The sequence below is a fragment of the Cylas formicarius genome, unplaced genomic scaffold (assembly GCF_029955315.1).
Source record: "Cylas formicarius isolate icCylForm1 unplaced genomic scaffold, icCylForm1.1 PGA_scaffold_2__14_contigs__length_35257938, whole genome shotgun sequence".
Classification (NCBI taxonomy): domain Eukaryota; kingdom Metazoa; phylum Arthropoda; class Insecta; order Coleoptera; family Brentidae; genus Cylas; species Cylas formicarius.
In genome coordinates, this window is record NW_026844319.1 from 24,523,483 (window position 1) to 24,764,825 (window position 241,343).

At 35.0% G+C, this 241,343-nt stretch overlaps 23 protein-coding genes across 39 annotated transcripts; 11 read left to right on the plus strand and 12 right to left on the minus strand.

Annotated features, from left to right (window-relative positions):
* Positions 1 to 4,697: 4,697 nt before the first annotated feature.
* LOC132698408 (uncharacterized) lies at positions 4,698 to 7,592 on the minus strand. Its single transcript, XM_060664448.1, has 2 exons — positions 7,445 to 7,592; positions 4,698 to 5,647 (listed from the first exon to the last, which is right to left on the minus strand). The coding sequence occupies exons 1-2, from the start codon at positions 7,445 to 7,447 to the stop codon at positions 5,228 to 5,230; spliced, it is 423 nt and encodes a 140-aa protein (XP_060520431.1). The 5' UTR covers positions 7,448 to 7,592; the 3' UTR covers positions 4,698 to 5,227.
* A 3,162-nt stretch (positions 7,593 to 10,754) lies between these two features.
* On the plus strand, positions 10,755 to 11,234 carry LOC132698757 (nucleoredoxin-like protein 2). The gene has a single exon (XM_060664988.1). It carries the CDS (start codon positions 10,768 to 10,770, stop codon positions 11,203 to 11,205), a length of 438 nt encoding a protein of 145 aa, XP_060520971.1. The 5' UTR covers positions 10,755 to 10,767; the 3' UTR covers positions 11,206 to 11,234.
* A 19,292-nt stretch (positions 11,235 to 30,526) lies between these two features.
* On the minus strand, positions 30,527 to 55,213 carry LOC132698156 (transcriptional repressor scratch 1-like). Its single transcript, XM_060664077.1, has 2 exons — positions 54,695 to 55,213; positions 30,527 to 38,251 (listed from the first exon to the last, which is right to left on the minus strand). Exons 1-2 carry the CDS (start codon positions 54,906 to 54,908, stop codon positions 37,170 to 37,172), a joined length of 1,296 nt encoding a protein of 431 aa, XP_060520060.1. The 5' UTR covers positions 54,909 to 55,213; the 3' UTR covers positions 30,527 to 37,169.
* A 30,791-nt stretch (positions 55,214 to 86,004) lies between these two features.
* Positions 86,005 to 104,382, plus strand: LOC132698500 (zinc finger protein 16-like). Of its 3 annotated transcripts, none has more exons than XM_060664613.1 (8): positions 86,005 to 86,231; positions 89,115 to 89,287; positions 98,586 to 98,764; positions 98,815 to 99,114; positions 99,171 to 99,500; positions 100,163 to 100,314; positions 100,378 to 100,599; positions 103,267 to 104,382. In XM_060664613.1, exons 2-8 carry the CDS (start codon positions 89,134 to 89,136, stop codon positions 103,463 to 103,465), a joined length of 1,536 nt encoding a protein of 511 aa, XP_060520596.1. In that variant the 5' UTR covers positions 86,005 to 86,231; positions 89,115 to 89,133; the 3' UTR covers positions 103,466 to 104,382. The 3 variants fall into 3 exon arrangements, with proteins under 3 accessions (XP_060520596.1, XP_060520598.1, XP_060520597.1); XM_060664615.1 differs by having other exon boundaries at positions 100,381 to 100,599; XM_060664614.1 differs by lacking the exon at positions 86,005 to 86,231 and adding an exon at positions 86,327 to 86,454.
* A 3,230-nt stretch (positions 104,383 to 107,612) lies between these two features.
* LOC132698835 (AFG3-like protein 2) lies at positions 107,613 to 111,944 on the minus strand. Its single transcript, XM_060665165.1, has 10 exons — positions 111,750 to 111,944; positions 111,454 to 111,698; positions 111,183 to 111,326; positions 111,038 to 111,131; positions 110,684 to 110,985; positions 110,475 to 110,593; positions 110,237 to 110,418; positions 109,634 to 110,182; positions 108,783 to 109,103; positions 107,613 to 108,733 (listed from the first exon to the last, which is right to left on the minus strand). Exons 1-10 carry the CDS (start codon positions 111,837 to 111,839, stop codon positions 108,449 to 108,451), a joined length of 2,331 nt encoding a protein of 776 aa, XP_060521148.1. The 5' UTR covers positions 111,840 to 111,944; the 3' UTR covers positions 107,613 to 108,448.
* Positions 111,945 to 112,153: 209 nt separating this feature from the next.
* LOC132698836 (alpha-1,3-mannosyl-glycoprotein 4-beta-N-acetylglucosaminyltransferase B) lies at positions 112,154 to 126,109 on the minus strand. 3 transcript variants are annotated; one of them, XM_060665167.1, is made up of 12 exons: positions 125,796 to 126,109; positions 121,225 to 121,546; positions 120,603 to 120,771; positions 120,446 to 120,492; positions 118,652 to 118,824; positions 118,454 to 118,591; positions 118,270 to 118,400; positions 116,981 to 117,088; positions 116,724 to 116,917; positions 116,532 to 116,674; positions 112,391 to 112,506; positions 112,154 to 112,290 (listed from the first exon to the last, which is right to left on the minus strand). In XM_060665167.1, exons 1-12 carry the CDS (start codon positions 125,905 to 125,907, stop codon positions 112,258 to 112,260), a joined length of 1,686 nt encoding a protein of 561 aa, XP_060521150.1. In that variant the 5' UTR covers positions 125,908 to 126,109; the 3' UTR covers positions 112,154 to 112,257. The 3 variants fall into 3 exon arrangements, with proteins under 3 accessions (XP_060521150.1, XP_060521149.1, XP_060521151.1); XM_060665166.1 differs by having other exon boundaries at positions 125,742 to 126,109; XM_060665168.1 differs by lacking the exons at positions 112,154 to 112,290; positions 112,391 to 112,506 and having other exon boundaries at positions 116,535 to 116,674; positions 116,724 to 116,805; positions 116,861 to 116,917; positions 125,742 to 126,109.
* A 2,019-nt stretch (positions 126,110 to 128,128) lies between these two features.
* LOC132697817 (probable cytochrome P450 303a1) lies at positions 128,129 to 138,140 on the minus strand. The gene is made up of 9 exons (XM_060663477.1): positions 138,107 to 138,140; positions 134,826 to 135,043; positions 134,453 to 134,579; positions 134,184 to 134,342; positions 133,560 to 133,731; positions 133,125 to 133,502; positions 132,008 to 132,125; positions 130,218 to 130,369; positions 128,129 to 128,751 (listed from the first exon to the last, which is right to left on the minus strand). Exons 2-9 carry the CDS (start codon positions 135,036 to 135,038, stop codon positions 128,577 to 128,579), a joined length of 1,494 nt encoding a protein of 497 aa, XP_060519460.1. The 5' UTR covers positions 135,039 to 135,043; positions 138,107 to 138,140; the 3' UTR covers positions 128,129 to 128,576.
* Positions 138,141 to 144,485: 6,345 nt separating this feature from the next.
* On the plus strand, positions 144,486 to 150,843 carry LOC132698506 (G-protein coupled receptor 52). Its single transcript, XM_060664624.1, has 3 exons — positions 144,486 to 144,664; positions 147,944 to 148,180; positions 148,322 to 150,843. The coding sequence occupies exons 2-3, from the start codon at positions 148,006 to 148,008 to the stop codon at positions 149,155 to 149,157; spliced, it is 1,011 nt and encodes a 336-aa protein (XP_060520607.1). The 5' UTR covers positions 144,486 to 144,664; positions 147,944 to 148,005; the 3' UTR covers positions 149,158 to 150,843.
* Positions 150,844 to 155,071: 4,228 nt separating this feature from the next.
* Positions 155,072 to 166,863, plus strand: LOC132698848 (insulin-like growth factor-binding protein complex acid labile subunit). 2 transcript variants are annotated; one of them, XM_060665195.1, is made up of 2 exons: positions 155,072 to 155,140; positions 165,054 to 166,863. In XM_060665195.1, the coding sequence occupies exons 1-2, from the start codon at positions 155,126 to 155,128 to the stop codon at positions 166,536 to 166,538; spliced, it is 1,500 nt and encodes a 499-aa protein (XP_060521178.1). In that variant the 5' UTR covers positions 155,072 to 155,125; the 3' UTR covers positions 166,539 to 166,863. The 2 variants fall into 2 exon arrangements, with proteins under 2 accessions (XP_060521178.1, XP_060521176.1); XM_060665193.1 differs by lacking the exon at positions 155,072 to 155,140 and adding an exon at positions 155,158 to 155,303.
* A 3,933-nt stretch (positions 166,864 to 170,796) lies between these two features.
* On the minus strand, positions 170,797 to 180,576 carry LOC132698843 (probable ATP-dependent RNA helicase DDX17). Of its 3 annotated transcripts, XM_060665184.1 has the most exons (8): positions 180,327 to 180,559; positions 179,940 to 180,221; positions 179,625 to 179,880; positions 179,033 to 179,571; positions 178,910 to 178,971; positions 178,416 to 178,475; positions 173,636 to 174,020; positions 170,798 to 172,377 (listed from the first exon to the last, which is right to left on the minus strand). In XM_060665184.1, exons 1-8 carry the CDS (start codon positions 180,347 to 180,349, stop codon positions 171,735 to 171,737), a joined length of 2,250 nt encoding a protein of 749 aa, XP_060521167.1. In that variant the 5' UTR covers positions 180,350 to 180,559; the 3' UTR covers positions 170,798 to 171,734. The 3 variants fall into 3 exon arrangements, with proteins under 3 accessions (XP_060521169.1, XP_060521167.1, XP_060521168.1); XM_060665185.1 differs by lacking the exons at positions 170,798 to 172,377; positions 173,636 to 174,020 and having other exon boundaries at positions 178,408 to 178,475; positions 180,327 to 180,576; XM_060665186.1 differs by lacking the exons at positions 178,416 to 178,475; positions 178,910 to 178,971; positions 179,033 to 179,571; ... (1 more) ...; positions 179,940 to 180,221; positions 180,327 to 180,559 and adding an exon at positions 176,560 to 176,900 and having other exon boundaries at positions 170,797 to 172,377.
* A 172-nt stretch (positions 180,577 to 180,748) lies between these two features.
* LOC132698842 (N-acetylneuraminate 9-O-acetyltransferase) lies at positions 180,749 to 187,035 on the plus strand. Of its 3 annotated transcripts, XM_060665181.1 has the most exons (5): positions 180,749 to 181,085; positions 181,135 to 181,377; positions 181,432 to 181,696; positions 181,744 to 181,979; positions 182,870 to 187,035. In XM_060665181.1, exons 1-5 carry the CDS (start codon positions 180,883 to 180,885, stop codon positions 184,275 to 184,277), a joined length of 2,355 nt encoding a protein of 784 aa, XP_060521164.1. In that variant the 5' UTR covers positions 180,749 to 180,882; the 3' UTR covers positions 184,278 to 187,035. The 3 variants fall into 3 exon arrangements, with proteins under 3 accessions (XP_060521164.1, XP_060521165.1, XP_060521166.1); XM_060665183.1 differs by lacking the exons at positions 180,749 to 181,085; positions 181,135 to 181,377; positions 181,432 to 181,696 and having other exon boundaries at positions 181,708 to 181,855; positions 181,923 to 181,979; XM_060665182.1 differs by lacking the exons at positions 180,749 to 181,085; positions 181,135 to 181,377; positions 181,432 to 181,696 and having other exon boundaries at positions 181,706 to 181,979.
* A 155-nt stretch (positions 187,036 to 187,190) lies between these two features.
* LOC132698849 (cytochrome c1, heme protein, mitochondrial) lies at positions 187,191 to 188,662 on the minus strand. The gene is made up of 5 exons (XM_060665196.1): positions 188,405 to 188,662; positions 188,305 to 188,349; positions 187,812 to 188,253; positions 187,538 to 187,722; positions 187,191 to 187,487 (listed from the first exon to the last, which is right to left on the minus strand). Exons 1-5 carry the CDS (start codon positions 188,474 to 188,476, stop codon positions 187,314 to 187,316), a joined length of 918 nt encoding a protein of 305 aa, XP_060521179.1. The 5' UTR covers positions 188,477 to 188,662; the 3' UTR covers positions 187,191 to 187,313.
* A 291-nt stretch (positions 188,663 to 188,953) lies between these two features.
* On the plus strand, positions 188,954 to 190,203 carry LOC132698850 (proteasome assembly chaperone 2). The gene has a single exon (XM_060665197.1). It carries the CDS (start codon positions 189,098 to 189,100, stop codon positions 189,785 to 189,787), a length of 690 nt encoding a protein of 229 aa, XP_060521180.1. The 5' UTR covers positions 188,954 to 189,097; the 3' UTR covers positions 189,788 to 190,203.
* Positions 190,204 to 190,965: 762 nt separating this feature from the next.
* LOC132698851 (protein LSM14 homolog B-A) lies at positions 190,966 to 198,175 on the minus strand. Its single transcript, XM_060665198.1, is given in 8 exon segments — positions 190,966 to 191,914; positions 191,971 to 192,071; positions 193,763 to 194,043; positions 195,726 to 195,803; positions 195,805 to 195,948; positions 196,279 to 196,496; positions 197,128 to 197,568; positions 197,878 to 198,175. Coding segments are annotated over 8 exon segments (1,401 nt in total). The 5' UTR covers positions 197,999 to 198,175; the 3' UTR covers positions 190,966 to 191,897.
* Positions 198,176 to 199,097: 922 nt separating this feature from the next.
* On the minus strand, positions 199,098 to 214,596 carry LOC132697798 (calcineurin-binding protein cabin-1-like). 2 transcript variants are annotated; one of them, XM_060663452.1, is made up of 16 exons: positions 214,466 to 214,596; positions 214,220 to 214,411; positions 213,938 to 214,171; positions 213,784 to 213,885; positions 213,525 to 213,733; positions 213,251 to 213,473; positions 211,188 to 211,457; positions 209,732 to 211,140; positions 209,547 to 209,683; positions 208,736 to 208,905; positions 207,940 to 208,571; positions 207,663 to 207,855; positions 206,400 to 207,382; positions 201,447 to 203,748; positions 200,080 to 200,156; positions 199,391 to 199,525 (listed from the first exon to the last, which is right to left on the minus strand). In XM_060663452.1, the coding sequence occupies exons 2-15, from the start codon at positions 214,292 to 214,294 to the stop codon at positions 200,100 to 200,102; spliced, it is 6,996 nt and encodes a 2,331-aa protein (XP_060519435.1). In that variant the 5' UTR covers positions 214,295 to 214,411; positions 214,466 to 214,596; the 3' UTR covers positions 199,391 to 199,525; positions 200,080 to 200,099. The 2 variants fall into 2 exon arrangements, with proteins under 2 accessions (XP_060519434.1, XP_060519435.1); XM_060663451.1 differs by lacking the exon at positions 200,080 to 200,156 and having other exon boundaries at positions 199,098 to 199,525.
* Positions 214,597 to 214,672: 76 nt separating this feature from the next.
* LOC132697799 (peroxisomal biogenesis factor 3) lies at positions 214,673 to 216,165 on the plus strand. Its single transcript, XM_060663453.1, has 4 exons — positions 214,673 to 215,136; positions 215,277 to 215,483; positions 215,539 to 215,718; positions 215,769 to 216,165. The coding sequence occupies exons 1-4, from the start codon at positions 214,807 to 214,809 to the stop codon at positions 216,096 to 216,098; spliced, it is 1,047 nt and encodes a 348-aa protein (XP_060519436.1). The 5' UTR covers positions 214,673 to 214,806; the 3' UTR covers positions 216,099 to 216,165.
* A 537-nt stretch (positions 216,166 to 216,702) lies between these two features.
* On the minus strand, positions 216,703 to 219,687 carry LOC132698569 (suppressor of cytokine signaling 5). Of its 2 annotated transcripts, XM_060664745.1 has the most exons (5): positions 219,449 to 219,687; positions 218,837 to 219,344; positions 218,568 to 218,751; positions 217,720 to 217,884; positions 216,703 to 217,668 (listed from the first exon to the last, which is right to left on the minus strand). In XM_060664745.1, exons 2-5 carry the CDS (start codon positions 219,261 to 219,263, stop codon positions 217,011 to 217,013), a joined length of 1,434 nt encoding a protein of 477 aa, XP_060520728.1. In that variant the 5' UTR covers positions 219,264 to 219,344; positions 219,449 to 219,687; the 3' UTR covers positions 216,703 to 217,010. The 2 variants fall into 2 exon arrangements, with proteins under 2 accessions (XP_060520728.1, XP_060520729.1); XM_060664746.1 differs by having other exon boundaries at positions 218,837 to 219,687.
* Positions 219,688 to 220,072: 385 nt separating this feature from the next.
* On the plus strand, positions 220,073 to 221,247 carry LOC132697999 (m7GpppX diphosphatase). Its single transcript, XM_060663813.1, has 4 exons — positions 220,073 to 220,426; positions 220,487 to 220,632; positions 220,687 to 220,908; positions 220,963 to 221,247. Exons 1-4 carry the CDS (start codon positions 220,111 to 220,113, stop codon positions 221,245 to 221,247), a joined length of 969 nt encoding a protein of 322 aa, XP_060519796.1. The 5' UTR covers positions 220,073 to 220,110.
* LOC132697998 (E3 ubiquitin-protein ligase E3D-like) lies at positions 221,237 to 222,351 on the plus strand. Its single transcript, XM_060663812.1, has one exon. It carries the CDS (start codon positions 221,237 to 221,239, stop codon positions 222,311 to 222,313), a length of 1,077 nt encoding a protein of 358 aa, XP_060519795.1. The 3' UTR covers positions 222,314 to 222,351.
* Positions 222,352 to 222,894: 543 nt separating this feature from the next.
* On the plus strand, positions 222,895 to 225,361 carry LOC132698844 (mitochondrial intermediate peptidase). The gene is made up of 3 exons (XM_060665187.1): positions 222,895 to 224,132; positions 224,186 to 224,500; positions 224,607 to 225,361. Exons 1-3 carry the CDS (start codon positions 222,956 to 222,958, stop codon positions 225,206 to 225,208), a joined length of 2,094 nt encoding a protein of 697 aa, XP_060521170.1. The 5' UTR covers positions 222,895 to 222,955; the 3' UTR covers positions 225,209 to 225,361.
* Positions 225,362 to 225,592: 231 nt separating this feature from the next.
* Positions 225,593 to 228,494, minus strand: LOC132698847 (SRSF protein kinase 2-like). Its single transcript, XM_060665192.1, has one exon. It carries the CDS (start codon positions 228,354 to 228,356, stop codon positions 226,677 to 226,679), a length of 1,680 nt encoding a protein of 559 aa, XP_060521175.1. The 5' UTR covers positions 228,357 to 228,494; the 3' UTR covers positions 225,593 to 226,676.
* Positions 228,495 to 228,556: 62 nt separating this feature from the next.
* LOC132698845 (DNA replication factor Cdt1) lies at positions 228,557 to 232,044 on the plus strand. 4 transcript variants are annotated; one of them, XM_060665191.1, is made up of 5 exons: positions 228,557 to 228,683; positions 228,881 to 228,956; positions 229,092 to 229,588; positions 229,652 to 230,264; positions 231,301 to 232,044. In XM_060665191.1, exons 1-5 carry the CDS (start codon positions 228,646 to 228,648, stop codon positions 231,898 to 231,900), a joined length of 1,824 nt encoding a protein of 607 aa, XP_060521174.1. In that variant the 5' UTR covers positions 228,557 to 228,645; the 3' UTR covers positions 231,901 to 232,044. The 4 variants fall into 4 exon arrangements, with proteins under 4 accessions (XP_060521174.1, XP_060521171.1, XP_060521173.1 ...); XM_060665188.1 differs by having other exon boundaries at positions 228,881 to 229,588; XM_060665190.1 differs by having other exon boundaries at positions 228,627 to 228,679; positions 228,881 to 229,588.
* A 1,954-nt stretch (positions 232,045 to 233,998) lies between these two features.
* LOC132698168 (divergent protein kinase domain 1C) lies at positions 233,999 to 237,839 on the minus strand. 3 transcript variants are annotated; one of them, XM_060664099.1, is made up of 4 exons: positions 237,701 to 237,839; positions 237,420 to 237,598; positions 234,242 to 235,078; positions 233,999 to 234,186 (listed from the first exon to the last, which is right to left on the minus strand). In XM_060664099.1, exons 2-4 carry the CDS (start codon positions 237,570 to 237,572, stop codon positions 234,178 to 234,180), a joined length of 999 nt encoding a protein of 332 aa, XP_060520082.1. In that variant the 5' UTR covers positions 237,573 to 237,598; positions 237,701 to 237,839; the 3' UTR covers positions 233,999 to 234,177. The 3 variants fall into 3 exon arrangements, with proteins under 3 accessions (XP_060520082.1, XP_060520081.1, XP_060520080.1); XM_060664098.1 differs by having other exon boundaries at positions 233,999 to 234,192; XM_060664097.1 differs by having other exon boundaries at positions 233,999 to 235,078.
* Positions 237,840 to 241,343: the final 3,504 nt, after the last annotated feature.

A 241,343-nucleotide genomic window follows, 5' to 3' on the forward strand; every position in this document is an offset into this window, starting at 1 on the left:
ATTTTGATGTTCGCCAATTGTAACAGCTTCCGCAATCAAACTCCTAATTAAAATGGCGTTTACCAAATATCTAGAATAATACTAACTCTAACTCTAAAAGTATCAAAAAGGCTGGACGTTTTTGGAGTTAGAACAATCGGTATAAATTGCTTCATGTAAAAAGTTAATGTTGCTGCATAAAACTTGGAATGGAATATTGGTAAAGGAGACGCGGACTTTCTATAATTTTGCTCCACTTTCTATTCGGTCTAAATGAACATTTATAATAATTACTAGGCTGGAGGCCAAATCAAGTTGAGACACCTACAAGTTAATCCCAAAAAAAAAATTAAAAACCGGTTCTCCGTACTATTTGGTGTACCTACAAATGCTAGACAGGTAGAAATACTAAAAGATACATTCTACAATTTCATACTAAGGGCGTTGTCATTCACGACTTAAATAAGAAACTTAGTTAGAAACTAGTTAGGTAAGGTGCTATCGTGTTCGAATCCGTAATAAAATCTATTCCAATATTGCCACTACTCTCGCATAGCTCAACATTGTTAGCATTTGTGTAAATGTTTTTAAATTATAGACCGACCCTTTATTATCATTGTATATTTTGTATTTTACGAAGATTTCTTTCCAACATATACGATTAGTTATAAACACCAAGGGGATTAAAGGGGAACGTGCATAATTTGTTACTATTTCTAGATTGTATTGGTGAGCAACTGATAAATAAAACATTTAGTTACTGGGTTCGACTTATCAAATTGTACTAAGCTCAATTAATAGTTTATAAAACGGTGTAGGCCTTTTTTTGCCGGTCTATTGTTAGCGTTCCTGTGTTGGCAGAATAATTAGGCGTGCATTATTTAGTGGCAATTTTCAGCCGAACACACAGATCTAAAATATGAACGTCTATACATATACGTGACTGGGCAATGGATAAAAGGCGGAAATCGTTCGGAACCTGTGTATAATACGTATACTTTAAATGTAAGCGCCGACAATCAAATTGGAACAAATTGACGGATAGAATAGTATCGGTGTGTGGATCTTCTGTTCACCATAATTTTATTGATCCTATATATTTATTGGCCCGGCATTACCACTCTGTAAAACTTCACTGTCAAAGAATATTTACTCCGTATAAAAGCAAAAGAGAAGCGAAAAACATCCACTTTGCTTTCAAATCCGACTTCTTTAAAATTTCGTAAAACAACTCTCAACTACAGGATAAGGAACATTCCAAGAGAGAATATCCGTGCCTTAATATCTATCCTTGTACTTTTCGAACGGTGAGACGTGCTCCTAAGAACCTCAACAGAGGGTACTCGGGTCAACACATATAAGCAGCGATAGTTGAACGAATATCCAACCACTTGGCTACTCAAAAAGGCGCTCGGGAGAGAAACTTTAGCAAAACGAGGCGTGTTGGTTCAGAGCGATCTAAATTACTAACAGTTTTGTAGGCACTCTGGAAATGTGCTGGTGCCAAGAGTCCCAATTCTGAAGCTCTTAAGGCCAAATATCTTAGTCTAGTCAGTCGCATACTACTACGACTGCTGCTGGGGACCCGGATAGGAGAATGATACCTAAGAAGGCATCTTCATATCGGGAGGGTTGTCGACGGCAACATAGATACTTAACTTCTATTTCCTAGTCTGCCCAAAGATGAAAGATTCTTTTATATATGGAAGTAACTGACTCGATTAAGTAAACTTTTCAATCGAAGATATCGCAGAAAAATTTCAAATTATTTATTGATTGATTTAAAGAGTATATATTCTTCTCTATATAAAATTACTGGCCTCAAAGAGTTGCTTAATTGGGAAGTAATAGAGCAAACATTAAAGTTATACGTCGCCCGAGAATCTTCTGATTAGACGTCCTAATCCCAAGATTTATCATACAAGTTCAAGTCAAGTACATTGGTACAACATTAACCAGAAATTATACTAACAACTTGATGAAAAAAAAAAGTGAGTGGAGGCAACTTATAAAGATCATCTAATTAGACTAATTAGTAAACCCAAGGTGTGAAAAGATTATTTTCTTAAAGTTATAGTCCATGAAATCATGGATCTCGTTTCTAAACTGATTTAATTTTAATGTCATATACTGAAAAGGTATATTATTGTACATGAAACCACTCTCATCCATGGTTCAGGAAGATTGTTAAGTATGTATAACCTACAGGTTAATTTATTTGCAAATTTGTTGTTGTTATAACAAAGTTTAAGAACATTAAGGACTAAAATTGACTTCTGGTCAGGTTTCCTCGACGTTTTACACGTATGCAGTCTCGCAATTTATGTAATAAATGCGTAATATTTACCATTGACAGTGGTATTAGTTCCTTTAAAATTTAAAAGATCGTGGCCATCACCTTTTTTGTTGACTGACAGACTCTGAATTTTCTTCACCCTTAGTACGCCACTCCATTGATTCTTTTTTCGATACAATAGTTTCTATCACAGGCTTCGGTTCCGACCCATAGAGTTCCAAGAATGACCGTGCACACTCGACACGGCGTTGTTTTTGAATATCCGAAAGGTTTTTAGGAACCCATCTTGCACTAACCTTATGCATACCTAAATGATAATGCAGGATTCGACGAACACTTGTATCAGAAAGCTCAGTAATTTCTGAAATTTCATTGACCTTTAAACGTCGATCACTCAATACTACCTCTTCCACAATCGCAACAATATCTTCCGTTGATATACTAAAACAACGTTTCGGACAGTTGTATCACGGCCATTATCAAGAGTACACAAAAGTGTAAAATAAAGTTTACACTTGATAACGGGCAGTGAAACATTGTGTAAGTTAAAAATAAAGACAATGGAAGTTCGACATCCTTTTAGTATTTCTACTGAATCAGTGTCTACCACCTTCAAGCAAAAATATCTTCCGTTATGACCTCCACTGGTCTACCAGTTCTTGAATCATCTTCAAGGGACTCCTGCCCCATTCTAAAATGTTTTGCCCACCCTTTCACTACAGAACACGAAGGAGAACTTTGGCCGTACACACCATCCAGCCTTTCTTTAATAATTTTAGGTGCTAACCCTTCTTTTGTCAAAAACTTTATGACTGCTCTATACTCAATTTGTGTTATTTGCGACATTTTTTTGGACACAAGACTTCAATTTTTTTTTCGCAGCCTACTAAGATATATTTATTTAAAAGAAGTCAAATTTTTAGCGTGATACTGGAGCTGCATCTATGTCAGGCCGGGAAATTTAGGCGCTAACCTCGTATGTTTCGTTTCCGAAAGAGCGAACAATTTGGATTATTTGTAACTTATCAGTAACATTTTTGTTAAAAAGAAACAGGAATTCGGTAATAATTTCCGCCCCGCCTGGCGAACGCAAGTCTATCGTGACCTGTCGGAGTAACAATAATTTGTGGCCGATAGCTCAACTATGACTTTTTGTGGACGATAAAGATATAAGGCGAAGCGAATGAAAAAAACGTGCAACTCGGCTTATTTAAAAATTACGTCCAATAGGGATAGATTTGTGACTACGGCAAGCACTGTTCGCGTATAAGGATCCATGGCAGATTGAAAATATCGCAAAAGGTCGCTGCACCACCCTGGGAGTGGAAGTAATCACCAGATACATCACGTCATTTGCCTAATGGTTTCCTGGATTTTAATCTTGCATCATCGGGTTTAGTAAAGTTAGCGGAGATACTCCCATAGGCGCACCTGCACAAAACGCACGCACCGTTAATAATATATCGCGCCAAAGTGATTTTTCAGATTCCAAACGTTTTAAAAAATTACAATGTCATAAGTTATGATGAAGAGAATTTTAAAACTTTCTCTTAGTAATTAACACGAAAAGTTGTTTCTGTATTGATTAGGTGCTTTGTGGTTGTTCTTTAATTTTTTTTTTTTATTATCTTAAAGTTCTTGAATTTATCACAGACAATAGGATTGATTCTGTTGACCAACCGGATCTCTGGAAGTTGATTCAATAATTGTCACACTTTGTGTGTAAGTATAACGAATAGTGATAAATATAATGCAGAACTTAATAACAAATCAGGTTTATATTCTGTTTAATGTTCTGCCACCAAATCAAAAAAAGATTATATTTTACTATGTTAAAACCTGAGATGATTACTGTTAACGAGCTAAGAAATGTTTTCCCTCTAGATAGTTGGTACGATTTCATTTGGTTATTGGCTTCTGCTTTAAAGTTCCTCTTTCTTTAATGTAAAACAGGGTTGCATTGGTTGATACCACCTAACTATGTCAGATCTGGTTTATCTTTGAATTAAATGTCGATGAAACTTTGTTGGCAGCAAAGTCTTTTCGCTGTAGTTTTGGTTAGCAAGCAAGCAAGCAACTAAGTTCAGAATCACGATCCAAAGCTAACCAAACAATTTGAGACATGTATCTTTAGGTCGTTAAGCTCGATTTTTAGTTTTCCAGCTTTTAGAGTTGCTGCACTCACTCGAAGTAAATTATGATGTTATTTTATTAAACACGGAACAATCTATACGGAGCAAAAACGTTGATCTACGCCTCTGGAAGCAACTAATAATACTGTTCCTTTTATCGAAGAATATCGGGAGCACCTGAATTTCGCATGATAAAATGATAAACCACTAGTAGGCTCCCTCCTGCTAATGATTTTATAATGCATTGGGAGTTTCGGCTATAATGTTAATTACATCAACTTCTAGCTGAACACAAACAATTTATTTCAATCATCAAACAATTTTGGAACATTGTTGATTTCAATAATAAACATGTAACAATTTTTTAACGCACATCACTGCGAAATTGTCATTAAAAGCTAATCTCAACAAAGAATATTTCATAGCCACGGGCACTACAATAAACAATTTTCCCAATATTTTTGTCACATAATTGATGGAAAGCTGCGAAAAACTTTAGATAGGAAAAAAAAACCTTTTGGTTATGTTATGGAGTTTTTTTTTAAATCTGTTTCTTTTAAGGTTGCTTATTTTAAGCATGACAAACAGTATATTCATTACTTTTTTCTTAATTGCCCTACATTTCACACTCACAGTGTAGGTTTAACCAGAAATGTTAAAATTATTTAAATGGAATGGCTCCCATTAATAAGGTGAAAGTTAAGATAAAGGGGTTATAATAAAATTTAAGTCGCACTTTATTATCTATTTTCGCAAATGCGACTACTATTCGGTAGATATTCTCTGTAAAAAAACAAAAATCCAAAAATTTATATATTGATTATATAAAATAACATTCCCGACAATCATCTCTAATCAAATAGATACTGAATCTCTCTTTTAACGGATCTGGACAGTGCGAACATGTAAATTCGTAGAACCTGCAATCGCCAAACCTACAGTCATATTTGGAGTATGTTTCTTTGAGTCTGTAGCCGGGCGTCCTGCTATATTCGGCCGGCGGGTATTTTCCGGAACTGCACAAGTATCCGCAGCTCAGAGTTTGGTAGCACTTGTCGGAGCTTTTGCATGTCGGCACTATGCAGCAGGATGATGAGGGAAATGTAGCGTCGTTGTTGTTCAACACGTTCGCGTTGACGGGGTTGTTCGCGTTTCGTCCGAAAATCGTTAAAGATGAGTCTACTTGTCCCAGACCCCAAGTTATTCCCAACACCACTACGATCAACTTATTGCGAAAGTCCTAGAACGTATACAGTTTTGAAGTAGTTTAGTTCACGATAATTAGTATATTATGTAACAAATTCGAGAAAAGCCACTTTAGAATCCAATTTTGCACCAGCGCGGTGCATATAAAACTTTTTCTAAGACCATTCACGCAAATATGTCACAAAGCAAGCGTAGTCAACAAAAAAAATAATGGTTGAAAGTTGAAAAGGAAATAAACAAAATCCAATGCTAACTAAAAATTATTAAGCTGGTTATCATGTGGCAGGTCAGGATTTTCTTTTTCCTGCCAACTTAATGTAATTGATTTTCAGTGGGAAGCCTATAATGATGTCATGTTGCTTAATGGTTTGTCAATGCCGAATTTCTGACCCTATTTTTAGAAAAAGCCTGAGAGTGAGTGGTATATATGGTTTTGGAGAAATGTATTTATAATATCTAGGAAACGAGATATCTTGTGAAGTTTGGTAAATGCATTCTGTAGATTTTTAAGTGCACTGTTCTCCACCACCGTTCGTGATTTGTATTATTATTATTCTTATTTAAAGTTCTTGTCGGATGGAGAGTTATTGATTAAAAAAATAAATTAAAAGTGTTACGTTTCACGACACTGAATAATAATTTTTGTTTAGAAACGTCATTGTCAAATCACTCCTTGTTGGTTTTCGTTAAGTTCACATTTTAGTTCGAATTCAACTTTTTTCTCAGTGTTACGAATTATATGAATACAGAAAAGGAAACCAACAGTTAAGAAGTTTATTATTATCTTGATTATTAATATCTTTATATCAACAAGTATTTATTTATTAATTTTATAAAGAAATACTGTTATTAATATCTAATCTAATATCTACAAAAATTAGAAAAGAAAGGAATAAATGCGTTTTGAGATATAGAAATACATATTACTATATATTTAAAATCTACAGTTCTATAATTTCAAAGATGACGTATTTGGAAACTGTTTTCGATATCCCAACAAGTGACCATCGCGTTCAGTGCTCACTAGCCTATTATTCTTAAAGTGTTCATTCATTTCCAAATAAATATGTTAACAAACAACCAAACAAATAAAAAAACTACTAAAATATCTGTTCTCAGCCACCAACATCAACAAGTAAGGTCAACTTTCACATTTCAGGAAAAAAAGGTTAGAAATGAATCCTGTTAAAAAATTTACTATTTTATATTAGTAACTAAAGAAGCACAAAATCAGTGAAAGAGTGGGGCTCTGCTTCTGTTCTCTAATTCTTGAGATTAATTAGTCCTCCGTTATAATATTAGTTTAATGGAATAAAACAAATATTAAAAATAAATTGAATTTAAAATTTAAAGAAAAATGATGCTCGTGTTTAAAAAAATTAGTTTTTGTTTTGTCCCTTGGCAACTCACTTTTTTTTTAAATTCAGAGCAAACCTTTTTCTGGATTTTAGTTACTTATCAGGGTCCGATTAAGGAAATTTAAATTATTAAATTTAATTTTTACTAACAATTCACTAGCAAACTGTAAATAAAAAAGCCCGCGATGCCTCCAAAAAACCAATTGAATAAATTAAGCGTCGGAACTTATACTGACATTTATCATTTATTTAAAAATATCGCTTGAATTTTATAAATTTCAAAACGGCTCTGGACTGAACACCAATAGTTCGTATCCCTTATAGTCAATAAGATGCTAATAGTGATGAATGGGCATAATGAAGTCTGGAAGTGCCATTATTGACGAAATTTGAAAATAGAGGATAATAATTTGCTAACTAACGTGGCTAAATTTTACTAAATAAGAGTAATTATTTTATAGAATCTCACTCACCATTCTGATTGCTTTTGTCAATCCTATTATTCACTTATTCCTCCTTAATTTCGCACAACAGAGCCGAATAATATTTTCCGTCCATACGGTTTTTTGACCAATACGCGTGGCCTTTTAAAAATGCATTTGCAGATAAATATTCGAAGGATTTCGACGAAAACATAACAGTGGAAAATTAAATGCATTCGGTTACTGATATTCCGGTACAGAAATTTCGGGCTACAGAGTGTCCTTTTCTTCATTTTGTTATTAAGTTTCGATGGTGGTAATTTGTCGTATTTTTACGACAAACTAAAACCAAACTTTCATACGATGTAAACACATTCTTAGTAAATCATAAAAAGATGCCGAAATATTTTAAAATTTTATGGGTTAACAAGGAACGTAGCGTTTATGCACCCTGTTTGAATAAGACACAATGTTTGGGTTCGTGATAGGAGATAATAACAATAACAATAATGTTATTGCGAATGTAAAACGTAATAAGAAATTGATTTCGCATAACAAATACGTTTACGATATCACCATGTCAATTGAGTTTACTTTAAAATTGTGAGTAAAACATGTCTTGTAATTATTTGACAACCTATTTGATTTCTACATATCTGCGTTGTTCAAATTTTTCGATGAGCAATTAATTGATACGATTTTTGATCGTTGTATTGATATTATTTACAAATCTTCCTGTGACGGTTGTTGATGAATCCAACGGTTCGCCAATCATTCTGTCTTCTATGGATCTTGAATCCTAAGTACGCAAAGGAAATTTGTTGAATATCGTCATGGTTGCTTAGTTCTTCTCTCACTTGTGTTAAATATAGCATTATCTATATGAGGAGCCTTCATGCAAATACAGATATCTTCACTTTTTACATAAAATGTGATTCGTGCAGATTTATATGTAGTTGGACGTAACGTAGGTTGTATTTTATATGACTCTATGCTTTTAAAGTTTGGCCATGTGCCGTCATATTATTGCTATCATTATTATATTAATGCGACATTGCAAGATCGATTATTCAGAAGAACAACTTTTTCTATTCTACTTATTTTAAATTAACCATCATCGGAAGAAACCAAAAAAGATGAAATTAAAGCCTAGTTTACCCTAATCTATCCGAACCTAACCTTGTGGCAACCTTATTGGGCAGACAAGGAAAGGCTTGTTAAAAAGTTATATATAAAGTTTCTAGGTTAAATGTCAAATTAATTTCTGTAGCATTTGCCAAGGGGCGTTATTAGGCAAGTTCATTATTTCTTTGATTGGACTGTGAAATTTTAATTGGGGTCAAAATTAAGCGAAATTTGCAGGAAAAATTGTCAAAACAACATTTTACATTTTACATTTTAAAAATAATTTAAATATAATCCATAATTTTATCCAGTGTCCCTAAGTAGTTTAAATAATCCCGAAAAAATACGCCTTGAACGATGACGTCTTGCAAGATATGTAGATTAATTTGAAATTTTTTGAATAGGAGCATTTTTCTTTATTAACCTCCAGCACTTACATTTGCTCTTCCATATCCTTTGACATATGCACTGAATTAAGGGGAATACTATAATACCCTCTCATTAGTGCCCCTCTCATCATGCATGACCAATCTATTAATAAGTTTTCGTAACATTGGACAGTTTTTTGTCGATAAGCAACTTCAAATAATAATTTTTTTCTCTGCCCAACTCTAAAGTGTTACTTTATGATTCGGTGGTCCACTGGTTTGGGAGCAATCGGATGTTTTCGATAGATTTTAGCATTTTGATGTATTCGAGAATTGAACTCAAAACACACGGTCGTAAAAGAAGTATATTATGCAGGGCGTTAATAAACTTCATCTGTCATTCGTTGACATTGCACTTTAATAATAATATGAAGAGTATTTGGCCCATAAAAGTCGTTTTCAAAGAAATCCTGCTATAGTCAGAATAAGGTTAATCGCCTGTACCCGAGCCACACAGACTAACTCTGATCAGTTAGAATCTCCGATAAAGCTTAAATAATATTTTAGAGAGTTTAAAAGTAATATTTGGAGTATTGCAGGGTAGGCCTTAGCTCGGCTTAAGGGAACTAATTCTAGTTCATAACTTGTTACTAGTAGGCATTGGTTAGCACCGAACAGGATAGAAGTCACTACTTCGTGCAGTCAAAGAAGTAACTATTGCTGCTCACCTGCCCATCTTGGTCGCATAGCCTAACCCGGAATTGTGGTTGTGGTGAATCTGGTGACCCGACCTAAGACATAGATAGTGACGACAATTTTCCTTCTTTCCTTATCCGCGAGGGGTGACAGGACCCTCATCGCGGAGACATCCTTTGACATCCATATGTTAGTCACTACTCACCGTCCAAATTGCCTATCATGCAGGACAATACTTAGCAAAAAAATATAAAATCTGCACAAGGGAACGAAAAAATGAACGGAAGTTTGTTAATTTTTCGATAACTGTTCACAAACTAGAAACGTCCGTGTGTTTTAAAAGTTTAAATAAAAATTGCACGCGGGTCGGACGAGGTTTCCGCAAAATAATGATGCCGACATTCGCAGATTGCATTTCACCTCGTTTTTAATTTCAATATTTCCCAAGTTCCGATAAATTAAAATCCTATCGGAATATGGTGCTAAAATGGAGTGTCACCGCCAACAATTAAACCTACTGGAATTTTACGTTTCCACCTGCATTAAAGTAATACTCGTTTTGCGCAATGCCCAAGTCTTTGGTTCAGAAATTATTTTATATCCTTAAGCCCACCATTATTTAAATTCGCGCCTCGATTTAAATTGCCATCCGGTTTAATTTTTGCTTTACATGGCGGCGTATACTTCAGCAAACCCTCTTCAGCACAATGTGAAAATTTTCTCACTCAGAAATTTGGTGACAATTTGGGCATCTTTTTTCATCCGACCATCAACATAAAAAAGAAGCACTACTGCAAAAATTATATATAACCTAATTGGATTCGTTTGATATCTTACTTGAATATAACGTATTACAAGAAAAATAAAGTCTCGAAAGTTTAACGTGAAGTAAAGTAAAGTTGACCCCAACGTTTAAATAATGAATATTAAATAATACACTTTAGCTATTTGTTAAAGTTATAATTTTTTTCTTCTTTCGGGCGATCATTTGTTCTTATTGATAAATTCAGAAAAAGTGATACAACTTTTTTTATTTAAATTTTTTACTTAGCCTTTTTAATTGATTCTGTATGTGTGCTAAAAACTGATATGAAAACTAATAAAAAAAATTTCATCAATTGACACCTCATTGGTCAATCTCATGACAATGACAGTATATTTATTCTATTCAGGGTAATCGCAAAAATGGATATGCTAGAAGGCAAGATGTTACTGGACAAGGACGGCGTTTGTCGCCCAGTCAAACAGATTCTCAAAAACAAGAAAATAATCATTTATTTTTTTACCGCTTCTTACGTGGAGAATTCGGAAATCATCGAAAAGTTGCAAGAAGTATACAAAGAAAACGAGAAACGAGATACGGGTATGGTAATCATCTACGTATCTTCAGATGGTGAGGAAGAAAACTTCAAGTACGATTTCGGTAGACAGGGACCTTGGGTAGCGATACCATTCAAAGATGCCACGGCTGACGAGCTTAGGTACAAATACGACATAAGTTGTCTGCCTGCTCTGGTCGTGGTCAACCAAGATGGAGATATAATCACTAGGAGAGGAAAAGAAGAGCTGGAGCAACTAGCCGTGAATGTTATAGTAACTTGGAGCGAATATGTTCAACAATAAATGTCGTGAGCTACTGAAATTCATGCAAGTGAAACTATAAATGACTGGCCATCAAATTGAGTCTGCATTAATGAAATTTACAGATTTTTAAATCAAGACGATTAAAGCCAGAGAAAGAATATAAAACAGAAAAGTATTTTTTATTCATATTCTTTTTAAGCATTAATAAAAATGAAAGGCATTTGAACACTCAATTTTTCTCTCGTTTTTTCGACTCCTTAAGTTAAGGGGTTAACTTAATGAAAATAATAAATTTAATACGTTCAGTAGGAAACCAATGTTGTACCACCACTGATGTTAGGTTTAAAGGAAAAATACTTAACAACTTAGATCTTTAAAACATAGAACCCCATATTTGACGACAGCAAATAGTGGAATTTTCAACAAATACTATCCGCGTGTCGTCAGATTTGCAAAATAACACTTATTAAACAGGACGAAGAAGAAACGTCCAAATTCATGGTCGATGTAACATCAAATTCTTCATTCTTAATTATTAAATAACTTGTTAGGCACTAGTTAATTTTTATATCTTCTAAACTTCATATCTATAATTTGCAATGAAAAATTGAATGCGGTTACGTGGCACCATAAATTTATATTGGTTGCCTGCAAATTGACTGCATCAAAGAACAACATTTCAGTTTTAGTGTTCTGTTCTGCAGAGCAATAGAGTATCACTCAATACGGTGGTTTATATAATGTATTTAAAAAGAGCGACTAAGATCTCCAAGCACTTGAAAACTAATCCTAAAACTAAAACCTACTTTCATAAAAATTAGAAACCTTGGAGAAACCCTGAAGCAACCTTAACAAATCATTTCTGGCAACCCTATAATACAGCATAATATATTAAACATTTATTTATATAATTAAAAAAAAGATCAAAATAATCTGCTAACTCCACTTCATGTTCCAATGTAATAAATTAAACACAATATTCAAGAAACAACTTCCCAAAAGACGCAGAATCAACAATTCTCAACAATAAATTTATTGGTAATTAATTCTTCAAGACTGATAGGTGATAGTTGTTAAAGCTTGTTAAATCCATGAAATTAATTATATGAAATTTGTAGTGTATCGGATATAATATTACCGAAGCTGTTTTAATCAAGCAGAAACATCAAAGTTTCTTGCAATGTAAAGTATCTATTCCACTTTATTTTTAACAAGCTTCGGTAGCTTTATTTTCATAGAGTAACCACCCCATTTAGGTGGTTAAAATGCCGCGGCTGAATGCAATTCCGTTCCCTTGTCAAGTTTAATCGTGAATTATTCCTGCGTTTCTCTTCGCATGGACCCGTCTCAACTTTTAAACGAGTCTGTTTACCAACTTTACAAAAATATTTTAGCCGGAATCCAAAGGGCCTTTGAGGCATCCCAAATTCTAAGGTTCTACGCGTTATTCTCTCAAATGAACTGGTGTTAATGTGGTGTAGAGTTATGCATATTACAAGAGACAAATATAGAGAAACTAATAACGACTTCCTAAGTAAAGGTGATATAGACATGTGATAGACTTTGGCCAGCAACAATACTAATTCATCTACGTTTTTTATATTCTAGCGTAGGAGGGAAAATATATTTAGATTTATTTTTAAAAATGCTAGCCTTTTATCACGTCTTACGCTTTGCACGTAAACAAGGCATAACATGTCAATGTACAGTCCTCGTGCATTTCGAATTGACTCAAAAGTGAAAAAAATAATGTTAATGCCCGTTTCGATAATTACCAATATCTGATTAAGGAAATAGATAATTTAAATTTAAATAAAACCAAATTTTTATTTACCAATAGACTTAAAAGAACAAGATGAGCATCGAGTTTGGACAAAAATTAATATGATGTATTCTTTAAAAAGTTGGAAAGCCCGTATTTGAAACAATGAAATTGATATATGCGAACTGTGAGTATGCTAATCAACAAGATAATATACACAAACTATCATTTTAACAACCAAAATCACAATTGGACTACGATGCACTATTTGCAAAACTTTTGGATTGCTCATGGGTTGGTTGTTCCTTTCATGGGCTTATTGAGTTTTGAATATGGTGGCTAAGGCATGATTGTGGTTTTATCTTTGGCCTAAAAGTTAGACACAAGCAAAAATGAGTGAGCAGCTGAATTATCATGATGCACAATCCATGAATTGTTTTCCCATAATTCCGGGCGTTTTCTTGGTATTGCTTCTGCCAAACGGAACATAACTTCAAGCTAATACTGTTTATTGACCGTACGACCTTGAGGTAAGAACTCTTGATGTACTACGCCCCGATAACCGAACGAAACAGAAGCAAAACCTTGACATTTGATCGAACTTGCTTTTTTCGGTCTTGGCGATTCTGGGTTCTTCCACTAGGGACGACTGGACTTTGGTTGCGACGTCATAACCGTATATCCGTGATTCGTCACCAGCTATGACCTTTTTGAGCATATCACGATCCTTTTGTTCAAAATTAAGCAGTTCCTGAACAAATTTTGCTGCCATCATTGCTGTTTTATCAGTTATTGACGTGCAAGTGGTTTGCAGCACTGTGTTCCATTATTTATACAAAACTTTATACAAATTGTTTGTTCCATTTTCTCTGACAACAGAAAATCGCCAAGCACATAAAACACGTCTAACGCTTCTGTCTATATAACAAAGAAAATATCGAAGGTATTTGCAATATGGAATTTACAAAACACGGAGTTTCAGTTCTTCAACTCTTTCATCAGTTATTGACTGGGGCATCCAAAGCGAGGTTGGCCAACGGCGTCCTCTCGACCACATTGAAACAGCTGTACCAGTCAAAATGGTTTAGCTATATGCCATTGTCAACATTTCAATTGTTTTCAGACACTGTATTCCACGTCTAACGCTTCTGTCTGACAAAAAAAGTAAACTTGCAAACTGGTTAAACCTGTGAACATATGTTAGGGACATGTGTACCAACATAACAAAAACCAATATCGAAGATCGAATGTACGTAGCCCGCCCAATCACAAAATTCTAGTAATTCTTTTAGCAATTCTTCGGTATCTTCTATAACCAAACACTGCTATTCTTTTACGTATATATATGTAAGGCATATTTAATTTTTGTTTTATGTATTGATGTAATGGGTTTGGGTTATTAATTAATTGATAAATATCACGCTTCATTACTAATAAGTTATTAACCGAAATATCGTTCACAACGTGCTGTCAATGTTAAAATTCCCTCAAATCAATAAATACAAAAAATAAAGCATAAATAAATTTAGCACGTATCGTTGTTTAGAATGCGACACAATCGAAGGATAATTCGAGACGGTCGATTGATCGGCAAAATACAAGAAGGGCACACTGGCACTGCAGCAACGGCAACGCTCATTGAATAGTCTGGCTTCAAGCACCGAGTTTTGCTAACTAATCCAATGAGAACGGTCGGTCGGACACCATCAATCGATAAATTAATGAATTAGTGCAAAACGCAGAGCGATGCTTTCAACCGTGTCGGAATGATTTGTTAGTTGCGCATTTTAACTAGCAAAATTTACTAATTAGTAGGGGAATTGTAAGTTTTTATAGGCAACGGTGCTTGAAAACAGTAATTGGAGGGACGCGTGAGTGTGATTCGGTATTGCGTTTCGTTTTCGACGTTCCTTTAATTATAATTTATTGGACTGTCATTGGAAAAATCTAGAATACATGATACTCAACTCCATGTCCTAGACAATAAGAAATATATCTATACCACATTTAAAAAATTATTCAAAACACTATGTTCATGTTTAGCACTTTATAACTTCGATATTGGCAAGGTGGGAGCCTACAACATATACTAACGACAACGCAGTCAACGCTATGTGGCTAACCAAGTCCATTACCACCATTATTTATTTAAAGTCTGTTCATAGATATAAGAAAGTGACTAACTAATACGAATTAAGGAAAGACCCGGGCAAGCTGTAAGAATGAAATATGGCCGAACAGGTCCGTACTTTGCTTAGAATTTAATTATTTGGGGTTTTGTTAGGAAAGATACTAAACAATATTTATTTGTTTATTTATATGTTTATGTTTAAATCTAAAACAAAATTACAAATTATTTTTATTATCTACTTAAATTACTTTAAATTATTCACATAATATATCAGTATCACTATCGCTATCATCGCCTGTTCTAATCATTATTTATTCTATATTATTTGCAATATGGATATAGGATTGTTCTGCTTTTTCTATATGAATTTGCCCAACTTTGTGGAGGGATGTTAAAAACTTCGGTTTCTATAAGTTGGTGCAAAACAAAACAATGGGATTAAATATGCAGTGGTAAGGTAAGGAAGCCTTAAAACTGTATGACCTAGATTTTTTGCATAATTATCATAATTATTTTGTAGGTTCAAGCTTTGTAGAACCTCACTTAATTGCTTTTTGGTATAATCTTCGTGAAAATAAATGTCGTTATTATACACGTAGTTTTGGATTGTTGCTTTTGTGTCACATGAGGAAGGGGTTTTAAGCAACTGTCTACTGTGATGACTTGCATTGTCCATTACAATGACGCTATTAAGAGAAATGTTTGGAACTAGTTTGTTTTTAAACCAATTTTCAAATAAAACAGCGTGGTATATTCATGGAAATCCGGAGAAGAATCTTTAATATTTTTCGCAGACAGAGAAAGTCCATTTGGAATCCAACCATCTTAACCTTTTTTTGATGGCGCGTTTGTTTTACATTTATCAGTCGAGTCAACCCAACCCTTTCCCGGGGTATCACAAGTGCCCAACCAGATTTCATCCAAATAAATAATTGGCCTTTGTTGTTCTCTGTAAATCCCAATTTTTTCTAGATTTTTTTAAATCTAAAACCCATGTGTTGAATACACTTCCATAAGGTAGTTCTGCCACATTTAACACCGGTTTCATCTTTTTCAAGCCTCCTAATTAAGATATCTAATGTAGGCACTCTTTGTTCCTCGTATAACTGATAAGTTTTACGCCGTATTATATCTTGATCACTGTCTACACTCGAGAAAATGTCAGCGTCGCTTCTTTTTTTCCTCACTGAAATGGAATTATTCACAATTTTCCATACAGTTCATGTTAGAATTTTCGTCAATGTGGCTGTTTCTAAACATTGTTTATAACTTCCTTAGTCTCAATATTTTGCATAATTCGCACACGATTCAACACACGCTGTATTAATAAGAATGATTACTAATAAACTTAAACTAAGTAGTATACCAAACCAAAAAAAATTAAACACAGGTAGATATAAAATTATTTTCTATTACGGACCACAATTTTACCTGAATTTAAATTCCGAAATTTTAGGTAATAATATTGCTGCATAATCCCATTCAAAAGCAATTGGTCACTTTCTTATATCTATGAACAGACCATACCTTCCTTGGTAGGCATAGTCTCGGTACCACACCCCCGAAGAGCTACTCACTAAATTTATTTATTTATTTACGAATTATAGTTATGTTTACACCTACAGCGAAATGGATATGGGGACTCTACAAAAGCTCATAGAAGTACTTACATTAACACTGTAATTACGGACCTAGTCGGTCATATCGGCTAAACCCTGGAAATCAATAGCAGAGAATCAGTCACAGATTCTTGGTAAGAACGATTAATATTACCGGCCCTGGACCTTCTCCGGTAGTCAGAAATTCCCCAGAAACTTAGCAACAGTTGCATGTACGATATATGACAACAGCATTTCAGCATTTAGAACTTTATAGTGCGCACTACCACTCCCCAATCGGAAGCATGCCCCTTGCCTGTGGTCTCCCTTTTATAGCGCACAGAGGGTTGAGCACACAAGTTTCTTCAACTAACACCATATAAACTGACCATTCTTTAAAGATATGGGGATGCAGAACTACTGACTGAACTGAATATGGTTCCCATTACAGCCCGCCATAACAGGGGGGATCTTATAGCCCATAATATTCTGCATGGACTAGTTTTAACAGAAAATCTTCACAAAATCTGCATTCAACCATGGAGTTAATTCTTTTATTTCCAGTTCAAAAAGATTTACAAATAATCCATAGGAAATTGACCTTTTTGCCCCCTTTAGCATCTTCCTGCGTCAGATTCTCCATACTTTCAAGTAGAATTTAGTTAATAATGCGGGTCATTATTTCTTGTCTGTTTTAGTTATCTATTTAAAGAATATTTTTATTGTTATTGTAAGTTTAGTCTCAAATAAAAAATTGAAGTTTAGGACATCGATTTCAGAAATTCCTCCCATAGTAATTCATAGAACTAACCCAAATTTTTGAAGTTGCGCATGAATGCATAAAAAAAAGTAATAATTGTGACAAAGGATTGACTGAAAGAAATACATTTTCTGTATGGAGTTCCAGACTGCAAAATTAAGAAAAAAACGTATTGATTGTTATGACAAAGTTATTAATGTTTGACGCTTTTTGAGACACCAATTATAAACTTTAGTCTTCAGAATCTTTAGTCAGAGTCAGTCAGTTCTTCAGTTATTTGATTTCTAAGAAAAGTGGAGTATATCTGAGACTTACCTATACCCATATATTCCACAACTTGTAGACTGCTACGATAACTTTTCAACCAGGGGCTTTGAACATCAGTCTTTTTTTCTAGGAAACTTGTTCATTGAAGTAAATGGATCACCCTATTTGATAAAGCAGCTGAAAAATATTTCAACTCATTCAGCTCATTTGAAATAAACAAAAACCGTCACTCCTTGTTTCTAGGAAACTTCTTCATGGAAGTAAAAAGTTAAATGGATCACCCTATCCCACAAAACAGCTGAAAAATATTTCAACTCATTCTGCTTATTCAAAATAAACAAAAACCGTCAGTCTTTTTTCTAGGAAACTTCTTCATTGAAGTAGTTTGAATGGATCGCAATATCTCACCAAACAGCTGAAAAACATATCAACTTTTCAAATTTCGATTGGCATAAGACGCTAGATTGAGATTGCGTCACGCCGCTGCTCAGTTCGGGAGCAATCTTTTATGGTTTCTGACCTGCACCTGTCAGGTCTCCACAGACACTAATCGCGTAGATGAACGAACACGTAGGCGAAAGAAAACAGGAAAGAGGGTCAGCAAATATTCATGTTCGGTAATGGGGCGTCCCGTCTGCTGCGTGTATATACGTTATTTTTCGCACCCCCGCACGTTAAGTGGCTGTCAATCAGGGGGCGCGAGTTAAGGCCCCAACTCCCCGATCCGCCCGCTTATATCGATGACAGTTTAAAAGCGCGCCCCTCGCAAATTGCATCCATCCATCAAGGGATTAAAGCGTTTTTACCGGCGAGATGAAAAAATCCTCGAACTGTTAATGCCCGGTAAAAGGTAAAGAAAAGTATTGATGGCAGTCACGCTTTTAAGTTTTTGTTTCCCAGGTTTTGGAAATTTCTACTTAGTTTCATGTTCAGTTCAGTGGTTGCACACAAAATGTGGCACCATTGTGAGCCATTTTGTTTTGGCATGAGCCGAGCTTAATAAACGAATGACTTAAAAGATTTGTCAAACGTGTTGCATACACTACCGTTTCTACGACCATTATCTTTGGCAAAACACGAATATATTGTAACTGTTTTTTTCATAATCGTTGTGTAGTCACTTTTGCCGAACAGATCTAATGCAGAATTACTACTGTTTATATATGCCCTGGCAAATAAAATGGTTTGATTTTTTGGTTTGATATTCAGTGAGTAAGTACATGGAATTCGTCGATGATTAAGTGTTTTAGCGAAAAAAAAAATGGTCTCCTTAAATCCCTCAAGCTGCTAGCTGTTGCCATTATTTAAACCAAAGGCTAAATTGTATATAAAGCAACTATAATCTTGGTTTAATATGTTTTGGCCATTTAATGCTGGTTGTTACTCTTTTGTACTTTTTTCCGTTATTTTCTTTCTTTCCCGTTCTTGGGAGATTGATTTAGACCAACGTAGTTGGATACCGCCCCATTTTTCATGTGGAAATGTATTAAACATTGTCACTGGTTGAAAAATTAAAAAATTCAGGCACTCCACATATTAGCAGAACTTCATAGTTCTAAATCCTTCTTCATTTTCGGTTTTTTAAGGTACTTACTGCAGGTAAATACTATAATATTGTGCTGGCTCAGTACATATGGTATTTGATTAAAAAAAATATTTAAATTTAAAACGTTTATTTGAGATTATTTATTGTAATTGTGTTCCACATCTTAAGGGGCTTCTTGTTAAGTAATACGAAATTCTACTGAGGGGTTGACGGTGGCAGTGAATCAAACTGAATTTCTTTTGTTTTATTTTAAGTTTGTAATACTTATCTTAAACCTATACAAACTTGCAAATATAAAACAAAATCGATTTATTTCAATTTACTTTCGAAGGAAATGCTGTCACTGGACTCTAAAAAATTTAAGAGTTCTGGGCAAAATTGTTTCCTTTCTAAGGTTGCAAAATTTTTGAATCTGAAAACACCCTTAGAAAATTGAAAATATCTGTCTCACTTTAGAATAGACCTATTATTGCCGCACTGACGCTTAAACAAGGTTGTTGTGAAAGAGAAAGATATTATTTTAAACTTTGCTTTTGTGATTTGCAAAAAAACGTCAGTATTAAGTAGATAATGATTATTTATACAGAAAAAATGTTATACTGACCGATTAGTTTTAATTCCTGAAAAGACAACCACTAAATTTGTCACATTCATAAAGGTATATTCCCGAAAGTTTATCAAGCAATATATTTAGATTTACAATACAATCAGAAAATTGAGAATGTTTTTATTTAGATTGAGAATAAATAAAAAATTTATAACTCCGTAATATTAATTAAATAAAAATTAATTGTTATTGCAGGTTATTATTAAGATGGAAAAAAAATCTATTGGGGACATTGTCGGTGGATCAATTTTATTTTTCATTTCCACACATTTTTTAGCAAACGGATACCAATTTCCTTTGGCACTAAGTTTACGAGACACATACTTCTTCAGAGCTTAACTAAAACTGAAAACTCTTTTAACAACCCTAGAAAACAAGTGAAAATTAAGATGTGAAAAATTGAATCAATATACGATTTCTTATAAAAACCATATTTAAAATGCTCTTCACATTAATGACACTGAGGTCCAAATATCTCAGATGCAATCCTCCTGCCATAGTACCGATGTAGCACTATTCTAAAAAAAATCTATATAATATTGATTACCAAAAAAAAGTTGCTGAAAATAATTCGAGAAACCGATTTTATAGCACTTTATTCATTGTGCGATATAATAAACGTCTCTATCAAAGAAAAAAAATAAATGAGGAAAATTCATTAAGTCCCGCACAATTAATCAAATCGAAATTGAAGCGGATCGATTTAATTTCGACCGCTTTCGAAGTGCCGTATTATACGGAAAAAATATTCGGAGGCTTTTATTTATGGACAAAATTTATTTATTGGACGGTTCCATGCAAAAACATACTTCCGAGTCGAAATAAAAACATTTGTCAATGTCGGAACGTAATGGCGAACGATATATTCCGACCGAAAGTTGTGGATATATTTAAATGGGTTGACGGGGGCATCGCGCTTAAATATCCTCTGCTTATTTTGGGTCTACTTTCCGCACTTCTTCTTTACACTACAGATAATCTTCTCCGTATTTATAATGCAAATACTTTCCTATTCTTTCCTTTAACGGCAATTCGGCCGTTAAATGAAAGTGGGTGGCAAATTGAATCTGCATATTTTTCATGCACAATTTTTTTATAATTTTGCTGAGAAAAACTTTACAACATATTTTTTATTTTCTTGTACGTAATAAATGATCTTTGCACCAACTGAAAAAAATCGTTTCCGACAATTACTTCATTTAATTTTTATTCTAGTTTTGGATAAAGTCATTACCATTATTATTTACAATACTTTTGGATTCCTCCTGCGTGGGTTGTTGCTGAGTCGAACTTGCTAACGTTTCGCCAATCATCCTGTTGCCTTCTTCAGAGCTGGAACTGGCTCGCACTTACGGGAACAGCTATAGGTTCGCCATTATCACCAATCATCGCGAATATATTTATGGAAGCCTTTGCGAAGAAAGCTCTCAACACCTTCCATCTAAAACCAAAATTATGGAAACGCTCCATGGATGATACTTTTATGGTTTTGGCCTCATTGTCAAGAATCCATAGTAGATTTTCATAGACATTTAAACTCTATACACCCTGTCATACATTTACTATTGAATTAGAAACTAATAATAACATTGGGTTATTGTGTTATCAACTCTCTTGTTTACAGAGCCGCAAAACTCTCTCAGTCCGAATGACTAAACCCAGAAATAAAATATCTTACCTCTGCTTTTCTCTCTAATAATTTCCACATTAAAGATATTAAGCGTTTCATCAGAAAATACACATCACCACAACCTTCCAATTGCAATGAGGCCGAAAGCAATCCTACACTTGCCCCTGTGGTCCTTCCTTACATTCAAAACATCACTGGCCACATATCAAAAGTTCTAAAGAAGTATAACGTCAAAATCACTTGTCCAAAAATCTCTCAACATCTTCGATCCGTCAAAGACGACATTCCATTTGAGATGCCAGGAGTTTACCGCATTCCAAGGATATGCGGCAAAGAATACATTAGAGAGACCGGACGAAAAATATCAACTTGGCTCAAAGAACATGTTAAGACTACGACAAGTAAACTTATCGGCAGTTGCCGAACACAATCATGGAACCGGAAATAAAATTTAATTAGATAAAACTAAAATTCTTGCATGTACCTAATCAATTCTTCTACGAACGAAAAACCTTAACCGCGACGACGACTCATGTCTTTACCTGTCAATATGGGAATCAGTTATCTGAGACGATATTTATGCCTTTAAAATTAAATGTTAGGATTTTGCATGTATTTATTAATAAAACTTATAATTTTAGTGACTAAAATGTGCGTGGAATTTTGTGCTTGTATTCATCACGTAGTGCTTCACCTCAGAAAAATAAGAAACAATTCAAGCAGAATATTATTTTACTAGAGAAACCGCCAATACCAGCCAACAGTTTTATGGATTCGACCGACAGTCATTTCAATATCCTATTGAAGTATGTATATTTCCTTCTTCACAATATCTGGGTTTTACCAAAAATAATATCTAAACTTGTATTTTCAATAGCAATCCGAAGAAATCTCTAGGGGTTGTCACTTATACATACAAAAATATATATTTCTGAAAGTTTACTGATATTAACTTACATATAAACCAACTATTACTACTACAGTAAAAATTGATGCTCCGCGGACGGCATTGATATTTTGCTGAATGCACTGACCCACCCACTAACCTGCACTTTGCACCATTTTCTTTCTAAACAGCGATTTCCAAGTTGTTTTCAATTTTTTTTTCATAGTTGCTTCATAAATTTCTGTATTATCAGCATAGTCAGGGCCTCTATATCTCTAAATGCTATAAACCCTCTAACCTCCTACAGTGTTTATTTTGTTCCCATGCTATTAGATACCATTAACAGTTCTGTTAACGGGAGGAAAGTCATAATATGGAATACCTTAATTTCTCTAAGAATATAAGTATGAGACGCAGCACATCACCCACCATCTTCTGTTTCATTGGTCTATTTACTACCTCACACCATCGTGTCACTTGCGCGAACACTACAAGTGTGACACGCGTGTTTTGTATTGTTGTCACGCAGAAAATTTTAAAGGTATATCGATATTATGTTTATTTCAACATTTTGTGATCTTCTGTCGTTAAAATATTGAAATATCGAAAAAATATATAGTTTATTTAGTTTCACCTAGAATAAAAATCCAAATTGGACAGTCGTCGGAGTCTAATTAAGGAATATTCCATAATTAGGTTTTTTTTTATGTATTTTCTACTATTCCTTTAAAAAAATACATGTTATGTCTGTCTTAGAATGTCTACTTCACAATGAACCAAGAAACGAAAAACCTAGAACGAGGAAAACATGGCAGAAAATATAAAATTCGTCTGGGGAAAGAAAAGGGGATATTTGAAAGCGGTAGAGCATTTTGAAGTGCCTAGGGCAACTCTATTTCTGTCACAAATGTACTGTCTTCAGAAGTGGCAGCAGCTACCTCATTACGACGAAAAACTATATCGGCTTCCGGACTTGAACGTCAGCTAGTAGAATACATATTAATAATGGAGAGCAAGTTTCACGGCTTAACAAGAACTGATCTTCGTCGTATGGCGTACATGTTAGCAAAGTGAAAAAAATTGCAAAATTCCTTGAATGAGGTATGGCTAAAAAAAGTGGTTAAACTTATTTTTAAATCGTCATAAAGATAAACTTGCGATAAGAAGACCAACTGGTACATCTTTTGCCAGAGCACTCGGATTTGATTAAAAACAAGTGGATGCTTTTTTCAACCTCCTTGAAAAGCATTACACTAAAAATAACTATACACAATAGTACAAAGTGAGATACCACAAATCATCGGTCACAAAGTTAAACGCCAGTTAGCTGCACTGACATCAGCAAAAAGAGGATCTCTTATGATAACAATTGTTTGCATGAATGCCACTAGTCATTATTTTCCCCAGAAAAAATATGAGTGGTCAGCTAAGTTGACGCTGTCCTCCAGGATCAGTCGGAGTTGCACATCATTATTCAAATAAACGTCTTTACAGAATGGTACAAGCAGTTTATTCAACATATCAACCCTACTTCTGAATCAAGGGTTTTGCGATACTAGATGGACACTATAGTCATACTCACCCTATCAACGTAATAGATATTTCTCGGGAAAATAACGTGGAAATAGTTTCGTTACCTCCACATACGACTCGCAAATTGCAGCCTTTAGACAAGACTTTCATGGGGCCATTAAAAACATACTATAGAGAAGAAATACGTATGTGGATTAGAAACAACAAGAGACCTCTAAGTGGAGCTGTTTGGCAAATCCTATTTGAAAGTACAAACAGATGAAATTCCTGCCAATGGATTCAAAGTCCTTTACTAGACTCCACTGGAATCAGGATCTGAAATTGGTCAAGTTGTGATACAAATTCCTGTAGCAAAAAGAACTGCCAATGTTTAACCTGAACCGGCGCAAACGACCTCCGGGCTTAATCGCAGCAGTTTGGGTCTAGTGTCTCCGTATGCCATAAATCCATCGCCAGAGAAACGAAAAAAAGTATCTAACAGAGGAAGAAAAACTGCTGTAGCAATAGTCATAACATCTTCACCGTATAAAATTTGATTTTGTAAATAAAAATGTGAAGAGACAAAAAAAAGAAAGTAAAACAAAGAATAAGAAGAAAACTGCAGAAGAAGACTCCGAGAAACAGGATGTTATCCAGTTTGATAAAGACAGTGAACATGGTGAGTTGATTGACTGAGTATCTCCTGACTCTGCTGATGCAGAATGTATGTTCTGTTCAAGCCTTTTTTTCCATGAATAAAAGTGGAGAATGCTGGATTAAATTCTTAATGTGTCGGCTTTGGTCACATTATAATTGTGTTGTCCGTAGTTCAGTACTTGGATGTGTGACTTTTGCAAGTGAACTTCTTCTCGTAGATATTTATGTCTATTTTTTTATTGATATGATGATTTATGCTTATATTCCATATATGGGTACCTATTCCATATTTGGTTACTCATTTGTGATTTTGGTTTTTGTGTTTGATTTTAATTTGACAACAAATATATTTTGATTAAAGGCTGTTAAATACTAAATATAAATGTATGACTGATTAGTAATAACATTAAATTGTTTTAATTTCTATGGAGTTTTTTTTATACCTGAAACAAAATTGCATTCTATATTTAGTGACTTTTCTCTACTTGCCTAGAGATTTACCACCAAACAACTTATTTATTTATTAACAGGCAGATGAAGCTGTCCAATTACAGGATATACCATATTACACATATAAAATTGCATTACTCAACAAATTCAGACGTAAATAAATTAAACCACTGTTAGACGCTGTTTAGAAAAGCATAATTATACATACGGGCAAATCTAATAACAGGAGACTTTGAAAAGTTGTTTGATTTCAAAGTTTTTATAGAAAATATTAGAAACATATCCACTTGATCAAGATTAGCGCTGAAAAATAAGTAACTGATACTGGAAGGAGTCTCAATAAGTATAAATAAAAATTACATTTGAAACACATCGCAGCAATTTCGCACACGTCGCTATATATCACCGCCCATAATTAGATTTCCCTCATTATAAACGAGCATATAGTGTACAAGATTTTGCCTCGAACCGCAAAATATATTACTGCGCCCGTATTCGGGAAATATATGAAGAAAATAAGTGACGAACACAAAAGGGTACGGCATGCATAAATTCGGCCTGGAGCGAAATTAGCTCGTTTTCCGAGGAGGTAACAACTTTTTGATATGGGCGGAATCACCTCAAAAACGCGCCTCGCCTTTAATAAACAATTTTTACTGCAAATGTAGTTACGCCTGCAACAAAAATGTAATTTATAGGTACTTTATAGGAATTACTATAATACGAACAAATCTCATTGTAAGTAAAGAAAGTATTTCCAATATAGATGAGGCGCAGATCACCCACTAAGCAACTGGCTTTATTACTATCATTTTAGTTGAAGTAACATTAAAAGAGCCACTGTTTCCTAGGACTTTCGCTATCACACAAGTAGAGTTAACACTGGAACTTTTTCAAACTAACATGGTATCTTAACAAAAATTCATCTATATATATACAGAATTTGTCATTTTTAAGTTTGGGTAATTTATAAAATATATCATCATCAATCTTTACAAGGAAGTTTATATACTGCTGATCATTTGATATTATTTGTTGAACTTTTATTATTTTGTTTTAATTGTTCTAATCCTTTAGTAAAGGTTATTCGCCGGACAAAATCCTAAAGAAAAAAACATCATAATTGTTTAAAAATTATTTCTCCAATAATCGAGGAATTACCCTTAAAAACAGGACAATGAAATACGGAAAGTTCAACAAATAACAGTTTGTTTTCTAAAAACCATTACGGATATTAACTTTCACCAAGTATCGACTGAAAACATTCAATTAATAAAAACAGAATAAGTAGAAATGGTTTTATGTTTATCCAGTGTCTCATAGAAAACTTTCAAATGGGGGGAACGTTCTTTCAATTTTGTCATAAATAGTTACAGGAGTTTTATTTCCCTCGAAATAGTTATATGTATAATGTATAATAATTGGTGCAACATGAGAAAGTGTCACTAAAATAATACTCGTACAATGCAGCAAAAAATGACAAATCAAAACAAAATCACCCACAAAAGTATGTGCGAAGTGAAAAGAAAAAGATAATTTCGACAAATCATTAAGGGAAAATGCGAAAAGAAAATTAAGCTATCTACTCTAATGATTTACTTAAGTAGTTTGTCAAACAAGAAGTTTCAATATTCAATTTCGATGGCATATAGCTAGTGGCATAATTCCAAACGTGTTCGATTGGATGCATATCTGTCATAAAGACGGCTTTAATTGAACAAATATTCCTCCCTCCATAATCTAAATCCGTTTGAACTATTCTCTGATGACATGCGTTTATAATCCCTAAAATCCAAATTGTTGTTAATTTCAAGGGACAATGGATAAATTAGTGATCTTATAACATTATTCAAATAAAAATCTAGTGGTTGTCTGGAGTAAAAGTCGAATCGGTGAATCATCGAATCTTAAATACCATGTTAGGCGGCACGTTACCCTGCCACCCCAATCAAAAACAAAAAGAGGTCTGTGACCCAAAACATCGGATACTTGTTGCACAGTCATCGTTGGTTGCCACTTTTCAGCTGTTGAATGAGGGGGTACGTCGAAGACACCTGGTCGACTTGGACCACAGCTGACAAAGATAGTCCAACATCTGTCCGTTCACGGCTGGCCCGAGTAATCAAAATAATGCTTTGCGTTTTGATATAGCTATTATGCGTGAGTGTATTTTCCAACACGAAGTTTTTATATCGGGTATTGCCGACGCGTATCCCGTCGTTCTTGGGGGTCGTAATTAGGGTGACGGAGGAAATTGTTTGTTGCGGGAGAATGGTTTCGGTACATATGGTTAATTAATAAGCTCCTAGTTAATTAATGAGTCGCCAGGAATAATTACGAGAGGCCTCCAGTTTTTTATCGATCTTGTATTTCGTTTATTCCGGGAGCCCTTTTTGGAAGTTTTGTCCAATATCGTGTTACTGCTTCGTCTAAAAATTCATGAGTAGACCATTTTATTATTATTATTTTTTATTTTCTCGAAGACAATTGCAAAATTGTATGGGAAATATCAAGTAACGGGCAGCTATTCCTAAAAAAATCAAGAAAATCAAACTGTCAAGTGTCCCAGCAGGCCAAGAGTATAGGTATAGTCCGACACACGATAAATGGTGATGATTGTAATAATATTATCTGCTTGAAGGCATTTTTGTGCGAAGAATCAAACCAGTCCAGCGTAGTATTAAGCAAGTTGAAACACAAAATACAATCAAAAAAAATTAGTCCTCAAAATGGTTTTACCTTGTGCCAAGTTTTTTAAAATTATTTTCAACTTTGAACACACGATTAACACATTCTCTCCAACTGCTTTCTGATATGGATTCACACTGACTTTTAATTACATCAATTAGACGAGCGGACATTTTTAGGTTTATATTATTGCGTCAATTTTGTTTTTTAACTTGGCCCATATCAGTTCTATAGAATTCAAATCACAGTGACAAGCAGCTAATTTAAATGGTGTATTACCGGACATTATTATGAGCAGGTCTTCGAAATAAGTTTTATTATAGTTCTTAAAACTTCAACAAATTGTTTTTTATATAAATATCTTCAAAAAAAAAAGGCCTAGCTGACTAAGGTACTCTTGCAATATCTCTTTCTTGCCGCTGATCGTTGGGACATTTTCTACTAAAGCGCTGTGATAACTAGTATTATCATAATTTATTACGATGCCAGGTGGGATATTTTGAAGAAGAGAATTTTTGACCCGGTTTTCAAAAAGTTGGCTTGTCATGTCCTGATGGTGGTCTAATGAGTATTCTTTAATGTTTTTTTTTATTGAAAGCAGCAAAACGTTTGGCACCCAATCTTCAATCGAGCAGTGTAAAATGGATATTTTGTGTCCTCTAGATGCAGGTGCAATATGTATATTTCGTTTTCCTACGTGAAATTGACGAATTTCAGTTAAATATTTTCGTCTCCATTCCAACAATCGTTGGCTCTCTTGCATGTGACAATGAATGTCAACATTTTTAGAGCTAAATCCGCAGTGTTTCGCGACTGCCAGTAAATCGAATATTTTCTTTTGATTTCGGTTGTAATGACTCAAATGACGGTATCTGATTCCCCTCTGCATCAAAATTCCTAATAACTTTCACTGTGCCTATGTCACAGCCTTTCTAGTGAATCGTTATCAAGGAATCGACCCAAAGTTGACCTTTTTAGCAGACAAATTTTGCACTAAAAACTTGAGTTATTATCGAATTTCAAATTTCAGAAATGTTACAGTAAACGTTGACTGATGCATTTTGAAACAGTTTCTTGAAATTTGAGTATCTTCATATTCTTCTGAAACGATTCCCTGGCAGCACATATTCAAATGACACTTTTTTTATGGTTCGTTACTCTCATCCATTTCGTCGTCGAAATTTTCTTCAACCCACGATCTAAGCATAACACGTAGCGACTGTAACACCAGTAATTAAACAAAAATGGTGTTGATTTTTTTTAAGCTCTTAATCTTTTTTAGTATTTTGATTATTCTAAATTATTTTCATGTTTAAATAACTTATACCGCCTAACCTGCGCTGTTAATGCCGCATCCAAATTAAGTCAATATATCAAATCAAAACATTCTAATTATACTGATGATGATGATGACACGTCAAAACACACACGTCAAAAAGGGTTAAATTAACATTTTCAAATTCAAAGTTTCGAATCCACATTACATCAAAACAATAATAATAAAACTAAGGATGTTTAGAAAAATACTAAGTTCTAAAATCAAAAAATAAAAATACTTCGATACTGTAGAAAACATGCCTGATTGGATTCGTGATTCCTATTGTAAAAACGTACTACATAACACCCTGGTTGATTTCTGTACCTCTTAAGACGTCAGAAAATAAGAACCAAACCATTCTTATTCGTCGTGTTATAATTATGGTTGTTTTTATCTTTCTTGTAAATTATCGAAAATGTTATTTGTGTGTTAAAAATGGACAGTTCAGTTTTCCTAAAGTTCTGAAAGCCCTCTACTTCTTTTTTTGTAATACAATCCTGCAACAACTCTTATAGCCCTTTGTTGTAGTCGAAAAATAATATTAACCTCAAGCAATAATACCATATGAGAAAAATATTCGATATTATGAAATTAACTCATTAACCCCTTAAAAAAAATTGTTGAACTTGGTCTTAGATTGTCTGTTTTAGAAGGCTCTTTTTTCCACTTCATAACTTTTTGACTTACAAGATTTGGTAGTAACATAAGCAAACAAGTGTGATGACAGTCTAAGTTCGTGTTATTTGTGTATAATAGACAGAGCAAGGGCCCAAGAACAGACCAGTCCACCACTGCTGATATCACACCACGCAGCTGAATAGTCTGGCATCTACCTGCTAGCATATCAACACTACTTACCTGAAAATTATACTTTTTAAGTTTGTAAGCTTTACTTACTTAAGTCAGAAATGGTATATGATAGATAGCTAATCTTTTTAAAACCTTCTGATATAACAGATATGTTGTATATATGTTATTCTGTATTTCTTGCCATTGTTGTAGTTTTTTGCATTTGTACTACATAAAACATCACTAACTATATAGTCACCAAATTTTATGTTTTTTTTTTTTAACTACTCTTTTAGATTTGACAATTCTCTATCAAACACTGCTACGAAGCGAATTAAAATATGGTGATGATTCACGATAACTGGCACTTTAAAACCAAAAGCTTCAAGCAATAATGCGCGAGTAAATAGAAACAAGAAATTCTGTCCGGAATTTTAATTCGCTGACCGGCATCTCTCGTTTCGTAAGCACCCTCCTATTTGGGTTGGGTCGTTGGGTTGCGGTTTTTATCTTTTTCCTCGCATGCTCTTTTGTGTCATTTAAATTGTGGTGGTCCTGTTTCTGCGTTTATTCTACGTAAACACACTATAAAGCGCTTATTTATTACTGTCGTTTCTATCCATCTTTGCCCGAGTAGATGTGGAATTGGCTTTGGAATATGTTGATGGATAAAAAGCCAAATATATATCATTTTTCGGTGAGGGAGAGTAATTTGGGGGAAAGGGGCGTAAATGAAAAAAGAGATAAAGTTCTTTTCTATTCTATTTATTATGAAAATATAATACAAAACTTCCTATGTAGTGTCATAGAGTTAATAGTTAATATACTCAATATTTTGTGGTCAATTACTGGACTGCATGTGTATACAGGTTCTGCAAGCACTGCACTAGCCAAAAATACTTAGTCAAAAATCTATTTTACAGCAATTTATTCAATATATGTATTTCTTTGTTTATTATTATTTAAATCGTTGTAAATATTTTCAAAAATCTTTGGCATGCCGCTAACATATTGGACGTGGTCTACGTTCTTTACAGTTTACGTCGTCTTAGTTCTTATTTCGTTTGATTCGATAACCGATAATACATTGTAATGTGCGTTATAATCAAGTCTTAGGCTACAACAAAAATTACAACAATAAGTATCTTACATAGTTTATACAAACTGTGCAAAAAAACACAAAGTTTACCGACAAAAATTACAAATCAACTCATTAAGAACGATAATAGTGCAGAATAAGAACTAGGAGAACCTTTTTCTCTTTTTGTTTCAAGTTTAAATTGTCCTATTAAAAGTTAAAAGTATATATTATTATAACACGGCCGTTGTAATAATATAACTGCTATTTCTCATTAAAAATTCGCCTAAATCCTAAAGATAAATACAATAACTCGTATTGCTTTGATTATATTTTTCGTTTATCATAATGAAATACGTTTAAAAACTATTGCTGTATCTATATTGCTGTTATATCAGGCAGATCTAAACTATAGCCCTATAAGACGACAGTGGGGGATAAGTCACCCATAATAATTGTCCTTTAAACCAGCAATTCTTTCGCTAAATAAACCTCGATAAAGTCCCTCCCTTATACGAATCCAAAGTTTCTTTATGTCCTTTGCCGCCAACAAAAAACTTTTCGCTTTTAGGGGAATTGATTTTTATTAACGCACTTTGTTTCTAAATTGGATCAACATAACAGTAGTACAGTTAAGAGTTTCGTAAAGTATGCGCAGGGCAAACTATCGATTTTGTTTCATTGTATCACATCGAGATTTAGAATCTGGCAACACCGCTAGTTCGCCGTTATTAAACCGCGTGCGGCAGCCAGTTCACAAATTTATAACCTAAAAGGTCAGCGTTGTTTATGAGAGCCCCCGCCGAAACGGAAATTTACATAATATCAAACCAATTTATTCGTATTAAGTGTTTTCATTTCTTTTCGACTGTAATCATGCGCCAAAGTAAGATTTGCAAAATTCCTCGACACAAAATGAACTAACTCTGTGATGCAGAAATAACCGAATGCAACAAGTAGATCTAGCGGTGACGTGTTTCCTGAGAACTCAGGCAGAATTCAGAAACAATTTACTACTGGGTGTGGATTTTTTTTTTGATTCTGGGTGCGGATGTTTCAAGTCGATTTGATTTGAGCGACGGAATTCGCAATAATTGACTTCGCAAAATTAACATTCATATCCCCCACCATAAAAAGAAGCAGCTTCATACGATCGTTATAGCTCCTTATCTTCTATCTACTTTAATTTCGGTTATTACTTAAGTTTACTTCGTTATCTATGTATATATTGCTATGGTTCCAGAGGCGTGGCCTTCTCTGACCATCCTACTGCTTTTTATTGCTTTTGAATACCCGGCTTTCGAAGGTCATGCTTTCGACCTAAACGGGAACACGCTTACTTCCTAAAAATCCGCCCCTGAGTATTGATACCTAATATTTTCCCTAAGCTTGCCTTTAAAATGAAATTCGCCAGGTCCGTTTCAGAGCCCCCGCTTCCGTTATTCTTTGGGCTTTGCGGGTCATTTTTTTATGGAACTTCGATGAACTACATTCTTGGCAAGCGCTACTAACAGAAAAGCACACAGATAGTTCCGCTGATTGACAGATTAACATCGAATTTGACAAGTAATTGCTTTTAGTTATTGCATTAGTTCCTAAAACCGTTCGTATTGCTTTTGAAATTGTTCGGGAACTGTTCACGTCGATGATTCTTAATAATTCGCGATTGATTTGGGTTCGTTGTGGTTGAACACCCGTTTAGTTTTCGAACGGACAGCCCGTACGTAGTATATCGCGACAGGATTTTTCGGCAGTCCGCGGTTGACGTTCGACCGATCGTTTCCCCCCGAAGTTACGCCAGTGAACATTTAAAATACAAACTATACAAACAAATCAAACGAATAACCGCTAGAGATCTACAGGTTTTGACTTACATCACCCCCTACTATTATACACATCGGTGATACTAATTTTAGTTTGCTACGCATGGATTTAGTACAAAACGATAAAAGCTGATTGGGCCATACGGCTGAACAACCTTCGCCATTTTTATGTCTTCACAACGTACTTCAATTAATCTTATTAGTGCTTTGCTTGTTTCTGGAGCAATGATGGAGAAAATGCTACTACTACTAACCCCAAGTTTAACGTTCAAACCCAGTGGCCCAAACAACCAATGTCGTAATTATACGGATCCGGCACTATTTACTGGCTAAAATGACTAGATTTCACACTCGCCAGATCTGGGCACAGCGCACGCTCACTGTTAAATAAAAAGTATAGTGCAATCTCCGATCTATCGAACTAATTAAAAATGCAACCCTCGACCACCGCCAACGTGCGAAATTCGACTACGCATCTGCAGGTACGGATCTTATTTAGTAATTATCTAAGTAATTTTATTAAAACAATGACGCACGGATGATTTTTGGCTTAAAAAAGTTTAGTCATTCGTTTGTTTTATTTGGGACAAGAAGTTATAGTTATTTTAGTTTATATATAGGAAGGACAGCTCTTCAAATGATAATAAAGGAAAATTATTTGACGTCTACACCACTCTACTTGAAGGTCGTTTTTCAGAATTTGTTGCAATGAAGCAAGTGGTTGCTTCGACATGAAAGAGGACATCTCCTTATGGACAAAATTATAAACAAAGTAACAGGTCTCAACCTCGGATACAGCTGGGCAAAAAAAGTTGGAATGGTGTGCTACGCCGATGATGCAGCAATCATCGCCGAATCAGAAAACGACCTACAAAGACAACTATTCCATTTCTTCCTAGAAAACCGCCAACTCAATATGAACATTTTTATCAGCAAGACCAAATGTATCTCAATCGCGAAGGATCCGCTCAGATGTAAGCTGGGGGTGGAGGCCAAACCCATAGAACAAGTGATGCAATTCAGATATCTGGGCATAGATGTATCAAGCACCCACGACCCAGTTAAAAACATAAAGAGCCAGATTAACAAAGCATCCGCACTATCAGGATGCCTACGAGATATAGCCTGGTCCAATCCGTACATGCGCAAGGATAGCAAAATTAGAATCTACAAGACTTATATCAGACCCATCATGACGGCACTGAAGTCCGCGAAGACACCAACAAGACGAAACAAATACTAAGGGTAGCAGAGATGAAAACACTGAGGATAATAGTGGGGAAAACAAGAAGAGACAGAGTAAGAAACACAAATGTCAGAGAGCAGTGCGGGATACAAGATATTGTGGGATGGGGAAGACAACGTAAGAGGAAGTGGTACAACCATGTAAGACGGATGGACGAGAACAGACTTCCGAGAATAGTCCTGGAAAACAACCCGCCCAGCACAAGACCTCCCGGGAGACCACCTAAAAGGTGGTGCAGCAATCCACATCACAGGAAAAGATGCAGAGGCAGCTTCAGAATTAACAGATCGACAGATCTCCAAGAAGTAGAAGAAGAAGATCTTTTTTTTCAGTTTTTATGTGTGACTTGTTGTGGCGAGTCTATTTAACGAGTTCGATAGATGTCTGGTCCTACTATACCCGTTTCGATTGTATTCTCATATCACGCCGAAACTACTTACAGAATGTCTACAGGTGACGTAACATGTTGGGTGCCAAATTGGCCTAGAGGGCCCTTAAGTTCTATACTTACGCCGATAAATCTTGAAATCGAAAACATTATGCTTGATTGCACCGGCCCACGATCAAGACGCAAGTCTTATTACCTACCGATACACTCACTCGATTATCATAAATAACATTTTTTATATTACTTTCTAATAATAAATATTTAATATATTAATATTTGTATCTTTTTTCCGTATATATAATATATATTTTGCAAAAATACTGCCAAAAACTAAGTTCATTTTTCTTTGTCGAGATCTCTCGTCTTTTTTTTTGTTTCTGATTTTAAATACTATACAATATTTTCTGTTTTTTTAGTCTGATGCGACTCTCATCTCTACACATACTCGCACGCATACATTCTACGAGTAAACACGGGGTCGATGTAAAACCGAACGAATCGGGCTCGAATTTTAACCCAACCCCAAAACGGGTACTAACAATAAAATTATAATAAGAAATAATTGACTATTAAAACGAGACTAGGACGTTATTACACGTTAGGGTAACGCTAATCGGGACTACCTGCGACTAGAATGCTTCGCACTTCAAAATTAGCTTAGCTCTAAGTCAATGTAAATCTCACTTAAGTTGCGAAACTTACCTAGGCAATTTTAGGTTTACACTCCTACATTACTGCAATCGTTGTAAAACAATCAACACGCATAACGGATGGGTATGTCGATAAAATATATCTGCAAAATGAAACGATAAAAGACTACGCCGAATGTTTCGCAATGAGTTGAATCAGAATCCTGATATTAGAAAAAGTGATTTTTGGATCGTTGTTAAAATTTATCGTTTTTTTGCAGTTATATCTTTTAATCGTTACCTTCGGGATGACAAATTATGCGTGCACTACTGGGTAATAGAGCAAAGTTCTAGTTTTATTTTAATCTTCCAAACAGATAGTCGATATTGTAATGTTCATTTAAAGTTATCTGAGATTGACTTTTATTTTAAAGCCTTGTGTTCACTTGCAAGAAAATTGCCTAGGCCTTGGCCTGGCCACATGATGTGTGTTGATTGAAATGTTGATGAAATTTCTGCTTGTAGATGTAGTTAACACTATATTGTGTATGAACAGATTTAACTTTATATCTTTATTAAAAATATTATTTATAATAATAATAAAGTGCTTGTTAACTATGGGTGAAAGATCTATTTTTGGGATAATAAACAAATTTTTTTATTTTACTGTGTGGCTCTAAGTAATTATATGTTGCTAAAAAGCGAAGCGCTACACTCGTCTAATGGAATGGAATGTGTTTTTAGATGTTTTTTCTCCATATCTTGTCTTTCACAAAATTAAGCAAAACATCAAAGCCTACCGGAACAAACTACTAACTAACCAACTACTGGAAGTTCCTTGCAAGTGAACACGTGGTTTAATGTAGATCACAGTAAACATAAGGATAAAGAATTGCAAAATCTTATTACGATCTAATAATGAGAAATCGTTTGTTAGTTTTGGTCAACGATTTTAAACATAGAAACAAAACTAATAGCTTATCTTCATTTTTAAATTCAAAACCAATACGAAATGAAATGAAAATAATTCATTTTAAAAAAATAACATACAGTTTTGAAATATCTAGTTACAAAAGAAATGTTTATATAGTTCTCAAGCTTCCTAATTGCAAACACCATAACTTCTTCAGCGCACTTTTACCTAGTTTCGATGTATTTTTTGCGCCGTGGAAATCTGAAACACATTATATTGCTTAAGCTCGAACTCCTAACGTAATTAAACATTTTTCCCTCTCATGGTTTTGAAAATATTTGGAAAAGCGCCCTCGATACTAAGGCGGATGTGCAAAAAGTAAAATAAAACTAGAGCTTTTAAATATCGTGCCAGGATATAATCCAATGTTTGCAAAAATTACCTTAATTAGATTTTTATATCGTTAAAAATATGCTCATATTAATAAATTTTTCGTTGTTTGCGAAACGTTGCAATTCGTTCATAGTTTCGTTGATATGAACGTACAAAATGGCTTTTACGCAAACTATAAATCAGACTAAAACGGGCGCGAAGCCAATGTGGTGTATTTGACGCAGCCAGCCTATTTACAGTTATAATGCTCACGTAGGATCCAACAAGGGCGTTTCAGTTGAGCTGAAAAAAAAACTCTGCGCGATATTTGTAATAATCGTTTCTTGCTTTGAACTACTTTCGAATTTAAATTGGAAATTCTCGAGTTTGGAAAGACCTTGTTGCATCCCGCAAATACCGTGTATATTTAGGTAGAGAACGCTTATAATCTAACCCTAACTTAGTGGACGTGTTTGCGATGTGTATGTTATCTCACAGGGAGAGACAGAAACGAGGAAATGGAGAAGGAAAGAAGGAGAGGAAACCTATTTACAGGGGCTTCAGTTTATGAAGAATAAATCACGACTTTAATCTAGACTTCGTGACACTGCTACCCTGCACGTGACGAGGGTCGCTAAAACTATATATAGGTTCAACGATACACCTACAGGGTGGAAACCGATGACTAGTGTTTTTTTGTTGACATTGTGGCGCCCAGGTTCCACCCCCTAAACTAAGACTAGGATACTTGAGACTAGAAAGACATTATTAAGAAGTGACATCAATTTAGCTGATCGAACGCGTCACGCTTCGGAACGTGGGAAACCTTTATCTGTTACAGAAAACTAAACCTAATATTATAATCTTATTTAAAGCTTTACTACCGGTAATTCCGAAGCTGTTTAGTATCGATCACCTATACTGACCTGAAGTACCCTCTAACGGCGGTTTCCTTACGCGGCGTACACCCTCAGCGGCACCGCCGCGTTGAGATCGACCTTTTGCACTCCGTGGACAACTTCGAGCGGCTGCGTCGACTCCTCCTTCAAGCAGGCCGACTCCAGGTGCTTATTGAGATAAGACTTTAGCGCGAAGGTCTTGTGGCATCTTTGACATTCGAAGTTCTTGTCCGCCGAATGCGTCTGCATGTGCGCCCTCAGGTTCGACCTGTCTGCGAAGGCTTTGCCGCAGTGAGCGCAGCCGTACGGCTTCTCGCCGGTGTGCGACCTCAAGTGACCTTGAAGTAGCCAAGGTCTCGAAAATTGTTTGCCGCAAACGCCGCACCGGTGCGCCAACTTGTGAGTGAGCACGTGCATGGCCAGCGCAGGCATACTGACGTAAGCCTTGCCGCAAGTTATGCATTTCTTGGCCGCCTGCGAATCCAGACTTCTGTGGGTCTGTTTATGCCTCGAAAGGTTGCTGGACGTGGCGTACTGCTTCCCGCATTCGCTGCAAGTGTACTTCGGCTTCTCGTTGCTCACTTTGGGCACTAGTGCCTCGGCCGGATCGTCGGAGTTTAGTCGCTTTTTCGACCTACCGTCGCTGACGAAGAATGCCTCGTAAGTGTAGGCTACCGTTTTTCCGGCTTTGTACGACAACGACTGAGGTCGTATATTTTCCCGCTCTTGAATGTCGTTTTGGGACACCGCTTCCACGTGCTGGGTTACCGGAGGCAGGAAAACGGTAGTGGACGCGCTCAAGTCCAATATGGCGTGAGCCGCGTGCAAGTCTTCCTCCGCGGGCACTCTGATCGCGTGCTGGAAAGGCAAAGTGATCGGCGACGGTTTATCTTCCAACGAATAAGGCCTGTATATGTCCTTTTTCTTTGGAGGCAGGCTTAAAGTGGCGCCCGTACTGGTGTAGATCATAGATAGAGATTTTCGTTTGGGCGGAGGCGTGGGAGTTGAAAACTCTTGAGCCTCAACTTCGCCGGCAGTCCGAAGGGTTGCGTAAGACGGCGAAATGTTAGGGACAGGGGTGTCTGTTTTCGGGACGTACGTCGCGTAGTTTGACGGAGAGACTTCGTTTAAATAACCTGTAACAAAAGATAACCCTTTATAGTGATACATCTTCGAGTATCATATATTTAACCGCGTAGGGAAAAAATGGAAAAATATTCATTCATTCTGGATAAGAATTCATACAAAAAGGTTTGCGTATATTGCCATGTTTTCGATTTTATTGCTAACGACAGTTTGTTAGAATTTCTTCCAAATTCATTTACGGGATTTCAATACTACCACAATATTTTCCTTTTTCTACAGCATGCATTTTTGTTGTTTGAATATTGGGATGGTTTTAAGAACATGAATGGCGAGGTATTAATCATTTTAGTGCAAGAACAAAGATCTCTGAAGGATGGAAATCTGTTTCGTGAATCCAAATTCTTACAAATCTTTATGCCGGAATATGAAGCACATGCAACTCATCAACAACCATCGACATTACGTCAGTTTATTTCGAAACCAAAGCCTTCGTCGGCATACGGTTCCACCTCAACCGAATATTCACAGTTAAAAACTCATCCACACAACAAACAAACCGATATTTACACACTTTTAAAGCGTAATAAAATTTGTATATATATATATATATATATATATATATATATATATATATATATATATATATATATATATATATATATATATATATATATATATATATATATATATATATATATATATATATATATATATATATATATATATATATATATATATATATATATATATATATATATATATATATATATATATATATATGATGACACTATACTCCGGGATATATCATCCGTTCGCTCGTTGAACTCCGACTGGAATCCTGCATCCGACTGGAATCCTGCAAATCCTGCATCCGACTGGAATCCTGCAGACGTTTCGCCAAAATCTCACTTGGCATCTTCAATGCTCGCGCTCCGAAAACACTTCGAACACTGTTTTCGGAGCGCGAGCATTGAAGATGCCAAGTGAGATTTTGGCGAAACGTCTGCAGGATTCCAGTCGGATGCAGGATTTGCAGGATTCCAGTCGGAGTTCAACGAGCGAACGGATGATATCCCGGAGTATAGTGTCATCACATTTTTCCATCCGTGAATCAATACGTGAGAATATAAATATATATATATATATATATATATATATATATATATATATATATATATATATATATATATATATATATATATATATATATATATATATATATATATATATATATATATATATATATATATATATATATATATATATATATATATATATATATATATATATATATATATATATATATATATATATATATATATATATATATATATATATATATATATATATATATATATATGATGACACTATATTCCGGGATATCATCCGTTCGCTCGTTGAACTCTGACTGGAATCCTGCATCCGACTGGAATCCTGCAGACGTTTCGCCAAAATCTCACTTGTTCGAAGTGTTTTCGGAGCGCGAGCATTGAAGATGCCAAGTGAGATTTTGGCGAAACGTCTGCAGGATTTCAGTCGGATGCAGGATTTGCAGGATTCCAGTCGGATGCAGTATTCCAGTCGGAGTTCAACGAGCGAACGGATGATATCCCGGAATATAGTGTCATCACATTTTTCCATCCGTGAATCAATACGTGAGAATATATATATATATATATATATATATATATATATATATATATATATATATATATATATATATATATATATATATATATATATATATATATATATATATATATATATATCAAAATAATTACTCAATTGAATCTTTTTATTATCTCAGGATTATTGTAATCATACGAAAAAATTGTAACAAAAATGTTCAGGAAATTAAACGAAATGTATTTCTATAGAAAAAAAGTAATGAATGAGAAGCTTGTGATCTATTTTGGTTCAAAACTTAATGCAATTGCAAAACTCATACACTCATCGCGTACCTACCCAAATGCAACAACTCATGATTTAAGGCCTAAAACTTTGGCATCTGTCAAACACTTAAAACAATAATTGACCAGTTATTGCTAAACAATTTGGGTAATTAATAAAATATGTCAAGAAAATTCGGTTTTAAGGATAATCGGAATTATTACGAAAACCTTACTACTGAGGGATAACTACTATTTTTAATTTTTTTAATAAATTTTTATGTATTACCCAGTTAACCTGGTATGTTGCTTCATTGTAAGGAAAAGTACCAATAACTATAGTGTCTCTGTTCCCCAGATGAACTGAGAGATATACAGAAAGAGAGAGAGAGAAAGATAGAAAGAAAGAGAGAGAGAGAGAGAGAGAGAGAGAGAGAGAGAGAGAGAGAGAGAGAGAGAGAGAGAGAGAGAGAGAGAGAGAGAGTGCAATTTCTACCTGGTATACTTACTGAACCAATGACATTAAATTACATGAAATGACAATTGGATATTTTTCACAGTCATAAAACTTCTATAAGTAAATGCCATGGATAACTAAATGATCCATAAAAATCGTAAAATTATCAGAAATATTACAAATCAAATACAAAATGAACACTACATTTTGTTTAACAAAACAGATTCGGCCAGTGGGTAGAAATTTATATTTTTTTATTTCTACAAGAATCGGAGGTTTGGAATTTACCGAGACCTCTATATTCACTCACAAACGATAATTTATTGAATCGGATAAGTTAATTAAAACACAAATGGAACACAAACTCGTGTCTAATAAAAACTTCACAGACAACAAAACGTCCAACGAAAGATTCGCTCAAATAGGACGAGGTGGTTCGACATATTTATTATATCAATATCGCCAGGTGATCGCCGATGCGCTTGTAGTAGCGTAGTAACTAGCCGCGCGCCAGCTGTCAAATGAGCTTAATTGATTTAAAGAATACGCAAGAGGAACGTTGCCCTCCATATATGTGTAACGCGGAGCAACAGCTGTACTTTTTCACAGTCTGCATATTAGTGGGGTTGAACACCCGCTCCGGTTATATACGCACATATATATATATATATCGATTCGAAAGGTTTTTCTCCGGACAATACAGGGGTTGGCACACTTTTTTTTTTGCTGACAAACCGATTAAAATTTTGATTTTATATCAACACACGTACGCCCGTATAAATTGGGTTACGAAGCAATTCGCAAAACCATATGTGCCATATAAAAACTTTATGGAGTTTTAGGGAACATTCATTTTTGGGAGGAATTTAATCCGTTGATCCAATTAAATTGAGGCCCGCAACGTAGCATTAATATATCGAGTATATTTAATGTCAAAAATATTTTCAATTATTAGCAGGAGTAATGTAATGATACTACGAAATCAATGACATCGAATTGGCAAATATTTTTAACATCAAGGAGAGAAAAACTTTGTAGCAGAAAGTACAATATAATAATTTTTTTGTTGAATTAGATGCTAGAAATTAAGGTCCACTGCTGGTACACAAGCTTTGTGCTTCTTATGAAATTTCCAGCGAGCAAGAGTTTCTAGGTGATGGATTTTTTCAAATTTGGAGAAAAATATTTATATGAGAATATGAACGGTCAGGAAAGCAATTCTACTTTGCGAAAATTTGTCCGCCTTAATGTTACTTTTTTTTGTTTTGTTTTTAATAATAGCTCACTTCTGGAAACAATAAAAAAATAATGACATATAATGACCAAATGGCCAAAAGCAAATAGCTACACACACGTAATGTTAAATTAAAAAATATGTTTACTAATAAGTAGCACATAGAACGTACTCGTTTGGGGTTGAGATAATAATTTGTTGGCGGGCTGAATTTAACGGCCTCACTCGAAACGGAAGTTTGCTGTACTTATATTTAGAAAGATATTATCTATGTAATATTGCCGAGGAAATATAATGAAAGGGCCAAAAAGTAATATATGAAAATTCAGCACCCAAAAGTGGGTTCAGAACCTCAAAATCAGAAGTTTTGTTTCGACATTCAAAATGTTGCGTTGTATCTTTGACATTAACCTTGCTTTAATTTGCTGATTATTATTAGAAAATTATGTTCTTTAGAATTGAAAGATGGCGTTTAAGTCCTTATACAACGAAATTGTATAAGATGGCAAGATGAAAATGCATATGTGTAGCATTTTTAATGTATCCAAAAGTGCGCTCTTGTGGCATAGCCAAAAGTGAAACATATCACAGGTAAATCCTTTTTTCTACTTCCGATCTAACGTGCGGGAAGCGCCACTTTACCACTTCAGTTTCGTTTCCCACGGATCCGAGTCACATCGGATATTTGCTGGATTTTACCGCATGGGTTTAGGAAAAATCGGATGTTTTCGGAGATTTTACCGCAAGGTTTGAATTTTGACGTCTGTCAGTCCTGACGGTCATGTCAGTCAATGTATTCGTGTTTTTCTTGCAAAAATGTACCCTAAAACTCATACACACAAAAATTTTATGCAATATATCAGATAATTTAAATAAAAACTAATATTAAAATCTAGTGGACTAGTCGGTAAGTAAAGTGACATTTATAACTTCAATTCTACCATTTTCAAATATCCATGTCTCATCAGTACAAACAAAACACAATTGAAGGTTAGCACCTGCTTTTTTGGCTTATACGATATTAAAAATTTAATCCTCTTAAAAGCTCTATCCTTGGATGATTTTTCTTCCAATTGCAGCCTTTTTCTTTAAATAAATTACTTAATGATCAATTGTATAAGTTAAATAAACAATATACCGTTTTAAAATTGTGTTTATTCTGTTATTTATATGACATATCCAATAAAAGGAGACAAGGAACGAAACGAATAGGTTTAATGACAACTAGTAAATATTTTGTTTGAATGGTACGAAATTTAGTAATCCGATGATCTGTTATTATTTTTAGTTTGTTAAATTATGATTTTTTTCGTGACGGTCGTAGAAAAAGTATAGTATGCAACGCGTTTGGTAAACTCTATCTCACTCGTTTATTAAGCACTCATGAGTCAAATGCCGTTTACCGCACTTGAACGTTGAATCATCCTCCATCATCTTCTTTTAATGTACACGCAAAAAATTACTCCAATTAAGCTTAGATTTAAAATGTATGGGTGACAAATTTAAGGTGGCAGTTACGCTGCCTGATCTTGGTAAGTAAGTAATTAATAAGTATACTCGAAGGATTTAATTTAGTTAGCTAATGCGACCGACAGAACGTTTCAGAAAAATGGCCAAATTTACGCAAAATATAAGTCTCTGCAAAGCCTGTTCAACTTTTTGCATTTGGTGGTTATTTGCTAGAATACGTTATTCTGAGAGATGGTACTCTAACTATTATATTTATTTTAATGCTTTAATCTTTCGATATTTGGAATATTCGTCTTTTCTGCTGAAAGTAGTAATTTATCTGGTGCCATCGCCAGTTTTTTTTTTTTTCATAAATCACGGAATAGTTTACATTGATTTAATTATATTTTGCCGCTCGTAAACCTTCGCTAAGTTATAAAATACTCAGGAATATTCTATAAATACTTAGAATCGACAGTTTACTTTGTTTTATGTGCATTTTACTTAGAATGGTAATTAATCTGTGCCAGTGTTCTAGAGAAAGTATTTTCTGCACCGACTTTAGTGTCTCTTGCAGTAATATCGTTAACAATCCTGCAACTGGTATTAATAAAAGTTAATTTCGGACGGAAGTTTGCAACGGTTAAAACTGCAACCGTGGCGCGCAGCAAAACGGGTCTAAAGGGTTTACAGTTTCCATTTTATGGAGATTTGTTTTGCCATTTTCCCCGGAGAATTGGCTCTATTATTCACCGGAAGGGCGGCGCCGTGGTCCCGGTTCGGTTTCAGAACAATGTGCGGCGGGAAGACGGCGATGCAGCACAATACAAAGTTGCTCTTTTAAAAGGATGCGGATTGATTTTGCTCCATTAATCTGTTTATTAATTCCGGCGGCGCAGGAAATGTCAGTTAGTCAATGGTTTATAGAAGCCATTACCAATATCATACTAATATAATCAGATATCAGGTAATTGGTCAAGTTCCATTTGATACACTGAAACTATCACACATACCTGGGGAATAATTAGCAACTGAAATACTTTTTACAAAACTTATGGAGCTCCATAAGGGGCATAAACACCGCCTCGGATGACTGATTCCCATATTGGTGATAATGAGTCGCGGTAAAGACTGTTAGATAGATAAGATAGATTTCTATAGACTCTCAGTTTTTTGCAAGAATTTTAGTTTTATCAATTGAAATTTTATGTCCGGTTTCGTGAATGTGTACGGCACCTGCTGATGAGTTTGTCTTTATTTATTTATTTATTTATTTATTTATTACAAGTTTATGTCGCTTACAGTAGTACCCAAAAATAGCAACCACAATGTTAGTTCAAATCGGTGGATTTATACAAAACAAACATAAGTCGGATGTAGAACATTATACAAAAAGAGGAAGATATTTAACACTCATACACCATAAGTCCCAATAATGGAGAATTTGATATATCGTTTAAACTGCATCTGAGATATTGAAGAGATGTCGAGGTTAAAATTCGAGTTAAGTGTATTATACGAACTTTGCATTCTTAGCAAAGGGGAATGCTGCCCTGTGTTGGTTCTACTGTGAGGGATTTCAAAGAGATTAGCCTATCTTAAATCTCAAGCGGGAATTCTAAAGTTAAGTTTCGACAAAAGATATCGAGAAACAATTTGTGTGTTTGTTATTTTGTAGAGCATACACAAGTCTGCCGCAGTTCGTTTATCTTCCAAACTAAGTATTTTGAACCAATTTTTAATCGGGCGACAATCTCATTCTTCTATACGAGTGTGGGTCTTAAGAGCGAGAAATTTTAAAAATTTATTTTGAGTGATTCTGTTGATATGAACTGCGTAGTGTGGTTTTCCAGGTGGATAACAGATGCGAAGGAAATCCTACTTTGAATAAAAGCATAATATAAGGAAATAAGGGATCATTGAAGTCCCGGGAATTTCTATTAATAAAACCATCCATTCTATTAGAATCATTTGATCAGAATCATTAAATGACCACTTTGTGTCCAGTGACACTCCCAGATCCCTTACTTCGTCCACTCTTACCAGATCATTGTTATTTATTTTATAAGTAAAATCTATTTTGTTGACTTTTTTGGTGAACTAAATACTGTGAAATTCTGCAGGTTTTAGAAAAAGCTGATTGTCACTGCAGTATCTTTCAAGCCTGATGAGATCCTGCTGCATTTTAAGGCAGTCCCTGTGGGTCGCTGCGATACGAAATAATTTCAGATCGTCTGCATAAAGCAGTATATTGCAGTATTTAAAACAGTTTCTTATATTGTTGATATATATAATAAAAAATAGTGGGCCCAGGTAACTACCTTGAGGGACTCCAGACGTTGCATGAAACGGGTCTGACACATGTCCAGAATCGACACAGCACTCTTTCTCTCAGAAATATATGATTGTGACCACTTCACATGTGGGCTGCACACTCCCACCTCAGCAAGTCTCGTCGACAACAGTTGGTGGTTAATTTTGTCAAAAGCCTTGCTGAAGTCGGTGTACACAGCATCGATTTGAAATTGGCCGTATATATGGTTGGATATGTAATCGGAAAAATACAGCAAGTTTGTCTCCAAAGAACGTCTCGGGAAAAAACCGTGCTGCTCCTCAATGATAATATTTTTAACGGTAGATAGTATACGACTGTAAACTATGTTTTCCCACATTTTACCAAACACACATAATTTACTTATTGGTCTGTAATTTTCAACATTATTTTTTGATCCACTCTTAAGGATTGGAGTTACTTCCGCTATTTTCCACTTTTTAGGAAAAATGCCTGTAGGTTATAAATAATATTTAGGGATTTCACAAGGTTAGAGACACACTTTTTTATACATATAGTTTACTTTTAAGGCCCTTTCATATTCTTTGAGCCTAGTTGATATTTTTCGTCTCGTCTCTCCAATGTATTCTTTGCCGCATATGCACGGAATGCTGTAAACTCCTAGCATCTCAAATTGAATTTTGTCTTTGAAGCATCGGAGATGTTGAGAGATTTTTGGACAAGTGGTAAGTCTGGTTTTGATGTTTCTTTAAAACTTTTGATATGTGGTCAATGATGTTTTGATTGTAAGGAAGGACAACAGTCGCAAGTGTAGGATAGCTTACGGGCTCATTGCTATTTGAAGATTGTGTGAAGTGTATTTTGTGATGTAATGTGAGAGAGTTGTAAGTTTTACAGCTCTGTAAATAAGAGAGTTGATAACCGATGATTTTTGGGCCTGATGGTGATATGAAAATGCATTAAGGTATCGTAATGTCAGATCCGATTTTCTATTGACAAGAATATCTAAGAATGGAAGGTTATTATTAGTTTCTAATTCAATGGTAAAACGTATGTCAGAGTGTAGCAAGTACAGAGTAAAATACGAGCCAGTTTCAGTCAAGTTCTGAAGACCCCAACAGGATGATTGGCGAAACGTTAGCAAGTTCAGCTCAGCAAAAACCTACGCAGGAGGAATCCAAAAGTTTTGTAAAAAGTATAAAACTTATAGTTTACGAGAAAGCAATATTTCTCGAGCGTTATCGCTTTTTATACTAAATAAGTAGTACTTGCCCACTTGTAGGTGAGATCTTTCTTTATTCTACCAAAAATCAAGTGATACACATACAGTGCGTCCCATTTAAGCACTGTACACCCTTGTGAAATCTTGGATCGATTTTGGTAATTTTTTTTCTTGGATAGATCTCTGAAAAATGCACTAAAACCATGTTTTACTTCTTGCCTCAATTTAAAGTCATGACCAACTGGGATTATTTAACAAAAAAAAGAGAAGAGAAAAAGAAAAGAAGAAAAAATTTGATGTCAAATAGCGAGAAAGGCTATGAGGGATTTCTTTCAGAAAAAAGAGTCAAACAATTTTTATTCAGGGCTACATAAAACCTAACTATACTATTTTCTATGAAGTTCGCTAAAGCTCTACTCCTTTTGAATGTTTGTTTATTTCTCAATTTTGATAATTATTTTTTTACTAAAGAGAAATGAAACGGTTTTTGCATATAGCAGCTACTAAAGTCGTGGCTAACTGACATATTTTATTGAAGCGGAAAATGGAGAAGTAATATTAGATATTTTTTTCAAATTGAAAATGACAACAGATTCGTATTCAGGATTACCTAAAAGCAACTAGACCAATGACCAAAGTTTTTAATATTTGAAAATAATAAACCTTGTAAACAGCGATTATTTTGTATGTCATTTAAGATGTTACAAATTTTAATTATTAGTTATTAATTATACAAATTTCAAAAACAATTATAAAAAAACTTTTTAAGGGACACTAGGTAAGAATTAAAAAATCCTTTTTATTAAACAATACAGAGTTGTAAAATCGTTAGCGTCTTTCAGTGAAATCCATCCAGCAGAAAAAGAATGATCAAAAATTGAGCCATTTCAGAGGAATAATTCGAGCACTCTGTATTCGAACTTCACGGAAATTAGTATAGTTAGGTTTCATGTAGTCCTGAATAAGAACTCGTTGACACTTAAAGAAATTCCTAATAGCTATTTGACATCAAAAATTAGTCCCAGTTAGCCATGACAAAAAAAATCGAAATCAAGCTGTAATCAAAGAATTTACAACGATGTACAGCCTTAAGCGGGCCGCAAACGATATTTCAAACTCCCTGTATTGAAACATCATAAAAATTGGTATAGATGGGTTCTAAGTACTTCTGAATAAGAATTCGTTGCCAATTTATTATTTTAAATCCCTGATAGTACTCTTCTGTCTCTTTTGTTAAACAGTCTCAGTTGACCATGACTTTAATTTGAAGCAATAAGCTAAACAAGGGTTTAGTGCATTTTTCAGAGGCCTATTCAACAACAAAAAAATCAAAATGGAACCGTTAACAAATATTTCACAAGGGTGTAGAGTTTTTAAGTGGGACACACTGTATGCCTGCGCTGTAACTAGGGTTTATTTTATGTAAATTAAGTAATTGTATGAAGATTTATATTTCTTTCGTAATAATAGTTTCTAAATTTTTTAAGGCTGCAACGGCACATGGTCACATAGGAAGCTGCAATCACTGCCATTCAACCCCTTGTTTTATTTATTTATTGCAACATTTTGTTTCTTTAATTGTTGTAATTATGATTATTGATAGTATTGAGCTGCTCACAAACTTCGCCTTTAAAATTTAAAAATAGAACTGCACATCTGGCAATTATATTTTACAAAAATTTTTCTAAAAGATACATTTTTCTGGCAGCAGAAACATCGGTAGACAACACTTACGTCACCACCCAACGCTTGGTAGTGTATGTATTAGATTGAGTACAATCAACCGCCATGGCAGCTATAGCTCGACTTATAAATGAATGAAACACCAAAAAGGAACAGGTCGTGACAACGCTCAATCCTAAAATAATGCGAAAAGTAACTAAAATTACCACGAAAAGCTGTTTATGACTTCTTATACTATATTACAACCTCATACATTTCGGTGGCAAGATTTACAAGCTCGTAATATCTGATCTCTCGCATAGAACGTTGCCAGGTGTGCAAAAGTCACTATATAATACCCATTAAATAAACAGGATTATTAGCCGTTCCAAGATATAGCAATAATGTACTTCCACCAGTTGCCGGAGGTGATAATTCAATTTGTCGGCAAGTCTATTTACTTTTCCCGGCCATTACAACAAATTAAAGCCGGAGCCATTACCGTCCCTGATTAATTGATGATTTTAGAACGAATGGCGATGCTAAAGCGTTTTAGGATATTGCAAAGCTGCGCCCGAAACGCGCTAACGGACTCTATTAACACAGTGATTAAATCAGCGATCGGATTGTTTAGCGATATTCACTGATAAGTCTTCGATTATTTTGCGTTATTAGTTGATTTAGATTACTAAAATTATGGACTTATTCCACACTTCCTTTTAGTTGTGGTAGTCACTGCCCCTGGGCACTAGTTACAGTATTTTCAAAAATTATGAACATACCGAGTTACATTTATCGCTATAATTATTAATTGTAAAACAGTTTCCGATATACAATTTCCAGTTTGTCTAGTATCCAGTGCTTTTCAGTTGATGTCGTGAGCGAGTCGACAATGGTAAGACAAACCTGCTTTGCCGCGTTATGCTCTGCTAATTCTGATTGACAAATTTTAAATATTCCGAACTATCTTTATTTTATATTTCTCGTGTATTTTTTCAATAAAATAATATTTAGCTAAGGAATAAAATCTGCTAATGGTCAGTTTATCTTCCACTTGTACTCAACAGCCGTTTTTTTAATAACGCATCGTGTACGGTCCAACAAAGCCATTTTTATTATTTGCTTTTAAATCTTAAATAATCAAAATTATTAATAGTGAATTGAATCGAACGTGCTTTTAGTTAACACATTAGTATATATTTTTTCGAACATAGACATAGGCAATAAGTCATCGGTATTCGAACGTTTCAGCTTAATAATATTTTAATATTAATATTTAGTTTTTTTGGACCTATTTTATTTGCACATGATTAAAAGGGTAATGAAAAAGACTGTTCAAAATTGCATTGTGATAAGAAAAATTAAAAGTTGATGATGGTTAATGAAAACGAAACCCGTCTTAGGATTTTTGACTTGGAAATTTAATAAAGCTATTTTTAATTTTAATATTATTGGGATAATGGACTTGCATTTTTTCCTCATTTAAGCTATCCTAGACCCATGTTCTTTATTCGAAACCGTTGTCTAGATCACATCAATTTTGAGGGTCGAATTTGAAATGCCCGGTCTAGACTTCAGGTTCCCGATTTTTATATTATTATTTGTAAAGTCAAAAATCAATGAGAATTCGTTGTTTCAAAAATGACCTGGCAATAAGTTTTTTTAAAACTTTGGGATAGAAGACTCAAAAGAAATTGGTTTTTAAACACACTGTAATATAAAATGATATGAATGAAAAATTGGAAATATTTACTTCATTTCAAATTTTTTAAATTTAAAACTTCGTCTAAAATAACGAGATAATTGATTTACTTAAGTTAATAGAAATAGTACATTATGCAACAAGTGCGGTAATAGTATACTATGCAACAAGTACGGTAAAGCATTTGACTCACGAGTTGATTTGACACCAGCGGAGAGTAGCGGAGCGAGTTTTCAGTAAAAAAAAAGAAAATTTTATAAATTTAGTTTCTGTCAAATATTACTGATATTACACGAACTAGCAAAAATAGTATATTATGCAACAAGTGCGGTAAAAAAAAGCGGAGCGAGTGTTTAATTTACGAGTGAGTTAAAAAGTTTACCGAACGTGTTGCATACTATACTTTTTCTACGACCGTTAGTTTTGCGTACATTTTCGCAAAACAACGCGGATACATTCACTGACAGAATTGACAAACGTCAAAATTCAAAGCGTAGGAAATATCTCCGAAAACATCCGATTGCTCCCAAATCCGTGCGGTAAAATCCCGGAAATATCCGAAGTGGTTCGGCTCGTGGGAAACGAAACTGACCTGGTAGAGTGACGCTTCCCGCAAGCTAGATGGGTGGGTAATTAGTTATTTTACAGACGGAAGCAGAAAAACGGGATTTGACTCACGAGCGGAGCGAATCTTTAATAAACGAGTCACTTAAAAGTTTAACGAACGTGTTGCATACCAGACTTTTTCTACGACCGTCAGTTTTTGGATACATTTTCGCAAAACAACACGACTTAATTAACTGATATGATCGTCAGAATTGACAAACCTCAAAATTCAAAGCGTGGGAAATATCTCCCCACACATCCGATTGCTCCCAGACACGTGTAGCAAAATCGAATGTGAAACGAAAGTGGCGTGGTAAAGTGACGCTTCCCGCACGCTAGATCGGTATGTAATTAGGTATTTTACAGACGGGAGTAAAAAAATATGTTTTAGCAATAGAATCTGTGTTAACTCTTAAACAAATTGGATGGTTGTTAACTCTTCACGTGTCATTTATATCAAGCAACGTCCATTTCGACCATAATTTCAACAGTCATGTTATACGCATTCCTGCACGTTATTTAACTTTAAATAAAACTGTTTTTTTAAAAATTAAATGTCACCAAAATATTTACCAAATAATGACCTAATATAACTCCTTTTCTCTTAAAAAAACCTCTGAAACCACCCTCATAGATAGTGACCGTCTGTATTATTTATCTATATAGCTGAACCATAAAAATCGTGTCATTCAGCTATATCTAACCGAACATAACGGCAATAAATATTTAAAGCTTCAATCTTTTAATATCATAAAACAATTAGTTAAAAATCGCGAGTCAAACAAAGGGTCAAAATGGTTAAAAATGTCGATCACAGTTATTGTGTGCACAATTCCTTTTTATCTATGCATGTTGCTCCATGATATAACAAGGATCAACAGATCACATTTTTAAAATCATACACACGCTCGTCAGCATAGACACAAGACTAGTCGATTAATAGATTTCTACACGACACTTGTTTCCACCGCAAATATTTTTCCCCTTTTCCCGATCGCGTGGCATATCGAAAATCGTGCATAAAAAATTGACGCGCACTCCCCGACGCATAATTGCCAAGTTATCTTTAATTGACGGACGAGGGATCATATATTCGCACAACTTGTCATTAAAATTCTCGCCTCAATTTAAAATTTATCTATAAAGTGTCACTCTAGGGCAATCAAGTCAGGCCATGAATTTTTGAAATGCATTCGGTTTTTAATTTTCGGTTTTCCGCTTAATAACCCCCGTTATATTTTATATATTTCTATGTATTATTTAATCGTCGAGGGTGGGATTAAAATTAAATGAAGAAAGTGAGTTCCTATATAATCACAAACCCTACAAGTGAATTAATAATGCAACGCTATGTAACAAGTAACATTCGATTTGAAAACTGCATCCTTTATTTAATACAATCGTCTTACAGGGAGATCAAATACAGGATGAAGCGATAGTACGGCAACTTTTACTAATAGTTTCGATTATATTCGGCGTTTCATAAAAACATAACATTAAAAAGATATTTTATAATGATATTTAGGCTCAATACTCAAAAATACCCAATATTAAGACGTTTACTAGTGCGGTTTCAGAAGCTTCCGAGTTTTGAAGTGATCGAATGTCTTCGATAGATTTTAGCTGCGGATAGTATTTCGACATTTATTAATTCTGTCTTACAAAAATGTACTCAAAAACTAATGGTTGTAGAAATATTATAGTATAGAACACTAGTTTTGAGACTGTTCAATTGACCACTTCTTAATTGACCGACAACAGACAACTTCTTAATTGACTAGTCAAATTCAATCAAAATGTTTTCAATAACAATTGTTGAGTGTTATCTACCATTATTTTTTTGACACAAAAAAAATTGACCGGCCAATTCCACAACCCTATGCAACGCGTTGATAAATTTCCTCAGTCACTGGAAATACTGTCTACCAAACTTGTTGCATAATATACTATTGTATCGAACCTTTCAGTTGCTATCTTTATTACGCAGCCTAAATGGCAATGCTAAATAATTATCTATTAATTATAACTAAATAAGTGCAATTATAAGTACCGTTTATGAAACTTCTTGCATATCAAACTATTGTATATCATGATTCCTCAAGGAAATGACACCATATTTTTGATTTTTAATACCACATTACCAACTACAAAAATTAAAGCAGATTTCTCTAAAGCCTTGCCAATTTGCAGAACTTTAATTTATTTTATTCAGTTATTTCCCTCGTATCCATATATATCGATTCAAGTGCTTTCGCAAAATTTATTTTAATTTATCACATTATATTATGCAACAGGAATGACACTTTAGTTACGAGTTTGATTTAGCTTTAGCGGAGAAAGAGTGTCTGAAATTGTTGCACATTATGCTATTGTATATTATAATTCCTCAAGGAAATGATACCATGTTTTTGATTTTTACATTACCAACAACAAAAATTAAAACAGGTTTCCCTAAAGCCTTGCTAATTTACAGAAACTTAATTTATTTTATTCAGTTATGGCCCTGTATCCATATTACTAAGACTTCCCTATGCCTGTCGATTCAAGCGTATTGGTAATATTTATTTTAATTTATCATATTATATTATGCAACAGGAATGACACTTTAGTTACGAGTTTGTTTTAGCTCTAACGGAGGAACAGTGTCTGAAGAAGTTTGTGTTGCATACTATACTGTTCCTACGACCACTGAGTAACCGTGATGTGTGACTAACAGATCTGCTACGTCAAAATACCATATTTTTTTAAATCTAACGAAAACATGCGATCGCTCCCAAACCCGTGACTAAAGTAACGGAAACACTCGAATGAGTCGAGGAGAGTGTTTAACGAAGCTGGGATAGTTGCGCACAGTTGATCTCAGTGCATAATTGGTTATTTTAGAATACGGGGTAGAAAAAATCCATTAGAATTTACATTCTAATTTTACATAATAGAATAAATACTCTGTGTGCTTGAAAATACGTCTTTGTTACTACAAAATATTGTTTTGGTTAACAAAGCAACAAAATAAACTGAGCATGGCCTTCGAAAGGCAACTACAATAATATCGATACGTTGTCAATAAATACACTGTTATCCTGAAGCTTCTTTTTAGTTCAAATTGATCATGGTCTTAAAAATAGTTCTAAAGCTTGTAAAATTAAATATCAATATAATTTTTTAGGTGATACTAAACTATCAGTTTTTAATTCAGCGGGAAACTCTTCTAATCTACGAATTTGGTGACACTTTAAAGAACGAGATGTAAAATATTGATTGAGTAACATTGACAATTTGTTATACCGATTAATAAAAATTTGGAAAAGTTAATTTTATGACATTAATTCTAATTAAATAAATTTTATGAATGGATAAATTTACTGAATAAATTGAATGATTCTGCGTGTTTCTAAAGTTTCTTATTTATTTAGATTTAAAAAATGTTTGAGGCGACTGCAACACAATTCTATTCTATTGCATTCTATTTAAATTGTGCCATAGAAATCATTCAATTCGAAGTAGCAAGCCTGGTAAAGGGGATGTAAATAGGGCAAGGTGCGTTCTAAATAAAGAGATACATAAGAGACGCAACAACTTACAGCAGATTGAAATTTAATATTTTCAAAAAATTGTAAGAAAAGAGCGAACAAATGTGATTTAAAAAAATGTATTCAAAAATAACACAGTGAAAACAACTAAAAATCATCAATCATTTTAATACTGACATATCCTATGGCAGCAATCGTCCATTATAAATAACAAACATCAAAAAAGTAAATCAATATAGGCTAGTGACTAGAACAAAACGAGTTCTAAAACACATTACGTTTATTGTTAAATATTTTACACATAATGATACACATAATGACGTAAAATTGAAATCAATCAATCACTGAAGAAAATTTAAATAAAAAAATTATATGCGAAAGCAAGCGCAGTACGAAAACTACAAATGCGAGCGAGACGGAAATATTTTATTTAAATCGTAATTACGCACCATTGTAGAGTATGGTAGTCCCATGCGGAGAAGTCGGTGGTGGGCTAGGCGCCGTGGCCCCCTCTGTGGGACTGGACGGACCCCAGCACGCCGCTCCCGGCTCGTCGCCCACCACGTCTATCTCTTCTTCGTCGTCGTCGTCGTGTCGGTGCTCTTGGGGTCGCTCCGGCCACGGATACGCTTTCCACTTTTTTGCCATCAAACACCGCGGCATTCTTATACATAACCCCACAACGGTTGCCCCCTGCGCACTGTTTTCCGTCTACCGTTTGTCTCAAAGTCCCCGAAGAGCCATTTGATGTTTTCGACGAAACAAAAAAAAATCATTAGACGTGTGAACGATGGAAAAAGTTTTCAAAGTTTCAGCACAGTGTGTTTGTTGAGATAGCGAGAGCGAAAAGAGAGGAAACAATGAAAGAACTAAACTAAACGAACACCCTCGTGATTTTGGATGTGCGCCCTGTCGCGGCGCGGGTTTTATATATAGAATAAGGGTGGAAGTGTGGTGGTGGGGAGGGCGCACAGTGTGCTGCGATGGCAGGCGTCACGGCGCTATGCGGGCGGCGGGACGGGAACCCGAAAGGGGTGGCACTGGTTGCTTCTTATACGCGCGACTGTTGAAGGTGCGTTTTTTTTTCTTCTCGTTTACACGAGGACTTCGCCCGGCGGCGGCAACAGTTTACGTGTCGGGGAATACCGAAAACGGACAAGTTTCCTCTTAACTCGATTTAGACAAAAACGTTTATTTTATTCCGGTTCCGATTGGGGGGGACTTTTTCGCAAAACGATTGATCCAATTCGATTACGGTTACGGTGGTTACGTTTTCACTAATTTCGAAAAAAAAATAGTAGTTTAATAAATCGCGAAAGTGCCATTTTACTGGAACCATAGATATAGTGAGAGAAAATACGATTTGCTCTCGGTTGGGCACGACTGCTGTGGTCATTCGCACATTTTCCGACATACGCCGAGGATTTTTCCTTTGGTCACAGACCAACACCCAAAAAAAGAATATAAGCAATATTTGTTCTCAGCTAGCAAAAGAGGATTTTGACCGATACCAAAAAAAAAACGGCTTCCCCCGCTTCCACAACGGATCATCCGGGCCCATCACTTTAACACTTTAATACATTCACTAAACACTTCCGGAACAACAATCACACGAAAAAAGAAACGATGTCAGAGTTTTTGGGACAATGGACTCTGCAGGGAGCGAGGGGAGAATAACCATAGATATATATGTAATCAAGGGAAATAGCATTGTTTCATTTCAACGTTGCCAGTGCTGGATATCACTGTTGTTTTTGTACCCATACGCTATACATAAAATAATGTTTTTCTACTCCCGTCTGTAAAATACTTAATTACCCACCGATCTAGCGTGCGGGAAGCGTCACTTTACCACGTCAGTTTCGTTTCCCATGAATCCGAGCCACTTCGGACATTTCCGGGATTTTACCCCACGGATTTGGAAGCAATCGGATGTTTGCGAAGATATTTCCCACGCTGTGAATTTTGACGTTTGTCAATTCTGACAGACATATCAGTGAATGTATTCGTGTTGTTTTGCGAAAATGTACCCAAAAACTAACGGTCGTAGAAAAAGTATAATATGCAACACGTTCGGTAAACTTTTTAACTCACTCGTTTATTAATAAACTCGTGAGTCAAATGCCGTTTACCGCACTTGTTGCATAATATCCTTTTTTTACATGAGTTAACAAAATGGCTTGGTAATATTTCATTAAACAATACTAATAAAATTACGGGATTACTTTCGAAAAATCGTCGCTGAGCGGGGCGAATTCTTGGCGCGTATTTCAAAAAGAAACTGCTTCGCGGTTCCTTGATCTAGAGAGACGCATTGTTTTTCTATCGTGCTCCTGCGGACCACTATAGAACTTTCGCAAAATCGATGTAATTTTATTGTGCATACACCCTGTATAAACCGTCTGCCACGTCTCGCTGAACTTCAAAGTTATGGCAAACTTTGATAAATATTAAAATTTGTACAAATTATTTTTTCATATATCTCGCTAACCCTGTATGATAAATGAATCCTGAAACTCTTTCTCGACATAGTTTAAGATATTGTTCAAATCAAACTATCGCATTTTTAACAGTTTTTCATTTATCGCCAATAATTTACCCACAAAAACGGAAATTTTTAGGATCTTTTAGTTTTTTTTGTCCATAAAAGACAAACCTTGTATATAATTCAAACAATTTTCGGAATAGAGCTTGTAGCTCTGGATCTCCTACGTTTCCTGATATATGAATTTTTCCAGTAGAGTAAATGCAGTACGCTGTAATAATGAATGACGTCATCGCGTCTAGATTGAGTTTGAGGAATAGCGATTTTTATATGCATTTTTTTTTAAATATCTCGAGCAGCGTCTGTGATAGACAAAAACCGTAAATACAAAAATTATAGCTCTCGATATGGCCTATATAAGCTGTTTAAACCAATTAGCCATATTTTTTATAAATTTTGATTTAGGGCAAATAATTTACTTTGGAAAAGAACAATTTTCAGGATCTTTTAGATTTTTGTCTATAATTTAAAAACCCTGTATATAACCTAAAAAATTTTCGAAATAAAAGTTATAGTACCGGGTCGCTTGCGTCGTTTGGTTTAAGAATTTTGCCGATCGGGTAAACAGTTTTCAGAAAAATAATTTTTTCTGGGAGTCAAAATAACCCAAATTTTTAAACAAATTCTTCGCGATATTTGATGGCGGCCAGTTTCAACAATTTAAATGCCGGTGTAGACTTCTACTTCTCTGCCAAAGTTGAAGTCAATAGCTCCAAATTTGAGACACCTATTATATTTTTGAATGTAGTACAGAATATCCCGAATTCCATCTACAATACGCAAAAACCATAACTACCTGTCCGTACTAGCTATATCGTCGTGTGAAAGAAACTGACAGCTAAAACACAGCGTTTTATTTGTGTCAATTATCATTACACGTGGAACACAATTTTCAGTTTCCACTTTTAAAAAATTATCAAAAATAAAGGATTTTGGTATTGGCTTTTATTTCTTGCATATTTTACCAAAATATGTGATACACAAAACCAAACTTAATAGCCTGTATGATTGCTTCTTCTTTCCAATTGTCCAATGCGTCTCGGCATGCCGCGTGTCCCTCGTAGGTTCCACTCTTCTTGAACAGCAACAGTTAATTCCTGATGGGTCCCATAAGGCTTTTCTTGATTGGATATTGGTCTGCCAAGATAATCCCATATATGTTCATGAAGTATATTTTCGTTCCTATCCACCTAGACCCTTCCAGACCCTCTCCCGTCGACTATCACTGTGTAGACAAATCGTGATTCATTGCGCTGTTTTGACAAAAGCCAATCCTTGTGTTCTTGAGCAAATTGAAGACGATCAGTTCTATGTCTAGGTAAAAGTATAGATACTCTCAAAGGTCTTCTTTACCGTCAGATTTGCCGAATATCTCCCTTTTATAGCACTTATTGAAATTATCCGTCGGTATGTTCGCAAAAAATGACCTCAAGGCGCCGGTAAAGATATTCCTTTGAGTGAAATTAGCCATACAAATGTGCTCCCTCTTCGTTATCACTTTATACACAAAAAAAGGCAAATGTAAGTTAAACAACCCTCAAGCTAACAGGGTGCCAGACTTTGGTGGGATTTGTGATGTGGTTGTGCTCCCTCTTCGTTATCACTTTATACACAAAAAATGGCGAATGTAAGTTAAACAACCCTCAAGCTAACAGGGTGCCAGACTTTTGGTCGGATTTGTGATGTGGTTTGCAAATTTTTCAAATTTGTTTAAATTTTACAAACAATGATTACGCCTCTCGGGAATTATATTCTCCTATCTTACGTGGTTATCATACTAACCAACCATTCATATGTAGACAATACTCCTCACCCACTCGTCCTTTATCTAAACAACAATATTTGCATCAAAGCAACAGCAATTTTTTAAGTGACTTATGCGCACTTTTTTAGTTGGACATCTGTGACTGGTATAAGAGGAAGTCTAGAAATTCAGTAATATTACCTACAATATGCAGTAAGAACATCCTACGACGACGATATAGACTACAAAAGGGGAAATTATTTACTTACCGCCACCAATGAATATGGTTACTGGTCGTATTAGCTTAATAGCTGACATTTATTGGCTATGCTTTTACAAAACAAAAATACAAAATTCACATTGATTGCAAATAATCAAACAAAAAATTAGAAAATTTACCAACGGCAAATTACAGCACGAGTACGTTCACTGAGTTATGTGTGACGTGGCCGTCAGAACTGACAAACGTCAAAAAAGTGTTAAAACTTGTCGAAAATATCCAAACCCGCGATTAAAGTACATGAAACGCAAGCAGTGGCTCGTGAGAGTGTTTAATGAACCCGGCATCTTAAAGTGACACTTTACGCACGCTTGATCGGTGCGTAATTGGTTATTTTAAAGCAGATGGTAAAAAAAGGTTTTTAGGTTACATCATTTTAATGTCAACTAGGATTTTCCGGCCAAAAAGAAAAACAATTATAAAATGTTTACATGCAATGCCGACAAATACCACAATTTTATTGTCAAATAGGGATCCTCGTATTTTTTATTGATTGTCAAAAAATTATTAACAATTAATTAACAATTTAAAATAAACCGTTCTAGCTTTTAATCGAAATAGCATGCAACAAGTTCAAAATGTTTTGAACGAGTAGAGACAGATAGTAGATATTTTATAACGTACTTATGATTCTGCTCTCCATGATGTAACTCAATAGTCGAACACCACAACAACACCAAGCAGTACAAAAGCAATGAAAAACCTGTTTAAATGTCAGAATCGTGCCTTGTTTCTTGGTTGCTATAGAAATATTCTTTCGCCTGTACCTGACTAGGAATTCATTTCTTTTCTCAATGGCGGTCAGGTTCTTCAGTCTTATCTTCATCGGTAAATGTACCTAAAAATATTTACCACACAGGCCTGACCCCATGGCTAGATCTGTGTAGTTTTTTTTTTGGGAGAGAGCTCCTTTTTGAAAGTGAAAGAAAAAATCTAAGCACACGGATACGGATACTTTTTGCCGACGTGACGCAACATTAATAAAGACGAATTTAAAGCAATAACTGGAGTTATAAACGCTTTGATACTGTAAACTGCTGAGTAAAAGTTCCCATACATATTATATTACTTGCTTCTCAAAGTGTCAGCAATTTGTCTATATAAAACCACGGTGCGAACCACATCGCTAGCTTTTTTGTCATCTCGCTTGAATAAAGTTTTTTAAAAAATCAAATTCGTTTTCCACGACGAAAACTGGCGCAGTCGGTAGGATTGAAAAACTCACCCTCGACGTTCCAACGTGTTATGAATAATGTGCTAAGAGGCTTCCAAAACGAAATCTGTTTAGTATATTTAGATGATATTATAATTTTTTCCACATCCCTACAGGAACACATTGATCGATTAAGAAAAATTTTTCAGAGACTAAGGGAGGCAAACTTTAAAATTCAATTAGATAAATCAGAATTTCTACATAAAGAAGTAGCGTATTTAGGTCATAAAATCATTAAAGAAGGCGTTAGTCCAAATCCTGACAAGATAAAAGTAGTAAAAAATTTTCCTCTCCCCCAAACACAAAAAACTGTTCAAGTGGGTGCAAAGTGCTCAATTGGCCAGGGGAAGGAACAAGCATCGTCCACAACCCTATTGGTGCGAAATAAGGAACAAAAATCGTCCGAATTTCATACGTAGCCCAGGGAAGAGACAAGCATCGCTCATCCTATTGGAAAACTAGATTAAGAAACGAAACAACCAGGAATGAAAATCGTCGTTCTCTCACTATTAATGTAAGTTTTTCTTTTGTAAATATTTTTCTGATTCAAACTGGAAAGATTAATTTCTCGTTTTGAAACATTAGAGTTAAAACCTAGAGTAGCTTCTGTCGATAATTTTAATACATCATCTGATTCCGATTGATCTAATCATCAAAATGTAAATAACCCAAATGCTTCAATAAATGTTTGTTTAATCGATACAATAATTAGTAAATTAATTGGTAGAGCAGCTGATTTAATAGCTTCTCGCTCTGAACTCGATAGTTGGTTAAAAATTAAAACAGCCCTTCTGGCAACGTTCTCCGATCAAAGATCAGTTGATTGTCTTTTACAGGATATAATTTCAATGAAACCCAATAGTAGCGAAAGTGCGCATAATTTTGGTTTACGCTTGCAAGATGCCCGTAGTATTTTATTTTCAAAAATTAACTCTACATGCGAAGATATCAATATAAAAACTCTAAAAATTATCCAATTTGAAGATCTAATTTTAAAAACATTTATAAACGGTCTTAATTACCATATGCAGTTAGTTGTACGTTTAAGAAATCCAAAATCTCTCGAAGAAGCCATGTCGTTCTCGTTAGAAGAAGAAAATTTTATCGCTTATAAAAATCGTGTTGATATTTCAACCAAAACTACACTTGTTGCAATGCAAAATAAACCAAAACCTCTATTAGGTCAATACCCAATTAATTACCCATTAGCTCCACAAAATTTTACTAGCCCATTTCAACCGCCAACAATTCGACCAAGTTTTAATAATTTTAACCCCCCGAGATTTCAAAATAATTTCCAAACAAGACCTTATTTTCAGAATATTCCAAGACCAAATTTCCAAAATAATCAAAGACAAAACTTCCCGAATCTTCAAAGAATTAACCCGATGATCCAAAGACATCAATTTAATCCAAGACCTTACCCATTTATGCAAAGACCTATGCATTCAATTACAAGACCGATGTTTAATCAATATAACCAAAATCCTACCGACTGCGCCAGTTTTTTGTGTTGTTCGGATTTCGCGAATAAACTCTTGAGAGAGACCAAACAGTGTCGATTTTGGAATGCTTGTTTCACGGAAATCCTACCGACTGCGCCAGTTTTCCACGACGAAAACTCTGGAACCACTATTCAAATGATAATCGTTGGCGTCACAGAAGTTTTTACCAATGTAAAAAACTGTCACGTTTTTCTCAAATTATTGAGCTTAAAGTGAGTTGTTCACCTTTGTCTTTGTAAAATACTCGAATTGCGGATGTGTTTTTTTTTGTTTATCACTGATACATGGAAGCCTTTCATAGAGAGCTCCTAAGATTTTGGAACAATGAAGGGAACAGATCCAAGGAAGATTTCGTCACGATTAGCCCTTTCTAAAACTATTTGTTTTTTGTGTCGACTTGTCATCACAATGAACTATTGAAATGTATACAGAGTAATTTCGGCCAGTCACAAAATTCTCCAAAAAGTGCTTTAAAGACCCTTAATGTGTCAAATAAAATATAGTAAAATTTTCGATTTCGAGTGCTATTGAAGACTTCCGCCACAGAAATATACTGTTAGAATCTACACGAAATGTCTGAAGGACGTATAGTTTTACACGAATTCCGGGATATCGATATGCATTAAGTAAACGACCTCATGAGTTGACTAGTCGTACCAACAATACAGCAACCACCTCGCTTAATCTCTGGCTCTGGTTAAACCGACTGCAAGTCAGTTAATAAAGTGCATCACAAATCCAATAAAACAATCAATTTAGCAGAAATAATTAACATTGCCCTTATATTATATGATAAAATTTGTGATATAGGTTAACTTAAAAAAAACTTTGCCCATTCATTATGGGCTCAGCTTATGGAAAATGTAAGCATCTTCTGCTGGCTGATCTTCAAATAGGGCACCAGTAAAGAAATTTTTCTACTCCCGTCTGTAAAATGCCTAATTACACACCGATCTGGCATGCGGGAAGCGTCACTTGACCACGTCAGTTTCGATTCTCACAGATCCGAACCATTTCGGACATTTCCGGAATTTTACCGCACGGGTTTGAGATTAATCGGATGTTTTCGGAGATATTTCCCACGCCTTGAATTTCGACGTTTGTCAATTCTGACGGCCATGTCAGCGAATGTATTCCTGTTGTTTTCCGAAAATGTACCCGCAAACTAACGGTCGTAGAAAAAGTATAGTATGCAACACGATCGGTAAACTTTTTAAGTCACTCAAATGTTGTTTTTCTACTCCCGTCTGTAAAATACGTAATTACCCACCGATCTAGCGTGTGGGAAGCGTCACTTTACCGCGTCAGTTTCGTTTCCCACGAATCCGAGCCATTTCGGACATTTCCGGGATTTACCGCACGAATTTAGGAGCGATCGGATGTTTTCGGAGATATTTCCCACGCTTTGTATTTTGACGTTCCTCGATTCTGACGGCCATGTCAGTATGTGTATGTATTTGTGTTGTTTTGGTAAAATGTATCCAAAAACTAACGGTCGTAGAAAAAGTATCTCGTTTATTTAAAACTCGCTCCGCTCGTGTCAAATACACTCGTGAGTCAAATGCCGTTTACCGCACTTGTTGCATAATAAATATACTATTAACTGCATATGTCTGTATTTTTCGCGAAATCTTAGTCCGACTAGAAGCAGCATGTCATTTTTACAAATACATATATTGACAGGCCTTTTAACAGCAGATACAAATATTACGTCGGAACATAAGGAGGGGTAGTTTGGATGCGGCATCTTTAAATAGCGGAATCTGCTGACTCTGCTTTTCTTCAAAGTATGATCTAAGTGAGGGGGGTACTTTAGTTAGGAAAAGAGTCATAGACATTGACAGAAGCAACCCAAAAAAGGTGAATCATTTGAAATGTGAGTATGAAGGAGAATTCTAAGGATGTCGGAGGTGGACAGGATGTATACTGAATTAGTACTGAAAAAAATTTGCAAAGGAAGGGAGGTGATGAACACTGTATAAAAGATAATATAATCATAGGAGAAAAAAAACAGTCACTGAGTTATTCAGGGCTGTCGTAAACAAGGATATTATAGCCATGATGATCGTAAATTTTGGGAATGAACTTTGTTTTGAAATTACTCAAGCCAATTCCATAATCGTTTGATTTTCTAAAAGGCACGGCAACAACGCGACACAAATCACATGAAAAGCTCCATTTCCAGCATTTAAATCTGAGCGCATTGAGCATGTATAGAAAGCATAGGAGCTACGACTACGACTACTACAAAACTAACCAAAACTAATCTAACAAAGATGTCATTTTTGTTATGAGACATTGAGAGCTTTCCAAGTAGATCATCGAGAAGAAGTTAGGGAGAACAAGAACTAGCAGAGCGAACTGCCACAGAAGATTGTTATTAAATATTTTCTTTTTAGGTGTTTTGTAACAATAAAAGTTATCCACAATTCCACTCGATATATACGTCACTATCGTCTCTGGAAATCGGGTGGTCCTTCAGCGTCAAACCAAACCCAATAATAACATTGCTTTAATGTGGTACCAGTAAGCCCTAGATTTATAGCAGAAGTATACCCCAGTGTATTCACCCCACATATTTATGACGGTATCATTGAACATTGTAAGACGGAAGCTGTAACACGAACCGTGGATGTCGGCTCGTTTTATTCCGGCTTCGCCATTGTTTTTGTAGGGGTAGCAGCTGCAAAGCTATCAGGTGGTCGCGGTACACCAGGTAGGGCACGTGTCCTCTTCCGACACGCGCGTTAACCGCACCCCACGTGGTCACGATCGAGCGCCGAAGAGTCACACCTCGGCCAACTTTTTTTCGGATTTGGAGAAAGTGTCGATCGAGACAATTTCTAAACACAAACGTCCGGCAAACCTACGGGGCGACCAGCGTCGCGTATTCAATTAACTTTAGATTATTTTGCTGTCGTAACAAAGGCAATAAAAATTCAAATTTCGCGTGTTTTCATATTTAATGTCATATTTACAATACATGCACCTTCTCTCGTGCCCAGGACGGAGGGGGCTTTTAATATTAGACTTCCAAATAACGCCGGCGACATGTTATGATTGTCATGCTCGTGCTTTCAGGGGACAGAAATACCCGCGCTTAATTTTCCACAACTACGAATATTTTTAGCTTTCTGCGACACGCATGCGTTTGTATTTTATTCAAGAGATAACAAAATAGGCTGTGCAAAACTGATAACAAAATAATGACGCCCACTGATAACAAAATAAATAAAATAACGCACCTGTAGTCCATATAAGTATATTTAAAACTATGCCTGAAATTCTATATTCAGCATGTAATTACGAATTTTTCATATGAAATTTTATTATTAAAATTTGTATCTATATTAATAACAACATAACAAAAATTGTGAACATGAGACTTCTAACTTGTGTACTTGTGTACTTGTGCAAACTTGTCGGGACGTCAACCAGAGTATATTTGCCGGTTTTATCGATTACAGTAAGGTAAATCAAAATATAACAAATGACTCGAAATATTACAGAAGCTTTATATTGATATCAACGATATCAGGATTGTTTTCTACCTTTACTGGAATCAGTAAAAATGAGAATAGAGGATTCAGTATCGGACAAAGTTAGAATATTAAAAGAAGTTAGCCAGGGCTGTGTCCTCGCACCAATGTTCAAAATTTATTTAGAACACATTTTTCAGTAGAAATTATGGCCAATGGAAACCCTATAAACAATATTAGGTATGCAGTTCCGATAGAAAGTACACTACAAGATCTACAGAGAATGGTTAATCAAGGAACTATAGTTAAGCCTTAAGATTAACACAAAACAAAACTGATGGTTGTCTCCAAAAATAAAATAATTGAAGACTATACTAATAAGTTGACAGTGAATGCTTATATTTATAAATGCCCTTCTTGATGGAAAGGCGAAATATCGACATGCGTAAGCACCCATTACATTTCTTCTTCTTCTCTGAACTCTGGAGAGGGAACCTTATGCAAAGTAGACAGAATTGAAAGACTTCATAAATGCGATTATATAACAAATTGCTTAATTGGCAACTTCTGGTACGACCGATATTTTCCTCAAACTGGAGGTCTGCTAACCTGTTAAGATATCCCTATCAAAAAGCGCATAAAATATTTTAATTCTAATTAAATGCAGATATTTATATTGAAACAGTGTAAGCTAATCTCCAACTACAAAAGCGAAATGTAAGAGGAAGATGTTATTACTCCAAAATATCCTTGATTTAAATTGAGTAAAAAATTATTAAATTTGGGAAAAATAAATGGATACTTAGATATTTTCAGGCCAGTGCGACCACACTGCTCCGTGTCATAAGGGATTTTTGATTGCGCCACAAAAAGTTCCAGGCAACCTTTTTATAGTTTTTTTTTAAAGTAATCTGATATAAAAATTAAAACTGAAAGATGGAGGGCGGTATAAATAATATTCCAATTTCTTAACAGAATTATAAGAATTGGATTCAATGTTGCAAATGTTTAGGACATTGACTAATCTTTGTGGGCAGTCAAAATAGCTCGTACGCTCTGTGGGTGTTTCTGATGAATTTCTGGTAGACTTCCTAGGTTCTGTCAAACGTTACATCTCTATTCAAGGTATCCAAGACCCACCAATTGCTGCTTTTTACTATAATTCTGATGAGCAGGCGCCGTCTATCGATTGCCACGTTAATCTACATAATCGCTACTTATCAGTTAAAGCAGGTCCAAAAGTTTGGAATTCCGCACAGTCGCACCGTAATTTATTAGGAAATATACCATATATCCGATTCGCTGGCTCCAAATTTACATAGGAGTCTACCCTAAATCTACATTTGAAACTCTATTCGGTTAGTTCGCCTGGGAAAGCGTGTTAAAACTGTTATCCCCCCTATAAAACCCTCCTTTTAACTTGTATTAAACTAATTTGCAAAATGGTAACAGCCGATTTGGTTTGCTAATTGTAGCATAACCATGTGCCGTTTTGTCCGTTGATCTGAGAGCATGAGAGGAACAAATTATATAATTGCGGGGAAGCAATTGTTGGGGATAAAATGCTACACATTTCCAGGAAGGAGTGTAGAAAAGCACCTTGATTTGAATTTGTCGCAGGTTTTTCATATTTCGTGTCGTTTATTTTGAATTAATTTAATTTAATATCAAAACTTGATCCTCAAGTTTCCCAATCCCAGAATGGTTTCAATATATCCTTGATTGATAAGTTCACTTTTATCAATAGATATGTAATATATAAGTTATACACCATTATATTTAGGTATATAAATAATAAATAAATATTTACTTATCTGTCAAGCCCCTACTCCTACTAATATATATAATAAAAATACATCTTGATTATGCGAATAAAAAATAAAAATTGAAATGGTCTCACCGTCTAAAACTATTTCTTTTATTCCATATAAGGTAAGCGATCTCAATATTTTGTCAGCTATTTATTATTAGATCTTCATAGTCATGGCATCAACTTCAGATGCGATTCTTCAATTATGCAATACCAAATAGTTTTCTTTTTGCACTCCTATTGAATATAAGAAACACTATACAACAGAAACTCGTCAGATTACGGCTCACATTGGGTATTATCAGGTAGTAACATCTGCCAGAGCTGTTAATAAATAAACACCACTGCTTAGGACTATTTTGAAGATATTTTGATGAATATGTACGTTCTTGTCGAGAAGTTGCCATTGTCGCTATCCAAGAATGTCTGCTTTTCTTTTGTAAGGCCTCTTAGCTAATCTTTTAAGTCTTGTTGACTTATAGAAAAGGTTGTGTTATATGTTCTTCAAACGCTTCCAATTTTTCTTCCAAAAATCTTGAAGTGCTTGATGGAAAAATAGGAGAAAGTGTATAACTAAGTGCAATGTGATCGGAAAACATTTTCCGGTCAGATGTTTTCTTATATGTTTTCAGGCCAAAACAAAATAACAATCCATGATATGATTTATGGGATGGGATAACAGGTCTTAATAACATCTACATGCGTTACAAAGCTTTGTACTCTAAACTATTTTAAAAATTATTGTTTTTTTTATGTAATGGCCGCTATTCATCCGTTCGTTGTTTGTTCCTAGAGTAGGATCAGTTGCCTGACGTTTCATCAGAATTTCATCAGGCATCTTCAGAGGCTGCGCGTCTATGTCACTTGTACGTGTGCGTGAAATTTTAGAGAAACTTCAGGCAACCGATACCACCCTAGTACACATAATTATAACGCTTGAGATAGCGATTTGAAATTTGGAAGGTTGATATAGGCTGAATGTCCAATTTTTTGATAATACCTATGTAAACAATGGTCGCTCTTCCGGTTTGAGTGGAAACTACAGTAACTTTCGAATTTTAAAAGGCAGAATTTATATTTTTTTTGCATTTTTAGATTCAGGAGATCGTTTTACGTAGGATAGAACGGTTTTTCTCATGTCTTTTTGTTTTTTTTTTTAATTTTTATTTAATTTTTTAAAATTGTGTCTAGGAGGCTGTGACCATCATAAATACTATTTACTGGGTCACCTGATCTTTGGAAAAATTGTAAATGAAACTTTTTTTTGCTTGTCTAATGGCAATAACATTTAATATAATGAACTATTATTTTTTTAGGACAACCTAGTTTGTTCAAGTAACATCCTAGTGGTAACAAAATCTTTTTAAATCAGGTACTTTTTTTGCAACATTTTGACACCAAAATTTTCAAAATCCGTTAAAAAATAAGCTCACAGGAAGGAAAAAACCAGAAAAGTAAAGACATTTTTATAAAACAAAATATTACTTTGGTGACTTGGCTTCCATTCATTATCAGTAAGTACACTTTTCTCTGATTATCGATTTTATCGAATTGCAGCAGAGAATATCGGCTGCATTTGATAGCATAACTCGAGTGTCGTATATAAGAAGGAGGACATTTAAATTGGTTATTAAGTAAATATCTATCGCACTATTTAATTCAAATAAATACAATGTCAATGTCAATGCAAAACTTGTCTTACAGTGACACACATTGATATGCCACTTTCAAAACGATTCTTCCGACATTATTGAGGATTTATTTTCTAACAGATTTTTAAAATATTGTTTCATCCCAAAAATTTAAAAAGGAAAAAATATATTTCTATTCTCTTGTTCTTCTGAGTTTCCGGTAAAAAGTGCTTGTATCTTATAACGTACGTATAAATACAATACTTAAGTTAATTTTTGATTGTATCCCCATATTCCAAAAGCATATCAACTTTTTACCATAATGAAACACTTTCAACAAAAAATTCTAATCGTTGAATATCAGAAGAAACTCTCCTTTGAATTTTTTTTTTAAACACTAATCTGTTTTTTTCTTTCCGCTGCATAAGCTCGTCGAGATTTTCTTCTGCATTTTTAATCTTACCAACTTAACAATTAATAATGAATAGAAGCAAATCCACCTAGGCAATATTTTATTTTTATAAACATGTATTTACTTATCTGATATTTTTCATTTCTGTGAGCTTATGATTTAACGGATTTTGAAAATATGGGTGTCAAAATGTTGCAAAAAAAATACCGGTTTTAAAAAGTTTTTGTTCCCACTGGGGTGCTTTTTGAAAAAACTATGTTATTCCAAAAAATTAATAATTCATTAGGGTAGTTCGAGGATAGATGGCGCAGAAGGTGAGATGGCGCAATGATTTTACAGCGCAACCGCTAGGGCTACAAACAAGTCGAGACGCCATGATGTACTTTAGTTCATATTAAACAAGCCGCCGAACTGTGTGTGTCTACCGGTTAAACCCGTATTTTGCTATTATTTTTTTGTGATTCGGTTGGGACGAAAATATTATTCCGAATTCCTTCTTAGTGCTCATTGACCTTGATTTTAACAATAATTTTAGGCAAGTTATCGTCTTAGGTAAGTAAAAACATCTACGTTTTGATATATAACCTTAAAATTGCGAATATTTTAAAATGCGTTCAGCTTGTTAGGTGCGCCATCTCCTCCCCTCCCACGGCGGGGATAGATAGTTCACTTATTTTGAGGTGAGATGGCTCAATAATATTTCTTTTCTTTTCCAGTATGCCGACCAATTACAAGCGCACCGGAAGTTGCTTCAGGGCTAATTGGACTGAACAACAGTTAACTGAAGCCATTCAAACCGTTAATGAAAAAAGAGTGGGAGTTAATGAGGCTATAAGAAATTTTGGAGTACCGGCCACTACTCTTCGAAGAAGAAAAGCGAAAAATTATGTGAAGAAAGGCCCTCTTGAACCATCGTTAAAATAAGGCGACACTGCTGAAGAAAAGTTGGTTAAACACATCCTAAAACTTCAAAAAAACGGATTTTCTCCTACACGATTCGACGTGCGAAGCATGGCTTTTAAATTGGCCGAAAAGCTGGAAATTAAACATCGTTTTAATAAGGAATCGAGACTAGCTGGTTTTCCGTGGCTCAAGTTATTTCTTCAGAGATATCCAGAACTGTCAGTGAGAAAAGCAGAAGGGGTCCTCCATTAATGGATCCTTGGGTATGAACAAAAAATACGTGTAGGTTTATTTCCAGCTGTTAGAAAATACTCTCACCGAAAACAATCTTATGGGAAAACCTGGACATATTTTTAATATGGATGAGACTGGTCCGCAGCTAAATAATAGGCCGGGGCAAGTCATAGTTAAGAAAGGATCTAAAAACATCGCAAGTATCAGCTCCGGTGAAAAAGGAGAAACTATCACAGTTACAGCTTGCTGTAACGCGGAAGGTGTTTTTATTCCCCCTACCTGCGTTATGAAAGGAAAAAATAAAAAGCAAGAGTTCGAAGATGGGATGCCACCTGGATCCTTGGTTTGCATGTCGGAGAAGTCGGCCTAAGTTAATAGTGACATATTTTTTAAATGGCTTAAAGATCAATTTGTTCCCAGAAAGTCACCAGGGATAGTTTTGTTGTTGCTTGATGGTCATGCGTCACATTGCAGTAACGTGGAGATGCTAGAATACTGTGTTGAACAGAACATCATATTATTTTGCTTACCAAGTCATACGAGACAGTTTTTGCAGCGCCTAGATAGATGCTTTTTCAGATCGTTAAAACTAAACTACTATTCAGCTTGTAATTTATACATTAAAAATAACACAGGACGAAAGCTTACCAGATTACAGTTTGGAAAGTTACTTGCTGATCCTGGATCCAGAAGTGCAACCATTGACTACATGTTGTGAAAGACATGGACATTCAGCCTATATTAACCCTTCCAAATTTCAATCTTATGCCGTTTAAAAGTTATAGAGTGCTCCCACTTTCTTGTGTCACCCGGTATATAATATACAATTATAAAATAGCCCCATCAGAGTCATGGTTCTGCATTTTAAAACCCAAATAAACAAATTTAATTTACATGGCGTTATCTGTTGGTAACGTCAGTTATTTCGAGTGTCATAGTCCAAATGACTCAATTAATAAAATGTTGATAGAGATTTTTTCTGGACATGACCGCAACGGGTATTATAAAGCCGCACCTTATTGAATTAGCATAACATTTCCTATTGGATCTGCGGCCATCCAGCTAATATGATTACCTACATCAGTGCTACAATACATCAAACCTCTGGCGTTTCTATGAAACAAGGGCTATAAATTACCGAGTGCGCCAACGTCGATTAGTTTAGGTCGACGTATACGTGTCGACCGACCTCCGGAACAGCACCCGGTTAACTGCCCAAGTAGTTTGATGTTTAAAGATATTAAACGGAGTTATGGAACGGTTGCTGGGCTTGGAAATTGCCAAATTAACACCCCATTGGTATTTGCCAATATAAATTCAACTTTTGACCAATAACGTCGACCGCCGCGATGAGATAATACAGAAGTCGTAAATACTGCCAAATTGATACACTTCAGACGGCTATGAGCTTTTTTGTAAAAAAGGGAGAGGTTTTTCGCACATGCCACTATATTTCACACACTTAGCCGATCTTTACACCAAGGGAACAATTGGCAACATTTGAAAAACTCCTCAATCGCACAAATCAGTTTAGTGTGACTTTGTTGTACGCGAGCATCTATTTAGACCAAGCCATAGTGGATATTGTAATTGTAGCTGCTGCTTATTTCTTTTTGGCTGAACAATAAAAAAGCGTAGTAACGAAGGTTGTGGAATTCACAATTGTTTGTATAACGACACTTAGCCCAACAAAGTTTTTAATCTCAATTTTGGCAAGGATGAGTTTAATCAAAACAAAACACGAACTATTGCAACAGTATCCCTGCATCAGCGATATTATTAACAACTTTAACTTTTTGGTAAGTGTTAATGTGGAACGCTAGTATTAATATTCACAAATGTGCACACAAAACGTTCGAAGTCGCAGGTGCCTATATTCCACTTGTTGGTGACTCGACAGCAACAGCTTGGCAACATGTCCCATGATGCTACATGTTGCCAATTGTTGCTCTAGTGTAACGCCCGATTAACCTTCGTTTTGCACACACCGGACCCACTTTTTACTTAATTGCGATCTGCGAATATTTTGAGAAAAGATTTCCAAACAAGTGTCACATTCAAACTGAAAGTTGTGGAATTCGCTAATCGTCAGTGGCCATGTTGAACGCTTAAAGCTCTTATATCGTAGGACCCAAGTGTTTCAATTAGCTCTAAGGCTTACTGCAAATGTAAGAATGAAATAAAAATGTTTGCAAACTAGTAATTATAGATTAAGATATCTTGTATTTGCTAAATGTAAGAATTAAATTATATGGATTAGTTTTGTTGTGTATTTTTCAGTATCCCTAACAAATTTTATATTTCGACGTATGGATTTGCATGTACTAAAATTTGTTGTCATGTTACTGCTATAAAATAAATAGTATTCAAGTCTCCTTCTCGGACTGCTCTCGTCTTTCAGAGACAGATAAGAATTATTTCTTTTTCTTCTCTTTAAGAATTGCCACTTTAAGAGATATTGAACATTTCAAATTTGACATACCTTGAAGAAGCTTTATTCGCCATTATTATGCCAATTTTTGGAATTTACCTCTTTAAATTCTGTTTTTAATTTCTGTAAGATATTTATCTATCCACAGGAAGAAAATGAACAGATCTTTCAAATTCATCCTGTAAAGAAAACCTTGAAAAGCTCTACAATAATTTTCACAGATTAAACTGACTGGCATCTTAGCAAAAAGAGGTTGTTTGCAAAATATTAGGCTACTCATAATCGAAAACCAAAAAGGCACACGGTCTATGGACTATAATACCGAAAAGAAAAATAACATCCCCTTTTTAGCAGGTTCCTTATCCTGACGCGACGGCATGATAATTTTTAAAAGTCATCGATTTTCTGTCCAATATACTTTCTAATAACCTAATTAATGGGACAATTTGTCTGCTCTTCCTTACTCCTTTCGTCGGCCATAAAAGCCATAAAAATGAGGCAAAACAGTACCGCCCTCTTCGGGGCCATATATTTTCCCTAATAGCTTTCGCGGTGCCTTTCGGCTAATCGACAGTTTTCGATGTCTCTTTTTAACATTTAACGTAGGAACTCTTAAAGCAGTGTTAACTCGTCAAACACATCTTACATGGAAACGATGGTCGAGAAATGTGGCGCCATCCCTCGGCTTGGGAGGAAAAAAGTGGAATCTATACATCAGTTCGAGTTAATATGGAACGAACAAAATTTTAATTTGAAACATATTCATTATAAAAGTAAGTAAGAACACAAATAAAAATTCGTAGTTCTATGTAACAAATACGTATTAGCAATTAAAAATTGCAAAATTTGATTCCTCTTTGAAACGCGCTGTCATTGGCTGTGACCGGTTGTGACGTCAATTCGCTACTTAGACTAAGCATTAGCATAGAAAAACCATTAGCCATTTAATTTTAGTCTTGATTCTGTTGCCCTTGTTATCTTGTATTTAGTATCAAAAATAAAGTTTTGACAAGTACGGAAGCCGATTTTTTAAAAGGTCGATCTGATAATTTACCTTCAGTTGATATGTTTATGGTAACTTCTTGCAGACAAAACACCGAAAAATTTATTTTGCTGAGGTACGCGGTTTTAAAGCTAATAGATATGTCATAGAAAATTTAGAAATTTGTTTTAAACCAATGTAATACTGTAATCAGCCTACAGTGTTTTCGTCTTTAAAATTCAAATGGTATATCATATAAAATATATATTATTCAACAAAGAAAAACGAAAAGGATTTTTTTTAACTAGTGGAAACCAAAATACTGATTTTAAAGTCTATTGCTATTGATAACTTAATGTGTTCATTATTTTATATACATCTGGAAGCCATTCCTATGGAGACTGCAATAGGATAGGTGCAAGTTCAAATAGGGACAAAAGTGACACCTGAACGTAATGTTAACAAAAAACGACGGCTTTTATTTTCTGGTTTTTGTGTTGCTTCCATTATTATCATATAAAGCACACAAAGCCCAACTACAAACTGGCGTAGATTGAATATTTTACAAGAGCCAAAAATAAACGTAAATAATATAATTCTCGGCCTATAAACGGAGAATAAGAGTATAATATGTTGCCGTATCGATCTAAAAGCAGCGGTATGACGTCACGATCGTTCCCGCGCGTAGTGTCGTTTAAAAAGAATAGCCGCGTGCATTATTTATTGCAACTTAAAGATTGGGTTTTGAGTTTTGATCTTTGGTATGCGTTATTTCCATACATAAACAAATGTATTAAAGAAATAAAAAAAATGTTATACTCAAATGTAATACCTCTTGTCAAAGTACCTCTAAGTTTTAGGGGCTTGTAACCCAACGGTTTTATTCAATAAATGATGGAATGAAGTTAACCAAATCAATTAATTTAGACTATAATACAAAGGTCGTAACTTTGGGAGTCATCAGATTTTTTGTGGCGTTTCACCATGAAGAGGTGCAAATAACATAGAAAGATAAGCCCCACAGAACGTCTATCAGGCTAAATTAACTCAGATAATTTACTGTTAGATATACATTAAGTACACTTCATAAAAAATGTTACAATTAAACTGTACTTTACCGGTACAGCATTCCCTGTACAATTGTAGAATAATGATAAAATATGTAATTCTGCAAATTAATTATTGACTTGTTTTTTTTATGGTTGTATATATTCAATGATAATCAGGATGTGGTTATAATTCAGAATTAATCAAACCTTAGCAGACTTGTTTGAGTACCCTATTTGTGGCACAATTCGAAACGCGAACTCAGAAAATCCAACGGAAACAGCTACACACCGAAAACAGAATATTGCAATCATTTTTAAGATCTATGGAAAAATATGCAAGTTAGTGCAATATCCAAAGCGATTACTATTTTACAGCACTAGTCGTTATTCGAAGATAAAAATTTCGTGCATGCATACTTTTCAAGATTCAGAACCGATTTCTTTGAAATTTGGCAGTGGAATTTTAGTTATTCAGTATTTTGAAGTCTATCAACTAATTATATAAGGTTTTTGTAGATAAACTGCTTCTAGGGCTCATTGAAATGAAAATTTTGGATGTGGTTCTGGGTTTCCTTCTGATATTCGGAACCCGATTAGTGTTGAAATATAAGGACGATTGAGACTAGATAATTAATTAAAATTGGATTTATTTAATAGTCTCGTCAACCTATTACAGATTTTCTGTGAAAGACAACCCGACACTGAACACTTAGGGAAGCAAACGAAGGAAATCCTTCCTTCAACATACTAAAAGGCCCTAAATTCTACGGATGTCTGCACTTAAAAGGATGACTCGCGCACTAGAAAGAATTAATAGCCAAAAAAAGGCTATAATGTCCTTCGAATGTATTTGGTTCGTAATTCCTTGCATGTAGAAATAGAATCGCTTCCGGCCAAGTCTCAAAATCTAAAATTTACTTCACGGAAAGCGTTTTCGCATTTCGATTTACTTATTAAACTGAACGCTGCATAATTTTACTTTTATGCGAAAACTGCGCCTTTCCACGAACAAATTAATACACGCACGGGCTAGCGAAAACAATCGGAAAAACGGCAAACGATTCGCAACAAAAGCGGCGCGAAATGCATCAGAGAATTCATTTTATCAAAACGGTTATTTTACCAGATGAAAGTTGGAATGCTAATTCAAACCCGCGTGAGAAATAATATCGTTTTAAAGCGTGTTTAATTTAGGTAACTTTCATTTGAAAATTTCTAACGAACGTAAGCAATTTCTATTCTGCGGAAGAGTGTAAACCAAACCGTTTCAAAAATTATTAATTCGATTTAGAATCGTTATAATAGAGTGGACCGCTGGGAAAATATGATCTAATGCCTTATTTCTACCTGATTCTTTTGATCACTGAAATCTAATTAACTTGTTGGAAATAGGAAAAATACGCGACACTGATCAAATATCCAATCAATGCAAATTTGTTTAGAAAACTTTTTCGGTGAAAGTAGGTGCGATCGATATAAGCTCGAATCAATCACAATTTTCAGCAACATTGTTTTTGTAAGGAAACAATAAACTTTTATAATCAAAAAGTGTGGGATTAAGGTCAACGGGAAAATAATTAACAACATCAGATATGCCGACGACAACGTTTTGCTAGCCGAGAACGCGCAGGACCTGCAGAGGCTAATGGATCACATTGTGCGATATAGCGAAAACGCTGGCCTCCTCATAAACACTACAAAAACTAAGGTCATTGCATTTACCAAGACACCTGTTCAGGTTCGTCTGAATGTTGATGGTGCTGCGGTGGAACAAGTGTCTTCATAAAAATATTTGGGGACCATCATAAATGATCAATGTGATCCAAGGAAAGAAGTCAGATGCCGTATAGGACAGGCCAGAAAAATATTCTTGAATATGAAACGACTTTTCGGGAGATCAGATTTGAGCGTGGAGCTCAGGGTACGTTTTTCTGTACGGATGCGAGAGTTGGACCCTAAACCCATCACTAGAAGAGAAAATAGATGCATTTGAAATGTACATTTACCGTCGTATACTAAGAATATCATGGGTCCAAAGAGTAACAAACGTAGAAGCTCTTAAGCGCATGAGAAAACAAAAAGAACTTATGCTTACCATCAAAGAAAGAAAATCTCGTTATGTTGGACACATAATGCGAGGTGAAAAGTATGAACTTCTGCGCCTAATCATAGAAGGCAAAGTCCAAGGCAAAAGGTCGGTCGGCAGGCGCCAAAACTCTTGGTTGAAGCACATTCGACGATGGTTTGGTTGCTCATCGCTCGACATCTTCCCTATGGCCGTATCTAGAACCACCTTAGCTATTTGGATTGCCAACCTTCGAAAGGAGACGGCGCCATAAGAAGAATTAAAAAGTTTTTTTTAGGCGCCTAACAAAACCAAGAGTAAACAACATATTCCATATTCCACTAGAGTTAGCCAGATTGACTAGAAAAATGGCAGTAACTGACATTCATCCTAAATATGCAGCTTACAATGCAATAAATGAAAAAAATGCTTAATGAAAATCGGAGTAAAACAAAAAATATAGATTTCAACGAAATGATAAACGAAAAATGACAAACTAATCACTTGAAGATTTTGGTAATTACTTCCTAAATATCGGAACTGAGAGTTAAATAAAAAGTATTAATTCATTACGCAATATGGATCCTAAGGTTTGGCAAGGGATCGAAGTATTAAATTCCAATCATTTGAAAAAAAACAGACATTCTTAATAGATAGGATAGGATCAATTTTCTTTTCCTACCTAATATTTATTGTGCTATTTTCATTAGTAAGATACGAGTTTAACCCTTTTTAATTTAGACCACACATTCACGTATAAAGATGAAAAAGTTAAAACACTTTTAAAAGTTGCTTTAGTATTGTCCCTATCCCTGCTGTGAAGAGAAACCCGGCGCATGCACCAATAAGTATAAAAGAACTGAACAAAGGGTACCTGAGTACCAGAGATCGCATTTTGCGAGATAACTGAACATTCGATAATCATCGCGAGAATTCGCCGCGATGTATAAACGCAGAATACGATTCTAAAGAGGACATAGTAGATGGTATCCCGACACATAAATAGTCAGCAAGAATAGTATTTAACAGAATAATATAGTTTATGCTCTTAATGACTTCACTTGTTATTTTGGATAGAATAAAATTTCGGCTAAGTTAAGTTTTGCGCAGAGTGACTTACTCTAGCGATCTAATATTTGCCAAAAATTGTTTGAATTTATTGTAAAGTGCGCACCAAAAAATCTTTCAATCCGCGTCTACCTGGAACTCCTTTGACGGAGTAATTTATTTGAATTTGAAAAATAGGACGAAGTTCGCTTTTTTTCTTGAGTTGCGGACTTAAATATGAAACTCAGGTAAAAAAAACGCTTCATTACCATATTTTAATTAAAGGGGTAGTATTTAGGACTTGGATTATTCGACTCTCTTTTTCTAAAATATTTTCTACGGTATTGAGGGAAATTTTACCGAAAATTATCATCACGAGTGGTAATAAACTAAACAGCGTCATTCGACAAAAATATTTTTGGTATTGTGTATAAGTCAGGATAAAATCAAATTTATTAAGGATAATATAATAGGAACCCTCTGAAAATAACATTCCTGAAAGATATTTAGCTTCTTTAGTTTACCAGGGGTGGAATAAATTGTATATTTTATCACCCTTTATGATAAAGGCCAAAAAATATTGGGTGGCGTGAACCTTTAATTGAAAAATTTTGTTTACTAGCGATAGCGAACTATTTTATTAAAAAAAAGGTAAAGATGAAATTAACGAATGAATGTTTAATTTTTAAAAAAATATATTGAAAACAAAATAAGACAACTGTTTTAACAATAACGTAAAGTTTAAAAAAAGTTTAGAAAAGAAAAAAAATAAATTTCAAATTTTACTTTAGAATTTGTAAGCTTATAATTTAAAAATTTGAAATTACCAAGTACTAAAATACTAATTGGAATTTAATTCTTTTCAAAGTTAACTAATTTATGTTTTCATTTTCTCCGCTTTATTATTAACACACCGTGTGTTCATCTTATGAATATTAAACAAGTATTTTTTCAATTAGAAGTTCAAGCTAACCAAAAAAAATTTCTTTCTTTGTCATGCAGGGTATTAAAAAATTATACCTTGGTGTGTACAAAATATTTTGGTAAGTTAATAAAATGTTATGGATGTTATGGATACCATTTTAATGCAACCGTATTAGTGGTCGTTATTTTATATGTTTATTCAGGTACATCCAAAGTTGTTCAAGAAAAACCAATTCCCAGCTACTTTAGCAGGTCATATCTCCCGTAGGAACATGGCATGTTATTTTTGTTATATTGTTCATCGTTCAATGTTTTCATTTCGAGTGTAAAATGTACTACATTATACACTCGAAAGTAACGTAAATACAATTAGTAAAAATTAGTAGTAAAGTATAGTATTTTTGGAGTACTATATCTTTAAATGAACTAGGATCATGTCTCTGCTATTTAAAAAATACCTAATATTTCCAATGTGGGCAGCTTTAAATTGAACACGATTTTATGCGGGTGTTATCTTAAACCGCGAACATGTCAAAAAGTAAAATTTAAATATAAGATATATTACAAACTTACCTTGTTTTTTGTACTAGAATTGATATCTGAATAAAAATATAGGGCATTCTATTTGAAAATCTTGAGATTTTGTTAATTGAATTCGCCAAAACGGCACGACCTATTTGGAATTTGGTTAAATTTTTGTTGCAATGCCTGGATCAGTAGCGTCACAACACAATTTCATATGGGGCAATCAAGATATGAAAAAAAAACACATGACCTCAATTTCTTCCTAAGCTATGGGACACCCTGTATCAACAAAATTATTATATCTTCAGAAGAGTCCAAGAAACTTGTTTGCGTATCTCTTATGGGTTTCCAGATCCTATAGTGGTTCGTTTTAATTGGCACACGATGTACACCCTTCCAGTAATACATTTGCCATATGGAATTCAGTAAACCATAAAACAAGGAGTCCAAATAAAAGAACATTTGCGTACATTATAACCACTGGAAACGTATTCCTTTTTAGAAAAACCTGACGACGGAAAAGTAGCATTCCGCTTAATTTCGTTTACTTAATTTTATAAAATACGAGACCAACTGCGGCGATGCAACTACAAATTGAATCAGGACCGAAGCAATCTCAGTGAAGGGCGCCAATTCCTACTTCCAGTGGTCCCAAAAGGGTTGTTGTAAAACTTTCGAGTATAGTTTCAAGTTCCTGCAAGTTATGGCGTCGAGAACTTTAAGGGTGTTATTGTGTGTAACTTTGTTGAAGATGCGATTTTGGTGATGCCGAGAAACATTAGGCGAATTTCCTTTATGAAGAGTAATTCGGTCGTCCAATGAGCGTAACGACTGAAATTATTAATGGTCGCACTTTAGGCAGCGCCCGACGTGTCACATAGTGATTTAAGTGTTTTGCATAGAGTGAACGTTGAGGCCGTTTGTGTGGGCAACATTTATCACGTTATTTTGTAGCGGGACGAATGCGAAAAGATTTTTTCCTTCCCAAGGCGGAGATATTTAATAATTCCAACTTGTCACGTTGACCATCGTGTCAGGCTGGCTTCGACAAGGGTGCAGCCTGTTTCCAAAGGGAAACTTTTTTTGAATCCGGCAAAACGAAAGCGTTCCCTGTCACCCGATTAATGAAAAATGACGCGACGTCTGTTCCGAACTCTTTTTCTCTTATCATCGATTACTGGATTCGTAGTGACGTTCTGAATAAGCCCAAATAATTTACTTGACGTGGATTTTATTACCATCGTCGCCGACATTTGAATCGACACCGTTTTTCCAATACGTTCAAACAAATTGTGGTTCAATAGCACTTCGACAATTTCTGCGCTACAAAATATCTCGAGTGCGTAAATTAAGAATAACAACTCTCTCTATATCTTATCTACGCTGTGATCTATTCTCGTTGTGTGGAGGCTAAAAGAACTTAGAACTTCTATTGTTATTATGGTAGGTAATTACACTTTTGCGACAGGTCACGGTCCGTCATCAAATGTGAACCAAACTAAACGACTATTGCGTTTATCACTATTCCTTAGACTACTGAACAATCCACAAAAATGCAGGTCAAAATTTCAGAAAGTCGCGGCCATTTTCTAACTGGATAATGCGTCATATATATATATATATATATATATATATATATATATATATATATATATATATATATATATATATATATATAGAGCGTGATACTTATAATAAGTATTCTCATGTTTTTTTTTCTTTTGGTACTGCAATGAAATGTTAGTTCGACCTAAGTACTCCTTTTGATATCTTTGAGCAAAGTCGACAGTTTGACCTGCTCTCAATGGCTTCTGAATTTGAGACTTTGTCTAAATGGATCAAATAGAAAAAATGAACTTATCGTCTTTGTCCAACTATGACAGATATTTTGTTATTTTGCGTGTGTGCAAAATTTTTTAATTCCCGGTATGGACGATACCTTTTATATGTATTTAGTCGTTTCTGCATTATCTTGATATTCACTTTCACGCTTATAGTATATAAATAATTAACAAGTATGGTATATTAAAAATTAGGAAAATGCACATTTTTGAATATGAAATTCATTCCTAGTTGTAGATTTATGCATTTTTTAGGGCCTACCAGCATAGAAATAGACATAGTTTTTATTTGCAGCTTCTGCTCCTGTTCGTCCTTTATAGTAACTCACACAATTGAAAAGTTATGATTATAGTATAAATAGTTATGAAGGGTTAAGAGCGCCAAGTGAACAATTTATAAATTAGTGTCTGAAAGTTTTGTGAAATTTCTGCAATGTCCGAAATATCACATTTGTTTTGCAATAGTATGAAATGCATAGATGTAATAATATTGCTTTGTCCGATTTTATAAAATTATTCATTGGACTGACAATTTTTTATTGTAAAAAAATAGGCAAATAGAGAACTAAGGGAAAATAAAGCATAGAAAAATTTAAGAGTTTCATGTGTAATTTTTATTTTTATTTAGTACTATATCTAATTTACTTTCGTTTATTCGTGTTTTACTTTATTTTTTTGAAAACTTGTCCTTGTCCTTGGCAGTTGTTAAGAATAACTAAGGTAAAGTGAAATATGATTTACTATTTTCAGCCCCGGATGGTGTAGAAATTATTTATTTCACAAAAACAATGGCGTATGCAAATACTTTTTCAACGTAGGCTAAACATTTTATTAACTTTCTCTCAGTGTAATAACCGACAATAGTGTCAGTTAAGATCAAAGATGGCGATGCATTGTTTCGCTGCAGTGACTATTCCAAGATTGCTAAAAAGCTATTTGTTAAAAGTTACACTTTAACCAGTGGAGCTTCCTGTGGCCATTTTATGTTGTGTTGATTCAACCATAAGTGCTCTGCTATCCCATATCTCAATATTTCACCCGTTCGTGTCTATTTTCGTTGCTCTTTAAGTAGCACAATTACCACGGCATTCGCAAAGTACTCGTCACTTCACAAAATTATAGTTTATTTTGAAGAAACCCATGCTAAGGTACAATTTCTTTTTTTAAATTCAGTGGAGTATTTTCAATAAATTTATTTCCAAATGAACACCCTCTGAGTGCATTGATTTATTGCCGAGAGTTGTCATCGATTGGCTAGTTCATCTTTTACCAACTACATTTCTTTAATTTTTTACACAAACTGCTGGCCTAGAAATGGGTTCTTGCTAAACCACCTTCTTTATGCGAAATTTTTATAAACATATTTCATAGTTTTCAAAAAATAAATGGAAGATATCTCTATTGTCTGAAATGGCAGCCAAGAAACGTTTACCGAGTTTCTTATTCTGATAATAATTAGGAAGGGAACAAGGGTTGAATTCGAGATTTTTACTGAAAAAATGATAGTGGTCAAGGTCCACTTAATTAAGGTTGGTGCAATAAAATTAATCTTGATCCCTATTGTAAACCAGATATGAATAAATAGGCTTTGTTCTCCTTTTTTCTGGCGAGAAAAATGCTTGAGAATTTTAAAGGGGTACAGAATAGAGCAAAAAAAAACTTTTATTTGGACGAGACGTGGATTAAGCAGTAACTAAGTAAGGTAAGTTTGATAACTAGATAGAGAAAGAAATAATTTGGTAAAGTAGGAACGGTTGAATATAATAAATTTACTCAAAATATCAAGAAATCTGCGTCATAAAATGAGTATTTATGGAACGCCAATTTACTGTATTTACTCTTTATAAATAACAATATTTTAGCAAAGATTTAGCAGTGTCAAATTAAGAGTTCTGCAACTTGCAAGCAATATTTAACATTTTTAACAAACAGCTAAATTCATGAAACATGACTGACTTAAATATGTATTAGCTCAATTTTATCAGAATTCGCTTTTTGCAAGTGAACATTCATGAACACTCAGTAAGTAGAGGCCGGAACGGCTTGCTTCATCCGTGCAAAATTTTTGGAAAAACTTGAACCCTTATATATACAAGACCGTGGCTTTAAGATTAGAATGTCGAAAATGATTATTATCAAATTTAAAATTCCCTTTCCAGCGTATGCAGTGTACTATCCATTCTATTTATTATATAGAAAATTTTCAAAAAGATAACAACCCTCGCTAAATGAGGGCAAATCGCCCCACCTAAGGAAACATTATTCCAAGCGCAACACTTCAGCTAGATGAAAAATTGAACTTTACTGTTACGGCGAGTAAGTTTTAATGCTTCCACGGAAGTTAGACAGCGCTCCACTTAATGAGAGTATTTGTTTATAATGATGATAAATCGTTCGAAAATTAATAAACGTTTCTTATAGTCTCGTTAAAACTTCTCGTCTGTACAACGGCCCTAAAATACTTAAATGCCCAATTTGTTCTTCATTTTGTTGCCAGTTTCCTCTCCGTCTTTTGTTTTGTTGCTTTCTTCACTGCGTATAATCGCCTGAAATTTATATTTTCAAAGTTTCTACAGGATAGGCTTAACGAATGGCGCCCCCAAAGCCATTTATATATTGTGAACAAATTTCTGCCTCAAAATACAACTCAAAAATCTGATCAAACTAAAATCAGTAAAGAAATTTTGGAGATTTTTCAGGCCATTGGTGTATGTTTTAATGCCCCACCAGGAGTTTTTTCATATTGGTAACTATTTTGTAACGAATGAAAAAAATTGAAGAACTTTATGCTTATAGATAATTTAATTTTTTTTATTATTCCTACATTTTTTATCTGCGTCTTCTATATGATAATTCCCTCATTATCTGAGCTATCAAATAGTTCATCTGATGATATATTTTTGCGGCTATCGATTAAGGACATAATACCACAAAATGCAAAAAAAAATCAATTACAGAGTTTCAAAAATCAGCATAAAAAGCAAATGTAAACTTTGCAGCCTCAACACATAAAAGTCGTTCCACTTCTATGAATAATTACAGCGTATTATACACCAGAGTGAATTAGATCAATACTATCAATTTTTGTTATTTTAGCTTAGCTGACTTACATAATCCTTGTATATTGTACTTTTTTTTCATTTCTTGTTCCCCAATTTACTCGTTCAATTTATTTGTGTTTTGTGACATCTGACATTTTTTTCACAGGTTCTGCATCGATGGTCAGTGAAAAGCTTAAAGATCGCTGCATCGTGGAGAGGAAAATAAGGTGGCAATTATATCCCATGTTCTTGATATTGTGAAACTTCTTAACAATAATTTATGTAGTTAGATAACAACGAAGAAACCTCATTTTATTATATTCAAAGTTTAAAAGATTATTTATTTTGTAGTCATCCCCGTCATCCCCTTGGAATAAAAACTTTTTATTGTTAACATTTAAAAAATCACAACTTTTTCAAATAGGCGACTTTATAATCTAGCACTTTGTCCTATCTCGTTCTAATAACATAAACAACATGGCAAGTTTCTATGTCTCGTCCATTTGGGACTCGGTCATCCGTAAAGAAGTTAAACCCACGTCCCCACTACCAGAAAGTATTTGACGTGTATAGAGGGCAATCGGCAGTCTGAAGTGCCCTGAAGAAGTCAGCGCATATTTGGCGAAACGTCAGCAAGACAGACTCGATACTCGACACAGGAGAAATCCAGAAGAAGTGTACCTTCAAATTTTTAATAGTTAATTACTAGTTAAGATAATAATAATTATAAACTAACAAATCGTAAGGATGTTCATAACACAAATACCCGTTGACATGTTATTTGTTAACTTTACCTAAGCTCAAAAAAGAGTTTTTTTTAAGTATTTTTAGTACCGCACAGCTTTGGAAATCATAAATATAAAATAAATAAATGACTTAACTCTATCCATTAATACATTTAAAAAACAAATGAAACGTAAATTCTTCTTTCTTTTCCCTTCTATTCTTAGGACTTCTAGTTTCTCTTTTCTTATACCTTATTTATCCTCTCTCAAGTTAATCCTTTAATAACCCGTTAAATTGTGACTTAGAAAACCTTCTAAATATTTGTGAGGAGTATTTTCTTCTAACCAATCTATCTAAGCATGTTGTCATGTTATTCTGTAATGATAATTTTCGAGACGAGCTAATCGAATGTATAAAACTTAGAATTGGGAATATTATACCTCTTAAAAACTCATAAAAATTTTGGTCTTATCATTAAGAAGACATTTTTGGATTTTATTGGTATTAAAACTTTACAGAAACTTCAAAGTTGTTGTGTACGGCTAATATATGAGGTTAAACAGAGACAGAAAGTTTTCCATAGATCTTTTATAAGATAATTAAATTACAATGTGCTTTATGAAAAACTAACAAGTCAGGTGTTGACTTGTTAACTTTACATAAGCTCAAAAAAGACTTTTTAAAAAGTATTTTTCCTACCACACAGCTTTGGAAATCATAAATATAAAATAAATGACTTTACTCTTTCCATTAATACATTTAAAAAACGAATGAAACATAATTTAAGACACTAATGTTCCTTAGGACTTCTCGTTTCTTTCCTTTCGCCCTAATTCCATTTTGGTGTCTCTTCTGAACGTCAATTTTTTATTCTTAGTTGTTGTTTTCCTCACATTCACTTTGAAGGAAGCTGCGTAGGGGAATATTGTTATATTTACTCTGATATGTATAATTGGTAGTTTGGAATAATGAACTATATTATTACTATTATTATTACTAATCTAGAATATATCTAGAAAGTTCAAAGCAATTCAAAAATATACAAGGTGCTCCAATTAAAGGTAGGCTTGTTATTTGTAAACTTGATGACAAACATTCTGTATATCCAACAATATAACCCTTTAAATGTATAACATTTTTTACAGGTTCCGAGTTAAAGTGCGATCCCATAACAGACGGACCACCCGGTACATATTTGCATTCACGCCATCCCGTCCAATATTATAAGTTTTTACCGATAGCTGATTGATTGTTTGATAATATCTACCCTCCGTTAAAAAATCAGATCGCCCGGTATAATTCAGCTGCATACGGCACACGGTAACAAGTGCGTTTCCCTATCGATTTTGCGTTCCCCCTCCGACGCAAGCGCTCCGCATTCACCCTTCTGCTCCCTCTATTTCGCGTTGAAAATATTCAGTTTTGGGAGTGGTTTGACATTATCCCAACGACAACAATTTCTTTAGGCTAATGTTGTTGCGCGTCCACGCTAATAAATTTCGGGCAATGTTACCGTGAGGTGAGGTGCCGGATATCGAGGTCGGATCGCCGTCAGGTTGGACACCCAAATGCGATCGGATCAGGTCGATAGACGCGCGGGTAAGTGCCGAACGTATCTCGCAATGGAAAAATTTACCGCATATTCGTCGTTTTCGAATGCATATGGACGAGTTAGCAGGTTGTTTACCTGTTGGTCACTGCCAACTGGTATTCGCGACAGTACAACTTGTTGCTATCCAACCACCTGCTTAATTTTCCAGCTTCCCAAAGAGGATCGATAAGGCAAAACGGAACCAGGTCCGCAACGCCAGAAAACGAAAACGTGAGCTTCGGGAAATTCGTATTATTTGTGGGATTAACCGATTTAATCAAGTCGGATTTTAACCGTAGGTGAAGGGTTGAATTAAACCGTTTACTGTTGTTAAATTATTCATAATTATTCATAATCATTCATGAGTTTGAAAAAAAAAACGTCCTTTGCCACTTTTAAGAATCTTAGGACTACTAGTAGCTGGGTTTGCAAATAGATAACGGATGATTTCGTATCGTCCCAATATGAACTGCTATACCCAAGCGGGCATTCTGTAAGAACGTAAACTAATAGGTTTGAGAATCAAGAATTGTGAGAGTTAGCAATTGGTCATCGGTCGTTTCCATAGCTATAGACTTTTATATAAGTTAGTCTCTCTAATTAGAGTCCACTCCACAAGATGGGCACTCTGAAATGGCCTTCACATTGGCAGAACACATGTGCGGTTGTTTCCTAATCTTCTTGACAAAATCTGCATTTAGCGTTTTTCTCCAGTGAGATTCAGATGCCTCTTAAGCCGGCAGTAGACCATTTTTTCTCTTTCCATCCATACTTTAATAGTTGTTTTTCCTAACTTAACCAACTTAAAGTTGTTGTTATGCTAAGTCTCCGAACAGACGGACAGTGAAGCATATTTAATACAGCAAACTTCACTTTATTCTTAGATTGCAGATTATGTTTAAAAAGCTGAACTTGCTCGACGCATAATTGTAACATAAACCAATAATAATTAATATTAATTAATGTTGCATTTTGTAATTTCAGTATCAAAGCAATTAAGATAAAATTTCATGCATTCACGTTTAATATACTAAATCCAAAACAGCGTCTTTAATGTACTTCTGGTTGGGTAATATCTGTTTATTAAAAGTGGTCTCATTTCATTGTTTCGATCACAAAATCAAAACAAATTGTGACAACTCGTATGTTTAGCATTAAAAATTCCTAGGGAACTAATATTATCAAGAAAGACGTCATCTGCTTATTGCAAAATTTTAACCTTAAAGCCTAATTATTAGAACCAGCGACTGCAAGTGCTGTCGTGAGAAATGTCACGTTATGTCGCCAGTTCTTATGGATTGAATGTGTCCGTCCCAGACCAGGGCTCAATCGAGATTCCGAATAATTAAGTTAAATTAGCTGACAAACACTTTTTCGCTTTCTTTTCCTCTGAATCGTGCATTTTGATTAGAATTAAATATGTGTACCAACATTTCATTTAACAAATTTCTGGAGGGCTCTATTGATGAAAAGCGTAATTCATTGTATTGTTCTTATGCGAGCAGTCATTCGAGCAAAAGGATATATAACGAAATGTATAGTGTCCTCTAGCATATAAGAATACCCACACAATTTGTGTATACCATGTGGATCTAGATCCCACATAAAATTGAAGACCTTATGCTAAAAGCATTTAAGTTAACACTTGTTTTAATTTCGATAGATAACAAAAAAATTGTTACTAACTTAACGTAGAAGAACATTCATAACTTTTTATAATTGTTCCAGCATATCGCTATAGGAATTGTGTAATTTCGTTATTTATTATTAATTTTTTTTCTTAGTGCACTTAATGTCATACATATCAAAAAATAAAGAGGAATAACAATAGTGATAAAGAAATTCCGATCGAGAACGACAGCTACTCGGCAACAAAAACTATGCAATCTCGCCAAAATCACATTCACAAGTTAGTTTCCGATTGCCACAAGGCATTAAATAATATATTAATTGAGAATAAGGTGACTCTGTTGCGGATACCAGGCCATGAAGGTCAAAAAAGTAATGAAAGCGCCGTCGAAATAGTCCGCGACGGCTCTTCAAGGCACGTAAACGTGTAAGCCTATGAGTGGAACTGGATGAAAACACGACATGACAATTATTTAAAAATGAGACGGAAACAGCACACACTTGTTATGTCAGTAAAAAATGCTCTTCAACCTGCTGGGTGTAACCAAACGAAACATACTGAGGTGTCACTGTTGAACGTGCGGAGTATGATCAGAGAGTCGAACCTAGATAAAGGATGGAGCCATTATATATTATATATGAATACAATAGAGAAATGTTAAGAATATTTAGTTGAGACCACCACAACACAGTGGCATCTCAATGCATTATAATGAAATTGAATAATGGTATTTAACAAAAGCAAATCTACTAAATTTGGCAGGTTTGTCTATTTCTAACAAAGTTAGATAGAGGTGAACCTTATAAAAATATTACAGGATCATTCCTTACATATGCAGGATATCCATTTTTTTGAGGAAGAGTTCCTCTACAATTCCTTAAATAGGAACTGGCTATCTTAAGTGCATAAAGTTATAAAGGGGCAAATTAAAATTGCAAATTTAAGATTATTACTTACTATTAAGAATATACCCTAGACCAAAAAGAGGAACCCACACATGCTCTCTCACTAAGTTGTAGTTACTGGGTTATTGAATGGAAATGCGGAAACATAAATAATATTCTAAATAATTTCTGTATAAACATATATCTTCTCAACTTCTTTCCATTTGGAAACAAAGATCTAGTTCAGTGGGATACCGTTGATAGCTGTAATAAATTCTTAGAATCGCAAATTATCGAATTCAAATATGCAGAGCTTGTCAGTCTGGCAGCGACACATCAGTTTTTTTTTAAAACTAACAAAAACGCTGCTTTTTCAGGTGAAACGAACGTTTCAATATGCCACGCTGCTACATGGTGAAGAAAACAGGCAGCAAATGCCAAGCCGTCGTAAGAGAAGAAATCTGGCAGCAAAACTGCTCTGCAGCTCCTGATAGTCCCACTGAGGGGTGCGTGGCACCACTGTGTTATACGTCACTGACCACAAGGCCGAGTAAGTACAGTGCGATCCATAGTGGTCGAGAGAGAGAGAGAGAGAGTGCGCACACTTTTACAATAAAAGATCACTAAACTTGAACGTTACACTTTGACCATTGCATATGTCTATGGTTGCTTTCTTTAAAAATTTTAAAAATTAACAAAAGAAAATCTTTATTTGGTTTTCTATAGAGCAGACTCTGTATATAATTTTATATTTGAATTATTCGCAAATTACGAAATTGATTTAAAAAAAATGCAAATTTCTTTAAAACGAAAATGCATCCAGTCAAATTCAAACAATTCTCAGTATCAAATTTCAAAATCTTCTTTAAATAAAGGAAGTTTACTGCATACCTATATAATAAACAACTAAAAAGGCAGTCTGGATGATGCCGTCTAAAATAAATGAAAATTTTTTTAAGATTCATAAACATTATTTCAAAATTAGCAACTTAAATTAATAAAATTAGAAAATTAAATAATGTACTGACTTAAACCTACTAATGGTGTTGCTAGAACTTCTCTACAGAAATGAAACACTGTGTATATACTTGATTTATAATGTGCTGGCAGAGTAAAATGTCTGAAAATTTCCAGAAACAGCCTGGAAACATCCGGTGGAAGAGAAGATAAATGTAAGAATTATGTTGAAAAGTATCTACAATATCAATATCATTTTGCTGCTTAAATAAATATCACCAAAAAAAAATTATTAACACTTTATTGGTTGGGCTTAAACCAAAACTTCTTTGGATTTGTTAGACCTCAGAAACAAAGTACAAATAAACATCTCTCAAAAACAAACAAGGACTTACAGCAGAATATTTAAAACCACCAGTGAACCAGGCTACCTAATTTAGGTTTCTTTTTTTAATTAACATCACTTTAAATAATACATAAAAAATGTAAAACGCAACAAAGTGCACAACAAAACTGCAACAAATAATATATTATCAAATCAAAAAGTGAAACTTCTGTTAGTGGTTGACTCCACCATAACTGAAAATAATAAAATAACGAAATAAATTATAATGGCGCCTGTGATTTTAACAAAGTTTTCCATCTCCTCTTTTCCGATGTAAACTAAAGAAATTGCAAAAGTAAATACCGAGTTAATGAGCATATAATATCTAGATACAGACATAATGAAGCTAAAAAATGATCTGAATTATTGGAAACTAAATCCTAATTATTGGAAAAGAAATTTTGTTTGACTATACTCTGAGTTCACTTTCAATTTCTTTTTGTTTTAGATTTTTAGTTCATTTCTCCTCAATATGACACAAACTAAACAGGTATACCCATAAAAACACGCAGTATACAACGAAATAGTAATCAATAAAATCGGAATTTTAAGTAACATTGTTCTGCGTCCATTACGAATTTATTCTGAGCAATAAATACCCAGCGTTCTATCTTCTTTCACCTTTCGCAGCTGTACAACGCATACATAAGTCGTAACTAGATTTGTTCAAATTTGGTTAGTTGCGCTAAAGGCACAGTATAAATGCTGCGGATTGTTCTAGTTTGTCGTCAATGGGTCCCACCCTAGGTGCTAACTTCGCGTGTTCCGTTCATTAAGTAGATTTCTACAAAAAAAAATTCGGAAACTCGTTAAAAACGAAATGAAATGAAGCGAAACACACAAAGCAGAAACAATTTCGAACGGCTGGCACGAATCCTTCGGATAACGGGAGAAGTAAAATCGCGGAAATAATGAAAGTATAATCCCTTAATCGCGTCGGGGTTTTCTATGCCAATGAGTTTTCGGATTTGGGCGGTGGGGCATGGCCGAAGTGAAGTTATTAATTCGGATATGAAATCAATAATTCGAACAATAACTCCGATATATCCGTGTTAAACCTAGGCCGAATCCATGTAAAACAATAATTGATTGGAGTACCCGATCTGGCGGAGCTGAGACGCGGGGTTTGTTTCCTGTTTGCGAAATGAAATTTCCGATTGTTTGGTTTAAATTTCTGTTTATATTGGGCCGGGGCATCGAGCAGACGGCGATGAAAGGGGTTGACTTAATTGGAGATCGTGAGCATGACGGATGGAAAGACAAATGGTAAATGCGAATAATAACCGAAAGGTATATACGGTGTACCGCTTTCGCATATACGGTAAAGTTTCCAGACACATGTATATAGAGCTTTCCAAAACAGTAAACTCGATGTAAACTAGGATTACAAACTTTTTTTCAAATGAAATATAATATGTTTAGAATAAAGAAAAATAACAATATAGTAAACTTTGTCTAGAGCAAAAATCATATCGCCAGATCTCACTGGCTCCCCAATTAATGTTGCTTGTGCAGTGAGAATAGGAAAGCGTAATAAAAGCGGTCACCAGTCATTGTGCCTGACTCTAGACTCACCTGAAATAGTTCACAGAGTGCTGAGGAGTAAAAAAATATGGACACAAGCCGCAAAACATTCCTAGAGGCCGACCTTACACCTGATCAGGGCTCGGAAGTGAACGCACTAAAGAACGAGTTGCAGGAAAGACAGCGAAATGGAGAACCTAATCTATTTCTAAAACTAAACAGGCCTTCTCATCTCAGATTGGCAAATCCCTCGTCCTTGCTTATATACTTCCAAAATGTTAGGGAACTGCGCAATAAGCTTCAGCTTCTCTTTGAGAATGTGTCTTAATCCAAATATGACAATTTTGTCTTCAATGAAATGTGGCTAACTAAAGTGCAGAACTACACATGTTTAACTACAATATACACCGTAAGGATAGATCTGCAGAAACTAGTTTCTTTGAGGAGGGACGTGGACTTCTAATAGCGGTCTGTAAGACTATTTCAAGTAAAGTTTTATCAGCTTCGAAAAGCATTGAACATGAGATCATAATAAATAGCAAAAACTTGCCACCAAAGTGTTCCTTTGAGAAATATGCAGAATTTGGAGAGAACCTGGAAAGACTGAAGAATACCCCAGTCATAAGTTGTTGGTCCTAGACGATTTCAACCTCCCCAACAGTTAGTGGAAAAAGTTGCAATCCCTCTGGCGCGAAGCACGCAGAGCGAGATCGAATCCACTGATCTACTATCTTACCTATGCTCCAACAACAACCTTTTCCAGATAAACACACTGAGGAACGTTAACGACAACCTTCTGGACCTAGTGTTCGCACAGGGTGGCGGAATTTTAATAGTTGAGGCGGATAGTGCCCTACAGCCAACAGATTTTCATCATCCACCACTCCCCTTTTCCTTGAAATGTAATTCAGTACATTTCAACAGTTCTGGTCTGAAGGGTGATGGCCTTTAGAAAGATTCTAAATCAATGGGCTTGGGTGCAGTGACTGAGTTTTTGTCGCAGTTCGAATGGGACAAGTAATTTACTAACAAAACGCTTGAGGATATGGTCAACGTCTTCTACGATATAGTTTATTTAGCTATCGATATTTACGTCCCATTAAAGAGGTTAAGAAGTTTCCAGTTTGGTTTTCTCCAGAGCTTAAAGATACAAGAAGAAATCACATAAACTATATCTTCGGACCGGGACATATGCAGAATATAAGAGATTTTCAGACCTAAAAGCTAATTGGAAAAAAGTGCAGTGTTACCAGGAATATAATGACTGATCCGTCCTTAAGAGAAAACGTTAAAAATGTTTGGAAGTTTGTGAATAGTAAAAATGAAAGGAACTTTATCCAATCGGTTGTGCACTTTGGAGACGTGACCTGTTCTGTGGGTGAGGATATTATCAATTTATTTGCAGACTATTTTTCTAACATGTATAGTCACAAGGATTGTGTCTCTGAAGATGCACTGCCTTCTGGAAACGTCAGCCTTTCAAACTTGAACATTTCGATTTCATCTGTTTATGGGACTCTAGAAAAAAACAAAGGACGCGGTCCCGATGGCCTCCTACCATATCTTATTAAGCACTACAGTTTCATACTTTCTAGACAACTTTATATTCTCTTTAACCAATCTTTAAAAACGGGAACTTTTCCAACTTACTGGAAATCAAGCTTCATTACGCCTATCCAACAATTATAGGTCGACCAATAATTTGTATTTTTCATTTTCCATCGCTCCACTGAGCTAAACTTCTTTACATTTACAGATTTTCTGATGGAATCATTGGAAGAGACTTCTCAAAGGCGTTTGATAGAGTAAATCATCAAATCTCAATAAAAAAATTGCGAAACATTGGAATTCATGGAAAATTTTTGGAATGGTTAACATCGTACTTTACTGAAACAGTGCAGATTGTGCGCGTCCAGAGCTTAAAATCCACAGAAACTAAAGTGCCTTCTGGTGTTCCGCAAGTATCACACCTGGGACCCCGACTCTTCAATGTCTATGTGAATGATATTGCCTCATGTTTTCATCATGCATTTTTGTTATTATTTGCTGACGACCTAAATTCTATATGACAGTCGAAAATGAATGAATGAACTGAATATTAATAAATGCCAACTAATAAACTTCAACCGGCGAAGAAACCAAAATGGTCACGATTATTGCGGTCTCCGTAATGAGGGATCTTGGAGTCTTACTTGATATTAAAGTGACTTACACACACCATGATTCATCTATTGTGTCTAAATCACTTCAGATTTTGAGCTTTATTAAGCGTTGTACAGTGAACTTCCGGAATATTCCGTCTCCCAGATTACTGCTCTGCTCCCTCGTGCGTCCATACCTGGATTATTGTTCCTGTATGCGGTCATCTTCGTATAACGTCCACAGGCCATAGAAAGAGTGCCGCATAGGTTCCTGCGGTATATAGCGTTTAAAGAGCACCAAGGACTTGAGAACGTCGATTACTCGGAATTGGAAATCTTACATCTCGCCAGATTCGTCGCATGCATAAGGATCTCACCATTTTTTATAATCTACTGCACTCAAATTCTCATGGCCCTGAGCTGTTATGTAAGATTGTGCTTCGCGTCCCCCCCCCTCCACCAGACCAGTATAAACCACTCTTTCCAGGTGGAGTTCCATCGTACTAGCTATGGGTAGAGTTCTTTTCTTACAATATCAGCCGCACTAGCAAATCGACTTTCGGACCAACTTGACAGCTTCCAAAGTGCAAAAATATTTAAAAAAGAACTAAAAGACTGTCAGTATTCTGTTGTTTGACTTCTGAATAGTATCGTATAACAATGTTTTGATGCCTCGCTACTTCTATATGTGTTCTTACTGCTACGTCCACTCCTATATTAATATGAATATTTTGGAAAACCAATGGTTGTCATACCAGGGTTGGGTCTTTATCTATTTCATTCTGTTTTATTTTTATTTTATTTTGTTTTTTACTATTTTGTTTATGTGAATCTCATTTTATATTGGGCGGTTGGCCCGTTGATACACAATGGTCTATTCATATTTATATGTTATATTTTTTTTCATTACATATGTACTTTTTTTCTGTAGAAAAGTTTTAAACAAAGCCGTTTTATTTTGCCATTTTCTCATTAAAAAGCGCTTTTATATAATATTTTGATGGTACGGTGCCCAACCCTAATTTAAACTGAAATAGTACCGGAATTATAAAAGGTAAGCCAAATTTTATATTAAACAAAATGATCTCAAAACGGGTAGTAGTCAGGATTCTTATCTTTATCTTGCTCATTTATATAAACGTTTAACTAAATCATTTACATCATACATACAGCATACAAATTGATTTACTGAGAAAATAAGAGAAATTATATTTAACATTTTTTCTAGCATTTTCTCAACATTTTTTGGTCGAAAAACAGCACACTGCGTATATTATCAGAAGTGTTAGCTTTCAAAAAGGGTTAAAATATCCGCGAATTTGAAAAAGAGAAAAATTTGAAATTTTCCCTTTTAAATTTTGTGATCACCAAAACAATAGGTTAAGAATACCAAAATACTGATTTATTTGTTATTCCTAAGTAATACTTACAAATATACGTCAAACCAAGTTAACAATTTTTAAAAACTAAATCGGATCAAGAAATATTTTGTTAGAATAGAGTTAAAAATTTATTTACCAATACCAATAGCAATGTACCTAAATATTTTTAAAAATTATGAACACAAAAATATTATAAAAAACAAACAAATAAAAAAATTGCACGTGAAAAGACCAACAAAGAAAGAGCCAAAGTGTGTTACAGAATATAAACTCCTTTATTTTAACCTATTATATCCTTAATTCAGAATTAACTGCAAAATAGTGAGGGCAGGGATGAATGTCAGATTTTATTTAAAAGTTTTCTTTATATTTATGTATACAAATTAGTATCTTAAGTTAATAAATATCTGACAGACATTTATTTTAGTTCTAGTAGTATTTTTAGTTTAATACTACGCAATAGTTGTAAATAGTTAGATACATGCATAGCCCACGGTGACTACGTCTTGAGGATCCCTCGTATAAAAGTCCGCAGCGGCGCGATGTTTACCACCCTTCGTAAAGACAGGCGAAATAAAGTCATTGGGATAGGGCAACAATCCAAAAATAGTGAATAGCTTTCTTTTTTTTATGATCAGCACAAATATCTGTTGATGATATACTGGTTGACTATAAGAACTATGTAAACAGTGCTGTATAACAAATTATCAAATTTGTTGGCCCACAAAACGCAAGTATAAAATTTTTAATACAAGAGGGAGAACCATATTTTCAGCAATAAAACTGTTTATTGTGTAAGAATTTCGTTGCAAATTTTATTGTCGCACATTACAATAAAACTTTATTGAGACAAAATTTTTAAATTGCGAGAAGAATATAGGGGAATCGTCTATAAAAAGTTATTAAGTTGAACAGTTGTGTACATGACAGTACTGTTTGAAAACCGCGGTTTTTTTCTTCATAAGTTTATAAAATATTTTCGCTCGCCCATTAACTAACGAACATGATCACTGATGCTTAAATCCGCAAATAACATTATTTAATGTATAAACAATTTACAAACAAATACGAATTAATTCTCAGTCGTAAAAGCAATGAGAAAATTAATCCTAAGACTGCATAAGTTCCCGGTCTCGGAAATTTAATTTTTAAAACGTACAACTTGCTTTATTGTTGATTCATTTTTGCTTATGAATATTGTGAAGGTAAAATTTTACTGTTTTCGCATCAATTTGATATGCGACTTTGAAATTTTCGTTTCTCTCTCATCAAGAAACGTTATATGCAGTGCTGGAAAGTTGGCAAGTGCTGATTAACCCGCTAATGGGATTAATTAAAAGTCGAATTTCATATAAAAATTATCTCTGCAACTGCAATTTTCAAAAGGCATTTGGTGTATGACATAGTGGAATCAAATCGATTTTTGGAATTTGGAATTTTGTGGAATGAATATGCAAATAAGTCGAATTAATGAAGAAATAATAAAAAGTTTAATAAATAAAGCCTATGGATTACCAAAAGACTCTATGAAGTAATTTTTCAATAATTTTGTACAAAGTTTTATCTATAGTAATTTGTATGTATGTTTTTATTAGCAATTAAAAGTTCAATTTTATTTAGGAAAGTTTGCTCTTTAGTTTAGTTTTATAGCATCACAACATAGGCTCAAATCTCCCAAATAATCAATATCTAACAATTTTTGAGCATAGTTATTTTTAAATATATTAAAGTTCTTGGAAAATAAATAAGAACTAAAAGTTCAGATTTTCACGAAATTATATTATATATATATATATATATATATATATATATATATATATATATATATATATATATATATATATATATATATATATATATATATATATATATATATATATTACATAACAATTGTTTCGACAACATGGCTTCCAATTAATTAAAAATTTTTCCTTTTTGTGGCTGTATATAAAATATGAAAATTGTCGTCAAAAATGTATTTTTCTGTGCTTAAGTGTGTAGCATAATTAGAATCTAGACTATTGTATTTAAAGGCTCTTTTATGTTCGTTAATGCGTTTCTTGAAGGATCTGCCTGTTTGTCCAATATAAATTTTAGGACAAGAACTGCAAGTCAACCTGTAGACACCTTATTGTTTTTTAAAAATTTTCCTATTGTGTTGTTAGTCCTGAAAGCTATTTCTAAACCACATTTTGACAAACGTTTTGAAACTTTTTCACTAGGTTCTCCTATGTATGTAATTGTTTTAAATTGTTCGTGTTCTGTATTAGGTTTCAGATAAATAGAGTTTACTGTTTCTGGATTTGTTTTTTATTTATAAATTTATCTATAACGGACGGATTGTAGCCGTTGTTCAGTGCAATTGGTTTATTGATATTAAGTTCTTTGTTGTAATTTTCTGTTGAGAGTGGCGTATTAAGAAGTCTGTGTATAAAAGAGTTAAATGCAGCCATTTGTATAAGAGTGATTTGAGCTGTTATGTATGACTGTGCCCGTGTGTGAAGATTTATGGTAAATGGAAAAATCTAATTTGTTTTGCGTTTTCGTAATAGTTAAGTCCAAAGAATCAATAGAGTTATCTTGTTCAATCTCGATAGTGAATTTTATACGAATATATAATGAGTTAATGTAATTTAAAAAAGAATTCAATTGTCTGTCCGTTCCAACAAAGCAAGCATCATCCACGTATCTATACCACCATAGAAAACTTTTACTTAAAGGATGTTCTAGTATGATATTTTCCAAATTATCCATAAAAATCTCAGCTAAGAAAAGACTAAGTGAGTTTCCCATAATCAAACCTTCTTTAGAGATGTACCATATAAAAATATATATTTAGTGAAAATCTGAACTTTTAGTTCTTATTTATTTTGATAAATGGGTTTTCATCAAGTGAAAGCCACCTCAGTTCAAAGTTCTTGGATGTTAAAACCTCAATAACAAATAATTATGATCGAGTAGATCAAAAATCAAATTAATAGTAAAAATGTTTTTTAAATTATTTGGATTTTTTTGAAAATTTCTAGAATTTTATCCCGAACGGCAAAGCAAAACATTAGTAATAGTCAATTATAGCATCAAAACATAGCCTATTTTATAACAAAAAAGCGCTCTGAAACTGTACTATATTATTTGGAATTCTATCATATCAAAAATATTAATGTTGGAGACATTTGAAGTGTCCACGAATCCCCAACTCAAGGAAAACTAATATCATTCTCTATCAAAAACAGTAGATTATCCGTGAACTTCAATGAGATTTTTTGAAATGAAATGTATATGATATGGAATTTTTTGGATAAAAATTAACTTTCACGACAGAACTAAAAATGCTTAATTTCAACAAAAAACTCATATCACAGCGTATCACATTGCTCCAAGATCCGAGTATCGCTGACATTGACAGAACTCGCATTCATCTACTCCAAGTACCTAAACAAAATCTGCATATTATTCTAGTTGACGTCGATGAGCGCTCTACCACAAACAATACTACATTGGAGCTTAAAAACGATGATTCTAACCAAAAAAATCACACGAGAAGCGTCGAAGAAACGGAAGCCGCGCACGACCTGCTATCCCTCTCTCAGAGCTTACCTCCGTTGCCAGCTCCAAGCGTAGTTATGATTCACCACACGGTAACGCCAGGAGCTCGTAAAATATTTGCCGTGAAACTTTTAAACTTCAGATACCAACAGAGGAGGATCCATCGTCTCCCAGCCACTGTTATGGTCCACTGTCGCCAGACTCTAGTCGCAAAGAAACCCAAGCAACGGCCTCAAAAAATCCGCAAGACGCAACCAAGGCGAAAACCACGGTCGCTAGTCCGACAAAACCCACGATTAGCGCTGTGAGTGAAACCACCTCCGCTGCCCAGCTAGTAGTGACGCCATCCTACGCCCCGCCCATTGTCTATGTGGTCCAGGTACCGGCAACTCTCCCCACTCCCCCGACATCCGAGTGTTCTTCGGATGCCGAAAACCTGCAGGTAAATTAAAAAGCTAGGAAGCTGATTTTCGCAGGCTTTCGGATTGTGCTTTTTAGTTTTGCACCACAATAACTCAACAATCAAGCGTCCAAATCATTTCCGAAGTCCCTCACGAGCAAGATATCATTATACTTCCGCTTTCGCCGGAACCGGACACTTTTATCGGGCAAAACCGAAGTGTGGCGGGTGCCTCTCAGTCGTCAAACTCCGTGTCGACCAAGATGGCACCGATCGTTATTCCCGACAGGCGAAAAAGAAAAAACAAAAAACTGGTAAAAGGAGGAAGACCAACGGGTAGTGAAAACAGTGGTCGGTATGCCGACTTAAGCTTAAGCAATAGCGGATCTAGTACCACAAGTACCACTTCCGGTAGTTCTGTGAAAACGGTAGGCACTTTGGCTAAAGTCGTATTCATTCGGATTGTCTAGTATAATGCTCATTTACTTTCGTTTTACTTTGTCCAATTAACTCTACCATTAATACCAGAGAAAGAGAGAGTATAATAAAACGATGATTGGATAATGTGTGCGCAAAATTGAATTCGTAGATGAGATAAAAACCCAAATGTTGACGACATCAACTCAATATTTTTGTGACAATTTAAAATAACTGTTTTTCTTCCTAGAATCATGGACAACAAAACTCTATTAGATGTATTTTTTTACCCATTATCTTAAAAAAAAGTTATTTATTTTTGATTGATGTGCACTAAGATACTTAGCGTTGAAGGTGGTGGACAATGATTTTAGTGAAAATTGTAAGATATATTATACATTGTCTTCATCAAGCATTATAAAAAATGTCTCTCATATTTCAGTTGTCCACTTTTTGCATATTTTTTTTAATTATATTAAACTAAATCAATGAATCATTAACCCATTTTTTAAGGAAAAACACAAATGCCCGTTACCAAATGGCTTTCTGGCATCAGTGAGGACCGCATTTTGTTGTCGGAGTCTTCATAACTTTTATTACGCTCTCGTGCAAATGAATAGATAGGGTGCCAATCAAAAATCCCAATGGCTGCTTATCTAAAGTATTATTTTAGAAATTTTATAAAGTGGTGGAGGAAGAAATCGAAGACGATGGGGACAGTTCATCATCGGAAGGTGAGCCGAAAAACAATCGTTACATCTGCTCCGATTGCGGCAAAGCCTACGCGACATCTAGCAATCTATCCAGACACAAGCAGACGCATAGGTATTATCGCTGTAGCATTCGATGGAATTTGGTTTCTACTTACAAGGCAACCGTTTGTTCCAGAAGTTTGGACTCCCAGTCGGCCAAACGCTGCATGACCTGCGGGAAAGCCTACGTCAGCATGCCCGCTTTAGCGATGCACCTGTTGACGCACAAACTGGCCCACCAGTGCGGTATTTGCGGCAAACAGTTTTCGAGGCCTTGGCTTCTTCAGGGCCATTTGCGATCGCACACCGGCGAGAAACCATTCGGATGCGCACATTGCGGGAAAGCTTTTGCTGATAGGTATACTTTGACCAGAAATATAGTACTTTTACAACCGACCCCGTGATTAACTTTGCCTACTGTTTATTACTCCAAAACCGCCGAGCAGACCCTTACCCGTTCCAGGACCGTCCTCGCAATTTATCTACTTACACTTAAAAACGGGATATGTTTTCAATTTTTTTTCATAGTACAAAGTACAATAGTACAATAGTACAAAGTAACAATTTATTACGTTCTATTTCATTACATTTCTGCATAGCATCATTATTAAAATATAAAATAACTGATATAATAATAAAAAAGTATTAATCATTCAAAAAATCGTCACTGTCGCTACTGTCGTCACCCAGTTCAATGATCAACTCCGCCACTAATTGTTCTCGATAAATATTTTCTTCTTTTATTACTCGTTTTTCACAGTTAGACCTGCTTTGTACTGATATTTTAGCTATTTAGCCGAATTACGTTTTTGGCACTATCACAAAATTTTGATGCAGTGCAGTTATTCCTTCTTAGCGCTTGACGTTTATTAATTGTTTGGAACTGAAAATCCATTTTTTTCAAAAAAGTATGCACAACGAATGTTTGTTTACGTCTGTCAGTACTTTTATGCAATTCTTCTTTAGAAACGTCGTAGATTATATGCGTGCGTGTTGCTCTTTAAAAACTCGCGAAGTACTAGAATCTGCTCTCACTTTCCTCTTGACTATCTTGACATTTGCAACAATTCTTCTTACAGTTGACTTCGGAACTTTGGTCGCGTCACTTGTTTTTATTACCATTCCTACTTCCCCTTCCAAATTTCTTATAAAATTGTAAACAATTTAAAACAATTTGTTTAGCATCCGAAGACAAATGGATCCGTTTTTTTATTTTCTGAGGTAGTTCGTCTTCTAAATTGTCATTAAGTTCGACTACCACCTCCAAATCGTCTTCAAATTCTGCATTATTTTCCAATTCGTCTTCTAACTGAGGAACATCTGCTTCATTCTACGGTCTCCACATTTTAAAGTGTTAAAAAATAGGAACCTTCAAAAAATGTTTAATCCTAATAAATATTTGTCTGTATGACGTACCTTTATCTTCCGCGAATACAATCTATAGTCTTAAAAAAGACTGTTGTTGGTTACAAATCGAAGAATTATATAAGGAAGAAGAATCGACAGACACACAAGACAAAAATTATTATTTTTAAACTTACCTATAAGATGAATAGAGTAAAGGTGCTTACTCTTACCCTTTGAACTATCCAGTGAAAACGGCCTCGCAGGGTCAAAGCTCGAGAATCAGGTACATAAATACGCACTTACTGTAGGATCACAGTTAAATAGCTCCGTAATATACACGAAAATATTGCAATTTAGATTAAACCCTTAAGAACCATACTTATCACCTGATGTTAAAATAAACGCTCCTACTTATTCAAAAATAGCCTGTAGCATCAATGCTTAATCAAATTCAAAAAGGTCCATTTACTTTTCAAATAAAAATTTCTACAAATATTCGTTACGGTCCATCCCAGGCAAGACCTACTTAATGCAGAATAAAAATCTGTTGGTATGGGTTGTACCACAGTCCCGCGAAGGTCTGCAGTACTGTAAAATACTTAATCTTTGTTAATATTATACACGATTTTGTGGTGTATAGTCGATGTCAAAATGTCCCTTAATATATAAGGTGCTATGGTCGTACCTTCAATGCTTCAATTTCTTGTAGTATTCATAAATAGCATGCTCAAAGGCATTGAGGTTTTATTTTTGCTCCACGGTAATGACCTAAATAATATTTATAAACTACATATTACACTTCGCGTCGTAGCAACTGTTGAACTCTCAATTGCTCCAAATACTTTGTAGTTTCATTCTCTCTAAAAAGATTTTCATTTTGATTACGTCTACTATCGTGTGAACATGAATTTACTGATTTAGAAGTGACATTTCATGGAAAATTGTCATTTGTGGACCCAAGCAATATGTTAGGTTTAATCATCAAAAATTCACATGATTTTAATAACATGGACAGCATAAAACTAGTTTATTTTTTTCAAACTGGAGTACAAAGTACCTTGCCTACAATCATTACTGTGTTTTTATTTATATCGTTATTTTGTTCAAAGATTCAATGAAGCGACAAGCATTTTTTGAAGCTGACTGCAACCGTTACATAACGAATATTTTTGCAATTTGCAAATCGAGCCATGGATTAAATTATTAAATTGGGTGATGTTATTTCAATAACACCTTGTATCATTGTTTTGCTATATTTTAATTTTTCCACCCGTTTTTGCAGTGCACACAATGGGTTCCGTCATTTTTTACCTACAGTAGTTAAAATTTGGCTATACATTTATTTATATATCTTCATAATAACAATTAATATTTGTAATCTATGGTGTTACAATACTATACAATGATATAATTTGCAATTAGGTTAGTTAAATTGGTCTTGTTACCATATAGCTCTAAATTATATCATTGAAACATGGAGCTTATTCTTTAATATAGAAAATTAGGGATCTGACGCGTATCTACATATAATTGCTTATCATCAAGCTTTGGTTTGCCCTTAATGGTAACTCGGAAGGTAAATCCACCAACCAGTGGGCGAATTACAACGATGTTCATGTTGATTAAGAAATTCGGACTGGAATTCGATTTTAGGTAACGACTTTCCTCTTATTTGCAGGTCGAACTTAAGGGCACATATGCAAACTCATTCAACCGAAAAGCAATTCAGGTGTCAAAACTGTGACAAGACATTCGCATTAAAATCTTATTTGAACAAGCACCTAGAATCTACCTGCACGATGTGGGACAATAAGAACCTTCGGACATACAGGAAGAACACCATTAATGCGGAAACGCAAACAATTACTGTCGATTAAAAAGCGATATTAGATATTATTGAAACCGTATGTCTGAACTGGTACATTCATTTCATGTCGTGGTCATAACATTGAAATTTTTCTTTATAATTAAGGCCGGAAAGATATTTTTTTACTTAATAATATATCAAAATGTAAAGATTAAGTATTTATAAATTATAAATTGAGTTCCTTTTTTGTTTCCTTTGTACATTTGCTCAAATCAAATTTGTATAACGTGTATTTGTGGTATATTACCAAAAACTTTAATTTGAGAAGTCGGAACAAACAAAATTTGTTGAAAGTTGACCGACTTTACTAAATGTTATACACAAAAGCAATACAAGAAGTACTGAAGTGAAAGAAAGTTTTAACCTTTTATAGCCTTAGAAAGACATAAATTTGCAACGAAGCGGTAATAAAACAGGGTTCAGAATTAATTACGTGGAACCAACATTCGTATTAATACAAAACTATTCTGAATATCCCGCGTAATACGTACTTGGGAAATATTACTCGGCGTTGTAGATTTTTCTAAATTTTGACAAATTTAATATTCTAGTCATTTAAAATAGAATATGTATTTTAGTATTCTCGCCATACACACAATATAAGTTGCAATTCTAGTCATAGATAAATACGTGTAGATATTGAACATCAGCATGATTATATATTTTTCCCTAAGAAATTTGTCATCATAATCTCACTGCTGTGCAATCGCAGTTAATATCTGTTAACTCAACTAGACGGTTGCCCTACAAATAGAATCCCAAATTAAAAAATAAGGATAACATCAACAACGAATAGCTGAATAGGATCCTTTTGTACTTACCGTTTTTTTGTAATAGTTAACTTACCAAAGTGATACATATATTTGCGTAGCGGTTTTAGAAGTAATATTTTTTGATATTGTAATGGTAGATACTTTGAACATAAAGTGTTTGCTTGTTACCGTTTTTTACTTTTTCCCATACCCCACATAGCAACCTTATAAAATTTATGATAATCGAGCTGCGCAATAAATAAGGGTAAATTTTTAAATTGCGTCGTAAACAGACCAGGGGGGGAGTTTTTTCTATGAATATTAAATTCTCGTTTTCACCTGAGGCCAACGGGGAATTACAGTTCTAAGGGTCCCGTGGAAATTTTAACACAAGTAGAGGTGGGTGACGAAAAAGTGATAAAAAAACGGCAAATATTTTCGGAAAAATTCTATTTTTTATTAAACTTAAAGTTGAAAATTAACCCAAAGATTATTTAGTTAAGGTATGCTGTTATTTTTGAAAAGGCACTTGTTGAATTATTTTTGGAGATACCCATATCACCTCATTTTATGAGTCAACGAAAATGCCATTCACAAAGTGCGACTCATATTTTTAGTGGAACGTCCTGCGTGAAATTTCCAGAAACCATAATAATTAGTGCAAAAAATAAGTCCGCTGAATACGAACTACTATCTTTGATATTTAACCTCATTTAACAAACAGATGTCAAATAATACCGAAGATTCGTAGGTACCACACATAAACAAAATAATTGGCGACTGATATCAAACATATGTTCTAGGCGTAGGTAAATCTGGCTTCAATTCTGGAGACGTTAAATTTGTACTTTGCTTAAAAGCCACTCAGAGTTCACTGTACCATGCAAAAGCCCATTTTAAAGAATTAATGTCCCTCCTAACCGCCAGAGATAATTCGCCGAACCTGCCTAATAGTAACTATCTCTCCAAGTTACCAATATGAGATTGATATATTGGACGGCACAACAATGACCTTTATTCTAATTTAGATGTACAGAGTTCTAATAGTTGAAGTATTGTTCTTATTACAAAACCCAACGCTTTAGACACCGATAATACTAATTGCTCAATAAGTCTGAAATTGAAGGCAATCTCCAAGTCTTTAACTTCAGTTAATCGATTCAATACAGTTCCATTTATTACGTAATTAAATACATTTATGTTCAGCTTTCCACAGTAAGTAAGTACGTTACCCTTAGAAACAATTAAACCTAATCGATTAACCAGACACCATTCTGATATGACATTAATGTTATCCTGAAACAACAAGCAATCCTAGTTAATCATGCAATAGCTTTTAAATCGTCAGCAGATACAATTGAACTTACCAATGAGATCATCAATAGAATAGAATAAGAATTTATTAACCACATATTGTACAATAATAATACAATTGCAGTCTCTCAAGATATGGTAAAATTCAAAAACGAAATGTAAAAAGTATAAAGCTGTAAAAAAAGAACGTATTTTATAAATAACACATTGGTGAACAATAACAAATGTGAAGGTCAACAGCACTGACACGGAGTATGAAAATCGTACAGAAAGGGCAATATAGTGTGTTATGATTTAGTTTTTTTATTTTTATGGAATATTCGTCCATACTATAGAAACAATTTTTAATAAGCACTTTAATATTTGTTTTAAACACCTCAGAAGCCATATATCTGTACCTATTTGCAGCATATTGTTCACGTTAATGTTTAAAGAATTTTTGTATGATGTAACAAATCTGTGCTTTGGAACTCAAATACATTAGTATGTTTGTGAATTTCTAAAAGATTATGGAAAATATATAGGGCAGTGTCGTTATCTTATATTTTTTAAAATATGGAGTACAGTGTTCATTGTGCTTAGCCCCAGCAAGAATTCTTATAGTCCTTTTCTGTATCCTGAATATTTGAACAGCATTGTCAGAGTTTCCGCATAATTTTGTGCCATATGATATTTGGGAATGAAATAAAGCATAATGCACTGTCACTAGCGCATTTTAATCTAGGCTCTCCCTTATTTCTCTAAGGACGAATAAGCTGGAAGATAGTTTTCGCTTAAGAGATAAAATATGACCTTTCCAGTCAAGTCTACTATCAAGTGTAATGCCAAATAATTTAGCAGACTGCCGTTAGCCGTTGTTGTATTTATCTAGCGAAAAGAATATTTTTTGAGTTTTGTCCGTATTCAATTTCAAATATTTTTTTTTAAACCAATTGTTTGCATTGCTCTCTAGTTCCCCAATTATATTGTGCAGGTCATTCCAATTCGGACCATATAAGGTAAAACTGGCATCGTCCGCAAATAAAGCACATTTGACAGACCCCAAAAAACGGCGTAGATCCACAACACACACTATAAAAAATACAGGGCCGTACGGGCCCTTGGTGTACCCCACCGGATGCCAAAGAGGACTCTGGCCCCGCTGATTTCAAATGAACTTGTAATGAAATTTAATTGGTTGGGCATGAAGAAAAAGGAGAAATTTTCAAAATTAAAATTGGCCAAATTAATACTTGGTAAGTAGGTATTATGTTTTTTAATAATAAATAGGACGTAAATGTAATATAAATTAAGTATAAGAAATATAAATTAATAAAATATATGTTATGGCGATTGCTTAGTTGATACTTTTTTTAAGGAGTGATTGCTGGACCGAATTAAGATAAAACTGACTTTTTTGTAACCTATATAGATTACATATATTTTTACAATCCACTTTTTCTTCATGTTTTTTGAGCAGTTAAATTTAGGCATACAAAACTAAACTAATTTTAGATTCAAGTAAGCAATGATAGAGAACAAAATTATATTTTTAATTATATAGTTACTATATTTTTATAGTATATTTTTTTCTTAAAATGCATGCAAGAATCAGCCTCCAGAAACAAAGTATTAATTTTATTAATCACCTGCATAAAGTACAATTTTCACATTAAAATGGTTGTTTGGTTAATTCATGAAAACGTTTTTCCTATTTTTTAAAGCTTGTTTTCGTGGTGATAGTAGTTACCATCACGAGAAAAAAAAACTAGGAAAATTTTTAGGTTGACAAAAAATATTGCGTGAAAATAGGCCTTTACTGTCAAACTGAAAAGTCATATTTGTTCTAGTTTTTTTTTGCGCGCGATAGTACCTACTCTTCATAAAAAAGATCTTACCGATGAGAGTTTCATGAGTTTTGTATTTATTTTTTTTAATAAAATATAGATATATGAAACCTATGTTTCTCAAAACTAAAATATTTTCAGATGCGGATAAGAAGGTAAACACATCGCAAACATAACATTACATAACATTAACATTAATAAACAAGTGATTTAAAAAGTTTACCAAACGTGTTGCATACTATACTTTTTCTACGACCGTTATTTTTGAGTACATTTTCGCAAAACAACACGAATACTTTCACTGACATGGCCATCAGAATTGACAAACGCCAAAATTCAAAACGTGGGAAATATCTCCGAAAACATCCGATTGCTCCCAAACTCGTGCAGTAAAATCGCGGAAATGTCCGAAGTGGCTCGGATCCGTGCGAAACGAAACTGACGTGATAAAGTGACGCTTCCCGCATGATAGTTCGGGGTGTAATTAGGTATTTTACAGACAGGAGTAAAAAAATTATTTCTATGCTTTGTGGGCATCTACCTGTCAATATGAATGATGAACCGTTCATGGTTCACTGGTCTGTGACCATGTATATGTTTGACAAAATATGTACTCTGTGACTTCTCGACGTATTTCATTTAATCTAAGTGATTTACGTTCTGGGCGGTGGCGTTTTCAGTCTCCAAATATCAGTTATTTCATTCGAACCTCTGCGTTTGCCTGGTCATGGGCTACACAAGCCCCAAATGACACTAAGCATGAAAATGACGAAAACTCATTTTTTTATATTTTCCACACCCTGTATATCAAATCAAATATAAAGCATTTGTGGATCTACATTGATATACACTTTTTCTTTAAGGACCATCTTATTATGAAACATACTTTTTTGTAATTTTGGGGGTAGGGCCAAGCCCAAATTTCTAAATTAATAATCTAGTCGAGTCTATTAAACAAACTATTACTATTAAACTTACCTCATATTCTTATATAACCTTTGACCTTGTAAAATAACACTTTCACTGAACAAAACATATGTTTATTTTGATTTTACAGTTATTAACAAAAATACTTAGAAGTCGCAGTCTAGGAATTGTTAACTAAACGGGTGCCTTTGCGTCGGGCACGTCTTTATTTTTCTCTTTGTTCCACTCCTTCAGCCCTTCCGGCAAAGTGGTATCTTCCTCAAACGATCCCGTTCCTTCAACAAACTCTTCGTATGTCGATTTCTCTGGGAACGGTCTCTTGCCTAAAAGCTCAATCATATCATCCCGACTTATAATTTCCTGCTTTAAAAGTCTTTCTGCAACTTTCGCCACTTGATCCTTGCGTTCTGTCAGAAGTGTCCTCGTTCTTTCATGTGCGGATTCGATTAATTTCCTAACCTACAAATACTAAAAAATTCAAAAATTCAAATCTGAGTTCTTAGGTTACCTCTATGTCGATCAACTGGGCTGTCTCTTCAGAATAAGGTTTTTCAATCATCATTTCACCTTCACGGGGCATGTCAAAACTAACATTACCCACTTTGTCATTCATACCATAGTGGACGACCTGAGCATACGCACTTTGGGTAACTTTCTTAAGATCGTCTTGTGCCCCCGTCGTTATTCTACCGAAGAACAATTCCTCAGAAACTCTACCTCCAAGGGTCATACACATGCGATCAAACAACTGCTCTTTCGAGTATAAATATTGATCTTTTGGCAGATACTGAGCATATCCCAAACCTTTACCTCTGGGTATTATCGATACCTGGAAAAAAATATGTTTTTTTTATTAGAGAAGTTGGCTATTTTTATTTGCCAAAAATCAATTGATAGCAACTAACTTCCAAATAAATGAAGATAATCAATTTTGAACTTGTTGGGTAACTTCTTTTTGTCTGCGACCCTTATTGAGAAAAAAATTAAAATAATTTTTTGGTCTTCACTAGCTTCAATTACAATTTATACCGAAAAAAAGGGGAAAAAAGTTGGGATTTGATTACTATTTTCATTTTGACTATTTCACTTCCTTTCAAGTAGTCAAAAGTTCATATTATTTTAAACTGGGTTTACCATGTATTTCATTAATTTTGTTTTAATTTGTTGAGTTACTTTAGTTTTTTTATGTTGTTCTTACCTGCGACTTTGTGTAAACAATTTAAAAAATTTGGTGATGGTGATACTGACCAACAAGGACCTTTTTGAAACAGTTTTGTATTTTATAAATAAATATTTAATTTTCCTTCCCCCATATTTGCAGTATTTTTACAATTTTACACTTAAAACTTTCTGACCTACCTTTAAGAGAGGATCAGCAAACTCCAGAAACCAACCGGCCACAGCATGCCCAGCTTCATGGTATGCCACTGTCCTTTTCTCTTCAGGAGACAAAACATTAGTCTTCTTCTCCATGCCGGCCACAACCCTTTCAATAGCTTGCTCGAAATGTTTCATGATGATCATCTCGTTAAGATCCCTCGCTGCTATTAACGCAGCCTCGTTACAAACATTGGCAATATCGGCGCCGGTAAAGCCTGGGGTAAGTGCCGCCATTTTTCTGGCCAGATCAATCTTATCAAGACTAGTTTTGAGCGGGGCCAAATGCACCTTGAATATGCTCGCTCTGCCTTTAATGTCAGGGGCAGGGACAAAAATTTGCCTGTCGAATCGACCAGGTCGTAAAAGAGCTTTGTCCAGTATGTCAATTCTGTTGGTTGCGGCAAGGACAACGACATTTGTGGTGGTATTAAAACCGTCCATTTCCACCAATAATTGATTTAGTGTGTTCTCTTGTTCAGAATGGCCGCCAAAACTTCGACCACCTCGTTTTCTACCCACAGCGTCAATCTATAAATGGAAGTTATATAGGAAAGTAAAATCACGAAAATAAACCAGATGTACCTCATCTATGAATAAAATACAGGGCGCATGCTTTCGCGCCATTGCAAATAAATCACGAACGCGAGACGGCCCTACTCCAACAAACATTTCTAGAAATTCAGAACCAGAGACAGTTATAAAGGGCACATTTGCTTCTCCCGCAGTTGCCTTGGCCAGTAGAGTTTTACCTGTACCTGGTGGACCTAAAACCCAAAAAAGTATTACAAAAAAGATGTGTCAGTGAGAGGGTAAATCGTACCAGTTAGCATGGCCCCTTTAGGAATTTTGGCCCCTAACTCAATATACTGTTGAGGATTCTTCAAAAAGTTTACAAATTCCATTATTTCAATTTTTGCCTCCTCACATCCAGCTACATCCCTTCAAAAAAAAATTTAATATCTGTTTCCAGGAATCACATCTACTCCCACAGACTAACAGTACACCCACTTCAAAAACTATCAAACTTACTTAAATTTAACCCCAATTTCATTTGAATTAATCAATTTAGCAGTACTTTCCATTACTCCACCAAACAGACCACCCCTTTTGCCCTTGCGGCCGCCCATCATTTCTGCAGATCTCCTCATCATGTAAAAAAGAAAGCCAATGACCAGCAACGTGGGCAGTACTCCTGACAAACTGGCTGCTTCGAGTTCAGTCTTATAAATAACAGGCACAAAATTTGGAGGCTCCACATTCATTTCCATTTGCGCATTTTCTAGGTTACGTTCGAATGAGTCGACACTGCCTATGTTAAACCAAATAACATTCTGAAAATATTACTGCTTCAGTTATGCCGAGCGATATTTGGAGAAAACTTACTGCTCCATCAGCGGTAGTACCAGGTGTCAAACGAACTCTTACCCATTTCTTATTTACAACTTCCAATTTTTCAACAGCTCCACGGGCCAAATAACTGAAATAGTTCAACTTAGAGAAATATTAATTTGTTTCATAAACAACAAACTTATAAACAAATTCTTTCCAGCCAATTTCCTTATAACCCATCTCCCACATAGTCACAGTTGCTAGAAAAGCTACTGTTGCTGCAGCTCCTAGTAAATACCACTTATTTTGGTCATTGTCACTAAATGGTTTTCCACCACCACTTCTAAAATTTAAAACAGACACATTAAAACTGCTTCTGTTTATATAGATTTGGATGAACAAGAATTAGGGAGAGTTGCCTCATTAAATCTGTTAAACAAAGCAGGATGGTTATCTCAAACTAGATATACCTGCTGCCTGAACCACCAAAAACACCAAAAGACCACTGATCTTGAGGTTTAGAAGTGGGTGGTGGCCTGCTAGGTGGTAATTCTTTTTCTGCTTTGCTTTCTTTGCTTTCAGCTTCTTTACCTTCACCTTTAGCATTTTTGGGAACTGACTTGCCTTCTTTAAAATACTTTTCAAACCCTTTCGGCGGCTTCTGACAAAACAACCGCCACTCCTTTAGTATAAGTTGTTTGAATAAAGTGTTACTCTACAACCATAAGTGCAATTTTATAGAAAAAATAGTGTGGTGCAATACTACCTTTGGCAATATATGTCTATTATAGCGGGTTATAGTGTTCCATACTAAATTTTCCAATTTCCTGCCACTATTAAAGAGTCGATATGCCATTTCAAAAAATAAATGATTAAATGATTAATTATTTATTTTATAAAATCACATAACGTTAGACTTATTTGTCGTTTGCCGAAGTTGGTTAAGTTCATACTGCTCATGGGTCACAGATCATACACTTGTCACACACACATACACTATGTCATGGATCCTTGATTATTGGGTTAAATTCTAACCATGGAACAAGTAAATGAAACTGCAGAATACATTTTTCAAAACCAGAACAGAAGAGCAATGACGTCAAACTTTTTTTAAATTTCGTCCAATAACTTTCTCGGGATACTCAAATATAGTCAAACTCATTCTTGGAATTACATTCGTTTATTAACGTGTTTTAAGCACATATGTACATAACAAACAAACTGCTTTTTACAATATTAAACAAAATCTGATCCCTGTAATTCTCCTTCATCCATCAACTAGGCGCGGAGTCTTCTTGAATATCAATCTAAAAAGGAAAAAGTTATAGGTATTAAGAAATATCAAATTACCGTAACTTCCTTCATAAACTACAAATTCAAATTGTTTTTTTTTATAAATATACTAACCTCACTTAAAATAGCCCAATTATCACTATCAGAATGTACATACAACCTTATGGATTGTATTTTCCCTAAGCTGTTGTCAACAGACCCTCTAGCGATACCAGAACCATCAAAGTCCCCTACAAACAAAAACTAAATAAATATTTCCTCCAAAGCTTTCAAATAATCGTTAAACTCGACCCTGTCCGACCCAAATACCCACGTAAAAAAGGCATGATGCCAAAGATTTAGAAGCTGAAAAGTGGGTACATGACAATTTCTAAAAATACTAATAGGACTGTGATAATTATCGTAGTTAGTTAATAAAGCTGCATACATTGAACACGTTGAAGACAATTTTAAAACGCTGTCATTGTTTTACTCCTAATGAACGTTTCGAATGTTGTCAACAATCACCAGTAATCAATCAGAAGCAAGAGAGGGTAACGATTTTAACCCACAGTAAGTCACTCGATAAATAGAAAAGTGTTTGAACGCTATTAAACATCCCAATTTTGTATCTAGTATCCAGAAAATAACATTTTCAAAAAAGGTGGCTAGTTCTGAAAATATTGTTTTTATCTTTTCCGTCCAGATTTCAACTTTTTCACTTGATGCAATTGCTGTTAAAATTTTGGCTCCTGATTAGATTAATATTAGTTTATTTTTTTATTTTTTTTTATTAATTAACATTATATTATTAAATGCAAAAAATAAGATGAAAAAAAAATGCAGAATATATTTTGATACACGTTTTGCAAAATGGAAATTATTGATCGTGAGTCAAAGACAAAAAGTCAGATAACAAATATATTGACACCATTCGACAGAGTTGATAAGATATACCTAAAGATAAAGGATGGCGGAGTTGTGGCTGTAAACTCAGTATTTTTGCATTGGTCCTCTACCATATGTAGAAGTTTTCGGATGAATATTAAGCAGAAAGATACACGGTGATTCATGGCAGGACTGTAGGTTAGACGTTTATGGAAAACCAAAATGTAGGGTCGTTCTAAAAGTTTGGTGGTTTAGAGAAGCGATTATAATCCATCGATTTTCAGCGAAGCGACGTTGCGTCTTCTTCGAAAAAATAGCAACTTCTTAGAAAAAATAAAGAAAATAATTAAAGCTATTAAAGATATAATAAAAAAAATGAGAACGATACTACTTCTCGTTTTCATAAATGTCTAATCTACATTGCACCTTGAACCACCGTATATAAATTTCAAAAATTAAAAGAAAATTCTAATCTCAAAAACTAGCAAAAAAAATCTTAATTTCTTTAAGGAGTGCTTTACACAGACTGGATTTAATTTTAGCATCAAGGACAGGAATAGTATCGGATAAGATTCAGGTAGGAATAAAGATGTAATGTTTATTGCAAGTATAATTTAACCAGTTTTTAAAACAATACGCTACGTAAACATTTCTAGGCATTTTTCTAAATTTGGCTTGGTTTTCTCCTCTTCGACGTCCAAAATGATAAAATTTTGAACACGAATTTTAAAAATCTAGGAACGCATACAAGGTTTATTTTAGAGACGTCTGGACGTTTTTGTTTTTTATTTTGTTATGTAAAAGGCAGCTCGCCATGGAAATATTTTCCATTTTTTTTCTCTCTTTACCATGTAATTCTGTTTCACCAAGTATTGGCATTACGATTATTGAGGTTAAAAATTCAATGAATGCTCTAAATATTAACCACCTAAGTTATAATTAATTAATATGCGGCGGTTGATTGATTTTTTAATTACTTTTTTTGTTATTACATTTTGATTAAGTTATTTTTCACCTTGCGGCTAATTAAAAATAAAACCTGAGATTATTCATGGTCGTTTCTGCACTGTTTCGCAAGCAACTGAATTATTTTTCAAAATATAAGTTCAAAATCAAATAAGTTCTCGAGATATTGACCTAGCATTTAATTCAATCCTTTGCATTCTCAAATGTCTTAAAGTAAAAAAATTTACCATCGCTGCTTTTATGACGGCGCATCCAAACATGGGGAAGTGGAAATTGCCTCTCCTGCTTCTTTCCCCATACTTATTCCAAGATATTGAAAATTGTATTTATGATTTGATCAGAAATTAGTTCGAAGGTAAAAATTACAGGTGACTGATGAGAGGCTAATTTATTATGATTTCTATTAATATCCCTAAGTACTAAAATTAAATCTAATCTGCATATTCTGATGCAAAAAAAAACAACCCCTGTAGCCCTTTTCGTTATGGATACACCGCACATCCATCAGCGAATCCAGAAACAACCGCAAATGAACGAACGAGGTAAGTTTTCTACTGAATTTGACTAATTGGAAGACTTTTTTCAGATGAATGTAGACGCGGAATTAATGTTTGAATGTCTATTATACATCAACGCATTCTACTACCCAGTATTTGCGTCTGCAGATTTCATTATGGTGATCGCAAAGTTTAATAGTGAATTTAAGGTGACCCCTAATATCGAAAAGGACGGAGTAATATGCTTCGCCAGGCTTTTTTCGGAGTTTTTCAAGCTGATTATATTTTACAAATGGAGAGAAAAGCGAAGAGGTGAGCACCTGGAACCACTTCAATCAAATAGTTGTTTATTATTGTTTTTTCAGCTTTGGTGACAGTCGTGGCTCTCTTGTTGACTAGCGTATCAATAGCGACCATTTTATATACATTTATCCTTCAGAATCCCGTGCTGAAGCTAGAAAACGTACTGTGTTCGATATCGATAATGCTTACTACCTCCGAAATGCTTTTCGGCATTTTATATTTTTTACCGTGTTTCAAAAAAGTCGAATTTTACTAAATATAAGGGTGTCTAAATCCCACACAACACTTTTTGCAAAATCAGCAAAATCCCCAAAAGCAGCGACAGTAGCACCAATCCATTCTGAAAGATTTAAGAGTTATTGGAACTAAACGGTGCCAAACAACCGATAAGTACCACGACATCAAATCAAACCTACTGCAATAAATTAGGGAGCAACAATAAAAAATACTTCCTCACTTTAACTTTACAATAACCAACCTTGGACTGACCGTTCGTCAATTGGGAAAATTTCAGTTAGAAATTACAATTTTTACGGCAATATTTTCTCAAAATTTATTGAGCACTTGTTCAGCTGCGCTCCGCGGGTTTAACAAGCTTTTGTTGCATAATATGCAAATACGACTTTTAAGACACGATATATGTCATAAAAATATAAATAAGTAACCAGTTAGGTTAGGTATAATCCTAGAAAAGTATTGCGTTCACATCCAACTGGAGACTTCCTTCTTACTTCTCATCCATATTGAGTATACATTTTGATAAAAATGCGTCGTTCATTTTTAATTTGTTAAAACCTTGTAAGCTAACTAAACCTTTCAACTAAAAGTATTTCATAGTAAAATTCATTTTTCTTGATATCAGTACATACAAAGTTTTTAAATCTTAGTAATTTACAATTATTATTTAAGAATGCGAATACTTATTAGAATAAAAAAATCGTGTTACTTCAAAATTTGAATTAAATTGATAGCATACCAGTAAAACGTGAAAATGTCCAAACCCCGCAAATTTAAATTTATGATTGTTTGAAAGCCTCTGGAGTGAGGATCGTTAACATAACTCGTTAAAATAATTTGAATTATTGTTATTGAATGACTTAAAAAAACAACCTGTTTTTAAAATATCGATATCTCATTTGACCCATAAAATGAGGTGATATTGGACACCGAAAATTCGCACAGAAAATGTAAGTTGTACAGAAAACAGGAAGCACTTATTTGTTTAGTTAATAAAATAAACTTACGAGCAGAGTAATAAAATGGTGGTAAATTTGATTAATCTGGCGAAAACGAAATCAATGTAACATTTTATTTAACGGATTTCAGGTAGACATTTCAGATTACATAAGCTAATAACAAGACTAATGAAATTATTAAAATACATATAGGGTGTTAAATTGAAAAAGCAAAAGTTTAGTTTATGCAGCAAAATTTCGTTTCTGAAAAAAACTGACTACGCCACTGGATCCTACGTAAAAAAATCCTATCTCGACCAGTTTTCACCTTTTCGATAAGTTCACACATAACCGAATTAGAATCTAAGATACTTATATATAAAACGTTCAAAAATGGGACACACTTTATAACTTTTCAAACTCTGAAATAACATTTTTTGAACTCACCTACAATTACGTAACCATCCCCCGTCAGATTAGATGAAATGGTGGCCATTAAAGCTGTAGGGATCTCAACGGGAAGCACTTCGACAGTCGTGTTGTAGAATTTGTCTGATGGGTGCTCCACGTTGCCGCTTTTAAAAAGAAACCTACAAATACGCTTTAATACCTGGTGCTTTTTTGATTCTGCCACCTCACTTTTTAACGGCTATAGGGGTGGAGAATTTAAAAATTAATTGGTCTCCGATTTGGGGCAGCAATCCCCAGAAGAACGTCTCCCCTAGATAAGCCCTTTTTAAAGAATACTGTTTATAATGCTTAATTCCCGATATTACCTCCGCTTCGGGGTTGTTGTGCGGGAAAAACAGCGCTACTTTTCCGAACTGTTTATCCTACGAAATACGTATATTTATTTAGACAGGATTGAAACCAAGAGTAAACGCCTTTGCTCTCACCTTAAGTTTCTGCACTTTTCCTTTCAAGGACGAATGCGTGCCAATGTGTTGAAACAACGACGGCTTGTAATGAATCCACACCTTCGCCTTTTCGCGCTTGCAACTGTCCTAAAATAGTAAGAAATAACAATAATAACAATAATAATAATAATAATAATAATAATAATAATAATAATAATAATAATAATAATAATAATATTAATGATAATAATAATAATAATAATAATAATAGTATATCCAATAACCAATATTACTGGTTCAAATGCAATTCAGAAAAGATTCCTGTCATTCAGTCTCCAAACTAGATTGTTTTATATACCACGTGTCCAAAAACTATGAAAACGGTTGTGTTGGTGCAAATTGAAAAATTTGTAACGCTGAATCGATATAAAATAAACTGGTAGCGGACAGTATTTTGGCGACAAATTTGCGTTAACGTTCGGGTTATAGCTCAGTTTCTCAGCCTAAGTAGAAGAACGCGGCACATATTAGAACAAGAGTTCACTCTACCTTCTGCTAATGGCTCCTCTGGTGATCTCGCGGTCCCTAGGTGTTTCGCTTTTTGATATTTTCCGGGCAATTAACGGGTCACGGACAGCGGTACCGGACTCGTGCGAATTATTCGAGAATATATGGCCGACAGATGCTCCTGTGTGATGGCGCTGCTGTAGCCGCGCGAGAAGGGGCTCATGAAAGTGATATGGCCGTTTGTTTTTCGCGGAGAAATATTTTATTTTAAATGTATCAAATGAAACTAATCAGTATAGAAATCTTTGCACGAACAGGTGGAATATCAAAAAACGACTTTAAATATTTAATAAAAAACTGTTCAATAATAACAAACACGGGGGCCACTCCAACTCACTGGCAACGGGAAGGGGTCTTTGAACTTTGAAATTTTACATGGAGACCCGATAATTTTTGGACACATGGTATAATGTTGAGCATTCCAAATACTACAAGAAGTACAGCGCACATAAACGGAGGAAGCGAAGGAATCACTCGGACGACATTAACTTAAAGAATAATAATAATTATAATAATTATTAAATAATAATTTATAATAAAATAAATTAATAAATGTTATAAATACAATAGTAACTTAAAAAAAACTGTTTGTATTGATATTTGAATGCGCTCCCTAATAATTTTTTTGAAGTTTTCAGTATATTGTTAAACAAAAAAAAAATATGTAGGAACGAAATCAAAAATGAAGGAGAATGATTGGTAATAGTAATTATATGAAACAACAGAGCTGAGTATAAAGCGCCTAGCACTTTCCTACTTACATAATTTTTTTCCCAGTTGCAAAGCTTGGTATAAATCAAATTATCCAAGAGCCAATCGACTGGCTTGTCGTTGTAGAACATTTGAAAGAATTGGATCAACCAAGGAAGCTCCGCGCTTTTGAACATTTTACCTGAAAAAATAACTGATATAATTAAGTTCAACTCGATCCGACGTATCCCGTACCGATAAATCCCAACTGACAAAAATCCAAAACGAACCAATTTTCTTTTCGACTTGTTCTGTCGAATGCGAATTTTTTCATCTCCGACACGTAGGATTCTTTCGCCAATATGTCGTCTTCTAATTGAACATAAAATGTACCTACGAAGGATACGATGCTAAGCAATTCGCAAAATCAATCTAGAAAAGTCGGTACAGTACCTTTTGGTTGAGAATAGGCCATTAGGAAAGCGTAATCTAAATTTTGTTTGGACCTCCACCGTACCCTTTCGGGAGGGTCGCCTAAAGTAATCCTTAATTTATCTAAATCCGGATAGTACGAAGCTGATGGTGCTATTACTTCTAATAAACCTGATTCTACGGATGCAGGAAACCTAGTGATAAGCAAATCAACTGGATGTCTCTGAAAGGCGTATCGATTCACCAAAGCAGGCTCAGCCCAAAATAAACCGATTTAACGAAACTTATCTTAGCCTAAAAGTTGGTATTAACTAAGGTTCAGGTTGTAACATTCGCACACCTCGAACCAATGAACTGGATCTATGCAAAAGAAAATGGCAAATTTTATTTAGAATAAGGCGGGTAGTAATAGAGATTGATTTATTTATCATACTACACGTTAATACTAATGACAGAAAACTGTACCAAGAATATTAGGAAGTGTAATAAACATCTTCTAAAATGGAAAATTCTTGTGTTGCATCTACTTAATTAACTCATCCAGTTATTACGGTAATTAAAATATGTAAATATATGATTATAGAAATAAAATGTAATGAAAATTATTGAACTGAACTAAATGATCTCTATTTTGGTAAAATCTGATCAATAAATTTTTGACAAATTTATATAAGCTTATTTTGTTATTATTTAAAGAAAACGTTGTATGATCATCAAATGACTATATAAAGCAATCCCCATTGCCGTCTTTTTCAATTACAAAATTGTTGAGATAATGTGTAAAAGCGCAATTTCTTGTAATGTTGTTCCGTTCTTATTCTCAATTTTTAGACTAAGGGAAGAAAGTCTTTAGTTTAGTGTTAGTTAGTCTTGCTAGTATTTGTTAGTCAGTTAGTAAAATCTACTGATTTTAAGCTGCCCCTGATGAAACGCTTTTAGAGTCCGGCAGATAAGAGTATTTGTGGCCTTATTTTTAAAATAAAAATTAAGCCAATCGACATTTTGCCTATGATAAATTATGTATACGATTAGATCTATACTGTCCTATTTTCTAATGCGTCGAACTCTACTGACCTTTTAGAGACACCCTATACAAGGTGATCCGCAATGAATGCGCCAAAAACTATACCTAGATTGAAGTCGTAGAAATGATTAGGTAGAGTTCTCCAAACTATATACCGTTTTTATGACATTATTCGGTTTTTAACTTTGGAAATTTTTATGAAGATCTAACAGCAAGCTTACCTCGATTGGGTTTCTCTTTGCAACTCTCAATAAATTGACTCGCAATTCCACAATTACTTTCTTCGATACTTTGTGCATACAAATGCACAAATCGGACGGATTTGTGTAGTTTCATAGGTGAGATTCCTCGATGATTACTAGTCTTAGTTTTAAATCCTATTCTTAAAATACTACAACAGTGACACGGAACAGTTGTTGTCGGCTAACATCTTAAATACGGAACCTGGCTTGTGGTAGACGTGCTGACAAGAATGGTCCCTTCCGTTTTACAACATACCACAAAAGGTTGTAAAAACGGTACATATATCGGAGAACTCTAATTCCCGCTATTTTAGAACGTTTAAATTACATGATTGAACTCTGTAAAAAACTAGTTGTAGCATAAAACAGCGAAGTCATATCACACAAAGTATAGTAGTTAATGTTACTCCCCATCCCCAAAATCTCTCAAATCCCAAATAACAATTCGAGAATTAAAATTTAGCACCACCATAATTTTTTATCTAGGTTTGTTTTCTTTCGCATTTAATCCGGACCACCATGCATAAACCAAAATTATCAAAAACTTACCTTAATTCCAATTCTTTGGCTACTTGAATAATGTACTCCAAATCAGTCTAAAAATTGCAATTCAGCTTTTAATAAATAACGTTCCATTAATTAACTGGTCGTTTCATTAAGGGTCAAGGGTTTTTGAAAACATAAAATTCGTAACAAATATTTCTACCTCAGCAATGAAAACAACGATAAGTGAATCGCTGGCCTCTTCAGGGGTTATCCCGTTGATGAGACTGTTTAAGGTATCTATCAAATACGTCTGCTTATCTCTTTTGACTGTCGGAATGCCCAACACCATGGACACCCCTGTTCGCCCTTTAGACATCACATATGCCAACCTAAAAGCAGACATCTATACTTTATGGGTAATTCAGACTCTGGTAGAGTATTTTATTGGATTTGGGGCTTTTTTGACAAGCATGTAGAGTATATTGTTCAAAAGACTATAAAGAACCTTCGCTTTATTTTACAGACAATTAATTACATAAAACATTTAATCTTAAATATATTGACTTGTAATGTACATGATGACCATATTGTAAAAGGAAAAACTTGTTACTAAAGTATTGACAAAATCAATATGAACAAACTTTGTAAAATTACATTATACTTTAAAAATATTTCGTGAATGATTTAGAATATTTCTTTATAATACAGCGTATCGTTAATGTACTTAACTTTATAGGGGTTAAGAATTTCTTGAAAAAACAAGCGCACGTCGAACAAATGAAACATCACTTTGTTATTCTTGCTATGGTCCTTTTAACGAAAGAAAAGCAATTAGCAATAACCTGAGACTGGAAGAATGGTCCAACAGATGCGGCATGAAATCATACGAACTAGGTAACTTTATGGAGCTGGTCTGATTCAGTCCCTGCGCAGCGTTCATACCGGACATGTTCTTCAAAAGCTGCCGTATTTCGGGCTTCAAGTCCGACGTGACGCTAGTGATAGTGTGGTTAGAACCGCCGTAGTTCATAGCCAAATCCAAATCGCATTGATGAATGAACTGCTGCAAGTCCGCCTGTCGGGCCCGATATATAGAATCGAGGTACTGAAATTTCACTTGAAGCTCGGCTAAGTTTTGTATAACCATCTGTTCCGAGCCGACATCTAGAAAACAATTACATATTTGTCGTTGGGCTCAGATGGGGTTTTCGTAAAACGGCATATAATATTTCATCAAAAAGTTGCCAGATTTAGATTCGCCTAAACTTTTCGTAAAAGCATTAGATGTTTTTATTTTTCGGCAAGACAAAAAGGGGAGCCCTCCAAAATATATGGTGACGGCAAACATATACAGGCTGCAGCGCACCGACCAGATACTAAAGCCGCTACATACGATCAGGCAGTTCGAAATGAAGAGTCCTTCCAACAGGCCTGCCGAATCGTGTATATGTTCCGGTTGAACTGAACAGTCTTAACTGACAGTTCGACCGGAACTGGAACACGTCCAGACGACTGGTCTTCAGGCGGACTGTTCAGTTAGAACTGACAGGCCTGCCGACTCGTGTACATGTTCCGGTCGAACTGAAAAGTCTTAACTGACAATTCGACCGGAACTGGAACACGTTCAGGCGACTGGTCTTCAGGTGGACTGTGCAGTTCGAACTGACAGGCCTGCCGGATCGTGTGTAGCCGGTTTAAGTCAGATCTACGGCTTCGTGTAATTAATTGTGATTTTGTTTGGTAAATTGTCAAAGCAGAACTGGATAATTATTGACAAATCATGGCTAAATTGGTTCCACAAGTGATTGTATTACATGCACCTTCTATAATTAATCCATAATTTGTAACAAAATTACAAGCATTTTGGTTTAAAAAAATTGCCAAAAAGATTTTTTTACATACCAATTTAAACATTTTGCTCGAGAATATTTTGTACTCTTATTAGGTGCCTCGGTTAACGCTGGTTTGTTATAACGCGCATTTTTTTAAATTGAATGTCTTTCCCATAACAAATTCTCTTGTTATTATATTACGTAGAAAAAGGCATCAGTGGTCAAAAAACTTAATGAAATTGGTTTGAAGACCAAAATAGAATAAGTGAGTAAAGTAAGTAAAGATAATATATTTTTGGCAGCGTATCATATCTTATCTTATCTTTTTCATGACAATTTTGAAAAGTTGTTTTAATAAGTTTTCCATAAAATCAAGAGACAAACATTTTAAAACTATTCACAATTGTACAAGATGTTTCATAAAAGCGTATATATGGCTGTACATGTTACGATCCCCCATGAAATGCTTGTATGACACCGTGAAACTTTAATCGATATATACAATAAATTGACAGAAGAAAGAAGGAAACCATCACCGACATGCTATGAGACATGATTAGGACAAACCTGGAAACTCTGATAGGGGTGCAAATAGAACACTACAACTTTAAACACACATGCATCAGTCCAGTGAGGAATAATTACACTTAAAAGTCGTAGTTCTAAATGAGGATACAAAAAACAAACTGGGCAGAGGGTGTCCCTCCTTGTCTTGTTAATTTTATAGTGGTTTTAATTTGTGTATGACGTTAGTGTTAAGTGGTTAGTTACATTTAAACAAACTCTCTTTACTTTTTTTATGTTTTATTTATCATTGTTTAAGACTGTTATGGTACTGCATATTTTTATTAATAAATGCGCGAATAACTGAAAATGATTATTTTAGGATTGCTACTACGGGAAACGTTATCTCATTCCCTAGTTCCAACTAAATATCTACGAGTTGGCATCGCTGTCCAAGTTTGCTTTCTAGGTGAAGTAATAACGGAAATGATCGTCAATAAATTATTATTGCATGAAACGCAGGAACATAATCTCCCCATATACAGAGTTGGCATTTTTCTCCAAATTTATTTGAGTCGTTAATGGGAGGTAAATTTAATTCTATCGGTGTCACATTTTTTTACCCTTACGGTTTTTTTCTAACACAAAAAATGTAAATATAAACATCGATATAATAATGTATTCTTCCCATATCTAAAAGGAATTTTAGACATTGTTCTTATGCGATCATCCTTGATTTTTCGTTATTTAACTTTATCCGATCAAGACGTATACTTTACCAGATTGGAACAGCCTCGTACGTGTAAATTATTTCGGGTCTAATTATTTTTACAAATCACTTGATGTATAAATAACTAAACTACATATTATATTCAAGGACATTTTTCAACAATTCTAGTTAAATTCAATGTTCGTCGATATTGTGTTTATTGCATTAGTGCTAAGGAGGTAGATACAGATCATTAGACCCGGAGCAAGTTTGTCAAGACTTTAGTAACAAAGTACATTAATTCCCATTCCCAAATTTATTGTTAATCAGATTTATACAAAATTTCTCACCATATACAATCGTTCGTTATATATAAATTTCGAAAATAAATATATTTTTTCTAAGAATTTTGTTAAAAATACCATTTTCATTTGTGTGGAATTCTGTTCGATATTTTCGAACATCAGGTTCAATTGGAATATCATTTTTTGTGGGCACGTGCAATACGAATTGACATGAGTAAGATTTATCAACAGATTATAAGGCTAATAAAATGGTTATCTTCAAAGTGCTAATCTCAGATGGCGTAATTTCAACCGCTAATCGCCGGGCCCGAAACAAAAAGTCTGACTAATAACATGAGGCCGGGGATAACGCTAATTGTGAAGATATTTAATTGTTTTTTTTTAGAAACTTGAATGCAATAGATCGGTTTTTGGCAGTTTAAACTTTGAACCGATATTTTACAGTTTCTAAAAATCAGAAAGGATGATCCTGGTAAATCGTACTCTGGTAAGCACAGGAAAATGCAGTTAATAGATTCTAGATTTTTGTAGTTGCAGTGATCATTCATTTTTGAAAAAACGTGACGTGCTCCACTAGCACTACTACTACTATTACTACTACTACTACTACTACTACTACTACTACTACTACTACTACTACTACTACTAATACTACACTACTACTACTACACTACTACTACTACTTCTCTGGAGTAAACGTATTTAAAGAAACTATTCAAGTATACTTTTAAAGAAATCCACACTGTTATCAAATACAAAACGACACGATCCGAGTTGCAAAGCAACGAAAAGTTGGTTTTCCTTGATTGTTTATAAGTTTCATATTACGAATCGCAAAATACGTAAAAAATTAAATAATGGTGCAGGTAAGTTGGATACACATACGCTCGAATCCTAAAAATCCTGATTAAAGGAAATGAAATCTTAAAAGAATAAAAACCTTTTAGGCATTGTATTTAACTATACATTCCCACCTCCAAGTTACACTGGTGATTCTCGTAAACACCATCTATTTTTTTTGTTACTAGGGTCCATTCTAAATTGCACAACCGGCTTCATTACTCTCCGATTAAATACTAGCAACGTGAAATCAAATTAGAATCCGAGTCAAGTAAAATATTTTAATTTAGCCACAAATTGGTTTCTATGTTATATTTAATAGTATTTAAGTTCTTTTGGTTATCTATTAATATGTTATTATTTAGAAACCATGTTTCAATCTGCTTAACTTTTGCAGTATTTATGCAGCACATCAACTGTTATCAATAAAAATTTTCCATCAATCGCGTGTTTTTACGTACATGTTTAAGAGAACCTTCAGTTTCGAACAGAAAAATAATGTTTTAACAACGGACCACATTAGCACGTCATGGAAAGACAAAGTAGTGTAAAAAAAATAATTAAAATGACTTAGGTTCTCCAAAAATGATTGTAAAATATGCTAATCTGAAGTAAGTTCAAGTTTAATAAATTTAAAGTCAGCTTCGTTAACAATTATGGGGAGCCACTTCCGATGTTTCCGATTATTTGGAAACGTTTTTGGTGGATTTTTGCCACTATGCTATTGACATTTTTTGACGTCACACCTCCCTCATTGAATGATTAATGATGTTTTGCAAAAATGTACCCAACAATTAATAGTCGTTTCTTCAACAACAAGCCCAGTTTTTGTTAAGTTATTTGGAATTTTTGTTGTTGTGTTGTTGCAGTTGTTGTACTTGCAGATGCAGTAGCCACGGTAAGGAATATGCATAATCGCTATAAGACTTGTGGAGTAGCGAAAGATGTTTTAGTCCTGATGAAGAGGTTTCAGTCAGATTTTCTTCTGCAAATGATCCCGTTGAGAGCGTTAGAAATTTTGTAAACATTAGAATTTAACGTTTTTGACCAAATTTAAAATAAATTAATAAAAGTCCAATCAAAATGTAACGTTTCACATATTAGAACCGCGATATCAAAGATTAAAAATCTGACAATCGGGCAACACTGCGATACATGTGGATACTTACTCCCGGTCGGTCTAGACCCAAAACAATCTTTTCCCAACCCGTCAAATAACCAACCTGGCATGGAAAACAAGACGAATGCGCAAAACGGAATAAAGAACGAAAACGCCAGCAATAAAATGCAATTCCTTTTCCTTAGCGGGAGCGAGGTAAAATTCACGACGGACATGTCTCGCGCGGCGTCACATGCGAGTTTAAAACTGGCCAACGAATGTTATCGTTGTGCCGCAATTCCCTCGATGAAGTGATAATATACGGTTTCGTATCGCGATATATTCATAGATGAAGATAAATTCGATTAAAAGGGTCGCACACAACGACGCGCGATGCATTGAACGAAGTGGCAGCAACGATGCCACTCCCAAACGCAACCGTCGTCCGACTAAAGTCGAATGAATACAGAGAAGAACCATTTGCCAGTGTCCGAGAATAAAACGCGCACGCGACGTTGTCGCTATTCTTTTACTGTAGAAGTCAATATTGTTAAAATTTACTTAGTAGTCCCTGTATGGGTATAGTACATTTCACAATCTAAGAAAGTAACCTGTCCTCTGTATAAGGTGCAATAAAAAACATTTAATGACTTCAGAAATAACAGGGTCGAACTATTAAAATTTTCATTAGTGTCTTTTAAAAAGACAAAAAGTGTCTTCCTAAAGCTAATGGAAGGAGGCAATAAAAGATAAAGATTGAAGGAGATGTCAGTCTTAACGCGTAGCCCTGAGAATACAGTTTAAAAATTTTGAACAGCACTAAAAAAAAAAGAACACTTAATTGTTCCACTACAACGTTTGGGATTTTCCAAGGAGTAAAAAAGTAATTTCCCCATAATTCGCAGGAATTCCTTGAAATTTTTACTAAAATCCTTTATATTCTTCATGGAATTCTTTTATTCTGTAGAACATAATTCTTTTGAGGTTTACCCCACGCCATTTTAATTCGGCAGGGCCTACACAGATTCAGAACAGAATGGCTTGAAAATATAATTACAGCTAGATCGGTAATCCGAAGGATAATCTATCTAGATGGAACGATAATCTACAGAGTAGGTAAGAGTGTATCATCAAGAAAGCTCCATCTAATAACAGTGGATACCAGAATGTCTGTTTTTAGCAGCCAAATATATTTCGGATTCCAGTCTTGACTATCATTGCGATAAAGCAGCGAATATTTTTGAAGATTGGTTTCACAATAAACTAGTGCCGAATATATGACCAAATAGCTGCATTGTGATAGATCATGGTCGCCAAGTGAGTAAGGTTCCACTAATAGAAAAACTGAAATAATTTTTTTTTATGTGAACGTTTAGACGAAAGTTGTATTAAGCAATTGTAAAAAGTTATAATTTCTCAGATGGATAAGTCGTTTTTTTTTATTTTTAATGCGATCGAGTTGACATAACATAAAGTAAAGTCTAATGTGCGTGTTCATAACCTGATAAAAACGGAAGTGAAAAATGTGTCCTTTAAACACTGGAAAAATTGTTCCAATACTAAAAAAATCATATTATGTTATATTTTCATACCAAACGATAATACGTTCGGGTATTCTTCCCAATACACTGCCATTAGTTAGACCTAAGTTTACGACCTTTAGGACTTACCGAATTTTATATGGGTCTAGGTAGTAAAGGCACTTTCTTAGATTGTGAAAAATACCATAACACAGCGGGTTCGATGGAACAAGGCTTCGCATGAATTGTAAATTTGATGCGAAACATCATAAATTCTTTTTTATTGACCTGCCGAACACTACTTGATAATCATTTTTCTTGAAAAATATGAAAAAATTAAATATCGAAGGATAATCTAAACTCTTTTATCGATGACTTCTATGGTACGGATGTTATATACGTTAAACCTTGATCGCATGACAATAGCGCATGGTGACGTCACAGTCGATTTAGTCGATTTTCGACTCCGGGTCAATTCAAACTTAAAAAAATATATTCTGAGCTACTGTATTTCAAAAATATTTGACAGATGTGTTTGAAATATACTAATAAACATTTCTAGCAAATAAAAAAAAGTGCAATTTGCCTTTTGTATGAGGATCTAACTTTAAAATCACCAAAAGTATTTTGATGCATAATGCCCTGAAGCTACCAAAATTAACGTATCAGAAAGGGACTAAGAAATTAAATAAATAAAACAAATTCTTTCATTTGAGTATTTCCTTCCTAACACTTTTATTTCCAATTTTACAATAAAAATATATATAAAATTACTACTGCTAGTGCCAGCATTGAAATTTTAAATATAAATATTCCGTATTTTTGTACATTTTTAGAGTCTTTATAAAAAGATAAAGATAATCTTATAATTAGTACTTCATATCTGTTGTACACGAAAGCATCTCAAACAGGAAGTAGTGTTTTATTACGAATTACAATGATCAAGAAAAAGTGAAGATAGAAAACTGTCATTTGGGAATTGGGAAAATTCCGATTTTCAATATTTTTTTCGAAAAGAAGCTTAACTACAGCGGACGTCTATGCAACCACCGCGATTATTTTATTTACCGGTGAGAACATTGTTTTATTATATTTGGGCATAAACTTTTATAGAATCTATCAGTTTCTTTGTATTCTTGCAAGTAAATTGTCCGTAGTTTTCTGAACACTCTAAATGGTTATCAAAATAAAAGTATAAAATTTTAAACTATTTGAATTATAGTATTTTATGTTTAAAATTAACAATTGTTTACCACAAAAATTCGAGACATATTTTTTAGCAAGATTAGCCTACATTTTTATCGCTAAGTTCAATAATAATTATTTGGCGATGTTAATCAGTCAATGCGTGAATAATCCCTGATAGCTGACGACAAAAGCACGCTTCAATCATTTTGTCGAAAAACTATCGTCGCCTGATAATGCAGAGGCGCTGGCGTCACTCCATCCACAATTTTCATATCGGGAGGGAATCTTGGAACCACATGAAACTCGAATTTCTGGAGAAGACTGGTAGCAAAGAGAAATATGTTTGCCCTCGCTAGATATTCGCCCATGCAACTGGAAAAATGGAATGCGAAAGACTTTTTATTTCATCATGAACGATAAGCAGAGGATCAAATCACGATACGGACAGGTATGGTCTGTTCATAGATATAAAAAAGTGACCAATTGTTTTTAAACGGATTATGCAAGGGTGGTCATTAACATACAATGCAACAAGATTATTATTATTAATTAATAATTAATAATCAATAATTAATAATTACCTTAATTAATAATAATCTTGTTGCATTGTATGTTAATGACCACCCTTGGATAATCCGTTGAAAAGCAATTGGTCACTTTGTTATATCTAGAGCGTTGGAACCAATTTTGGATTATAAATCGTGTTACTTTTTTGATTACACAGAGACAAAGTGAAAATTGTTCATTTCATCTGTATTGATTCGTAAAGCACTATTGATAGTCAGCAATTGTACCTATCACCTAATAAAACAACTCTTCGGCCTAGGTATAGAAAGCTATCGAGTTCAGATAAACAGTACGAATGCAAATTATAAAGTGAAGTCATGCTATGACAAACTGACTCAGACTTGTTTAATGCTTACTCGGAATTTAGGTAAAGGAAAGGAAACAGCGAAGTTAATTCATCTGACTGAAAAATTGTATCCTAAGTTGAAGCGCAAAAGCTCACCAGTTATATTATATTTTTTAAGAATGCTTATAAACATCCTTATGCACTAAAGCACCAAAACTTAAGATACAATTTGTTAACAGATGTAGCTACGTTTCCCTTCATACATACATTTTTTAATAAAGGTTACTGTATATGAAAGTTCATTCTATCCGCTATCGCCATCTCTATGCAAAGATTTTTTATATTGTATAATTTTATTATGCAAGAAGGCAAACCAAACACAACCAAACCAAACCATTTGTTACGTCAAAAAATAAATTTTGAAAAGTTTTAATATGTTTTGATATATTAGTTCTTCTCAAAACTGTGTATGTACTTACAGAGTGTTAAAGGTTAAGGACGTATTACTGGATCAATTTTAAGTAAAAAATTTCATATGAACATATGTCACTAATTCAGTAATTTTAATTCATTTTCCTCTTAAACTTCAACACATCGATATTTAGTGTGACGTATTTATTGTAAACTTGACATACGTTTTCTGTAAAAATTAGATTTCATTTGTTAATTGAAAAACTCAAATCAACACTCCTGCAAAAAGTCACTTTACTTTCTGTATAAAGAAAAACATGAAATTAAAAAAAAAAACTTTAAAAAAATCTGTGGTATTGGATAAAATGAGATTTCCATTTTTGAAAATAGTCCAGCAGTATATAAGGCCTCACAAATCTTATCTAAAGATCATAAAATTTGTGGACTGAGTTAATTATCGATGCCAACGGCGAAGATAAAGAATGATTGCTGGACTACACAATAAGTGTTTTGTTTTTTTCAACCTCGTTGGACCCGCACAAAGCGAAAAATTAGAATTGTAGGTTACCCTTACCGCCTCTTTCCAAGTCCAAATGGATAGAAATTCTCCGGCACAGAGACGGCACCATCTTTTAGAAATCTTTCTGGTATAAACTGGTCCGGGTTTTTAAAACCAGCCTCGGCGGACATCATACACCCGTGCAAGTTGGCAGTTACCAGAACATCCTACAAACAACATCAAGCTCAAAAACCAGTTGCCAGACACAAAAAAATTCAATTAATAACTAGGTAGGTCATTTTTTATGCCAGCTTTATACTAATCGATTGCAGCAGGAACGTTACGTTATCGACTGCATGTGTAAATATTTTTTATTACAAAAATTGCTTCCGACAGAAACTACTATAGGAGGCTAGTACATTCCAAGCTTCCTGATGATGGTATTACAAAAAGAGTACACTGGAGAGAAAAATATTCGGTGTATTTAAACAACGACACAACAATGAATATTAAGATTAAGATTCAAGATATGCCTGTTAATTTGTAGGGAAATATCATAGGAATAAACTTTTAAAATCATTTCTGAAAACAAACTGCTGTGCTCAAAGCACTAGAGAAACTAAACGAATATTGCTTATTGTTGCAATCCCAATATTGAAAGAAATCAGTTTTCTACTAGGATTTAATTAATTATATATATATATATATATATATATATATATATATATATATATATATATATATATATATATATATATATATATATATATATATATAACACTTCGAACACTCGGAGCGCGAGCATTGAAGATGCCAAGTGAGATTTTGGCGAAACGTCTGCAGGATTCCAGTCGGATGCAAGATTTGCAGGATTCCAGTCGGATGCAGGATTCCAGTCGGAGTTCAACGAGCGAACGGATGATATCCCGGAATATAGTGTCATCACATTTTTCCATCCGTGAATCAATACGTGAGAATATATATATATATATATATATATATATATATATATATATATATATATATATATATATATATATATATATATATATATATATATATATATATATATATATATATATATATATATATATATATATATATATATATATATATATATATATATATATATATATATATATATATATATATATATATATATATATATATATATTTTTTTTTTTTTTTTTTTCACGTATTGATTCACGGATGGAAAGATGTGATGACACTATATTCCAGTGTTCGAAGTGTTTTCGGAGCGCGAACATTGAAGATGCCAAGTGAGATTTTGGCGAAACGTCTGCAGGATTCCAGTCGGAGTTCAACAAGCGAACGGATGATATCCCGGAATATAGTGTCATCAAATGACAAACATTGAAAGAGTGGACACACAGCTGATCATCTCAAATGACGACTGAAATTCTTATTAATTACCATCCCCTCTATTGACATAATGTATCGATTCATATACCCATTTAATAATCTGCATTGTCAATTAAACTGGTTGAATTAAAGGTAAAATGTTGCGCGGTTTTGAAATAATAAAACCAACAACTAAAATGGCGGCTGACGGTTCATCAGTTGAATAGCTTTTAGCTTTTCAGCATCTTCACTGCGTATTTTCTGAAAATATGCCCAGGTCTCGTTAAATATTCGGGAAAAACGAGGTAAGTGTACATTGCTGGTTAGAAAGAAAATCGCACGAAGAGAAGAATAGTGTTTAAAATTTAGAGGCATGTGCGAAAGATCATTCTCTTCTCTACGAAAATATAATTCCCATTCTCAGAGTCACTATATTATCTAATAGCTATATGGACTTGCATATTGCCATTTTGCAGTAAATAATTGTGTTGTGGTTCACTTACTTTGGGAATGAAATAACCCCCGAGGTAAGTATCTTTAACGGCCCTATGTGGCACCGAAAATGCTCTCGCAGCAAACATACGTAGCGACTCCAAAACGATGCACTCCATATACGGCATTCTGGAAAAAATTTAATTTAGTTTAATATTCAAGCGACTTAAACCACGTTGGTGTTCCCTTCTAATAACTTGTTCGACGAACATAATGAGTTTAAATCCATATTTGCGTTTTTAATATGATTAAAGAGATTTATTTTAATATTTTGCTCTTGTGGACTAATATTACTTCCTTTCGTACCCACTAAACAAGTTTTTCTCGTTTTGGTCTTAGAAAAGTTAAATAGGAATAAATAAATCGTGAAACTACAGTATAGCAAACAGTAATAATATCACAAGATTGACCTCAACATCACATTGCAAGATAATTCCAAATTTAAGTTGGTTCTTTTAAAGTTTAAAGCGTCATGGTGTTGAAAATATTTATTTGATTTTGTGTTTTGTATTTGACTTTACAGAGAAAAAATTGTCAATTACAAACCAAAAAGAAAACTTATCCACGTATTTATCGAAAATGTTTTTTTTTTCTCTTGGTTCCATCTATTTTGTTTTGTTTTTCTTTTTTTTCACATTTTTAAATTTAAATAAAATAAAAATTAATAATAATTAATAAAATTAATAATTAAAATTATTATTATTATTTTAATATATTTATATGACTTTACGCTTAAACGGCCTTCATTGTTATAAGTCTGTTGATTTTTAGAACAATAAAAAAGTTGAAGTTGAAATGTAAGGATCAGTTTAAAAATCAACAGAAATTTAATTATTATAAATCAAAAAATGTGATGTTATGAATCCCATTTTGGCAGATGATAACACCTTGGAAACAATTGTTTAGCGAAACTTCTGATATTGGCCGTAGTTGTAAACCCAGTATTTATTCTTATTTGGGATAAGAATAAATACTTTTTAATTACATGTATTAATTATTTCCCTAATCCTGTGCTTAACTGTAAGGGAATTCTACAAATAAAATCCGGTATCAACATTTTCTACCCAACAAACGAAACAGATAGATCATATCATACGAAATCAACAAATAAGGGCAAGTTAAATTTACTTTGATCTGTCTTCCAAACTAGGCATTCGATCGCCCAGAACGCTGTCGATCTCTTCCCTGGCTTTGCTTTGTATATCCGGATTAAGTATCAGATATAAGAAGCAAAAACTAAGTGTATTATTGGTAGTTTCCGAGCCTGCCATGAACATGTCCATACAAATGGCCAGCAACTGCTCTTCGGAAAATGAGTCAGGACATGCGGGCTGATTCAACATATCCAAATAGATGTCCATCAGATCTCTTGGGTCGCCGGGACTGTGAGTTTTCTTATGCTGTTGAATTTCGTCGTGTAGGAATTCCCAGATGCGCTCGTGCGTGTCTACGTAGCATTTATAGCCGGACAATTCGGGAGCAATATGCTTGAGAATCGGGAAGTGGCTGCAACGAAATCAATGTCTGGGAATTTTCCCAAAGCCGCGTAAGCCACAGACGAACCTGAACGCAGCTCCTACCATGTGGATCGTTTGAAAGAGCGTTGATAAAATTTCCTGCAGCCTCTTCAAGTTTTCATCTTCGTGAGAATACCGGATACCGGCCATCATTTTCCACAAGGTGTTCAGAATACTTATGCTGAAGAATGATTCCATGTTGACAGTGATTTCTGAACCTAGTTAATGAAAAAGCTCTTAATAATTTGCTCAAATAATTGAAAAGATTATTTTGGATATGTATTTATGTTGGCGTAACAAGTTATTTTGATACTTTAAGGACTCTTTGTCTGTACATGAAAACGCATAGTTCATTTTGAAATTGTCCAATCAGTTCTAAAAGTTTATCAGTATCTTATTTTGTTGCTTTTTTATTCTAATTATTTGGTTGGTATATTTTAATATGGCCAAAACAATAAAGTTTATTATTATTATTGTATTATTATTATTATTATTAGATTATAGCACATTTGGTACAATAATTTTGCAAGTCAACAGTGTCATTTCCCTTCCTACACTATAAAACTTTTTGGTGTTTCAAAATAAATTCAAAATAATATAGTCTGGATCTATTGTGCCTGGTGGTTATTTTCCACAACTTCTTACCCTAGGAAGTAAAATTGTGTCTCACCACTTTTGGTAATGCATTTTCCAACGTAGTCCACAAAATGTTCCACCTCGTCCTCAATAAGGGACGACATTGTTTTGGTGCCGAAACCAAACTCCCTAAGTTGCCGCAACAGGAACCTTTTCTGCTCCTGCCAGAAAGCCTCGTCCGTCAAAAGTATTCCTGCGAAAATCACCCTAAAGAAAATAACGTGCCGCGCGTATATGATCTGAAAATGTGCGGCGAGCACAATAAATGATAACCGCTGAAAGTCGCTAAAAATAAAATCTCACCTCGTCTTTTGCCCCAAGTCCGCAGTTTGAAGTATGATCCGTACGGTCTTCCAATCAGATCCTCGGACATCCCGAATTCTTTTATCTGTTGGGGCCCGTAAACCACAACGAGGGGGTCTTTTCCCACCTTGAATTGCAAATTATTTTAATTTATTATATACTTATAATTATTAATGAATTGAAAATTGTTATCAATTTTGTATTACAATAAAAATTAATGTGAAGTGTCTACACTTTAAGGACGCGATTACAATCAGCAAAACTTTGATGAATTTAAGTGGTTATCGGATATTTCAGCTAAGTAATCTATATTTTAAAATATCTTAATTAGGTTCATAGTGAATTAACACACGTAACACAATATTATACTTACTTTAAGTCCAATTACTGCACCATATTCTTTGCTCATTTCGGCTGTAGCCTCGTACAGAGATCCCGTCCTTATTCGAGCCTTTTTCACCTGAGGAGCGCTGCCGACCAAAGGATACCAACGAGGTCCGGGAGGAAATCCTTTGGGTTTTCTGGTATCGAGGTATGCCAGAACCGCCAGTATTGCAACGAAAAGTACTGCCAGTGCTACCCACATTTTGCCTATAGCATAAAAGGAGTTCACAGCGCAATAACACTTAAAGTACGTATACTGAGAAATATATTTAAAAAAATTCTTGGCTAAGACTGACAATTATTCTATTTACACTGCAACTGTTCTTATATACATCAAAAAAGTGGCTTTTAACGGTTTTTATCAAAAGTACTAAAGCATCTAGCAAGAGCTGAAAAGGGAAAAAAATAAATAAATAAAGAACGAATTAAGAAGATTTACAGATTTGTTTCCCTGCAGTCGTTAATAGTCTTTGAAGTTATACCATAGTTTTGTTATTTATATCATGTTTAATTCATTAAAATAAGTCGATAATGTTAATTTATTAATTATAGCTTATTATTCGCATTAGTCCAGAAAACTCAAGACTACCCTAACATGAAATTTAAAGTACTAGGGACTGTATAAGCAAAATGTATACTGTTAATGGCTAAATGAATCATTTATGTAAGTTCCCATATACAATTTACTATTTTGAGTGCTCCATTTTATCTGATATTTAGGTCAAAGTTTACGATATGAATAATTAAATAGTTTTATAGGTATTAAAGAGGATTTTTGGAAAATTTCATTAATACAACAAGAAAAAGAATGAGAGTATTACCAATACCATTTTACTCGATCAGTGAAAATTTCACGAAAAAGATAAAAAGAAATTGTAGAATAGCCAAAAGCGATGTAGTTGCAGGTAGAAATCTTTGCTATTCCAAATAAAATAACTTTGCTACAACAGTAAAGTATCTTTGCTACTGCAGCAAAGTAACTTAGCAAAGTGAATTTTGCCACCGCAGAAGAGCTCTTGGTTGGGGCCTATATAAATAAGACATTTTGCTGCTGCAAATTATATTTTGGAATGTTCTTATAAAAACCTTCTCTTAGTACACCATTCAAGTATCATATCATAAGCAAGATTATAAAATTTCGAACAAAACGCGATATTTAAATATCAAAAAGTAATACCAACTTGAACGCGGGTAGTAAAACATTTGACGAAATTAAATTTTGATACACAAATGCAGATTTTTCTTGCATAAAATCAAATTACTCAAAGGAGTCATTTAGTCACCCTTTAAACCACCCAAATCATATAAGTTGGTAACATGCAGCTTACTAAGTAGTAATTCGGTGCAAACCAGAACTACATTTATTAGAATCATCATATTTGAATTTTCCAAATTAACACTGAATGCACAAAACAACCTGCGCGCCCGCTGACACCACGGTGACTGGCATTTCCAAAATAAAATCATTTTCTGCCCTACAAAATAAAAACCCCTACCATGCAGAAGGTAAATTTCTTTTCCATATTCTTAAGGGGCAAGGGACTCCGTCACAGTTCCGGTTGATTAGCAGGCAGGTTTTTTTTTAATTTTCAACTCTAGTTTGATTATTAGGCCTTGGGTAGCATTCAATGCGTTCGACATTCAATCAAGATTCAATCCACGAAAAAGAATGAATAAAATGTTAACCCTATATTAATAATATTGATATTATTTATCGTAAACACAAAACAAACCAAGAAATATACATGTGGGAAATTTCTGATAAAAAATAATATTGAAATTTCTTTTTTTTCCCTCTAGGCCATCGCCACAGAGATATGAGCCCCGGAAATTCTTGAACAGATTTTAAAGTATTTGACATAATTGCATAAAAAATGCAATATTATGGCCACCTTTTAAAATGGTATCTTGGAAACTTATTTAGCTTGGTTAGTTTACCAGGGGTGGACTAATTTGTACATCTGAACGCGTAATTTTTTAAAACTGTGTAAAAAACAATTTTGGTTAGTTTTAATTAGCTCCAGCCTTTAACTTTAATTAATTAATTTAATTAATTTCATTTTTAATTTTTAACAAAATATTTTAGAAAAAATTTAAATTTAATAACACAGTAGGGCAAATTGAGCAAAATATATTTTATTGTGGCCAGCTAAAGTGGGTTAATAGTTCATTCTTATCAATACTACAAAAAATAAGCGGCGCCCGTAGAAGGGAAAAAAGTATAAGAACCTCTCACCTCCCATATTTTCGCGGATCCTGGGTATATAAATTGTAGAATTAGAACCAAATTAATACTATAAATATTATACTAAATGCTAAACTGAAATTAAAATAATCATATTTATATTTCCAAACTTATATGAAGGTCACGAAAAATTCCTTGGAGTTTCTATTTTAATATCTGTCATAAGGTCTTATAAATAAATTAAAATTACTAAATCTCACTCGTTTTCAACAAATATAAAGGTTTGGAAAGAAAATCTGCGAAGTGTGGTTCTGGTGGTTCGAGCTCGGAAGTTTAAATATACTGAACGCTTAAAAATCTAAGCTTTATATAACCTAATTCCAAATCAGGTCACAGATTAAAAAATTAAATTAATTAAAATTATTTAAATTAAAAATTTGAAAATCAAAATATATATATTTTTTTGGAGCATTGTTTTTATTCTGTATAGGAATACAAAGAAAAAATATATATTATCCGATTCTTGACAGTGGTCACTTGATTATGTTCCATATCTTCCAATTGATTGTTCATTTTGTATTCCAATCTCAGTCGCTATTCACAAACAATTGAAAAATTATATGACGACGTTACGCTGGAAAATAAAAAAGTTTTTTATCTGCTGAATTATTTAAAATAAACGTTGTACCAAACTAATAGCCGACGATCGATATATCGACGAAAAAGTTTTGCGCTGACCATGGAAAATCAATCTAAAAATATTATTCATGTATCTATTTCCTCAAGTACTTCGATTCAAGCTGTCGTTTAGTCAGAAACTCGGACTTTAATTTTGGCTTGATTAAGTGAATCCTTTTAAATGTGCTTTTATAGAGCTACTTTTAATATCATATACTTCTAAGCTAAAACGGCACAATGCTTATGCGATAAAATGATTTCGCGTTTGTTTGAAAACGAATGCCGATAAACCTATATTGCAAAACTAGGTTTGCTGAATTCCGAATATTAACTTATCTAAGACCAAGAAAAGAAAGAGTATTACTATTCTTCATTATACCAAAAAAAAGGTAAAAAAGGGAACTCACCACGCCTATTGATATAACAACTAAAAAACGAGTTTTCAACACAAATGTAACTTTAGTCAAAATTGGAAAAAGCAGTTAACAAAACTAGCCCTATTCCACAGACACTGACTGACGCGAGACTAAATGCACTGAATTGACGAAAATGAAGATCAAGCATATTACATCAGGTGAAAGTGTTCTCCTGATCACTAACAGCATTGTCGCCGGTGTTATTTTTGTGAGAGAAAGTGCAAACAGGAACTTGGCCTATGAAGTAACGGCTATAAAACCAAAGGAAGTAACACGAGGGAGAACATTTATGTAATAAGTTGTATAATAATAAAGGACCGCGCATATAAATGGGGTTAAATTGTTAATATTTTATTGCCTATATCGGAATGTTACGTTATGTAATTTTATTTTATCGTCTTTGCTGTTGATTATTGCTATCAAACAAATTTAACAGACGCAAGTTTGAAAGTAATTAAATTTTATAAAAAACCGGCTTCAAGTCGACCATGGCTACGGTTACTTACGAAAAATATAGAAAAAAGTTTTTCAAGTGGAACACATTTTTTTATACAAAACAATATTGTAGTCTCAGGTTTATAGTTTGTCTTTATGTTTTTCTACTCCCGTCTGCGAAATACCTAATTACACACCGATCTAGCTAGCCTGCGGGAAGCGTCACTTTAGCACGTCAGTTTCGTTTCCCACGGATCCGAATCACTTCGGGCATTTCTGGGATTTTACTGCCCGTGTTTGGGAGCAATCGGATGTTTTCGGAGATATTACCCACGCCTTGGATTTTGACGTTTGTCAATTCTGACGGTCAACTCAGTGAATGTATTCGTGTTGTTTTGCGAAAATATACCCAAAAATTAACTGTCGTAGAAAAACTATAGTATGCCACACGTTCGGTAAACTCTTTAAGTCACTCGTTAATTAAACAGTCGCTCCGCTCGTGTCAAATAAACTCGTGACTTAAAAAGTATACCGAACGTGTTGCCTACTATACTTTTTCTACGACCGTCAGTTTTTGTGTACATTTCCGCAAAACAACAGGAATACATTCACTAAGATGACCGTCAGAATTGACAAACGTCAAAATTCAAGGCGTGGAAAATATCTCCGAAAACATCCGATTGCTCTCAAACCCGTGCGGTAATATCCCGGAAATGTCCGAAGAGGCTCGGATCCGTGGGAAACGAAACTGACGTGTTAAAGTGACGCTTCCCGCACGCTACATCGGTGTGTAATTAAGTATTTTATAAACGGGAGTAGAAAAAAAAATGTGGTTGTTTGCTTATACCTAACTAAAATAACGTACACCATTATCGATACATTATCAATGTTATTTGGTAATTTTTAGAAAAACTTGGGCTATAAGATTTTGATTGATAAAATAAAAAAAAAAATCTGTATCAGTAAAACCTTAATCACAGCTTTGCAAAACATTTCGTTACAAAAATAATAGATAAATAGTACTTTTAAGAAACAATTGGGGTGCAAACTTTTAGTTTGGTTAGTTTCAGTTTGATCGCAGTTATCTCGTAAGTAGTTTTGAAGATTAATTTGACAGGTTAACTTACCTTTAGGTTTTCTTATGAATAGACCTAATTTTGGATATGCAATTAGAAAAAGTAGCCATACGATCCACTTGTTTATAATTGATATACCGTGTTTTGTTTTTTAAGTGTTCCCACAAAAAACTCTCTAGTATCTATTTTTACCGATAGACAACAGCATACAACAAACAAGTATTCTACCAGAAATAACGCAATGGTGCAATGTGGAACACCATTTGTAGGCTGTGTGAGATCCAGCTTTCCCCAGCCAGCGGCTTAGATAAGAGAGTTTCATGGAGCATGTTATAAATCATCTTAGGGTAGACTGAAATTGATGTTGTTATAAGCTGCGCCAGTCCGATAAAATTTCGAGCACAAAAGGCCTTAGATTCTTATTTCTACCAGCAAGGTTGCTGTCACAAAAACGAAAGAACCCTCAGGAAGGAACCATATGACGTGCGAGCTAAGCCCGGCAGTGTATGATAAACTCGTTGATGATAAAATTATTTGTATTTTAACTATTAATAAATCAAAAATAGTAACCAAAAATAATTTAAGGAAAAGAGTGATCTGATGTTTATATAACTTAGCACAAATCCATCATCGCCAATATTATTTAATGCCGGCAGCTTTTAATTTTTGAGAGGTTATTTCCTATAATTTTTGAATTGTTAAGAACGATAAGATTACAAACAGACAAATGAATATGACTCATTTATTTTGACAAGATGTTTGTGACCATAAAGTTATGATTAATGTTCTCGTAAAATATTCGGAAATTTGGCTCATCAAATCGCACAAAAGGTGATGCTCTAACTGACCGCCGAAATAATCAGGAGCATCATGCTGCAAATGTAAAGCAACGTTTCCACTTAATCCAGCTAAAATATTTTCGAGAAAGCACTGTTGTCGAGGACCAGACGATGAATTGTTACTTAGAAAACAGCATATTTATTTTGTGTTTTCTATGCTTTGTTTTTTGTTTGTCCAAACATGGGAAATTATGAAATTGAAAACACCTTTTGCGTAAACTTGCGTAAACAAACAAAAAACAAATTCTTTTTCCTACTCCCCTCTGTACAATCCCTAATTACCCACCGATCTAGCATGCGGGAAGCGTCACTTTACCACGTCAGTTTCGTTTCCCATGAATCCGAGCCACCGGATATTTCCCACGCTTTGAATTTTGACGTTTGTCAATTCTGACGGTCATGTCAGTGTTGTCGCTCCGCTCGTGTCAAATAAACTCGTGAGTCAAATGCCGTTTACCGCACTTGTTGCATAATATACTATTTTTGCTAGTTCGTGTAATATCAGTAATATTTGACAGAAACTAAATGTATAAAATTTTCTTTTACTAACATATATGTATATCTTGTAATGTCAAGGTATGGGTTGAGAAGATGATACCTGGTGGATCAAATTTGTATTTTCAGAATCGATCTGGACCACACGCGTTGCGTTCTATTTTATTAAAGCTTGTATTATAGGAATTAATGTTTACGACAAAGAATATAGGATCAAGGGAGGACGTCAGCAAATCACTTGTCATATGGGAATATAACCTATAACTCAAGTTGGAACCCATTGTGCCTATTGTACTTTTTAAATGAAAATTTGAATACTTCTAGTTGATTGTGTTTAACATTTAAAAATATCAAAAAAAATATGAAGTTTAACCAGCAAAAGGTAATTTGACGGCACGTATGTTTCGTAGCAGTCGAGATACTAGAAGCGTTTTCCTTACTTCACGTACTTGATAAAAGCCAAGTCATCGTTCTATAATCTGAAAATAAAATCGATTGCCTAGTATGCTCTGTCATATTGCGATGCAAAAAATTTGTATAGCCCTTCAGACTATTCACTTTTATACACAGGTTAATATTTGTCATTGACGAAAACTAACCAAAACTTTTTTTTATTGGACACTTTGCAATATAGGCAGCGATTTGACAACAATTAAGTATAAACGGTTCTGTATTACTGCAATACGAATATAAGAACATAAAAATACTTTAAAGCAGCAAAACGAAAGCCAAGGTAAATCCTATAATTAGAGAAGGCGAATAAAAAATAACAATGGCGTTAAAAAAGAAAAATTAAAATCGAAACTAGAAAGATGATAAATTAGATGACTGCCGACCATAAATTCCTTCTTTCGTCTAGGGGATTATTGATAAGAGAATAATGAATGAATGAATGCTAACATCAATGCTTCCATAGCAGCCCACAAAAAAAGAATATCTGTTACCACTCTCCGATGCATTAAGATCTTATAATGCACTCTTACGTCATTTAAATCTTGGGTTATAAAGCTCAAACTTTCTTTGTAAGCGAGGCAAAACTCTGTAAACTCTGAAACATTAAACGTTATATCTAGGTCACCAAATGACAGAAACAAAATTTACTTTACCGTGTACCTATGCATAATACATGCCGAGATAAGCGCGGACATTGTCGAAAAACTTTATTTGTCTGTTAACCAAGCCTAACCATAGAAAAGTTCTGTGACTTCTTTCATACTGTTATTGATAGTGTAGTTGAAGCGAATAGGTAAAGTCTGTTCATAGATATAAGAAACTGATACGAATTAAGGGAAGACCCGGGCATGCTGTAAGAATGAAATATGGCCGAACAGGTCCGTACTTTGCTTAGAATTGAATTATTTGGGGTTTTGTTAGGAAAGATACTAAACAATATTTATTTATTTGTGTATGTATTTATGTTTAAATCTAAAATAAAATTTCAAATTTTTTTTATTACCTACTTAAATTACTTAAAATTATTCTATATTATTTGCAATATGGATATACGATTGTTCTGCTTTTTCTATGTTTAACAGAATTTGCCAACTTTGTGGAGCGATGTTAAAAACTTCGGTTTCTATCAGTTTGAGGACATTGGAGTTAACACTGGGAAAAACATTGTTTCGACGAATGGCAGATTTCAGTTGGTGCCAAACATGTTCAAGGGGATTAAATATACTGTGGTAAGGTAAACTGTATGCCCAAGATTTTTTGCATAATTATTTGTAGGTTCAAGCTTTGTAGAACCTCAATTAATTGTTTTTTGGTATAATCTTCGTGAAAATAAATATCGTTATTATACATGTAGTTTTGGATTGTCGCTTTTGTTTCACATGAGGAAGGGGTTTTAGTCAACTGTCTGCTGCGATAACTTGCATTGTCCATTACAATTACGCTATTAGGAGGAATGTTTGGAACTAGTTTGTTTTTAAACCAACTTTCAAATCAATCAGCGGTGGTGTCTTCATGGTAATCCAGAGAACAATCTTTAATATTTTTCGCAGAAAGAGAAAGTCCATTTGGAATCCAACCATCTTTAGAGCCAGCACGCAACATAGTTATTCTTTTACCTCTTTTTGATGGCGCGTTTGTTTTACACTTATCAGTTGAGTCAAACCAGCATTTTTCCGGGGTATTATAAGTGTCGAACCAGGTTTCATCCAGGTAAATAATTGGCCTTTGTTGTTCTTTGTAAATCCTAATTTTTTCTAGATATTCCAGTCGCCATTTCCGAATTCTAAAAGATTCCATTAAAACTTGCCTTTTTTAAATCTAAAACCTATGTGTTGAATACACTTGCATAAAGTAGTTCTGCCACATTTAACACTAGTTTCATCTTTTTCAAGCCTCCAAATTAAGATATCTAATGTAGGCACGCTTTGTTCCTCGTATAACTGGAAAATTTTACGCCGTATTATATCTTGATCACTTTCATCTACACTCGAGAAAATATCAGCATCGCTTCTTTTTTTCCTCGCTGAAATAGGATTATTCACAATTTTCCATACAGTTGATGTTGGAATTTTCGTCAATGTAGCCGTTTCTTCTAAAGATGCTTGCTTGCTGGCAACACGTTCAACGAGAGTCAAATAAACATTGTTTATAACTTCCTTAGTCTCCATAGAATAATGTTTTCTACATTTGGGCGGGAGCATCTCCGGAGATACACTAGACTCGCACATATTTTGCATAATTCGCACACGATTCAACACACGCTGTATTACACACGAAATAAGAATGATTACTAATAAACTTAAACTAAGTAGTATACCAAACCAAAGAATATTAAACACAGGTAGGTATAAAATTATTTTCTATTACGGACCACAATTTTACCTGAATTTAAATTCCGAAACTTTAGGTAATAATCTTGTTGCATTGTATGTTAATGACCACCAAAAGCAATTGGTCACTTTCTTATATCTATATCTATGAACAGACCATACCCGATTTCTAGTGAAAGATTTGCTCTAAAAGCAGCAAAATCGAGCAATGAGATTTATATTAAAAGTTACTAGATATGCTAGGATTAGGGACATGTTAAGTAGTTTAAATTTTATGAGTATTAATAAAAAGGATATTTTATTTATATACAAAATGTTACATAATATGATACCTAGATATGTAGCTTATGTAAATGAAATTCATACATATAATACGAGAACATCTTATCACAAATATGTTCCGATTGTTACCAAAACTAAAACGACAAAAATCATTATTCTATAAAGATATATAAAAAATCAAAAACCAAATTTAATATCACTGCTATGCTTTCAAATAAATATCTGTTTACTCAATTTAATTTTAATAACTACCCGCAGAGCCCATTTTAATAGTATTTATACTTCTACCATATTATGCAATGATCTACATTTTTCTTTCGAGCATAACTTCCCTAAAAGTTCTTAGTTTGGGTAACCGCATCGCTGATAATAACATCATAACTGTGCATTTTTCTTTAGCCTGGCGTGAATGGTTATCGAGAGCGCATGCGCCTTCCCGACGGAATTCAACGTCGGACCGATCGACACCAGTCCAGCTCGACCGGGATATCGAACAATTGAGACCGCTCCCCACGGGACGAATCTCATCAATGGTTATCATTGAAAATGTGCCACGATACCTTAAATAAAGCCACCTTTTTGTTTTGCACCCACGACAACCTTCAGTATGGGACGCTATAACTCGCGGGATTTGATCAGGTAAACTGACGCATAAGCATAGTAGTTTTCAGTCATCCCGAGCACATCTTTAAACATCATCATCGTAGAAATAATGAAGGTTGTTTGCTAACTTCTAGCGTCGACGAAAATTGTTAAAAGTTGACGGATTTAATATACCTGCTAACATTATCGATTCAAAAGAAATTCCCGCGTAGATAAACAAACTCTCGTAATTAATAAAACAAAGATCTTTCTTTTAAACGACCGCCCTGTACGTGTCAAACACCAATTAAACGTTTCGGGGGGCCTGGTGCGAGTTATGCCGAAATTTGGTAACGCCATGAAATAATGAATTAGTAATACGACGGAGAATTTTGTTGAGGAAATAAATAAATAATAGCTGACATGGAGATAAAAATTATGAGTTCTATTTAGTCCTTTTAGTTAAGAAGAAAATTTTCTTTGATCAGTGATCATAACGGAAGTAAATTTTCTAGTTCTAGTTACAAGTTTTTATTATACAGCTAACAATTTTCGACTCTGACTATTGAATGTCGTCTGCGTATGTTGAGAGTATGGTTGCTGTTGACAAACAATCCGTGGGGTGGTTTAATTAAAAATAAATAAAGCTCTGATTCACTTATCTTTATTGGGGGAAATTACTATTTTCTAGTACCACTGTTTTAAAGCTGATGCAATAAAGAGAGTGTTGATAATTAAGAAATATGTTGATTTCTTCTGGAAAACTCGTTAGCCTGTTTTTATTAAAACTTTATAGTATTTTAATCAACAAGTTTAATAAACACCAGTTAATTTTTCGCACTTTGATAAACTTCTTTAGTCAGTCGTTTATTAAATACTCGAGCCACTGCGCTCCGCTCGTCGAATCAAACTCGTGACTAAAATGGCGTTTATCAAACTTAATAATGCTAATATTTTGGCTATATCGAGTTTGAATTGTCGAAAAGGCGGTTTCCTGCGATTGTAATAAGAAATAGTCAAATTTTACATACAGACTTTAACCATTTTATAATGAAAACGTTTTTTATTTTTTATGGCGACGACAGCGCCCGTCGGTTCGAAAAAAAAAACAGATATGAAATTTACTCCAAATTTCGAGAAAAAGAATGTTTAAAAGAACCAGTGGCAAACTGCCTCTTTTTTTAAAAAATTCTGTCAAAACCTAGTACGGATTTTCGAAGTAAAGAAGCTGGTGTCTTAAAGTACGGAGTAAAGAATATATCGTTAAGAAATTTGATAAAAATTATGATACAAAACTATTTTCTTTTCTTCAAACTTTGATGTATATGATAGGTTGTAAGTTTTCCTACGAACTGTTTGTGAGTTAGTTTCGAAAAACCGGGTCCGCAATGTGTTTGATAATTGTTTTACTTATGTACGTGGCATTTTACTTTGTTTTGAATATTGGAGTTGTTTTCTAGACTTCTCTGATATTCGAAGCGGATATCAAAAAAACATTGTGAAAACACCGAATGTTAGAAGTAGTTTGAGCCCGTCGCTAAAGTTATTGGCACAGTGACAAAACACTTCACAGAGAATCCTGGCACGGATAAGGGTTGGAGTTCGATTTATTTTATATAATGGAAGTCGGTCGACCAATTAAGATGTTCAGTATCGATTGTGGACTAAAATGGAAAATAAATTCTGTTCAGGTGCAATGGTTCCCATACATATAATATTCTCAATAAAAATAAAATAGTGTGCAAATCAAAAATTAGCTTCCATCGCCGAAGAAGCTCGTATTTTCCTGAAAAAAGAAACAATAAAGAGAAAAGAGGAAGACAAATATGTAACATACAAATAATGGAAAAATGTTTTTTTCTCCCTTTTATTTGTCAGTCATTTGAAAGTAATAGACTAACTAACTAACCTCATAAATATATAATTTCGTGAAAATCTGAACTTTTAGTTCTTATTTATTTTGATAAATGGATTTTCATCAAGTAAAAGCCTCCTCAGTTCAATTTTTAAAACATATTTGGATATATCTGATTTTGACAATGGACAAATTAAATGGATTTTGCTAATCTGTTAGATTCACGATTTGAATGAACCCTCTTAATCTTCAAATGTGGTGCCATCTCCTGGCTTCGGATAGACTAAATACTAGACGAAATTAATGAATGAAATCAACACTAACGCTTGTGCTAATAATTAAAACTAATTTTGTTTAAATGATTAAATGATGTCGAGGCCTAAGGGGCTTGTGTTTTAGTACTGTCACATCAGTTCCATTCAATAAATCGCCAGATGTGAGAGGTCAATCGAGTCGATTAATTGATGGTACACCAAAATTAAAAAGCGATGGCTTTAAATACAATCAAAGCTTTTTGTAGTATTTGACGATGATGTACAAGTAAAAGAGAGTGAAAAACAAAATCTATAATGCATTATTATACAGTCGATGTTAAGTTAACACATGGCATTACTTCTTTTCTCAACATGATGCAACAACATGATCCGAAGATACTCTGTAATTGTTGCAAACTTCTCGACGAGGCAGGTAAAGTTACAAGAAACTATCCAAAACGGTAGCACTGACGGTATGTAATGATTCAAAACTCGAATAAATCGCAAAGGGACACTAATTCAAATAAAAATGTAAGATTGCTTTCGTAAAATAAAGCACCAACTCTTGGGTTCGGGCAATTAAATATTGCCACTAGGCACGGTACCAATGGGAGGGTACTAAATGACACGAAAATTACGTATATAACGGGAATTTCCAAAAATATGCCTTAACGAAATCGCCGATTTTCTTTGAAACTATTAGCTACCCCTAACATACCCCTAAACTGCCTAAACGATTGTTTTAAATAATACACTCGGATATTGCCTGGCAGCAGAGTTCTCAGAACTTGCTTGTTAGTTTTGGTTACTTTTGGACAGTTGTTGTCCCAATGTCGCAATCGGAGCAGTTCTAGAAAAAAACGCCATTTATCACTGAAAGAAAAAAAAAAACAAGAAATTCCGCAATTCTTATTTATTGACTGAATTTTCAGTTAGCAGTCTACTGCACGCTGCATAACTACGCAGTAGCCTGTAGAATAATTTTGTTAAATTGATTCCATTTTAAACCTTTTCATTTTTTAATTAAAAACGCATACGAACGAATAATAAATTGCTTTATAAAAACAATATAAATAAACGTGCCACATTCATAAAAATCATCAGCCTAGTTGGAACGTAATTAAATAAAATTATCATTTTCTTAACTACCATCTTTTTCCAACTAATTTGTTTTCTTTTAATCAACAGCATACCATAAATGTTTCTTGATTTCTTCCATATTTGCAGATCCTTCAATCCAGCCACCAACTGCATTGAAGGATAATCGATCGTTTTCTCGCAAAAAACCGATGATGAAGCCAGCCAGAGGACCATCCACCATGACAACGTTTAACGATTCAGCAAATGGGGTTGAAGTAGGGATCTCCCTGGAGTCTTTGATCCAGGCGGGGAGCATTTTTATTATGGCTCTGTCGATTATAACTACTAATGTGCTGACCGTTGCGACGTATCTTAATTTTAAAGGTACGGAACCATTCACAGCTAAATATAAGCTTTTAAAAAACTAATATTGATATTTGTGCAGTAAATTGGAGAAAGATTTTTTAAAAAGCTTCCAGCTTCCTCCTAACCAGTGACTTTACTACAACTTGATTTTCGCTTTAGGTTCTTCCGAAGTGATCAACTGCTACCTTCTATCTCTAGCGGTGGCTGATTTGTTATGCGGTCTTGTTGTCGCTCCGTTCTCAGTATATTCAGCAATAGTAAAAAAGTGGGTGTACGGAGATATAACTTGCCGGTTAGTCGGATACTTGGAAGTTACGTTATGGGCCGTGACGGTGTATACATTCATGTGGATTAGCGTCGATCGTTATTTAGCTGCTCGAAAACCTCTCCGCTACGAAACTCTACAGACTAAAACCAGATGCCAATGCTGGATGGCTTTCACGTGGATATCGTCAGCGATGCTTTGCTGTCCGCCGCTGTTAGGATTCAACAAACCGACATTCGACAAGGACGCCTTCATCTGCATGCTAGATTGGGAGAGTATGGCGGCGTACTCGATCACGTTATCCATCTTGATTCTAGGTCCGAGTTTGATCACCATCATTTACACCTACACGTATATCTTCAGCATGCTGAGAAAATTGAGAAGCGGCGTTCCTTTTCACGACAAGGAATATGCAACGGCACTGTCCGAGAACCTGTCAAATCCCAGCCACATTATGTCGTTCACACTGGTGGTGACATTTTGGTGCTCCTGGACGCCTTACATCGGCGTCAAACTGTGCGAATACATGATGGGGGTGAAAATTCAAATACAGTTCCTCCACTTCGGCATAGTGTGGTTGGGATTCCTCAACTCGCTCTGGAAGTCTATCATATTAGTGAGCCTGAGCCCACAGTTTCGCCTAGCGTTGAAATTTTTCTATTTGACGATCTGCTGCAAATACAAAGAGAGAATGCAAGCCGAGTTTATCGGCATGGACTCGGACGATTGACTAGAAAAGGATTTAGTTCCGAGCGTGGGTTTGCCCGTTACGGGTCTTGTAGTCCGCGACATTGAATATTTCCTTGGTAAATTAAAAACGATTTGGTGCCAAGTCTCTAGCGGTAACGAATACCAAAATCAATAAATACCTTAGCCCGTTCGCAGATCTTACCTGCACTTCGATTATCTCTGGCTTTAAGGGGTGGCCCCGTATTGTTATTTTAATGTAAGAAAGTGACCAATTGCTTTATCCAAGGGTGGTAATTAACATACAATGCAACAAGATTATTACCTTAATTAATAATTACTTTAATTAAGAATAATAATCTTGTTGCATTGTATGTTAATGACCACCCTTGGATAATCCGTTCAAAAGCAATTGGCCACTTTCTTATATCTATGAACAGACCATATTCCGAATTCCTAGAAGCTTTTGACATATGGAATTTGTTTTTATTACTTTATTAAATAAGTGTGAGTGTTTTTAATCGTTTTACTACCTCTAAACCAGACGAATTAGAGTCTAATCGAGATGATTTTCATTTCAAATTGGAAAAGTTTGTGTGAATCGGTTAATAAACAAAAAAAATTAGGGCAAAAATCCATTTAAAATAGATGTTTTTTATTTGTTAATGAACAATAGAAGTCCAGAAAATTTCAAGTAAAAGTATAGAAAATTTTTATCTTTTTTTTAATTGTTCATTGGTAACATAAAAAATAAAAATTATGAAACATCAAGTTTAAATCATTTTTTAAAGTTAGGCTTCGTTTTTTTGTTATATATGAGAAAGTAACTGGCAGTGAAAGCTGATATTTTTATAAGAATTTTTGCCATAATTTCCTTTCGGCCACCCGAACAATTCAGCGTTTTATATATAGATAAAAAGCGTCAATTATTGTAATTGTTCGTTACGTTTTTAGTGGTAATACTAGTTTTACTCAAATTTTTCACACACCGACGCAGCGTATACCTATCCTAATGCAATAATTTGTTGTCGACGACAATCACATCGTTACCACGCGTCAGGTGAAATTTTTAAAAGTATTACGTATCCGACTAATTATTTACTGGTCTACGATTGGCGGAAACAAATTCAGATGTTCAGATTCCACAACTAAAGTCGGTGTGTTTTAATAAAGCTTCGCTAGAGGCCTCTACGGGACTAACAGCCGGCACATTTTCAATGTTATCTTCATGTGCTTTTAATCTTTCGCAAATAATGCGTCTAGATCCCTATTTTAATAAAATGTAAGAGGTTGTGATATCGAATTGATCCTTAAATATCAAAAACCGCACCTGGTTGTTACGTAATCGTTAATTCTGTACCTATCGTAGAAAAGTTTTTAACTATACTCTCAATTACATTTCATTTGCTCAGGAGGTATCTTAATTATTCACAATTTAGGTACACCACTGGTATAGAATTTAGTGGTTAATTTTAAAAAATCGTCCCAATGAAACGAATTTTTTTTTGTATAATCTACTGTTTCTTTTCTGTTCAATTTTGACCGGAAGATAGTTTTAACTGAAGGTTGTTAATAGTTTTTTAATCTAGCAATAAGTAGATGATGTACATATATATAAGGATAACGTTGCGATTTAAATTTTAACATAAATAGAAAATGACAAAATGGTCGGCTTAGTGAGCTGCGTTTGAAAAAACTTTAGATGCCAATAAATTGGGTTAACATTTTTGTCCGACTTTTACTATCCATACACATTGTTCCAGGCAACGCGTAGCTTTTAATTAACTTTAAATAAGTTACCAAATAGTTTATTTGCAAGTCCGGAAAATGATAATATTTCACATTTCGAAAAAACTAACGTGTAGCCAGCCGAACCCTGAAGTGAAATCTAGCAATACTGATAAAAAAAAAGTAGAATATAAATTACGTATTTTATATGTTTATAAATCGAATTTAAGAAAAAAATATTGAAAAATGGCTATTCACTACCAAGGACTTTGGCCACCCCTGCCAAATAGCAAGACTGTGAAACAAACTAATAATTTTTTGACAAATTTAAGTCGTACTTTTTACAAAACTTCTGGATTCCTCCTGCGACTCAGAAAATACAAATCCAGAGGTTTTGTAAAAAGTGTTACAGTAGCCTGTGTAAGTTTCTTTGAAAATTTAAATTTAAGTCATTTTTTTGATTTGTAATGCTTTAATATTCTTAAGATTTAAGTGTCATAACGGACTCGTCCAATGAAGAACTACAAGTGTTTAGACAATTTCATATATATGTGCAAAATTTACGAATGTAATGTAATTAGTATTTAAATATTTTTGACGAATGTGAATGTTTGTCTATTTTCCGCATTTACTTCAAATGGACTGCCGAACACTCGTAAGCGCAAGTAACAGGCACAGAATTAATTTTGCGTAGTTTAACACTCTGCCTTTTTTTACTTACACTGCTTAACTTACTTTTTGATATTTTAATTCGACACAAATGTCACTAATTTGAATTATTTTTAAACGTAAATCTCACCCGGATGAAAAGGAAGGGCACATAATAATTTTAAAATTGAAATGCTGGGTCTATATCTATTATTAAAAATTACAAATCCGTCTCTAAAAAATGAAGAGGCAAATTATTATGGAACGTACAGGACGCGTATTGGTATAATAACAATTAAGTAATTTTTCTTTACGTGACTCGTTTATCCCTGTACGCTGATGCTATTGCATCCTGTTGATCATCTCCGCGCTCATCTGGAATGTTCCTTATCAATTAACTGTTGAACTGTTGCTTTTTGAACTATGACTTTAAACAATTTGGAACTTGCACATTGCACATGGCGGTTTAACCTCTGCTCACTCCCTGCAGAATTCGTTGTATTCGAAAAGTGTTTGGTGAATGTTTTAAAGTGTTTAAGTGTGCCGGTCTCGCTGTTTTTGCTATTCACGCCGGTTAAAGGCCGGACGCGCCCGGTGGAAGCGGGGAGAAGTCGTTTTTTTTTCGGTATAGGTCAAAATCATGTTGTATTCTCTTACTCTTTCTATCGTTGTGTTGTCTATAGTAAGAATTGCAGCGGGGTTTGCAGATCTTCAAGCTTGTCTGTAACTATAATGGTGTCGTCCGCATAACACCCTCCTGTCGTTCATCCATAGCTTCATTGAAAATTGCCTCACTATATATGCTAAAGTGTAGCGGAGAAAGAATACAGTACTGACGCATGCCTCGCAGAATGTCCATTTCATCTGTAAGCTGATCTTCAATTCAAGAGATTTACGAGGATCACAATTGTGTCTTCATCTATAATTTTAAGAAACTCGATCGGTATCTCGTCAGGACCATTTGTTCTTCCTCCTTTCGTCTGTTGAATGGCATGTAGAACCTCCCCTCGCAGCATCTCCGGATCAGTCTCCTCAGCATGGTCAAGAATCAGCTGTAGCTTGACATCCGACATAATACTGCAGTCGGAACTTCCAAATACAGTAGACTGCCTTTTCTTTTCTGTTTTCTTCATTCCGGTCATCTCTTTCAACTTCCTATAGAGATTGAAGCGGTCATATCTTGGCTTGTATTCCTCCACTTCATCACACTCCCTCCTTATCCAGTCTTCTTTGGCAGATTTAATTTTTCTTTCAACGATGTTGTCGATGTCTTTATATTTGATGCTGTTTTTTTTATTCTTACGCCTTCCATTAAGCATATTTCCTCTGTTATCCGATCACTGATGATTATAATATACTGTGAAACTTACACCTTGAGAGTATTTTCTCGTACTACCAACTCTATGTTGCTGCATAAAATGTTTAGCGAGTTAGTTTATTAACCAAGCTAAAATATATTTGCAGCAATTCTAAAATTTTGGAATCGTTTTTCGGAGACCATCTTTCTAAACGTCTCCCAAATTGCACCAAATTTCATTTTAAATGAAGTAGATGGAGTGGTCACTTATTTCTCCAATAAATATGCCCAGTAATTTACACACACAAGTGCCGAAAGTTATCCTTTTTTTATACTGATATTTAGGACGAGTTCATTCCGGTGTTGAACGTCTTGAAAATGTTCAAGTAGGTTTACAAATTTTTCTAGTACTATTTTTCCTTTGTGTTGTTTGCCTTCTAGTATTTTTTCTTTTCTCCTATGTGTCTTTTTTTGATTTCTTAATTATTTATTTATTTACATAACTTGTATCTTAATGGTCGATTCTTTTCCCAAAGTTACACCAAAACTTCGAAAAAATTTGCTTCCAGTTTTTATAAGGAAGGACTACTGAAGTCTGCCACGTTTCCTTGAAATATGTATATGAATACTTTGTAATGTAATGGAATGAATACTTTCTTTCTCGATAGCTTAATAAGTAACTATATCAATTTTGTAGTGATGGATAATGAGCACTATTTAAAAAGCGATGCCAGTACTTTTGAACGGTAACAGCGCTCATGAATGGTCTTATAACTTAAGTCATTTCGAAACTAAATTAAGTAGGGACACTGAAATTGTGGTTACGTCTTTATACCTGCATGTATGGTATCACCGCCAATATATTCAACTCATTGAAGATGAAGGTCCCTTAGCCTCAACCACCTAATGTTAATGTTAATGGTGAAATTTGGCTACCGCATCTATAGGTAGGCATCAGATATGGACAATAACAGAAGTATTACAGTAATACAGGTAAAATAACCGACCTTTTGAATAATTTGGATAAGAAATTGTAGTTATTATAATTATAGTCGAAAATCTCTTTTGAAAAACGGGATAAATAAGTGCAAGATAGGAAAGAAATTGTTTATCTAGATGAGATGAGCTTATCGGCAAAAAGGGTTCATTTGTTGACGACATTATTATTAACAAATATACCAGTAAAAAGCGTGATAGTAATGAACAATTTGCAAAATAGCTGGTGTGTCCCTGTCTTCATTCTGCCACCCGCCGGCTTCTAACGGAATGAATAATGAAGTTTGATAGATGTCTGGTCCCACCATACCTACTGGTATAGTATGACCAAAGATCTATCGAACTCATTAAAAATGTATCCACTACCGTCCAAATTAGAAAGGCAAGAAGGTTGTAAACTTAGCTTGCGTGACCTAAAGGAACAATAACCCTGTCCCTGCATCTATTTAGCTTTACGGATATAATTTTAAAAACAGTTCAAAATATTTGTTTACTGTTCTCAAAAATATATACCGTTTTTACAACCTTTTATGGTTTTGACTTCGGAATGAGTTTAAGACCCGCCTGTTGTAAAGCGAAAGGGACCATTCTTGTATTACAAGCCAGGGCCGTCTTTAAGATGTTAGCCGACAAGAACTGTGCCCTGCGGACTGTTGTATTTTAGGAGTAGCATTTAAAAGTAAGAATGGAGTTTTCACTGCATGGACTAATAATCGAGAAATCTCACCGTCGGAACTCTACAAAAATCCGTCAGCTTTCAGCATTTGTATGCACGAAATTCCGAAGAACGGTTCTGGAATGTCATTGTGAAATTGCGAATCTATTTATTGAGGGTTACAAAGAGAAACTCAAGGGAGGTAGGCCTTAGACCTTAGGTTACACCTTCAAAATAAATTACAGAAATTAAATACCGGATTATGTCGTAAAAACGGTATATAGTTTGGAGAACTCTACCTAACAGTTAGTTCTAAGGTTTCGGACTTCTGAATTCTCGTTTCGAAATAAAAAATCGAGAGCGTTTTCCAGATACGGGTCAATCGTAAATAAATATACTTCGTCGGTGATGATAACGGCAGTAGGAGTAGAAAATTTAACATCAACCCAGCGCTTAGCTATTATCAACCGTTTTCGACCTAATTAGGACCCGATATTCCCAATTTCGTTTCCGACGTATCTTGCCACATAATTATGTGTGTTTTCGCAAGCCGGACAGTAGCAGCAGGATGGAGATAAAAGCGAACGACACTAATTTGACCAGATAAGATTATTAAACGAAAACATCATTTCTTTCTTTTATTTAGTATTGATTCGTTTACCACAGTGGCATCGACATATTTCGAACATGGCTAATCGCTGGGTACGTGTAAGAATCATTGATTGGTACAAATTTTTAACGGTGGCAATAATAATTTAGAGCTAGAGACCACGACATAAATGTGTAAAAATCATTTGGTTTTGTGTGTGTGGTGTTTGTTTCTTTGAATTTTTATATGGTGGAGGGTTTGATTTACATCGGAATGGTAAGCGGTTTGTTTGTGAGCGGGGACACAATGTGAAGCGGCGCCTATTTTCAAAACACACTTAAATACATTCTATCCCTAAATCTCATCATTTTTGGAATCTTTTTATGAATTTTTCCTATTCAACTTGTATAGTATTGTAGTAGTCAATACAAGAATTTCCAACAGTCAATCTTTGCAAATGGCAAGTTTGAATCTGGCAAAAATACATTTTTCTCTAGCTTGTAAAAGTTATCTAGCCTAGTTGTAAAAATATTTTCCACAACTATTCTAATGGCGTTGCCTATTTACTGGAATATGTTGATTTTTAAACACACTCGAACTTATTACTGTCAATAGCAGAATTTGCGTAATTCCAGGTATGTGAAAACTGTTATAGAACAGACCATACATACTAAACACATCATAGAAGCTGCGATAGGTTATTAAAAGTTACGTTAAATTAGCATAGGTCGGTTAAAAAAGTTGATGTTCTATTTAATTCAATAATTCTATAACAATAGATAAGTTAAAAAATGCTAAAATAATGCAGGAGTTTTCTATTAAAAAATCGTATCCCAAAAGTTTTTTTTTGGAAAGCAGTATCTTGTAGTTATCTTCCAAGATAATCCTTAACAATAATTGATTTTTTAGTGCTTATAAAACATTTTATCGTGTGTCGTTCGGTCTGCAATTGCCTTCCAACTACGGCTTAAGACTAAAATCTATCTTGCCGACATTAACAAACCAGTCGGAATATTAATTACTCACTATCAATTAGTATGAAAATTGTTATTATGGACTAATTTATTAGTGGCGCCTCATTCTGCCATTGAGATATGCGAGATAAATGTTTACTTGGAAATTTCGCGGTGCATCTCCGTTTAGACGTAGTGGCACAGACAACAAACATGATAACGTCGTTGTGCAGTACCAGTCACGGAGAACCCCAGTTTATCATTAAGGAGATACCATTTCGAAAGAATAAATAGATTTTGTTTATAAATATGTACAACCGTATCGGTGGGCAGGATAATTTATGGGGAAACGCCGGAGCAGTACTTACAAACGAATTTTTTACAACATAAAAAGGCTAAACGTTATTTCGGAAAAGTGTAGAGAAATAAAATGGGAAATTCCGTCCAGTTCCGTCCAATTTCGGCCACGGGCGTAGCTAAACTTTCTTCACTGACCACTTGCCCTGTTATAGTACGACCAAAAATATAGTGCAGTTTTTGCTTTCACGTTTTAAGTATTTTACAGTAGACCTTCGCAGGACCGTGGTAAAACCCATCCCAACACATGCTTATTCTGCATTAGGTAGGTGTTGCAAGAAATGGACCGTAACGAATATTTGTAGAAACTTGAAGAAGACATGGAAAACAATACAGAAGTTGAAGACAAAGTGGAGACGGTAGTCGAACCTAATGACAATTTAGAAGACGAACTACCCCAGCAAATAAAAAAACGTATCCATTTGTCTTTGGAGGCTAAACAAATTGTTTTGAATGTTTACAATTTTATAAGAAATTCAGAAGGGGGAGTAGGAGCAGCAATAAAAATAAGTGACATGACCAAAGCTCCGAAGTCAACCGTAAGAAATATTGTTGCAAATGTTGCAAAAGAAAAGTGAGAGAAGATGCTGGTACTTCGCGAGCTTTAAAGAGCAACACGCAGATTTAATTAGGCGTATAATCTACGACGCTTATAAAGTTAATAGTGAGTTAATAGTGTTAGAAGTGTTTTATCCCTAGAAGAACTGCATACATAAGTTGCGTACTTTTTTGAAGAAAATGGATTTTCAGTTCCAAACAATTAATAAATGTCAAGTGCTAATGGAATCTTAAAGAATTCCGAGAGCAAAATAGACCAATAGCGTATAAAGATGAAACGTGGTTCGGCACTCACGATACAGTACAAAAAGGATGGTGTGATAACAGTAACAAGTGTGTACTTCACACATGGAAAACGCATAAAAATTCTTCATGCTGGGTCCAAAAATGGTTGAATGGAAGATGCCTTATTTTTGTATGTCAAAAATGTCAAAGATTTAATTACCAAGAAAACTTAACTGCGGAAATATTTGCGGAATGGTTTGACAATAAACTGTTACCAACACCATCAGCCCAAAATTAGAAAAATTCCAAATACTTCTTCAAATAATGAAGAAATTAAAGAATTTCTGTACAAAAGTGATTGATATTTTGAAGAGAACTACACGAAAAAACAACTTCTGGAATTATCAAAAATAAACATTTTAAAAAAGTCTACACAATCCTTAGCATTATATATTTAACCCGATTGAGACGATTTGGTCTGAGTTGAAAGCGCACATAAGAATAAATAACACTGCACCAAAATTTAGTGACAGTACCATAAATGTAATTAGGCAAGAGGTAGCTTAAATATCAGTACAAACCTGGTCTAACCGTGAAAAACGAGTAATAAAAGAATAAAATACATATTTATCGAGAACAATTAGTGGACGAGTTGATCATTGACGTTGTAACGATAGTGACGATTTTTTAAGTGACTGATACTTTATTATTATTATATTTAATATTTTGTATATTAATAATGATACTATATAGAAATGTAATGAAATAGAACGTAATAAATTGTTACCTTGAAGTAATTTCTTTATCTACATGTTTCAGGAATTGCTCAGCGAAGAAAATTGAAAACATACTTACATTCTATAAGGGGCTCCGGTTTTGGAGTAATAAACAGTAGTCAAAGTTAATCACGGGGTCGATTGAAAAATCACTATATTTCTGGTCGAAGTATACCTAAGTATTCCGTTATCACGAAGTAAAAGAAAATAAATGACCTTTTAATAACAGCATAATTAAAACATACTATTGTTGCGCTTTTATAGGTGTATTTATATAGTTTTACGCATCAGTATTTGCTGTTAAACTGTAAGATTAGTAATAAAATGGCGACATTCGCATTAACGGAAAAATATTATTGTGAACTAAATTGAACTTATATGGGCGCAAGTGGAAGGATTCGTATCAATCTACTATTTGATTAATTAATTTCATTATTGTTTTTTTATAATGTTTAAAAAATATATTCTGTTTAAAATAAAAAAAACTTCCTTTTTTTAGAGTATTTTCAATTGTGGCGAAGGGATAACAATAGACATAACCAATAGTGGTACTACCCGCACTTAATGAAAAGAATGAATGAAACCAATACCAAACAATGAAAGGTTTGAGCATTCGGTATTCAGTGGGTCATTCGGAATTCCTACCTACCTCTCTGAAATAGACTTCAGTTTAGATGTTCAACTCTGAAGGCTCTGAATTGAAAGAGTGACAAAAAATTAATAATAAAAATTATGATGATAATTCCTTGAATAAAAATAAAATTTATAACGCCAAAATAGCTAAGGAATATAGTACATAACCATGTTATTAAATTAAAATTATTAAAATAAATTTAAATATGAAACATTCGACTGTGAGTAGGATTTCAATAATATCTAAAAGAACGGGTTTCATTCAGTTCAGTTCAATAAATCCACATAAACCCCTGAAAAACATAAATGAATTGCAATTTAATGATTTCATTAGACGTAATTGGTATTGGTATTAAAGGGGGGCGCCCTCGCGGGCGTCCAAGCACTTAGGCCACCAGATGGGCCCGTTGTGCCCCCAGGCCGCTCTAGAAGGCGTCCAGAATGCCGCCCCTCCTGTAGAAGGTCAGCAACTCCTTTAGTCCAATACCGTGCACTGAGTCCGGATCGATCAGGGCCGTTCCGAAGACTCCCAATCTTGCCCATGTCAAGGCAGGGCACTCGGTGAGCAGATGATACGGGGTCTCCTCCCCTTCCATGCACCACCTACACTCCGGGTCGTCTCAAATGCCTAGCAAGCAAAGATGCCTCTTAAGCCTGCAATGTCCTGTGTAGGCCCCTGTTCGTGCTCTACACTCCCTTCTGGTCAGTCCAAGCAGCTCCCTGGTCCGAGGAGAGCTCCCCGCCTCACACACGGGGCGATCCCCAAGCGGGGCTCTGGCCCTATATGCCTATGCGAGGCGCCCTCCCTGGCTAAGGCGTCCGCTGCCTCATTGCCCCGGATACCGGTGAGACCCGGGACCCAGACCAACGTGACCTTTCTCTCCTCAGCCACCCTTCTCAGTACCCCTTTGCACTCCTTTATCAACAAGGAGCGCGTACGCACTGACTTCAGCGCCATGAGTGCAGCCCTACTATCCGAGCAGAAGAAAACTCTCCTGCTTCCGTAGTTGAGCCGAAGCACCTCTCTGGCCGCCATCAATAAAGCGAAAATTTCCGCCTGAAACACAGTGCAGTACTGACCCAGAGGGACCGACAAGCTTGATCCCGTTGTCTCGCAGTACGCTCCAGCTCCGGCCAGATCTCCCATTCTGGACCCGTCCGTGTACCAGACAAGTCCATCCCAGGAGCCGACTCTGCCCTCTCTCCAATCTTCCCTTGATGGAAAGAGAAAGGTCAATTTATCAAAGAAGGTCATCTCGGGGATCATGACGTCACTCGGCATGCCCATGTCGTACGGACCCCGATTGAAGGTTCCCTCCCTCCAGAGCCCGCAGCTTGCCAGCCTCACAGCTGTCCTGGCCACCTCCATCTGCACCAGATCCGCCAGAGAGGGCAGCCCCACCAGAGCCTCCAGGGCCCTCGTGGGCGCCGTTCTCATGGCGCCCGTTATGCAGAGGCAAGCCAATCTCTGCAGTCTGTCAAGAACTAGCCTTGCTCCCGCTCTTTTCGTCCCCGGCCACCATGCCACTGCCCCATGCGTGAGCATAGGCACCACCATGGTACCGTAGATCCACTGCATGATCTTCGGCCCCAAGTGCCCCCTACCGCTCTCCGGCACGCCCACAGAGCTCCAAAGGTCGACCTGGTCCTTGATCTTATATGTTCCTGGAAGGTCAACTTAGAGTCCAACCATACGCCCAAGTACTTGACACTTCCGCTTGCAGAAAGAGGCACCCCATCCATCGAAATGTTGAAGTTGCACTCCATCTTGCCAACTTGCTGTCCAGGCACCATTGTGAGAATCTTGCCAATGCCCCGGTCAGGAGCCCCTGCATCCTCCTCACGTCCGTCCCTTGCGTCATTATCACAAGGTCGTCTGCATATGCCTGAGCATAGACCCCGTGTTCTTCCCTCAGAATATGCAATATCTCGTTCACCACTAGGCACCACAGGAACGGGGACAAGACCCCGCCCTGTGGACAACCCCGTGATGAACCGATGGAGACCTGCTCCCCACCCAGTCTTGCCTCGACCCTCCTGTCGGTTAGCATGGAGCGGATCCACCTTACAATGGCCGTCCCCACTCCAGTACTCTCCACCGCCCTGCAGATCGAGTACAGGGCGGTGTTATTGAAAGCCCCTTCGATGTCAGCGAACACGCACACCGACAGCCGTCCCGAGCCCATACCCTCCTCCAACCTGGAAGTCAGATGGTGAAGAGCTGAGCCCACAAACCCGCCACTTCGTTACGCATGCTGAGCTGGCTCTAAAGGGGCCTCCAGCTCCACCCAGTCCCTCAGATACCGGTCTACCAGTCTCTCCAGAGTCTTCATAATGAAGCTGGTGAGGCAAACAGGCCGGTACGACTTCGGTTCCGTGTAGTCACTCTTCCCTACCTTGGGAATGAACACTACCCTGCTGTGTCTCCACAGCTCGGGCACGTACCCCCTCGCAATGGAGGCCCTGAACAGGTCCATCAGCGGGCTGGTCAGGACCCCCCTGTGTCCGGATCAGCGGACCCTGGGAAGTGCGTGTTCAGCAACTGTTATAGTGTGTCCGCTGGTCCCGCTGTGTAGCCACCGCCGGTCCTGCGGACCACCCCCAGTCTTCCCGCAGGGTCACTTCTGAGTACCCTAAGGAGCCTAGCCGCGTCCGGGGTATTCATTACTCCGTCGCAGTAGCCCCTCCAGGCCCTCCTCTGTGATGCCCGTAGTTCTTTTTTGTAATGTCTGCGGACCTCCCTATAGAGATCCCAGTCCGCACCTTGGCTGCTGCTCCTCGCTGTATTGAACAGCCTCCGCACTTTCCTCCTGAGACGCTCCAGGGAAGAGCTCCACCAAGGAGTCCTTCCCGCCCTATGCTCCTCTGTCTCGGGGCAACTATTATCGAACGCCCGCATCATAGCGGAGCTGACTCGGTCGGCGGCCTCATCAATCTCCTCCATTGTGCGGTGTTTCCTTGGTAAGCCCCCTAAGCGCCAAGCGAGCTCCTCTCTATAGAGTTCCCAGTTTGTTGCCCGGGGGTTCCTAAATCTAACGGGTTCCCGAACACCCATCTCCAACCCAAAGGTCTATGGTCCGACATAGAGTCCTCCCACAGACACACCACCCAGTTATTTCCGGGAGCAGAGCCCTGGTACAAAGTGTTAAATCTATGACCGAGCTCCGACCCGTCGTGAAAAACGAGGGTTCTACCCCTCTGTTGGCCACCTGCAGCCCTGCAGAGGCCATGAACTCCACGAGGTCTCCCCCCCTTCTATTCGTTGCCGCGCTGCCCCACAAAACGTGGTGAGCATTGCTGTCACAGCCAATCGCCTCCTCGCAGTAGGAGACCAAGTCACAGATCTCCTGCGGAGGACAGCTGCGGTCGCCTGGAAAGTACGCAGAGGCGACCACTACCTCCCTCACGCCGTCCCGAGTGGGGGATCTGACCAGAATTGGAACCAGGTCCCTGGACGCCTTGTCCCTTAGGAAAAAGGCCTCCAGCCCCATGGTTAAAATACAGGCCCTGGGACCGCCCTCTAAGGAGTCGACACTATGCAGCATCGATCCTCCCAGAGATAAGCCCCTAACCCTTGATTTTACAATCCAGGGCTCTTGGACCAGTACAATAGATGTACCGCCCTCCGAAATTTTCCTGCATAAGTGGGCCGTTGCAGCCCTGCTGTGTTGCAAGTTACTCTGTAATATCCCCGTGAAGATGTTATTGCGGGAATACCACCTGCGGGTCACGATGCTAGCCTCAGCCCGAATCCGAGCCCGAGGTAGCACCTCCCTCCGCTTCCGCTTCATGACTGGTGGACCCTGATGGAATTCCCCGGTCAACTTCCATCCGAGATACCTCGTCAGTTCTCGCTTCCTCGGAGGGCCCTCCGGAGGTCTCCTCCACAGAAGCCCTGGGCGCCGCCTCTCCGACAGGCCCGCCAACCTCCATGGTCGAGCCCTCCTCGTGTGAGCCCCCCGCGGCCACCTCATCCCCCTGCGGCCTCGGCGCCGCCAGGTTCACTTTTACCTGTGTCGCCAGGCAGAAGAGAAGTGAGCCCTTAGCCGTGATGGCGCTTGCCGATTTCTCGTCCACGCCCACCACCAACCTTGTGCCCCTTGCATCCTCCGTCCTCTGCCAGACTCTCCAGGCACGGCAATCTAGGCCATTCTGAGCTGCCAGGCAGCGGACTAGTGCCTCATTCGAGACACCCGCCCCCAGGCCCGGAAACCATATCGCCGCCCTTCTCAGTCTCAATCCTTCCGGATAGACCTCCACCAGGTTTGACAGCCCCCAGGGCCTGACGTTAATCAGCTCCCTGCGAACCCACTCCCTGGTTTCTTCATCCATCATCTCGATCAGGATGTGGCTCCTCCACAGCCTAACCGAGCGTATCCGGGGAGGGGTGTATTGCCCCCCCTGCATGATATACATGCTTATGCGGAGGTTAAGAGACCCTATGAACCGCAGCAGCTCCTCGGAAGACAGGTCAGTTTCCTGTCCTCTGAGGCCCACCACCAGTTCAGGCCCCCCGCCACCGCTTGTGCATAGGACCGAGCCCCCCTCACAGAGCCCCCCCGGGACGGCCCGCCTTTCCCGGGCCTAGCTTTCGCCGGGCCGCGTGTCGGCCGCCGACCCCCGGCAGGTGCCCCAACCTGGGTGGTGTCTCCCATTTTTCTTTTCCGCTTCCCGCCTGCCGTTTCAGGTGTGCCCCCTATGGAACCCTCCGTTGACGGCGTGGCAGGATTCCTGGGCGCCGGAAGAGAGCCCGTCTGCGGTTCCGAAACCGTCACCGCGAGTCTCTTCTTCTTCGCCCTCCTTTTTTCCGCCCCACTCCTATGTCTGGGGTGGTGTGTCATCGAGGTGGTGTTCCCGGTTTGTACCGAGCCCTCCACCCCGCTGGCGACCTGGGGATCCGGTTCGGATCGCCCTTGGAGGGGGCCTTCCTAAGGACGCCCCTGCTTGCTGGAGCCCCTCGTCCTTCTGCATTTCTTCGCATTTCATTTTTGGTTCCATAAAGGTCCCACGAGTAGCTAGGGAAACATAACGGTCCACCTCTGCAGAGCCCCGCATGCAGAGGTAAGGCTTCCTTCCCCGAGGTGCGCCCGGTGCCTCGGGGTTGGGATCGGTAGAGACTGATCTTCTATTCAGCCATGCATCCCCTAGGCCCGACCCCCCACCGTATGATTTAGGATTTTTATTGAGGTTTACTCCTCTTGGTCCAAGTGGTGAAGCTCAGACCCCCCGCGTCGCGTGCCCACTCGTTGAGCCGGCCCCGACGCCTGGTTTATCAACCGACTACAAGCCAGTTGGCACCGTTATACCCTGTGCAGGCCCTTAGCCACGACACGACAGCTGGGCAGGGTGAGCTGGTCCACGACTGGTTATTTGTCAGCCCTATTGGATTTTTACCTCCTCATGCCTCCTTATTCCCAGCCACCCAGGCCCGTGAGGGCCTGGGCTCCCCCATCCGCCACCCGGGGGACGCGCCTCATGGATTGCTCAACCACAGAGGTTCATTAGACGTAACAAATTAAGGAAACCACGTGACCCGGTTTAAATAAGTAATTTGCACCCTTTTGAGGCAAAACGTATGTTACGAACTTCTACAGGAAACTAAAATAATCATAATAAACTTGCCAGTAAAAATGTATCTATTCGCCAAAAGCAAGTTAATCATCATGGGCATGCATTGTGTGTTAAGATTCAACATATTTTATTATAATTTACCCCAAATTCCTCATAATTTTTTTATACACAACATTTTTGAGAATGTTAATTCCTATTCCATTTTAGAAACTATAAAAACTATCAAAATTATGTATGAATAACCTAAACTAAATTGAAATTTGACACCCTGTAAGCATTATAAGTCGGATTTTCCTTGAGTTTATTAGACACCCTGTATGTTTTTTTTTTCTTCCAATCTAAATCGTCTGAATGTAAAGATAAATCAGGAACGGGTGAAAATTATATTTTCAGCTTTTTACAAAAGTATTGTTTACTACAGCAATCAATCTATTTTATGAAATTCTTGATTGAGATACTTTTTTTGCAAAATTCCTATTAATTTAGCACAACCTCAACTTTTGTGTGCCAAGATGCGAGATGTGAAATATTTAAAAAAAAAGCTTTTTTACAATATATGTTAATATGTTTTACTTGATTTTATTGGAGTTTCACAACGTCATTTATATGATAAAGTTTACTTTGACTAAATTAAAATTTGTAAGTTGGCGTCCACATAATAGAATAGTATTAGGAAGGAGCTGTACGTCACTGAGTTTTATTTACTTTAAATAAGCCACTAAAAGTACAAGTACTTTTAGAATTAACACCAAAGAAAATGATGAAAATGGGGAGTGGAGAACTACGAATATATGAAATTCTTTTCTTATGCCTTTTGAAACACCCCGATATGTTTAAGTAAGGGTTTTGATAATTTGACGTTCATTTTTACTTGACTTGTCAGGTAAATATTTACTACGGGGGGAATAAAATCTACGTTTACTTGAAAGCTAATGATTTTTTATTAATTCCAGCTTAGAACAACATGGCTAATCATATTCATCGCGAGCATAGATCGGGTCATTCCCGAATTCTCGCCCGTAACTTCCTATGACCTAATGAAGTGCACCTACGGCGAACGAGGATCCCTGACCGCCACCTGTGTAAACGCCACGCCCAGTTTCTTCAAAAACACTCTGTACAAATTCGATCACTTGGACGAAACGTTACGCTGCGTCAACTGCACTCTGAAATCAATCGAACCGGGCACCTTCGACTTGAACGGCAACCAAATCAAACACCTCGATCTAAGAAACAGTCAGATCGAGTCGATGAAGCAAAAAGCGTTCATGGGGCTGATCTTCGTCGAGACTCTGGATCTGTCACAGAACAAAATCAGATCAGTGTTCCCGGCGACATTTATCGGGGTGAAGAAAATTGCGTCGATTAATTTATCCCACAACGACATTACGATTCTCTCCGAAAACGGGTTCCTGGAATTGGTCAACTTGAAAACGCTGGACGTCAGTTGGAACCAGATAGAAGTTTTGGACGAGAAGGCCTTTAACGGATTAAAAAGCCTCGAGCGTCTAGACCTCAGCAATAATAAAATTACAGAGCTGAGAAATGCGTTCGAGAACTTGACGAGCTTGGAGAGTATAAACTTGCGCAGCAACAACATTAAAACTATCCGGGGCGAGGAATTTTACAACCTGACGAGTTTGCTCGAAATCGACCTATCCCAAAACGACATATCGACGCCGCTGTTGCACATGTCTCCCAACGCCCAACTACGCAGCCTCAATTTAGCCCACAACCGCATCGTCCTCCTTTCCCCGACGTTCCTGGAAATCCGTTCCCTGGAAGAACTGGATCTGAGTTTCAACAAAATCACCTCCATCGCACGGAAGTCTTTCACAAACCTTTTCAACTTACACAGCATCGACGTTTCTTACAACGAGCTGTGCGAAATAAAAACCGGATCGTTCACAGGACTGCCTCAGCTTAGAGTTTTAAATTGCTCCCACAACGCCATAACCGACGTGGTAATCAGTGGGGTGTTTCTGTTGCACAGCCTGCACGCTTTGGACCTCTCGTTTAATCGAATCTCAGATTTGGATTACACCGCCCTAATATCTCGATTACCGAGACTTTCCTATCTGCAGCTAGAGCATAACGCGCTCGCCTGCGACCTGGAGGCGGAAATGGAGCGGTACTTTCTAGAAGACAATTTCAAGTTTGTCCTCTATTCCAACATACCGGGTGAGCCCAAGTGCGTCGACAAACCGACGACGAAGCACTCCCATACGGCTTTGGAATCCGTTCAAGCTCCCGCCTCGGTTACAAATAGTCAAATAGCGATATTTATTATCCTTTCTTTTCTCATCGTTGCTGTGGCGGGGTTGTTCTACCTTCAGTACAGAATTTACAGAGAGACGAAGTTGGGCAGGGCCGTGTCTACCGTGCAGCTTTTAGCGACGGACTCTAACAACGAAGAGCATGTGCGTATTAAGATATAAAATTGTGATAATAAATTTTTCATTATTAGTAGCGAAATTTTCTTTTCCCGTAGTAGTAAGTAGTAACCAATGTAATGTGACTTAAGATCGCTGGGTATTTTACAATTCAATGAGACCTCTAGCAAAAAAACGTGAAATAGCAACATTGTTTGAATATGAGTTTCATGTTTGGATTGTATGGGAGGTTTGTGTTACCTTTGTTTGAAAAATAGTGATAAAACGATACTGATATTGATATCGGTATATACGCATATCCCCTGTTATCGCCGGTAAAAAAATATTTGTCTGTCCAGTGCATAAATGAAACTATTAAAAAAATAAATTTTGAAGTGTATCAGCGTAGCTTTCTTTCCCACAGATGTTACACACGGCTTTTTCATTTTCAAATACATTAATCGCCATTTCTGAAATTCTTTAAATGAGGCTCCTATTTGTCATTACTTTTTTCGCATTTTCACACTCAAGTAGTTTGCAATCGGTCCTTTTTCACTGTTCCCATTCTATTTGAACTCACGAAATAGTATAAAATAAAAAACTTGTTTAAAAGCACTACCTAATGGACCGGACTTCCCCGGTTTTGGCTTATGTAAAAATAGATGGCGCTGTTTATGTCACTGATGCGACCCAGCTGTCCAAGATGCAGAGACCGTATTGGCGATTTTACAATTCAATGAGATCTCTGGCAAAAAAAATATAAATTTAATCTGGAAGTAAAATTGATAGATGTTTAAATCAAAACACAAAACATATTATTCCGTTAATGGATGTCATACAACAAATATTAAACCACAATTAGCTTTTCATTTTGCTACATTGAAGGCATATTGTAGAAATGTACTTTAAGTTGTCGGTTCCTGCAGTGGACCCAATTAAAATTACATGTTTTGCATTGAATAGTGCCTCGTCTTCTACAAAGCTCCAGCTTTCACATTACACTTTAAATGAGCTAAAAATAGATTTCATCGTGAAATACTGTTCTTGCAACATTTTCTACAAACGACACGCCACAAAAACTGACAATGGAGCCACAAATAGTACTTAATTATCCGTTATGCAAGTAAAATGAACTGGTCAAAGTTTCAAATGTAATATCGCTCACTGCGTGCGATACTGGCACATCCACAAAATAATAGTTCCGAGAAAATCAGTGATTTTGATTGATTGATTGAGATAACTCATATCAACTCTCGTACTTATTGCAAAATGTATAGTGATATGTCTTTATAATTATATATTAATTTGTATTATTCTCTTTTTAAAACAAAAAAATTGAGGTTCTTTTTTAATTTTTATTTTATTTATTAGTTTTATTTTAGGAACACATCACAAATAAAGTGCAATATTTTGATAAAAATACGTATAAACATATAATACGGCAGGTACATTTGCAAGATAGATACATAGTAGTAACTTAAAAAAAAACAAACTGGAACTAAAAAACCATAGACCTATAGTTTTTGATACATTTCGAAATAGATATTATTTCTAAAATAAAAGAAATAACTATCAGATAAGTAGTCTGAACAATAACAAACAACGGACCTACAGTTTTTGTTAAAATTATGAGAAACAAGAACTATCATCGACCGTAAACAAAAGCTAAGCTATTGTACAATAAAAGCAACAACCAACTGACCTGGTTTTTGGAAAATAAACAAAAAGTACTATTTTCAAAGTAACTAAAAAATCGTGATACTTCAGTCTTTGGCATCTCTCAGGCTATTATTCACATTTCCAAAATATGTAAAAGTCACTCTTGGTTACATTTTTCTTTGCGTAATGCTTATGCTTCTGCAGTCAGTTTCACTAAAAGATGGTTTATAGAAAAATATGTCAGTTCCACCTTTTTCCACTTTGAAAACACACATTTCATTTATTTTGACATCGCCTGAACTGTCCCAATGAAAGTTAAAAGAAGTTTGAGTTACTAGTTTTTTTAAACCAAAAAATCATCGTAACTCGTTTCTTTATAACGAGTTCCCATCTGTTTTCGAGTTTTATGGTACAATCAACTAAATTACCAATATTTTGATATGTGCCCTTATTGCACACAGTGAGTGAAATGTAAACATAATGGAATCTTTCCAAACGGCCACGTTTATTTACTGTCAGCAGCGCCGTCATCGGAGAACGTCAACGCGCAACCATACAACAGGTTGTACACCACACTTTTCCTACAATCATTAGTTTTTGGGTACATTTTTGCAAATCACCACCAAGATATTCATTGAGATACGTGTGCCGTGATCGACAGAACTGGAAAATGGTAAAACATATCGGTAGGTAGAATCTACTGAAAACATCCCGTCGTTCTCAAACAAGTGACTAAAGTACCGAAAACACCGGAAGTAGCTAACGAAAGAATGAAGCTGATGTAATAACGTGACACTTTGCGCACTCCTGTTGCTGATCAGTATAGGTATGTACCGGCACAATTGATTATTTCAGAGTATGGAGTATGAAATTAGTAATCAAGGTCATTATGGATGGACAATATAGTATGTTCCAATCTTCATTGGGCTGGCTCTTGTCCGCAACTATGAAAGTTACCTGCCGACGGCAATAAAACTCGGGTACGCCAGGTATTAAAAGACAGAACATTAGGGACGGACTCTCAAAGGTTTTGGTAATAATATAATTTTTTTTATTTATTATATATACAATAAAGTCCTTAATTTTTATAATGTGCTGCACTGAATTTTTCCAGCTCTAAATTGGTATGTTATTACATTACATTTTTTATAAAATTTATAACACTGGGACTTAAAGTAGGGGTAATATTTTCTGCTCTAACCTTTGATTTTACTTGGTTCCACAAAGCTCTATGGGGTTAAATATGCAATGATATGGAGGAAGACGTAAAACAGTATTCCCAGCCTATTCAGCCAAATTATCGCATATGTACTGTTTTTAATTGCATATGAATTTACGACTTCCAAAAGTTGAACTTTTCTGTAACTGAATTCAAAATAAATATCATGTTCTCTAACAAATGTTGTTACATTTCAGTTTTTGAACTCGACGAGGCTGGTGCTTTGCGAAACAGGCGGCTGTGGTACCTTACGTGATCCGTGACAATAACACTGTCATTGAGAATTTTTAAACGGTTCGACACTTGGATCCTCATGATAATCTAAGCTAGAGTCCTTAATATTCTTTGCAGACAACAGCAAGTAGGTTGGGACAAAACCGTCTTCTGACCCAGCGTGTATTATTGTGATGCGTTTTCCTTTATTTGAAGGTGCTTTCGTCTGATACTTTTGAGTGGAATCGACCCATAATTTGGATAGTGTCATGTGTATCGAACTATGTTTCATCAAGGTAAATTATGGATCTATTGTCTAATCTATATCTTTTAAATTCTTGAAGGTAATTAAATCTCCTAGTGCGCAATCTGTGTGATTCCATTACTATTTACCTTTTGTCTATATTGCTGTACTTCAATCCCATTTTACAAACAACTCGATGGAGGGTGGCACGGCTTATATTTATATTGGTTTCATCTTCTAACTTTTTTTTAAGTTTATCCACGGTAGGAAAACTTCGCTTTGATAAGGTCAAGATATTTTTATTAGGTCTCGATCGCAATTGTGTATACGGTGAGTTTGAAAATCACTAAGTTTATTCCTTGTCTTCAATTCTCCATTATTAATACCCCTAATCGATTTTATTGGCGTTTTCGTAAGTAGACAGGTTTCTTTAAAGCTCCTTGTTGAATAGGTCCTCTACGAATTAGAGTTTCATACACATTTTTCACAATCTGTTTTGCATCAAGCGACGAATGATTTCGACGCAACATTGTTATATTCTCGTAAAATAACTTTTTCAAAACGCACAGTAAAAACTATTATTCAATACTGCTACAAATAGTCAGCATTGAAGAAATATAACAGAACGGAAGAAAAATACCTGACCCACTCCTGCCTTGTCACGCAAGTAAGAATAAATTTTTTGTTAATGGCTTTACTCAATAACAAAAGGTAAAGTTCTCCAAAGGATATACCGTTTTTACAACCTTTTATGGATTTGATTTCGGAATGAGTTTAAAACCCGCCTGTTGTAAAGCGGAAGGCACCATTCTTTTCAACACGTGTACCATAAGCCAGGGCCGTATTTAAGATCTTAGCCGACAAGAACTGTGCCGTGTTGACTATTGCATTTTAAGAGTATGATTTAAAAGTAAGAAGGGATTTTTCACTGTATGGACTAATAACAATCGAGAAATATTACCGATGAAATCTGTTCGATCTTATATTGGTAGAGGAATATTTTTCGGGTAAATTGTGAGTATCAATTAGTTTTTTTTTATTATTATAGATTTGGCGAACTTCTAGCCTGGTTCAGCCAGGCTATTTTTTTTGCGATGCTGTGCGCGTTTCTTGTTTTTCAAAAGACAATCGACCAAAAGGAACGAGAACGGCACCTAGTCGGTTGGGATTAAACATGCAAGGTAGGATTTACTTTCCGCGTCGATACAAAAACCTTCACAAATCAGTCAGCTTTCAGCATTTGTATGCACGAAGTATCTAAATTCGGTTCTGGAACGCCATTGTGGAATTGCGAATCTATCTATTGAGGGTTACAAAGAGAAATCCAAGGGAGGTAGGCCTGCGTTTAGACCTTCATAAAAATTTACCAAAGTTATATATCCGATTATATGTAGCCTTCGAAGCCAACACGATAAAGATTGAGACAGACTATACCTGGCATTAAGTAAATATTGTAAAAGTTTCTCTGCCTCCCAACTTAACGCGCTTCCTCGTCTTAACAGTTGACCTGTCATGAAGCAAAGGGACATCTCTTTCACTGACTTCATTTGCTTGTCGCTGTCGAATCGCAATTTGCACTCGCAAAAAAGAAGTTTTACAATTTCATAGCAAACAAAACTCATTCCAATTCCGATCTGATTGGTTTAATTAAAAATACCACTATTTTTACAATACAAAATGGTCCTTAGGATCAAAGAAATGAAATTAAGGAAATATCAAAGGAATAAAATACAATTGATATTAAATATAATACAATAATGCACAAAATCGTCAATAATTATAATTATTCTTAATTGGAACCTCGGACGAGATATGTCTCTCTATAATATGTCCCTTACTAAATAAAAATTTCTAATCTCGATCACCAAGCCTTACCTGGCTTTCTCATCGCCTTTATCATTTTCAAATTGTCATACTAAACGTGTCACTAATGAGACGTTGGAGGCGGCGGCGGGACATATGAATGGAAATACATCTGCTGATTCTGTCCGCCTCCCTGAGGCGGAGGAGGAGGTGCGTTATACATCAACGTTCCTGGATTCAACTGAAAAGATCCGTACTGTGCATTGCCCGAAGGAGGGGGCATATGATTTTGGAATGACATCATATTAGGAGGTGGTGCAGAATGATTGGGTGGAGGAGGTGGCGGAGGCTGAGCAGTTTTGCTCTGCATTGGCGGCAAAGGTGGCTGTTGCGGTTGATTCTGTCCATACTGACTGAGCATGTGATTCTGTTGCACACTGTAATGGTTCGACATTTGACTCATTTGAAGTTGTCTTTGCTGCGAACTGTTTCGATTCGACAACGCGTCAGGATGGTTTGCTTGGGCCTCCATCTGCTTTTGTTGTTGCAGCTGATTCTGCAGAGCGGCGAATTTTTGGAGGGCGGGATTCGCAGACTGATACTTTGGCCTCTGCTGAGCGTCACCAAATTGTTTTGGAGGCGATGGCAGGCGATTCTGATTCTGAACTGAACGTGTCTCCTCTAATTTGTTGGCTTGCTGGGATGACGATCCGGATTTAATCGATGCGGACGCTTTTGCCGGCGATCGACTTCGAGACCTTGAAGAACTGTGGGAAAATAAAGTTGATAGTTGACATTACAATTAGAATAAAATGGAGAGAAAAATATTCATTGTTTTCAAATAAGAACGAAACTACAAACCTCGCTAGAAATAAATTAAAGTTAGAACTGAAATAGTTTGAAGCAATGAATATTATTAATTGAATAGTTTTCAGCTTTTCGGCATTCTTATTGCGCAACTTCTCAAAATATACCCTGGTCCCGTTAAAGATTCATGAAAAAAGGAGTTGAGTCTGTGGAGATCCCTGGTTAAAAAGAAAACGGTGTGAAGTACAGAACAGTGTTTAAAATTTAGAGGCATTAGAGGAAGATCATTCCCTTCTTTAGGAAAATATCACAGTCGCCCGAGGCACAAGAATTTTTACCATCCTTATTTAATAGCTATACGGATTTGCATTTTGCAGCGAATAACAGTATTACGGTTTATCTACTTCAAATGCCAAAAAAATAAGTAAATAAATACACAAATTTTATATTACAGTCCTAAGAACAAATACCGTCCCTTAATGAAGTCACAAACTAAGATATCCGCGTTGAAAGTTTTTGGCGATAGCCTTTTGTTAACCAATTTTAAATATTTTTTTTTTTTGTATTTTCTAATTTTCTAATAATGTTATCAGTACATGTCGTGAAAAAAAAAACCAATATGTAAATTTTTGTCGATTCTTTTCAGGCGATGCTTAGCTAGTTTAGGTTTTTTAGGCTTTAGAGTAATTTAGGTTTTATATAATATATCTAGTTATTAAAAAAAAATGGTTTAAAATAAATTATTATATAAATTATAAATAAACAAAATGCCAAAAATTTTGCTTTGCAAATATAACATTCTTTTTTGTAACTGTACATTTGGACACTATTGATATGATTGTGTAGCATCTTTTTAGACCAGTGGTTTTCAACCTTTTTCTACCTGCGGTCCCGTTTAAAACAATAATTATTATACCACCTTAATTTTTCTAACAATCTAATTTCATAAATACTCACTCCACTGATATTATAATTTATTTAATCGGCTACAAGATAATATAAAACATTATTAAAAAATATACAGAAACAATAATTTTAAATGTAATAAAAACAAAAAACAAAATGATATTTTGGAAACAGCTGCTTGTCGCACTGTTTTAGACAATAAAGAACAATAAAAGTATTAACCGAAAATGTTGGGTTAGAAAGAATAGAGTGGTAGCCACCAGCTCACAAACTGGGTCATTGATACTTGTATAGACGTTATTATATTGTTACCTGGAGGAACTGCTGCTGTAAGAATAAGACCGCCTCCTTCGCCTGTCTCGTGAACGGCTACGGCTTCTGCGTCCTTTTTTCGGTGGCGGTGATCTCGAGGGGGTACGCTGTCCTCGATTCCTGCCCCCGCCGCGACGCCATCTACCGCGACCGCCGCTGTTCGAGTTGCAATTGTTCGCCATGTCTTGCAGTTTCGGGTTAATCACTTGCTTCGCCTCTTTTAAAACGGCGACCAAATCGGCTGCCTTGTTCGAATTCTGCGGGGTGAAAAACGTGTACGCGGTACCAGTCTTCTGCGATCTACCGGTACGGCCTATGCGATGTACGTAATCCTCCGAGTTGCAGGGGTAGTCGAAATTTATAACAAATTTCACGTCTTCCACGTCTGTAACGATTACTAGTATTAACTGTGCGCCTAATGTTGGCCATTCGCTGGTCTATTTAACAATGTTTTACTTCAAATAAACATTAACTTATTGGAAATTTTATCCACGACTATTATTTACACGGATTGGAAGTTAGAGTTTTCATAATCTCAATCAAACATGTAACACAAATATAACAAACATAATATATCGACAATGTTATTGACGATCTTAATAGACATACCATTCTCTGACTGTAAAACACAAGAGAACAAAACCTCCCTGGGAACTATTAACAACAATCGTAATATAAGGAAGGACAATATAGAACACCTGATAAGTACATTAAAATCAACATTAGCAGCTTAGGAGCCGCACATATTCTTACCCAAGCAAAGGAAATTCAAATTATGATTTGTAGTCAATTATAAATTTCACACATTCTCCCAATTGAAATGCTGAGCTTTAAACAATAATTTCAAATTTAAAAGAATATATAAAGAATTTCTAGGACTAAAAAAAAAAATATGTCTTTAAAACTTGGGGCACGTTGAGCGCGCACCCATAAGTGTGGTTCTCAAACCGCGTCTCCTCAAACAAGTGTATACCCAGTTTTAGATGTGTTCAGTTTGACCTAACAAGCACTTTTCAAATCGCTGTAACAGCGAGAACAGAAAATGAAAATGAATAGTATACATGTATACATGTATGTATACAAATTCAAATTTTTGAAGATTACAACGAATGGGAGAAATTAAAATATCAAGCATAGACTGGCCAGTTGATGACCCAACTGAGTTGTCATTAAATAAACGTTTAACCAAAAATATGGCAGCTAAGCAGCTAATGTTGCAGTCGCTTATACAAAATAAAATTTATCTACGCATTTATTTGAATAATTTATAACAAAGATCAACAATTTAATATAAATCGAGTCTACAGCTTGTTTAATATTAAATATTCGAATTACACCAATAAATAGTAATAAAAGATAACCTTCCGTTTTTCTTTATTTTCCTACTAAGTTCACAAAAATATACGAATTAAATTACATTACTTAACATTGAAACTAAAAAAATATATAACACATAAAAAAACGTGTTATACTTATTTGCAAACACTCGTATGAGATACAATTAGCACAATTTTTGCGTATAGGAGTCAAGAATTCGCTTAGTTCTTTAAGCCGTATTTTCGCGAACTGGACCTTTTAAAGACTGTTCACGGAGTCTTGGCGTCTTTACTTTATATTTTTTTCAAGGAACTTGAAATTGTACACCCATTATCAGTACACACTTAGATTTAATATGCATTGTTTTTTGAATATTTTGAATTATCATTTTTCTACTGAAACCAAGAAGACGAACAGTTTTTATCTTCACTTCATAAAACGTCGGGATTATGAAAACATTTTAATAATTTATTAGTTAAGAAATCTTGGTTTTGTGTTACGTAAAACCAAAACCACAAATCAGTTATTTTAAGTTATAATAGCGGCATCAAATCCATCTTGGAATTTCCACCGTATGGACTCAGATCTATCGCAAGTATGTCGATCGGATAGAGAGTGTACAAAAAAAGCTTTTAAGAACCCTTAATTTTAGATATAATTGACAGAATTAAGGTGGCTTGAAATACGCTGAAATTCTTCAGACGTCATTTTCCTTTATAAAATGGTCAACAATCTTATTGAGTCATAAATTACTTATCTTTTCATGCTAGTACTTATCGAGTACTAGACATATATTCCACCTGTTTAAAAGAAACGTATACAAAATTAATTATTTTAAGTTTATTTTGTATTGCCGACCATGTGTTGCAATCTTATGTTTAATATGCAGTATACTGTAATTGGAAAACCTCGTCTGCCTGTTGGTTAGCCCTTGGGTTTATAAAAATAAAAAATAAAATGGCTGTAACGCAATACCTGGAACACAATTTGATCTTATTATATAGAATGATCAAGAAAACTTTGAATAAACTTACTGCGACAATTTATAGAGAACAATTAGTGTAGATCTCGAAAATACGGCTTTAATGTTAAGACTGAGTCAGTTACAAACAGTGGTTGTTAGAGTGCGATATGTTCATTTTATATATATAATCAATTTGACTAACGGGCACGCTATAAAATTAATTTACTTTTGCTAAACGACGAGGTTGCCCTGCTTTGGAAGCAAATATAAGCAAATATCGCCACCAGTCGCAACAAAATTTGAGTGCCACTACCAAAAACTACCTTCGCGGCCGCTTACTTTACGATAATGTTGAACACAATTGCCTATTATTCATAGTATTGACGGAGTTACAATAATTAAGAGTTTCGTGTCTTTGGCCGCTTTACAGCGGCAACTGGCACATGAGACGGGTTAGTTGCAAAAAATTTAACAAAAACTCTGGTCGAATGCCAAAAATAACTCCAAAACGTTGGAACCAAACAAAAAACCATTAATATAAACGCAAATATTTTCCCAGCAGTGTCCCGTTTCCTGCGAAAAACGTTATCTACTCCCACGACGAAAAAATAAATAAATAAACAATACAGAACACATATCCTACCTATTTTAACGTAAAGGGGGGCGCGGCCCGCGCGTGCGAACATTGCCAACATATTCGAAATTGGCGGGGGCGGCACTAAACCACCGCTAGCTCGCTCCCCTTCGTCCCCTCTCCGCCGCTCGCTGCCCCACGGTTTGTCTCACCCTGGCGCAGGCGCCGCCGGGTGCTGCATAACCGGTGAAGCGGGCGCGGTCCGGAGAGCAGACGACGCGCACGTCATGTCCCCACATAATGGTAAGGACGGGTGACCATTCGGATCCCCTGATTATGGGGGAGCGTGTATCGAACCTACCATCTATAAATGGTCGGATTCGTTCATTCGCTAGAGGCACACATGTGGTCCGTGCGGTCGATCAGAACACACATGTAAATTGTGCCTCTGAAAAAAGACGATATGGACCAAATTTGAAATAAAGTTTCACTGCTTCCCTTTCAACTAATAAAGGGGCGGGTCGGTAAAAAAGCAGCTAGTTTACTTTTTGATCGATCGTTCCTGGACTATCGCGCGACCCGCTAAAATCACGATTATCAATCTAATAGTTGAATTAAGCTGCCAATAGAAGTGTGCATCTTAAAGTTAAGGGCCCTGAGACGATTTTTTTAACGGTTTACTGCATGCCCTAAAACAGCTTTAGCTACCAAGGCCTTAACAGTGATATTCTTAACAGTACATCACAGTATAGCATACAACATCGTATCTCTACATCTTTTTTTGTCAGTCACTTAAATACTTTTTGAGGAACATTTTTTCAAGAGCAGCTTCAAAAACATAAGGTGGTAGCATATTACACTCTTGAAAACTTCTATATACTGGGTAGTTCTAAACTTCTTTATCGAATTTTAATCTATACCTGTTTTTTATAAATTATTTTGAAACTTGTATATAAGTTTTATTTGTTCAAATCTTTGTAATTCATTAGAAACCTTTATAAATCTCTGTTACTTGGTGTGTGTTTTGTAAAATGATTCCCTTATTGTCTTAATTACTTAATTGATCTCTTCTCCTAAACATCATTACCAAATTAATTGTCTGCGTCCCGCTTCTAGTTAGATATTTTTTCCCATTTTACAAATTTTGCAAAACCCAATTTGGTGTGTTTATTTTGTGTCGTATATTTCAAAGATAAATGTTTAAGCGCAACTTATTAGTTAACCCAATATTAGGATGTTATGGTCACGACTTTCAGGCAACAAATTCACCTTAACCACTGTGGTCACACAAACTTACGGCTCCACCGTGATAATAGAGTGCTAAATATTGTGGACTTAACATCTTGAATAATTTCCAAATTATAAAGCAGTGAAATTTATGAGGCGGGTTAGTTTCTTTTCGGTATAAAACAACTAAATAAAAAAATTACAGGACCTTCTGTTTATAATTTTAAAGCTGTCACTTTTTGTCAAACTCAAAAATTAAATTAAAATTAAATCGAATAATTAAAATTTGAGCATAATGAATAATAAAATTTGATTTTTTCCAGTTCAAAGTGTGACCTTTAAAGTGACAACAATAAAAAAACACTTGCCCCGTCTATTTCACCACTGTATCATCACCAACATCTTATATTTTAAGTTTGAATTGACAAAAGATTGTAGTATTCCAATTACAATTTTCTTTTATTTTAATCCACACTTCTATCACAGACTAAAAGAAAAAGATCAAAAAGTAATAAACACAAAAATAATGTTGAACATACACAAATCAGAGAAAATGTACCTGTTCAAATGTGAAAAAATATGGTTTCAATTCACGAAACAAATTTATGCACATTCAACATCAGTAATAGCCAAGTTCAGCCACAAAAATATTAACAAAAAAAAAAACGATATATTTATTATATATGACTATTACTCACCCAATCCTCTAGCTGCCACATCTGTTGCCACAAGTATTGGTGCCTTGCCTGTTCTAAAATCTGTGTACAAATTTTATTTAGTTACAAGTATTAAAATTAAAAATTAAGTTTTTGACAAATATGTTTCGATAGTAGTCTAAAAATAATAAAAACGATTTTTTGTTGTTTAACTAGCTGGTCACCTCCACCCTCCTCTGCATAACCTAAAAAGCCATATCTTACTAACATCAATCCATTAAACCTAGATTTCATCAAGCTAACACTATTGTGAATAAAAGAATAAAAGGAAACAAGAAAGTAAAAGAGAAGGAAGAACAAAAGAATCAAATATTAATTTTCAGTTATTTGCCTTGACTTAACATTAAGCTTTAGAGTTAAGTTACTATTTTAAGTTTACTCAATGATGAACCAAGTTTTTAAGGTTGATATAACATTGCTCGGCAAAATAATAAGAGAAATAAATGTTAAAAGTTCTACTTGATCAGCTATTTTACCTTGTAACACCCAATCCCTTTCTTGTTGAGTTTTATCACCATGGATGCACACAGCAGGCCATCTAAGAAATTCCAAAGAGATTTCTAATTTTTGTTAAAGTTTCAGGCCTAAAGAAAACTTACCCATCCCGTTTCATTTTCCTAGTCACTTCGTCAACCCTTCTTTTAGTCTCCATAAATATTATAGTCTTGTTATCCTTCTCGGCCATTATTTCTCGCAGCAATGTGCTCAATTTCGATTCCTTTTCATAATCCTGACATACATCAATAATCTGTAGAATATTATGATTGGCCGAAAGTTGCAATGATCCCACATTAATTTGAATATACTCTTTCAAAAATTCAGAGGCTAGATTTTGCACCTCTTTTGGCCAAGTGGCAGACCACATCAATGTCTGTCTGTCAGGCCGAATTTGTTCAATTACTTTGCGAATTTGAGGTTCAAAACCCATATCCAACATTCTATCTGCTTCATCAAGCACCAAATAGGTGCACCTTTTAAGATTAGTTCTACCACTTTCTAGGAAATCAATCAGTCGGCCAGGAGTGGCAATAACAATCTCAACACCATCCATAAGATCAAGAGCCTGAGGACCTTTTGGGGCTCCTCCAAACACACATGTGTTACGAATTTTTGAAGTTTTGCCAAATTCATTAGCAACCTGAGGGTGAACAATTAAATAGTCCTAGATGCGTACAAAAATCATGAACAAACCTGCTGTATTTGTTGAGCCAGTTCTCTAGTTGGAGACAAAATTAAGGCTATGGGGCCATCTCCTCTAGATAATCTGGTCTGATTATTTATGTGAACTATAGCTGGCAAAATATAACTTAAAGTTTTGCCAGACCCAGTGGATGCTATTCCAACCATATCCTTACCAGATAAAGCTATAGGCCAACCCTGTGCCTGAATAGGTGTAGGTGCCTTAAAGCCAGCTTTATGCAATTCATTAATGACATATTCTGGAAATCTATGTAAAAACCAATTTCAATCTTGTTACATAACAAATGCTCAATAAAAAGAGCTTACCCAGCTTCTTCAAAAGTAAAGACTGGATTTGGTATATTTTTCCCACGAAGAGTTATTTCCTTACTGTTTCTCCAGTCTTCAATTTCATAATACGATCTGGCTGAAACTGCGGGATTCGGTATATAAAAATCCTTTTTGAAAGGTTCGAGGCGGCTTAAATCCCAACGAGGTTTTCTCAAATTAGATCCAGCTTGATTCCTACGTCCTCCCCCGCCTCCACCATATCCTCTATCGCGTCCATAATCCCTGCTTCTGGATCTCCTTCTCTCTCTGCTACGAGACCTAAAACATTTACAAATTGTTATTCCTACCTTTTAGGTATATATCTTTTAATTTACAGAATACGCTTGGAGGGCAATAGACATAAATCTCGTAATAAGAACTTACCGCCTTCCGGATCTGCCTCGCATATTCTAATTTAGCCGATTTGGTAACCGACAATTTTTAATTTTCAGCCTTTTACACAAAACCAACGCCAAAAATGTAAATTATTGATTAAGACGATAATGCGAAACACAAGATTCTCCAAAACCTCAGCGTAGCATGGACGAAAGATAAAGCACAGCTTGTTAGGCGTAGTGGTTGTCGTAGCTAGTCACTAATTATAAAAACTTGAATACCACAGAACAGCGAAGAGTAGGTCAAAGTCAAGCAAATAATTTGTCTGTTAAATTCGAAATGGGCATAGAGAAGTAGTTTATATTTTTTATAAATTATTAAGCTACAGACTTTTGAAGGTGATAGAACTTTTTTTCATTTTTTAGTTAACGTTTGAAATCAATTGCGAAGAGTTTATTGGACATAACCTTTAACCGAGACCCTTAACCTCAAATTTAGTGACTCATTTTGTAAACAAAAAATTTAAACATTTAATATTTGTAATTTAGGATAGTGAACAATAACTACGCACGTTTCCAAAATCTATGATCCGAATAACATTTGCATGGAAAAATTTGTTGATGAAATAAATTCAAGAAATGCGAAAAAACTCGCATTTGTTCTTGTTTTTAGTTTCACTTGCTATCACGGATTACTTCATTTGAAGTACGGCGACAATTCTTGTAGGTGGCTTTTATCTGATGGCAGGTATAAAGGGGATAAGGAATGGCAACCCTTTGGTTGCATGCTACATTTATATTCACAAATGTATGTGTTTTTTGTTCAAGGGTTTCCTTTACCTATTGAAATATTGTAGGGACACCAGAAGATGTTTACGATATATTGCTTACTATGATGTTCAAACATATTTTGTGTTTGTGGGGGATAGCAGAATTAGAGACCTTTACAATGGATTTATTGGGCATTTGCAAAAAGATGAAGACAATTTTCAAAACATGAATGTGAATCATAATCTATCATATTTTGATACTAAACTAAATATAAAAGTAGAATATATATTTGCACCCTATATTTCAGAAGAAATCGGGCACAATTTTAGGTAAGTAATTTACAAAACAATACAAATTAAAATATTATTATTGCTTTATTTTAGAAATTGGGACAAAACAGAACCAAGACCCTCCGTGATTGTAATTGGATCTGCCCTGAGTCCAATTATCGCCTCTAATGGCTCTGCAATCAAACTTGAAGAATATAGATTCAACATTTCTCGCCTTGTTCAACCAATTGACAACTTGAGTAAAAAGAATGTTAGGATCCTATGGGCTCTGCAAAGCCCTGTCAATCAAGAAAAACTTGGAATTAAATCGGGTATTACAAACAGTCAGATTGATTTGTATAACAAAGCGGCCATAGAGGTGTGTTACTGATATATGTTTAGATTGTGATATATGAAGTGTTACAGGTTTTATCTTTTTCAAATGCTGAATTGTGGTGGAGTATCCGACTTATAGGCCAAGGAATGATTCAAGAGAGTCCAGATGGGATTCACCTTGCCAAAAGACCTTTGAGATATGGTACTCAAATATTGTTGAATATGTACTGTAATGACTACATGAATTTTTATGATGGCACATGTTGCAGTTCTATGGAGCCTTACACCACTCTCCAAGTTGTTACTTTCATTTCCCTGGTAGCATGGTAAGTAGCATGTTTAAATAATATTTACATTGAATTCGAAGGCAGCTTCAAAATTTTAATGTTCAGATTGCTGTTTCTATTTTGTTGTAAGTTTAAAGGGAGATATTTTCATAACAAATATTGCAACAATTTTGGGGAAAGAACTTCAGGTTATTTTTTAGTTTGTAGAATAATAGTTTTTAAGTGTATGCAAGATTTTTCAAAAAATAAATAAATAATACAATCTAAGTGTTGATTTTTCACCCATTATATCCAAAGTAGATGGACAAGTCATTGCATTGCATTGCATTTTTTTGCTACTCTTGGTTTAAACTGAAATCATGTGGGCAAGAGTTACCACATTGTCATAAGTCAACATTGGCAAAATTTCATTAATTCCTTCAGTGTCATTTTCCTTTGCCGTTTTTACTACAGATTCTGCAGAGAAATGTCTTGCTTAATATGTAAATTATGTCATAGGAATTGTACAACTATATATATGATGTTTGCATGCTTCTTCAGTTTTATTGGCAGAATATTAAAATTGTAAAAAATTTCTGGAAAAATCTGTAAAGTAAATGAAACTACCAAATTAGAAGAGATTTGGTTTTATAATGATACAAATTGTGGGTTGGTAATCGAAACTTATGTTGATGCCATTTTAAACTTACCCTAAAGATCCAATAACAATTTACACATACACATAAAACGAGTTTTTGATGTTAAATACATTAACCACAAAGCATTTTTCTGAGGTCAAAATCAAAAAAATTATTAGGAATCATTTCAAAGCAATATTGTCGGTTTGGCATTAAACCAGTGATCAAGAATTTTAAAAATGTCTTGTCGGACCTCCTTTGGATATACTGTTATATTAGAACAGTGAGTCATTGTTATGCATTCTTTTGCAGTGTGGGCATAGCAACTTTGATCTTTATTAAGAAAATGATTACTCGAATCCGATCATGCGGAGAGGTCCAATATCAGCTACTGAACAACATGCAGCTGCAAACCCCAAATTCTGAAAATTATCACATCTTATTCACCTCATTGACAAAACTCTCTTTCATAATGGCTTATTTTTTCATGTGTGACAGGGCGAATTTTTTCATGAAAGAGAACAAATATTATTCAGAGTTTAGTTTTTGGTTGCCCATAGGATATGTAACAGTTCTAGGATTGTTCTTTGCAGAAGACGGAAAAAGGACTAAAGTGCTACATCGTGACCAAATTAATGAATGGAAAGGCTGGATGCAACTCGTGCTTTTGGTGTACAATGTCACTGGAGCTGGCAGAATATTAATCATCAACATGCACGTTAAAGTACTAATATCTGCATATTTGTTTCTGTTGGGATATGAACACTTTTGTTATGTCTGGTACAGGAATGACAATGGAGTTGTACATTGTTTCAGGACACTTTTTCAGTTGAACTTTATGATAGTTATGCTATGCTTGTGCATGAATCGGCCATATCAGTTTTATTATTTTGGCCATTTGCTCTCTTTCTGGTTCCTCATGGTTTACTGCCTATTGGTTCTGCCGCCTCACATCACTGCCCAGAATTCCGAAAACATAATGCAATACTTTTATATATTAGTCAAGTTCATTTGTTTTTTTAGTATAATAACTGTACTATTCCTTTCAGAAGTGTTTTTTGAAAAAATATTTGTCACTAGACCTTGGAAAGCTCTCTTTGTGACAACCGATGATGATATCCACGAATGGTGGTTCCGATGGAAGCTCGATCGATATTCCTCTATGTATGGTATGGGTTTTGCTTTGATACTAATCCTTGGTCAAAAGTATAACATATATGACGATAACAATTACTTTAACTTATTCTCGAAACGTATAGCGATAAGTTCCACCTTAATAGCCTTGTTCGGTTTGACGATATATACGACCATTACCTTGATTTGTCAAAATGAACTCGAATGCAATGAAATACACTCTTACGTAATGGTATTTCCAATCGTTAGCTATATTTTTTTGCGTAACGTGTCTGGATTCCTTCGTACCCGTTATTCAAGCTTTTTCGCATGGTTCGGCGAAATCCACCTTGAACTCTTCTTGAGCCAGTACCACATCTGGCTAGCGGCCGACACTCACGGGGTCCTTGTTCTCGTGCCCGGATATCCGGTGCTTAATCTCATCGTAACGACGTTTATTTTTGTCTGCGTTTCTCACGAAATCCACCAAATCACCAAAACATTGTTACCTTATGCTGTGCCCAATGACTGGCGGCTAGTACTAAGAAATTTCATTTTATTTCTAGCCGTTTTGGTTCCAATCGGAATCAATGACGGTATGTTTTAAAATGACGTCGATTTATATATTTTTTAGAAAATTTTACTCTTGTTTTATCAGTAATATATCGGAGGCAGTTTTCCATTCGCTTGAGGTTTAGATTATTGCTGCACATTCCCAATTTTTTGTTCCTCACAAGTGTTCCGCATACGGGGTTCCGAAACTCAATGGCCTTTAGAAGTCTATGGAGAGCTAATAAAGATAGGCTCTAAAAATTGGGTTCCGGCCATAGAAGAGTATGATCTTTATTTTAAAAATATTTGGGACATTGCAGTGTTGGCACATCTTAATTTTTTTTATAGAAAGCCCTGTATGTATTATATTTTTATCTCCTATGAAAAAAACTAAAACTATGTAATATACATTAAAGCTCGGTTGAGCAATTGAACAATTTTTTATTCCTTACCCATCACAGTATTCCGCATACAGGGTTCCCAAACTCGATGGCCTTTACAAATATATAAAGATAGGCTCTAAAAATTGGGTTCCAGCCATAGAAGAGTATAGTCTCCATTTTTAAAACATTTGGAACATTGCAGCGGTGCCACATCTTGATTTTTTTTTAGAATGCCCTGTATGTATTACATTATATTCTATGAAAAAATCTAAAACTATGCAATATACCATAATAGTTCTCTTGAGCTATTTTGGAGATACAAGTTATTTTTTAGAACGTTTGGCCTAGATATGAAAATAATTATCAAATATTGCAACCGTTTTAGATAAAAATATGAAATTTTGTTTTCGACTTGTCAATAGGCTGCTGTATTATGCTAGGACATTAAGATATCGCATCCAAAGTGTTTAGAAAATTATGCACATTTAGTAAAATATAAAATACATTACGGCAATAAACAGAATGATTCATTCTTGACCTAAAAGTGTTATAACAAACTATATGTATTTTCAACCGTTTTGGAATTAAAAGCGAAAAACAGTTTGTCCGTTACGCGTTTCTTCGTAGATCGTTAACTTGCTACCGGTGGCATCAATGGACTTTTAAGAAGACGCTATAAGACCGTACTCCTACTATTTTTGGTTTAAATATTTTAAATTTAAATGCTAACACATGCTAAATGCACCTGCATACCCAGAGCATAATTGTCACATTGATAAGCGGGAAAGCTCTGAATCTAAGAATAATTTCCAGGATCTTCCTTTGACCACTAGATTTTTTTTTTAATGCAAACCCATATAACGAAGGGTCAAACATACAGCACTTTGCATTCTTATCTGACCACCCCGCACAGAAAGCGCGCTCTAGCGGCACAATTAAGGAGTGTAAACACATCACATGCATCTTTTCAACGAGGCCACGTTTTTTAAAATTGAGATAAATAGGAGATAGAGAATCTTCAGGACAGTCTGTACCGGTTGGTTAATCGAGTGAACTCCATCTGGCTTTGCAAAAAAATGAAATGAACTAAAATTAAATTACTGGCGGTTTGTTGTTAGGACCCGTGTATAGTGTTTCATTCAATAGAAATAGTTGTATAAAAGATTTGATAAATAAATAAATTGGTTTTTAATTTATTTCAATTCATTATTAAAATTTAAAACTATATTTCTACCTTAAACTATAAATAACACCTGTATTTTGAATTTTGGCAAGCTCAGCTGAAGCTGTTTGCTTAACCCAGTATGCAAAAATTTACAAATACTATCAGAAGTAAAACCAATAACTACAATCATAATATTACATACTAAACTTGAGAAATGAAATGAAAAATCAGATAAAACGATATCGCGCATTAGCTAGATGCCCTCCTGCAACATTTTTGCGCTTGAACGCATTTTCAAGTCGCTAATAATAGAATGGTTATATATCAATTACAAAATTATAAGACAAAAATTCCGAACCCATTGTTTGAATAAGTTTTAATAATTAATAATTACAGTAAGTAGCATAGTTAAAATGTCACCTGTTTTTTTTTAATGTATTTTGCATTTGAATTTGTAACCAAGAAACATTTGGTAATAAAGTAACCAGTACATACATACATACTATGTTCTCGTAAGGCAATTTTTCAGCATGATAACTTGTGTATGCACCACACATTAACCTACTGTTTAGTTAAAGAGGTTGTGGTGTATTAATATGTGTTTTAGTATATATTTCCTATGCAAGCATAGCCAACTTTATATTGGGAAATCATAAATACTGCAACCTCCTAAAATTTTTCCACCACTTCAAACTCATAATAATTAGCTCAGCAATATCCTACAGATTAAGATTTACTAAATGCAAATCTGTATGGCTGCATTATACCTTTATATTATGTAGAACGCCCTTTTTAAAAAAATGTTGAATCATTTCATTATGACTAACCTACATGTTTTTTGCAAAATTGGATTCATTATTATTGTGTTAATTAAAATTTTTATTTCTGTAATGGGGTTTAATTAAAATCACTTTTTCGTTAAGTACAACTAGTCGATGGTAATGTCACGTCTAGTTAAAAACATCTGCTCCAACATCACCAAGTATATTACATTCTACTTACATTACATAAAAAAGAAACCTCATATGAAAAACTGAAACTCCAAATTGACAATTAAACTTCTGATTATTTACTGTATAGATAGATGTCTAAGTCTTTGGATTGATTATAATAAGGTGAAATAACTCACGAAGAAATAATTTTAAAGTGAAAATTGGTTGATCAGCAAACACTGAAGAATTAATATAGATTTTATGACTTTTAAAGTTATATTTTGTATTTATTACTGTGACAATAAATTATTCTTTTAGAATTGTTTTTCAAGTATAACTTCCTGCTTAACTAACCCTTTAAATCCCTACAGAAAAGCAACTTGGAAACCCAGAGAGCAAAAAAGAGATACAAATTATGAAATTTGTAATTGATCATATTAACATTCTCCATGTAATGAATTTAATAAATTAATTTTTGTAAAACACTCTTGGTTAAAGTAAATGTTTATTTTTTAACAAGAAAAAATAGAATGGGTGAAGAAGATGACACATCTCTCTTTTAATAAAATTACACTTACACAAATTAAGCTATTGTAAAATACAAGTCCCCTTTACTTTTTAGGTCTGAATTCAATTTTTCTCGTTTTTAGTGTTGAAAACTTAAATCTCTTGATGTAATAGGTCACACCAATCAGGATGCCTAATATTCCCATACATTTGATAAACATACGTTTCCTATCATCATGTTCGGGTTGAGAAGCCCATGTTAAGAAAGTGGCAACATCCTAAAATAATTGTATTAAAATTAAGGATTACCACAATGAATTTGACTTGCCTTGGCTAGTTGACTAGCAGTGGCGGGTGTACCATCTTCATACTCAATAACTTCATTAAACAGAGCCTGTGCCATTGAAATGGCCCCTCCAGGGAAATAAGGATTGTAGTTTTGACCCTCCCTCAATACTACTCCAGCGGGAGCATCACAATAACCAGTAAGAAGTGCAAAGATGTAATCCTCACCTGTGTGCAAACAAAATTTGAAGTGCTACATAAGTATGGATATTTTATTTTTTGAGTGTTACTACTAATGATAGTAGCTAATGAAATACCTCCATGACGTGCCAACTGGATATAACTCAAATCAGGGGGGAAAGCACCATTATTTGCTGCTCTAGCTGCTTCCTCATTTGGATAGGGATTAGGAAAAGTATCTGACAATTTTCCAGGTCTTTGAAACATTGCCCCAGTCTCATCTGGACCATCAGTAACCATTTGCTCTCCGGCCTCAGCTTTAGCCTGTTCCTCAGTATGAGTAACCCCCACCAAATGACGATAACAGATAAAACGCATTGAATGACATGCCGCGCAAACTTGTTTGTACACCTCATATCCCCTTCGAAGACTGGCATGATCAAATGAACTGATGAGGCCGTTATGGCTCCATGGGTTTTTGGGTGGATGTAGATCCACGTTAGCAGCTTTTACAGACCTATCTAATGCCAAAATCAGGGCACCGGCTCCACCAGTTAGAATTCCAAGGGTTCTCAGCAGCTAAAATTAAACAGATTCCAAAAGAGTTGACAAAAAAGCTTTCAAAGTTACCGTTTTCCGACTTGTCCATTCTCTCGTCGTGGAATATGAAGTTATCTAAAACAAAACACTTTGGCTCGGGGTTGAAATAAATAGGCTAGAAAAAAATTACCTGCCCCACAGAGCAAATACTCGTGGATTTAAAAAGGGCAGTCCCATATATCCTCCCAACATTAGCAGCCATGCTAAAAAGAGTTTTTAAAGGCGTAGGTTATATAATGTTTGATTTTCTTAGTAATCTCTTTTTAGCGTGGGCAATGCGGCTGCCGAAAATATCGGTAAAATCTCAAAATCTTGACATTCACCTATATTTACGTAACATCAGAACGTCCCCAAGTTCCAAAGACCTGTGACAACCATAGAATAGGTTAATTCGATCACACAACTATGGAAATCAAAAAAGGTAACTCTAGAAACACACGGTATGTCCCGTCAGACAATGCAATTTCACCATGAATTTACGACTGTGCCAAGAAGTCTTGCAAAATGCAAAGAATGTTCCATCCATTTACTGTGTTTATGCGCTCAGTTTTTATTGAGCTAAAAGACGTGCATAGGAATTATGGAAGAATAAGTAGGTAAAGGTATAGATCTAAAAATTAGGTTTCACTGTATCCACATAAGCGGCAGGAAGCTAAATTAGGAGAGAATAGTTTTGGTTAGAAAAAACATCATTTCATTTAGTATGGTCGAATGGCGACCATCACCACTTAAAAATAAGATTTTTTGTGATATTAACCACACTTTTTAAAACTACTAAATTTGAAAGTGTATAATCATCAATCTAATAAGGTCTCTGTGCATAATGACTTTAATTAAGTTTAAAAGTCCAGTGGATTTGTCTGATTACGCCTTAATAATACCGACAGTTTCAATAGGCAACGTGCCGCAGTTAATGGTGGATTTGCTCATAACAACATACAACTTTTACAAAATCGGACATCTTTGGCATTCCGCTTTGGTGCCATTGGTAGGGGCTGATCCGTATTATGCGGATAACAATGAAATATGCACAGCCTGTGAGCTTTACTACTCCCCTGAGCTGAAATGGGCTACTATTCAGTTAAGGTCAACATTGGAATCTAAAATGACTTTAAAATTTCTAAATGACTTATGTGATGAAATTGTAAAAATAAATTTTAGCAAGGTAGCAATTTTATCCAGCGGTTTTGATTACGAACTGAAGATAAACCAAGAAAAATTCTTCATAAAAAGCAACAGTGACATATTCAAAATACACAATATTCAGAAGGAAGGACATGTTCCCGCAAATGGATGTGGATTTTCCTTTAAGATGTTTAACTTGCTCTCGGAAAAAACAAAATGTTTATTATTAATTAAATTCGTTTCTGAAGGCGACAATAGACCAGACGCTGTGGCAATGCTGGAAAAAGTGTTAAAAGTGTTTGATTTCAGTGAAAACAAACGAGGATTAGTAGAACCTAGTTCTTGGAAATTTGGATTTGGTGGTTATGCTCCTCTTGGTATATTCTAATAAATATTTAAGAAGTAACAGATTAAATTAATTTTATGGTCCAAACAAATAGATTTAACAATGTTAACATTTTTAATGAAATATAATTAACTCATATTTGTGCTATTCATTTACATATCTATCAAAAACAAATTTCACCAGCAAAGGGTACAATCATCCTTATTCAGGATGGAAGCAATTTGAAACTCAGGAAGATGTAACTGGACAATAAAAGTGCAGCCACGAGAACTGTGAACCTTAAAAAGAAGTTATTCATGTACAATATTTAAATAAACTTTATACATACATTGATACTATAATAAACACGACTTTTAAATCTGCATTGTAGTCGTGAACGGACATGCTATGCGACATTCTTGACAGATTTTTTGTGTTTTGATTGTTAGTTTGATTTTATTAATTAACGAAGCCAGCACTGCAATAACGGACTTACCCCAAAATACTCATTTTGAGATAATTGGCAATTAAGAAAAACGTTTTTTATTAATTAGGTCCTAAAAATAAAATAACTAACCTGTTTACCTCTCCTGCTCAAAATGCCTAGTGCAAAAATGGACTAATCCGCTTTAGTCCATTCTTGCTTTAAAGAATTGAGGACAATTTCGAACTGCAATAATTTGGGGCTTGGTCCGGTGATAATGCACAGGAAAGTTTGTTTGGTATAAGTTCACATGCGCAATAAACTTTTAGCGCTAGAGTTTCTAACATTCTGTCTTATTTCTCTGTAAGCAAATAGGCTTATGTACTCTTGTATAGCAGTCTTCTAGTATTAATTTTATGCTCATAATGCTGTAATTTTTGTAGAGACAATGAAAAAACAAATTGATTGTCCGTTAATTATGCACATGCGCGACATTTAAAATCTCGTTTACAACTAATGGCAAGCTACCAACTAAGCAACATGGCTGCTGACAGTTCGCCAATTTGGCGGATTACACTTTAAGATGTAGCATTTAAATGGTAGTATTTTCTCAAAACATGCCCGTGTCTAATTAAATATTCTGAACAGATTACACTCCAAGATGAACGGTAGAATTTTTTCAAAATGTAAGATATGGCGCAAAGTGCAGTTTACTTGTTGAAATTTAGAGGCATGACTGTTCAAAATTCCATTAAGGTTTATGAATTAAGTTACCTATGAATAAATGTTTGTCTTTGGGATGTGAGGATTGGATTTAAAAAGCGCACATTTGGCTGTTCAAGATTTTATTTCCGCCTGGCATCCAAAAACTTTAACAGTAATCCATTAATGGTAGAAATCCAACCAAACCTACTCATTAAAAAAATGCAAAACTTAAATATTACAAATTTATCAAAATAAATAATGAAAAAATCGCTGTATAAAAAAAAACGTAAATTCTGTTAGTTGCAACTAATATAGAAAAGTATACAACCACAAAAAGATAACTAAAAAAAAATCTAATTCCTATTTTCATAAAGGGACCGAAATACAAAAGCTTGCATTAAGTGGAAGTGAGCGTTTTTTCCAAGAGCTAGCGATGATTTCTATTACCTGATAAAAGGGTGTTAAACACCGCCACCATTTAATTGGGAAATTGTTATAAGTATTTGTCAATTTTATTGTCAATATAAATTAGTCGAATCTTTACTTGACATTTGAAAATTTTTCCAGTAAATCCATCACCTGCTCTTAGTGCGACACTGCCTTGAACAAAGAAGTGGCGATATTACATTCCACTCACACTTTCTTCTACCCCAATTCTTCCCAATTTTCTACGAAATATATACAATTCCCTTGCAAAAATAATAATTAAAAAAATTAATTCTCGCAATATCGGTTCAACACCGAAATTCTAAATACACTGTCCTAAGTATGCCTAAGATACAATACATTTAGTTGAATTAATGACACTAGGAAATCGAATTGAAAACAAAATATTTAAAATACACATCTGCCAATGGAAATAATAATCCATATTTCCCAGTACAAGTTGGAATTGCAACTGTTTTATTAATTTTATTTTTATTTTTTTTTATTCTAAGAATAAATCACAGTAGATTGATTCACAAAAGTTTGGAAATAAATATTCATTTGCAGTCTATCCAGTGTATCTTAATTATTCCTGTGTCAAAGGTCATTCCTTCCAGTTCACTGTCTTTCTGAAACTGACGTCACTTATTAAACGTCAGCCCCTCAGAGGCCGACTCAATGACGCGCTCACCTTCGTTCTGCTGCTGATTGTTATCCCTGCGCTGCTGAGGGTGCCTATAACCCCCTCGGTACCCGCGATATCCGCCCCGGAAATTACCGCGACCCCTGTAACTTTACACAAAAAAGTTTCTTAGGAATATTCCACAAACGCAATAATGAGGAAATATCCGCTTAAACTTTGGGATACAGTAAAAACTCCCATAACCAGACTCTTGCGGTTCCTCTAGTTTTGTCCGCTCATTAGAGGTGCATGAAAAAAAAAAAGTAAATATGTATTACCTTTATTTCTTTGCAAAACATAGAAAAAATGTAGGTGAATGATAATTATTTATTTACAAACTCTAAGATACTAGTCTATAGTTTATACTAGCATATTTATTGTTTTTTTGCTTTAACAAATTTGACTGAAAATTATCTAAATTTTTAAGATGTTGAAAATTAAATAGCAAAAACTTTTATATCGGTAATTATTTTTAAGGCTTCATTATAGCTGTTAATTGTGCTAGGTTCCACACTATAATATTCTTGATCGCTTTCTTCTTCCGGTTCAGGTACTTTCATGTTTTCAATTGCATCTTCAATGTTCAAACTAGTCTCCGCAGTCGCTGTAATATTGTTTGTAATAATAATGTTTCTTGAGTTATGTTCATTTCTCTAACACATCGTTCCATTTCAAGTATCATAGGCAGTGGGATATTATATTCTGGATCACAGTCCATTGATGTAGAAAAATCATTATTTTTTTGAAAACCAGCTTGTTGAAACAATTTTGTATTTTTTATGACGAAACATTGCTAAATCTGACGCGGCCATTACTTGATCCATCCTTGATAAAATGTGCTTCAGTATGAGTCCACGATAATAAAATTTAACATTCTGTCGTATTTGGAGTCAAGAAGATAATTTTTGTTTTGTAATTTTACCTACGGGCGGGAGGGGGGCGGGGGGTTGATGCTGTGAAGAATAATAAAATTGTTAGCTTTGTAGGGTGGTCATTTCTCTATTAGATTGTAACAAACATTCATTCATGTCTAGTGTCATTTATGCTTTCTTGTTAAATTTCCATATGGCCGCATATTAGTAAAGCTTTCCACCACTACATTTTTCAGATTTCAAAGCAAGTGTTTTGTTAGGTTACACTCAAAAGAAAATGTCCAGTCTCATCGGCATTGTAAACATCTTGTGACTTATATCTTTAAACTGATTTACGTCTTCTTGACTCACATGTTTCCATTGGAAGCTTTAAAATTTCGAACACTAAGTTTTTCGGCGATCTCTTGAGCCTTGGCCTCTACTAAGTGCCAAAATATTGGAATGCTTTGACCTCGCAACCGAGAAAACCAATCAAAACACACCAAATTGGAAGTCCCTCAATTTTTACAAAATTTCTGTTTTGATCAATATTGCTGGCCGACTCCCACTGTACACGAATGCTGTCCTTATTTTTCACAATTTCTGCCGCTTTTTAAATTTTTCTGCTAGCTTCCGCACTGACAAATTCAATGTAATGTGTAATGAATAATAAATATGATATGAAAAATGAAAAAGGTAATTCCCCTATAGGATTAGGAAAAAGGCAGTTCCCCGATGATATTTTAGCATTGCGTTGTCCTGTATTGATTGGAGGTTCATGTCCGTTTAAGGGAGGTAATTATTTTTTTAAGTCAGTCAAGTTTAATGGAGTGTCCCGTTAAAGGAGTTTGTTTTACAGGTAAAAGGGTAGGCAAATATTTCGTTCAAAAAAACATGTCCGTTTAAACAGGAGTGTCCGCCGAGTAATAGAGACGTTTCACTGTACTTACTTTCCCCTTCTTGTGGATGCCACCCCAAATGTTTCAGAATTCAGCTTGCGTTCCGTGCGCCAGTTCATGCGCTGACATTTCCCCTTTGCGCGTTCCACCGCTTCGCACGAGATCTTGTCAAAAAAGGATTTGCTCGCGTCGTAATACACTTCGTGGTCGTCTTCGGGCTCGTTCTCGCCGGCACCAGTCTCATTGCCGGAATCGTCCTTTTTATCCGTCTCCGCCACGATGCCGTTGAGCTCCGACGATTTGTTCGATACACTAGCGTCCTCCAACTTTGCCTAGAAAACGTTTTCTTAACATCAATGAAAAAAAAAATTGTTTTATCCAAAAGTTGTATATAGCTTGTAAGCTGCTGAAAATTGGTATTTGTAAGAATAATAATTATGGAAAATTTGGATATCCATATCAGATTAAAAAATGTGTTTTCTGAACAAATTATAATAACGAATTTTTGTCACATAAGACACCTACGCTAAGCTACACTCAATAAGCTTTCATCATGGAATTTCTATAGCTGTACTGAGAGATTCCTAAACTTTTACATTTTACTTACTACAATTATTCAGTTACATAATATTAATTATTAATAAGTCGAATTAGTTGTAACTGTAGGCATGTTTTCAACCTTGTGGTAGTTTTTTTTTTTCAAAATTATTTCAAAAAATATATAGAAAAACATGTTTCGTATTGTAAATATTATCAAACACGCCACAGTAATAGTGACCTGAATAATAAAATACTATAAATCCAGAATATTAAAAACAAAATCAACTTAAAAAGACATTCAAAAGTACTCGGACTTTTTTGAGTTATCAAGAGGGAACTGCAGTGAAGGCAAATTAAAAAATACTTTGCTAATTGGACTGAGACGGCTTTTACTTTTAATTAGAACAAAAAAATGTTCAGATTTTCAGTTATTTCAAGATTTATGACAGCTGTTTCGGCAACACCTTGCCTTTATCCAATACAAAATTACCAGTGTAGGATTATAAATTTAAATTTAACAACTGAGAGGTATTTAAATCCAATTTGCCAAGTAATAGATTCGAATATCTCATTTTGTTAATCTCCATAGCATCCAACAAATTTAGTTTTTTGGAAAATTATGGTCAAACCTCTGCATTTTGAATTTAGATGAAAGGCATAGTTAGATTCCGAACTTTTATTTTTATACACGCTTTTATGTTCATTTATGATCCACATTTCAACCAGTAGAGTTTGAATTTTTGCGTTTTTCGAAATTTAATTTTGTTTTTAAAAAAATGTCCTATGGTGTTTTCAGTTTAAAAAGCAATCTTAAAATCCAATTTAGATGTTTCGAAATTTTCGCGCTAGATCCTCCTTTATATTTTATTGTTTTATAACTTTTGGGTTTGGGGTCTAATATGGGATAAATAGAGTTCAGAGTTATTTGAAACTGCTTTTTAGTTATAATCTTATCTATCAAAGAGGGGCAGTAACCATTGTTAAAAGCTATTTGTTTTATAATATTTAATTCTTTTTTTAAATTTTCTGTGGTATATTAAGTAGTAGCAGACATTTTGTGTGTGTAAGGGTGATTTGAGTTATTATGTATTATTGTGTTCGTGTGTGAGGATTTATGGTAAATGGAAAAATCTAATTTGTTCTGTAGTTTAGTTATAGTTAAGTCCAGAAAGTTAAAACCTTGCCAACTCAAGACATGTTTTCACATGACTCTGGAGTTCTGGGAAATCATATACATATTAAAAAAAAAAAAAAGAATAACTAAAATTTTGCAAAAAATAGTTTGCTCACTATTAATATAGTAATTATGTTTCATAATATCTAGTAAATATGCTGCTGAAACTGAAACAGATGATTCTTATTATCAAGTTTTTCTGCTTGTAATTCTTTAAAAAAAATGTTTGAACATAACATAACAACATAAACAGAGGTGAAACACATTTTTCCTAATCAATTCTTTTCTAAAAAGACATACCTTTGCAAATTTGCTCCTTAGTTCTTCAAACTCAGTATTGGCCTGTTCAAAATCAAAATCATTCTCAAACTTAAGAGTCCCTGGACCGTCCGCGTGATCTCTGAGGACCCCGGTGCACACTCCAACCCCTTTGATATGCTTGATTGTTTTGCTGGTGCATCTGATGGTAGTTGCTTCGGTTAAGGGAACCGCCGCGGTTAGACGAGGAGTGCGCAGCCTGATTCTGATAATTCATTACTTGTTAAATTTTTACCAAACTTAGGTCTACATATTCATCCTTTCAATCCCTACGCTATAATTTACAAGAGATATATATATATATATATATATATATATATATATATATATATATATATATATATATATATATATATATATATATATATATATATATATATATATATATATATATATATATATATATATATATATATATATATATATATATATATATATATATATATATATATATATATATATATATGGGGTGCAAATGATGCAATAAAATAGAACTTTCAAAAATTTGCTGCAAATCTTATGGAGATAAATTTACCTGATTATCCGAATCTCGCCGGTCACGAGGCCTGCCATGACCCTGACCACCTTTCGGAGGCTGTATAGGTTTTACATGCCTCTTGCCACTTTCCTTCTGTTGGCTGCCGCCCGCCTGGATACCCTGGTCAACCGAGAGAGACTTGCGGGATCCAACGGAAGCGGGGGTAGTACTCCGACTACCCGCGGCTGCCCCTGTGATAAGATCTAAAACGGAACCTACAAATCTGAGATGTCTAGCGGTAATCCAAAGGTGAAAAAAAACTAAACAACTAGCACACAGTTACAGAATTAAAGCAGTAGCTACATTGAAATAATATGGATGGGATATGGCACTAAATCAAATCATAATCTATGGATAGACTAACAAAATCCAGAAAATGAACAGTTTTAACCATTTAAATTTTATTTGAAATAAACAAAAACTTATTTAGAACAAAAATAAGATTACACTTTCAAACAAAAAGTTACTGATTAAAAATCAGTTATCAGATAACCTTAAACTGAGTAAAACATTAGGAGACCTTGTTTTTCTTCCTTTAAGTTTTTGGCAAATTTTAGTTGATTGTTATAGTAACTTTACCCAACTTATTGCGACTTTAAATGGTTTAAACATTTTAAAATGAATGGTGATTACCATGAAGTTTCATTTTCTGAAGCCTTACTAGCTGAAACTAAATTGTCACTGCAAGCATTATTTTCTCAGTTTCAACAAAAATTAAGGTACCACTACAAAAAAATGGCTGATAGACAGCCTACACAAAAGCAAACACCAATATCTAATCCTATGCAAAAGCAGAAAATATATATGCAAACAAGCTTTTGAAAAGCAAATATAAAATCTCTTTACCCTGGTGTTCGTTAGACCTGAAAGGCTCCATAATCGGTTGAGACAAAACCAGTGGAGGAGCCACTACTTCAGGCGGCCCCCCCTGAGGCATGATTATCAACTCACTTGGTTTTGAACCTGAAGTGGAAGCTGAACCAGAGGTCCTGAGGCCTGCGGCACCTAACCCGCCCATAGAACCCATTGTGTAAGAGTTTCCAAACTGGCCGATAGGAGCTCCAACGTGGCCAAGCACTGGGTGTTGCTGGAATTGTTGTGTGCCCAGAGAAGGTGGAATGGAGAGCTGCATGATTGCTGGGTCATTAAGTGGTTGAGGATGGGACACATTGTTCACAACACGGATGTCCTTGATGTCAGAACCCCGGAATAGAATATAATCATATACTTGGCTTTGAGCTGGTACTGGATACTGAGTTTCCCTATCTTCGGTACCAAATGATCGCACTACAGATACCAAAAGTGAAAATCAAGCAAAGAATTACAAAACTGGTTCTCAGCAATTTTATTTTATATAATATACAGTTTTAAATGTTAAGAATACCACTTGATAAGAAACATTATGTGTGTATGTGTGAACTAAAACCATTCCAAATTAGCAGTTGGGTTGCATATTGTTTGATGGTTCATGGGTTTGATTCTATAAAATCACTTCCAGAACTTTCATGTGTTTAGCATGCTCATCCCATTAATTGATGGCAGATTTTTTGTGAGCATTAATGAATTACGGATATTTCCCGTTAAAACATAACTTACCGGACGCCAACGCTATTGTACATTCTTGAGGATCCACTGTAAATAACCGTCCTTCATATCGAATATCGGCCTTTGATATTAGGCTTATTTTGGAGCCTAGCTCCGGCATTCCCGTCGTCATCTTCGAAAGCGGTAGTTCGGTCGATGAAAACGCGGATGTTAAATGATTAATATTTTATGCAAACTCAAAGTAACTATCTCCCAAGATGCAAATAAGCACATAAAAAATTATAATTATGGCGCATCTACTACTAATCGCGAAAAGTGACGTTTAGTATTCTTCACGGAAGGAAGCTAACCACAGCTATGGTTACCAACACAGAATACCTAGGTTGCCAACATTAATATCATTGATAATAAATGCACTAACACTTTTTCCCTAAATTGGATTTTCAAACTTTGAAATTCTTCTACAATGGTAGAATCTTGACTTTACATGGGGCATTTTAAAAACATATACATTAATTTTACACAAACCCAAATTTTACCATTATTTGGTGTGATTGAAATTTGATGTAAGTTAGTAGTGAATTTCGTCTAGTATGCGAATAGTTCACTTGCTGAATTAGCCCATTACCAACCAACCAAAGAGAAGAAGTACATCGTTAATTTATTTTCGCCAGTTTAACGCAAGCAATGACGTCACGTATCTTTTGAAACGATACTTTAGATGACTAGATACTATAAAGTGGCCCTACCACGGCAAAAATATTGATATTTTGATGGAGAAGATATTTTCGTAGAGGTTATAATTTCCCGTGCATGTCTCTACAATTTACTCACTAACCTGAGCTTTGCGCCATTTTCTTTTTAAACAGCTTAACTCATTTTAAAGGAACTTTTAACGAGATCTTAAATATTTTGAGAAAATTAGCCATAAAAATGTCTCATCCAAAATTATTGACAATCTGTCAGTAGCCATGTTCGTTGTCACCATGTATATGGTGAAAGGCAAATTTCGATTACAGAAAAATGTAACTAATATCAAATATTTGAATTGAGGAACGTCATAATAATATATCCTATATTGCGGGCAGTCGGATCTTACGATCGCAGCGATTACGGATATAACCATTCTCTATTTTTGATGCCAAAATATATTTCCCTATATATTAAGATTTATATAAGCTCAGGTATTAAGCTCATTTAAGGGTAGTCGCAAAGATTATATTTCTTTTCCATAGGGAAGGGTGTGTTCACATAAGACAAACAAATTTATAAATACATTATATTACTGTTCAACTTATTTCTAATCATTAATGCAAATAATATCTTCATCTGACGACTGCTTTTTTTGGTTTTCTGTGATTTTTGTTATTTCTATTCCGGGCCCCTTTTTAGAGGAGACACTGGAAATATTTACGCCCGGCAGTCTTTTGATAACAGAAAGGGCCTCAAATGCATTTTTTGATTCATTAATATTCTGCTTCGCACCTTTTCGGAACATATCTTTGGAAACCACTGATTTATCAAAAACTGTTGTGGGCTGGGCTCCAACAGATACCAAACTACCCTTTTTTCTTTGGTGCAACTTGTTTTTTACTATTAACGGCGACGTGGCGACGGATGATTTGGTCGATGGTGCATGGTTACTTTTTAGTTTTGATTTAACCGACTTCTGCTGAAATTTTGTTGCTGCTTGGGAAACCTGTAATCACATAAAAGTCAAGTGTCAAAAAATTAAGGCAAATCATTATGAACAATTTTATTTTAAGCTTAAGGATCCTCTGTTAGTTTTTTATTTGTAGTTTTTTTGAAACGTTTAAAAATGCATACAAGGCTAAAGGTATTTTTTTACTTTTCTAAACTATCTAGTCAACACATGCTTTTTAATAGTACTTAACATGCAGATATCTAATATAAGTTTCAGAACTGACAACAGGTAGTAACAGAAATACAAAGTACAAATTTTAAGAACATTTGAACAATTACGATATTTTATAAAAACAATTTTAGAAATTTTTGTTATATATATCATTGTTGATTGTTTTTAATCAACAATGATTTGATACACTCATTCTTGAACAAAAATAAACAAATCATGAGCCTCACTACATCAGCACGAAATTATACTTCTACACAGTTTTAATTTTCTACAAAGCAAAATAAATTTGAAGCTATGGCAAAGAGACCTCGATAAATGTCACTAATTCCTACGAAAATTATTCAAGCTATCATTGAATTACATTCCTATTCACTTACTGTGTTGAATAAAATAGACCTTAGAATGAAGGGTTCCAAATGAAAGGTTTTCTTGGCGATTGCGGCATTCCTTGGGACTGGAATTTTTTTTCAAATATTACCATACAATTTTTAGTGAATAATTTCATTTTAAATTATCTACATTTCTCTATATACAGAGAGCTTCACCCATTGTGACTAAAGCAGCGTTTTTAATTCTGGAATACATTCTGGACCCTTTTCAGTCATTGTCGCGTTTTTTAATTATGTATTGGTAATAATAAATAATCGTACAATAACAATATGATGCGCAAAAGAATTTTAGTTAGAGTGGAACGAACACAAACAAACGCTGCCCATTGGAAAGTCAATGAACGGTATAACGGCTAGAACCACAGGAAAACAGTACCGGGTGTACCGGGTGGTCACTCATCCCTATCTCGAAAAGCAATTTTCGTAAAGATAGAGGTCAAGGAAAAATGATAGGGGGTGTCCGAACATTTTCGGAAATAAATGTCAATAACTTCATAATGACTGAACATATTTTGTCAAATTTGGAGTCGTAAAAAAGTGTTCTCCGGATTGACTTCGATTGCTTGTATCGCTACTAGAGGACGTGTTGCTACATCACTACAAATAACATTTATTTCCTCAAAAAATTGAATGCAACAATATAACTTTAATTGCACTAAAAGAGAAGCAAATAAAATTCTAACACGCTTTTAATATCATTAAAAGAAATAAAAACAAAATAATGGCACGTTTTTTGGAATGTTTTTAGTATACCTGCCATTATTAAACCCTAATTTTGATTCTTTTAGCAAGATGTATATAGATTTACTGTTAAGTGTAAATAATTTCAGAAAGAATATATAGTAAAGTAATAAAGTAACATTAATCTAAATGAGCAAGGGAAAAACTATTGCTAGCCGGCTTTTTCTATTGTAAAATTTGCATCACTTGTTGGTCAAGCCATTGCTAATCCAGTTCAGATCAGTTTTAATGAGGCGATTGAGTTGGTGCAACTTGGTTTCTGCTTTTATCATGGTTTATCAGTTTAGAGACAAATTTATAACCAGAGTTCATTTTAAAGCTTATTTCCCAACTTGGGCGCACCTTATCTGCATCATATCACCGCCAAAAAAATTCAAACTGCCTGTTATTCATATTATTACTAATCTAAAGTATAGTGTAGAAACAGTTTTCAAGAACTTGAACGGCAAAATATCTCACGAGAGCGAGAATAGACGGGGCCAATTGGTTTTGGTGATTTATGGATCACATTTAAATGAATTGTGATTTTAACAAACCAAAACAAAACTATTAACACACGCGTGTGTTTATGTTCCCTGTATCTATCCACCTTAAACAAAATTACTTAGTCTTACCTGACTTATGGACATGCCCGATTCTGGAGTGAACCTTGGAGTGGGTAAAACAGTCTTCGAAACAGTTAATGCGGGCGGTATCCTGTTCAAACTGTGACCGGGCAACGAACTGGATAATACCGTTGGCAAATGTTTGGAAGATGGGGCCAACAGGTCCTCGGAAGTAGGCGCAGTCTTCGAAACTGTCAACGACGACGGTATGTTGGCTATGTTCAGACTTTTCAGTAAAGCGGCAGACGAGGTGCCCTCCACAGATGACAGTTCCGTTTCCAAGTTCTGCATCATTTGTTTGCTCTGCTGCTCCTTTTTCTTGTCGGCCAATTTCTCCTGCAAAGTTTTGCCTGGGCTCACGTTCCGACCGCCTCTGGCTAGAGAAGTAGGGCTCGTATTAGCGCTGGGCCTGCTGAACGGCGTGGGACTGGTATTCGCCACGGGCCATCCAAATGAAGTTGGACTCGTCACGTGAGTTCTCATGAAGGACGGCGGACTAATTAACGGGTTTGGTCTCGGAAAGTCCGAAGAGCTCGTCGTTGCGGCAATGGTAGGTTTCGTGAACGGTACCGAACAGTTTGGGTTTATTTTCGCAAACGATGTCGGATTATAGGACGAAGTGGTTTGACTGACATTAGAAATAGGCATCGCAAACGGTTTTGCAAACGAAACGGAACTTGCGGGCGGCACAGTGCTCGACTTGGAAAAGCTTGATGCTGATTTCGTAAACGACGTCGTGTTAAGATCCGGTAGGGTTAGTGGCTTTGCGGGCAGTGCATTTGAAGATGTAAATTTAGAATAAGGTACGCTGGATGGTAATTTAACCGGGCTTTTAGTGACGTCGGAAGCTCGAGTAAACTGAGAACCTGCGACGGCGGGCTGTACGGGCGTGATGGATACGTTCGGTCTGTCTTTCATTAACATGTTTGCCGTTTTGTCGTCTGTCAAATTCGAGAGTAGCTGCTGCGTCGGTTTTACGGATTCTTTGAATACGACACTGCTTGAAGTTTTCGTCAGAGGTGCTGATTTTTGCTTCGGAACAGCGGCCGATTGTTCTCCCGCCCTTTTATACGCCGCTGGTTTGTTCATTGCCGGAAGCAAATTTTCTAGATATTTCATTTGATCTGAACTCATGCCCGATAATAGAGAGGGCGGTACATCAAATCCGCACTTTCCTTTCAAAGCAGAACTCATCAAGCTCTGATTATCTAGCATTGGTGGAACGCTTGGTATAATTGGACTTATGCCAGAAATGGGTATCTTCGGAGGATTTAAAAGACCCGCTTGTGCCAGAATCTGATTGGTTATAGCTGACGCCATTGCCGGGTTATTGAGCTGTCCCTTAGTGAACAATTGACTGAGTTGGGTTAACTGCGAATAACTCAAATTTTGACTGTACTGCTTGACCAACTCATTCTGGTAGTGCTGCAGATACTCGTAAGTGAAGTTCTTGTCGAATGTCTGCTTCTGGTATGAACCATACAAATCTGTTGTCATACCCGAAGTGCTCAGACTTCTCGCACGGGGCGGTTTGACTTGCCCCGGGATTTTGGGTAGAGGGGGTCTGCCCCTAGGTCTGCCCGACGGCCGTTTTATTGGCTGCTGGATGCCTGAAAGGGAAGGACTGGGATGAATGGGAGAAATGTTTAGCCCGTGTCCTCTGGGAAAAGGAACGGTTTGGGTCAACGAAGGTGTCCGGTGCTTTTCGATGGGTTTGTGCTGCTGGCAGAACTTAATGGCCAAATCCAAAATATTCACCGCGTCCGGGATTTTTTCCTTTATAAAGTTCCTATACACTTCGACAAGCATGTTGGAAAATATGCCGCTTTTGATTGGTATATGCTTTTGCACTTTCTGATAAATTCTAAATATGTCGTGCAGCAATTTAACAATTTGCGGGTTGGTCATGGTGGGGACATTCTTTAGTTGACTTTTAAAACTTTGGATGCACATATTCATGGCTTGATCAGAAAAAGACATCCTATCCGTGTCCTTTATATAAATTTTATCCCGATCGGGACACTTCTTCAACTGCATACACAGTTCCATAAGAGTCTTGTTATCATTGGTGTTCCTCAGAACATGCAACAGAAGAGAAATGCATCTGTTCATGTGGGCGGCCAACGACCCTGGCCTATCGATTTCAGTGGAAGGTATTCTCCAAATGCCATTAAAGAAGTTGTTTGTTTTCCTCTCAAAGAATAAACCAGGGATAACTGTTCCACCTTTGCTTTTGTACTCTCCTAACAGTAACTGTTTACACTTAGTATAATCCTTTTTGCCTTTATAATTAAAGAACAAATGAGCCAACCTATGGATGAAGAGAGAAAAGAAAAATGAAAAAAATCTCAGTCAGTCATATTTTTATAGCTTAAAAACAAACTGGAAGATCAAATCATTTTTTAACATTTAACCTCATTTTTCTGATTAAACTCAAGGAATTATAAAAAATAAATTTACACCAACTAAAAAGATGCCACACACATCATCACTTGAAAATAGAAAATAAATGAATTATGAAAAACTTAATAATGATATTGACAAGTGTGCTAATGGAGTTGGTACCCTAAATGCGGATCAAACCAGTTTCCATTACAGAACTGGAGAAAAAAGTTTTCACGAAATTGTTGTTACAGGGCCTTAAACAAAATATCATATGATGATAAGAGATTTGGAGAACATGCCGTGGCATGATATATTGTATATTACTAACATTGACGATAAAGTAACTTTTTTGAATGAGTGTGTCTTGGCTTTATTCGATAGACACGGTCCTTTAAAACGTTTTAAAAAAATATATATTCATAAGCTTTGTGGATAACGGAAAATATCAAATTGATGCAAAAACTAAGAAATCGAGTTTTAAAAACGTTTAAGCTTACAAAACTTCCTGCTCACTATCAATATTATAAACAACTTCGAAATTATACCAGGTCAACGATACCCAGCCAAAAAATAGCATATCTAATAGCTAATAGCGTCATAAATTTCAAAATTCAAATTCGGAGGACACTTGGTCCGAGTTAAAACGACTTACTTAATAACATAAGTCTAAAGAAAATATTCTACCAAACAATTTGCGAAATACCAATGATCTGAATCAGTTTTTTTATAAACTCTATAGAAAATAATGAAATACCACATCAGGAATTAATCAATTTCTATGAGAACAATCAATTAGAAAATGCTGATCAAGAGCTACATTTTACATTGGCTACAGAGGATGAAATATTTCACATAATAAAAAATATTAAATCTAAAAAAATTAATATGTCAAATATTACTCAAATACAGTATTGTTGTCCTTTTATAATCCCTTTTATTACACATGTCATAAACGAATGTATATTGAACTCTTATTTTCCAAAATCTTGGAAGCATGCCAAGGTCATACCTCTTCCTAAAGTAAAGAAGCCCACAGAATTTAAACAACTGAGCATCCTCTTTCTAAAATTTTAGAAAAAATACTTGATAATCAAATGAGAAAATTCTTAGCTCTTTTTGATAAATTACCTACAAAACAATCTGGATTTAGAACAGATTATAGTTGATTGATTTACTGCAAGCATGGGATGAAGGCAGAATTGTTATTTCAATTTTACACTACACCGGGTTTAGTGAAGGTAGACGCTTGTTTTTAAATTCGTTTTTATCACATAAGAGGTCAACAAGTGTTCGGCGACAGTGTGTATTCCGAACCACTCTACCACAAGATAGTATATAGCGTCCCTTGATATATGCAATCTATACGTTTAACTTTGTAAAGACTTTAAAATATTGTAATTATCACCTATATGCTGACGACACTCATTTACTAAATAATTAAATACAAAATCCATGTTTGCGGCTTGTTAATGGAGTTCGCCATCAGGATGATATTTCTCCATACTTCGCCGTTTCAGATTGGCTTAACATGTGCAACAGGTTTAGGTTACACCGCGCATAGCTTTTTAACAAAATCAATTTTCATACAGATGTTCATGACTTGAATCTAAGAAAAAAATTTATATTGAGAATACCACAAAATCGAAGAGAAATGTTTAAAAGATCATTTTCTTATAGTATTGCACATACAATAAATAATTTAAGTCTTTTCAATTTAACAATATCAAGCAAAACTTTTAAAAAGCGGTATAAAAAATATCTCCTTGAAACTCAATAATTGCTGTATCGGAAAACCACTCTGCTGTTTACCCGTACCCCTCCTTTCTCCTACGACTTTTCTGTTTATTGAAATCTATATTCAATGATTAATGTATTATAAAATATTAATTTTGTTTATTTGATACATTTTTTTTCTTGTTTTTAGGGTAATTTGGTTTACATCAAATTAAGGCTTGAACAGTGTCTGGCTTTGCTGGATGTCTGCATTTTATTAGGCCTTTTGTTTCCCTTAATATTGGTTCCATTTCCAGTATTATTTATTATAAAAAAAAAAAAGACTTTATCATTGTTTGGTAGCCAATACCTACAGGGGTTGATTTGCTGTTGATGTAGATAATTTGGGTTTAAATAAATTGTCTATTATATATCCATGTCAAATGAATACTAGTTTGGAATAGAATATAGTGAGGGTAATCATTCCTAAATTTAAATCAATTAATCAATAAACGAAATATTGAAGATGAAATTTACGTTATAGCATATGTGTGCACACTTACACTTAGTTAAATTCGACAGGTATAAAGAATATTCGATATCTTAGAAATATTATTGTCCCACTTATGTTGTCCTTATTTCATTTTAAATTCACCACCTGTTATTAAAGATTGACATGCCTGAAATATTATGTCATTTAAAATAAAATAAAGACAATGAAAGTTTAACAATCTCTTAGTATTTGCACTGAATTATTTCCTACCACCTTTTATATATTTTTAACAAGCCACTGACACGTAAATAAGTTCGAACAAAGAGTTTATTTGTGGACTTTGGCATCTTCTTAGATGGTTGGCACCCTACCTGTACAGGGCTTTGTAATTCTGTTGGAGCCTTGTAACACACATTTCAAGACCCTGGAGACATTTATCGACCAACTGTATTATTTCACTGCTAGACATATTCTCGCTTGATCCTTCTGTAGACGATGAGGACGACGAACTGCTATCGTCGTCGCTATCTGAGTCAGAACTACTAGACCCACTCGAAGACGAAGTTATACTACTAGTGTCGTCATCCACGGACGTCTTCAAAGTATCCGTCTCGCTATCGCTGGCTTTTACTTTCTTTTGAGGCGATTCTTCCCTAATTACAACTTCCTCTATTTGATCAGTCCCACTGTTATTTGCATCATCATTCTCTGTTTGTTTCATGGTCTCTTGCATCATCTTGTCCAGCAATTCCTGAACGTCGGCCACCTTGGATTGCGAAGAAACCTCTTCTTGACGATCAGCAGCGCCCTCTGCGATCAGCTGGGGCATTTCATCTTCATCCGAATCAGAAATCATGATCACCTCTTGTATTTTTTCCAATTCATGCATTGCTTTCTGATTTTCTTCTTCCTTCGGATTGAGCTGCTTATCAACCAGCATTAAAACATCTTCCAAACATTTCTTTACTTCTTCTTCCTCCTCATCTGGGAGTTCTTTGGCGTCGTCATTGGTAATATTTTTTATGGAGTTTAGAAACTGTTCTTGAAAACTGGTGCCGTTTGCCGCACTCACGCTACCATTGGTAATATTATCCACCAGTTTACTAGGTACTTCTGCGGCAGTGCCCGTTGGCGTAGGCGTGGCAAAATATTTAACTGTGGAGTTAAGACATTTCTTAAAAAAGGCACCAAGAGCGGTTGTGATTTCTTTATCTTCGTGGAGCTCGAGATATTTTAAAACCGAAGCGTGAATCCTGTAGTGGAGTTCCAATGCTTCTACTGACAAATGTTGGGGATTATTGTAATTAATTTTTTCCGGGTAAGTCGCGTTATTCTCGTGAAGCAATGCACTTGCCTAAAAATTTCCACCTACAGTGAATAATGATTATACTGAAAACAATAAACAAACAAACTAATTTTCAACAGTGAATTTGTGGTTAATAAAGCTGACTATTCTCTTTACAAAACTTCTGGATTCCTCCTGTGTCGGTTTTTGCTGAGTCGTTTCGCCAATCATCCTATTGGTTTCTTCAGAGCTTCACTGAAACTGCGACGCAGGAGGAATCCAGAGGTTTTGTAAAAAGTATTACAGTGGTCTGTGGAAGTTTCTTTGAAAAATGAAATACTTATCCTACCGTTAGATAATACTGTAGGTATTCAGTGGGTTCTTTCTTCTTCTTTTCCGCAATTTTGCCCAGGATGTAGTACTGCAACCACCTTTCATCCGCCTCACCACTATCATCAACTTCATAAAGAGTTATCGCTTTTTCAAAACTGTTCCCTGAACTATCTAAGTACCTTTCCTTCTGGCTTTCCAATACCTCAAACCTGATACAATGTTACTATCATGACAAAAATTATCGAATCTGTATAAATAAGTAAAATCCTAAGTATTTCATTGTAATAACTTACTTTTCCATGTTGAAATTTTCTGATTCATATTTGATCAATCGAGAACAGAAAGAATGGACCATATATTCGAACGAGCCGCACTCTATCCACAACATCAAGTGATCAGGAGCAAGTTCCAAAGCTCTCTTGAAACATATATGAGCAGAATTCGCCTTGTCCAGGAATTCAGTTTCGTTTTTTATTTTCTCACAGTAATTCAGCTTGGTGTCGAGCTGTGCAACGTAGCTCAAAGCGAGACACGCCCACGAATCTAGACGGAGAGGATTAATGCACAAGTCCAATTGGAAATACTTTATGCACTTGGTAAATTCGCGCTGTTTGAAGTAGTAGTCTCCAATTAGGTAATATATCGCGCGCACTTTGTTGGGAAAATCAACTGGTTCCGGAATTGTATCCACTTTTCCATGTATGTATTCCATTATTTTGGGTAGGTGACTGTGAAATTCATAGACTGTGGGTACAAGCGCGATCATACGCTTTAGAAGCTGTTCCAACTCGGCGGATATTGAGGCGTTTTTGTAAGAGTTGAATTCTGGTAAAGAATCTGGTGCATAGTATTGGTAGAGTTGAAACGACCGTTCCCAAGTTAGCGGCAACGGCGTAACATTATGGTCCACCAAATGTCTAGAAATCTAATGCGGAAAGCAAATAAGGCAATCTGATGTGAGTACATACAGATAGTTGGCTCAGTGATACAACCGTTATTAGCTGGTTTTTAATTTCCTTTTGCGATTTTGAGAAAATTCTATTTTTTGTTATTAATTGGTCAAATAAACTAATAAGAATGAAGTGTTACCTTGTTCTTTTTGCTCGGATACATATACAAGCAAAACAAAGCTTGCTCTATATGTAAATCGATTTTGTCCCGCAGTTGCTCAAATATAGGCGTATCTAACCTGTCCAACACTGTATCTAAGATGAAGTGGAGTAAATCTCCATCTTTCGTTAAACACCAGCCCTTCGGACCTAATATAATAATAATATAATAATGTAATAATTCAATTGAATTTAATAAAAGTTTATAAAAAGCAAACAAAAACTAAATCTAAAATAAGTGGTACTAATAATTAGGCGCGACATGTGTATATTTTGAACAAACAATGCAGAAAAAAATCCAGTACTGAATAAATAGAGCAATTAAGATTCTAGGCTTCATGTCATCTTTTTTTTTTTTTAATTAATTTTTTGTCCAGTTCAATCTTTTGTATATCATTGTAATTTTCCTCTGATCTAATAAGCTAATGAATAAGCTAATTAATAATTTTTGTTTGTTTGATGACCATAAACATACTATTTCCATAGTTTCATAGATAATTTAATGTGGCATAGTCATTGACAGTAAATATATGTAATGATATAATTCTTTCATATCATTGTGACATACATTAACACCTAGCCTACCTAGCCCATAACCCAGCATATCTCAAAATATACACAAATAACAATTGCAATTGCAATGAAGAAATCTTTAAAATGATCTTCTATTTTGTATTTTATTCCCATGTGTACTGGTAAAGATTTATATTCATGTTTATATCAGTTCTTGATTTATTTTTCAAGAAGCAACAAGGTGGTGGTAAAATTTTATAATTTGTAGCAAAACTTACCCAAAAATTCATGGGCAGAAAACAAAATAGCTATGGAGGGTGGCACTTCATCATCCAATACTACATCCCTTGAACATTCGGGCCTGTCTCTCTTGTAATGGTTAACGCGTTTCATCGCATACTGCCTATGTTCTTCCCTAAACAAAATTGATTGCTATCTTAGCCACATTTGATAATAATTTTACCTCAACAATATGTAATGAAGCAAAAGCCAAGGAGTAATAGTCCCCAAAGGAATGCAAAGAGCATGCTCAGTGTTTAGCTGCTTGCAAACAAGTTTCGAAAGACATTCCACCAACCGGCACCGTTTTTCTTCACTCAACACGTCAATAATGCACACCGACTCCTGTTTAATTCCATCCTGAAATATCCCCAGGCATTTTTCGATTATTTTCTCCCATTTGTCGCGATCTAGATTTGGTTGCTGATAGTTCTGCATCGCCTCATGGAAACACTCCTCGGCCCATATGAAACATTCGCCCATGTCCGTATACCACAATGAATGCAGGAGAAATCCTAACTGAGCTGGTCGCCCCATTCGACCCACTTTGGGATGGCTCCCCGCAACAAATGTTTGTTTTATTATATCAGAAACTTCTTTATATTGACCAGAGTTATATAAATTCTCGACATTTCCAAGTGAAGATATCATGTTTAAGTACTTAATGATTTTTTCTACTATGTCTTTGGTTATAAACCCGTACTTAAAGCAGTTGGGTAAATTGAGGGCATATTTATCGCTGCTATTCTGTTCATGCTCCTCTATGATTTCCATTATTAGTTCCAGGTTTCTTATGGCCAAATCATTCATGTCATCTTTCCTGAAAATGTGACACTCTAACCAGCAAAAGCGGTTAAAAAAAGAGTGAAATTCTTCTCCCCATTGATCGTTCCATGCACTCACCAATTGAAGGTAACCTAAAATAGCACAATCAACCAATTCTTGATCATCAGAGCTAAAAGTTTTTAATTCCGCGTCAAGCAGAGTTGCCAAAGCATCATCTCTAATTTTATCAAAAGACGACTCAACACAAAACAACTGTGGGGGGTCAAAATGTTCTCTAAACATGCAGTAGGCTTTTAAGTACAGCCGCACCAATTCTTTGGGCCATTTGTAATGCCATATTTTAGACAGAGCAAAAACTAATTCCTTAACAAGCACTATGGCATCAACATGGTCACGTTTTTGGCACCAGAAATTAAGGACATCCTCTTTTTCTTGGTCTGTGCCAAAATAAGCCTCATAATTGACCGATTTTGGTGAGTGTATTGGTGAGAGAAACTTAACCTCCTTATCTCCAACATACATATTGTAAATGTCCATGGTGTTCATGGAATCATCATTTTGTGAAGGATTTTCTAGACAAATTTTATTTTTTAACAGGTTTTTTGGTATGATCCTGTTCAAGGCATCTTCAACAGTCAAATCCTTGTTAGACTTCTTGATCTGCTTTCGTTTACTATGCCAACCCCAAATCTGCAAGTCTGAAAGTACATCCCGTTTTCGTTTACCACCTTTCGGTCGACCCCTTTCGTTTTTTGTGTCGCCATTATCACCATCTGTCTCATCATTATCTAATTCCATATTCTGTTCCTACAGAAAGAATACAAATAAAATAATAAATAACACCAGAAACTGACCTCATCATTATCTGTTTGCACTGGAGTAGTATCTAGACCATCATTATTGATATCACTGGTCTGCGACATTCTTCTTTGCCACACATTTTCTACTTCACCTTTTTCCAGTTCTTTAACATCCATGACAATATCATTTCCATTAACTATTTCCGCTGATCTCATGGAAGATTCAATCTGGGCTGCATCACAAATTTCAAATTTCAATTGCTTTGTCTCAATCTCCTTTGACTGGCTCATGGACTTATTAAGATCAATTAAAGTGAAATGACCCTGAAAGACATCTTGTTTTCAGTTGGTATGTGAACGAAATTATTAGCTACGCAATAACTTAAAAAAAAAATTAAATAAATTTAAAATTTTAAAGATGTTATATAAATAATGACTACAATTTGACATCCAAAACAATTGAATATCACTTCCGATTTTGCCGAAAGTGAGATCAAATTCATTATTTTAACTGAAACATCCTGTATATTTTCGATAGCTCTGATAGTGTTATATATAGTAGCATTCAAAACTTTCAATGGAAACCATCCTAAAGGTCCCATATTTATTATTCTGTGTCCGGTTAATAGTAATTTTTATAATAAAGCATTTTTGTGCCTCCAAATTTAAAAGTCAAACTCATTTCAACCCGTGGGTCTCCGAGATGAAAATATATATTTAAAATGCGGCCGTGAAAATGATAGTATGTATTGTTTCATACCTATGTAGGTATTTAACAATTTTTAGAAAATAAAAATATTCAACTGACATATTTAAAATATGTGCTTTGATGAAATAATAAATTAAAACACAAATTACATACTACCATATAACAAATATAAATAATATAACATAAATTAATTTTTCAAAAGTTTACCAGTCATATTTAAACACAAAATAACATGTTTTTCAAATCAGCGCAAACAATATTCCATTTTTATTGGAGTGGTTGATCTTATGACTCATTAATTTAATTTGTAAGATCACGGTTTACACACCCTTTTCTTTAATGTGACCCCAGTAAAAAATTCCAATGGTGTCTGGTCGCCAAACTTAGTGCCTATCCAGTTTTCGCCTAGGTTTCCATCTACAGATATCTAAATAATAACCTGGAACTATGAGGAAAAGCACTGTTGAATTGTTAATTCCAGATATCTTTAAGTGTATAATAGCGTTAAAAAAAAAGAAGTGGTCCAATAAAACGATCCCTAAAACGCCAAGAGAAACAAAAATTTACCGCAATCCTGTATCGGAAGGCTCCCTCTCTCATTTAAATTGTTCCTAGACCATTATCTTAAATTATTTATGTTAAGATTCCCCAAGCGACATTCATCCAAAAAAACTTGAACTTCTGAAATTATGAATGGTGGCCTGTTGTTGTATACACCAGTTTAAAGGATTTAGAACTACATTTCAACAAAACTTTTCTTGCATTCTCGAGACTTATTCCAATAGTATGACTGATTTCACCTACTACACTGTTCTCAGTGTAGTAGCGGTAAAAGCGGGTGAAATTAGTTTTCACTTTCATCAACTGCTTTTCTATAAAAGATACTTTGTCAATTTTTGGATTAAAATATATATATATATATATATATATATATATATATATAAATAATAATATATATATATATATATATATATATATATATATATATATATATATATATATATATATATATATATATATATTTTTTTTTTTTTTATTATTTAAATTGGCTGAAATTGTATGTTTGAACTCTATTACCTCCAAAACTATTAGAGCTAAACACTAACCAAAACTTATCAAAAAAAGATGAAAATTTCCTATTCGAATTTATACATAGAATACAAAAATGGAAAAATATACAGGGAGTTTCATTTAAATTAGACATATGTCACTTTAGATACATCTAACAGTGTTAATGGTTTTATAAGTCAAAATACTTCACTCAATACTTTATTTATATTACATTTCTAAATTTCAAATTTATTCATTTTTTTAAAAGTATTATTGCTTGGCTAGTAATTTTATTGACAACTCCTATAAATTTTGTTCAGTTCTTTTAATTTTCTCAACATTTGAAATATTCACTCACAAGTTCTTGATCAGCAATATATTGGTGAAGATATATGATGGTTTCAGCAGCAGAAACCCAAGTATAATCTTCTAGTGGTTTAGGTAAAGGAAGAGTCTGAGTTACTTTCAAGCCAGCATCTTTCTCTGTTTCTATTACTTTATTGCACAACTCCTGCACCTCTGCTAATACCTCTTTTTCATCCTCTTCATCAATTATAACATCAACCAGTGGTTGATATCTCCTGGTAAGTAACAAATTAAGCTCATATCAAACAACAAAATAAAATGCTTACTGATATGGATATAATGATCGATAATATTCTTTACTAGCAGGGTTATCACTATAAATATGTTTGGACAGAATTAAACCTTTAGTATATTCAGAATCTTTTGACAATGCTTTGTCAATGTAATAGAGACAGCCTATGGTGTCTTTCAGGGCATACAATACTGAAATAAGGTTATCAAGACAAGGCCAGTGATATTCACTACATTCCAAGCCCTAAAAGATACAACACACTAAAAGGAATTTGTACAAACCAGTAATCCTACTTTTGCAAATGCATAAGCAGCTTGCCTAAATTTATCCTCCTTTAAAGACAATTTGCCTATTTTGCACCATAAAGTTACATCTGTGGCATCTAGTTCAGAAGCCTAAAATGTAACATGATAATCAAAGTTCATAAACACAATATTAATCACTGACCACTAAATAATTTTCTAGGGCCTTGTTGATGTCATTAGAGTGCAAAAAATTGTTGCCCAAATTCAGGTAGCATGAAAATTTCAATGAAGCCATGGATTTAGGGAGACCTCCATTGTTTTCAAGAAGTGGTATGTTCTCACTGACAAGTCCATTCAGTATTTCCACAGATTCAGAACAATTCTTGTTTGCTTGTGCCCTTAATGCTTTGTTATAAAGTTCTAACACAATTTCCTCCTAAATCGACAATGAATAAAGCTCACCTACCCTAAATGATACTCTTACTTGTGCTTCTCTTCTAATTGTAGGTACATCGTCGTCAGACGAAGAATCCCGATTTAATGACCGGATTTTTATCATGTTGGATCTATTAACAGCAATATGCTCTTGGGAAAAATAGACTTTTAAGTCACATTTAAATGAAATACTTTAAACAAACGTCCAAAGCAGCAAGTCGAGATGAGACATCAAAACAAACTGAAAACAAATATTTGTGCAAAATAATCACAATTGTAGTCGCAACATAATTACAGAGACATAATCTAAAGGAAAAACATTTCATCACTTTTCACATACATTTTGTATATAGGTTTCAGAAATTGACCATAAACCGGAGCGTTGGTCAAAAATTCTTCTTCTTCCTCTTTTTCACTCTAGTTGGTCTGTGCCAATTTAAAAGTACGAGACCAGAACGTCCAGAGGACTACCGTGGTTGTTAAATTTCAAAATCCATTAGTTTTTATCTTTGATTATTAGACCTATAGTTTATTACACGGTGTGTAATTATTATTATCCGTAAATATGTAGAGTAAATGTGATTTATTTAAATACTGGTGACAATTAGCATAAAAACTTTACGCCAAGAACGAACAATGTCTACTCTATTCAAAATACGATCATTTTTTTCAAGGCATAAAAACAAATTTTTCATTGGAGGGCTACTAGTTACAAGTACATTACTATTATCGAAATATATGCAAAAACGCCTGCGTGATTGGCATGAAAAAGAAGCAAGAGAATTTTTGGAACGTAATCGTAAACAAAGTCACTTTGAGAGTATCAATCAGACATGTAATCAAACCATTTTGGGCCTTTCGTCTTCATTATTGGATACTATATATGCAGAAGTTGATACAGATTCTATAATTGAATCTTTGAAGAGTAATTCTGTAAATAAGTTTGAAAAATGGAATACCTTAAAGGTAAATATAACAGAATATCAAACAAGCAGCGAAATATCCAAGACATCCAAAAAGGATGTGTAAAAATGCATACACATATCAGATATTCAAATTTATTGAAATAGTATTTGTTATGAACAAAGTTTGGAATTTTCTTTTAGGTTCAAGTTTTTACAAAGGCAGCCTGTGTTATTTATGGTCTTGTTATGTTAGTTATGACTTTGAAAATACAACTAAACATACTGGGTGGGTACTTATATAGAAACACAATGGATGTATCAACCCAGCAGCAAGAACAGTATTTATCTTTGTGGCAGAATTTTCTAAATGTGGGTGTTAAAAAGTTAACTAATACTATTGAAACTGAGGCAAGTGTTAATAATTTTAAGAATAGGTAGATAAATATTTTATCTGTATTTGCAGGTTGAAAAAATATTAGAAAGGGTGGATTTGAAAAAGCAAATGAAACTAAGTGATTTGGAAGCAATTTTCTGGTCATTACAAAGCAGCTTAGCCTCTCATAAAGAGAGCCCCATTGAACAAATTCGGCCCTATGTGATTAACGATGAACTGTCAAGTAATACTGATGTCTATCATAACATGGTAAGTGTCCTTCACATAATATTCATTGTTGTAATGTTCTATATTCCTAGTTACGGGACACTGCAGATTTGTTAGAAAGTGATGAAGTGAAGTTAATAGTCACCCATTATGTGAGCAAAGGTTTCTATGTCCTTGGCGACCAGTTATCAGAGTTTTTTGGACAAAATGAATCAAAGCTTTCCGAGCTAAGGGATGAAAAGGTGGACATTGACACTTTTTTGAACCCTTTTAGCAGTAAAAAACCTATGGCAAAATTGATACCTATTCTTAATGGCTTACTCTCCAAGCAATCATTCCCCCAAAATTTTACACAGATTTTAATAACAGATGAAAAGATTAACACCCTGGGTGCTAATGTTTACGAAAGTTTGTTATTTTAATATTGGCATCACTGTGTTTTTGTAAATACATATTTGCAAGTATCTGCGTATTATTTACCTTTAAGACAACAGATTTTCTGGTCTGTGACAACTTACTAATTTGTTGCTGTTGCTGTTAGGTGGAAATAAAATGTTCTGTGATAAAAAGTGACTGCATATTTTCATTGGTGTTATGAACTTCCTATTTTTTATCAAAGACCTTAAAGGCCCTAACAGAGCAATAAGACAATACACGACACATTACATGAAACTAAAACCAAACTTTTGGAAACGCTAAATTCCCTAACATCTCGCACCACTTGCATCACTTGGCATGAATGTGCAAAATGGAAAAAAATTTAATCATTACCCACAAACTTGTGTTTCACTGGTGTCTTCCTACAAAAGTTAGGTTTGTCAAAATATTTTTCTAGTATGATTGCAAAGATTAAACATTCTTGTAAAATGTGTACAGGTTTCTCTGTATTCTTGGCCTTGGTAAACTTGCCCCAAAACTTCTTTCATTCTTGGAATTCAACCTTGCTAGTAATGCACAATTTTTTCATGTCCTAAACAAAAAAATAAGGAAACTAGTGAATTAGTTAAGTGGTACACAACACACGACTTAAAAAAGTTTTATTCAACCAATAATATAATAAATGATATAATCGAATATACTCCATTAAAACAGATGCTGATCCAAAACTATAATGTACATAAAAAAAAAATCAGAAAAATTATATGAAATTATCTAATGCCATAGAGGTAAAGGAGAACACAAAACAATCCACATTGTGATATAAATAATTAAAATAAATCCAATATGGATGTTTTTACTTTTTTTTTTAAACTATCAAAATATCTAAATAATAATTTTAACCTCCTTAAGCTATTTAAGTAACAAGAACGGACATACCAGCTGACCAAAACTGGTCAAGGTGGTATGTTTCTAACTTCCAACCACTGCACATCATCGTCGAACCTTTCAACTCTTACTTTCTGACGATAGTGGTATTCTTTCAGATATGTCTTCAGAGTTTTCGGTAGTTGCAGCTGGTTGATATTGTCATAAGCCAGTCGATTTACTATAGTAGCTCGCGCCAAATGCTGCAAGGAGAACGTAAAATTCCTATGTAATGGCCAAGTTAGCATGGGCTCGAAGAACATGCAACTGCTTGGGTCTTTATAATGTTCAATAAGACCACAAACCGTGTCCGAGGTAAAAACGCCCGGATCGTGGGAGTCAAAACTAAATCGGTGATTCCATTGTTCAATACGAGCATGTAATGAACGCCCATATTTTCTGAAAGATACGCTAAATAAAAATTCTTCTTGGGCAGAGTCTCTCAGGAGAAAAGTGCCTTCAGGTTTGCCCTCCAGGAGCCTCTCCGCTTCATAACGATCCATTTTACCCCAATAAAAACTACAGTTGGTGATACTTAACAAGTCAGGTACCAGGCAGTGTATGAAATCAACTTGAGTATGGCAACCCGCTATTGAATCGAGTGGGCAGGACCTTAATGTCACATGGTTTTGGAACAGGGCTTTTAGGGACTCTACACTGAGATCAGGCGGGCAGACCAGCTGCAATCTGGAAGCAACTATGTTAATACATGAAACCAGTTTTTCGTGAAGTATGTACCGTCGTGGAGGTTGGGTAGAGTTGTTTTCTGATTCAGAATCTGAACAGAACAATTGAAGGCGTCTAACTGAGCGGAAATTGGCTGGTGGATCAACACCCTGCTCTATTTCTCTAGCACGTGCTAATCTGGCTGCCTCGTCACAATCCTCATGAACCATTCTCATCCTAGTGGGTACCAATATGCAAAGTTCAGAGTGACTTTATTTGGTAATATTTAACAAATAACTTTACTGGACTGTACTGGGTGGTGATAATTGAAACATTTGAATAGGAAAAGTCGACCTACATGTGATGGGGTCAATTTTTCAAGAATATTTAATGGAAAAACCGTATTTTCATATCTTCAGAATCCAACTCTGAATGCCATATATAAAATAAAAGCGTATCAATACTTGTTTGTTATTGGATATACTTCCTCTAAGGTTGGGTTACTAAATTTCTGGCGCATACCATGTTTTATGACTCTACTTGCATGCCAGGAAGGGAATGATTCATATTCGCTTTTAAACCATTGCATTGAGAATGTCTCAAAGACTTGGCCAGAGATAAGAAGTTCAAAGATTGCTCAGTAAGTGATTTCATTAACATTTTTATCAATTGTGAGACATGTCAGTTGAATTATATTTTACAGATCATGGGTTTACTGAAAAATTTGGAGTAATTAAGCTGGTCCTTTATCAAATTGTAAACATTATTATTATTATTGCAGAAAAAATTTGGCCCCCATCCTACCTTGGTTTAATACACAAAGCATCTACTTTATTCAATTCAATTATTGTTCTATGCTGGTTTTCATTTTTGAACCAACCTCTTATTTTAACATACTGGTAAACATGAGCGTATCTTACCACTGGACATCAACATTGACAAATGGCGCATTTATAACAATATTGAATGGGGCCGAGTTGTTGGCTCCAGCAGTTCCATAAATACCCCTCACATTATTGGATTGTTCTATTTCAAGCTGAGGTGCATGAAGATCAACTCTTGCATCCCTTTCATGAGCTAGATTATTGTTTTTGATGGGTTCATCTAAAAGGATATTCCAATTATGGTATTCACTAAATGATTTGCCCATAATATAAAACAAGCAAATTATTAAAAGCCAAGCACTTACCTTTTTCCAAATTGGAATCCCTATTTTCTTGCCACTCACTGTTGCTCGCTACATTGCTAAATTCTCTTTTATAGCAAGTACATTTACAACAATTTCTAAGTTGGTCACCGACAGTTTCTTTAGCTTCTTTTTTAGGGTAATTAAATTTGATATTCCATTTCGGAGATTTTTTCAAAGCACCACTACATGCACTTGCACCAGATGTGGAGGGAATATTCTGGGATACCTTTTTATTTCGTTTAGAATTAAAGTGTAGGGACCTTGCTCTTCGTATATTGAAAAGATTTATTTTGCTTCTTTTCTCCTTGTATACATGCAACTCTAAACTGCTGCCATCACTCTGAATGGAAGATTTTTCACAAGAACACTGTTCCTTGTCTGATCGCGAACATTTTTCCTTTATTTCTTTTCCAGAATCTGATTCCATTTTTACCACTTGTTATTTTAAATCATGTATCTATATATAGCTTTAGTAACTCATTTTCAGATCCACCACAAATGATGTTTTCTTAAAAAATAATTATCAAATGCAATACACATGGGTTAATAGATTTTGTTTATAAATTCAACTCCAAAGTTCTGGTCTGACAAAAAAAATTACGTCAGACATACCTTCCAAATGGGTTGGGCATCTTTAAAGTAAGACGTCAAACAATTTTGTGTTTAAACTTCGTAACAGGAAGAACATGAAATTCCAACCGTTGACTAACCGTTGTACGTTGTACGGAAAAAACGGAATTATTGGTTTGCGAATTAAGTATTAAAAACAAATAATCATATCCTAAAAGTACCCATTTTAGACACTTCGATGTGAATGATGTGATCACTTTTCTTTGACACAAACGACATTTCAAAACAATAAAAAAAGCAAAGGGAAAAGTATTGGTCAGTTTGATTTATATTGGTAAGGTTAAGTTTTCTCAATGGTTACAACCAAAAACTAAAACCGAATTTAGTTCGCTTGTTTAATAATTACCGATTATTAGTTTGGATTTGAATAACGTAAATACACAGCTTAATAACTTTGGTGAATAAGTATCTACTGTATTGGCTTGAATATAACCCTATATTTTTCGACCACTTATTTTCCGTTAAAAATCTTCATAAATAACTTTGGAGTCGCGTTATATACGGGCCAAAACAGTAATTAAAATTTAAAATTTTTGACCACCAAGATCAATCATCAGACATGTAACTAACCTAAGTCTATTTTATATTTATCTATGGTAACAAAAACTGCTTTATTTAGGGGTTATATTGTTTATGATAAAGTTATGAGTTTGGAAAGCCAGGGAATTCAGTCAAAAAAACCGAAATTAAACCTAAATTTGCACGAAAACATAAAAGATCTGTCAGAGTTCAAATTGGGCAGTGTTTTGCAAAATAGTACTAACCGGAAAGTCGTGTGTTTGAGAGGAAGTTTTCAATCCAAGGAGGGGGAAGCTGTAGTTATTTTGGAAAAAACCGCATTTTCGGTCGATGATTTAACTAGTGACAGTAAATTTTTCTGTGAAAAAAATCAACTCGAAAAAATATTTCATAACGACGTGTATGGTGATTACAAGTATTTTCCTATTCAAGAATTGAATAGTATGTAATTATGGTTTGTGTGGGTTCTAAATTGGTTTATTTGTTGCCTTTATTTTTCAGGCATCAAGGCAACAATAATTCATCCAGCTACCGAAAAACACATTGCAAAATATTCATCTCAGACTTTTTATATTATAGAAGAGACTCCAGATATTTATTTTGAAATTGTTTTGCCGCATATAACTGACCAGAAGTTTGATTTACAAGTAGGTTAAAACATGGTTAGTTTTATAAAAGTAATTGATGATTTTTTCATTTAGTGGGTGTATAATATTTTGGAACACAAATCAGAATCAGATCGAATTCTGGTAGAAGATACTGATCCTAACAATGGCTTTGTAATGGTACCTGATTTAAAGTGGAATGGAGAAATAGACACACTGTATTTCTTAGCTATCATCAAAAAAATAAATATTAAGTCAATAAGGGATTTGACTTCAGACCATCTGCCCCTATTAAAAAATATTAGAGATAAAGGCATAGTAAGTACATCTTTTCTGATTCTAATATGTTTATGGAGCTAAATTTTATTCTAGGCCGCAATTAAGAATAAGTATGGACTTGAGAGTTCAGACCTACGGATATACTTTCATTATCAGCCTTCCTTTTATCACTTGCATGTACACTTTACTTACTTAAGGCATGAGGCTCCAGGGATATTAACTGAACGAGCTCACTTGTTAACAACAGTTATTAATAATATAGAATTATTGTCAGATTATTATCAAAGAAGCACCATTCCCTTTGTGGTAAGGGAAAATGACAAATGGTTTGATAAATTTGTGGAAAAGGGAATTGTGAAAAGGCGCAATGGTATATAAAATTGTTGTAATTGAAATTAGGCGTAAACTGCAGAGTGCAAATGTTTTTGTCACATTGTTGGATAGCTCGTTAAAAGATTTAAATGTGATTTTATGTGAAGACCATTTCCAAATTGTTATTGGAAAGCAAACTGTTTCAATTCCATTAAATGCCTTTAAGGCTACTCCTTCAACATTGGCCTCGGTAAAAGTTGTTAATGGCATTGTTTCATTTCGTTTCTTCTTAAGAAATGTCGATGATAACTACTTTGGCAGCTTTTCTGTAGAGTTAATTAAAAACAAAGTTGACTCCTTCCAATTAGAAACCGAGAAATATTTATCATCAGGGATAGATTATAACATTAAATGCAACAACTGTAAAAAGTTGTTAAGTAACGGTGGCCTCTGTTTTAAGAGAGTGTTGCCATTACCCTCGGACAGTTTGGACTATGGGGATTGGTTTTGTCATAACCACTTGTCTAGTTCTGTGGATCTCAGTCCCGGCAAGTTTGATGTTTTTTTTTCTGATTGCTATGTTCATTTAAATAAAGTCAATTTGACACAGTTTACACAGGAGAAAAATATTCTCTTGTGCAGGTTTTGCTTATATTGGATAGGTTGCGTTCATAACTTTGAAACTGTTAAATTGTGGTTCAACACTGTGCAATTCTCTGATAGAAATTCCATTAGGGTTACTGATCCTATGTCCGATGTATTAAAAACTATCAGAAATTGTTTTAGTCGATGCATATTAAACACCGTTAAAGTTATCCTGTGCTACCAACGACCACGACAAAACCACTACCTTTTAATTTGGATATTAGAAAAGAATCTAGATGTAATTTTTAATAGAGTTGGCCAGGTTGAACCAAAAAGTGTGGCAAAAACCTTGTTTAAATTTATTGACCGTGAAGATGACCAACAGCTAAGGAGTTGGCGGCTGGATAACAATGTTGAAATGATAAATGTTTCTAAACCCATGATGGTGGAAATTTTAAAGCACCTTCACTATTATAATCGGTTCTTTCCTCTGGATTTTGCACAATCTAGTGAGTTTTTTGTTTCCTATTTGTTACTTTATGGATAATGTGGCCAATAAATATGTATTGAGATTTCTCTGCAAAAGGTTTTTTATTTTGTTGCAAAATAGACTAATTTATTTGTGAACGCCCTTTATATGTAGGTGCCCTACACAGAATTTTATTTGTACGCGACAGAGGATATATGTTACACAGACAACAAAAGTGGATCTTGATTTGTGTTTATTGTGTAGGAGAGTTTTTAATTTCAACAGTTGGCTGACGTCGACAGAGGATATTATAGTGACGTCATTAACGGTCTTTACTTACGGAAATTTATTTATACATTTTTTAAAGACCTTTATGGGTATACAATATAATAAATGAACACACTGACATTTTTTGCAAAAGAGATATTTTAAATTTATATTTAAAAATTCATTAGGATATTTTATACAATAAATCATAGAATGGAATTAACCGAAATTATATATATTCTCGCTCATTGATCTACTTCGTGGTTCTTTCTAGCAATCCAAAACGTTATGCATGCAATCAATGGTATTAACTTTTTCTTATCTAGAATTTAGAATCATGGCAATATATCCTGCAGCAATTCTCCTTAAACTTTTAGAAGAAGAATTTTTAAAGGTTATGTTTTTGTTATTTAGTTGTTAAAAAAACTGCCATGTTTAATACTATAATTTAAAATGTTTCCATTAAAGACGATAAAACCGCATTGCGGAATATTGCATTTCGCAAAATCGAATGTATCCATTTGGTCTCCTTTGGCAGAGGCGTTTAATTCCCGTCCTCTTCAAAAAGTAGACACCAAGCAAGATGATGTTGGTCTTTTCGGGATAGAGGAACTAAAATCACCTGCTGGATTTGGTTCCTTGAAATATAAATGCCTTCAGAAAACAGATAATTTAATGAATGAAGCTACACAGCACGGCTTAAGGTCTAGAAAGATGGTTGAAATATTCGATGATATTTCAGATTCCTTGTGCCAAGTAGCGGATCTAGCAGAATTTGTTAGGTTATCACATCCAAACCAACAATTTAACGAAGCAGCTCAAGTTGCCTGTGCGACAGTTAGTGGTATTGTAGAGAAGTTAAATACAAATGTTGAACTCTACAATATTTTAAAAAGTTCTATTAGAAAAGGTGATGTTTTAGAGCTGACTGAAGTTGACAAATTGGTGGGTGAATTATTCCTTTTTGACTTTGAACAATGTGGTATCCATTTATCAGAAATAGCAAGAAATGAAGTGGTGTGGTTAAATGACGACATATTAAATTTAAGCCAACAATTTGTAGCTGGAACCTCAACCTCTCGAACAGTACATAGAAATATTTTACCAACAAATGTGAGGGATATTTTTGTGGGTGACCAAGAAAAAATTATAATTTCGGGATTATATACTCATTCAAGTAATCCTATAGTACGTGAAATGGCTTACAAAATTTATTTGCACCAAGATCCTCGACAAGAAAACCTTTTAAGTAAATTACTTCATGCCAGATACAAGTTGGCGAGGATTTGTGGCTTTTCAACTTACTCAGAAAGGGCTCTAAAAGGTGGCATTATGGATTCTTCGGCAAATGTTATGAATTTCTTAGATGACCTCAACCTAAAGATTTGGGATAAGGCTCAGCTGGATTTTGAATGCATGGATAAAATCAAACAAAAGGAATCCCCAAACTATGGTATGTTATCTGCTTGGGATGTCCCATATTATACCTACCTTGCTAAAAACGACTGGTTCAAAATATCTGGAAAAGAGTACTCCCCATATTTTTCTCTTGGAACCTGTATGGATGGACTGAATATGATATTTCAGTCCCTGTTTGGCATTAGCTTGGTAAATAGTCATATTTCTCCAGGTATGATAGATATAAAAAAAGTAAAGACTGATAGATTGATGGCATATTTGCAGGAGAATGTTGGTATCCAGATGTTTACAAATTAGCTGTTGAACATGAGAGTGAGGGTTTGCTGGGGTACATTTACTGCGATTTTTATGAGCGCTCAGGAAAACCTAACCAAGATTGTCATTTTACGATCAGAGGGGGAAAACAGTTACCTGATGGTTCTTATCAGTTACCCATTGTAGTTTTAATGCTCAATTTGCCACCTCCAAGATGGTCGAGCCCTTCCTTATTGACACCCAATTTGGTGGATAATCTGTTTCATGAAATGGGACATGCCATGCATTCTATGTTAGGAAGAACTCAGTACCAACATGTTACAGGTGTGTGAGAAATCTTAACATTTCATGGTGTTCTTTTGTTATATTGTTCATATCTATATTTTGAAAATTTAGCTCTTAGTCATAGTAATGCTATTTCTATTTTTAGGGACAAGATGCAGCACTGATTTTGCTGAAGTACCTTCCATTCTAATGGAACATTTTTCATCTGACCGTCGAGTGTTGCAATGTTTCGCTAAACATTTCCAAACTCATCAACCACTGACAGATGACATGTTAGAGAGATTGTGCACCTCGAAGCGACTATTTGTAGCTAGTGAAACTCAATTGCAAATTTTCTATAGTGCACTGGACCAAGTGTATCATGCAGAGCACTCATTTAAACAGTCAACCACTAATGTTTTAGCTGAAACACAGCCAAAGTACTATGGGCTGCCATATGTTCCAAACACTGCTTGGCAATTAAGGTTTAGTCATTTGGCTGGCTATGGGGCAAAGTATTACTCCTATTTAGCATCAAGGGCAGTAGCCAGTTTGATATGGAAGACTTACTTCGATGGTGATCCCTTCAGTAGAAGTAATGGGGAGAGATACAGAAGAGAATGTTTAGCATTGGGAGGGGGAAAAAACCCTAAAGAGTTGGTTGGGGATTTTTTGAAAGTTGATCCCACACCATTTGCATTTTCAAAAGCTTTGGTGGAAGAAATTGAGGATTGTCAAAGCCAAGTGGATAGATTTCTAAAGAGATGATTCGTACTGCACCAGAAACTTCTTTGGTGAATAATGTAAAAATGTAAATACATGAAAAATTTTGTAAAGTTATTATTTATTGTTTTTCTTGAATTAAAAATGTTTCATATTTGTTACTCTAGAATTAGTTTTTAATTAAAATTGAAATACTGACATTATTTGTGATTTAAAACTGCTCAAAACACCACTTTGAGTACTATCCCATTTAATTACTCATGGAAAAATGTAGTATCAGATACGTCTAATTTGAATTCAACATTCTGGTTAGCAAAAACGCATTTGCTATAAAAAAAAATTAAGGAAAGGCTAAAATATCAAAAGTTAACTGCAACTGATTCCCAAGTACATATTGACAAACAAACATGAAAGGTTTTATTTTTGACACTACTTGTCATTGTGGGTGCAGCTCCAATAAAACTAACAACAATGAATTCATTGTATACTTTACGAGATTCAATGTACAATGTAATGTATATATCTGTATATATCAGTTAAAGTATTTTAAATACAAATGTATGACGTTGGTGCTTCTATTTTGTGGAACTGACTGGTTGATATATATCGCAACAGGTTTCCATTTTCTATAATTCCCTCAATCTATTATGGCTAGAATAACTCCTTTATATTTTTCTTAGTTTGCATAATATTCACTTCTACTACAACTTTTGCCTTGCAAACATGATAGGAACTATAAACGGAAATACCGAATCTGCATGTCGAGTCGATAACACCCTATTTGGGGTAGTTTTCTAAATTCTACTTAAGTTTATCCCCCAGGCTATGAATAAATATTGATTAATGAAAAACTATCCAAAAATCTCATTTATTTATTTGCAGAAGCACAACTTAATTTGGCGGTTCTGCTAAAGCGTACTTGTCCCAAACTAAATATTTTGAAGACCTGTTTACACTCTAAAATAGAGATAACAGTTTTTAGTAATAACTAGTCCCTTCTACGCTTCTAAGCTACCGTGCATAACTATTTTTTTAATGATACCTATATATGTATAGGTCATATAATATTGTGATTTTGAGATCTAATTTCAAGACTCTGTAGTTCTTCTGTTATAGTTAATACAGAATCCCACCAAATTTCGTAATGCTTTAAGCTTAATCAAAATAAAAACGTATTCATCTATATTAATTAACAATTTGCAAAAGAAAATAAGTTTTTTGCAGAGCTATTTTTGGATAGTTTTTTCACCTAAGAAATTAAATTACTAAATCATAAATTCATCAAAACAGCCTACAGGGACATTTATATTGTCTATTACAAAACACATACATCACAATTTTCATCTATTACAAATCTCTATATACACAGAAAGAAAAAGGCCCTGTTCAACCGGATGAAATAAATAACAGTAAATGGTTGTTGAATGCATTTTGACATAAAAAAAATATTGGACTAAAATGCACTAGATATTTATTTTTAACAAAAGCAATTTCATGTAATCAGTCACCTAACTCACTTTTTATTCAGCCATGGATGCTTCAAGCAACTCGCGGCAGTTGCGCGCCTGTTTGGATCAAAATCGAGCATTGGCTTGAGAAATGCAGCAAACTCCATTGCATCTTGTCGACTCCAGTCATATTTTTCAGTTAGTACATCTTCGAGACCCCAAGGTTTGAGACCGGTAATGTGTCGAAGTTCATTCTTCTTGTTGAAAAACAATTTCGAGTTTGTTCCACTTTGAGCGATTCTTCTGGGAATGTTACCAAGCAACTCAATTATATGTGCTAAATGATCTTCATCCCGGCAATAATCTTCCCCAGAATGAGGCTCAAATAAATAATCTCCAGTAGCCAGTTCAAATGCCATGCAGGCAGTGCTCCAAATATCTGCAGAGGTGTTGTACCCCGCTCCCAACAGAACCTCTAAGGATCGGTATTGTCGAGTTTGGATGTCTTCTGTAAAATGTCTCTCCACCCAACAAGCATTTCCTAAATCGGCAATTTTTACTTCGAAGTCGCATTCTACAAATGCAGGGTCCAGCTCCAACTTTTCGCTTTTTGAGTGGGATGTCAAAGAAGGCGAATCATCTTCTGACATAAAAACAACTGACACATCTTCACAAGGAATAACAACTTCACCTCCACCGAGTTCATCCATGCAGCCATTTGAAAGTTTTTCTGACATTTCCTCAGGATTATCAGGACTGGAATTTGCTCCATTGCAATCAGTATCTCCGTTAACATCTCCATTTTCCACAACTTTTTTCTTTTCCTCAATTTCAATTATCTGTTCCATTTGCTTTTTCAGCAACTCATTTTGTCTTTTTGCTTTCTTTTTCAGTTTTTTCTTCTTGTTTTTGCTCATTTTCACAGGCATCATGTCTTGAGGTGGGGCTGTGCTTATTAACGAAGTTGGTAATTTTAATCCTAATTGGTGCATTTCAGCTGCTTCACATGCTAATCTTCTAATATACTCTTCTGACACACAAACCAATACATTTTCTGGTTTGATATCAGTGTGAATAATATTGCATTTAGTGTGCAAATAATCCAGACCTTCCAAGACCTGCCTCATTATGGTCCTTACATTACTTAGAGGGATGCCATGATAGTTAGACTTAATTATTAATTTCAACAAATGGTGGCCTAAAACTTCAAAAACCATGCACACATGCACGCCATTTATTCCACTTATTTTGAAATCATTCAGCAGCTGAACAGTTTTGTTTCTTTTGGGATCCATAGGATCTGAATCTCGAACTGCTTTCAAAATTTTAATCTCATCCAGAGCTGTCTCTGTGAAGTGTTCGGCTGACTTAACAATTTTTAAAGCTACAAATCGTTTCTCTTCCAAATCCCAGCACAACCACACTGTAGAGAAATGGCCCCAACCTAATTTTCGAGTGACATGGTATCTTCCAAGAAATAAGTCCCCAATCTTGACAGGATGGTAACCTCCCTTGCGGTAATCTGTGCTATCTTCCTGTTCTTCCTCTTCACTAGTATAAGGTTCATCTGGATCTTCTATAGTTTCATTGCTGGAACTGTGAGACGGTTCGTTTTTCGAATGAATTCTATTTTCGCCGCCGTGACCGTTCATATCGTTTCTACCTTTCTTTTTACCAGGCTTGTGCCGCTTCTTTTTGGCCTGTATGGCCAAGACACGTCTGTTTACGTCCGATTTAGCGCTCATCTGTGAATACGTTCAACACAATCACAACCAAAGTTCGAGCAAAAAGTCAAATGTCCCTCATTTTGAAGAAAAACTCTTTTGTTTAATTATGGCCGTCGCTGAGCACTCCAAACAGAATGACAGTTTTGATAGGGGGCGCTTCGCCATTCTCGCACAGAAAGAAAACTGGAGCAGCAATTATTCATAGCAGTATGGGAATATTGTAATAAGTTTAGTTTACAGTTTCAGTTTATTTTAACATAACAAAACATAGAAGCCTATTGAACTAATAAAAAATGAAAGATTTGTAATGTCTACAAAATATGTTTTTAGGATACGCCTTTGTAGGTAGATAGAGACTATATATAGAAAAGATTTTCAGCACACTACATACTTAAGATCATAATAAATCTTGCTATTCTGTGATACTTGCAATCGCTCTCCGTTCTGTGCATGACGAATAAAGGTTTTGGAGGGAATTTAACGAATTGCGTGGCATTTAATTCCCTTTAAATTTGTTTATGTTTGTAATTTTATGTTTATAGAATGGCTCAACCATCGGTAGCGTGTTTTTTCAACACCAGAAAGCGGGCTGCTGTCGAAGATTCCAAAATTCAGCAGGCAAGAAAAGTGCTAGTGTTAGATTCTACCCAAACAAAAAGTGTTTGTAAAAATGGGGTAGCTTTAGAGGGAGAAACTGATATTGATAAACAGGATTCGATGATTTCCTCAAATGACTTTGTTTCTTTTAAACAGGTGAAAAATGCGCAAGAGGAGACAAAAATTTTGACCAATAAAGTAGTAACAAATACAGTTTTAAAGAATGAGAAACAAGCAAGAAAAGTTTTGAACGCCACTCGGAAAAACAAAATTAAGGGGGATCACAAAAGCCGAGATATTCAAGAACTTTTTAGCAAGCTAAACAAGTCGGATTCAATCAGTTTGAATACTCAAACTACAGATATGACACTTAGTTCAAATGAGTCACCTGAAGATAGTAGCTATATCACCCCTCCTTCAACACCTCAAAAAACTAATGCCTTGGATAGAATGAAACTTCTTGAAGGTCCATCCTTGAAGGAAATTAAGAATAGGATGAAGAGGTCAACCCGTTTGAATGAGCTAAGAGCTTCACTCCTCAAGTTCCAAGAGAGTGATAAAAAGCTAACAGAGATTGAAGATAAAACGTCTACAATTGGAGAATCACCTAAACTTAAGGAGTTTAAAACTATTGAGATAGAGGTGCACACTAGGTCAGTATTATCGATTTTAAAGGCAAGAGTGCAAGAGTTAATTTTATGTATTTTTTATTGTAGTCCCCAAAAGATATTTTCTCCTGAGAAGGCATATCTTAGCCCAAAAAAAAGCACCACAGGAGTCCGCAAGAATTTGTTGAATTTTCTGAGTCCTACGAAGACATCGTGTTTACCACTTTATAGTCAGTCCAATGAGTTAGTACAAGAGCCTTCTAAACCAGCACTGACATTACCTTTTAAATACAGATTCTTGGCAGAAATGTTCAGAGCTGTGGACACAGTTTCTCAAATATTATTTAATCGTAAAGAAACCATCACCTTACGGAAATTAAAACCTGCTGTTGAAGAAATGCTAAAGAGGAATCTATTGGAGAAGCACTTGGCACAAATTAAAAGCATCTATCCTGATGCATACTCATTCAGTCAAGAAAAACTGAAGGTTTTTGGGGCTGGTTTAAAATCAGAACAGTGGGAGTTGGTGTTAAAGCCAAATTTTAGTGAGAATGATCATATGACATCTGAGTTGCTTTTGGAGAGGAGGAGGAAGCTTTATAATATTTTGTTGGACAAAGTTAAAGGCTACCACAATGAATTTTTGATCAGTCTAGATACTCCAATTAATATTCCCAAAGATCACGTGACAAGGTGGCATCCCGAATTTGATATTGAAAAGGTCAGTTACAAATTATGTGCAAATATTAGACTGGGCCAAAAAAAAAAATGAATAATATATTAGCAAAGTCAATCAGAATGAAAAAATAGTATTGTAAGTTTGGACTCTTAATATTAATGAGAAAAGATGTGTTGTTTGTATATTTTTTTTTGCCCTGATCTTATTATTCCTTTCTTCTTTGTATATTGAGTTATTAGTTACAAAATTCCAAAATGAAAAAGGTAACTCAAAAAATCTATTTAATTAAGCCTTGATTTTTTGGAAACGGGCTGGTCTGATGAAAATCCGAGCTTTTTTTTACACAGAATTCAATTGCCTACAAAAATGTATTCAGATAAATATGAGATGAGGACTAACAAACCGAAAATACAAAATAGTGTTAAGGGCCGAAACTTTCAGATTTTGAATGATTTTCAATATATTTTTCATAAAACAACACAACACACAACAAACAACAGTTTGATAAATATATTTGACATGTGAAATGAGGGAATAAAATTGCCAGAACAATTTTTATTTCTCTGAATTTCAATTTTTGATTGGTTAATTGAATTGAATTTTACTCGGTAATATTATTAAAAATTACTGAATTAGTTTTATTTTTCTTTAGCAATAATAATAAAATTTGGTAGATTGCATTTGCTATTGTAAATTTATCCATAAAATTGATTGAAATATCTTCTGCCAAAATTTTAACCGGAAATGTCGCTTAAAGTGTGTTGGTCCACATCCACATTAGTTGGGCCACCTTGTGGAACTCATAATTTTTTTTGTTTGATATTTTTTAAAATTTGTTTTCATTTACTCATCCTTCAAGGTGTTGTTTTTGTTTAAAATTAATTTTGCTGACCTGATGTAATCTGCAAAATTATTATTATTTATTATTGCATAATTTTAAAAATATAAATATTTAAAGTGGAGCAAAGCACGGTTTAGATGTTATTTTAGATAAGGATCTTGCAATATTTCATAAAATGCAGGTACTATTGTACTATTGTACAATAAAATTAATATTTCAATAACTATTTGTTTTTAGGTGCCTGACATTGAGTTAGCTGTACTCCCACAACCTCCCGCCGAGGACAAATTGACGACTGGCGCAGAAGTTCTAGAGAGAGCGAGGGTACTCTTTAGTTGCAATGCTCGTATGGAGCAAGCATTGCGCAAACTAAAAGAGACCAAAGAAACTAATACCACTCTGACAGAAGAAAAACCAAAGTTTATTCCTGAATCTGTTTTAAAAGGAATACCGAAAGCGCTGTTGGAAAAAGTAAGGGAAAGGCAAGCTGCAAAAGCATTAGTAACTATGACCAGGTCAAGCGATAAGGAAAAAGAGATTCAGTTGTATGCTCGTTTACCAGAACTTGCTCGTTTGACCAGAAATGTTTTCGTTTCGGAGAAGAAATCTGTCCTGCCTCTAGAAGGGCTTGTCGAAAAGTTAGAGAAATGTTATAAGGGGAACCTAAGCAGAACGGAGATGGAAGAACATTTGAGGAAGATAGCACATGAGACACCAAAATGGTTGGTCTTCCATAGTATTAGGAATGGGGTGTACGTGAAGTTGACTAAAGACACCGATCTAAGTATGGTGGTGAATAAGTTAGAGAGTGCCTATAAATTGAAGAATGAGTCGTGAAATTTATTTAGAGTAATTTAGTTAAGAAATTGACAAAACTGATGTTCTTTGACAAATTAATTCGCAATTTGTGCACTATTTATATAGGGCTAAACAACTTTGACTTTTTGGTACTATGTTTGGAAAATAAATACTATTATTTTGTCGGAAATTGTTATATTTTAATTTGGCTTTATTTCTTCACAATAACCACTAGTTTACAGTCACCAAATCCATTTCAGTTGCGGGAAAACGGGGAATTGTAGAAATAATCTGTGAAATAAAGTATCCTAATAACTTTTTTATCCAAACCAGAATTCTTTATAAATAAAAAAGTTGTAGATAACTTTTTTATTTCAAAAGAATCTAAAGTGAAGATATCGCCACACGGATTTTAGGCTGATGTGAAAAATTATGCTCATGACATGATATGACGTGGTGTTTTCCTTTTAAAATACTCCAACTGCGAGATCCATGTACAGTGTGGCCTATTTTGGTTGTCGAACGTCACTACATCTTATTGGTCGGAAACAAGATTTTAAATGACCGCGCTTGCGCCTATTAAATTGCCCATTTCAATATTTTTTTCATCTTCGCTTCAAAAAATCCTATATTATTAGCATAGGCAAAGCTTTCACCAGGACTTAGTTAAAGCATATAGATATTAGATAATATATTGGCGCTACTACGGTAAAAAATGATGCGCTGCAGGCAGCATTGATATTGTCGCATTTTCTTTTTAAACAGCGATTTCTACACACTTACTGATTTTCTTAGACCATTTAACGAGATCTAGCAATATTTTGAGATAATACTGCCGTAAAAATGCCGTATCCAAATTTATTGACGATCTTTCAACGGCCATGTTGGTTGTGCAGAACCGCAAGGTCATTGGTTAACAACGAAATTTTAAATCTCGTTGGATCTGGACCTTCTAAACATTTTTTTTCATGGTTGCTTCATAAGCCTCTGTATTATCAGCATATGGAAGGCCCTATATCTCTAATAGCTATATGAGTTAAAAACTGTTTAGAAATTGAATCTATTTATTTACAAAATTCATCAGATCATTAGTTTTAATGTAGGGGGATCCAGGATAGCTCGGTTGGTAAAGCGTTGACTTTTCAAATCGAACTTGCCGAAGGTTGTGGGTTCGATTCCTTGCTTGGGTGTATTTGTGTTTGTCCGATTTTAACGATTGGCAAAAAATTGCCAAATTTACTCGTTGATTTATAAGAAAACCTGGGCAGCCGTGTAAGTAAAGACGCGAGCTCATTGTATAATAGAAAAAAGAAGTTTTACTGTATTTTTGACAGTTACTGTCTTTTTGACAGCGTAACCAACTCAATAAAAAAATTCAAGAAGTATAAATTAATATTTTTCATGCTGATAATTGCAACGTGTTTATAGCTGAAAGTATTTCCTTTTTATTTTTATATTCTTCAAAAAGTGAATCAGCAGCTTCTAACATGGCTTCTTTCACAAATTCTCCGTCTGTAAATGGTTTTTTAATCTTAGCTAGCAAATGCGATATTTTATACGACGCGATAGTGGTTTAATAAAAAACTTTGTTGGTTAGTTATTGAAGATTTTAAAGAAATATTTTTTTTTCTTCTAATTTCAGGGTTTATTGAATAGTCACTATCAAAATTGGTACGAACGGTCTTAAAATGTCGTTCAATATTTTCTTTTATTGGGAATCGCAACACTATTATTACACAACAAACACACTTCCCTTTGCAATCAACGAAACAATATAGACGTCACCATTCATCGTTAAAATAATATGATCTTTTTCTTTTACATTTATCCATGAAGGGTTGTGAAAGAAAAAAGTCATTTCGGATTACTTGGTAGTTTTAAATGCACGGTCTACGCGTGGTCTATTCGAAATACGATCACACACAAAAAACAAAAAATACGCGGGTGTTATTAGATACGCTTAAGGCTTAAAATTAGTCCAGCGAGGGCGTATTAAATATCGATTGCATTGCCTATCCATGCATTAGAGCTTGCAGGCAAAATTAATTTCATTTCAATTTTGGTATTGCTCATTTGGTAAAATCGCTGTTGTCTAACAAAAGAACCGTGGGCGTATGATGGCTAAAAAAACTTCAAATATTAACAAAAGCTTTATTCGCTAAAGAAAGGAATCGCTATTCACTGACTGCTCAACTTCCGCCAGAATGTTGTAAAGGCGTTTTCTAATGGCGTCGTCCGGAGCTTTCCTTGTCATCCCGTCCGGATTGGCACACTGTCTCAGAATGGACGCCAAATCGGATGGTGTGTGTTGCGACATCAATAACCCTGGAACTATCACGGTATTGGACATCCTCCAACCCAAGAATATCTTCTCGCATACTATCTGAAAGTTACTGTTCACGGTCGTCGTCAGGCAGCGGTTCGACGTTTGATTGCAAGCGGATCGACAGTCCAAGAATTCGCAATCGTTTTCCTTTTTACACCCCCGCGTTTGTTGAAAGAGGCCGTCGATCACGCTTCGAGGAAATACCTCGTCCAAGTCGATGAACTTTAGTTTTTTCTTGTCTTTAGCGAAGCCGAAATGACCCACTCTCATGTCGCACAAATAGAAAGGTTCGCGAAAGTTGTTCTCCAGCTCTTCGAGCAAATCTAAGATTTGCACTGCGTATTTTAGTCTGCGACCCCATTCCTCACGCGAGTCGCTCGTCGAGAATAAAGACGAACCCAGCGAGATGGGTTCCAGATATTCAACTGCGAAATATGGGCCGCACGTGCCGAGCAGTTGAGGAAACACGTCCTTGTCCGTGAAGAGAGTGGATAGAAGGTACTCGTGGTTTTGTAGCAAATACCACAGGTTTTCAATTTCCTTTTGTCGTTTAACCTTATCCTTTTCTTCGTAGGAAGGCTTCAGACGCGATAATCGCACCGCCGTGTCGTATGCCAGCGTTAGGTTTAACCTTCTTTTAACTATAGCACGTATTGTCGATAGGAACTCCTTTTCTGTCGGATATTTTAAGATTCCGTTGTCGTACCAGTGAATGGTTTGGATATTTCGGGGCACAGATTTGAACACCAAGCGTATGTTGTGCCATTCGGCACTGAAAACTGCCTCTTTCGCAGCTTGGAATGAATGACATGTAAGCGAGTGGATGTCTCTAGAGACGCAGAGCGGTGCACAAAGCGATCCTACGGCCAATCCATCTTCGTAAAGTTTGCACTGTAACGGAAAAAGATTATCAAAGCATAAAGCAAAAAAGAATTTGCTGATGATATCATTTGTTTAGACAAAGGAAGAATCCAAATAGTTCAAAAAGCGCGCCTATATTTTATACATAATACCATTATAATATTCTTTTTGAGAAATTAAAAAATATAAATGGACATTCGGTGGAAAAACAGTGAAATCTGCATTTGATTTATCTGTGCTACAAAATTGTCTTTTTCTGCTCCAGTTTGTAAAAGACCTGATTACACACCGATCTAGAGTGCGGGAAGCGTCACTTTACCGTGTCAGTTGAGTTTCCCACGGATCCGAGCCACTTCGGACATTTCCGGGATTTTACCGCACGGGTTTGGGAGCCATAGGATGTTTTTCGAAATATTTCCCACACCTTGAATTTTGAAGTTTGTCAGTGAATGTATTCGTGTAATTTTGCGAAGATGTACCCAAAAACTAACGCTCGTACAAAAAGTATAGTATGCAACACGTTCGGTAAACTTTTTAACTCACTCGTTTATTAAAAACTCGCTCTGCTGCTTTCTGCTTGTGCCAAATAAACTCGTGAGTAAAATGCCGTTTACCGCACTTGTTGCATAATATACTATTAACAAATGTCACCCATATTTCGTCAAAATAGTATATTATGCAACAAGTGCGGAAAACGGCAGCGAGTGACTTAAAAAGTTTACCGAACGTGTTGCAACTTTTTCTACGACAAATTTCAAAATTCAAGGCGTGGGAAATATCTCCGAAAACATCCGATTGCTCCCAAAACCCGTGCGGTAAACTCCCGGAAATGTCCGAAGTGGATTCGTGGGAAACGAAACTGACGTGGTAAAGCGATGCTTCCCGCATGCTAGATCGGTTGGTACTTCATTTTTGTTCACTCATTAATTAACACATCCACTCAATATATCACGATAGACCCCTTCCACAAGGAATCCATCCCAAATTAAATAATTAAGGCTTCCTGATAGGAAAAATTGTTACTAATTTTAGGGTCTGCAAACTTCATTGTTGCAATAAAATTTATGATCTTTCGTAGTTTCTGAGTTAATGGGGTAGGGAACGTTATTTCGGACATTCTGTGCACATGCAGTGCAAATAAATCATTTATTTATTTTTTTATCTTATTGGAAAAATCAAAATAAACAATTGGAAATACTATTAATTTGTGATGAACAGTTATTCCGGAATATCATCTTTTTTTTTCAATTCAGGATTGCCAGACGTTTCTACCAGATCTCACTTGGTATTTTCGGTGCTTTCGCTTTGTAATCAATTGTGCGGTATCGGCGTCCCGTATTTAGATTTTAATTGTATTGTATTTATTATTATATGTACAGTGTGTCCCATTTTGGTTGCAATGTGCCATCTGAAAATGTTTTACAAAAATGGTAAGAAAGCAATTATGGAGTAGAAATTTGAACCACAGACATACATTTAAAAAATCAATACTCATATGACCTAATTAACATTAAATTCATATATCTGTGGTCTGTATGTATAGGACTTTTTTGTGAAATGTTAAATTTTCTTCATTAAATTCCTTATTCGTATATTTTGTAAGGTGTTATCAATGTGATAAAAACGCAGCACATATTTCATAAAATTAAAAGCATATCCTTCTCAAGCATTATTTATAAAGGCATGAATATTAAAAAAGTGATCCAATAGGTGTTCGCGGTTACTAGAATTTTTCAAATTCATTAGCTACGCAAAAATTGATTTCGTGTGTTTTTGTCACACGTGATTGCGTTTTGATATTTGTTAGTTTGTTTATCAACGGAACCACCCATACCAAGCGCAAACGATAATTACTATTAAGTTATAGAAAGGAAACACTAAACTAACCAAAACTCTTAATAATATGAATGACTTATAGCACTTTCAATTTTGATTTTATTGATGAATAAAACAACATTGATAGATGCCCCAGAATTTTACATTGTCAATACAAGATAAACATGAAGGAAATACATCATTTGATCCATGAAAGGGTATACTGAACCTCGTATTGCAAAATTTAAGAAATATATTAATGTAGTTGTAGTTGTGGATTTAAATTATTCCAGAAAAGTGTTACTGTTTCAGAACAACATTATTCCACCCTCTGTATAATGATAGTATTTTTTAGCTATCGAACACTATCGAAAAAATTGTTTGATTGCTACTCTATTTCCCTTCGGACTCATCATGGCTGTATTCAGTAATGCCAGTTTGTCAATTCAACTATATTTTTGGAATTTTTGAATCCGTGATGTGCTAAATAATAATAATAAAAAGTTTTGCGATAACAGATTGAAGAAACACAAAATTGTCGACTCTACTTACTCACCATCTTTTTTACGTGCTGCCAAGCTTGAAGATTGACGCAAAGCACATTCCACTTGAATAAGAAATAGACGAAAGTGGAGAAAACGATCCCCGTCGAATAAACTGTGTACCTGTAGGTGTACAATACGCCCGGCAGACGTTTAACAAGCAGCATTTTACGATGATGTATCCATAAGATAGCTGAAAACGAACGTTCTCACGACACGCTAAGCAGATAAATGGAAATTTAAAAGAAGTAAAAATACCAATTTTTTCAACTATGGAAGATGCACATTTACTCACCAACGGAAGAGCAAACTACGAAAATGATAAAAAATGATCGGCAGAATCGGTGCTAAAATAATGGGGGTCATATTTATGCGGTGCTGCCGACGGCGACGCTATGACGTCCGTCGAGGGTGTGATGCCGTTTGGATGTGCGCACTGCAGGTATATGAGCGCCGCGGCGCCGCCGTCTTTCACACTCAAGTTTAACGAACTGAATTATTTTTTATGTATTCCCTCACAAGCAAACAAGCAACAACGGGTCAATCAAATCCGAATTAAAATTTTAATGGCTCACGCAAATTAAGTAGAATTGGAATTAGAATTCCTTTATTAATAAGGAATAAGGTTCCTCAGTTCCTTAACTCAGAAACTACTAACGATAGAAAAAAATTTCAATTTCAATGTTCCGTTGAAATGGGGTAAATACCAATTTTCTAATTTTAAATAGGACACTCTGTATATTATTATTATTATTATTGTCATTATTATTATTATTATTATTATTATTATTATTATTATTATCATCATATTATCAGTGCTGATGCAGAAGGTCGAGTGGTACGGCATCAGGGGCATGCCACACAGATTATTGCGCTCTTACCTTAGCGGCAGACTTCAATGTGTCGAATTGAATGGAAGATTCAGTAGTTCTAGCTTGCCGGTATCGTTTAGAGTGCCGCAGGGCTCGGTGCTCGGGCCCCTGCAGTTCATAGTTTACATCAACGAATTGCCTTCCCACATACCATGTAAAACTACGCTCTACGCGGATGATATCCCGAGCTAGGAACCCATATGAAGCACTGAGAGTGTGACCAACAAGACTAGAGCGCGTGGATGGTTCCCGTCGAATTGCTTACAGTTAAACGAAAATAAAACGAACCATTTTATTTTCTCTTCTCCTCTTCTTCGTTCTCTTTCTTGGAAAGATCACATTGAACACCTCTGCCACAAACTGTCAAGTCAACTGTTTGTAATTAGAAACTTAAACAAGTCACTCATTCCTATCATGTCAAGACTTGCTTATTTCGGATTGTTCCATTCTGACTTAGCGTACGCTATTGTTTTGTGGGGTGGTTCCGTGCATGCAAGCATTGATTTTCTTATGCAAAAAAGAGCGATACGTATGATTGCGAATGCAAAACCTCGTGATCACTGCCGCCCGCTCTTTTTTGACCTTACCATCACTATTTATTTACAATACAGTCACTCGCATACATGAGCTAAATAACGATATGCCTAAGCACTGTGATCGTCTCTATCAATGTTATTAGAATGTGTTTGGTATTGTGTTAATTCATTTTCATTCACAGACGTAACTTGCCATTTGTTGTTCTTGTAATGTATTTAATGGTCAATAAACTCTAAAGTCTAAAGTCTATTATTATTATTATTCATGTATAATGTCCTATGCTTAAGTATAACTTAGTAAATTAGTACAGGATAGAAAATCCCTTTTTCCAAATGGAAACCCTCTCTTGTTATAATTTCATCAGATTTGGCATTACAAGGATTTTGTTCTAACGTTGTCTATTCGGGAAGTTTATAGTATCCGAAATAATTGACAATTTAGCATTTTCCTGTTGTAATAATGCTAAGTTGAGTTATTAGTTGATATTAGAAAAGTAGACCATCAGGCAGTACAGAAACCCCACTTTACAAAACACAATCTATTAATTTGACACGAGTTCTCTTATTTGATTTAATTAATCTGATTTATTCTATTACAACCCGAATATATTCAGAACAAAAGTGTCGCTTTAACCACAAGAGAATATCAGAAAAAATATTCGCAAAGAGGAAATCCCACTAAAAATTTTTTTGGAAGAATTAAATGTCATTCGAGGGAGCATAATGTTTTAAGGTATAAGCAGAGGGATGAGATTTTAAAGCTTCTCTGACACAAGCAAGATTATAAATTATTATACTTTACAAATTTAAAAATAAATAAATAAAATTTCAAAACTTGAAGCAAGTGTTCCACCTGACACCATCGTCAGCGATACTAGTTGTATTTATTAGTTCTAATTGAATTTCGATCCTAATTCTATTTTTCAGAGTTTTAGTATCATGACCAACTAATAACAACATTTAACAGCCGTTTTATAGCATTAATACAATAGGTAAATGTTAAATTGTCAACTATTTGGGCAACTACAAATTTCCGGATTAGACAATCTTATACAAAATCACCTTAATTTTTAATTCCAAATCCAAATCCGCTGATTCCGGGAAGACACCCTTTCAGTAGAAATACTAAGAGCATGTCGAACTTCCATTGTCTTTATTTTTAACTTAAATAACTTTTCGGACAGTTGTATCACTGTAAACAACACCGGAACCATGTGAGGTAGATAATCTTTCTCTCTTGACGATCCCATACGTGAAAGGAATATCAGAAAAGATTAGGCGAATAGCCAAACAATATCGAGTTAAAACTGTATTTAAATCTGGATCAACATTGAGAAGTGTATTCACAAAAACAAAGCCTGAAACGTCGACTCAAGACAAAGAGTGTATCTACCAGATACCCTGTGAATGCGAAGAGTCACATATTGGCGAAACCAAACGTCCTCTAAAAATGAAGGGTGAAACTCAAAAATCAGTTATCGCAGGACATGTGTGGACCAAACAACACAACAATAAATAGTCCAGACCGCGGGTTGTTCACAGAGAGCAGCATTGGCGAAAGTGCAAATTTAAAGAAGCAGTTTTCATTAGAAACAAGGAAAACATCTTCAGCAATCCAAGCGTGGATATACCAACAATTTGGCAACCTCTAATAAGGCGCACCAATGCTGGCGTTCTAGTTGAACAAATCCACGCTTGACTACACCCGACTCCGTCATGGATGAGCGCCGTCGCCTAGTATATAAACCTTTTAGCATTAGAATTAAGTTTAGTTTACACTTGATAACGGGTGATATAATGGTCCAAAACGTTGTGTTGGTTAAAAATAAAGATTATGGAAGTTCGACATCCTCTTAGTATTTCTACTGAATCAGTGTCTGCAAATTTCTTTGGCAGCCTTGGAAATATCTGTTTTGAAGGAGCTCAGCGCTCTAGATAAAGTCTAATATACTGACGACGAGCTGAGGATGCACTTTTATCATTTAGAAAGTATGTTTGAAGCATAACACTCCTTTCTGCTAAATGCTAAATTCGCGAAAAACCATTTTAACAATAATAACTTGGACAATAATACAACCATCAACGTTGTTTAATAATATGTCAAATATAAACATATTTTTATTTGTCAGTCGGGGCGCTTCTTGAAATGAAATAAAAATTTCCTACTTTTGCCGATTTGTCAAAAACTAATGGACTAAAATATAAAGTCATCATTGTAATCGGAATAAGTTATTCTATTAAACACATAAATAATATACAGGGTTCCATTAAAAAAAAGATGTTTGTTTTTTTGTTTACCTTAATATCTCTAAAAACAGAAAAGTTACAGCCAATTAAAATGTTATCAAAGATAAATCGAACGCACGGTACAATTATTGCAATACTATTCATGCTCATGTTTTCTGTGCTTGAAAAGTAGACCGTGTTGCCTTCGGTGATTTTAAAATGTTCAATGCCCCGCCAGGGGGTTGACACCCTAAGACAAATCTCAAGACTCTCTCTCGAAAGTTGATCTCAAGGATAAATATAT

What these genes read in the sequence shown, in the direction of transcription:
- LOC132698757 (XM_060664988.1), top strand. Translation starts at nt 10,768, where the DNA reads ATGGATATGCTAGAAGGCAAGATGTTACTGGACAAGGACGGCGTTTGT.
- LOC132698156 (XM_060664077.1), bottom strand. Translation starts at nt 54,908, where the DNA reads ATGCCGCGGTGTTTGATGGCAAAAAAGTGGAAAGCGTATCCGTGGCCG. An exon ending in GACTACCATACTCTACAATG is followed by an intron (nt 38,252 to 54,694) that starts GTGCGTAATTAC and finishes CTTTTGTTACAG; the next exon opens with GTTATTTAAACGAAGTCTCT.
- LOC132698500 (XM_060664613.1), top strand. Translation starts at nt 89,134, where the DNA reads ATGCCACGCTGCTACATGGTGAAGAAAACAGGCAGCAAATGCCAAGCC. An exon ending in AGACACAAGCAGACGCATAG is followed by an intron (nt 100,315 to 100,377) that starts GTATTATCGCTG and finishes CGTTTGTTCCAG; the next exon opens with AAGTTTGGACTCCCAGTCGG. An exon ending in GGGAAAGCTTTTGCTGATAG is followed by an intron (nt 100,600 to 103,266) that starts GTATACTTTGAC and finishes TCTTATTTGCAG; the next exon opens with GTCGAACTTAAGGGCACATA.
- LOC132698835 (XM_060665165.1), bottom strand. Translation starts at nt 111,839, where the DNA reads ATGGCATATCGACTCTTTAATAGTGGCAGGAAATTGGAAAATTTAGTA. An exon ending in TTTGGTGGTTCAGGCAGCAG is followed by an intron (nt 111,327 to 111,453) that starts GTATATCTAGTT and finishes TTTAAATTTTAG; the next exon opens with AAGTGGTGGTGGAAAACCAT. An exon ending in GTACTACCGCTGATGGAGCA is followed by an intron (nt 110,986 to 111,037) that starts GTAAGTTTTCTC and finishes TAATATTTTCAG; the next exon opens with AATGTTATTTGGTTTAACAT.
- LOC132698836 (XM_060665166.1), bottom strand. Translation starts at nt 125,907, where the DNA reads ATGTCCGTCGTGAATTTTACCTCGCTCCCGCTAAGGAAAAGGAATTGC. An exon ending in GCCAAAGAATTGGAATTAAG is followed by an intron (nt 118,825 to 120,445) that starts GTAAGTTTTTGA and finishes GCTTATCACTAG; the next exon opens with GTTTCCTGCATCCGTAGAAT. An exon ending in GCAACTGGGAAAAAAATTAT is followed by an intron (nt 117,089 to 118,269) that starts GTAAGTAGGAAA and finishes TTACTATTTTAG; the next exon opens with GACAGTTGCAAGCGCGAAAA.
- LOC132697817 (XM_060663477.1), bottom strand. Translation starts at nt 135,038, where the DNA reads ATGTGGGTAGCACTGGCAGTACTTTTCGTTGCAATACTGGCGGTTCTG. An exon ending in GGGGTTATTTCATTCCCAAA is followed by an intron (nt 130,370 to 132,007) that starts GTAAGTGAACCA and finishes TGTTGTTTGTAG; the next exon opens with GATGTTCTGGTAACTGCCAA. An exon ending in TTTGGACTTGGAAAGAGGCG is followed by an intron (nt 128,752 to 130,217) that starts GTAAGGGTAACC and finishes CCATTTTTCCAG; the next exon opens with TTGCATGGGCGAATATCTAG.
- LOC132698506 (XM_060664624.1), top strand. Translation starts at nt 148,006, where the DNA reads ATGATGAAGCCAGCCAGAGGACCATCCACCATGACAACGTTTAACGAT. An exon ending in GACGTATCTTAATTTTAAAG is followed by an intron (nt 148,181 to 148,321) that starts GTACGGAACCAT and finishes TTTTCGCTTTAG; the next exon opens with GTTCTTCCGAAGTGATCAAC.
- LOC132698848 (XM_060665193.1), top strand. Translation starts at nt 155,274, where the DNA reads ATGGTGGAGGGTTTGATTTACATCGGAATG. An exon ending in GTTTGATTTACATCGGAATG is followed by an intron (nt 155,304 to 165,053) that starts GTAAGCGGTTTG and finishes TATTAATTCCAG; the next exon opens with CTTAGAACAACATGGCTAAT.
- LOC132698843 (XM_060665184.1), bottom strand. Translation starts at nt 180,349, where the DNA reads ATGCGAGGCAGATCCGGAAGGCG. An exon ending in TGGCTCAACAAATACAGCAG is followed by an intron (nt 179,572 to 179,624) that starts GTTTGTTCATGA and finishes GTTCACCCTCAG; the next exon opens with GTTGCTAATGAATTTGGCAA. An exon ending in TACAGCAGCAGTTCCTCCAG is followed by an intron (nt 172,378 to 173,635) that starts GTAACAATATAA and finishes ATTTTCCCACAG; the next exon opens with TTCTTCAAGGTCTCGAAGTC.
- LOC132698842 (XM_060665181.1), top strand. Translation starts at nt 180,883, where the DNA reads ATGGAAAAATTTGTTGATGAAATAAATTCAAGAAATGCGAAAAAACTC. An exon ending in CTACATTTATATTCACAAAT is followed by an intron (nt 181,086 to 181,134) that starts GTATGTGTTTTT and finishes GAAATATTGTAG; the next exon opens with GGACACCAGAAGATGTTTAC. An exon ending in ATAACAAAGCGGCCATAGAG is followed by an intron (nt 181,697 to 181,743) that starts GTGTGTTACTGA and finishes GAAGTGTTACAG; the next exon opens with GTTTTATCTTTTTCAAATGC.
- LOC132698849 (XM_060665196.1), bottom strand. Translation starts at nt 188,476, where the DNA reads ATGGCTGCTAATGTTGGGAGGATATATGGGACTGCCCTTTTTAAATCC. An exon ending in GTATTTGCTCTGTGGGGCAG is followed by an intron (nt 188,350 to 188,404) that starts GTAATTTTTTTC and finishes GTTTTGTTTTAG; the next exon opens with ATAACTTCATATTCCACGAC. An exon ending in CTGCTAGTCAACTAGCCAAG is followed by an intron (nt 187,488 to 187,537) that starts GCAAGTCAAATT and finishes CAATTATTTTAG; the next exon opens with GATGTTGCCACTTTCTTAAC.
- LOC132698850 (XM_060665197.1), top strand. Translation starts at nt 189,098, where the DNA reads ATGACTTTAATTAAGTTTAAAAGTCCAGTGGATTTGTCTGATTACGCC.
- LOC132697798 (XM_060663451.1), bottom strand. Translation starts at nt 214,294, where the DNA reads ATGATAAAAATCCGGTCATTAAATCGGGATTCTTCGTCTGACGACGAT. An exon ending in CCCTAGAAAATTATTTAGTG is followed by an intron (nt 213,886 to 213,937) that starts GTCAGTGATTAA and finishes GTTACATTTTAG; the next exon opens with GCTTCTGAACTAGATGCCAC. An exon ending in ACCTACAGTATTATCTAACG is followed by an intron (nt 207,383 to 207,662) that starts GTAGGATAAGTA and finishes GGAAATTTTTAG; the next exon opens with GCAAGTGCATTGCTTCACGA.
- LOC132697799 (XM_060663453.1), top strand. Translation starts at nt 214,807, where the DNA reads ATGTCTACTCTATTCAAAATACGATCATTTTTTTCAAGGCATAAAAAC. An exon ending in AAAAATGGAATACCTTAAAG is followed by an intron (nt 215,137 to 215,276) that starts GTAAATATAACA and finishes ATTTTCTTTTAG; the next exon opens with GTTCAAGTTTTTACAAAGGC. An exon ending in CTAATACTATTGAAACTGAG is followed by an intron (nt 215,484 to 215,538) that starts GCAAGTGTTAAT and finishes CTGTATTTGCAG; the next exon opens with GTTGAAAAAATATTAGAAAG.
- LOC132698569 (XM_060664745.1), bottom strand. Translation starts at nt 219,263, where the DNA reads ATGGAATCAGATTCTGGAAAAGAAATAAAGGAAAAATGTTCGCGATCA. An exon ending in GGATTCCAATTTGGAAAAAG is followed by an intron (nt 218,752 to 218,836) that starts GTAAGTGCTTGG and finishes ATATCCTTTTAG; the next exon opens with ATGAACCCATCAAAAACAAT. An exon ending in TCTACCCAACCTCCACGACG is followed by an intron (nt 217,669 to 217,719) that starts GTACATACTTCA and finishes AGTTGCTTCCAG; the next exon opens with ATTGCAGCTGGTCTGCCCGC.
- LOC132697999 (XM_060663813.1), top strand. Translation starts at nt 220,111, where the DNA reads ATGAGTTTGGAAAGCCAGGGAATTCAGTCAAAAAAACCGAAATTAAAC. An exon ending in TCCTATTCAAGAATTGAATA is followed by an intron (nt 220,427 to 220,486) that starts GTATGTAATTAT and finishes TTTATTTTTCAG; the next exon opens with GCATCAAGGCAACAATAATT. An exon ending in ACCAGAAGTTTGATTTACAA is followed by an intron (nt 220,633 to 220,686) that starts GTAGGTTAAAAC and finishes TTTTTCATTTAG; the next exon opens with TGGGTGTATAATATTTTGGA.
- LOC132697998 (XM_060663812.1), top strand. Translation starts at nt 221,237, where the DNA reads ATGGTATATAAAATTGTTGTAATTGAAATTAGGCGTAAACTGCAGAGT.
- LOC132698844 (XM_060665187.1), top strand. Translation starts at nt 222,956, where the DNA reads ATGTTTCCATTAAAGACGATAAAACCGCATTGCGGAATATTGCATTTC. An exon ending in AAATAGTCATATTTCTCCAG is followed by an intron (nt 224,133 to 224,185) that starts GTATGATAGATA and finishes GCATATTTGCAG; the next exon opens with GAGAATGTTGGTATCCAGAT. An exon ending in TCAGTACCAACATGTTACAG is followed by an intron (nt 224,501 to 224,606) that starts GTGTGTGAGAAA and finishes TTCTATTTTTAG; the next exon opens with GGACAAGATGCAGCACTGAT.
- LOC132698847 (XM_060665192.1), bottom strand. Translation starts at nt 228,356, where the DNA reads ATGAGCGCTAAATCGGACGTAAACAGACGTGTCTTGGCCATACAGGCC.
- LOC132698845 (XM_060665188.1), top strand. Translation starts at nt 228,646, where the DNA reads ATGTCTACAAAATATGTTTTTAGGATACGCCTTTGTAG. An exon ending in GAGATAGAGGTGCACACTAG is followed by an intron (nt 229,589 to 229,651) that starts GTCAGTATTATC and finishes TTTTTATTGTAG; the next exon opens with TCCCCAAAAGATATTTTCTC. An exon ending in CCGAATTTGATATTGAAAAG is followed by an intron (nt 230,265 to 231,300) that starts GTCAGTTACAAA and finishes ATTTGTTTTTAG; the next exon opens with GTGCCTGACATTGAGTTAGC.
- LOC132698168 (XM_060664097.1), bottom strand. Translation starts at nt 237,572, where the DNA reads ATGCTGCTTGTTAAACGTCTGCCGGGCGTATTGTACACCTACAGGTAC. An exon ending in GGCAGCACGTAAAAAAGATG is followed by an intron (nt 235,079 to 237,419) that starts GTGAGTAAGTAG and finishes TTTCCGTTACAG; the next exon opens with TGCAAACTTTACGAAGATGG.